Source organism: Miniopterus natalensis, chromosome 5 (assembly GCF_054644295.1).
Source record: "Miniopterus natalensis isolate mMinNat1 chromosome 5, mMinNat1.hap1, whole genome shotgun sequence".
NCBI classification, from domain to species: domain Eukaryota; kingdom Metazoa; phylum Chordata; class Mammalia; order Chiroptera; family Miniopteridae; genus Miniopterus; species Miniopterus natalensis.
In genome coordinates this window covers 17,489,965-17,778,322 of record NC_142085.1, presented here as the reverse complement: position 1 = coordinate 17,778,322, position 288,358 = coordinate 17,489,965, and the positions used below count along the sequence as shown (strand labels likewise).

The window sequence follows — 288,358 nt, the reverse complement described above, 5'->3', positions numbered from 1 at the left end:
AACTTACTATCTGTAGGATATTGGTGGGTTAGCCCCCAAACTCTTGATGCAAATATTAATGCTTTTTTTTAAAAAAAATTCCTAACATTTGTCTTACTACCCCAAAATCACACTGTTGCTCAAACTTTGATGAGTCAGTCACCACGTTTAGTACTCGTGTACCTATCACTAGCTCAGTCCCTGCAAGTGCCAAATGGTTTTTGGAGACGTCAGTAACCGAGCAGCTGAGAAGCGTTTAGGAGAATAGGAAACTTCTAGAGACTTGAGAGGGGTAAGGATGGGCAGGGGTGAAGTAACCAGGACCCTGAAGTTGGGGAGAGGGAGCAGGGGGTTTATGAAGTGGAGCCGGAGGGTGTGAAAGCTAACCACCCCAGTTCGCAGTTTGGCCACAGATAGGAGGTAACCTCACACGAATGTGCTCGGTTCCTCTGCAAAGCAAAAGGCAGTGACAGCAATAGTCCCTCCCAGTCCTGCCCCGTGCCCGACTGAGGCCATCTTCATTCCTAGTTACAGCCTGTCCCTTCTGAGGCCTCTGCCTGCGGAAATGGGTCACGGGGTAGCCAGTACCCCTGCCCCATGTTACACAACATTTCCAAACAGAAGGAACAAGGGAGAGAGAGAGGGAGAGAGAGAGAGAGAGAGAGAGAGAGAGAGGGAGAGAGAGAGAGAGAGGAAAAACAGAGAGATAATCCTCCACATCGGGAGAAAGACTGCTCTCAAGATTGCTTTGATTCCCAGAATGAGTTAGTGTGCATCCTGACAGAATTCCTGCTGCAGGTGGAACTGCTTTAGATAGTGATCGCTTACTGGAATGAGAAAGAGGTCGGGCCCAGAATCAGAGGAGGAATTCTAATGGACACAGAATCACAGTCAGTGCCAATGAGATTTGCTAGATGTTTAAAATAACCAAGAAGGTCTGCTTTGCATGTTTAAAAGAAGAGCTTGAAAGAAAACCCATTGAGGATGGTTGTCTCTCTAGAAGGAAAGCAGAGTAAATTCCCAGGTCTGACCTGGGCTCAGGATTGAGTCAAACGGGTCTCTGACAATGTAAATCACGTGAGCTGATTCCACAAGCCACCCATGACATGCAGCTCTTCACAGGCATGTCTCAGGCTGCTGCAGTCATCCAAGGGCTAAAGAACCAAAGCATACACCCCCCCTCCCACGAGGGGATGCAGAGTCTCTACCGTGATGCACTAGCCTGCTAGACACAACTCAGAGAGGCAACGGCTGGAGGAAAAGGAGGTTGTTGTAATGAAAATCCTTGAGCACGACCCAAACACTCTTAGCTTGGACCAAAAGACTCAGTGTTACCAAAGCAAAGGTTGCTGGGCTGCCTTCCCCCAGTTCCACAGACTCCCTGTAGCAATGATTACTGGTTGTCCCCAATACCTATTCTCTTCTTCCACAGTACTTAGATCCAGGATTTTAACGGGGCACCTGGCTGTCAGATTAAAGACTTCGTTTCCCAGCCTCCCTTGCAGTTGTGTGACCAAGTAAACTCAGTCCTGGCCAATGGGGTTAAAGTGGTGTATGTTACTTGCTGGGGTGGTTTTAAAAGCAAAATTGTGTCCTTTGTTTCTGTCCCCATACCCAGTCTTTTTCCTTCCCATTGGCTGGAATGTGACTGTAATGGCCAGAGCTCCAGCAGTAAATTGGGACCATGAGATGACCTAGAGAAACCACACATGCTGGAAGATGCATATTAAAGATGCCTCAGTCCCCACTACCATGAGTGCTGCTAGAGCCTGGACTGATTGCCTCCGAGCTTGTTGAATGTAAGGTGTAAATAAACTTCTACCTTGTTTACGCTGTTGCTCATAGCTAAACTTAATTATACCCAATACCTTTCCTTCATAGGCTGCAAATCTTCTCACTTTATTTCCCCTTTCAGTTATTCCAATATTTCATCTTCCAATAATTCCAATTATTCAGTTACCAAAATTAAAATAATAATAGCTGGCATTTATAGAGTGTTTATTTTGTACCAGGCACTGTATTAAGTGTTTTATATGAATTAATTTATCTGTCACAACAACCTATGAAGTAGGTACCATTTTTTTTCTGTTCAAGGATACCTATCATATGAATGTTTGTAATAGTAAAAAAATAGTACATAAACTGTATTGGTGGGGATTGAGTAAATAATTAAGTATATGTGTGCGTGTTAAATAATTATGCAGCGCTCTATATAGTGATATGGAACAAATTCCCAGGTGTGTAGTTAAGTAAAAAAAGCAAGGTGTCAAAATGTGTTTTTAGAAATCAGGAAACTGAGCCATCAGGTAGTCAAAGAACTTGCTCAAGGTTGCATTTCCTATAAATAGTTTCCTCCTCTGTAAAGTAGAATTTCAACTCTGAATAGTGATAGAGAGGGAAGAGTTGCCCTGAGACTTCAGCTACCAACTGAGGTCCTATCCACTGGGCAGAAAGTTGGATCAGATGATTTCTGGGATGCTTTTCACTTCTAAAAGTTCCATAATTGCATGACTAGGAGATGTTGTAAGATCTTCAGTCAACCAATGAAGATTCACTTATGTGTATAACATTTCCCTTCCTGAGACAAAGAGAGTGAATTGGAACCTTTTAGCTATATTATCATTGCCTGTGCTCAAGAATGATTCAAGAGTCATCAGAAACTCAGTCAGAACATGTATTTCCCCAAGTTCTAGTTAAGCAAGTTTCTTCTCTGTCCAGTCAAAATTCATTCAGTCAAGGACAAACTAAATCACTTCCATGTTCAAATCACTATGGTACATGATCAGAGAGACTTAGAGATAAAATAATACAAAATAAAGACCATGATATTGTTCATGGTCCCCCAAACCTGTGCTCTTGTCATAAAAGGGTCACATAGAAGAGTCTTAGTCTTTGGGGGTCTGGTGTTCACACCTTGAATTCAGAAGACCTTAAGAAGGTCATTCTTGAGTATCAATTTTCTCATATTTGAATTAAGATTGCTAAGACTTGGGTCAAAGAGTTGGCATGGAGATTAAGCAGCAGGAGTAAACACATTATAAATAAAAAAGCATTACAAACATGCGTAATTTCTAACTGCTCTTCATATTCTATATCATTTCTTCCTCAGTACAATCCAACAGGATCTGTCACATGAATACCATTACCCTAGTTTACAGAGGAGGAAACTGAGACCCAGACACATGAAGTAATTTGGCCAAATTCACACCTACTACAGAGAAGAGTCAGCTCTTAAAGGCAACACCTCAAAAACTGAAATCCTGACTGTGCTGTCTCAGATAGAGAAGCAACAGGAGGGAAACCTAGCTATTTTGAACATGAACCCTGGAGTCAGTGTCCTTAAGTGTGAATCCCAGATCTGCCACTGCAACCTGAGCAACTCTAGGAAAGTGGCAACTCTCTGTGCCTCAGCTTCCTCATCTGTAAAATGGGGATGTAATAAGATAAGAAGGCTGATGAAAGTGTAATGATTCTCTACAACATTTTGTTCATGTACTGAAAGCTTCACTTTCTACTTAAAGATGGCACCTTTCTAAAGGCCAGTCCTGCACTCTGTTCAAAGGAGCATTTGAGCCTGTTCTTCCAGTTCACGGGGGTCTGGTGTCCACACCTGTTCCAATGGCCCAACGCACCAAAGGAAAAGGGCATCACAAAAGGTACATTGTTTCCTGGGCTGGGGGCCAGAGCCCAGGCTGTGAGCTCACCCTGTGCAGAGAACTTCCAGCTCTGGACAGGGAAGGGTAGAAGCTGCTGAGCAGCGGAGGCAAAGTGGAAGGAGGGATCAAATCCTAGCTGGCCAGGCTCGATGCTCACCGTGTAAACACGCGGGCTGCACACAGACACCCAGGGCCACACTGGTGTATACATTTACCCTGGGACGAAGCAGATGAATTGGCTCAATTCACTAACCCTCTTGTTTAATTTGGAGCCTTGAGCGCCCCACTGCCAAGTGAAATGGCTGTCTTAGAAAGCGCCTGTGTATTTTAAAGGAACATTGCATGCATTTTAACGAGAGATTTCCTCTGTGTGTTTATTTCCAATAGCACAAGTGCCAAAGGGTGGTAAATTTGCTGCATCTCATCTGCGCTTGTTGGGACAAGATGACTGGCCCGCCTGAGGACATTGAATGATGGGCTACAAGGAGCGAATTGGAAATCAGCAGGGTTCCTCTGTTCCCCGTTGCTCAGCAATGGGCAAAAGGAAGGGACTGGGTTCATGCAGAGGAAGTTGGAAAATCTAAAGCCCAGGGTGTTTGTCGATAGTATGTTTTATCCAAGCCTCATTGTAATGCCTCCTGTTTGAATATTTCTTGGTGGGCTAGAACTCTGTCACATACATTCTGTCAGGCACTAGGCAGCAGAAAAGCTACTGGACTTGTCATCTTGTTACATCCTGGGCTATGTGTAGGATGACCCTGTGCTCAGGTTGCTTGCACAGCCCGATGCTGGCAGGAGCCATCGCTTACTTACCGATGCCATGGGCCAAGTGTGTGATTTTGGACAAATTACTTAACCTCTCTATGCATCTCTTTCCTCATATCCCTACTTGTGAGGATTGAATGAGTTAATGCATGTAAAAAATTTAGAGTAGCACCTAAACTATATGAGCACTCAATAAATAGTGTTAGTGATCACAAAAGTGATGATGATGATGATGATGATGATGATGATGATAAGGGTGCTGGTGGTGAAGCTGGTGGTAATAACGATGGTGGTGGTGGTGATAAGGTGGTGGTGGTGATAAGGGCGGTGATGGTGAGGATGCTTCTCCTTCCTCCTTTCTGGTAAAATAACAGTAATAGATTCCAGTCACTTGAGGTCTATTGTGTGTCAGGAAGTCCCCCGATGGGCACTTTCTATACGGTGTGTCTGGTCTTTGACAACCCCTATGTTAGAGTTGGGAAAACTGAGACTCAGACTGGTTAAGTAACTGGCCTAAGGTAGCAGCCCTAGTAAAAGACAGAGAATTTGAATCTGCCTCTCTTTAATCCACATTTTTTTCCTCCATACCACACTGCTCACGTCCCCTCTACATCTCCTGGGCATTTTAGACATCTTAAAGACTTCCTGGGAAAGGTGGTACATAATATAAATAAATAAACATACAAACAGATCTTTTGAAAGTTTAGTTCTTGACTTTTCCCCCTTCCTTTCTGCATTTTGTTTCATGCCTATCTCTACTTTTATATCACCTCCTACTAGCTTATGTTTCCAAGTTTTCTCTTCACAATACCCCTCATTAAGATAGTCTTTTGTGAAACTTACAAGAATTTTTTCTAGGGCTCCAGCCACTTCAACACCAACTTGAAAATCCTGGGTTAGGTGGACAACGTATTGATCGGAAATTACAAAGTTATATGACTCGTTTCAGGCGCCTATAGGTACTGAGCACCTTCTATGTCCAGGAATAGTTCCACATGTAGGAACAAAGCCCCCACCCTCGCAGACCTGCATTCTGGAGTAGATATTTATAGCTTCAACGCACACAAGAGAGATCTTTGTATCTTTCCTGTTTCTCTAAAGCTGCGTTCTTTACAGATGAAACCATACATTTTAAACCATTCTTATTTTTAACCCAGTCTGGAGCCAAGAGTTTCAGAATCCAGTCCCAGTTGGGAGAGACAAGGAGTCAGGAGACCAAGGCCCAAGTCTCATTCTATTTCCCTCACCTGTGTCCTTGAGCAAAGATTATACCCAATTTCTCAATAATAACACCTTGTCTTTGCCTTACATGGAACCATCACATAAATTTTGCATCAGCATTTCAGTGCATCGTGCCCAACCTGGCCACCCAGACCACGTGGAGCATCTGATCCCTGGATCTCTCCAGAGCACAATGAACTAGCAGCTGACCACCACACGCAGACCATTCAGTGATCCCAGCCCCTTGGGTAGATCAGGACAGAGAATTCTGAGACAGGAACTCGGCAGCAGGGACACACGCTGACTGAGATGAACAGTGGCAGAGGCCATGAGAGGACACCACTGGTCCCAGACAAGATACCATGGGCCCCCCAATCCTTCTTGCTTGCCCATAGTTGCTTTTTAGCTTGTTGATGGAACTAAATAAGTAAAGCTGGTTAAGCTAAGTGGTATTTGTGTGCAGTTTCTCTTGGTATATATCCTGAACCTAGGTCCTGGTTTTGACCTTTTGGTATAGTTCCTCAAAATAAAACATTGACCCTCCAAATGTCACTGAAAGGTCTGTGGGTGATCAGGTTGCTCCCTCACCCAGCCCTGCTCCTAAATGGGACAGTTTGACTCCGTCTTTGAGTGTTCAAACCTAAGAATCCTGAATTCAAATCGAGCTCTGTGACCTTCAGAAAGCTACTCGACTTGTCTGTGCCTTGGTTTCCTCATCTCTAAAACAGGGATAATAATATATGGAGTTATTTTAAAGATCTAATCAAATACTGAATGCAAAGAACTTAAGACAGCAAGCACTTAAAAGTTGGTAAAAGACAGAAAATCCACAATAGCTAATTCTTACCAGGTAGAGCAAGAGGAAGAAAGGAGGGGCTCAAGAGAGATAGCTGTGTCCAACACACCTTGAGCAATGGCCCTATACATTGAGCACAGGGCATGGTAATCTAACCTTGTTTCAATGCCCACCAAGAGCTAGACACCTTCCAGATATGTTGGGATAGATACCCATTTCCTGATGTTATTGGAAAATAAACTATGGCTCAGAAACCCTAAGACACTGACATCATGCAGTAGCTAAGGAGCTTCCTGTTCCAAGAAGGGGAACACTTGGAGCCCCTGAAGTTCACTGTGTCCCCTGCCCCATTACTCAGCACATGGTTGTTGCTCTGCCCACCTCACCTGGAAGCATGTCCTTCTCAGGTGACCCACGTCTGGTGAGCAGGAGGTGAGATGATACCAGCAAGTGGGCATAGCAACTGAGGGAGAGGGAAGTTATTAAAAACCCTATTTACCAGATTACTTCTGTGTCCCTCTGGGCTGCTCTAGGACATGAAACCCCGCAGGCCTTTTAAAGGGCAAGCCAGATGCCAGTTGTTTTATGGGGTTTGCTCTGAGGTCTAGGCCTACCTGCCGTCCCACCAGGAAGAAAGTGTGGCCACCATGCAATTGTCTAAACAGCAGCCCTCTTGTGCGTATGGGCTCCTTCCTCACCCACCAGCAGGAATGATGCCTAATTCAGTCTTTTCCTTTGACTCACCTTTTATCATCATTTCAACTCCCAACTCTCAGTGACCCTTTTTTGCCCTTGGGATTCCTTCTTCCCCTTTAATCTCAGGAATAAAGACTCCCCCTCACCCCCCAGCCCCCAGTGCCTGAAACCACTTCTTGGACAAATCTGGTTCCACCTGGGGGCATTGCTCTCTTCTCCAAATGCCTCCCCTTTCCTCTTCTCACCCCCCAAGTCCCACCTCTGGCCACTTTCCTAGGGGAGGAGAGACCTCGAGGATGGGCCTCTAATTTAGAAGTTGCCTGGCCCAAGCCAAGTCCACACAGTTACAGGGCCCTTGGACACAGCTACAGTGAACAATAGAAAGTAATGAAGATGGAGCCAGCATCTGCAGAAAGGACAGAGGTGGTTTGGAGAGGGCCCCATGGTAGAGGGGTCACAAGAGCTCAGCCAGGTGGATGGGTAGCATTTTGACAGGCCCAGTCTGGTGCAGAAGGAGATGCCCCACTGAGAACCCCCCTTCACTGCTGGTGGGAATAGAAATTGGCACAGCCGCTGTAGAAACAGTATGGAGGCTCCTCCAAAAATTAAAAATAAAACTTCTAAATGATCCAGCAATCCCCCTTGTGGGTATTCCTCTGAAGAAAACAAAAATGCTAACTTGAAAAGGTGTATGTCCCCCCATGGTTATAATAACAACATTTATAATAACCAAGGTATGGAAGCCATCTAAGTGCCCATCAATTAATGCCCTTATAATGAAATATTATTTAGCCTTTAAAAAAAGAATAAAATCTTGCCATTTATGATAACGTAGATGGACTTTTAAGGCATTATGCTAAGTGAAATAACAGAGAAAGACAAATACCGTATGATCTCACTATACGTGGAATCTAAAAGCAAAACAACAACAATTAAAAAATCCGCACGGGCCCATATATACGGAGAACAGACTGGTGGCTGCCAGAGGCAGGTGGTAGGGGAGGGTTGAATGGATGGAGGGTCCAAAAGGCACAAATTTCCAGTTATAAGCTACGTAAGTCTAAGGGATGTACTGTGCAACGTAGTGACTATAGTTAACAACACCATAGTGTATATTTGAAAGTAGATCTTAAAAGTTATCATCACAAGAAAAAATATTGGTAACTGTGTGGTGATGAAAGTTAACTCTACACTTATTGTGGTGATCACTGACAATATATAAAAGTATGGAATCACTGTGTTGTACACCTGAAGGTAATATAATATATGCCATTGTATGTCATTTTTAAATAAGGAGATGCTCCATTGAGAAAACCTGAACCAACTATTACATTTGAAAAGGGACTGAAGGACATTGCATTAGCCTGGTAATGGTGAGACAGTGACCCAGAGGTTCCATCATGGGGTGGGCCAGCTCCCAGGCCGACTGGATTCTTGGAAAACACATGGGTTTTGAAGCCAGGCAGGCATGGATTCTAATCCTGCCTCTGCTCTTCTGAGCAATGGCACCTGGAGCAAGTCACTTAACCTCCCCACGCCTCAGTTCCCTTATCTGTAAAATGGAACTGTCAACATCTATCTCCATGATAGATGAGAGGATTAACGTGTAAATCACCGAGCCCTGAACCTGCTTTTTTTAAGTACATAAATGATTCTCCACTGCCTTCAGGCTCAAGAGCAAACCCTCACACCATCTATGCCTGAGAACCTTAATACAAACATATCTATTACTGTAATTTCATGTTAAATGCAGAAATTGATTTTTGAAAATTATTTTCATAATACACACCACAAGATATAAACCTCCACTAAACCTGAACCAGTAGGGAGGCAAATTAAAGGCCCAGGCCTGTCCATAGCAGCGGTCAGGATTTGGTCAGCATAAAATGGTCACACTGATCAATAGAGGGCAAGGATACTTACTGTTAAAAACTTTGGACTCGGGTTTCCTTGGGGTCCCTCTGACTAAACTATTCTAAGTCTCATTTGGGCAAGGCCAAGAGGAGCAGCAAAGAGAATCTTACCCCTACCGGCCTGAATGTGTTTGAGGAGCCAGTATTGCCTCAGGGTTTGTCTTCCTCACACATTTGTCCAAACCTGCCTCTGGTCCCAGGCCACCATGGGACAGGAGGAGGCATTTAAAGGGGATGTGGATGTTGGAGTGGGGCCCGTAGCAGATTTTAGAAGCCTAATGTTTTCTGTCAGGCCCTTTATAACAGAAGCTAAATTCTGGAGGCCAAATAACTATCAATGTTCCAGAACACTCCAGAATCTTCATGGACGTTCTCCAGCCATCAGCCAAGCTAAAACACTCTCTTAAACATTTAAGGGGGGAAATGTTGTCATCTTTTGTTTCCAGAGTGCATGCTACAGATTTCGGGACCCATCTTCTGCCTACCATCTATCTCCTCTCCCACTTGAGCCAAGCACACAGAGGATTCTGGGTGGCTTCCACATGCCTCACACAAAGTTCTAGCCATCTGGAGAACCACCACTTCTACTGGCTAGACTGTTGAGGGACATCCTGGTCTTGGTTAGGATGTGGTGTGAGCTGCAGAGACTGAGAAGCATCCAGGCCCCAGCCCTCCCTTCTCCTACCCAGAGCATCCATCTCCTGTCACATCTGCTAATCTGATTGACTGCAGGCCCATTTTTGCAAAGGTAGGTTAAGGCCAAAGCCAAGACAGCTGCCGGAAGAAGATAAATTGCTTGTGGATCACCACCTGGGCTAGCAGTTCACTTGGGTTCTGGCAATGAGTAGACTTTGGTTGGGCATCCATGAGGCTGACACCAGAGCTCAGCTGGCCTCTGATGAAATCAGGCCCCAGGGAAATCTGAGCTTTTTTCTTCTTGGAGCTATGTTGACTGTGGGTGTACCTGTCCTATTCACGTGTGTGCCTGCAGACAAGCATGTGAGAATGGGGAAAAGATGCTTCAGGCCAGCCTGGGGAGGAAGGTGGAAAAACTGTGCCAAGTATGTATGAGACACTATGCTCACAAGGCCAAGTGTGGGAACATTGGGTGGCCCAGGTAGGTCATAGCCTTGGGCCATAGACATATCCTCCCCCTACCTGCAACCTGAGCCAGCTGTCTTAATAATGCCTATGTGCAGACAACCAGGAAGGCAGGTGAGAGTGTGGATGGCTCAGGGAACTCATTCCTGATACCACAGAAAGAACTCAGCCCAACCTTGCAGGTGGAGACGGACTAGCCTCATCTTTAAATGTGTAAATGACCACTCTTCTCAGTAGCTCCATCACTGTGGGTACCAAACACCTTCTCTGTCCACTCCAGCAGTGGCCAAGATAGTAAATGATTGCTCAAGGTTGGAGAAACCACTTCGGCCAGAGTCCTGGTCCCAGATCTGAAGATAACAGGGATTTTCCTTGAGAACGAAGCTTCCCCTCCCCATCCAGAGCTCCCACTCCAGCCTCTCCCCTCTGGTCCCATGGCTCCTGAGATGGCAGCCCGACAGCAGTTTCAGTGACAGGAGATTTGGCAGTAGGACCTCCTGCCTCTGACTGGTCCTGGCCCAGATTTCCACCCATCACATCACTGCACTGACCAGCAGCGGACAGTGAATGCTCTCAGGACCCGCTGGCTCGAGTTTAGCTGAGTCTTGGATGGCCTAGGTGGAGAAAGAGCTTTCCTTTGCAAATCAGGTAGAATTACATCTTTTTATAGTTTCAGCTGTAACTATTTTCATAACACTTACATTGCAAAGTGAATGAAGATTCATATTGACCACCAACAAGAACCTCATAGACCATGTACTGAACCCCCCTCACATGGGCCCTACTTAAAGGACCCCAAAGGACTCCCTTAGACCCTTCACCCAAAAATCTCTCTCCCCCTGGCTTGTCACAACCCAAGGAATTGCCATCTTTAAGGTTTCATTCCTTTGGGTTAAGGTAGTGTCCCCTGTCAAAATACAGAAATTCCTGGGAAGGATAACACACCGAGTATCTGTGTCCAGCATCTTAGAATCCATTTATCATGTTTTCATCAGCCTCACCCCACCCATCGCAGCAGCCCCCTCGCTGGCTGCCCTGCCACTGTTCCCTCCTCCCCACCATTCATCTTCTCCTCTTCTGCCAGCTATTGCTTTTTATGTAAAAAAAAAAAATCAAAAAAAATCAGTCACTTCTTTGCCTCAAAACCTTTGTTAATTCCCCTTCTCCCACAAAATACAACTCAGGCTCCTTAGAATTCAAGGCCTCTCATGTTTTAGCCCCTGCATGGAGATGACAGCTGTCACCTCCCTCCCCCACACCCTGGGCATTTCCCAAAGAAACCAGGTTCTTTCACACTGTCTTTTCCCACGCTCTTCCATTGGCCCTTCCTCTGCCCCTCCTCCTGCAGGGCTGCACCCCACGCTTTGAGATCCACCTGAGATTTTATCTTGATTGTCTGGGTTTCCACACCCAGCCCACGCTCTCTGTGCACTCTCTGTCCTGCCTTTCCCTTCATCCCAGAGATTCTTTATGGAGATCTCTGCAAAGACACTCATCACACCGTCCCATGATTATGTGTGAGTATAAAGGAATTATTATACTCTTTCATATATATGTGTGAAAACAACAGATCTAATAATATTCCATTCCCCCTTTCAACTGTTAGTTCTATGGACAAAGACTGAGTTTAATTCATTGGTACCGGCCAAATCTCGGCACCTGGTAAACAGCCAGCCTTCAACAAATATGTGTTATTTTCCACCCCTGACAGTCTGCTGGGAGATTTTTATTTGGGAAAAGGAGTGATGGGGAGTAGTGATGGGGCATAAAAGCAGTAAATACATTGTACATTGGTCCAAAGACAACAGGCAGTCCCCTGAAGGCTGGATGAAGGACAAGAATCATAGAAGGAAGAACCCAGGACAGGCCCCCCTTCCTTGTCATGTTCTCCAGACAAGCCCAAACCTAACCAAAATGCTAGCCACTTACAGCTTTAAAACCTAACTACATTGCTGTACATCTGAAACTGATACAGAATATGATTGAATGCAAACTGTAATTTAAAAATAAAAACATTTAAAAAAATAAATACACTAAAAAATATAAATTAATAAATAAAAATGAAACCTCTCTGCCAGAGTTTACATAATTTTATTTTGATCCCCACGTTATTTAAAAGTATGTTTAAATTTCCAAAAGTGTGTTAGCTTTTGGTTATTAATTTTAACTTAATTGCATTTTAGTCAGAAAGTATGATCTGTATGTTCTTGGTTTTTTTGAAATTTGGTAACCTTCCCTTGTTGCCTAAGGTATGGTCAATTGCTGTGAACATTTACACAGGAAAAAAACATGTAAGCCCCAACTGCATGGTGCAGGGCTCCCTGTATGTCCACCAAATAGATCTTGTTCAGTAAGCTGTTCAAAGCCTCTACAGCTGTACTAACTCATGGTCTACTTGGCATTGCGTTTAACATCTCCCACCGCGATGATGGGATCCACAGTCTCTTCTTCTAGTCCACTGATTTTCCACAAACTTATCTGCCCTCGCTTGCTTCAAAGAGTTATCAGCTCCAAGGAAGAGAGGGCTTGCAAACTACAAAACTTCACATGCAGGCTCGTTATTACTGTTGAAAATTTTCACAACACCTAGCATCATCTTTTTTTTTTTTTTTTTTTAGTATATCTTTATTGATTTCAGAGAGAGGAAAGGAGAGGGACAGAGAGGGACAGAAACATCAATGATGAGAGAGTCATTGATCGAGCCCACAACCGGGCACGTGCCCTAACTGGGAATCGAACCCCGATCACCTGGATCCTAGGTCGATGCTCAACCTCGGAGCCATGCTCAGCCGGGCACCGGCACGTAGCATCATATTGAGGAGAATTTTTAAGGGCTTTAATAGGCCTTCTTCTCACCTTCATCATCAATACTCCCATTGCTGAACACCTGTGGGGTGCAAGCCCCTCTCATTTTTTCTGGTTTTCCCCTCAGATGCCCATGAGGAGGTGCCATCAGTCCCAAAGGGAAGAGCCTTGCTCAGGCCCCAAGCTAATAAGGCGGCAGAGCCTGGAGCAGAGCCCAGGTTGGCCTGTCTCCAAAACTTATGATTTTTATTATGTTTTGTTTCATTGCTTAAATTGTTTTCCTAATGATGAAATATTTCATGTATATACATAATAATATACATAACATTATATAGAATGTGTAAAGAAAAACAAACAAAACCCATGTCCCACCACACGGCCTCAAACATAGTACATTTTCAACCCACCTTTGTGCCACTCTGTTCTCATTTCCTTCCCCGCCTTCTCCAGCGTTAACCACTCACCTGAATTCTATCAGTATTTTTTTTACCTTACTCTTTTTCTCAATAGCTTTACTATATATGTGTAAACATAGGTATGTGCAATGATGTATTATTGAGTTGTGCATAATTCCGAACTTTATTTAAACACATTCATACTATATGTATTCTTCTGCAACTTGGGAGATAGAGATATGACTGGAGGAATAGATTCATTTTCACTGCTGTATAGTATTCCACTGTGTGATTATATCACCATTTTTAAGTTTTTTCTACTATTAGTAGATATATAGTTTGTTCCTACTTTTTGCTATAACAATGGTGCTATAAGCATACTTATTCTTGGTGTATATATGCAAAAGTTTCTCCAGAGCATAAATACTAGAAGTGTGTCTTAGTTAGCTTGGGCCTTCACTGAAAATACTGTAGACTGTGCGGCTGAAACAACAGAAATTTATTTCTCACAGTTCTGGAAGCTAAAAGTCCAAAATCAAGATGTCAGCATGGTTGGTACCTGGTGAGAGCTTTCTTCCTGGCTTATAGACAGCCACCTTCTCACTGTGTCCTCACATGGAGGAGAGACAGAGGCAGCAAGCTCTCTTAGAAGGGCACTAAACCCCTTATGAGGGCCTCACCTGCATGGCCTCATCTAAACCTAATTATCTCTCAAAGGCCTCATATCCAAATGCCATCACACTGGGGTTGTGGCTTCAACATATGAATTGGAGAAGGGGGCACATTCCTCCACAGGAGAGTGGAATTGCTGGGTCATAGTTGACTCATAACTTCCACTTGACTAGACACAGTTGGTTCTCTGTATACACAGGCTCTGCATTTGCAGATTCAACCTACTACGGATCAAAAATATTTGAACAAAAACATTCCAGAGAGTTTATGCCCAAACATTACAGTGCAACAGCTATTCACATAGCATTGCCATTGTGTTAGGTATTATAAGGAATCTGGACATGACTGAAAGTATACAGGGTAATGAGAATAGGTTACATGCAAATTCTATGCCATTTTATATAAGGGACTTGAGCATGCTCAGATTTTGATATCCATAGGGGTCCTGGAACCAAGCCTCTGCTGGTCCTAAGGGCTGACTGTATTGTCAAACTGCTGTCTAAAGAAGTCAATTCAAAATCTATGCTCATGACTGGCTTCCCAACTTGGCCACCTGCCTCCTTCAATATGCATGCTATGAACATCCTTTAGTCAGATTCAAAATGTTTTCTCTCCAAAACTTGAGGAATACTTTATGTGTCCTGACCTGTTTCTCTTTCCTGCCCCCTCCCTCGGCCACCCTGCCTTGTTTGTTTCTTCCCCACCCCCCACCCCCGCTCCTTCTCTCCTTCTTCCCAGCGATGAAACTGGCTGACACACACCCACACCCCACCTGTGCCCCGGGAATCTGGAGTGCTTCCAGGGACAGAGCACAAAGGAGCATTTGTCTCTCAAAAGCACCAGAGAAGTGGTGCCCAACCTCCCCACAGCTCCCCATCACGAACTAGCCCGACACACACAGAATCAGTGGGCGCTGAAGACCTTAGTGGTGGAAGAGATCCAAAGAATCACTATCTAGCCCCCTTGACACAGGAGAAAATGAAGGCCCAGGGGGGAAATTGCTTTGCCCGGGTCACCAAGCCCGTGGGAGCAGCTGTGTTGTAAGCAGTAGTTACCATCCAGGCAGTTTGCAGGGAGAGAGACGATACTATTTTATGTCTCGGCGTTGGAGGCAAACAGCTAGTCTCATCATAGTCTAAAAAAAAAGTAATAGTGCCCCAAATGAACTACCTGTTTGGTAAATTTATTGTTAAGAGCTAACTTTATGTCTAGCCAAAACTAACGGCTATCAATATATTATAGCAAGGGGCTTGTTTATAGTGTACGACAATTAATACCTTGTTTTCCACTCTTCCTTTATTCATTTAATAAATATTTATTGAGCAGCTCCCATGTGCCATATTCTAGGCACTTTAGATATGCCAAAGGGAATCAAAAACAGGCAGAAATTCCTGCCTTCATGAGCTTACTTTCTAGTGAGTTATGACAGACAATGAATACACAAACAAAAACAACAAACACATAGAAATACCAGTGTGTATGTGTCTGTGTGTGTGTCAGGTGACTGCAAGAGCAAAGCAAGGTAACAGAGAAGACAGAAAATAAGAGCCAACAGGGGGCACTGCTTTTAATAAGGGTGCTCTGGGCAAGACGGTATTTGAGCTTCTAGCAGAGACTGAACAGTGAGAGAGGAGACCGAGTGGTTATGGAAGAGCACTTCGGGCAGAGGTAAGAACCCTCTTGGGGTTCAGAAAAAGAGCGAGGAGGTGTGTGGGATGAGCAGGTAAGGGGAAGAGGTAAGTCAGAGAGATGACGCAGGGCCTTTGCAGGCTGTGGTAAAACTGTAGGCTTTTACCTAAGTGGACTGAGAAACTCTAGTAGGTCCTGTTGCTGTTATGACACATGGCTGTGAACAAACAAACATAGTGGTTTAATAGGGCACAAATTTATCATCTTGCAGTTCTAGAGGTCGCACGCCTGGCGTGGGTCTCACTGGGCTGAACTCGAGGTGTCAGCAGGGCTGGGTTACTTTTGGAGACTCCAGGGGAGAATCCCTTTTCTCAGTTTTTTTAGCTTCCGGAGTCTGACTTCATTCTCTGGTCTGTGGCCTTTTTTTCTCAAGCTTCAAAGGCAGCGACAGAGGGGTTAGGCCCTTCTCACATGACATCTTGGACCATCTTCGGTCCCCACAACTCTCCGGCTCTGACCTCAGCTTGGCCAGGTTCTCTGCTCTCGGATGAGCCAGGGCACTCTGCTCATGTTTACGCCCATACCCTCAATCACATCTACAAAGTCCCTTTAGCCACATGCAATGACACATTCATGGGCTTTAGGCATTAGGCCACAGACATCTTAGGGCCATTAGTCTGCCAGCCACCAAAATCAGTGGAGGCTCTGAACAGAAGAGTGGCCCGCTTTCTAAATGGCTGCTGCTGGGTGGAGACCAGACCATGGGAAGCAAAGGTGGAGGCCCAGAGGCCAGTGAGGAAGTTTCTGTAAGGCCCAGGTGTGAGGGGACAGGGGACTGGGTAGAAACCGTGGAGGCTGTGAGAGGAGTGTCTTACGCAGGCATGTTCTTAAGGCAGAGCTAAGAGGATGTCCTGACAGGCTTGACGTGGAGGGCGGCTGGAAGGGAAGAGAGGGTGATCCCGGGGATTTTGTTCAGAGCATCAGAGAATGGAGGTGCCTGTTGGAGGAGAAGAGAGAGAAGCAAGGGGTGGGGAGAGATGAAATCAAGTAATACTCCACCAACACAGTTCAGCTGTGTATCTACTCTGGCCCCCAGCTTTCAGGATCTTCTATTTCACTTATGAAATCAAGACACATGAGATAATACAACTGATTACTTACTGATACATCAGAACTTATTTCTACAAATGAACACTATCCCCATAGCTGTCGTCTTGGGAAGCCATATACATTTATCCTAAGGCTGCTGCCAAAATATTCTTGGAATTCCTTTCTGGGAGTTGGGTTGATTTATGGACCATACCAGAAACCCAGCCTTGTCATTACTCCTTCAGAAGGTCCCTTTAAACACTTACTTTATTCACTGGACCTGACGTGTCTTGCAAAAAACCGAAAGCATTTTTCCCCAAGATGACAATCTGCCACCACTGAGAATATTCAAATCTCCAGCTGTGCCTATGTCCCTGGAAAAGTCAACTACAGTCTCCAGGGAGGACAGATTTCCTTCCACACACCAGTACTCCCTTCCGTGGAAGTGAGAGCCACCTTCCCGGAGCTCCAGGAATTCCAGTAACATAGGGGGGAAGGGAGGCGGGTCTCAGCAGCCCAGCACTCATCTGGATGCGTAGATTCAGGTACAACATGGTTCAGGTACTTTATGACAGTGGATCACCCATATGTTTCAAAGAGACATTTTTCTCTGGTTTCAATACCAGGCATATTTCTGTTTCTCCTAAGCTATTGGGTTGTTCAGGTCATATGGTCAAGGTGGACATATACTGGTCATATTTCTTCCTTTATTTTCAGGGTTAGAAAATCCTCTGGACCCAGTTTGCGCAATTGTAAAATGTGGGTGCTAATCATATCTTTGTAGGGCAGTTTCGAGGAGGAAATTAGGTATTTCATATGAAACACTTTACACAATGCTTAAGAAATTCTTGAGAAATCTTGGCCGAGATTGTTAACCTCGACCGACGTGCATGACCACATTTATTAGATCACTGCTCACCTTTTGCTTTTCCCTAGAAGAACCACCAACGTTCTGGCTCCAACTGATGTTGCTTTCTTCTGACTCTTGTCTGGTTTCCCTAAAATTCCCTTCGAGGAACTTGACTGCCCAGTTGGTTGTGGGAGTTAGGCAGTGAGCAAAGGCCTTCTCCTTCCTTCTCCCTTCCCTTCTCTCTGACACGGGCAAGCATTCTCTAAAGCCAGCATTCTCTAAAACCCCAGCCTCCCCGCTCCCTTCGGTGCTGACATACCATGCCCACTGCTGCCTGGATTTCACCTGTAGAGAGCAATGCAAAGGTCTCCCAGGCTCCACGTAGGAAACAAGCCCTACGCAACCCTATGCCGACACCTGGATGCTGAGGGACAGGGCTGAGATCTACGTATGTAAACCTTTGGGTCTCCATTCCTTGCTATTAAGCCAACACCTAAGTTTTCATTAACTCGAGAAATAACCACATGCTGGTGCCAGGAGGACTTTTCTTTTCTCACAGGGACTTTTAGGGACATTGTGACGGAGGCTCCTGGACTCCATGGCTCATGCTTCAAATCTGATTCACTAGTAGCTCAGTTGTTTGGAATGTTAATCCAATTGGGGAGATAGTTTTGAACAGAATGTCTTTTAGAAGCACCCCCCGACACACACTCAAAAAAACGACAGTGAGTAATGGCCCCTTTTCTCTGTTTGGCCCTGGGTTAGTGTAGACTGCAGGGCAGCGAGGAGTCAGGACCATGGCTGATGAGGCCACTGGCCACATTAGCTGAGAAAATGGATTTAAAAGTGCCTCGCTCTGTGCCCGCCACATAATTGGCACTTTATTAATGTCAGGCTGTTTTTCCCATCCCTCAGGTTTCCCACCCAGGCCAGACCCTGTGCCAGCACTGTGAACTGGCTGTGAAGGCCCTCCTCCCCCGGAGCCCTCCCAGCCCGTTCACAACACCACAGTCTCATCAGCGCTCACGGGCCAGCCATGCCTGTCCTGCTTTCCAAGGCTCCAGGACTCTGTAGAAACTTTAACCGCTTGATTTGACAAATGACTTTCTGAGTGGAAAGGGGTTTTACATTTAATACATATCATAAGAGACATCAGAGCTATGCTCAGGAGATCAAATAGTTTCTTCAGCTAAAAATGTAAGCATGATCCCTATTAATATCTTTCCAACAAAGGCCCTGGGCTCCCCACCCCCATCAGTCTATGATCTCAGTTTATTAATGGTGCAGTCCCCTCCCCTGGCTAAGCTGCCCTCACCGCAGACTCTCATTCCAGTCTGATGTATACCCTCAGCAGAACACACCTCCTTGGCAAGCATTTAATGTAAAAAAAAAAAATCTCCATGATCATAAATCGTAAAATCAAACAACTGAACACCATCTCCTGGGAAATAAAATCTGAAAAGTTAAGAAGGGAAAAGAGAGGGCTATGATTATTTTAATCCTGTTCCAGATGCTCAAGTACTCTCCCCAAACAAAACCCAAATCAAACATGAGCCTTATTAAAAGACACGATGGCTGCGCCAGTGCATAAGACATTGTTTGGCAAATAGTAGATGCTCAGTTAATGTTTATTTTTTTAAAAAAATAAGTACCTACATACAAGCAGCCCTGTAGACCATGCCTGGAGCAGGCCCAGCCTGAACAAACAAGATGGGTCCTTGTTACTGAAGTCCCCACACAGGCCCAAGGTGCTGTGATTGTCAAAAGCACCTTCATACTTAGTAGCTGGTTTGACAAATCAGCATATGGAAGCTTGCACCTGGCCTCCCCAATGTTGCTGAAAGAATGGGTTTAACCCAGACACCCACAAAGACACACTCAAACACCCAGAAAATCCTGTTGGGAACCATGTGAATATTTTGGAGAAGATACTCTCTGTCAGCTCTATAAAAGTTGCTGAGGTTGGGAGCTCTGGCTTTATCAAAACTGGAGCAAATAAAACCTCTTATTCACATCACCACCACCCACAAAAAAGTGTCAGAAGGATACTGACATTGTAGGATGGATACTTTGGCCCCAGAGAAGGTCAAAAAGGCAAACATACCAGCCAAAAAACTTCCCTCTCTTTGAGCCAATCCAACCCTGGCTTCAATGGCAAAGCCATGTCATTCCCTGGGCCTCGGTTGATGCAGATGGAAAATGGGAACAAAGAGGCTGCTTCCGTCTACCTGCCAGGATTCTTGGGAGAACAAAATTAATAGGCTGAGGAAGATCTTTGGAGAATGGAAACTTTTAAACCGCAGCAATAGGTGAAGGACAAATGCCCTGAGAACCCAGGAGAGATGGTTCTTGGTATTGAGCTACACAGGGAGGTCCTTACCAACATGCTACTAGGTAACTGGAGTGAGAATGGACCAGATTGTAACAGGCTGTGTTCGGTCATTGGAGGGCTCTGTCATGTTACCGGGCTCAGAGCCTTGGCTGTCCTGGGAGTGAACCCAGAGCTGCCGTCCAGCAGCTGGCCCCTTGGCTTCCCAGGTCCTTCGCCACCTCCTGTGTAGGGTGGACTCATGTCTTCTCCCTCACAGGGGACCACCATAAGGACCCAATAAGGGAGGCGAGGCCGGAGCACACAGAGGTGCTGCACAGATGTTAGCTCAACCCGAAAGTGCATCCTTCAAAGAAACCAGCCCCCTCTCCGAGCCCTCAGGGGGGAGGCGCTTCCTCACAGCTTCCTGTGTAAATGCGCCTCCAGTTCCGCCTCATTGCTCCAGGTTTCCTGCCACCACCCTCTCTGAGGTACTTCCAGAGCCCTGGAGGGTCGCAGGCGGCGAAGCAAAGGGCCCTTTGCCTCGTGCTCTGTCCCCTGCTGGCGGAGGCAGTGACTGAGGGGGGTCAGGACAGCCTGGTGTGGTAGCTGGTGGCAGGTCTGGACAGATGGCTCTGATGTCTCCCAGCAGCCCCCAAAGAGTGCCTTAAGCAAAAGGGGGAAGCGAGTGAAACCCTCCTACACGGTTTCCCACCTGAGTTTCAGCACTGTCCCCAACAAGGCTCAGATCCCCCGAGAAGTGCTGCACCAGCTGGTCCCCCATCAAAGGCTCCTTAGACTCAGAACTCGGAGACCCAGATAGGAATGGACATTGTTTCATCGGGATTCTCACCTGAGTCCTAAGCTCCCTAAATGTCCTCGCAAGTAATAATGGGGTACTAGAGATAGTCTCAACATTTTGAAAAGCCATTCATAAAACACACATGCAGTGGGAGACTGGACAGGCTGATGTCTCAGGCCTCCATTGGATGCAATTGTGTCAAGTCAGTGTGGTCGCTCTGGTTCGCTGGTGCTGATAGAAGTTCTGATTAGTAGTTTGTAACTACTAATGGCTGCCGTGATTACTTAATGAGTGCTGTTGTAGCAAAGACAAAGTTTTTTCTCTGAATGAGGAGTCCATGGGGGAGGGGCAGAAATAATGAAAGGGCTCCTTAGTGGCCACATGGCCAAAACCTGCCAACCTCTCCCATTTTGCAGGTGAAGAAATAGAGTCCCAGGAGTTAGGTCTCTCCCAAACCCAAATGCAGCAGCAAGCTTACAAATGATTACCCAACGTTTCGCTTCCAGTGCTATTTCTACAAGCTGCTCTCACGTCCTGGGTCCCTCCTCTCCACACAGCCCTGCTAATTACCAGGGAACATCTAATAAGGAAACTATATGTTGTTAGTCAAGTGATGTACATATGCCAACAGGTCCTTCTAGAATTGTGCTGTCCAGTAGGTAAGATACATGTGGATATTTAATTTGAAATTAATTAAAATTAAATAAAATTTAGTTTAATTTCTCAGTCATACGAGCCACATTTCAAGTGCTCAATAGTCGCATGTGGCTAGTGGCTGCCATACTGGGCAGTGCAGACACGGACCATTTCTCCTGGGCAGCACTGCTCCAGAAGTAGTGACTCTAGTAGGGAAGTGTCCAGACCCTGCGGTTGGGCAGGGCATTGTGGTCTGTGGGTCACCAAAGACCTGGAGATCCGAGAGAGAAACAGCCTAAAGGACCACTTCATGCTCTGGCCAGTGTGTTTCAGTGGTTTTAGCGTCAGCCTGCACACCAAAGGGTCATGGGTTCGAGTCCCAGTCAAGGGCACATACCTGGGTTGCAGGTTCACTCCCGGCCCCAATCGATGTGTCTCTCTCACATAGATATTTTTCTCTCTCTCTTCCTCTCTCCCCCTCCCTCCCTCCCTTCTACTCTCTTTTTAAAAAATCAGGGGGAAAAAATATCCTCAGGTGAGAATTAACAAAAAAAAAAAAGAGCCACTCTCTTCCCAAGCTGGCCCTATGGTTTCCATGACCAGAAGCCTCTCTCAAGATTCAGCCACCCTGAATATTTACATGCCACTCTGTCACAGGAGGAAGAGCACTAAAGTGGGAGTCAGGAGAAGGGGTCCAGCCCCACTGTTGCCTGTTACCAGCTGTGCGTCTTCAGCAAGTAGCTCCCCCTCTCTGGTCCTCAGTCCCCCACCAGGAAAACAACTCTGTCTTCTGAAGTCTTAAAATTCCACGCTGCTCGTCATCGCTTCATTCATCTCTCTCGGGGACGTGTCTTATCTTTCTTGGGCGTGTGTGCATTTAGAGAATTTTTCATCTTAATCATGAGAGCCGTGGAGAGGGCAGGGCAATCGCCTTGGCCAACACTAACACATGTTTGAGTGTGAGGAAACCCTCTGAAGAGATGCTAAGGCGGCAGAGGGCCTCTGGGGTACTGTTTTCCATGCAAGAATCCAGTAGAGGGGGACATTGCATAGAGGCCGTCTCCTAACAGGCTTTGCCTTCGCCCAGCAGCTGTGAGCACCCAATTTCGGAGGGCAGGAAATGTGTCTCTTTCGTCCTCACAGGACCCCAGGTCCCCTCTTCACACACCAAGCCTAGTGAGTCACAGCTAGAAGGCTCTGTGCAGTCCCAGGAAAGCCCCTGTGTCTTTCTGTGCCATTAGCCTGATGAATTTTCCCTTCCCATCTCCAAATTATAAAAGTGAAGTGAATTTTCTCAGGTGCCTTATTTAGCTGCTGTCAGAAGTGGGAACCTGGCAAGATCAGCAATGTTTTAAAGCCCCAAATTCACTAATGTCCCAGATGGGTTTCCCCTTGTCTGCCCTCCGCTCTGTCCTCGGAGACTCGTTCCGGGCCCTCCGCGGTTGCTTGCTCCCCTGGCAGCGCGCCCCTTTCGATAAAGGATGCCTTTAAGGAGATAAAATTGCATTCACCATTCACTTTTTCCTAACTGCCTCATGTTCTTTCCTACGTTGACAAGGGGACTCAAACCCTCCTCCTCAGATAAAGGCTGATTGGCAGACCGTCCACAATCTCTCACCATCTTCTCAGAACAAGACGCACCAGGCCTCCGCACAACTGAAAGTAAAAGGTTTGTTGGAATTTCCAGCTCCTGTGATTTCTCCCTTCAGGTTTTCAGAGGTAAAGACGAGAGTAAAAAATGTCAATAAACCCGGCTGTGAGCACCCACGGCGGGCTGGAGGGGGCCGGCGGGGCACTCGCCCTTTGCAACTTTCCAGTGAGATTGTCACAGACAGGCTCTTTTCCGTGTCAATGTCCCAGTTAAGGCTTAGTAGGTCCCTGGATCCAGCATCTCCAATGCCCCACTGCTCTCCAGCACAGAGGAGGGGCAGGTGTGCTGAAGTCAGTGACCTTGGGCAGTGACACCTTCTGTTTGGACCAGAAGCACCTGTCCAGGTACCCGACTCAGTGCTTTCTTCAAACAATCCAAGAGGACACGTGCTGTGGGCAGGGGGAGATTTCATTCCTGCAGCTTGGTCTCCAAGCTGAGTAGACAGGGGAGTGAGAAGTGGGGAAATTCCTAAGCCAATAAGGTGTCTTTGCTGGTCTACCTGAGTGCGATCTCGCACATTGTTTTCTAAAGCTCTGAACTGCCTGGAGAATGCAGGCACAGTATATACAGAAATAAATGCCCGTGTTCATGAGGAGAGCCCGTGTGTGAGAGGAAGGAGCGGCCAGGCTTCAGGGCCAGATACTGGTTCAAATCCCAGCCCCATGACCTTCTACTTGGACAACCTGAAACAAGTCACCTAGAACCTCTGAACCTCCATTTTCTTATCTTTTATAGATTTGTTATTGTAAGGAATCGATGACATAATGTGTGTTAAAGCACTCAGCGCTCTGCCTGGCATGTAGTGAGCATCCACTAGGTGTTAGCCGCTACGTTTATTCTGTGAATTAAATGACACCACAGTGTTCTTCTCAGTGTAAAGACAGAGATGTATGAGAAATCCGCTTTCCACAGCTATGGGAATTTCTTTGGGATTGACATTCTGAGGCCCGTGTGACTTGGTCAGACCAACCCACAAAGAAATGTCATGGGGGAGTTTATGCATACTTCCTAAACTTAGCTTCCCTTTCTACCAACAGCCTTCATGTGTTTGGAATTCTACAAAGGAAGTCACATGGGCAGTATAAACGGCAGAGTAGAAATCAACCAAAAAAACAAATATTTCTCAGATCCCAGGGCAATAAAACCCTGTGAAAACACCCCATTCTCCGCCTTGTAACTCAAAATCAGGCACAAAGAAATTGGGTCCGACCTCATTCTAGCCCTCACTATAATACAATGACCTACGTTTCATGCTATGGAATATTTTGGCCCCCACCTGGAGCACCATCGTCGAGTTCGGGGTATTACCACTGTGCCAACAGCCCTGCACTGGGCGAGGCATGCCCCCGACGGTGTTAAACGGAGTGTGCTTCAGTCCCCATCCTGTTCCCCCAGCCGTGCTCAAGGAGGTGCTCCCCATGCAGCTCAGGGGCAACACAATTCTGGAGGGTTCTAATCCCAGCCCAGCTGCTCCTGCAAGTGAGAATTGCATTATCACTCGATAAGAGCCTTGTGTCCACACAAATTAAAATATTTAAAAAGGAACAAAGAAGGAGTATTGTGGCCTGGCCAGGTTGTGGGTTTGATCCTTGGTCTGGGTGCATACTGGTAACCTATCAATGCTTCTCTCTCCCATCTCTCTCTGTCCCTCCTTCCTCTCTCAAAAATCAATTTAAAAAATTAGAAAAAGAAAGAACATTGTTTTCAAGTTTGAAAACCTCAAGATTGGTTAGAAATTACTTATGATACATGTCTCAAGTGCTCGATAACAGGTTGCCACCCCTAACTGAACAGTGGGCTGGCTTATTCATTCATTTCACAAACTTTTATTAAGCACCTACTACATGCTAGGTCCTGTGCCAGACCCTGGAGAATGAAGAATAAGCTAGACACAGGTCTAGCCTTTAAAGACCTCACAAGGGTGCAGGGGAGACTGACAACACAGGGTGACCGGTGCAGTGCAGGGTAGGCACAGGATGCTGTGGAGCCTATAGGAGGGAGATAAGCCCCAGGCTGTTAGTGGTGAGCAATTCTGTCTAGAACCAGGAGGCCAAGGCCCTGAGATGGGAGAGTCAGACTGGCCTGGAGCACAGGAGGGCTCCTGGGGATGTAGTGGAGGAGGCAGGCTCAGATAAGAGCATGGGAGGCCAGCAAAGGTCAGAGGAATCAGGTGCAAATACACCAAGGTGGGAGCTTGAGGGGTGTGGCAGCCAATGGGCCGGGAGCCTAATTACAAAGGCGACATTTCTCCCCTGCACCCATGGCTTCTCTGAGTGATGGGTGCATCTAGATTTCCAACGCACAGAGTCATAGCTTACTTTGTGCTGAATTTGAAAGAACAGACTTGAGATGCTTATTCCAGAAATGGAAAGACCTGCGGGCATCCTGTGAAGTCTGTGTCCTTGAACGGCACATGACAGGTTCCCAAGCTCTCTAATGAAGGCCACACCATGGCAACCTCTGATAATAGTATCTGACCTCTCTTCTTCCCAAGGGCCCTGTCACACTATGAGTCAGTGGCCTCTTGCTCGGCATGTGTCATAGGGAGCCTGATAGTATTATTGGCTTAACAATAATAACGTTTTCAAAAAACACCTCATAGAATAATGGAATGAACAAAATGCCCCAGACACTGCACTTAAGCCCTCTCCCTAAGTCAGCAACTGAGAATGGAAATGCTGCCTGCGAGCCGGTTGATCAAGTCTACAGGCAAACCCAGCTCAGCCCCACACTTCGGTAGGATTTGAGAGGCGCCAAAAAACCTGCCCTCAGTGGCAGAATTCCAATAAGTTATTCATATTTTGAGTGCAGGTAGTGGGAGTTTGGGGTTATGTTTGTTTGTTTTACCTTTTTTTTATCAGTGGAAAACTTTCAAGTGGCATCTTGCAGATTGCCCCATATAAATCATGATAGCAAATTCTTAACTCGTGTTTCCTATGTGCCAGATATTTTAATTCATTTAGTCCAACAACAACCCTGTAAGATGCTGTGAGTGTACTGTTATTGTTAATATTTTGTAAGTGACAAAACCAAGGCACAGAGAAGTTCAGTGGCCTGCCTGACATCCCACAGCTGGTAGGTGGTAGAGCTGGAGATCAAACCTGGGTGGTCAAGCTCCAGAGCCGATCCTCCTACTGACCCCACTGCGTGGCCCCAATGTTGAAGGCCTATAAACACAGCATGACCTGGCTGGAACCCAGGTAGAAGGCAAGGGTTTCCAGACTCCATAGGATGACCCTCAGCACATCCCTGGAAGCTTAGGATTCCATGAAGCACAGTTCTAAAGCTATTGGGTTAAGACACTGACTACTAAGGGTCACTTTAAGATAACACTTCCTACCTGGAAGGAGTAATGAATTAGTGTACTAGTAGAAATCATCTTTCTAACACCAGTTTCTTAAGAGAATGGGTCTTAGAACAGGTAAGATTCCAGCAGCAGGGCAGGGATGCTGGCCAGAGTGGACCTGGGTAGAGGGAGGGCTGGTCTCCAGACTATGAATAGTAGGAGGGAAAGTCGATGGGAGAAACGATACCCCCAGGACAAGCTCCCTGCATGAGAGCTGGAGATCAGGCCACAGCAGGGTGCCTCAGGGCAGGCAATTTTCTGGGTGCCGAGTGCTAAACAGCAGGGTAACTCCCTGGCGGAGGCATAGCGTGACCAGAGTTGTGGGGGTGGGTGAGAACAAGTCTGACGTGAGAGTGTCAGGGCTCCCCATGAGGTGACACTCGGAGTTTTCAGTTTCTATCTTGATAAAAATTTTGCTATTTTCAAAAGTGCAAAAGAAATAGAACCATGACTCATATTTCACAATTTGCCCGGAGAATTTACTGTATTGTCAGGATTCTGACAATTGCATGTTTTTCAGGGGTGATGGGGCATCCAGATAGACTATTTGGCACAGGGCCATGTTACCAGGGGGATGGTGGGACACACATTGCCCCCGCCTTACGTCTTATGTTCAGTAGCAGGGGCCAGTGATTTAGGTGGGTTCCACGTGTGTATGTTTTCTGTCTGTTTTTCAGTCCTCTCTGAGCCACATTTTCTTTCATCCCCTGTAACTTTATGAGATTAATTACTTGCGGTTCATCATTTTTTAAAAAAGGTTTTAAAATTTAATGTTTAAATGGTAGGAGTTTGAGCAGGAGCTTTCAAGATAATGGAATTTAAGAGCTGATGATACACAATTAAATCTTGACACTTTAAAGGAGCAATGAAAACACCTAGAGAAACTGAAAACCAGAGTTTTTCCCTTTGGTTTCTAAATGAGGACTCAAGTGAAAATCTGTGGAAGAAACAGACACGGGGCCACACTTGTCACGGAGAGATAGCACCTAGCATCGCATCAGCAACATTTTCAAGGTATGTTTCTTTTTAGATTTGTGTCCATTAACCCTGGAAATGAGTCTATGCAGGAAGAGAAACTATTCTAATCTTCCAATGGTTAGATCTCACATTTGTTCAGCACCTTTCACTCAGCTCCCTTGATATTGCCCATATTTTCAATTCTCAGAGCACCGGTTGGCTGTTAAGGCCCAAGGTGAAGGTCGTGGTCTCCCATATCTCTCACCATCATGTTTTTCAGTCTTACTTGAATGCTTTTGTGGGATACAAAGAAACCTGATTTCAAGAGACTAGTTTCTCATTAGAAAATGATTCATTTGGGCGGACTGAAACTAGCGTTTGTTGAGTTGCCTACCTCTACAGGCATCGGGACAGAGCCTTAATTGTTGTTATTTCATTTAAATCCTCCAAATGTGATTTTAAGAGTAAGGGTTGATGGTCAGAGAGACTTGTCCCTGCCACAGACAGAAAGGGCAGAATCGGGATCCCGAGTCAGGCAGAGCCCAACAGCGTTAGTGCAGGTGGGGATGAACAGAAACGGATGCCTTAACAAGGCTAAACGCCAAATGAGGCATGCTAACCAGGAGGGCTTGTAGGCCTATGAATGGGGGTGATGCTTAGGGGACCCTCCTGATGTACCTCAATTGTCCCTGTGCAGCATATGTGACCAGCTGGATGCTGCCCGGGGTCTCTGGCCGTCCATGAGCCTACTCTGGTCCCCGCCGCAGGCCACCCTCCAGACTCAGCCAGAGTGATCGATGCAGTCCGATGAGGTCAGTCCCTTGTCAAAAGCCCTTTAGCGCTGCCCTTTGCTAAAGGAAGCCCCCCAATCCCCATGTGACAGGGGTCCCGCCTGCCCAGCCCTGCCCAGCCCTGCCCACTTCTTTAGGCTCATCTCGCCCTTCCACCCCCGCTGTCTGCGCTCCAGGCACCTGGCGCGCACTCCCTCCTTCCTGCCACGGGTCCTTTGCATGCATTGTCCCCTTTCCCTGAGGGCTCTAGCCCACCCGGCTTTCCACCAGGCCACCTTCTTCCCCTGTTTTTCTGTCTCAACTTAAATGTCCCTCCCTCAGAGAAGCCTTTTGTGGTGATCGTTACCCCTCTGCAGTGCATTCCAGAGCCCCCCCACCCCTGCACTCATCTTTCGTTTCACTCATCACTGTTAACACGAGATTGTTGATTATAATGTCATCTCACACCCTGCCCGGAGATTTGGATTAAACGACACCTGTGAGGCAGGAACCTATCAGTCTTGTTCATGACTGTATCCCAGAGTCTGCTTCAGCGCCTGACATACAGGAGATGCTCAACACATGCTGTTCCCCCAAAGAAGCAAGTAATCACAACGTCAGACACTCATTCATCTTGTTTCAGGCCCAGGTCCCAGGCATGAGTACCATCTGACTCACCGAATTCCAGCAGAACCGATGTGTGAGCAGCTGGTGGAGCAAACGTGTAGCACACACATTACAGGAAAACCCAGACTCTGGGATCCCCTCTCCCCGCTTCTTCATAAGCTTACCAGTAGCACCAGCTAACTGTTCTCACCAGTGTGCTAAGAGATTTCCATACAACCCAAGTCCACAGAGCATGATTCCATTTCACTTCATTCAGATCCCGTCCTACTCTGTTTGCCTCCAGAGGATCCGTCTCAATTATGGTAAAAGCCCAAATCCTAGGTGTGGCCTGGAAGGAGCAGAGGGCTGGCTCCTCTCTGACTTCTTCTCCCTCCACTCTCCACCCCTCTCGCTCAGCTCCAGCCACCCCGGCCTCCTGACAGCACCTAGAGCTCACCTGGCACGCAGCCCCCCCGGACCTGCTCTCCTGCCGTTCCCCCCGCAGGGACCCCTCTGCCCCCAGACAGCCACAGATCTCACTCCAGCGTCTGCTTTAAATGTCACCTTCCCTAAAAAAAGCAAATAGGATAAATAATAAGTAAACGTCGCCTTCCCTAAAAAAGGAAAAAAATAAAAATAAAAAATAAAAAATAATAAATAAATGTCCCCTCCCCTGACCGCTGTCCTGCACTCCCTCGGACCCCTTCTTGTGGCATTTTACTCCATCATGGACCACTCTCTAACATACCACTTACCACTGTTACTTATCTACTTATTTATTGTCTGCCTCCCCGCACTGAAATAGGAAGCACCGTGAAGGCGGGGATTTCTGTCTGTCAGTTCAAGGCTGGGCCCCACTGCCTGACACTTATGAGGAACTCAACACATGGCCGCTCCCTGAGTCCATGTTCTCATTTCACCCTTATGTTAATCCTGAGGGATGCACACACCACCCAACACCTTCCTCACCTCCTATTTCTGTCAGGGCCACCTCTGCACCCCTCTGGTCGGGAGAGAGAGAAAAGACCAACAAAACGCAGGCCTCTGGACATTCTGAGTTCACGGCATGGCCCTCAAAGCCTTATCTAAAATAGGTGCCCTGTTTCAATTTCCCACTTCTTTAGCCGGCCCAAAAGTGAGTTTCCTCACATATTAGTCATTCATTCGATGGTTGCTTTAGCCGTGGCCAGCCCAGGTAAGAGGGAGGCCCCGACTATGAGCGGGGAAGGCCCCGTCTTGGGGAGTTCAGAGTTAAAAAGCCACCCCCACCGGCCACGTTAGCTTCTTTCTGTTGAACTGTTTTCCTACTCATTTATTTTTCTAATCTCAAATATAGATTTTGTTACCTTTCAAAATATAGGGCATTTAAGAAAAGCAGTGCTCATGGCTAGAACTGAGAGAGGTCCTTTCATAGCTACTGGTCGCAACCTCCAGGGGCGACAGGGGTGCAGCTTGGTCCCAAATAGAAAAACAGAGCATTTTTTAAACCAGGCAGGGGTTGGGCTTCCACACGTAGAACAGGTTCTGGGCCTGGGATAGCACTGAGCTTGGTCATTTTTGCATTTCAGATGCCATCTGTCTGAATTCTCCCCCTACCCCATGACTGCCATGCGTTGCTATTAGTTGCTCCAAACATGTTGCTTATGCTTAAGGCCTTGTAGGTATCTCACAGGAACTACCCAAAACATGCTTCCTCCTCTGCCCCCGCTTCCTGCCCTGAGTCTCCTTCTCCATCCCTCCCTCTAGTTTCACAGCTCGGTCGTTTTCAAAGTCTCCCCTTGCACTCAGGACCGCTAATTTCTTCTGCTCCACCCAACCACTCTGCTTCGAATCTCCCTCCCTCTTAAATCCCTCTTCGCTCAGCAGTGAAACCATCCACTTCGGTCTCACAAGGAGGCCCCCTCCCTCCCGCCACCCCACCCCAAGGCTCTGAAGAGGAAGGAATCATATTAGAACTGAAATCCAAGGTGAGTTTCAGCCAGCCTGAGCAAGGCACACTTCCACCAGGTGTCTCAGACCTCGCCTCCAGGGGCAGGAGGGCCACGGAAGCGGAGGGCCAGGGCCTTTCATCCCCTACACCTAGGGGCCGCCCCTGCCTCTGAGCAGACAGGCAAGGCGCGGACGTGCCTGCCCGCTCTGATTAGAGGAGCTTTCCAGGCTCCACGCACCCATTAATTCATCAACACGTTCCTTCGTTTATGCAGCAAATGGTATTAGAGAGCTTTATTCCTTTGACTGCTGAAGGTTTTACAATACAATCTTCAATAGTGCCCCTAGTACATGGCATGTGGTCTTATGAGATATTATATCTTACTGAGTGGACTTCAGTTTAGTAAAACTCAGCTTCTTCATTTGAATCCCCCATAGTATTTTCTGATGTGGCAAAAAAAACACTGGAGTGGGGCAAAGGAAAACTGGAAAGGAATTCCATCTACCCTACTTCCTGCATAATTAACCACAGGAAGGTCAAGTGACCTCTCCAAGCCTCAGTCTGCCTTATCCATAAAATGGGTGTGATACCAACCGCCCTACCTACACCACAGGAATTTCTGTATCCTATTTGTCTCAGTGTCCTTGGCACTCAACACAATGCCTGACAGACGGCAGTCTTTCCAAAACATAGATGGACCTGAAAAGTTTGCAGTTAAATTGAGACAGTAGTAATGATAGTCCTTTTTCTTGAGTCAAGCATTACAGAGATGAAAGCCTCGTATCTACTTTTAAAATTCTCTGCATCCTTCAAGGCCTAATTCAAATGCAAGTTTAACCCCTTAACTCGAAGATAGGAAAGAGCCAAGGGGGTGGGGTGATGTCTGGGGACACCAGGCCATCTCTAGGAGATACAGCCCACTGGAGCAGAGCTCTTGAGACCTGCCATGAAAAGAGAGACCCAAGGCAGGTGCTGGGGTCTGGAAACTCAGGCTCTGCCAGGGAGAAGGGACAAACCAAGGACCCAGAGCAAAATAGGACTCTGAGCTATGGAGAGCAGGATGGAACAGACAGGATATCTGAGAGCAAAACTGGGAGTTTTTGTGGAGCAAGCAGAGATGGTACCAAGGGGCAAGCAGACAAGGACAGACACACTCTGAGTATCTGGAATGTTCTCATCTGCTGAATCATGCTGGATGGAAACCATCCCACCCTTTCTCAAATCCCACGGCTCTCTGTACTTCTCAGGGCACTGCCCACACTGCCTGTCATTGTGGTTCTTTGAGGATGTGCAAACCTTCCCTCCCTTACCAAAATTTAAACTCTTTGATGGCAAGCCCAAGTCTTACTCATGTTTGTACCCCCTTCCTAGCCCACACCCAATGCCTAGCCCAGTGTCTTGCGCATAATCAGTTTAATAAATATTTGCTTGATGGATTAAAAAAAAACATTATATTGTTTGGTTTCCAATATGACCAAATAAAACATGGTCCAAAATACTATTGAACTTTTAGTTTACTCATATACTTTTATTATTGGGGTTTTGAATTTTCCCCTTTATCCTTCCACAGTTTTCAGCATACTTAGTTTTCTTATACAACAAAAATCACTTGTGATTTGACAGTGTAATACCAAATAATGCAGGAAGGGCTACCACTTATTGAGCATTGTGGTAAAATGGCTAGCTGGTCAAAACCTTTGTTCCCCCCTTCCAGAGAGTGGAGGCGGCAGCTAAGCTGGGACTACATTTCCCAGATGTCCTTGCTCCCAGGTGAGGCCACACGATGAGTTCTCATCACAGCAGTACAAATGAAATCGCATGAGTCTCACCTCTAAGAACAGGGTTTTTAAGAAACAGAGACAGTTTCTTCATTCTCCTTTCCCTTTGCCGCCCAGAAGCAGAGGTCTTTGAGGTTCCAGTCAGTGGATGGAAAGCCTCAATCCCTGAATGACCACATGGAGGAAAGCCTTCTGCTTTCCCCATTTAGCCTATTCCATGAGCAAGAAGTAAACTTTAATTCTGTTAAATCACTGGAAATTGGCATTTAACTGTTACAAGAGCTAGTGTTACCTTAATTAATATAACCTACTGTAAGCCAGGTGCTTCACACAACTTACTTCACTGAACACTTGTAATAGCCCTAAACAGTAGGTACTATCAATATGCTTCTTTTTATTTCCCAAGTGAGTAAACTCAGACATGGAGGGGTTAAGTTATTGAGACGGCGGGGGGAAGGGGGGAGTCACAGCTAATAAGTGTTGGAGCTGGAATCTGACCGAGTTTGTCCGGCTCCAAATGATGAAGATTTCTCTGCTCCACTACATGGCCCTGTCTCCCATCCATCAGTGATCTTGGACTACGTCTTTGACATCATTTTTAAATTAGGGGTTTCTGCCCTGGTTCTGACCTATACTTTTTAAAAGCAGTTTAGATATTCACAGAATATCCTTTCCTTCACAGGACCCCTCTACCACCTGGAAAAATTACGCATTCCAAGCCCTGGAGTGTTCTACGCAAACCTTAATTTCTTCCTCACCTGTTTTGACACAATTTTTTTATTAGCAGAATTGAATTCTTTCTCTAAGGAAATATTTAAGCTTATTATGGCTTGGCCACTGTTTTTCACCAGTTATGAAGGGTAAGTAAGAAGAGAATTCATTATGGGTATTGAGTGGAGGACAGGAAGGAGAGCGAGGGAAAAAGAGAGATCATGTGGATTTATCAAATCCCATGTGGTCCTGGCTTACTTCAGAAAGCTCTCTCAGAACCTTTGTACTAATTCTCAGGCACTGTGTTGATAAAATTTATGCCACCCATGGTTATGTCTGTGTTAGTTCTATTTCTTTTCCTCCTTCTGACAGAGGCATAGAAAGTTCGAATGACTAATCCAGAGTCAGATAGTATCAAGGGAGAGAACTGGGAAGCAAATTATGTCAGCATGAAAAGGCACAGAAAGTAAGGTCAGCATACACTCATGTGCAAAAAAGAGGAAATAAACTAGCAGGTGTGTGTGTGGTGGGGGTGGCCCTTTACACATAAAGTGACAGTTATCCAAACTTAGGGGGAAGAAGAGTGGACGACCTAGATTTTTTTCAAATAATTGAAACAACCTCTTTTAGCTACTTAAACAGTAACCTGCTTAAAATGTATATACTTGTTTCCTTCTTAAAGTATATTAATTATTCTTGCTGATTCAAGATAAACATCAGTTAATGAATTGGATTGTTCACTGATGGATCGATTTGGAGAATAGTAAAGAAAAGAAGGCTGTTGGTCTCTACACTAACTATCGCCAAAGTGGTGGGTATTACTGGTTCAGTGTGAAGATTTTTGTCTCTTTTGTTTACTCATGTAGCTTAAGCACTTATACCAGTACTTGCCACATAGGTCACTCAATAAACATGTGTTTGATGATGGAATAAATGAATGACTGTTTCACTTTCTAATCATTCCGTCTCCTCCTTTTTTATCAGGTCATCTGTTGTCATCATTCCCTTTGCCCTTAATTTGTTATTTCTAATCTGCCATGGGTTGGGAAACTAATTATAGATAGATGGATGGATAGATAGATAGATGATAGATAGATAGATAGATAGATAGATAGATAGATAGATAGATAGATAGATAGATAGATAGATGATAGATAGATAGATAGATGATAGATATAGATAGATAGATAGATAGATAGATAGATAGATAGATAGATAGATAGATAGATAGATAGATAGATAGATAGATAGATAGATATGATAGATAGATAGATAGATAGATAGATAGATAGATAGATAGATAGATAGATAGATAGATAGATAGATAGATAGATAGATAGATATAGATAGATAGATGATAGATAGATAGATAGATAGATAGATAGATAGATAGATAGATAGATAGATAGATAATAGATAGATGATAAAAGAAACTGAAATGTAACAACGAAACTTTTAGAGCATTCTGCAGTGATGGGAATTTCTCTGTTCCATGCCCACTTACCACTCTTAAGCACTTGGAGTATGGCTAGTTCAGCTAAGGAACTGAGTTTTACATTATACCTAGTTGTAACTAATTTAAATAGCCAAGGAACTGAGTTTTACATTATATCTAATTGTAACTAAGTTAAATAGCCATGTTTGGCTAGTGGCCACTGTCCTGGACAGCACAGGTTTTGAACAAGAGGCTAAACAAGTCAGTGAGGACTTGTCTGAAGGCCAGGGACAGATATTTTGAAAACTCAGCAGCCTTTTTATGTTTTAAATTTTATCTGCTCTGTTCTGAATGAATAATGAAGCCGGTCACGAGGCTCTTCTGCAGATGCAGGCAGGGGAGTGGAGTTGGATGGTGATTTGGCTCAAGGGGGACAGTGCAGCCTTAGTGATCATGTTAAGAAGGGCAAGGGCACTGACTGTGAGAGCAGGAAAGCTCTGTTGGGGATGCCTCGGAGGCCAGGTAAGCCTGGAGGGAAAAGCTGACTTCTCAGGGAGCCCTTCCATCTCCGGTGCTCAGGGCCAGGGGCAGGGCAGACAGAACCTCCCTGGACACTCAGGACCAGCTCCGCGAGGAGTTCCCTCAGGCCCAGGGCATATGCCTGGCACCAGCTTGGGCAATGACAGTGCACTGATGTAGGGGTTTGGGTTGTTGTTTTGTTTTGTTTTATTAATTCTCAGACTTGCTCACAATTTTTTCCAAAGCAGGACTTTAAGCAACTAGAATTACCACAAAAGCTCTTCTCTGTTCCTATGCTAAGAGGCAAGGATCATTCTAATTCATCTGGGAAGCTCCAGGGCCTATTATCTGACAAGATGTGGGGCTCTTCGGGGGCACCTGTGTCCTGCAGGGTGGTTTGGTGGCTTTCTAAGTAGGATGGAGCCAGCTCTGCTTGTTAAAAGGAGTCCACCCATTACCTCTTTGTCTAACTCCTTGGAGCTAGAACAACCTCAGAAATTTAGACCCCCAGGATCCCACACCAAATTCAAGGTCTACTGTGTTCAGAAATGGCATCTGCCTATCTCTATTCAGGGAGAGAGCCTCATCACTGGACATTGATACAAACATACTTCTTTCCTGGTCAAGTACATCACTGCTTATGTGTGACCTACAGACACACACCACTGACTCACGCCCCCACTTAATCTTAGTAAAACAAACAGGTTGGCCTTGGCCACGCACACTGTGGCACCAGACCTTATTTCATAACCAAATTCGCACAATTCTTTTATTTTTAAAATAAAGATATATCTATACATAGATATAGATTCATGTTTAAATGTAATATATAAAAGCAATAAAGAAAATGTAAAAAAAGTGTAAATAAAAGCATCCAAAGACCTCCATCCAAAGACAGCCTCAGCTAACCTTTGTTGCATGCCTTACCTGCCATTTTCTATGCAGAGATTTCCCCCCTTAATGTAGCTGTAAGCATTTTATAATCAGCATCTTGCATTTTGTTATACCACAAGCATTCCCCTTATAATAATACAGTTTAGCAAACACCATTCATAATATCTGCAGAGTATTCTGTTGAGAGGAGTTACTCTGTCCACTTCATCACCGTTGAAAGACATTTGTTTTCTAATGTTGCCCTTTTCCGAAATTATGATGGAAAATAACTGTGTGCGAAGGCTTGCCCCCCGCCACACACACATGCCAGTGTCATGAAGATGGGGAGCCAAGGTCCAGGGTGGACCAGCAGAGCCAAAAGTTCATGAACGGATAATCTCGACCTTCTTTGTGTTCCAGTTTCCAAGCACAAGATTCCAGGACAGCAGAGTTGCCTGGGCATTTATTTAAAACCCTGATTCCTAAGGCCCACCCCAGATTTACTGAATCAGAAGACCCTGGGCTGAGCTCGGGCATGTGGACTTGTGACAGTCACTAGGTGACTGATGATCGCTGTTTCTGAACAGCAGGACATGTAGGGAGAGCATTTTGGAGAATGACTTATAAGACTCTTCTTTATCTGTTACTATTGAAACTGCAGAAAACAGGCTCCTTCCTAACCCTGCCGCTTGGCAGGGGGAGATCATAACAGCCATCGGTTCCTTATCTAGATCCTTTTTGAAGTATCCACGTAAAAATGTTTATTTTCTAATCATCCCACACAAAGATACGGGAATTGAGGTCCCACTGATTAAAAGCCCTGTCTTCACCTCACGTGATCGTTGATCCCCTTTGCTGGGCCCGCCTATAACGGCTTATGCCAGGACTCCAGAGTCTTGTGTTTCCTTCACTCAAGGGCAGGGAGAGGCTCTCCTCAGTTCTAATTATAGACCTTGAGAACTTAACTGGAACTTTAGTAACATGATATTACACTTCCACCGAAGGAGAAGTGTCTGGGCGTCACTGATGAGGTCCTCCGAGGAGGAGAGTGAGCCTGGCTCAAGCCCAGGATGCTCAAACACTCAGAACTCAACCGGCTCCCTGCCCCCAGCCGGGCTCCCATGGTTTTCCTCGTATCGGGGACAATGAAGTCACACAAAGCAAAACTGAGAAAGGAAGACAGAGACAGAGACAGAGTGAAAAGCAGACACCAAGTTTAGAGCGCACAGGACTTGGGGCCAAGTTGGGTGTGATCCCAAAGTCTGCCACCCGATGGAGTTGGAGGGAAACACCTCGCCTCCCACATCTTGGCCGCAAGTCAAAACCTTGTTCTCAAAGGAGGCGTTGAAAAGGCGTCTGAGTATTAATTTTTCTGTTGTGAGAGGTTTTGATGCTGCTATAAATCACGCCAGGTCACAAACAGGGCCTTAATGGAGGTGTCCCTAAGCTGCTTGAACCTGGTGAGACCTGCAAAGAAGAAACTTCCACTTATGTCAGGAGGAAGGGAGCCAGGCTACGGGCCACTTTTAATCACCTGAAGTGGTCCAGAGGCCAGGGTTCTGGTCCCACAAAATCACCCAACAAAAGTGACCCTGGCACCTGGTGTGGGGTCCCGGTAGTGGAGAGATTTTTAAGGAAGCATCTCTCAAAAGCAGGATGTGTTGAGACCCAGAGGCTACAGTTCAAGGTTAAAGGGCTTGAGTCAGGGAAGGGCAATGATCAATTATCTGTGAGAGGCTTCCTTTTACTACTAGACAAGCCGTCAGCTGAATCCAGATGAGGAAGAGATGAAGTTGAGAAGATGGCCAGTCATCTGGCCTGGTAATGGATGTAACTTCAAAGTAAGAAAGTTCCCTAGAGTTTCATGCATGGTCTGGTACAACGAACCCACCCCAAGATACGAGCTCTAGGTCCTCCCAGGCAATGGCAGGGCAGCCAGGAACAGGTTCATGTGCCACAGCTCATTTTCCAATTTCATATCATTAAGATGCCCCTACTCTTTCGAGTATGAAAGAAAGGCCTGGAGAAAGGCCCAGGCCCAATCACCAAAGAATCCTAAGGTGGTCCATGAATCCACAATGCTAACAAGCCCCTTTCCCATCAAGTGATTCCAATATCAGTGGTTGAGGACCTACTGTGCAAGACCCTCCCCCAGAGCACCAAGCCTGGCCCCTCATGGGCCCCAAACAGAACACGTGTAGTCGGGGTTGAGCAACCCTAAGATAAGTTCTGTGCTCCTTGGGTGAAAAGGCCATGGTTTCTTGGCCTTTCTTTTGGAATGAATCACAGAAGGGGGACTGTTCTTTGTGTACACAAGCCAATGACTCAATTCTGGCAGCTGCATTCTTGTAAGATGACCTTTGCTGGGCCCCATAAGCAAAAGAGATAGTCAAATGCATCATTAAGTTGTCTCGCTGGCTATGGCCATACTTGAACTTCAGAGGGGCCTTTATAGATTGCATATTGCTCCCAAGTACTCATTACTCCCTCCCCACTCCACCAGAGCTGCCACCAATTATACGTCATATAAGCAAGGGACATAAGTAATATAAGCAAGAAATAAATGTTTAGTGTTGTTTTAAACCACTGAGTGATTGAGGGTGTTTGTTACCATAGCAAAAGCTGGCCAGCACTGCCCTGCTCCTTGATAGGCACAGGGATGTAGGACAGTCTTTCATGCAACATACTTCTTTTAAAAAAATACTTCGTGTGGAAAGAAGTACAAACCTTACAAATATAGAATCCGACCACGCACTGCCTTTCAGTCTTTTCTCCCCTTCTGCTACGCAAACAACTCTTCTACTCAGGACCCCTCAGCTAACTCTAAATTAAAGCCCAAGTCCTTTCTGATCGCCTGGGGGGCCCCTTGTCTTCTTTGTGGCCTCGTTTTGATATCACCCTTATCGCCCACTTCTCCAGCCACCCTGGCCTCCTCGCTGTTCCTTGAAAATGCCAAGTGTGCCCCTGCCTTAGAGCCCCTCTCTCTTACCATTCTTTCTCCCTTGACTGCTGTTCCCCAGGATACCACAGGGCTCATTCACTCCCCTCCTTTAAGCTTTTGCTTGAGTGTCACCTCCTCGTTGAAGCCTGCCTGGACCACCAGTTTGAATTGCAACCCTTCCCCATTTCTCCCCTGAACCTCTTCCCTGCTGGAATCCTCTGTTGCCCTCACCAGCAGTGTATATAACAAATAGTCTACATCAGTGGTTCTCAGAGTGTGGTGCACAAACCCCTGGAGGCCCCTGGGACACATTCCCACTATTTCATAATCATACTAAGATGCTATTTGCCCTTTCACTGTGTTGGCATTGATGCTGGTGATACAAAGGCAATGGTGGGTAGACAGGTGGCACCTCCAAGTGAATCAAGTCAGTGGCACCAAACCATACTAGTGGCTGTTGTACCCCTCCCTGCCACACATTCACAGTCCAAAAGGTGCTAGTTTCATTTAAGAATGTCCTGGAGAAAACTGTGTAAGTCATTAATTTTATTAAATCTTGACCTTTGTGTGTTTAACATTCTGAGGCACATGCATAAAGCCCTTCTGGTACCTACCAAAGTATGATGGTGATCTCAAGGAAGAGTATTTGTGAGCTTGTTTAAGTTACAAGCTAAACTAGATGCTTTTTCCAGAAATTCATTTTCACTTGAAAGAATGACCAACTGACAAATTATGGTCATTCAGACTTGGGTATTTGATGGAAGTTTTCTGGAAAATAAATAATGGTATTTGCTGCCAAAAGGAAAATACAGGCTTTCAAGTAAAAATTAAAAAATTTGAAAACTTATATCTATCACTTCCCAGTACTTAAAAGATCTTCCTAATGAGATTGGTGTTGATAATAGCAACAATGACTTCTGTTATTAGATAATGAAATGTATTAACATTTGGAAGATCTACAAAACTGGGTGAACCCATACTTTCCAAATGATGACTCATGGTGCATGGAAAAAAGACATATTCAAAATGGACCAACATATTTTCATGAAATATAGTATTGATGTAGTTTTCTATTCAACATTACAACTAACCTTTAAGAAACTGCTACTTGAGTTCTGGTGTAGTATCAAAGAACAAACACAATTATATGAAAAGGCTGTTAAAATATTCCTTCCTTTTCCAACTACATATCCGTGTGAGGCCAGATTTCCTTCATATACTTCAGCCAGAACAATATTTCAGCACCGACTGAACACAGAAGCAGATATGAGAAACCAGCTGTCTCCTAGTTCAGTCAGAAATGAAAGAGATCTGCAAAAAATTTTAAAAACACCACCCCTCTCTAAATTGTTGTCTGGCCTGGATAAAAAAGTAATTTTTTACTAAATAGATGTTATTTATACTAAAATGACATGAGTGTATTGTTATTTTAAATTTTTATATGTAAATAGTTTTCATTTCTTAGCCTAATTTCTAGTATTATAAATACTAGAGGTCCTCAATAATTTTTAAGAACATATACGGGGTCTGAGAACAAAAAGTTTGAGAACTGCTGCTATACATAAGTTATTAGCTATTTTTTGTCTTCCCCTTTTAGAATGCAAACTACAGTAAGGTAGGGTAGTTTTCTGTCTTGCTCACCATTGAATCCCCAGGGTTTAGAAGAGTGCCTGGCAATAGGCTGAATGAATGAACCAGTGAATGAATGTCCCCAACTGCACCCTCTATTCACCGGGGCCTGTCTCTCACTCTGCCACTGGCACCCCTGAGACTCAGTCTAGCTAAGTCCCCTTATCCATTCATCTGCTCTCGGATATTTTCCAACTTCCTGCCTCTCTGGAGCAAACCATTCCCGCCCATGCTGAACTCTCACCCCACTGACCTGTGTCACTCATCTGGCCCTTCAGGCTACCACTGGACTTGTTTATATGTGTTTTCTTTTCTTCCCACCAGTCTGCAAGATCCTGGAGTGCCATAGCCAGGATTCCTCAGTCTCCTCCTCAGCTCTGAGCACAGTGCCCGGAACAGAGAAAATGCTTTGTAAATAAATGCATGCCTTTTAAATAAGTGAATGAAATACAAAGCCAACATCCACTCACATAAATAACATTCAGAAGAATTGTTTCCAGCAGCCAATTAAAACCTTTCTCCAATGACAGCCTGGATCCCACATATTTCTTTAGCTAGAGCTAAGCCCTTTACTCGCTCCTGAAGGATCCTTTAGCCCTGGCCAGTGCACCAGACCTAGTATCCAGGCTTCTGCCTTGTGGCCACGGGCCCAGGCACTGTTCCCTTGCATGAGACCTTGCCTCAGTGACAACAGTAACATTTCTTGAGCATCTACTATATGCCAGTCAGCACGGCCGTGGGTATAAATAATCCCCTGATCTCCCAGCAACTAACAGGACAAACCATAAGGAAATAGAAGCCATGTCTAAAAAAGGTGTTGTATCTCCAGTCCCTGGTATAGTGTCTAGCATATAGTAAGTGATCAATCAATGTTCAGAGAACTGAATGAATGAATGAGTTCTACGAGACGGGCATTCACATCCCATTTTATAGATGAGCAAACAGCCTCACAGAGATTAAACAGCCCATGCATCGAGTTACCATCACTCCACATACTCAAGGCCACCTATGGTATATCCCTGGGTTTGCCCCCACAGACAAGCCTCTCCCACCAGTTAAACAAACCTAGTTTTCAGGTCACAGACCCTCCTGGTCTTGGTTCATCCCACTGTTCATTCAACAATGATCTCAGTTGCCGCTGCTTGAGACACGGCCCCTCAACCCTCCCAACCGTGCCATCCTTGGCCAACAAGCAGCTATGTTTTCAAAGTGCATCAAACCTTTTGCACTAAACGTCTTGATTTCAGTTGTTGGTTCAGATCAGGGCCAGCTCGCAACCCGGAGAGCAGCACACCAGACCAAAGGAAGCCATCCTGCTCTGGAGCAGAAAGCCAAGGGCACCCCTTTCAGGCCTCCTCAGCTTCTGCTGCCGGGGGAAGCAGAAGAGGGGTGAACAAGGACAGCAGGAAGGGCGGCTGACCTCCACGCCCCAACTGCGTGCAGCCTCCCCACCCTGTGGTTACAGTTCTTGCTGGGAGGTAATAGGCCTCTGGCCTGGGCACTTCTACAGTGGTGACGGCTCTGCTCCCTGAGTGCTTCTAAGGGCTGCACTTACTCAGAGGAAGCAGAACTGGGAAGGCGCTAGGAAGATCAAGGTCTGCCTCCTTCCCCAGTACTTACGCTCCCCCATGGCCTGGCCACAACCATTCTTTGCTCAGCTATTGCCACTTACAGCACAGGAGCAAGTGGCCTCTTGTGCAAGCAACCCAGCAGGATTGGAAGTCCCAGGCCACAAGCGTTCCCCAGCTCTCTGGAGCTCATGGTGGTCATGGGACAAGGCCTATTTGGTGATAGGAGAAGAGACGACAGAGGGACAGGCCCTTCCCCTGCAGCATCCACAGAGAACAGAGTCACTGTGGCCCCTTCATACACACACACACACACACACACACACACACACACACACACATCTTTTATCGTTATAGGTTATTCTCTACTTTAAAAAGTAATACATTTCAAAATAGAAAATTTGAATAATACATTAAAAGCACTAAGAAGAAAACTGAAATTACCTGTGACCCACCATTATCCAGAAATGATTATTCTGGGTATTTTGTGCAAATCCTCTAGTCTTTCTTCTACACACACATCTTTACTTTGTAATATATTCATCTTATAATTTTTGTACTGTTTTGGAAATGGGTTTTCCAGCAAACACAACGTGGTAAACATTTTCTTCATCACAGTAAATAAGAGTGTGTTATTTAAAGAGCACACACAGTATATTTCATCATCATCTGGAATTTATTTAAGCATTAACTTTTTTAACTATGCCTTCTTATTGAACTTTTATACTATTCCAAACAATGTGCTAAAGATCTTGAACAGAAGTTGAGCACTTCAATGATTTCCTTAGGAAGGTGACCAGAATGGAATTATTGGGTAAAAATGTACACACATTTAAAAAAATTTAAACAGCCTCATTAAGGTATAATTGACATGCAACAAATTGCACATATTTAAGGTGACCAATTTCATCATTTCTGACATTCATACACGCCCATGGAGCCATTGCCACATGAACGTCCATCGCCCTCATAAGTTTCTGTGCCCCTTTGTAATCTCCCCGTCTGCTCTCCTCCTCCCGACCAACCACCATTCTGCTTTCTGTCCCTATAGACCAGTTAGCATTTTCTAGGGTTCTGTAGGAGTGGACTCATGCAGTATCCCCTCTTTTTCCTCTGGCTTCGTTTTCTTAGCATAATTATTTTGAGATTCATTCACATTGGTGTATGCCTCCACAGTCCATTCCTCTTTGCTGCTGAGTAGTATTCCACTGTGTGGCTAGAAATGGGCACACATTTTATTTTTTTTAAGTATGTTTTTATTGATTTCAGAGAGAGGAAGGGAGAGAGAGAGAAACGTCAATGATGAGAGAGAATCATCCATCAGCTGCCTCCTGCACACCCCTTACTGGGGAATTGAGCCAGAAACCCAAGTATGTGCCCTGACTGGGAATCAAACTGTGACCTCCTGGTTCATGGGTCGACACTCAGCCACTGAGCCATGCCACAGGGCCAACATTTTCAACTCTTCATGCACATTACTAAATTGTGGAGCCTTCTTGAGGCACTTTGTCATAAAACATGGCGGTTTGGAAATGACCAGTCCTGAAAAGCTGGGGTTGAAACTCCACTTGTATGGACTGCACCACTCAGCCTCTGACACGAATTACCAGGAAAAAAAATGAAAATAACCAAGAAGAAAGACAGGAGGAGAGGGGCTGGTGAGGGCGGCAGTGGGGCATGGGAGCTCTGGGGGTTCAGTCCTCAGCCCTCCAAGCCCTAAAGGGTCCTGATTTCCTGGGCACTGCCCAGCTGGCAAAAGAGGCTTCACTAAACCAGCTTTCTATCACTGGCAGTGACAGGATGAGCAGGACACTCGGAGCACAAAACTAGTGTGTGTGAGGTCTGTCTGCTCTCCCTGAACCCATGCATGAACATTATACTGACACAGACAAATATAACTGTAAAACAGCAAACAACCAAAAACAAAAAACACCTATATTTGCTTTGCTACTAGACTGTAAAACCACTGGAGGGTCGAGTCTGCAGTGACTCACCATTCTATACAGCCTCTTACTCTGGTTAATTCTCAATACACTTTTCTTGAAGGCCGTTGACGACATTTTCTTTGAAATCACTCAGCTCCTGCCCACACCAGGGAGACAGAAATCAGATGAGCTCAGGGAGGACTGGCTGGGGGCCTGGGGCCTGCTATAATCAGATAGGATATGTCCTTCTGAGGAACATTAGAATAGCGGTGACAGTTAATTTTCTGTGTCACACGCAAGCATGTTCAAAGCTAAATGAGGAGGAATTCTCATGACAATTACAGTCGTTTCTGTAACTGGCCACGGGGTTGCAGCTGGTTTGCTAACTACCTTCTCCCACTGCCCATTCTCCATTCCCTGCACCTTCAGCAAGCACCTCAGCTGGTCGTGGCTCTTTACCTGGTAGAGCGACCCAAGCCTTCATTCCTGAAGGGTCCGGGCCACTGGGAGTCCTGCCTGGACTGGATTGTTGTTATTTCCCATCGAACTTAATCACAGAGCATTGTGATCTGAAGAGATGCCCTAAGGGAACTCCTGTGTTCCAGACACTCTCTTCCTTCCCTCCACTGAGGACAACTAGGCCAATTTCCCCTTGGTTGTCAGGGCCACTCACCCCAGCCAACATAGTCCCTCCTTTCCTTGCCTGATGAGTCAGAGGCATGAGGAGCCCGAAACGGCTGAGTGGCAGTCTTAACACTTGGGCCAATGGAATCATTATTGTATTCCTGGTGAAAGCATTCCTCCCCCTGGAACTAAGACCTCTAGGCCAGCAGAGCATGAAGTTACAGGAACAGGAAGCAAACATTTTGCTAGTGGGAGATTAAAGGTGTATCCCTCCCACTCCCCTCCCACAAGCTCCTGTGCTTCCTTCAACATGCAGCCCTTGCCCGGGGCTTAAAGCCACTTCCAAATCTCCCAGTGGGAGTCAGTCACTCCCGAGGGACCCTTTGCTTCCATTGCATTAAAATCATTTGTTTATTTATTCAATAAGTTTCTTGGGGACCTACTGTGTGTCAAGTACCCTGGGAATCCAGCAACTAGTGAAGCACAAAGACACTGAAGACAACCATCCAGCCATAAGTTAAGAGCAATGATGGAGATATGCAAGGAACAGCTAGGGCCTGCTAAGGAAAGGGGCTTGTCGTGGAGGGGCTGGGAAGTAACAAGGGCTTTCTGGGGGAGTTGGACCCAAAGATAAGCCTTGAAGAATGAATAGGAGTTATCCAGGTGCAGGAGTTACAAAGAAGGCAGGGAGCAGGGAGCAAAGGCAGAGAGGCGGTGGGGGCGCGGGGGAGATGTGTAGAAGGGAGAGTCAAAACCCCTGCTCCCAGGAGGACTGGAGACCCCATACCAAAGGGCTGAGGAATCAGCCTGGTGGTCAGGAGCATCCACGAAAGGGCAGAGCTGGAGAGGCAGGTACAAGCCAGGGCACCAAGGACTCTGTCCTCCATGTTAAGTGGGCCGAAGAGAGCCACTTAAAACTTCGAGTGACTTAAGTTAGATGTATGTTTTAGGCAACTCATCCCTGCTCTAGTGCAGGAAAGTGGTTAAAGAGGATACGACCAGGTCAGACAGAGCAGTTATGAGGGAATTGCAATAATTAACAAAGGAGGTATGAAAGACCTAAACTAGGGCGGTGGCTGGGGTGCAAAGTAGAGATGAGTATGATGATTATTTCAAAGGCAAAACTGGTAAGACTTGATGTCTGATTGCAATGTGGGGGCTGAGGGGAGGAAGAGTCAATAGTGACCCTTGGGTTTCCAAAGTGGCTTGTGTGTGGATGGTATGACCCCCTCAACTGGGACAGACCTGAGTTATTCACTTCTCCATCCTCAGAGACCAATAGAGTTTCTAAGATACAGCTAGTGTTTAATAATATTTATGAATGAATGAATGAGTCAAGAACAGAGCCAAGGTCTCACCTCAATGCCCACTCTAAGGGGACATTTACACAGAGAGCAAAATGAGTGGTGCCCTGGAGTTGGGCACTTGGAGGCCCCTCAGGGAAAGCCTCAGTTTGAGGACGGACGTCTGTCTCAACAGCCTGAGCTTCAAGGGAGATAGTGCTAAATGAAGACTCTACAGCAAGGAACGGAGGATGCCCAATAACTACAGCAGAGGTGACTTCAGCTCATCGCGTCTCTGGAAGAAAAATCCCAGGAGCTTGACCTAGAGAAAGAGAAAAAGGTTTGGAGACTTTAGTCAGCAAAAGAGACTGAACATGGACAAGACCAATGTTTGTAAAGTCATCAAGAGGTCACCTAAACAAGGAGATTCCAGCCCTCTTCTTCGTATAAAGAAGTTACTAGAGATCAACTAAATGGAAACTCTGCTTCCTGTGAAAGGGACAACACAGATTGTGGATCCTCTTCTGTTAGGAGGGGGTAAGATCAAAGACTACAGTAGGTTTAAAGAGTGTTAAATTGACTATGGCTAATAAACTAGGAGTTCCTTGGGCACGTGTGGCCAACTCTTGTATAGGATGGTGTAACTGAGTGCTTTTACCCTTCATCTTTTCCCTTTTTTGTCTTTGTTGAGAACTCCTCCGTGGGCTTTATGCAGCTTCCCTGGGAGCCTTCCGAGCTGATTATACTAGAACAAGTCTTTAAACCCTCATTTTTCAGATTCCTCACTGTAGAACAGGCACAGCAATACCAATTTTGGAGGGCTGTTGCAGGATTGAGTGAGATAATACACATAGTATGTGCTCAATAAATGTCAGATCTCATCGTCAGAGGCAGAACGCTGCCATCATCTTAGAATAAATCAATCTTTCTGAGTTTCACCTCTCTCTCTCTCTCCCTCTCTCACACACACACACACACACACAAATATACAAATGCACGACCACGTTTTCCTGGAGATACTGAGGATTTTCACCTACAGCATGTAACTTTTTGTCTTTAATTCAAGCCTGCAATTCAGATTGGAGATCTGCACATTGGACTGCTTAAGAGCTAGGCTCAGGACTCCCCTCTAGGACCACCCAAGAGTCTGAACAGCCACAGGATGCCTGCAGCTTGTTGACTTAGGAATATGAGCCATTGGAATGTACTACACCTGTCTGTACTGGCTACCTAGCCTTTTAGTCCTTCAAGGTGTTTAATTTAATCTGCAGAACTCTATACAGTGAGACCCTCATTCCCTCTGAGGTTATTGCTTGCTTTTATAACATCAAGCTAGGAAGTTATAAAATTGCAGAGTGTGGGAAAAATACCAAGGGCCTAACCTTGGTTTGACCACCTACAACTATGTGGTCTTAAGCAAATCATTTCACCTTTCTAAGCCTCAGTTTCCTGGCCTATAAAATGGGGCTTATGATCCCTGCTGATCTTTCAAAGTTATTATGAGGATCAAGAAAATATTTTTGCAGTGTAAACAATTATATAAAATAAATATATAAAATTACTCTTATTTCTGTTTTATTAGTTAGCTTTGGCTACATTATCCTCCAAGAACACAACAAAAAGTCATTTATTGTTTACACAAAGTCAGAGGTGGATTGGTGGCTATTGAGGAAATTCTCCTCCATGCAGTGATTCTGGGACCCAGGCTCCCTCCATCTTGAGATGCTAATATCTCAACATGTGGCTTACAGGGTCACTGTGATGAAGGAAGAGAGGGATGGTGGTTCACCCAAGATGTTTTTAAAGATCATGCCTGTAGTTGGTTGTACATCACTTCTGCCTGCCTCCCATGGGCAGAACCCAATCATGTGGCCCAGTCTACTGAAAGTGAGGGTAGTAATTTTAGGGGAACCCCTGGACTAATTGGTGAATACCACTGTCTTTATTACACCTGCACTAATGATGAAGAATTCACACATTTAGGAAAATGCAGGAGAGAGTACAAAGATCTTGAAATCAGATAAGCCTGGGTTCAGCTCCAAGCTTTGCTGCTCTTTCTTCCTTCCTCCTTCCCATAAATGAGCCTGCCTCGGGCTGTAGTGACTTTCAGTCTTGGATGGTCCAGGCAGAATTAAAAGGATTCAGTACCTCTGATCTCCCTGAATGGAGACCCATCAAAGCTCAAGATACATAAGTTAAATCACCCTAGTTTGGTCTAATTGAGATGCACACCAGAACCTTCCTCAGAAAACCTGGGGACCCTGTTTTCAAGTCTCTCTCCAGCTCCTTTACTAACAGGTGTTTTCCTTTAGAGAACTCACTTAACCTTCCCGTGCCTCAGTTTCCCCTAGCATAGAATGGACATGGGATACTAATCACAAGTACATTAAGAGGAATTAAGTAAAGAAATACCATGAACTTTGAGAAGTATTAACAAATATAAATGCAAAGAGGTCGTCGTTGTTTTATGTGTGTAATTGATGAACCTCTATGGTAGTTAGCAGTCACAGTTTCTGTGTGATAGCTGTGGGATGCACCTTAACTTATTTGTCCTAAGCGCTTTCTTCAAAGGATGATAGAGTAGGTGCTAGAGTCTGCTGGTAAGAATTACACTAATTACAAGTAAGAGAAGCCTGATAAACAGTGGCATAGGTAACTGAAAGGCTTATTTTTTCTCTTGTAACTAGAAGTCCATAAAGAAGGCTTTCTGGAATTGGCATAGTGCTAGTCCTGTGGCCGTACTATCAGAAGCCCAAGCTCTTTCTTTCAGTCATTTTTAACTCCTGCTGTCACCTCGGAGTGACACCCTCTAGCATTTCATTCTCACCCCAGGCAGGAAGAAGGAGAAGGGGAAAGGGAGTCCCCACCCCTTCAGGAAACTCCACTCATTAAAGCATTTGCTTCTCATTGGCCAAAGGGGTGTCAAATACAACTCCTTTCTGCAAGGGAAGCTGAGAAATGTAGGTTTTTAGCTGTGCACATGGTTCTGTTAGTAGCAAGAAGGGAAGAATGGTGCCCTGGCTGGGTGACTCCATTGGAGTATCATCTCGTACGCCCAAATGTTGTGGGTTTGATTGCCAGTCAGGGTGCATATATGGGAGGCAACCGATCCATGTTCTCTCATGGAAGTTTCTCTCTCTCTTTCTCTTTCTCTCTCCCTTCCTCTCTCTCTAAAATCAATACAAACATATCCTTGGGTGAGAATTAAAAAAAAACAAAGAGAAAGGAAAAAGAGTGTAGACCAGGTAGTGTGTGTGACCAATTGATTGAGACAAAGAATAAAAGAGTGATAAAAAGTATACGGGGTAATTTCCCATATCAATCATCTATCCCCATAATAATGCTGCCTTACCATCATGAAGCCTCAGTGGCACCAACAATAAACACCTAAGGTCAGCTGGGGGTCAGCTATGTGGCTTTGCTAAGCTTAGCTGGGCTTACTCACATGTCTGGGGTTGGTTGGCTTTTGGCTGATCTAGACTGGCTTTGGCTGGGTCAACTGGGGTGAATCGGCTCTGCTCCTCAGTGTCTATTCTTCCAACAGGCTAGCTCAAACATGATGCCATGGCACTGACAGCTGTACAAGAGAGCAAGAGGAACCATGCAAGGCCTCTTGAGGTCTAGCTTTAGAACAGATACACATTGTTCCCACTTTATCCTTTTGGCCAAAACAAGCTCATAACTAAGCCCAGAGGCAGCCCTGAAGGAGACAATACAAAGTTATAACAAAGGGTGTGGATACAGGAGGGATGAAGAATTAGGGCCATTTTTACAATCTTTCCATCCCCTCTCTGTGGTCCCTGAGATGTAGGGTCTCAAAAAAGCATTAAGCGGCTAAAAAAGATTCTCTAGGCAGTAGGATTCATCACATCACAGGTCAGCTGGGGGCTGGGATGACTGGGGTATAGTAAGAGCCCCCAGCCCAGAAGAGTAGGCTCCTGAGCCCTTAGGTGGGGCAGGGGGTGTGCATGGTGTGTCCCCAGAATGGGGGCTGTCAAAGAGAGGGGGAAAGAGTACCATGAGAGTATATTTTGTAGAAAGGGGGTTCAGAAAACAAGCTTTGCTTCAGGACTCAGAGTACCTGGGGCACAGAATGCTTGCCGAGCACATGTGAGAAGTATTCACAGCAGACGACCTCAGTTTCCAGATCCACAAAGGGTGACCACATCCAACAGGGACAGCAGATTGGGCATCTTTGAATCTGATGTGCATTCTAAGAGAAAAAGTTAATATATTTAGTAATTCAGCGTAGGGGCCCAGAAACCTTAAATAAACTGGGTCTAAACATCCATTCATTGGCTAAATATGGCCTGATCACCCACTACATGCCAGTCACACGTGGGGCATCTTGTTCCCTTCCTGTCTTCATGACATGGGTGACAAATGCCATCACCTCTTGGACATATGGAGACCCCAACCAGGGAGACACGATGGAGCCGCAGATCAATCTTGACCGGAAATGCAATAGGGAGGCTTCTTGTTTCCCCAGCTTTGCTTCTAGAACAAATTTCCTGCCCTGAGATGCTGTCCACAGGCAGGCCCAGGAACAAAAGAACAAACAAACAAACAAACAACAACAAAAAACCTTTTAAAATGAGAGTACTAAGATACAGAGCTGGTGGGAGGAGGGGATGAAAGGAAGGCTCTTGGAAGAACTCCAGCTACTTAATTCCAGCTTTTTCATTCCAATTTGGTGATCTGGGACAGACACATTGATTCACAACTTTATAGTTGTTATTCAGCCTTGATTTATGGGTTGGCCAATCTGGGCCTAATCAGTTGGAGAAGGATTGGGGTTTTTTGCTCCAATAATGTTATATTTATGAGCCCATGAAGTGCACCGTGGCTGCCGCCCTGCCTGGAGACAATAGAACAGAACTTCCAAGGCCTCAGCAAGGGAAATTCGCAGGCCATGTTCTCCTCCCAGATCACGCTTGAAGCTCGGCTGTGCATTAAAGGCTTCTGGTGTCATCTCGTGTTTAAACTCCAAACTGCCTGCCCGTAAATCTTTAACAACTGCGAACAGCTCCGACAGTTTTGAATGTTCCTGGTTCCATCTGCCTGTCATTTTTTCCCCCTCTGTTTTTGGACCGTGGAAGTTACTAGCCCAAGGCTGGGGCTTCAGACTCTGCTGGGCGCTCGCTGGATACCTCGCAGCTGCAGGGCCAGGGCAGCGTCTGTGCTTTGGGAGAAGCCGGGCCAAGGCCATGCAGAGTTCAGCGGGTTATCGTGCGCTTCCGGCTCTGCTTGTGGTTATTCTGGTTCAATGACTATAAAGAAATGAGCAGCCTCGATAGACAGGAACTAGTTGAGAAGCCAGCATCATGGGGAGGAAAGAGGTACTCAGATCACAAGCATCTTTGTGTTTTTCTATGTTGGGAAAGGAAGTTTCCTTGTCACCCTTTTGGCAATGTCTGTCTTCAGCCCCCACCTCCCGTCAGCCCCAGCCAGGTCATTTGCAGGATGCCTCTGGGCAGTGGTGCCCGGCTTCCCTGCCCCACGTGGGTCCCCACAGCAAATGTCCATCGCCAGCCTCGACCCCCTAATTCACCTTTGGAAATCTTACCACTTGATTTACCCAGCAGAAAGAAAACTCTAGCAGCAGCAGGACACCACTCAAAAGAGTCACAAGCATCTGATGGAGGAAGGAAGAAAGCGGCAAAGTCTGAATTCCTGAGTCAGATCCCTATAAAGATGCCCAGACCTACCTAGAAAGAGGAGTTTGCAGTATCCGGGGAAGATTGTTCACTGCCACCGGGTGGACCACCAAAGGATCATTGAGACCAGGAATAGGCAATCTTTTTCTGCAGAAGGTCAGATAGTAAATATTTTTGGCTTTGCAAGTCACACACAGTCTGTCACGTATTCTTTCTTCATAGCGATTTAAGAATATAAAAGTTGTTCTTAGTTCCCAACAGAACAAGAGCAGGTTATGGGTCATAGTCTGCAGGCTCTTGGTTTAGAAAACTAAATTAAAAAGTATTCATTAAAAAGTTTTGATCCATCCTGTGTGTGTGTGACAGTGTGTGTGTCCACTGTCAGAGGCACAGGCTGTGTGGAAGGAGGTGGGCTGACAGCTCCGGGCAGTCCCGTTCTCATTGGAAAGATTTGCTCAAAGGGAGCCAGGAGGTGCTGCGGTTGAAAGAACACAGGACTCGGGAGATGTGAGCTTCCAAACCAGCTCCGCTCCACATCTGTGCGGTGCCCTGGGCAGGTCCCTCAACCTGAGTAAGCTTCCTGCCCAGCAGCACAGTGAAGGGCGTCAGGCCAGATGCTGTCCGGCGCCCTCCTGAAGTGATATTCCAAGTAGCCATCTCAAATGCTTTCTGGAACACAGTGGGATATAAAAGGGAGGAATGGATAAAGTCTGTTGGATCTGCTCATTCCAGTTCAAAGCACAGCCAAGTTTGAGGTGATCACTCGCATCATAAAACCCCAGAGCTGCTAGGTTCGAGCCCTGCTTGGGGACACGGGAGCTATGTTCTGCTCTGCCTGGGAAGGCCAGCCATCCCTGCCACGATCACCATGAGAACGGGATGCAGCCCGCGCCACGCCAAGAATCCGGGCAGCTGAGCAAGCCATGCCATTGTGGGCAGACACCGAGGCTCCCAGAAAACAAGCAAAGGCGAGGCCAGGAAGCTGCAGCGGAGGCAGGTCACCGTGACCTTCCCTCCTGCGCCAGCACCAGACTGGTGGACGGACAGGTCTTCATCCCCGTCCAGCAGCCCAGGCAGCCCTCAGGAAGTGAGAGGTGGAGCCCACTGCTGCCAGGCTGGACCCCGGGGACTGCTCCCTCCATCAACATTTACTCAGCACCAGCTGCGTGCCCGAACGGCATTGGCATAGCGGGGACGGGGTAAACAGGACCCAGTGCCCGAGCCTCCGGAAGGGGCGGCTGGGCCAGAGAGCACGTGGGCAATAGAAATGGCACTTGGTGCATTTTGGAGAAAAAAACTAGAGCTGAGGGCCTTGGAAGATGCTCCTGGTGGCCCTCATCAGAGGCTTGGCACATTTGCTTTGCGCAAATGGTTTGAGCCCACCGGGTGCCCAGCCAGCCGCATTGGTGAAAGCCAAGGCTGGAGTGAGGCTGCCTGCTGCTTGCTGGGGCCCCAGCTTCACAGAAGGCTTAGCGAATACCCCTGGGACTCAGGATCCTAATGCGGGTTCCACAGAAACTGCAGAAATTGTTGCATTTTCTGGTTCTCTAAGCAGAGTCAGTTGTTTAAATCAGGTAGCCTGAGGGAATGTGAAGTGAGAGAGAGAAAAAGTACAATTATGGCCAAGTCACCTTGTTCATGTAATGTGGTTAATAATGTTGACCTTAAAGGCCCTGAAGGATATTGATACTTTGGAGGCACCAAGTTGGCACAGCCCCCCTCATCTGCTCTATCTTGTACCTTGTCTTTTCCTCCATGGTCTACTTCTTCCTCTCCCAACTCCCCCCCTCCCCCCATATGTACAACTTCATAGGCGCTGTGGCCTGGTGGGAAAGAGGCAGGGAGGGGGTGAGCAAGGGCTCCTGTTTTCTGGTTTACTATTCCAGTTTGCTGGCATTTTTCAGAGGCCTGTTACCTCTGCTGCCACCCCAGGGGAGAATCACCAGCCAAAGGCAGCTGGGCAGCCCCAGGTCTCTGGCCTACTTCTGAAAGGGAGAAGCCCTACATGAGAGGCAGCCCCAGGTGGTGGCACAGCCGGGACCTTGTAGATAGCCAATTCCAGGCTCTGTCTGTTACCAGCTGTGTGCCCATAGGCAAATCTCATGATCTCTTTATGCCTCAGTTTTCTGGTCAATGAAATGGGCTTATAAACTCTTGCTCCCAACCTCACCTACTGTGAGAAATAAATGAGAACCTATATGTAAAGCACACAGCACAGGGCCAGACACCTGACAGGAGCCCAATAAGTGTTAGTGCAGATGTTCTTGAGGGCAAGTCCCAGGGCTGGCTTCTTGTCTCCCGGGGTGACCACACATACCATTAACCTGTTATTATCCAAGGCCTGACAGCCCACCAAGAAGGCTCAGAGACCCAACCCGTGGGCACGCTGCAGTAGAGACATCCTTGGGGACAGTCTCCCATTGCCACACTCACTCAGTTGCTGAGCTGTAGCAGATGCCCATATCCACCTGTGGCTCGGTCCAGAGGGTCAAGCCCTCTTCTGCAGCTGTGAGGACTGCTCACGGCGCCTGCGGCTTGGTGCGCTCATGGCTGGCCAAGCCTGCTCTCTGACAGACAGCTGCTATCTTTAGATAGACCACTGCTTTGACTCAAGTCACTGCTGCCGCTTGTCATTTGCCTATGTGCTATCAGCTGTGTTCCCACCCTTCTTTGCTCTGTTCTGTGCCACAAAGGCTGAGTCCCCACAAACTGCATTTCCCAGACTCCCTCCAAAGGCTTGCAGCTAGGTTCTGGGATGGGGAGGTACTGCCAGGGCCTCCCTTCTGATCTCTGATGGGGGTCCCAGGCAGCAGCAACAGCACTGGTGACACCTGAGGGTGGCTGGAGGTGGCAGTGTCTGTGGTCACAGGGGCTGAGGCCTGGCAGTGTTGCTCCTGGGTTCCTACTGAAGCAACTCATCTCTGAGCAGGGGCTTTGGAATCACAGGGCCCTGTGTCCCCCTTGGCTCCTGCAGCCCAGGGTTGGTAGCACTTCCCTGCAGTTACTTGTCTTTGGGTTCCATGCTCTCTCCATGCTCCCCTAGCTTTCCCACAGTCTTGCTTCCAATTCCTCAATGACAGCCCCTCTCTCTGAAAAACCTGGGTGGCTCTGTTTCCTGGCCAAACTCAGGCTAATGCACCATTTGAGCGACCATTTAGGATTCACTCTTCAAGATGGCTTTGCACCTCTCTGATCTGGAGTACTGTGTGCTGATTTTAAAGTTGAACCTTCAGAAGGCAGCCTTGTTTTTATTTCCCCCTTTTCCTGGGTTCTTCAATGGAACCACCCCAGCCCCTCTGTTCCTCCTACCAGTCCTTCACTTCCCCTTTCTGAACCTAATAGGGCCACAGCAGCAACCTAAAACAAGAAGTGTGCCCTCTAGCCCAGCAATCACATCTCTAGGAATCTACCTGAAGACATAATTACAGAAGAGCAAACACATGCATGCCCCAGAGATAGTCATTACAGCCCTGCTTATCATTGTAAAAAACTGGAAGCATAAATAGAAGATTGGTTACGTAAATTTTGCTTCATAGAGAACATCTATTTTTTCCATCTATTAGCAAGTTAGAAAACAAAGCAAGCTAAAAAAGAGTTGGTATAGTATGATCACAGTTAAGCAGAACTTCGCACACATGGAGACACACTTGTATAGAGGAACAGATGTTTCAAAGAGCAACTGCCAAATATCTCTTGGGGGTGGAATTTTGGATGGGTTTTATGTTCTTCATTGTTCTCCTTTGTATTGTCTGAATTGTTACAATTGATGTGTCCTTTTTACAAAATACTGTTTTATTTTTAAAGGCAGTATTATGAGATGACAGCAATGAACAGAACAGACAAAAATTCCTCCCCTCATGGAGCTGACACTCTAATGACAAAAATAGAGTAAGGCACATAGTGTGTGGGGTGGTTATTAGTGTGTGTCAAAAAAGTAGGAAAGGAGAGAAAGAAATGCACCCGGGGAGTGAAAGTTTAGGGTTAGAGTAGGGGTTACAACTTTTGGAAGTGTGGTGATGTTTGAGCAAGGACTTGAAGGAGGTAAGGGAGCAAGTCATGTGATATACAGGGAAGAGCAGTCTAGGCTACAGAAATAGCCAGTGCAAAGGCCCTGAGGTAGGAATGTGCCCCATGCATGGGAGAAGTAGCTAGGAGCTTGTGCGACTCAAGTGGAGAAGAGTGTTAAGAGATGAGGTCAGGCAGATAATAGGAGACCAGATTATGTAAAACTTTGATCCTTACGCTGAATAAGATAGGAGCCACTGGAGAGGCTTCTGCAGAGGAGTAAGCTGGTGAGAAATATTTTAAAAGTCCTCTCTCTGTCTGCTCTGTGAGAATAGGGCAGGCACAGGGAGGCCAGTTGGGAGGCTATTGCAGTAGCTCAGGTAAGAGGATACTGGCTTTGACGATGGTAGCAATGGAGGTGGTGAGAAGTGGTTGAGTAATGGAACTCTTTAGAAGGTAGGACCAACATGATTTGCTGTTGGATTGGTGTGGGCATGAGAGATAGAGAAGAGCTGAGGATTACCTCAGAATTAGAGGGAAAGGGCCCTTAAATCACTGCTCCATCCAGTGTAGAATCCCTTCTGCTGCAGCATTAGTAGCTCCCCATCTGGTCTCTGCTTGAATGCCTTCATAAACAGGCCCCTCACTACCTCACAAAGGTGAGCTGCTGTAACTGCTGGTAAATTCTTCCTTGGCTTAAGCCTGCTCTTCTCTGCCACAGGACTTAGCCGACTTTCAGTTGCCACCTTAAAACATCATGTACTTGCCTTGTGCTGTGCCAACCCTAACAACACCCTCAGCCTTGGGAAAAACAGGGAACGGGACAGCCTCATATCATTCAGAGGGAAAATTCCATCAAAAATCTACAAAACTAGTTTTTCTTGTTTCCTGCAGAGCCCCTTCAAATTTTGATTTTTATTAACTCAGTTCCATCCTCTCCCCACCTCCTGGACACTGGCAGATCTCCCCTGGCTGTGCCTTCTGCAAGGTGAAGGCCAGTCCTGCTCCTACCATCCCTCAGCCCCATCTCCAAAAACCTAGACCAGGCCCAGTGTCTAAGGCCCTACACACCCAGGACAGGAGCTCAGACTTCTTTCTGCTCTCCCTGGATGGACTGAGTGTTATATCAGCTCCTTCCTCTGGTCTCTTCAATCAGAATCCCATATATATATGTGTGTGTGTGTGTGTGTGTGTGTGTGTGTGTGTGCGTGTGTGTGTATCAGTCACTGCATCTGAATGCGGGATTTGTATGCCAGCCCTTCTTTGTTCCTAAAAGATTTAATATATTTTTAATCTAATACAAAAGAAGTCAGTTAAAAGTACGACAAAGACTGTTTGAGTCCGTGAGTGAAAACCTGGTGCCGATGCTCCCAGTGGCCGCAGTTAGATGCCAATTTAGCTGTTTCTTCATCTAAAGTGCGGAATGAAAGCCGGTCACTGTGGGCCATGGATTCTCTTCCTGAGAAAAAGAAGGAGGATGGCTTTGTCCCTCAGAGACGGAAGGGCAGCTCTGGTTGTGTGACTCTCACACCACCCAGGGCCTCCTGACACAGGACCAGGAGAGAGGAAGCAGCAATACCCCCTAGTCATGGGAAGGCATTAAACAGCTCCTCCTGGGGTACAGAGCCCGTCGCCTCCATGTCTGATTCTGATGGGCCTCGGCAGAGCAGAGGCTACCATGCCCACCCGACACAGATCAAGAGACTGAGGCACAGGGGCGTTAAATAAATCTCCCCCAAGGTCAAGCTCCAAGAAGCCTGGCCTCCCTGTGACTGCCATTTTCACCACCCTCTGCTGCTTCTCCCACCCCCTCAGACTGTGGACACACTAGAACCTGATGATCCCTGTCTGTGTGAGACACGAACTAGGCTGGAGCTCCTGAAGGAAAGGACCCTTGTTCTATTTATCTTTGTGTCCCCAGGGTCACCAGCAGGGTAGACGCTCAATATTTGTTGAAGCTTCTTTAGAAGTGGGTGGCTAGGTCTAATACACCCTGGCTTTAAAAAACAGAAAACAAACAAAAAACACTCGCCTAAGGAGGTGCAGTGAAAGTTTTGTAGGAGGTTGAGAAATCCGGGCCACGGTGGGGTGCAAAGACAAGCAGCATCCCTGGGCAACAGTGGCAACTGGAACCAGCAGGAATCCCACAGCAGACCCCTCCCTGCTTGCTGGCTACTGAGTGTGTCTTGGGCCAATAGCATCAGCATCCCCCCGGAGCTGACTGGAAATGCTGAGTCTCAGGTCCCACCCAGAGCCACAGAAGCAGATTCCGCACCTTAGCAAGTTCTCCAGGCGGTTCTCGCGTGCGGAGGCCAACAGCCACCAGCCTCAGCGCACCAGCTGTGAGCCCTGCAGATGCTCGGGGATGGCACTTTACCCAACATGCTTTCCGACCCCTAGTTTGTTTCTGGGAAAAGAGCAGTGTGTTTGCTTCTGGCAAATGATCACACTTTATTCAAGGTCTAGTTCAAATAAGAAGGTTGAGAGAACCCTGCCTCATTATGGGAAGTCGGATCCTGGAGGCCACAGGTTAGTCTAGATTTCTGAAATTCCATCTAGGTCTCAGCCAGGGGACATCGGCAAAATCAGGAGGCTTTTTTTTTGGTTGTCACAGTTGGGGAGGGTGGTGTTCCTGGTATCTGCGACTGGGTTTCTGCTCCAATCCAGAGGAAAGGAGAGTGTTTACCAAATCAGGGAGATTGGGGAGTTTTAGAAAAGAATCGTGAGAACCTTTAGAAGGTTATCCTTCGCAAGCATGGGAACAGTGGAAACAAGACTCAAGGGTAGAGGAGGGCTGGGACAAGAAACTAAGAACAGAAAGAGTGGGCCCTGAAAAGGAGGAAACATGGCAGAGAGAGGCCAACACCAGACAGCGTATATAAAAGCTTTGTTTATTACACAAAATACTTTCTTATTTATAAGAAAGACTTAAATACCCCACCCTTCTCCAGATACATGTTTTTTTTTTTTTTCACTTCTCTATTTTCCAAACGTCTTAAAAATGTGGTTATGAGAAAAAAATTTCCCCCCCATTTTTTTTTTTAAAGAAACACGTACAAGTCACCAGAGATCAGACACCCCATCCACAACGCCAGAGAGGAAGGCCCGAGCGCCCCTGAACTGCTACTGCTTTTGTAACACGCTTTGCACCTGCCTCCCCTCCCCATTGCCCAGAAGCCGCAGGTGTGGGATGTGAAAGGCTGGTTCTCTGAGCATCTTTCCCACGGTCCCACCACCGTTTGGGGGCGCCTTTCCTTCCAGGGGCTCAGGGCCTTTTCCCGAACAAGAGAAGGACATTTGAGGGGCCTGGAGAGCCCAGAGGAGTGGGGCAGGGGGCGCTGAGAAAAGCCTCTCGTGGGAGATGTTGCGGAAAGCGCCCTCATTTCAGAGTGAAATGCGAGCGGAGGTCCATTCCGCTCAGCAGGTTGATCAGAAAAGATCCCCTCTTCTGCTGGGTTTGCTTGGCTCACGGGTGGCGCCCAGGCGGGGTGCCTGGCGTCCTGGGGGATCCTGTTGCGGAGCGTGGCTCGGAGGCACAGTCCCGTGCGCGCTGCGCTCCTTAGTTGGCATCCGCGGCGTCCGGCAGGGGCTGGGGCTGAGGCCCCAGGGACGAGGCCAGCTTGGTGAGGGCGCGCGCTATGACGTCCAGGTGGCCGTTCATGGTGCGCAGCTCCACCAGGATGTGCCCCACGTTGGCCTCCAAGCTCGCGGGGGCGGCGGGCGGGGCGCGCGGCGGCGAGGCTCCCGGGTCCGCGGCTCCCGGGCGCGGGGCGCGGCCCCTGTCCGGGCCCTGGGCGGGCGCCGGCCGCTCGCGCTCGTCCCCGCGGACGCCCGGAGGGGTGGCCGAGGGGCAGCCCGGCAGCCAGTCCAGGAGGCGCGGGGCCGCCTCTGGAGAGGACGCGACCACCGAGTAGAGGCCGGCGCGCCGGGGGGCGCTGCAGCCCGGAGGCGCGGGGGCTGCGGAGAAGGGCGGGGGCAGCGCCGAGGGGCCGGGGGAGAACGCCCGGGGCTCGCAGGAGGAGGAGGGGGAAGGCAGGGCGGCGGTGGAGGGGCCGGGCTCCTCGGAGGAGAGGAACAAGGTGGCCGAAGACTGGGAGTCCACGGTACTGGGCTCGGAATCTGCCAAGGAAGAAAGGAGAAAGGGTCACTCGGGCGCTCGCTGTCCGCTGCATGCCCAGCTCCGCGCTGGGTACTGAGCGACTGGGGGAGGAACTGGGGAGCAGGCGAGAGGTCATTTCCTGCCCCAGACGGTCAATCCAATGAGGAAGAGAGGGTTATGTGAGCAGTTGGGGTACAAAGCGCGCAGGGTGGGCGCCCGGCACTGGAATCCGCGGCCGGGAGAATCAGGGAGTCGCCCGTGCACCGTGGCAGGCACCTCTGGGGTCTAAGAGGTGGCGCTCCTGCGCCCACAGGGAGGGGGTTCCTGCAGGGGCCCGAGCTGCAGCCCATTTGGAGGCAATCTTGCCGAGGACAGCAGGTGCAGACTGAGATAGCAGGGTCCTTCCCACCCTTCTCAGAAGCAGAAGTGTGTTAAACAGACGGCACCCCCACTGTCCCAGCAAAGCCAAGCTCTGGGGTGGGGGTGGGGGATTGAAAGAGTTTGAAGCCAGGAGCCAGAAGACTTTAGTGCTGGTTCTTGCTACGCCAGACCCCCTTGGGGACTTGGTTTCATTTCCCCATCTGTACAGGAATGTTGGGCCCAGTGACCCCTGGGGACCCCTCCTGGACTGATCTGCCTCCAAAGGTCGTCAACTTGAAACCTTGATCTAAGTTCACAGTGGGCAGCACTCAAGACCTGGAAGCACTAGACAAACCTGCCTTTGTTCCTCTCTCCTAATCCCTTGCCTCCAGGTAGAAGGTGGGCGGCAGCCCTTTGTGACTGGGCATGGTGGCAGAGTTTACCAGCCTCAGATCAAAGGGTCCGCATCAGTGCCAAGCACCTTAGCTCAGCTGCCCCAGCGCCCTCCCTGATCACCGCCTTTGGGGAGATGGTCCGTGCTCACCCTGGAAGCAGGTCTGCGTTTCACCAGAGCCAAGTCTCGGAGGCCTCTCTCCCAATTCCAGCCAGAGTGTCAGCTCTTGGCTTTCCACATTGTCTGTCTGGGCGCCCACCTGTATGCCCTGTCCTTCAGGGACACCGACGCCACACCTTTCAAAGGCAGAGCCTGCTTGATTGCCTTGGTGGGGAGGGAGACATGATGAGTCAATGAGTAAACACATCCCCCAGTGCATGTGAACATGTGCACTCTTACCCCCCGTCACGGGTGAGCTGTTCCTTCGTCTGCGTCTGGCTGAGACTCAGAGAGGCCCTAATCATCTGGTGACAGCTTGTTCCCTCATCTGTCCTGACTTCAGCTCCCAACAACGTCCTCACGGGCCCCGGATGCCCGATGTCCAGTTTGTGTGGTGGAGAATTGTGTCTGATGGGACCAGGGAGGCAATTGTTTCTTGAAGGACAACCTTTGAGGAGAAGCCACTCACGTGCCAGCAAACCTCCCTGATAGAAATGTCATGGGTACTTTCTGCTGTTGGCTTTCAGAGAACTGCCTCTCCTCCACCAGAACATAATCTCCTCAGGTTTCTGTGAGGATCTTATTTTGTGTAACAAGAATCGAAGACACTTCTAAGCACATAACTCCTATGAGTTGAAAAGAATAAAGGAGAAACTCTCTAGACTGTTTGATCTGGTTTTACTTGGGAAAGATGTTAATGAGCTTCACACATCCAACTCTTGTAGGAGACAAGAGCCCTTCATATTAAACCAAATAGAAGTCTCGTGTGTAAAATGAAATAGGGGCAAGCACACAGAATGTTCTAGGGCAACATTTCTCAAACTTTAATGTGCTTGCCATTCCCCAGGGACATTGTTAAAGAGTAGGTTGTGTTCAGTAGGTCAGGGGTGGGGTCTGAGACCCTGCATTTCTAGGCAGCTCCCAGGGGTGCTGAGGATGCTGCTGGTCTGGGGACCATACTTTGGGTAGCGAGGGTGTAGACCAAGTAGACAAGTGGCAAATAAAGCGTAGGATTTATGATTGTAGAAATCAAAGTAACCAGGAGTAGAGGAGCACCCTGGAGATCTAATGTGATCATGAAAATAGTAACTATATTGATAACTATATTGATGCTGATGACTTCTCAGCTTCCAGGGGAATAAAAGAGGTGGCCTCACTTGCCATTAGCTTAATAGCCTCCAGCAAAGCCTTGAACCAGGGGCACTGGCTTGGGGGTGGCAGGGGTGGGGTGTGAAGGTTCTTAAAGAGGAAAGCCCTTCGCTGTGGTTTCAGCTAAAACTTCAAAAAACATCAAGTTGTCAGGACTCACCCCAGCCTAACTGGCCAACAGAGTTGAAAAACAGAATCACCTCCCAGAGGTTTCACCTGGCTATCAGGACACTTGGTTTCAGCCCCAGCTCAGCTAAAATCTGGGCTAAATGATTTATAGGTCTCTTCCATCCACAGCTGATCATTTTATCCCTGATTTGGGACATAGGCTTTTGAATCAATGACGTCATTTTTGTGCAGCTTCAGGGATTACTACAAAATAATGTCAGGGTCTTGCTGTTCCAGACCCTGGGGAGAGTTGGGGGAGGTTGGGGGCTCTCAGGTGCAGAGGGTTAATTAATCAGTCTCCTTAATTCCTTCCTTCACCCCCTCACCTGGTCCCTGACCCTCATCCTGCTTTATTAGTCTTCTGAGAATTATGAGCACCTGACATTTTATGTAGTTTTTTGTTAACTAGAATGTAAGCCCTATGAAATGAGAGACACTGCTTATTTCATTCTCTGCTGTGTCACCAGGGCCGAAACTGTGTCTGGCATAGAGTAGATGCTCAATAAATACTTGTTGAATGAATGCCATATAATCATCATCGGGCCAGAAACACAACTCCAAATGCAATAAACTGATCCAGCTGCGTGTCATTTAATCATTCGATGCTTCGATTATTTATGGAGTCTATGCAATATTTAGGACATGCTTATACTAAAAAACGTATTCCATGTTTATCTAACATTCTAATTGAGCTGGGTGTCCCATATTTTATCTGGCAACTTTATAGGAAGTCAATATTTTCATCCGGTTTCACAGAAGAGGAAACTAAAGCAAAGATGGGTTCGGTATTTTCACAGAATTTCAGAGTTGGAAGGGCTCGTTGCTATGACTGGATTAACTACTTATTAAGATGTAGAGGTGTGGGCCAGTGAAAGAAAGGGACTTGCTGTTTCATGACACATCTAGAACAGAACAGAGAACAGAGTCTCCTCCCTCCCAGTCATCTATCATTCAGTCATAGAACAAATAGGTACTGAGGCCCTACTGTGTGCCAGATGCTGTACCAGGGCCTGGAAACAGCCAAACCAGACAGCATCCCTACCCTGAAGGAGTGCTCAGGTTGCCTCTCAGTGGATACCAAGACCCATCTGGCCGATCAGATTGGGGCAGAAACCCAAAGAGCTGCACAGCAGATGTCTACTAGCTATTAGCACTGGTTTGCTCGCAAAGCCTGGAGCCTCAGCCTCAGTCAGGTGTATTAGAGTCTGATATGTAAACCGGGGTCATCCACCAACCGAGGCCAAATTTTCCAGCCCTGGCACTCCTTCCTCTCCCGTTGCTCCTGCCATCTCCCTCCCACACACAGCCAACCATTTTGGGCTGATGCTGCTTCTTGAGATGGGGAAGATGAAGTTTCAGTAAATTTCAGTGATTCTGAAAACTGACTTCACAAAAGTCAGTTTTGAAAGTGCATTATATATATTATATACATATTAAATATATACTTATATCCCATATGTGTTAAATATGTTTAATTGCACATTAAAATGATAAATTATGAGTTGAAGTATATTGAAAATATATAGAGAAAAATGTATAGAAATATAGAAAATATATATAACTGAAAGCATTTGAGAAGTGTTCATTCTAGAAATAAAAGAATTGCAAATTAAAATAATAATTGAGTTAAAATATATATTGAAAATATATAGAGAGCAATATATACTGAAATATATGTTGAAAAATATATGTAACTAACAAGCATTTGAGAAGTGTTCATTCTAGAAATAAAAGAACTGCAAATTAAAATAATGACTATGAATTGGAATAATTGTGAATAATGAATTGCCATTTTTCACTTATAAAGTTTTCAAAGTATCCTCATGCTAACGCTCGTTGCTGACCAGATTGCCAGGGGAGAGGCATTCTAAGATATTGTTTCAGGTAGAGTAGATCAGTGCACACTCTCCGGAAAGCAGTTTAGAAACACGTGCTCCACTGTTTAGCGAGAAAAGGAAATTGCCAAATCATGTTATGTGGATGAGTTCAACTGCCTGTAGAAACTGTGTAAAATAAGGATTGAGAAATAACACATGATGATGTTAGAAATGTGATGGGATTATAGTTTTCTGAATTTTCCAAGATTTCTACAGCAATCAAGCGTGGATATGCCTTCCCTCATCCCTGATCTTTCGCAGACAGTGACCACTTCTGGCCACTTTCTACTCAGTGTTATTGCTAAGTCAGGCTGAATCATTTCTTGGCTGGCAACTGTGTGCTTTGAAAAGGCCAACATTTTTTATCATTTTTACACCCCCTTGGCACCATCCTGGGGCTTTGGTTTTCTCTGGGGGATGCCTGTGAAAGAGTTGAAATGTAAGGCCAGGGGGCTATGGGAACCTGCATTCATTCAAAAATAAGCCTTTTGATCAGCCCCCTAAAACCTGCTCCTCTCCCGGTCTTCCCTGTCTCAGTAAATGACCTTCCATTTTTCAGCCAAACCCACAAGACTAATCCTTGACCCCTCTTTCTCTCACCCCTCTGCATCTGCCAGCAATGGCTGTAGGCTCTGCCTTCAAATATATCCAGCATCTGACCACTTCTCACTGTCTTCTCACTGTCTCCAGGCAGTGACCCAACTACTGGGGGCTGAGCTGAGACCAGAAAACAGGCCTCCCGAGTTCCGGTTCAGTCAGTGTTTCCCCTTCCACACCCAAGAGCCTACTTGATCTGAACGAATCCTTCAGAACTCTCCCTGCTCCACTGCCTCTCCCCAGCCCTCCTGGCCACCCTCCACCACTTGTCTGGGAAAATTATTTGCTGAGTCCTAGCTATTAGATAATAGCTAAATTTATTCATTCATTCATGCAACAAATATTTATTGAGCACCTATGGTATGTCCCACAGAATGCCCCATAGTGTGCAAAACCAGACTTAAACCCTGACCTCACTGCGGGGGCAGGAAATCATCAGATAATTGCACAAATATGTAATTGAAACAGTGACACAATCTTCATGCTATGAGCATCTAAAGCGGGTTGACCTAATGAAGGAAGAGTCCCTGAGGAAATGCTGATTGAGCAGAGCTCCGAAGGATGAGCAGTTAAGCATGAGCAAGGGCCGGTGGCAGGAAGGAGTACTGCAAAGACGCGGGCCTCCCAGAGAGAAGCAGCAGGACGGGAGTGCAAACAGCACAGGAAGGAAGCATGAGGTGAGACGCGGCTCAAGAGGAGAGCGGGGATCTGGAGGTGTAGTGGTGATACACACTGCCAGTTGTCACCCAATATCCACTCTCCTCTTCTGCCTCCTTTTTAGCTGGTCCATGACACTTAGAAGAAAGGTTACATTTCCCAGCCTCTCTTCCAGCTAGCTGTAGCCATGCCATTACATTCTGGGCAGAGGGATGCAAGCAGAAGTGCTGTGTGCAATTTCTCCTTCCTGTGCCTGGGATTTGGTTGCAGTGGCTGGTGCTCAAGCAGCCCTCTTGGACCATGAGGTGGAAACCATATGCTGAGGATGACAGAGCAGAGAAATGAGTCCTTGATAACTTTGAGGAACTGTTCTGTCAATTCTAGCTCATTCAACTGCAGATTCTTCTGCATACGGGAAAATAAAAATCCTACCTATCCAAACCCCTGTTAAATTGAGTTTTCTGTTACAGACAAACCAAATCCTGATACGCATGGCTTTGTTGAACCCGTTAAGGAGTTTTGCGCTCATCCTAAGAGCAATGGAAAGCTTTGAAAAAGTTTTAAGCATGAGAGTGTGTGTGACATGATAGGTTTTATAGTTTGAAAAATTCACCTGGTTGCATTGAGCAGGAGGTAGACAGAATAGGAGCAGGGAGACCAGTTAGGAGGTTCCAAGTGCAGGTGAAAAATGACAAAATGACAGTGGCTTTTGCTGGAGTTGTAGCTCTAGGGGTGCAGAACAGAAGACTCTACAGACAGCTGGGATGTGGGAACATTAAGATTTACTATTGGCAGGGATATGGGGCATGGGGAAAAGGAGGCATCAGAGAAATGGGTACCCTAGCTGGCTCCTGTTTCAGTGCAAGATCCCAGAAATTCTGGTTCTAGAAAGGGAACTTTTCCTTTCTTGTTCTCTGGAGTCTGGGTGACCCCTTCCCAGACCACACCCAGCCCTCCAGCATAGCCGAGCTCTGACACACCTCACCAAAGGCAGCCCTTGGGAACATTTTCCCAGGAGCCTGGAGGGAGAAGAAACTGTGTAGCCTTGGGGAACCAGAGAGGCAGAGCCTGTGGGAAGGGGACCAGACCTGTCTGCGGGAGAAGCAGCATCTCTCAGCACTGCAGCCGGGCCCCTGCCTTTGATGGTTCAGACTTGGCTGGGTTACTGCCTGCTCCTTTAGGAATGCCCGGCACACAAAAGGGAGGGTTGAGTGTCTGATGAACTCAGCCCAATAATATTCACTTCTTTTATTTTCCAGGAACGTCATGAGAACCACAGGGCAATCTTCTGGTTTTAAGACCTGGTGAGTCAAGTCTACAGATACCTCTGACTCAATCGGATCCCAAGTTCTCACCAGACATCTCCCAGGAACGGGGCTCAGCAGGAGAGCTGGAGCTGGACAGCCTCTGCAGGGGAGAGGAGGGTGGGTTGCTCTGGAGGGGCGAGAAGGGCTGGCTGGCTTGGAGACAAGGGGATTCCTGATGACACTGACCATTCTCACAATAAAAGCCAACATTACTGAATACTTACTATCTCCAAGCTGCATGTTAAATGATCTTGCCTAATCTGCATGGAAAACTATGAAGTGGGTTCTGTTCTCAATCCCATTTTACCGTTGGGAAAACTGAGGCTCTGATGTTAAGAAACCTGCTCACCATCACAGAGCTGGGGTATGAACCAGGGCAGCTAATGCCAGAGGCTATTCCGCATGAAGGAAAGAATGTGCTTTATGGAATTTTTGCAGGTGTGGAAGGAGGGCAGAGAAGGAGAGCTAACATTTGTAAAGGGTCTGCTACACTTGAGGCCTGTGATCTGCCACCTCGACTGCATATTAAAATCACCAGGGGAGCTTTGTAAACACTATTGAAGCCCCCCCAACCAATTAAATTGAGATCTTCAGGATCGTGTCCAGGCATCCTGTGTTTTAAAAGCACCCAGGTGATTATACTAATACCCAGCCAAGGTTACTCGACAATGACTTCTACCCATTTGCAAATGGAGAAACTAAGGTTCTCAGAGTTGGGATAGTTTGGACAAAGCCCACAGCTGACAAGGCCCACATCCTGATGTCAGTGGCTGACTCCCCTACCAGTGCTCATCCGCGTTGGCCCATTTTCTCTCATACCTGGGCCTCCTCTGTTTTGAAAGTATGTGAAATTTTTACATGTAGACTTCTTTTGCAATTTTCATCTCTTTTTCTGTTGAAATTCAAGTGTTGTTTAGGCCAGCTGCCTGAGAGTAGCAGTGCAGTCTATAGCCACTGAGTGGGACTGGCTGGCCCAGGGGCCACTGAAACCATGGCCTTGGCCTCACCCAGGCTCTGCTACAACCAGGCCCTCCGAAGAGATGCCCAGTAGCTCTGGCCAGGATGTGCCCTCTCACTTTCCTAGGAAGAACACTGCCAAACCACTGCAGCCCCCAACCTCTGAGGGGCCACCCTCTGGGGTCAAGACCCAGCCCTGGGGAAATCCTTGGTCTCTGTTTCTTGTAGCATTAGTGACTTCCCAAGGAGTGACACAGGAAAAGTCATCGCCCCTTTATTTCGATGTGAATTATCCAGCCTCTAATTTCCTAATGGCTGAGGGTTGAGCTAAAGAGTATTCACCATCAATCGACTTAATAGAGCAAAGCAGCTGGAAAGGGAGAAGGGCAGCCACAGAGGCCGGTTTAAAGAGCCAGAAGGTGCTCCTGCCCGAGCAGGACCTTGGAGGGAGGGAGAGGAAGGAGCGAAAGCAGGTGCCTGCACCCATGTTCACAGCAGCGTCGTCCACAGTAGCCAAAGGGGAAGCAGCCCAAGTGTCCCTGGCTGAATGAATGGGTAGACAAAATGGGTACATGTGCATGTGTGTGTACACACACACACAATGGGATTCATTCGGGCTTAAGAACAAGAGGAAATTTTGGTAGCTGCTACATGATGAATCTTGAAGACATTATGCTAAGGAAAATAAGCCATCCAAAAGCCAATACACAAAATATTGTATGATGCCTCTGGTGTGAGGTGTCTGGGTGGTCAAATTCATGGAGACAGAGAACTGTGGTTGCCAGTGGCCGAGGGAGGGGGGAGAGTCAGTGTTTAGTGGGTGCAGAGTTCCAGCTGGGGAGGTTGAGGGCTTCTGGAGGTGATGAGGGTGATAATTACCCGGCAGTGTGAAGCTACTTGATGCCACAGAACTGTCCATGTAAAAATGGTTAAAATGATAAATGTTATGCTGTATATAATTTACCACAATAATAAGACAGGTGGGGGAAAGTATGATAACTTAATTCGCAATTTTATCCAAGTGCTTGAAAGAAGGTCTATATATGACATTTCTAGGGCTTTTGTAAGATAGAAAGAGGAAAGAACTAACACGATAAATTGCTCTTGAGAATGTTATAGGTCAGATGTGGGTTGAGCACCCAAAGAGGCCCTGAGGATGAGGGTCACTTACCCGGTCCTGGACCTAAATATTACTTCATCCTCAAAGATGTCTCCTTTTTCTATCACCAGGGTGAAAAATTCTAAAATAGCTTTGCTGATATGTGTGGACATAGGCTGGAAGAAAGCAAAGTCCAGAGCCTGACACTTCTAGATCCACTTTTAGACCTATTCTACTCTCACAAGCAAAGTGATTTTAACCCTTCAAGCATCTCACAGCCAAGCTGCTATCTCCTTGGGGTCACATATCCTCATTAGCACCACTGGCCACAGAAAAAATGTGGGAATTGTTTCAGTTCAAGAGCCCCATGGTCCCAAGCCAGGGTACTAGTCCCATCTCATACTCATTCACTCTGCTCCTTGAAGGTCCTGGGCACATTCCTACCTCAGGGCCCTTACACTTGTTTTTCTTATACCTGGAATGCTCCTCCCTTGGATATCTGCATGGCTCACCCCCTCACATCCCTCAGCCTTTGCTCAAAGTCACCTTCTCAAGAGACCATTTCTAAACACCTAGTTGAAAGTGCCACCCCCACCCACCCCATCAGCTTCCAGTCCCCCTTGCGCCGAGTGGCGGATGCTATCACTGTTCCATTCATATCCCCAGGGCACTCCAGGTGGAGGGAGTTTTATGTACAAATAAATCCTTGAAGCTTGGGAGACTGTGGCCTGAAAGACAGTTTGAAATGGGGGGGGGGGTACAGGTCTAGGAGACTTGCATGAAATGGCTTAAAAGGCAACAAGGCCAGCTGAGGAGCTTGTCTGTGAAACTAAGGAATTTGAACTTTAGCGGGCAATAGGGAGCCACTGAGGGGTTTTAAATAGGAGAGTGATAGATTTGATTTGCAATTTTAAGATTACCCTGGCAGCCAGCACTGTGGAGGTTGAATGGGGGGGAGGGGGTAAGGCTGGAGGTGAGAAGACCATATGTAAAAGTAACATCTTGAGCATTAAAGGAGCTAAGATGACATTATAGCAGAAGAAAGCACAAGAGTAAAGTCCGGCCAACTGTATGTGAAGCAAATTTTTTTTCTAGGAAAAGATTGGATTTCAGCAAAAAGAAACTTTCCTGCCACCCTTTATGGCCCTTACTGGGGAGGCTGGCTCCTGCCTTCGTTCAAGTTGGCCACCCTGGGTCTTTCATGCATCACTGTTCAATAAAAGCAAGCGTGGCTTTTATGGGGTTGTTTGTTAAGCCCCAAGCCAAGCTTTTCAACTCACTTAGGCAGGGCTGCTCTGCCAATTTCTAAATTGGCTGTTTTTATGTATAGGGTGTGAAGGATCTCTCTCTGTGTCTCTGCGAACATATCCATTTGGAAGGAGACGTGTGTGACTATATATAATATCTTTATGTGATTTTTGAAGAGATGTTTATACAACCTGTATGTTCTATGCATGAATATTTCTGTAGTGTGGAGGAAGGGAGAGGGAGAATGGAAAAGCTGTTCCCACACCATAACCAGCTTGGGCTCAGGAAGAAAAATTCGAAATAGATTATGTTCCCAAGCAATGCCTCCAGAGTTGAAAAGCTTCCAAATCAACCCAGTTAATTCTTCCTCCTGGAGGGTCACTCACCTTTGAACTTCACTTTTTAAGACTATCGTTAAAAAAAATAACATGGCACAGACCAGACCCACTGAAGCCCGTGCTCCCTGCCCCTCCCACTCCAAAGAGAGAGTGCACCAAAGGGGCCATCTCGCTTGTAAAAGAGAGGGCTGCCTGATGAACTTCATGGAAAGAGCAGGGTTGTAAAAGCCGGCATTTGGGCTTTAACAAGGCCAGGAAGCCCAGAGCGGAGCCAGCTGGGTAGTCTGAGCAAACCCAAGAATATTAGAACCCCGGGTCACAGGGAGCTGGGCCGCCACCAGGAATGCAGGGAGGAGAGACAGTCTGGCGGGGCTGGGGGAACAACTGGAACCCCAGGCTGCCAGCTCCTCGGAGGACAGTCAACAGACCCAGGCCCAGCAGCAGGACGCAAGGTGGGACAGTGCTCTGCCTGGCCACACAGGGCTCACTTGGGCCTTCTTCACAGGACAAGGCTCCAGGACCTCTGGGGATTGTCCACTCAGCAGCTCAGCCGGGACAGCACCTTAGAGAAGAAGCCGCCTTGCCAAGCTGTCACCCCACACTGAGTGAGAAGGCAGTGGGCACCTGGAGAGGAGGGAGGGGCGGATGGCCCCATTGCCCAAGGCAACAAGCACTCAGGTTCTAGACAAGGGTGTTCCCTATAGCAGTGGCACGGCAGAGTCCATTGTCATGTGGACCAAGTGACAGTGCCCAGCTCTGGACACACGGTGCACACCCAGTGAGTGGCATACCCTGCTCCTGTCAGCCATCCCTGCAGCCCAGGGAGCAGGCCCTGGCTCTCCAGCGCTGATGCCTCGGTGTCTGTTGTCACATGTTGCAACAATCCCCCCACCCCCGCACTTGGAAGCAAATAATCCTAGGAGATGGGGGGGCCCCACCAGGTTCCCTAACTGCCCCATGCAGGCGCTTCTAATACCCAGTCCCTTCTAAGAATTCCTCGGAGATTGGACCTCCCAGCCGTGCCACTGTGTCTCTCCTGGAAACATCTTTCCTACTTTGGGTCCGCCCTTTCCCTTTTCTTCGTTTCATGCCATTCCTCCTAATGATATCCCCCTAATGATAACCCTTGGTGCCAGGCTCAGTTACATACAAAGCTTAAATGAGCAACCCAGACTCTAAATTTGGCCCTACCCATTGGAAGGAGAGGTCTGGGGCATCTTGCTTTGCCCAGAAGGAAAGATGCTGCTCCCCGTGAGGAAACAAAGCCAAGGAGGGAAAACGAAACAACTTTCACAAAAATAAGTCTCGAATGAAGAAGCAGACCAGTGCTGCTGCCCCGGTCACTGGGGCTTGAGGCCCATTCCGCAGCCCCGGCCAGGCCTGCCCCAACCCTGCTCGGACCCTTCCCGACCACAGACCCACAGAAGCAGCAGAAGCTTTGCCTTTTCCTTTTCAAAAATGTGCTCCGGCCTGACCCTACCTAAGCTCTCACTGCAGGGCCAGCGGAAGGAGGAATGAGAGCCTTTGCTGGGAATTTCCTGACCTCTGAGAATTTTTCTCAAGATGTAGCCATGAGTTAATGGGATGCACTGTGACACAGGGTATCACTTGCAGTGGCTCCCCCACCCTCTGGGGCAGCCTGAAAAGCATCTCCCTGCTGAGTAACTGAGGATGAAAATCTCTGAGCCCACCCCCCAACTCTCCCTACATATTGTCCCCAAATTGGACGAGATAAGGGAACTATATTTACACCACTTAATCAATATTTATATAATTATATATCTATATTATATTTTTCTATATTTATTATAATATATTATGTGATATATAAATATATTAATATTATAATATATTTATATTTATATTACATACTTATATGCTTATATATAGTAAGCTTTGTTAAGTCAGAACATTAATAGTATCTAAAAGTGCAGAAAGATCTCTATTTATGCAGTTCCCTCCCTTTCAAAGTTAAGCTCTCTTGCATGATTTCATTGATCCTTATATTTTGGTTGCTCAGAGAATGGAAGGGAGGAGAAGAGGGATGGAGAAGAGAGGAGATACATAACTCAGACTTGCAATGTCCTGACAAGCTCTGGGAACCCAGAGCATCCTCTGAAAGGTCCCAGTCAGCTGGACCACGTAGGCAGGTAGAATTATCAATTCCATTTTATCGATGTTGACCACTAACCTGAAACAGTCCAACAAAAGTGAATTCATTACAATTTCGCTTGTAAATTGTCTGAGTACCAGGACTGACCAGCACTTGCCAGGGAGGTCTGCCCAGACCAGTGTCTCTGCTAGTGGTAGTTTATAATTATTCCAAGAGTTTGGAGGGAAGCGCTTGGGTCAATGACATCCTTCAAAAGGTCCTGGAGTGAAAATGAAGGGAGTGTTGAAATGAGATCGTTGAATGTCTGTGGAGCCCGGCCTCACACGGAGCTGCTGGGAGATTATGTGAAAGCATTTTGCAGACTCAGTGCTACCCAGACGGCAAGGACTCTTTGATATTCCCATGATTAGGGTGCATTAACACACCAGTCTTGGACCAATGAGGATGAAAGCCTTGCAGAAATTGGCATAGGACGCCTACTGTCCTGTGAGTTTAGGGGCCAGTGTCTCCTCTTGCCTTTCAGATGCAGACCATGAAGGGCAGATGCCCAGTGAGTTGCATGGGCACAGACAGAAATGAGACGCCTCGAGACCTGAGGTTGCAGCCCCTCTGCCCACCCAGCCCCTCCACCTCCCTCTAGCCCAGGGCCTGAGGAAGAGCCGGGACATCAGTATAGAAAGCCTAACTTGAGAAGGAAAAGCCCAGTTGGAAGCATAAGCTCACAGAGCTCTTAGCACCTTCTGCTCTTCTGAGGTCAACGTAAGACAATTATTTTCTTGGGCTCTTTCAACCAAAACTAGGGGGGCAATTCTCCTCCTGTCCTACTCCCTTTCTTCCCCTTGCCTCCCCTCCGCCCTTCCCCTCGTCTCACCACCAGCGAAAGACAACCCTTCAGTTTTCTTCTTGTTCTGGAAACAAGCCCGTTTTCCTGAATTGCTGCCTCTTCAACTTGTGGAGAAGGCAAGATGGGAGCATCAAACGAAGCCATTGGGCAAAAATGAATGAAATCTTAGTAAACTGTGATTTTTAAATTTTTAAAATCACTTTATTCTATATTTTGCATTTCTTTATATATTTACTGTTTTAAAATTATTTGTATTATAGTTTTAAGATAAATTCATATATTTTCATTTACTGTGAAATTTGCAGAACCAAGTACCGCCTCTTGGCTTCGCCTGTGGGGAAGCGGCCCAGGGGCCGCCGGGGGCTCCTCTCCCACTGAGGGCTCTGGAAACATTTTCTCTCCAACTCTCTGAGCTGCCGTTCACCTCTATATAAAATGAGCAAAATAACACCCCTCCTTCCCACAGGTATGTGATGAGGTTCAATTATTGCAAATGTGTGAAGTGTTTTAAGGTCCCTGGATTAAAGGAGTTGCATGAGAAAAAAATATTATTCTGGAGCGGAATTCTGCTCAGTTGTGCTTCCTGCCACTGCCCGCCTGTGTCCCGCATGGCTTGGAAGGAGGACTGGGACGATGAGGTCTTCAGAAAGCCTCGAAGTAACTTCTTGGCTTGCCTTTCTTTGAAAAAAGCTCATCTACTTCTGCATTTTTTCTTCTTCATGCAGCCCAAACCTTTCCCTGCTAATTGTCTCATCAGGAAGAGCCAGTTGGTTAGAGACAGGCCCCTTCCCATCTCTGTGCTCGCTCTCTCTCTCTTTCCCTCATCCCTGCCTACCCTTGGCCTTTGCTCCCCCACCCACACCCCCACACACCTCCTGTTTGTAACACGCCATGCATTTTAATAACTTAAAACAAATTTCACTTTGAGCCCTTGGCCATAAACTTGCTTCTGCCTCTTGGTCTGGCGGCTGAAACCAGGCACCGAATCTGCTCAGTGGAACCGAGCCTGTGCTGTCTCGGGTGCGGGTCACCGTGGTGGTGACGGCCTGCTGACCCGGGAGGCTCTTCCCCACTCAGGGCTTCCCGACAGCAGCGTCACACGTGGAATGTGGGGAAACGCCCAGGCAGCTGCTGGGGCATCGTGAGACAGCAGCCAAAAATGCCCCTCGCCCTGGCACAGCTGTGTCCCTCAACAGGTGCTGCCTGGCTGCCGGCTGCACGCATGTGTCACATCCTCCTCGGGTCACACAGAAACACGTCCCAGATCAGGGCCACAAGCACAGGCTCCCCGACTCCCTGCCAGTCCTGAGGCGGCAGAGATTGGGAGCACAAGGCAGTCCATGGGTGACCAAAAGCACCCAGAGCCACGTTCCCTCTGCCCTCCAGCCTCAGCATGTGGCTAAGTGAACAAACTAGAGTGGCCCCTCAACTGACCAGCACCTCTCTGGCCTCACAGGGCAGGAAGCGTCCCCAGAGAAGGGCATGGCCAACCCTTCACTGGCTGGCTCTGCACAGGGCAGCAAACCTCAGAATTCTGCCAGGGTCCTCGTGCTCTGCTCCCACAGCCTGGGAGAACCAGTGAGGGACAGCTAAAGCGGTCCCGAGTCTGGGACGGGACCCAATCAGGGCCCCTGGACCCGTCCTTCCTGCTTTACTATCCTTTACCTGCTCCTCCCAGCCCACTGACATTTCCACTTCCCTCCACTCCTGCTGATCTCCATTCCCTCTGCCACCTGTCTCTCAGGCACAGTTAGTTACCTGGGGGGGAGGGGGGGGAGTATGTGTGTGTGTGTATGTGGGTGTGTTGTCTCTTCAACAAGACAAGAGAAGGGATCCCCCCAACAGTGGTTTACTCATCCCTGCAGAAATGAAAACCAAATCAGAAAAACATCACTCATTAAATTCTCTGTGTGTGTGTGTGTGTGTGTGTGTGTGTGTGTGTGTGTGTGTGTGTGTGTGTAAAATCTCCTATCCCAATATCTTGTGCTTTGGGAAGAAAGGTATTTACTTATGTCTTTATTACCAGTAGTTTACTTTACTTTGCTTTGTCACCTGTATTTTACCTTATTTTATTGTGTTTTACTTTACATGTCCACGGGCTGTCAAATGGAGTCCCATGAAAATTTAGTTCCATGATCAAGTAATGCTGGTATATTCTGAGCTGAACAAAGTTAAATGGTTTCCTCGCTGCAAGACTTCTCGGGACCTTAACATGATAAAGGGCATGGTAGTCATCCATGAGAGGGATTTCCAAATTTCCTTAACCTCAAAGCCTCCTTTTTGGAGAAATATTTTGAGGGACTGATATCCCTTTGCCAATGGGGCAGGAAACATCAGCTCCTTTCTTGAATTATATACAGTGACCAGCACAGGATCATAGACAGGCCATTGCTTAATAAAGACCAACACCTCCCCTTACTTCAAGCCAGAAGAACAGAGCTGGCTTCGTTTTCCAGGACCTATGACTGTCTGCTGTGGGATGAGTTTCAGCCACGATAATAAAGGGCCACAATAAGGCCCCTCATACAAAAGCCACATCCCTCAGTTCTCCACCAGCAGTGCCAGCATCAGGGCAATCAGAGCTAAGATGAGCATTTTAATTACAATTCCTACCTCCCACTGCCCACTTTCTTGGACCTGCTCAACTTCTTTTAAGGCCCTCATTAATCAACTCTCACCTCCTGGCTCCCTGGGGCCTCACTTTGGTGGTCCATGTGACAAGGACCTGGGACCTGTGCCCTTGTTCTGGAAGCCTCCAAACTCCCCTCCAGCCTAGACATATATCAATTGGTCAATTTTGTTTCCTTCAAACCAGGGGGAGGAGAGGAGTGGTTTTCCAACCTCCCGGGAATAGGGGGTTGGGGCGTAAGGGCACTGTCAGGGCCAAGCCAAGGACGGGGCCAGTGTTTGGAGAAACCAGGCAGGACCCACAGAGCGCCGCCAGCATGGAAGCTTTGAAGAATAGCATGCACTTGGCAGAGGATCTCCATGCCACTGCCTTTTACAGCAGCAGCGCTGTTGATGGGGCATTAACCCCCATCCTTTCCCCCGCATGTCCCCCTGACATTATCCATACAAATTGGGGTGGGAATTATACAAGAATCAGGCAATTTTCCCATCAGGGTTGCTAAGAATCACATCAAGCATCTGCAGGTGGACTCATGTTTCTCCTTCCTCTACATGGGTGTGAGCACCTGATGGGACAGTGAAGGAAGCACCGCTTGGGAGCCACCAATGCTCTGTGACAGTGTGGTCACTCTGCAGCTTGGGACCTCAGTGTGTTTATCTGCAACCTGAGCACAGTGGTCTCTCCTGGCTGGTCTCACGGGGCCTTCTGAGATTCAAGGTAGGGAGTGTGGGGCTGAGATGTCGTGTCCCCTCTATTTTCCCAAAGTTTTCTATTCCTGCTACTCAGCATCTCTTCTCCATGCAGATCAAATGCAGACTCCCTCTCTGCCTGCACATGACAGGAAGGAGACCCCAAAGTTCCACCTCCTTAGATCCCAATTCCAGAACTACATGGTGAGAGTCCCTGAGCTGCCTAACCCAGGACACACTGCGTCATAGAAAAGATAGCCGCCAATCCCCTTCTCTCACTACCTACCCCTCTTAAAAAAAAAAAAAAAAAAAATCTTTATTAATTTCAGAGAGAGGGAGAAAGAGAGACAGATCGGCTGCCTTCTGCAAGCACCCCACTGGGGATGGAGCCCACAACCCAGGCATGTGCCCTGACCAGGAATCAAACCTTGATTTCCTGGATCATAGGTCAATGCTCAACTGCTGAGCCATGCTGGCCAGGCCACTTACCCCTCTCTAATGATGCCGGGGTGTCTTGTCACCTCCGCAAAACCCTTTCCTAGGAAGCTCTCTAAGACCGTGGCAGAGCAAAAATTACTTTGACCCTATTGAGTTTTAACCCAAGGTGACCGTACGTCCATCTTCCCAACTGGAACATATGGAGCAAGAGGGCAGGGCCAAGGGGAGAAGGCAGGGTGGAGGAGAGAACAGGATGGGACCGCTTCTGCCTCTTCCCCCTCCCTCTCCCGCCTCCAGGACCCTGCTCCCAGTTTCAGACACTCTGGAGCCAGCTCCCAGCTTAACTCAAATGGAAGCTGAAGATTAGGAGATGCCGTTCCCTGGGCAGAAGAGCCTCCAGAGCATCCAGGAGTTGACGGCGTGCTCGGCAAGGGGCTTCCCGTTACTGGGCCCTGGCCCTCGGGATTGTGACTCACAAAGCCTTCATCATCCCAATCCCAGGCTTCAGGATGTGTAGACAAAGTCCCAGCCCAGCACCCTCTCTCTCTGCAGAGGCCTGTTCTTTAGCCTGGGTCCCCCTGAAGTCCCAGCACAGGGGAGACCCCAGAAGAACTCCAACTGTCAGGACACAGTGTCCAAGGACGAGAGAGGGGGCCATAGAAAAGGAGACGAGAAGGGAGAGGAGAGAAGTGAAAGAGAGAGAGAAAACAAACAAACTGAGAACAGGAAGAGAGGACCTTTAAGCCAGGAAACCTTTAAAACTGAACTTTCTCTTCCCAAACGGAGGGATGTGACTGGGGACGGAATGCCACCAAAGGGAGCACATACAAGTAAATATAAATAGAGTTATTTTAGGACTCGGTGGAGAATGGACGCTGGTGGTCTCCCCCTGCTTCCTGGTGGGTCGGCGCTCATCCCAGGGAGGAAAACTGGGCCATCCCGAGCCCGGCCTGCGGCCCAGCGAGGCGGCCAGCGTGGAGCTGCGGTGGCGGCCACGCGGGCGGCGGCTCGGAGCTGCACCGGGGGGCGGGCGATCCTATGTGTGAGCAGCACTTTGATATGTGGCCATGAAAGGGAGAGCTCTCAAAGCCCCCATTCATGGACCCTCCACACAGGAGCAGCAAACAGAAAAAAATTGTTTCCCCATCCGTCCAGAAAGGTAGGTTCCTGTTTATTAATCGAAGACCACATAAAGAATGCATGGTTACAAATGTTCTCTCTGAGGCCACAGACGCTGGTGGCTGGATGTTAAAAAAAAAAAAAAAAAAAAAATTCCATCCGGCGATTACCTGGGACAAAAAGCTGCCTCTGCCGGCCCCCGTGTTAGTTTTAGAAGGAAAATTCTACAAAAGTACGGGGGGCCCATTTCAGCAGGCCGCCCCTCATTTAGGGCCATGTGGCTTTCTCTGGGGTCTGTGGAAAACAGGCCTGTTGCTGGTAGCTCTCAAATGGGGGGGGTCATCAGCAGCCGGCCACAACGTCCCCTTCTTCCTGCTAGCACCCCCTTTTCCTTCCTCTTGAGTTGGTAGCAGTGGGAACACCCAAGGGTTTTTTTTAAAAAGGTTGCTGTCAATTAGCTCCCTGTGGACATGGGGAAAGTGGAGAGGAGGCCCTTGGAGGAGGTTCAGAGAAGCTCATTCATTGGGCAAGGCTGGCTCAGACCAAGAGGGACCCGCCATCTGGGACCACGGCTGCACCTCCCACCTACAGCAGGGACCGGGGAAAAGGAATTAAGGAGCAAACTGGAGATAAGATGGAGGCTCAAGCTCCCCTTTGAAGCTTAATTAAAGCAAAATGACCAGCCTCGCACTGTGTGTGCTGCAGACAACCCACACGCCGCAGATAATCATTAGCAGGGAGCAACATTTTTCCAGGGCAGAGAGCGAAGAGGAAGCAGGGCCCGGCTTCCAGCGCAGTAGAGAAAATCCGAACTGTGATAATTAAATGCACATCATGCCTGGGGCCAACGAAATTCTTGCTCTCCCCAGATAAGGGGGGGAAGAGACCAGCAGGGGAAATGGATTCGGGACCATCTACATTCAATTTCTTTCTCTGGCAGATTCTAACTGATTTCTAGGTGAGGGGATCAAACAGGCCTGTCACCAGATCACAGAGTCGTCTCGAGTATGTGCAGAGGGTACCCCATCCAGCTCCTGGACCACCAGCACGTTTTATGATTTCTTTACACTACAAATATTTGGCAGCGCTGAAATCGCCCAATAAAATCAACCTGGGGCTCGTCGGCAGCTTGGAGGCGCTCTCCAAGTGTGTGCTGGAGCCCGGCCCAAGTAACCACTGCTCATCTTACTCTCGCGGCGCAGGAAGAGGCGCCCTCCCTCCCGGCCTGCCTCCCGCCATCTGTGAGTGCAGCGGAGGTCTCTGTTTGGTGTGTGCGGTTGTTGCCTTCGCTGTTGACTCGGCCACTGTTGTATTCCATGCGCACAGACACAGACGCAGTCAGGATGAGCTGCCCATGGGTGACACCCAGGGCCCATGAGCAGACTGCAGGGCCAGTCCTGACCCCCCACAGGCCAGCCACCATGACAGGGGCCAGGCCTGCCACTTTGGGCAGCCTCGAGGTAGCCTCGTGACCTGAGTCAAAGGAACACCACTCAGAGATCTTCCCCTCAATCCCTTCGGCCTCAGGCCCTCCACCTTCCTGCCTGTAGAAGAGGGTGGGGAGAAGAGGCGGGTCTGAGTCGGGACAGTAGCCGAGGCTCAGAGGGTCTGCCTGAAGAGGGGCCATGCTGGATGCACAAGACAAAGGGAGAGAAGCAGCAGGTGGCCACAGCTGTACCTTCTCAAGGTACCCAGGGACATCAGGCAGGTGGGCACCATTGTCAGTGAGGCCACTGCTTGTTTCTGGCCACAGAACAAGATCCCAGCCCCTGGAAAGACATTGGCACCATCTGCATCCTCTCTCTCTCTGAGCTTAGAGTTCTTGGAGCATACAGTGTGGGTTCCACTCAAAGCCATCCGGGCCTTCCTTAGAGAAGCTGGAGTAATCTCCCCTCTTCACAGATGAGTAAACAGAGGCACAGAGAGAAAGAAGTGAATTGGGAGGAATCCTCAGGCTGGACCTAAAGCTCTAAGGTCCAGAATTGTCCAGCGTCCACAAAGGGTGGGGGCTGAGGACCTTTCAGGAGGCCTGGAGGAACCTGCGCTTGCTTGCTAAGCACCTGTCTCCTAAAGCCTCAGTGTCAGGGGTTCAGAACTGAACTCGTGGGATTTGACTAGCAGTTTCCTCCACGAGCCCTCAGACTTCCACTGCCTGGACCACGCCAAGAAGGGTGAAGTCCTGGCAGCTGCTGAAGTACCGTGGGCTCCTTCCTCACCCCTCTGAGCTGGGCCTGTGGACAGAACAGACTCCCTCAGACCCCAAGTGCCAGTCCCCAGGCCTGGCAGGCCACCTGGGCCCCAGGGAGTGAAACACGGAAACCGGCGCTGTTCATCATCAGAGACATCCCAACAAGACAAACAAGGCCCTGTGAAAAAGCCAACGAAAGCCAACGTTTCTCCCAAGGCCACACCATGCTGCAAAGCGACAAAGAACCCTCCTTCCTTTCAGTGATGGACTTGCCGATGACGTCCCAGCTCCGCTTCTTTCCTCCTGCCTCAGAGATTGCCGAGAGACCCTGTTTCAGCCCCACTTTGTGTTGGCAAGGGATCCAGAGGAGACCCCCCTTCTCCCTGGTTCTCCCGCCTCCCTCCTGAGATGCCCGTGGCTCTCCAGGGTGTGCTCTCCCTCGCTGCAGTGAGTTAATAAGCCTGGCTTTATCTGATGACACAGGCATTCTTGGTGGTTGCTATCTGTTGGAAAGAGGAATGTGGGCTTCAGTAGCTAAGCCTTCCTTCTGACCGCAGGGGCCTCTGCACAACCAGCTTCCACCGGGAATGACACTGATGGTCGGCTGAGACATCCACCTGTCATCAACAGCTGGTTTCCCAGAGAGAGATCCCAGGCCCAAAACATGGGGTGAATGACCCAACTACCGTATCTTCTTTCCATTTCTCCTGGAGGCCACATTTCCTGTACCCAGTCAGGGTATCATGAGGAGACAAGAGGAGGTGGACACCCTGAGCTCTGAAATGCATGAGTTGTCTTTGTCATATTGTCGCTATGTTTTTAGTTTTACCTTGAAAATAGCCTTACTATTTTCTGATTTAAAAATAGTAAATAGCACAGAGCATTCAAACTCTAGAAAAATATAAGAAGGAAACTAAAACTAACCTGCTAATCTCCACTGACATTTTGATGACTCATCTTTATATCTCTATATGCGAACATATATACACTATCCATATGAACAGGAGGCCATGCATACTGGTGTTTTTATAGAGTGTGCACCTTTTTCTCTTTTACGGTCTTTTTGTCTTATGTCCCACCTCCTCCTCTTCAACACCCCCCGTGCAGGAAGCCCACGCTCCCTCATGTGCCTCCTCCCACCCTGATCTCCATCCTGCTTTCTCCACGCAGTGGTGGGGCTTGGTGAAAGCCCTGGTGCTGTGGAAGGCCTAGATTTTGGCAGTGGATCCCGGGAACAGACAAAGAGAAAGATCCACATATGCAATGAAAGAATCTCAAACTGGAAGTCAGAAGACCTCCAACCCCTAGATGCTGGATCGGGTGCCGTCATTGTAAAGATTGTCAAAGCTGGTTGCTGGACCATAGCCCAGTTCTGCTCAGATCACACGGCAGGACAAATGGGGCAGCCTCAGGTCCGCCTCCTCCTCCCAGAACTAAGCTGGATAAGGTGAAGGGCTCTGTGTGGATTTCTTTACACTCGTTGCTCCTTTAGGTGGCACTTCCAGTTGGCTCTCTGTGGGTGGCAGTAAGTTGGGCAGGAAGGTATCCAACCAGGTCATTTCCAGCTTTCTTGATGGCTCCCCTCACCCCACAGAAACACCTTCTCAGTTGAGAAGACCTCAACCCCACTGAAGGGAATTTCTCTCTGCTCCGGTAGAGCAGCTTCTCTTTCTCTCATCCAATTATTTAAGACCTTGGTTCCCCTGCCCTTCACCTGAATGGATTCACCGTGTTCCGCATTGAACTCCTCATGCCTGTCCGTACATGCCAGTCATCACCACCTTGCATGACATCTTTATGACGCCAAATATGACAAATGGCCGCTTCATAATGTGCTGCTGTTCTCTCCAGCACATGACAATGAGGGGCGGCATTTTAATCAACCTATCTTTAGAAAATTCAGATGTACATTAAAGATGAATGAGATGGTAATTACTTGTTTAAACAACAGCTCATTGCATAAAAAAAGGAATATCCTATTTGGTGTTACAAAAATATGTGATTTGTACGCAACATTTCAGGAGCATATTTATTGCATTAAGCAGAGGGGGGCCCATCTGGGTCCCTGTCTGTGTGTTTTTGCATCCATGAGCCTGAGCCCCTGGTCTCTGGCCTTTTAAATCAGGACCAGGTTGCCTGCCACATACCTCTCTCCTGCCTGTCACTCACCAGAAGTGGGACCTGGCAGGCCAGAGCTCTGCTGTAAAAACAGGTGCTGCAGAGTTCACCCAAAAGATTTTTTAAAAACCCAAAAACAAAAACTTTCCACTCAGCGCAGGCAAGCTTTACTTTTTCAAAGCGTTACTTAACAGAAGGCCTTGTAAAGCTCATAAAACCCGGGAACATCTGGTAACCGGTGTCAGTTTTACACGTTCTCCAGCACAGGGTACATGACTCTTGTTTCCACTGGTGTAACTCAAGGATGCTGGTGCGCCTCCGGGCACCCTGCCCATCCCGATTTTCATGGAATGGTCTCACGCCAAAAGGTCTGTCTCCACCTTCCACCAGCCCAGCAACAGACAACAGGCAACCTCAGAGCCCAGATGCAAGAGGCAAGGGTGGGGAGAGTGGATTGAGGACATCACTCCTGCTGTGACAGGAACACACGGGGTGCTAGGAGCCTGGGGGAGGGCACACACTAGGGTGCTGCATGTGACTGGCAGACTGACATTTTTGGGTGCCTTTAAAATACTGTGAGAATCTGTGGTTTTAATATTAATTCATTTATGCTAGATGTTAAACATACCTCCTATTGCCTGCCTGGGTTGGGTGCCAGGGGTTGGGGAGCATTACTCAAAAACATTTGAAACCAGCATTTCCAAAGGTGCCTGGAAATGAGGTCACAGTCCCATCAGCAGATCCATTTTCTATATCTGTCTTTACATCTTGGCAAGTGAGGGCCCCAAGGCCCCACTGTGAGATTCTGGCTGTGTTATCAGGATTCCTTCTTCCCAGTTGGCCTGCCTTCCTGCTGTGTGACTTACAACCCTAAGAACAGTCATTAAAAAAATCAGAAGAACCATCTAAATTTTGGTTCTCTAAGCAAACACCCCAGAAAGCAAGCCCTCACACGCTTGCATGTCCTTCTGGGATGCACTGCATTCAGGGCTCAGGATTGTCCCACTCTTCATAACTCAGAAGACCTGGCGCAGTGCAGGAGCCCAGGAATGAGCTGAGGATCCCGGGCAGGAAGCAGACTGACCACGTGTTCCTGGGCAAGTCCCTCACTCGAGCTCCAATGTCTTTGTCTGAGAAATTGCTCTTTCTCACAGGATTGATGTGAGAAGCAAAGAACTTCACACACATGAATGCGGTCTGCAAGACATTCCACAAGTGTTACTTACAGTGATTCGCATATACTTGCTGAGTCCGTCTTTTCTATAGTATTCACTAATAAACCCAGTTCTGGCTAATGAATTAATGGAAAGCCTGCCCAAAGTTTCTGGGAAAGAAATTTTGCTGCTGATGAAATACACTTGTGTTAGAAAAAAAGAGTTCTCCTTCCCTGTGCTTCCTCTTTGAAAAGGGAGCCACAGCAGCCATTGTGTAATCATGAGGCTATAAGCCCAACAGTGAAACGTTCATATGTTGACGACAACAGGGAGGAGGCATAGAAAGGGCCTGGATCCTTGATGACATCATTGAACCAATGCCAACCTGCTTTCGGACTTCTTGTTATGTGAAAAAAACACACACAAGTAAATCCTATTTACGTAAGCCTCTGTTCTCATGGGACCTTGTATTTTCCTCTGATGAACTTATCACAGTTACAATTACTTCAAAAATGTTTAATTATTAGTCTAATGATGTGTTCCATGTCTCTATCCCCAACTAGATTTTAAGTTCTATGAGGGAAGGAGTCACATCTGTCAGGTTCGCCATCGAATTCCCAGCTCCGAGCGGAGGGCCCAGCATGTAGTAGATGCTCAGTAAACAGTGGCTGGTTAAATGAATAGCTTTTTTCTGAATGGATGCTGGTTACCTTGCTCAATATCCCCAGCAGCACTAATAGAGTGATCACTCAGACTAGCATTTATGTTCTGGCAACACAAAGCGGCCTCTCTACCATTTTACTTCCAACACTAGTTTGAGTCACATTTCCCATGCCAGTAAAGCTGCCTCCCTCACAGAAAATAACACCCAACCCCGACCCACCTCAATTGGTACCCACTGAACAGAATTTGCAGCCTCCGAGAACTGAGAGTTGTTTCCAATAAGGTACGTTTGCTCTGCGGTCTAAAGGCCACTGGAATCCTTTCTGCTGAACCTCGAGCCTCAAACCCCACTTTGAGAGCAGAACACCTCCCTAAGTAATATCCCCCCCAGTGTCCTGATTTTGCCCCAAGAAGAAGAAAAACAGTTTTCTTAGTGAAAAGCTTCTTCCTTCTTGCCTCTCCCTGGGCTGTGTGTTACCACTTCTAGTCTCAGCCGGAACTGGCAGCCCAAATGCAGGCCCGGAAAAGAGAAGGGAAAGAATTCGATCACACCACCCATGGGGCTGGGGAGCTTACAAAAGAGCCTCCTCGCTGGCTGCGAACACGGGGTGGAGGGTGGTCTCTCCCTCCAGCGCTGTCCCTGGTCCTCCCTGCGCCAAGGGCTGTATGTTACCTTCTCCCTCTGTTAAATGCCAACACGCAAACTCCTGGAACAGGCCGGCCAGCACTTCGAAGGCAGCCTCTCCCATGGAAGCAGGAGGGCCCAGCTCTTCGCCTGCCTGTCTCCGTTCAGTGTTCCTTCCAAACCGAGGGAGACTGGCTCCCTGGGGGCCAGAGAGCGCAGCGGCCCAGAACCAGGATTCCAGACCTGGGAACGCCGCCACTCCCTGGTTATATAATCCTGGCACTCTATCCAATCTCCATAACCCACTCTCAGCGTTACTAAAACTTGGAAATCAGTGAGATGGCCCATGTAAAGTGCAAGCTTTCCACAGAGTACGCCTCAAAACACCCAGGTATTTTTATCCAGGCTCAACTAGAGTCGCGCTTCCCTATTAAAGCACACTCCAGGAGTTCCTAGGTGGCCTTCGAGGCTTCGCCCGTGATCGGCCAGCTCCCCCAGCCCTCTCTAGTCCTGCCTGTGCTGTTTCCAAGTCCACAGGAGAATCCGAGCCTCACTCTCTAAACTAAGCTGTTCTAATCTGAGAGACGCCTTCTACTGCATTTAAACTGTAGAGCCCAGCACCGGCCATCGCAGCCACCACCTCGGTTACCCTGAACTCTGCTCTCCGGTTCTCTGCCAGGCAAGTACCTCCCCTCAGCTTGTTTACATCCTCTGAAAATCAGGGGTGATGATTTCCACTTTGCAGAATTGTTATAACGTTGAAAAATTAAATATTTGTAAAGTGCCAGGCACATACTGGGCACTGAAATTGTACTTAATATTGCTCATAATATAATGATACTGGTGATGATGATGATGATGATGATGATGATCCAAGGTCCAAGTTGGCTGATGCCTAAGTTAACCAAAATAAACAAGCAAACAAACCCAGAGTAAGGACACAAATGTTTTTCTTTTCTTAAAGCTGAGATGCAGCTTGGCAGTTGGCTGGGTGGGAAAGGGAGCCGGCCAGCCACCCAACGTGCTTCCCATCCCGGGAAGATGCGGCTTGAAAGGCGAAGCCTCCTGGGCAGGGTCCAGGGTGCCTGGCACATCACTGGCACCACCACACAAATAAAGAAGACCGTGTGGTTGCAGATGCAGATACGGATTTCAGCTGAAAATCCGATGGACCCACCAAGCTTTATTTTAGAAGGATCTCTTTCTCTCTCTGTCCTTCCATGTTCTCTGTCTCTGGCAATATGCTGGACTCCTGAAAATAGACGTTTATTATGGAAATGCTGACAGCCCCTAAATAGAGCGCTGTATTTGCAACACTGTAATTATGCCTCCATTGAAAAGCTCCAAAGAAAACATGATTTCCTTGTGCAAATAAATCATGCCTGGCTTTAAAGGCCCAGATTTAAATCACCCGAACCATAAAGAACCATCATCTTCCATATATAAATGAATTATAAATCATAATAACTTTAAAAAAAGTTATTATACCAGAGAAACGTGGATGGCTCTCACAGTATTCGTCATATCGGACCCACATCTCGCTGCCATCCTGCTGCATGCGTGGGTGGGTAGGAGGTGAGCCTTAGTGCTGTGTGGATTTGATTGGCCTACAAATTGCCCCTGGAAAAGTAAGAGGTCCGTATCTTCTCCCAGCACAGACCTCAGGCCTCCCTTTCTCCCTCCCTCTTTCTCACTCTCACTCTCTCGTGGTCTCTCTCTCTCTCCCTCCCTCCCCATCCCCCCACCTTCTTCCCTTACCCCCACCACTCCAGCCCCACCTGAGGCCACCAGCCCTTAGAGCTGTACCATGACAGGCCCCCTGTGTCTGACATACAACATGTGTCTGCAGCCTCGGCAAAACTCACCCCAGGTTTCACAGCCACTGCGCTGAGCCTGGATGAGGGGCCAGTGTGCGAAAGGGGGAGCTCCCAGCAGGAATCGGAGAAGCAGAACTCGGGATTGGAGGGCGGGCTGCTTTTTTTTCCGGGCAGATCGTGGTTTGCTTATTTTCAAACAGTTATTGATGCTTCCAAATGGCAGTCACTAAATGACAGGTTTCCTTTGGATGGTTATCGAAAACGAAGCTGGTAGATTTGAGGCTGTAATTCTTTTTCTTAATCGCCAAAGAAAATTTGCATTATACAGATATGGACCTACATGTGGTTATAAATATTTATATCTACCAAAACGAAAACTGTGATATGGCATTCGTTTTTTTCAACAACATAACTATATGTAGATATTTTTTCACAGAATTAATTTTCACATTTGGAGGTAAATTCACTCCTATGTGGCTTTTCAAATTACAAGTGAGGGACTAGATTATTTTCCTTCTGATTTTCTCATCAAGTCTATTTTATTAGATTCTAATTCTTTGACAAATGGGTAACAAAGAGTTACCTAAGTCTATATACCACCCTAATAAATTGAGGGTCCCTGTAACCCAGGCTTGGTGCAGTTGCTTTTACTAAAGCAACTCAACAGAAAAAAATAAACATAATTGAAAGTAATTTAAATCTTTCTTTGGTTCTTTTTGGAAAACACCAAATTGGGGCAGGGAGACACATGTTTACTATGACAAAACAACTTGTGAAACCCTCCTTTTGAACTGAATCGTATCCCTCCAAAATTCTTATGTTGAAAAGCTAACCCCCAGTGTGACTGCACAGGCAGGTCTGGTTTTATTATACTTCTCTTTATAGTGCTTTGCAAATATTGCATTTCTTACAAATCGAAGGTAAGACCCTCCACCAGCAAAAAGAGATTACGACTCACTGAAGGTTCAGGTGATGGCAAGCATTTTTTAGAAATAAAGTATTTTTTAATTAAGGTATGTATTTTTTCAGACATAAAGCTATTGCACATGTGATAGACTACAGTATAGTGTAAGCATAACTTTTATGTGCACTGGAAACCAAAAAATGTGTGTGACTCCCTTTACTGAGATATTCACTTTATTGTGGTGGTTTGGAACCGAACCTGCAATATCTCTGAGGTATGCCTATATTTGGAAGAGAGGCCTTTTAAAAGTAATTAAGTTTAAATAAGGTCATAGTTTGGGCCTTAATCCAATATGACCGGCGTCCTTATAAGAAGATTCGAGACACCAGGGATGCATGCACACAGAGAAAAGGCCATGTGAGGACACAGCAAGAAGACGGCCACTAAGCCAAGAAGACAGGCCTCAGGAGAAGCCAAACCTGCCAACACTTTGATCTTGGACTTTCAGCACCCAGAAGTGTGAGAAACTAAATTGCAGTTGTTTCAAAGCCACCCAGTCTGTGGCATTTTGTTATGGCAGCCCTAGCAAACTAATACATCCCTCTTTAGATATCTTTCCCATTTATTATCTCCCTTACACTTATCAGAGCCCCCCCCCCAAAAAAAATCTATGTACTCCTCTTTCTGTGACTCTCACACTCTCCCAAATGCCTTGTTTTCATGTCTCTCTTCCTGCTCCCCACTGTGGCTCTTGATGATGGATATCTCTTGGGCCTGCCTGGCTGCTGTAGCCATTTGTCTTTTTCTTTTCTCATCTTATCCTGTCCAGTATCAGAGATTCCAGAAAATTAAACGCCTTCCTCCAAGAGATAGATGGAGAGAGGCCATAAGGATTGGTACAATCCGCTGTCCTTGTTACATACTTCGAGATTATAACGCAGAAGCAACTGGGACAAAAGCAGAAGGGATGACAGAAGACAGAAGGACAAACAGCAGAGCTGCTTGTGTGATGTCAAAAGCTTAGTAGAAAAGACTAATTATTTCTCGTCATTAAAAAATAAAAGAATCCAAATGTTTGACTAACATGTTTGCCATGCTAACAAAATTGACCAAAAGCTTTGCCATCCTGTCTACCGGGTCAGAAATGAGGGTGAAGGCGCCCTGGCGGAAATGAGTGTGCAAGTCTCATCGCCAGCCCCCCCCCCCCAGGGGGAGCAGCAGCAGGTCACCCTCGCTTGGCCATCCCGAAGAGAAGAGAAACGAAACAAGAGAGGAGGAAGAGAACTGGAGATGCTTGGTCGGACAAGGAGAATTTTAATAGCACCAATAGGGTCTGATTTTTGTTTGGGAATGGGTTTGTTTACAACTGACAACCAAAATATTTAGAAATGTAATGGGGAGAAAAGGTCACCACCAACTGCAGCAAATTCTATTAGTCAGCAAAGTGCCTGTAAGTCTGGATTCAGGCATCTGTGTGCAATTATGACAGCGTTTCCAATGCACTCTTCACCTTCAAAGCCCTTTCCCCAGCATTATCTAGTGAATCCTCACAACACCCTGCCAGGAAGGTGGGACGTTATCTGTCTTGGAGAGAAGACTTCACTTTCCCCAGGCCTGGGAGAGAGGCCTTCTGGAGATACAAATCCTTGGCTGACTCCAGTCAGCTAAGGCTCTCCCAGCTCTCCAAAGACTTCAGATTAACTGGCTTCCCCTGGGTGAAGGAGCCATCCAGAGAGGAGACCGCCAGCTATGGCTGCTACTCCCCAAGAATTGAAAGACATAGTTCCTTTCTCATGGGCGATGAAAGCTCATTTCGGCAACATGTGCTGGCTTGTTCAGGTCGACTTAGTGAAGCTGGAACTGGGATTCCCAGAATCCCCTTCCTTCTATGGTTCCAGCTTAGGGTTGACCTCAAGAGAACTTGGAGTGGGACTGGGATGGTGGCGGGGGGCTCTGAGTACCTCCATGGCTGGCACCTGCACTAGTTCTCTAGCCCACCTACAGGAGGTGGCAGAGCTGGGCCAGAAGCTCTTGCAGATGCTGCACAATCTCCACCTTCAGCTGCTCTGAGTCCTGAGCCTGACACACATGCAGTTCCATGAGGAAGGGCACCTGCTTCTGCAGGTCTTCCATACTGTTAGGTTAGAGGTGACGAGTGACACACACGGGTTCCAGTGTGTTCTCACGGGCTTCTTGAAGCTGTGTTCCCACTTGGCCTTGACTCTCCCCCACTTCACATCTAAGCTATTCTGACCTGCAGTGACTTCAGGCTCACCACCAGATACAGCCTTCCATAAACTTGCCAGCTCCCACAAACATGTAAGGTATAATCTCTATGAAAAATCTCTTATTTGCCATATCACTCATAGTGGTTTGGCTTCCTTGATCAAACCCTAACTGACACAGAGGCATTTGACTACTTAAGTGATCACAGAGCCTCCCAACAGAATGGGCCCCAATGAGGAGTCTCGTCCCCTGGAAGCTTCCAAGGCAAGTAAGACAGCTTCCCCAACCTGGATGGGTTTCCCAGTTCTCCCCATTTCTCTCTTTAGGTTTGCTTGGCCGCATTCCCTGTGAACCAGGACTCAGAAGACTTGTGAGTCTGGAGCCTAACCCAAGAGCACATTTCAGTCCTGTCTTCTCCCTTCTGCCTACTCCCATCCCACTGGTGGGAGCACATAAAGATGCAAAACCTGACAACGCAGTGCACGGGGACAGTGCTTACAGGACAAATGTTTACTTGGAGGAGCCGTCTGAAAGGTGCTCCACCCATGTAAGATTCAGTTTCAAGTGCGAGGCCAGCTTGAGGATAGAGTGGCTTCACGGAGCAGTCCAGATATTTTCCAAGTAAGGCTAAATACAGAAGAAAGAAAGAAATGGTTCAGCACAGCCCTCTCAAGGGGCCAGCCATTCTCTCTCAAATCCGCACCATAAGGACTGTTGGGAGAGCCTATGGGTGGATGGGTGGATGGATGGGTGGATGGATGGGTGAATGCTGCACTGATCGTTTACCCTCAGATCCAGTTCCCATCATTTCCTTGTTCTCTGTATTTAAAAGGGCTGACCCAAAAGAACTACCAAAGCTCCCTTGCCCACTGCTTCCTGCTTGATTTGGCCAATGAGAAACACAGACAGGAGATTGGAGAAGGGGCAGGAAAGAGAAGTCAGTGTTCACCTCCACCCCACCCCATAGCTGGGGCTAAGTGTTCTCCAGCCATCAACACCAACTGGACTTTTCCTAGAACCAAATTCCAACAGATAACTTGGGCTATTGGGTACAGGTAACACCTCTATTCCTCCAGGCCCAGGAGGAGTAATGGCTTTCTGCAATTGCTAATGTTGGGGTTGCCTTGCCTTTCATTGCTGCTCTTGCAACTCTTCTAAAAACCTTTGTAGCTCATTTCCCATATTAAATTTCTTCTATTAAATTACTCCACACGGGTTGTGTGGGTTTTTTCTTGAGAGACCCTGGCTGATACAGATACTTTCAACTCTGGAGATTAGAACTTGCCAAAAGCAACTTCCTTCCAAGATTTCTAAACTCCCTGGGCTAGCATCATTTTTTAAAATTACTTGTAGACAACAATACACAAAGTGCTGCAGAAGAGGAAATTGAACGATAACTCTGCACCTAGCCTTTGGAGGTAGGGGTTACAGAATTAATTCAAGTCTTCCTACTAACCCAGCAAGAGCAGACACATTCTAGAGTAGTTTCTCAAGTGATAGCAATCAGTTCCTACTCAGAGTAATGGGTTTCCACACTGCCTTACCCAAATTTCACATGTTTTATGTATTCACCAGCACATGATCTGCCAGACCCTGGAGAAATATGATGAACAAAAATACCCTTGCCCTGGCCAAGGTGGCTCAGTTGGTTGGAGCATCGTCCAGTACACCAAAGGGTAATGGATTTGATTCCAACATACCTAGGTTGACGGTTTGATCCCTGGTCAGGGCGAGTATAGGGGGTAACTGATCAATGTTTCTCTTTCTCTCCCTCTACATAGATAGATAGATGATAGACAGGTGATAGATAGATAGATGATAGATAGATAGATAGATAGATAGATAGATAGATAGATAGATAGATAGATAGATAGATAGATGATAGATAGATAATGATAGATGATAGATAGATGATAGATAGATAGATAGATAGATAGATAGATAGATAGATAGATAGATGATAGATAGATAATAGATAGATAGGTAGGTAGGTAGATAGATAGATACATACATACATACATACATACATACATACATAGACACAGATACATAGATAGATAGATGATAGACAGACAGATGATATAGATAGATGGATAGATAGATGATAGATGATAGAAGATAGATAGATAGATAGATAGATAGATAGATAGATAGATAGATAGATAGATAGATAGATAGATAGATAGATGATAGATATAGATAGATAGATGATAGATATAGATAGATGATAGATAGATATAGATAGATGATGATGATGATGATAGATGATAGATAGATAGATAGATAGATAGATAGATAGATAGATAGATGATAGATAGATAGATAGATAGATAGATAGATAGATGATAGATAGATGATAGATAGATGATAGATAAATATAGATAGATGATAGGTAGATAGATAGATAATGATAGATAGATAGATAGATAGATAGATAGATAGATAGATAGATAGATAGATAGATAGATAGATGATAGATAGATAGATAATCTCCCTTCCTCTCTCTCGAAAATCAATAAAACATCTCCTCAGATAAAGATTTAAAAAAATGTCCCTGATGTCAAGGAACTTCCCGTCCAGCAGTCAAGTATGACCATGTGATCCTATCCTAGGAACAGCCCTTGCCATTAAAACACAGGGAAGTTAACTGGTCCCACTGGAATGAGTCAGTGGTGCTGTCTTAGAATGGGCTGCTCCAATCAGACCAGCCAGATAAGTTCATCACAAACTAAAATCTTTGAAGCCACTTGGGGAGAGGTGTTCATAAACATAAAGGCGGGCTCTTCAAGGTCATCCTCACAGCATTACCCGTCACTAAGCCATTCAGATGGGGAAGGCAGTGACGTGCACCCCTAGGGAGGAGACCATATTCTGTCTCTCAAGGTTCAGAGCCCAGTCCCGTCCAGGGTTAGACATTCTGGTCTTTCATTTCACTGTACCCTGTGCTCCGATCATGTGCCAGTCTAATCTACTACACCTTTAAGGGGGCCTTGTCCTACATGTTCAGAAGACCTTATCTTCTCTCTTCCTCTGTCTCCAAGCCAGACACTGATCCTGTCACTCTTCAGTTCCCTTCAGATCATGACTCCGCCTCTTCCTTCTTAATCAGCTGTGTATGTTTCCTCAGCACTTGGCAGGTTCTGACGAATTGAAGACCTTCAGTGAGTGTCTGCTTGCTGAATGAATAAGAAAGATCGTGTGGATGCACGGCTGGTTAGTTTGGAGTGGGAAGCAACCACTGATGCATTAACTGTCTACAAAGCACTGGTTTAGAAACCTTATTTTAAATGTAGTAATACATCCACTTTTGATCATCACTGGAGCTGTATGCCAGAAATAAAACTCACGAAGAGCAATGCTGGAACCCTATCCCTAGGGAGAGACAAGGACCGAGGTATGCAGAGGCAGCCTGGCTGCTGTGACCAGATCTGCAAAACTGGTTTTGTCCTAAGATCCAGCTAATTCTAGGAAATCAAGATTTCTAAGGAAATATTTAAAGCATTCATTTCCCAGAGTGCCCCCATGAAGTTGGCTCAGTATGGATCCGATATTTTAAAATCTTCCACTGGCATCTCCAGTTGCTTAAAATGTGGATCACAACAGATTACAGGCAGGCAGCTCCTTCATTTTCCTTTGCCGAAGTGGCCTACAAACCCAACACCCACAGACAAAGCCCTCTGCAGAGTATAAGTTAGAGACCACAAGAAGGTGTCTGTTCATAGCTGTAAGACTCTCCCTTTTCTCAGACCTCAAATCTTGGTCTCCAGTTCATTAAAGATAGACAGTAGACTCCCCTGAGACCCAAACTTTTGCCCAGCTTACTAGAAACAATCAGGAAGCCAGAAGTGACTCAGCTCTTACTTTAGAACTGGGATGACTTTTGTACCAGCCAGTGCTGTTGTTTTGAGGTACACAACCATCTGTGTTCCTGACCCTGCTTGCCTTGACCTCCTAGGCATGTTTGTCCTGTCCTGCCATGGCTAATCCACTGGCTGGGCTTCAGGTTTGCCCTTGACCTCTGAGAACATAAAGCTCATCACTCTTGGCCTGCAGACCCCTAGTCTCAATTCCTATTCCACCTCTGCATGTCCAGTCCTGACAAAAGCCACCCACACTCCAAGCTGCAAGTAACTCTCCCCAGGGGGGAAAAAAAACAAAAACAGAACAACACATAAACCAATAAAAACCCTGGCTGAAGATTATAAGGCAGATTTGCAGTGACTTGGGCACCATGGGGAATTAACACAGAATGCCTTATTCCATAAGGTGAAATCACAGTGCCCGAAGACAAGCTAAAGGATGACCTCCAGTTGTCTCCCCACCTTGCCGAGACAGGGTGGCAAAGGCTTGCCCTCTTTTTGCCTTCTAGGCAGGAAGTCTTATATGGTTCTTGCATTCCATCGAAAAGACAAAAGAGGGGGTGGATTTCTCTGAACCCTCGCCAGGTCGCACTGAGGTGGGTGTTGGGTCTTTTGAAACCATCAGAATGAGTATGCTTCTGATTATGGGGTTCCCAAGACTCTGAGCCAGCTTTTTTTTTTAAAGCACATACATTTTCTTTCTGGACCAGAGCCACGTTGCTCTGGCTATGTTAATCCCCCCCAGTAGTCACAGCGCTTCCTAGGGCATCCAGGGAGTTGCTTGTTTTAGGGAAATCCTGTTAGTTTGAACTCTGTTCAAGAATGTGCCCAGTGTGCTTCAGTCCAGAAGCAAAGTGAATTTTGCCTGGAGAGTTAAAAGCACTTGGGTAGTTGAGGGTGGGGGCAGATATCTTATGTGTGAATCTGAAGGGTGAGTTGGCTCAGCCCTGCAGCTCTGGGACCTATGATCTTGGAGATGAACTACCTACTGGGAGATTCTCAGAAAGACCAATTAATAGAAGGGTCAGTTAATACTGATGTGATGCGGGCAGCTGTGAAGTGAGCTCTCCTCCACCTCTTGTTCTAAGTCCTTCCTCTCCCATTAGATTCTCTTGCCCCTCTCTGTGTCTGAGAGGCCCAGGAATTTTCAAGGCAACGTCTTTGCCAATAGGGAAGTATGTTGCACTTTCCAGACTTTTACCTCTGACTTTTCTGACCCAACAAAACTTGTCTGTCTTACGTCTCTCTGCTGATAATAGGAGATGATGATAATCCCTGTTAATGTGTTTTCCAGGACAACCCTAAAAAAGTAACTAGAGAAGGTGATTTCCTCTGTGATGGGAATTCAAAAGTGCTGGTTGTTGGACCCTCTCACATCAAGAACTCTCCACCTCTGAGTCAAGGCCACTTAGAGGTTCGCCATGATATATGTCAAAAAGCAAATCAAAGAGGTAGCATAATACAGTGGGCAGAACATGCCACTGAGAATCAGGCACCTCCGTCTCCCTCCTGGCTCTACCGTTCGCTGGTTATGTGATCCTAGGCAGTCACTTCACCAGCAGTCCATGAAGGTCCCAGGCAATAATGGCAATTTACTGATTCAATAAAGCTACACAGCCCGGGGCTGCCTGTAGGGAGCACTCCCTAAATATTTGGTGAACAGATGTGTTCTAGCCATAGGTTATCCTGCAGGGCAGTTAAGACCCTATGACCACTTATACTTGTACATCCATCCGATTCTTTCCCAATACAGTGGTACCTGGGTTTTCAAACATCTCCGTTAACGAACATTTCGGGTTATGAACGCTGTAAACCCAGGAGTAAATGCTTCGGTTTTCAAACACGCCTCAGAAGTCGAACATGCCCCACGGCTTCCACTGAGGGCAAGATCCGGAGGCCTAGCAGTCGACTGTGGATCCCTCGGTTTTCAAATGTTTCAGAGCTTGAACGGGCTTCTGGAACGGATTGCATTCAAAAACCGAGGTACCACTGTACTGGGTTTTATTTAGTAGGAAGAGAAAGAGAGAGAAAATAAGAGAAAGGGAGAGAGCGACATAGGAAAAAAATGAGGCAGAACATGAAACATGCCATCAAGAAAGGAGAAAAGAGCCCTAGCTGGTGTGGCTCAGTTGGTTGGGCATCCTCCCTGCACCAGGATGTTGCCAATTCGATTCCCGGTCATGGGCACATGCCTCAGTTGCCAGCTTGATACCCAGTAAGGGATTACAGAAGGCAGCCAATAGATGTTGTGCTCTCACATCGATGATTCTCTCTCCTTCCCTCTCCCTCTCCCTTCTTCTTTCTCTCTAAAAAAAAATCAATAAAACTATTCTTAAAAAACAAAATATAAAAGAAGAAATGAGGCAGAAAGGAAAAGCAACAGCAGTAGTGCTGAGGAGAAATGAGCCTCCTTCATAATTTTGCTCAGCTGCTCTTTCCTTTCTCCTAACCCAGTTAAAATACATCACAGCGTATGTGGCCCGGCAGGGAATCACGCTGATGGGGCTTCAGAATTTGAATCCAGTCTCTACCTGTCATTTTAGAGAAGTTATTTAGCCTTTCTATGCCTTGATGTCCTTCCTTTTAAAAGGAGGTTAACATTAGTACCCACCTCAGTGGGTGTTTTGAGGACTGTAAGAACTAGTGCAAGTTAAGCTCTGCCCTAGTACTGCACGCCGAGCTTTCTTGGCTAAAGACGCGCTGTATGCAAGCTGTTGTTAGTATCAGGGAGGAACACAGATGATATGCACCCCAGGGTAGGCATCAAGAGGAGGAAATATTTTTTAAATAGGAAGGACAAGCGTGGTGAGGGTTGCCAAGGCCACTTGAGAGGCACCATGTAAAACGGGGAAATGAGCTCAGCTGGATGAGCTACATTAAAGACATGCACGAGACCTATTTATAAACCCCAAGTAATCCACAGGTTCCAAGTTACCAGTGCTCTTTGTGCATCCCCTGCTAAAGGTCAGGTCGGACTCATAGCAGGGGACTCACCCCTGCACGTGAGATGCCATCTCTATGCTGCTATGATTCTGAAATTCAGTGGTTCTTGACCAATGATTATTTGTAGCTAAGAATGAACAGATAGACCAAAGCTCTTCACAAGGTAAATTGTCATCTAGAGATAAGGTCAGCTGAGGCTTGGGGATACCACCCTACTCAGAGGGAATCAGAATGGGATGGGCTTGGCTGCTTTCTTCTCAAACTACCACTTGGGGTTCTTATCACCAATGATAATGATGTGAAGTTACAGCTAGAGCAACTTAGTGAGCCACTAGGGCATAAAGAAGTTTGAGTGTCAAAGAAAATTGTCCAACAAAAGGTTTTTTAAAAATATTCCATAGAATTCTTTTCTGAAGAACTAATGCAATAAAATCCGAAGTCCTGACAATGGCTTCAATGTTCCACGTGATCGAGCTCCTCCTCTGTCTTCCTCGCCCATCACTCTTGTCCTAGCTCCTCTCTAGGCACTGCCAAGCTCACTCCCTCTTTAACTTGCTGTATCCTGGTTTTGGAAAATTCTTCTCAGATAGGCTCCATCACTTCGTTTATGTCTCTATCCAAATGTTACCTTAGCTGTGAACTCTCCCTGACCATGCAACTTACAAGAGCACTGCTAACTATCTTTCCCCCTTACTCTGTCTGTTCTATTTTTATTAATAGCACTTACCACCCCCTTACATATTGATTGAGAGTGGGGATTTATAAAATGTTCTTCTGCTCACAATAGTATCCACACGCAGTGCCTGGCACATGGTAGGCGCTTCGTAACTATTTCTCGAATGAATGTATGGATGAATTTGTTGAGTGGATGAATGAATGAATGAATGAATGAATGAATGAATGAATGAATGTGTAGTAAAGTGGCAGAACCTTTAAGGGACTCTTAGAGAATGCTGCATGATTGTAATCCTACGCATTTTGTTTTATGAAAGAAAACATAAAATAGAAGATTTGGCTATAATTGTAATCCATTTTCATTTTTTGTTAGTCCTAAAAATCTGAATTCCTCTTTCAACTCATTTTAGAAGAGCCCTGGCTCAGAATGAGGAGAGTGAAATTTAATCCTGATTCAGTCACTCCCAGGTACATGATCTTAGACAAGACTCATGACATCCCTGAACCTGAATTTCCTCATTTGTGATGTAGAGCTAGAGATAACATCTTCAAAGGGTGGAGGGTGGTGAGAATTGAGATGCTGTATGCAAAAGCTCTCACAACTGTAAAGTGAGATGTAAGTGGAGTGTAGGTGCTGATGTTATATTGTAAAGCAGAAAGTGGTCTTCTTTTAAAAGTTTGAGGGACTACACTCAGGACTATCTCTAGAAGAGTGTTTTTTACAACTATGGGTCTTCACTCATTAGGGGGTCATGAAATCAATTTGATAGATTAAAACAAAATTTTTATGCAATAATTAAAAAAAAATAGAAAATAGGGTCTTTCATAATACTCGTATTTTCATTTTGTGGATGTGTTCGTAATGTTGCAATATAAAATAAAATTTTCACAGTGGTCACTGTTAAAAGTGCTGAAAATTACTGATTTAGAAGAATCTAATATAGTCCTGATTTTCACGATCAAGCCCTGAAGTGGAAGCTATGAGAGAAAGAACAATTATAATTATTATTATCTCATGTAATCCTCAAAATAACCCTACAAGGCATTTATCCTGACTTTTCAAAGGCTGAACTTAAGGCACACAGCAAATAGATGGAAGAGTCTAGTTCCAACCCAATTGGTGTTCTTGGTTTCTCTGTGTTCCAGACCCTATGGTCCTATGAGCAGGGGACTGGGGGAGGTGGGAAGTTGAGGAAATATGGAGTCAGCATTGACACTAAGGCTTCAGTCCTGAGCGGCTGAGAGAATGCTTACACAAATGTCCAAAATGGGTATATAAGCAGAGTGAAGTATTTTGTACAGGGGAGCGGGGAAAGCCTGAATTTAAAATGAAGGGGAACACCCAAGTAACTAATTTTCAAATCAAAAGAGAGCTACAAACCCTTGGTAGAGATCGCTGAGATTTGGGTTAGCACCTCTTTGGATCAGAACTAGCACCTGCCCTCCTGTGCAAAGGACACTTCTTACCCCTTGAAGGGTAACTGAAGCTTGTGAACAGGGCACCTGCCCTGCCATGGGGCCAGTGTCCTAGTGACACATTTGAGTTGTGAGGGTCATCAGCCGTTCCCTGAATGCACACTTCCTTACCCTTCCTCCACTCAGAGGCCAATGAATACTCTAAAGCGTGTTTCCTATTCGGCAGCTTCAGTGAGTAAGGGCCTCTCAAACCTCTAACCCCATCCCCCAACAGGTTGTGAAGCATTCACGGAAGGTCTCACTTGCTTCTGTGATCAGCTCTTCTAGTGTTGTCACCGGAATTTCTCCTGCTATGGCATGAGCTCAGATGCTTTCAGAAGATGGGCCACTCAGAGAAAGACAAATACCATGTGATCTCACTTATATGTGGAATCTAATGAACAAAATAAACTGATGAACAAAATAGGTCCATAGGCATGGGTACGTGGAACAGACTGACAGATCTCAAAGGGGGCAGGGAGCGGGACTGAAAGAGATTAGCCAAAGAACATAGAGGCATATACACATAGCCGTGGACACAGACAATAATGTGGTGAAGAGGGTGGGGGGCTGGGTGGAGGGGGGAGAGTGGGGGAAATGGGGGACATCTGTAATCGTGTCAACAATAAAAATTTTAAAAAGATGTGGCCTTCTGAAAACATTGCTGACCAAAGGCAACCATATGTTCAGCATCTAAACTGAAAGTCAGCCTCATGCCAGAAGCAAAAATTAAGGCTCATGTATCAATAAAGAGTCAACAACATGTCACAAACACATTTTAAAAAAATTATTGCACCAAGACATATGTGAAGTGACTTGAGCTGTTGGGTGACTCCACTCAGCACAGGTAGCCCTCAGAGGTGAGGCATATAGCCAGTGATTAAGGCTGTGGGATCTGGAGTCAGGGAAATAAACAAGACAATAACAAAAAATATAAAGGGCTACGCGCTATTAGCCCAGGCCATTCCATCACGTGTATGACAAGTCAGCATGGTAGGCTGAATAACAGTCCCTCTAAACATCACCATGTCCTGGTTTCCAAAATCTGTGAATGCCCATTTTTATGGGGGGTGGGATGGGGAATGACTTTGAAGATGTTAATTTTTCTTGAGGTGAGGCGATTATCTTGGATTATCTGAGTGGGTCCTAAATATAATAACAAGTGTCTTTATAAAGAGAGAGGCAGGAGATTTGACACACGGGGAAGGGACACAGAGACTGGAGTGATGTGGTTAAAGCCAAGGAATGCTGGCAGCCACCAGAAGCTAGAAGAGGCAAGGAATGGGTCGTCCCGAGAGCCTCCATGGAGGGCATGGTCCTGCTGACACCCGGACTTCTGCCCAGCGATACTGATTTCAGACTTCTGGCCCCCAGAACTATGGCGAATAAATTTCAGCTGTTTAAGCCACTAAACTTGTGGTAATTCATTACAGCAGCCATTAGAAACTAACACAGTCCAGAACACAAAAATGCCTCGCACAACGAGCGTAACACAGGAGACACTGAATAAATGCTGGTTTCCTGCCTGCATGTCTTTCTCCATCCCTTCCTTCCTCTTTAGGCCTTCTATTTTCTCATCTTTTTGAAAAATACCCAGGGCATAGAAAAAAAGAGCACAGACTTTGGATCCTCAGCGCAAATACTACCACTCCTCATTAGCTGGGAGATCTTAGGCTAATCGTGTCACCTCCCTCAGTTTCCACATCTGCAAAATGGGGATAATGCCACTGACTATGTAGGGTTCTTGTGAAAAGCAGTGATACAGTTTGGTTTGCATCATGTACCCATTGACCTTGCAAACTGAACTTCCCATATTTGGGGGGATAAGAAAATGAAAGAAAGATAATAATAACAAAAAATAACTATTTAAGGAGCACTGGTAATTAACTACTTAAGTAGTGCTGGTAATTATAGGCATTTGCCACAAGAGCATATGAGATGAAGGATATGAATCTGCTGTTCCTTCTGTGGTCTCTGGCCTCGGGGGCTTCTGCTGAGTGCATGTTCCAGACGAGAGTCCAACATTTAAAGACAAATTTTTTCATAGAGCACGATCCCAAAACACTAGCCCACTTCTTCATCTGCTACCTGCCTAACAAACAGCAACAGGATCCGACAGAGGGAAGATCACCTGAAAGTGTGCCAGTCTCCAACCCAGGGCCTTTCTATAGGATGGTCACCACTCGTTTTAAGCCTGTGTGGTGTACACCTTATAGCTGACGTCAGAAGGAGGACCCAGGTGAGATGTGACTGCACTACTGGCTAGTCACTGGCCTCCCACGCTGCATGCACTTGGCTTGCCAGCCCCCGGTGAACCAGCCTTCACTGAGCCCCCGCGGCACCAAACGCCACTGGCTTTTTGTCTGGCTTGTGCCTCATCTTCGTTACATAATTTCAATGCCAATTTGCAAAGAAGCCATGAAGAGGCATAAAGATTCCCCAAAGTTGGGGAAATGGAGACAGCACTAAAAATTTGTGAGACTTATCAAATACCATGCCACCGCTGCTTGCTCTCAGCAATTCCCTCCACGAAGTCATACATATTTATAGAACACTGGTCTTCCTACAGCATCTCCCACTTCAAACGTGCTTTCTGAAATTGCGGCAGAGCTTATTGCTAAACAACCACGTCTGCACCCCATAGCTTTTGGGGAGGTTATATGAAACAGATAAGCAGCTCTAGCGGAGCCATACCATAGCAAAAATCTAGTCATACCACTGAAAAAAAAGAAAACCTGAAATTTACCCATAAAATGGGAGTCTCTCAGGAGAAAAAAGCGAAGTTTCTGGCTTCTTTAAATATCCCCCTGTATTTAATTTCACTGAAAACCACGCTGCTGGCCCCGCTGTGCCTGCAGCCTTCTCATTACCTCCAGCAATTTACATTGCATCTTTTTTGAACTCTGAATTCCCGGACAGAGTTGAGTGTGGTGCGGCAAATTAGTGAATCATAAAAATTAGAGCTGGAAAAGGCCTCTGGGGTCATAGGGTTATCCTCTGCCAATTCGAGATGGTTCTCTGTGGTTTGTTCCTGAGTGCTTTGTTCAAACTGGTTTTAAGTCAACAATACATCCCACAGGGAGGGGAGGAAAGAACAGAAACCTCTCTTGCCCGTCCATTTCCCCAGCCAGCCCAACCCGGGAGAGGGAAGCCTGGGGCCACCAGGAGAGGAGGGATGAATCACAGCAGACAAGGGCTGGAAGGGACTTCAGAGGGCAACTGGTCCAACATCGAATTTCACAAATAAGAAAAATGTTTGGGGAGTTTAATGCGCAATCCCACGAGGATTGCATGAGACGTGACAAGGGAAGCAGGCCTGGCTCATCAAAGTTATTCGACAAACACTGGTTCCATTTTCATCAGCTCATCTTCTGCCTTGTATTAGAGATTGTTACAGGCACGCAGTAAACTGTGGCTCATGAACTTCTTGAAAGGAGAGCCTCTATTTTATTTCTTTTGATATCCCTTCCAGTGCCTAGATCAGGGCCTTGTACACAGAGGATGGCTCCGACAGTGTTGGATATGTAGAATGAAGCTGTCACAAAAAGGGTCTTTCTTCCTTATACAAATCTCACTAGCTTGTATCCACGAGTGTCCCTGCCCCCATCTGCCAGACCTAGGAACAATGAGTGTACATTACAGGGTGGTTTGGGGGTCAACGTGAGGAGGGCTTTCTATGGACTCCACCTGAAATGGACTGGGCTGCTGTGGAGGTGTGTCAAGCAAAGCTGGACACTGGGACATAAAGGAGGGGACTCAGGCATCCCAACTACGTTTAGAATATTGACCTCTGAGGTCCCATACCACCTTTAAGCTTTTAGACTCTATGATATAAAAGAGCTTTATTTCCAAATGCACATAAGGTTTCAACTAGTTGAATCCCTTAAAAGTCAAAGCCCTCTCAAGACAGATCCCCATGGTCTCTCACCCTTATAAATCAAAGACATCAAAATATGGCGGCAACCGTGGGCATGGGGAAAGAGTTGTCCCCAAAGTTTTCTCCCAAATGCACCTCTTGATCTCGCTTAGAGACTTCAAAAGTTATCCTCTAATACACTTTTTAAAACCTCATTTAACATAGTCTAAAGTGGAATTGGTTCTGTGAGTTAGTTTGGCAGAGAGATGAAATCACATCAAATCCATATTCATTATAGACATCCCATATGTCGTCTGCGAGGATGAATGGGGGCTCTCATGTGGGAGGAAGGGGACTTCAGCAGAAAAACTCCAGGGTTTACAGAGACCTGTCTGCTGCCTTCCTGTTTCGCCTCCCTTTAATTGATTCATCCCCAAATGCTGGGCAGCCGGGGAGACTCAGCCATCCCAGCTGAAACCCTTTCATGCTTAACGCCTCTCTTCCCACGCTTAGCACCAGCTAGTTATGCCTAACTTGGCCTATGAAGACATGTTTTAATTTTTATGTGGTGTTTTTAAAATTAACTTATTTAAAACTGTGTCACTGCAGAAAAATTGGAAAATGTAGGTAAGCAAAAGAAAAACTCCCTCCTCCTGGAGAGAATTGCTATGAATATCTAATCTGTGAGATTTAAAGCCTTGTTTCTCCATCTTGGTTCTCTAGTGCACAGGGAAAGAGGGTAGTTAGAGAATAATTTTATTACCAGGGCTCCGCTGAGACTCTTAACCTCACACTTGAACACTCACCATAGAACAGCCAAGAGTAGAGCTGAGTGGGAAAAGCTCACAGAAATGATACAAGCTGTTTCAAACAAAAACATAATCCCCCTCTTGGGAGAGTTGGGAGGGAGAAAGGGCAGAAATGGCCTTTCGACCTAAATTATTCAGACTTCCAGTCATTATAATCATAGCTCCCATTTATTGAACAATTATGATGTGCCAGGCATCTTTTATCTCATTGAGTTGACATCTTCTAGAGCCTTCTTGGGGTGTGCAGATAAAGTTTTAATAACTGGCAAATTCGGGGGTTAATCCCCAACTTGTAGCATTTGCCATTTGCTGCGGTGTAAATACACCTACCAATTCCAAGCTAAGACCCAGAGTTGGAAAGAGATGCTCAGGCGCACGACATCATAGAGTGTTTCTACTGTTCAAATGTAATAGTCACAGGAGCCAGGAGGGAGGAACAAAAAGGGGTGCAAGGAAGCCTTTTGGGGTCATGGATATACTCATTAGCTTGACTGTGGTGATGTTTTCACAGGTGTATATACACGTCAAAACATCAAATTGTACACAATAAAAACGCATTTTATTGTCAATTTTACTTTAAAAGGAGGAGGAGGAGAGGAGGGAGAAAGAAGAAGAGGTGGGGGTGGCAGTGACCGCAGCAGCAGCAGTGATAGTAGCAGCAGGAGGAGTATAAGGCACTCACCCTGCCCACAAGGAGCTTGCAATAGAAACTGTATAATTAAGATTCACCCTGGATTTCCCTGTAAACCCCTGAATGGATGGTGGCTCTAGAGTTTCTGTAGAACAGGGGCTCAAGGATGACATTCATGGATTGAAAACGGTGCTGGGCCCCGCCAGCCGGGCTCAGCCGTTGAGCATCAACCCACGGGAGATGGCGCTTCGGTTCCCGGTCAGGGCACGTGCCCGGGTTGCAGCTCGATCCCCGGTCGGGGGCGTGCAGGAGGCAGCCGATCAATGACTCATCATTGATGTTTCTCTCTCTCCCTCTCCCTTCCTCTCTCTGAAATCAATAAAGATATATCTTTTAAAAAAGAAAAAAAAAGAGAAAATGCAGTTTGTATAGAAAACTGCTGGATTTTTTATTGTTTATTTGGATGTTTGTGGGTGCTCATGGAGATTGTGGGGGGGAGACTAATGCCCCCGGACCTCCCACTTTGCTGCTGCAGGTCACTCTGCTGAGAATCCTAATGTGTAAACAAGACGGACTCCCTTTAGAACCTGGTCCCATCTGGCCCATGCCCAAGGCCAGCCCCCAGCAGCCTTCCCACCCCTCTCTAGCACCTTCTGCCCCATGCCCTCTGCACTCCCTCCCGCTACCCTGAGTGCTCTGGGAGGAGGCTGTTCTCAGCGATTCCAACTGAGGAGCTAGTACCTAGAAGACACTTGTGCTGTCCTCACCAGGACCTGCATTGTAGTAGATCTGTAGAGTAAAAAGACTTGAAAGGATTCCTTTCTAAAGGGAACATTAAAGATTCCACTGGGGTTTGTGGGACCTGCCCACCACAGGAACAATCATCTAAAATCCCCTATCACCTTCGGCAACTACAAGCCAGGGACCTTTACTCTCTGATTATTGGCCTCTTGCTAGAGGAAGCAGAGCTCATCTCTTACCTCCCTTCAAATTGAAAGGGCAGGTGGTGGGAAATCACTGGGGTCTTTCCTGCCTGTTTGAAACCCAGTCGTGCTGGCCCCTGCTGAGGATGGTAAGTTCCAGGCTGAGAAATGGAGAGCAAACCCACTGTCTCGGACAGGAGATGTTCCAGTGAGGCTACACGGCCAAAGGGTGGCTTGGAATCCCCCTGGAATGGAATCCTCATTCCCTCTGGGTGGCAATGACTGGGCCAGGTGAGCTCCACATGGGCTAGAGGATGAGCCGGGCCCCTGACTCGGGGCCCCTGTGTTTTGAGATGGCACAGGTGAGGCCCGCAAGCCAGCCTCCCTGAAGTCCGATTCCCACAGCGCTGGCTGAGCCCCAAGCCAGACAAACAACGGTGCTATTTCTAGAGTCATTTTAACTGTGTTAATTTTAAAAAAACAAAACAAAAAACAATGCAGAATCAGGAAATCGCAGTTGGAGGAACAGTAGAAGTATTCTGGCCTGACTACGTCGCTGACCCAAATCTCTGCTCCACCGTCCCTGAGAAATCACCGCCTAGCCCCCGCCTGAATGCTCCCACTGACAGAATTTTCTTTCCAAACAGTCTCTAATTGTTAGAAAGTTCTTCCTTATATGTGCAGCTGTGAAAAGAATGAGGACATTCTCTTCGTACTGGTGTGGACAAAGCTCCAAGATATACTATTAAGTAAAAAAAAAAAATGGTGCTGAACAATGTGTACAATATACTAACTACTTTGGGATCTTTATCATCCCCACCTGAGGATATGTTTATTTATTTTAGAGAGAGAGAGAGAGAGAGAGAGACATCGGTTGGTTGCCTCTGTACACAGCCCAACCTGGGATTGAACCCACCACCTAGGTATGTGCCCTGAACAGGAATCGAACCTGCAGCCTTCTGGTGCCCGGGACAGTGCTCCAACCAACTAAGCCACCCGGCCGTGGCTACTTTGGGGTTTTTAAAAATGAGAAAAATAAGACTTGACATCCATGTCTGCTTATACATGCATTAAGGAACCCTGAGAAAATACAAATGAAACTTTTAGAACTACAGGGCGGGGCAAAGGTAGCTTTACAGTTGTGAGTATGCAAAACACAGAGTTCGTTTCTGTATAATTATTTATTAATATTGTATTATTTTCCACACGAAAACAACTGTGAACAACTGTAAACCGACTTTGCCCCACCCTGTATTAGTTTCGTCTAGAAGAAAGGGAAGGGTGAAGCAGAGTTGGGAGAGCGAACCTGTGCGTGAAACTTACTGCGCGCCAAGGGCTATTCTAAGTACAGACATGAACCCATCAATGCTCACAGGAACTCTATCATCATCCTCGGTTTTCAGATGAGGAAGCTGAGGCTCAGAGAGGTGAAGCAACTTGCCTAATGTCACACAGCTGGTAATCAGCAGGAGTGGGACACAACCCCCGTCGGCGTGGCTTCAGAGGCCATGCTCTTAAGGACCCCACCAGGCTTTCCCTACTCGAGCACAGGGATGCAGTCGCTGTATTTGTTTGTGCACCTTTTGTTAGTTTGCTTGGTTGTCTACTTACTTACATGGGTGGTTAGTCTGTGTACCATGGAAGAGTGTTATATCCTAACTAAAGTTTTCTCCAGCTACTGCGAGGAGGTGTGGTAGACGCTGGGGGGTCAGTTTGAAAAATCAAAAGACAAGAAAAAGGAGAAATGAGCGTTCTTCCTTAAGCTGAGCAAAAACCCTGCCTTCCTGAAGGTTGTTTTGTTTGTGGTTTTTTTTTGCTTTTTGTCATGATTGGTTCTTTGGGTAACTACTAGGTCCTGCTAAATGAACCCTTTCCTAGGAATGAAAAAAGGCATTCTTGATTCTCTCTGCTGATCCCTAGATATCCTGGGTTTCCATATCCGTCACCATGCAGGTGAGTCCTCCCCAAACACAATCCAGGGTATCACTGTCCTCCATAGGGTGACGCCCCAAGCAGAACTCGGTTCTCTGGCGCTGGCCTGGCCAATACAGTTATCACCTCCCTTGTTCTGAGATCTATATTCCTACTAATGCAGCCCATGTTTACGCTTGCTTTTGTGGAATCCTCATTCTCCACCGGTGTTAACTGAAACGACCAACGTTATTCCCAGCTGCTTCCACTCATTCAGCTCTCCCCAACTCCCGCTGGCGCAGTTGTTTTCTGAATCCATATCTGGGATGTTAAATCTCTTCCCATTAAACTTTACCTTGTCAGTCTGTTTGATCCACTGTTTCAGCCTGCCTCAGTTGGATCCTGGCTCAGTTCCCCAAAATAGTCAAGATCCCTCCCAACCTCATGTAAGACAGGTTTCCATTTGGCAGATAAAGAAACTTACTCCCAGAGAGGGGACTTGGCTGAGATCTCACAGATGGTTGGTTCCAGGGGAAGGAATGAACCCAGGGCTCCTGACCTCCACTCGGAAGGCCCAGTGTCAAAGCCCAGTGCCTTCGGAAGGGCTCCACCCTGCAGGCGTTATGTAGGCCCCGGCTAGGGGCTGCCCGGTGTCCAGCTCCAGCACTGTCTATAGGAACCGGGAGAGAGCACTAAGGTAGCCCCACGACTGAGGGTTGCAGTTAAGAAAAAGAGGCCGCCATGTGCATGGCACATGCTCAAAGCTGGCTGGCGATTACAGTGGCTTAAAGCACCATGTTCTAGGTTAGCTGTTTGGGATTTTCTGAAGCCTGTGCCGAAATCGGAGATGCCGTGGGGATGACATCTTCCTTATCTGTGAGGTGATGTGATGTGGAGTTATTCAACAAGCAGTCCCCAGAGACCACAGCCAGGGAACAGATCCAGGAATTCCACTCCTGTCCGCCCACCCGCCCGCCCGCCTACCAGATGTGCAGGTTGAAGTGGGTTTCGCTGCTTCGCATGTCTCTTCTCCAAGAGACGAGATCAGACAGCTATTTCAGAGATGAGTCAAAAAAGGAGGGGAAGCCTACCTAATCCTCACGCTGGTAGCACATCTGATTTGGCAACATGGCTGGAAAAAGTGAAAACAGGGAAATTCCCCTGGGAAACTTAATCTGTGGTTATCAAGACCCCAGAAAGCAAGGCAGGGGAGACGGAAACCACGACTGGGACAATCCAGGTGCTCTGGGACCACTGTCCGTGGGAAAAGGCAGGAAAGCACAAGTAGCAATGAGTGCGTCCTCAAGAACTGAACGTGCCTTTGGGATGAGATGACGCCCTTCAGACTCGGAGGCCAGCCCTCTGTAAAGGTCACGGTGGTTTGTTCGAGGTGTGGGACACACCTCAATAACTAGAATTAAGTCTCAGGTGCCATCAAGGATTTGGGCTTCACTGGAGAGGGCCAAAATTATAACAAAAACTCACTAACCTAGACTGCAAGATTGTGGTCTGACCCTGCCTGACTAGAGGGGCTTTTGAATGCACGTAATCAACTTGTCCCTCTCCATTTCCCCATTTTGGTGGTGGCAGGAGGCAGAATAAAAGAAATGATTAATAATCTCCAAGGCGCCTGCCTAGCTGATATCCTATAAATTCAGAGAGATGATAACATCAGGAAATTCTTCTCAATTGCATTAAGAACGACCTTGTTATGCTGCTATTGTGATGAAATTCACAAACCTGCCTACGGGGGTACCTTTTCTGAAACCCTGAAATAATCTTTTCTCAACTATGTAACAGTCTTCACCTTGTCAAAACACTTAACAGAAGTCTCAGGACTACATCATGGGAAATTAAATCCTTGGAAAAGTAGCAAGGCCCCTAAAATTTGCCCTTCTGACCCCAAACCAGGAGCAGGTTAGTGCGGGAAGATACCTCAAGTATGTTCAACTGTGAACTGGGTGCAGCTGGCATCCCTAACGGATGAAACTGGTTCCAAGAATGAATCATACTGATTATACCCTTGGGACATCGTTCATAAATATCATCTGTCCCCAAAGACTTCCAAAACACAGGAGTCATGGCAAAACACACACACATATATACATGTAAGCAAGCTTGCTAACAATCGGGCCATTGTTCACAGCAGAGAAGCCAGGCACACCCTTTATCTGAGATAAAAAGAAAATGCAAAAAGCAATCAAATGAAACCTACCCTGCCTAACCTGAAAAACGGCAGCTGGATGAGAACACTGTCTGCCATCCTTCCCAGCCAGTCGCCCTTCTGGGAGCATCTCAGAGCACAGAAGGCCCTCCCCCGAATGAGGAAGTGCTCCCTGCCACCTGCGCCCAGGCCCCCTTCTGCGGCTGTCCTCCCAGTGGGTCCCACCCTCACTCAAGGAGCCCAGCCTCTGGTTAATTAAATTTCTTTCCTATAACATATATTCTCAGAAAAAAAATAACTCTTTTTTTTAAAATAGGGAATAAGACTTGAGCTGTATGCGTTTCAGGCACCTGCAAGCTTCTGGAGAAGGGGTGAAGAGAGGTGAAGGAGATTTGTTTAATATTCTAAGTCCTCAAGAAAGAGTCTGCGTTTCAGCACATCTAGGGAATCCCTCCTCCCTCCCCCTTCATTCCTGCACAGGACAGAAAATCTCTGAAGGACTAGGCCTGCTCCATGGCCTCTTAGTCCCACAGTGGCATCCTACCCAAAACAAAATTCCCCTAAGAATGCCTTTCTACAGAAAGACCTGGGGAGAGTCCGCAGGCCACGCAGTGTAAGGCCAGGTGCAGAATATATCCACCCTTCCTGAGCCTGCAGCAGCGGGGTGGAGGTTGAGAGGTTTCAGAATGTCCCCAACCTCATGGTGCCCTTGGTAGGTCTCAGGGGCCTTCTGCGTGCACACCCTAGAGAGATGCACACAGAACCTGCCCCATAGCCCCTCCCCACTGCTCGTCTCTCCACTGCATCTCAGGAGTTAGAAACTAACTAGACCTCTAGCCCCTCATATGAAAACCAAGTGTGGCCATGACCCCTACACACACGTCCTGCTAAAGCATAAATCTTAAAAGAGAAATAATGCTCCCCACACCCACCCTTTAGAAGGCATTGGACAAACAACTTCTCATTGGACACACATCTTCTAATTTGCCCACCCAGAAGTTGTAACACCAAGTGGAAAGAGTTCTAGCTTTGATTCTGCACGTCAAAACACTCATGCAGAGAGAAAGAAAACAAGGGAGAGGGAAAGAGAGGGATGGGGAGGGACGGAGGGAGGGAGGGAGGGAGGGAGGGAGGGAGGGAGGGAGGGAGGGAGGGAGGGAGGGAGGGAGAGAGAGGCGGAGGCAGAGGGTGGGGAGGAAGATTTTCATAGACCACCAGGACTGGAAGACACGTCCTTAGAATAAGCCAGGCGAAGCCACTGTTGTTGTTTTTTAATTTCTTCAATGGTTATAGACCTATTCATTTTTGTATTTAGCCCGAGTCAATTTGGTAACATACTTTAATAGGAAAGTGTCCATTTAAATTTTCAAATTTATGGCATAAAATTATTCAAGATAGTCCTATATTTATAATTATGTCCCTTTTTTCATGGTTTGTTCATGCCTTCTGTTCTTTCTTACTTAGTTTTGCCACAGTTTTGTCTTTTCAAAGGAAAATAAATACAGTTGATTTTTGTAAATAGATATTGTATTTTCCCACCTTGCTGGACTAGTTTATTAGCTCTAAGAGGTTTTCTGTGTATTCTTTAGGATTTTCTATAGATACAACAGCAGGCCATCTACAAGGTGATCATTTTATTTCTTCCTTTCCAACTTGGTTGCCTATTTTCTGTTTTGTTTTGGTTTTGTGGGGGGTTTGTTGCTTGTCTGTTTTCCTTGTGTTTTGTTTTTGTTTTTAGTTTTGCCTAATTGTCCTGGCTGGAACTTCCAGTACACTGCTGAATAGAAGTAGTGATAATATACATCCTTGTCTTGTCCCTGACTTTCAGGGTAAAGCTTTCAGCCTTTCACCATTAGGGTTTTTTAGCTCTAGGTTGCCCATAGATTCCCTTTACATTGGTGTAAATGTAAAATGATGGAGCTGGTTTGGGAGGCTGTTTGACAGTTCCTCAAAAAGTTAAACATAGAGTTACTATACAACCCAGCAATTCCACTCTTAGGTATATACCCAAAATAATTGAAAACATGTGTCCACACAAAAATCTCTACAATACTGTTAATAGCAGCATTATTCATAATAGCCCCAAATAGCCCAAAGATATTTGGGATATTTGGTAAAGAAAATACAGTATATCCATACAATGCATTAGTCAGCCATAAGAAGGAATGAAATACTAATATATGCCACAACATGGATGAATCTTGAAATTATGCATGATGGAAGAAGGCAGACACAAAAGGCCACATATCTTTATGTGAAATGTCTGAAATTGGCAGTCCATAGAAACAGAAATTATATGAATGTCTGCATGGGAATGAGGGAAGTGGACAATACAGAGTAACTGGTAATGGACATGGGGTTTCCCTCTAGAATGATGAAATGTTCTGGACTTAGTGGTGAGAGTTGCAAAAAGCTATAAATATACTAAAAACCACTGAATTGTATCTTTAAAGGGGTAAGTTTTATGGTATATGAAGTATATTTCCATGCCTCAGTTTAAACAAAGTTTCTTCTAAGCACTTTGGCTGCATCATATAAATTTTGATGATGTGTTTTTGTTTTCATTCCATTAAAAATAGTTTCTAATTTCCCTTGTGATTTCTTGTTTGACCTATGGGTTATTTAGATATGTGTTGTTTAATTTCCAAATATTTGGATACTCATATTTATTTCTGTTGTTAATTGCTAATGTAACTCCACTGTGTTCAGAGAAATACTTTGTATTATTTAAATGTTTTTAAATGTATCGACACTTTGCTTAACAATCCAGCATACAGTCTGCCCTAGAGAATGTTCCATGTATGCTTGAAAAGAATGTTCATTCTGCTGATGCTGAGTGGTATGTTTCACAGATGTCAGCTAGGTCATGATGGTTGGTAGTCTTATTCAAGTCTTCTTAGATCCTTGTTAGTTTTCTGTCTAGTTATCTATCAATGGCCTCCAACTATTTTTGTTGAATTATCTATTCAGCTCTGTCATTTGTCTTCATATATTTGAGATTCTGTTCTTAGGTGTACATAAGTTTATAACTTTTATATCTTCCTAGTAAATTTGCCTAGTTATCATGATAAAATGCCTCTCTGTGTCTCTAATAACACTTTTTGTCTTAAAATCTATTTTGCCTGACATTAATATAGCTCTCTCATGGTTATGGTTTCTATATTATATCTTTTTCCATCCTTCTATTTTCAACCTATTTGTGTCTTTGAATCTAAAGAGCATCTCTTGTAGATGGCACATAGTTAGATCTTGATTTTTTATGCAGTCCAACAATCTGTGCCTTTTGACTAGAGTGTTTAATCCATTTACCTTTAACGCAATTGTTGGATTTAGGTCTGCCATATTTTTTTTGTTTTCTATATGTCTCATGCTCTTTTTAATTTATCTGTTTCTCCTTTACCGCCTTCTGTGTCAAATAGATATTTTCTAGTGTGAACTTTTAATTTCTTTCTTGTAAATTATTTTCCTAGTGGTTATTCTAGGGATTATAGTTTATATCTTAATTTATCAAAATCCACTTTGGATTAATACTAACTTAATTCCAGTACAGAACTGAAAGTTTACTCCAATTTAGCTCTATTATATCCCGCTCCTTTTTGCTATTCTTGTCACATATATTACACCTTATATGTTATAAGCCCCAAAATAGTTTTATAAATATTCTTTTATGCAATTATGTTTTAAATCTGATATGAGAAGAAAAGAGAAAAATAAATAATAGTCTTTTATATTTACCTACATAATTACCTTTTCCAATGTTCTTTATGCCTTTATGTGCATTCGAGTTACTCTCTGGTGTCATTTCCTTTCCGCCCAAAGGACTTCCTTTAATATTTCTTGTAAGACAAGTCTGCTAGCAACGAACTCTCTTGGTATTTGTTTATCTGGAAAGATACTTAATTCACCTTTACTTTTGAAGGACAGTTTTGTTGGATCTAGTATTCTTGGTTGACTTCTTTTTCATTCAGTGCTTTCAATATGTCATCCATTGTCTTCTGACTTTCAGTGTTTCTAATGGAGATTCAACTTTAATCATGTTGTTCCTGTGTTCATGATGTACTGTTTTCTCTTGTGGCTTCCAAATTTTCCCTTTGTCTTTGTCTTTCAATAGAGTCTGATGTGTCTAGATGTAACTTTTTTTTCTTATCATACTTGAGTTTGTTGAGCTTCTTGGATTTTTAAATTAATCTTTTAAATCAAATTTTTGGACTTTAAACTATTATTTCTTTAAGTGCTTTTTCTGCATCTTCTCTCTTGCTTCTTCTGGGACTCACATTACACCTATGTTGGTATGCCTAATGATTTCTCACAGATCTCCGAGGCTCTTCATTCTTTGTCACACTGCTTTCTTTCCATTCTTCAGATTAGATTATTTCTGTTGCTCTATCTTCAAGTTTGTTGATTCTGATTCTTTCTACTATTATCTCTAATCTGCTTCTGAGAGGGTCTAATAAAGTTTTCATGTAATTCATTGTACTTCCCAACTCCAGAACTTTTATTTGGTTCTTTTATATAATTTATCTCTTTATTAATATTCTCAATTTGATGTGTCATCATCAAACTTTCCTTTTAATTATTTAAACATGGTTTCTTTTAGTTTTTTGAACATATTTATAATATTTGCTTTGAAATCTTTGTCTGCAAAGTACCAAACCTATGTTTCCTCAAAGACAGCTTGTTTTGGCTATTTTAATTTTTTTCTCATGCTTTCCTGTTTCTTTGCATGTTTTTTAATTTTGTTATTGAAAACTGAACATTTCTTTTTTTAAAAAAATGTATCTTTATTGATTTCAGAGAGAGGAAAGGAGAGGGAGAGAGAGAGATAGAAACATCAGTGATGAGAGAGTCATTGATCGGCTGCCTCAACCACTGAGCCACGTCCGGCCGGGCCAAAAACTGAACATTTCAATTCCTATAACGACTCTAAATTCTGATTTTCTCTCCCTAAAGATGGTTGCTGCTGCTTTCTTTTTTTAAGTATAATTTTCTTTTCTTTTTCCAGAGAACTTTTCTTTGGTCTTTAAGGTCTTAGCTTCTTACATGGGCTTTGGCAGAGGTCATGGGGCAGCACCAACAAGGCTAAATCATAGTGGGAGTATTCAGTCCTTCTGGGCTTCATGAGAACAATTCCTGACTACTTTGCTGTGGATGGCACAACTCACACAGTAATGTAGTTTCACATGGGAAGAACATAGTCATCAAAGATACTCACTTTCGAAATGTCCCTAATGGCTGTGGCCTCTACTATGTTTTGAATGGCAGACTTCTTAATGGCCTTGTTCTTGGGCAAGAATCAGCTGCAGTTGGTGCAGAAAATAGGCTGCACATTGCTGCATGACCATTTTTCTCTTGTTTCTTGATCATCTTGAGAGAGAGAACCCAAGACAGCGTTGCTTTGTTTTTTGTTTGTTTACTTGGTTAGCAACTTCCTCGGACTAATCTATAAAGTATGTCTTCCTGAAGTGTGTAGCCACTGATGTATCTGCTTAGGTGTTTGGGGTTTCCTCTCTCTCTCTCTGGTTTTTGTGTGTTTGTGTGTGTTTTGGGTCTTTTTTGGTTTGCTTTTTTTTTGTAAAGTCTGGCTTCCCACACCTCATGTTCAGCCAGAGATGGAGGGATAGTTGGTCACTCCTGGGTACATACACAGCCTTGCATTTGTGGAGGTCCTTCCAGACCCCCAAGGATGTTATCAATGTCTCATCATGACTGTCTCACTCTTTGAATCTCCCTGTTAATTTTTGGCAAGTCTGCCTGTCTGTTGCTTGCCCCTATCAGGATTGCAACCTAAGAATAACTGCAATGCTGGTTTTCCTTATTCATTTGGCACCAAGATGATTGTTTTCATACAGTTTTTCTGCATTCCATTCCAAAATAATTCAGCCTCCTCCAGCAGCAAACCTGTTGATTTTCATGGCTTGCCCTGCCTCAGAGAACTACTATGCTGATGGAACTGAGATGGGGAGTAGAGGATGGGAGCAGCCCCAGTCAAAAATGCGAAAGATTCCCTTTGTTCTGAACCAGGGCTCGGTACTTTGTATTGAATAAATACTTCTTAATTTGCTGTATATCTTTAGTTGATTTTTCAGAGTTCTAGAATGGTTGTTTTTAAATATTTTTCCCCACTTTTATCATTGCATTTAGGGAAAGTGTCTGACAAGCTTCTTCATTCCACCATCCGAAAAGTTCCATAAGTCTTCATATGATATCTCATTTAATCTTCATAATACAATGAAGTAATGTTATTATTTATTATTATTTCCAGTTTCTAGATGGTGGAACTAGGTTTCAGAGAGGCTAAGTAATTCCCTGAAAGTCATGACTCATATTTCTCAAGGGTGGTACAGTGTTTTGAGGGCTCTAGATCTGAATCTTTTCTAACTCTCTAAGACACTCTTTATAGAGATGCTGTCTTGAAAATCCTTGTACAGCTTGACAGAAAAAATTAGAAGTCAACACTATTGCCTTGATAGTTCAGGTAACATTGTCTATTTTGATCATGGTACAGATACAAATTGTTTTTATTATGCATTACCCATATTCCAGGTGCTAAACAATGTGCCACCATATTTCAAATTCAATCCTCATAGAATGTTAGGAGGGAGGAAGGCTCAGCCATGTCTATTCTGAGGTTGTGAAAGCTGCAGCTCAGAAACATCTCCCTTTGTAAGTGGTGGAGGTAGGATCCTAACCCAAAGTGTCAGGCATAGTTCAATGTTTCTTCAGTTGGGATATCATCTAGCTAAAATAAAGTGGGGGACATAGAAAGAGCTTTGAGAAAGTGGATAAGAATAATGAAAGATTTAGAAATATAAATAAAGACAGAAAACTTTAATATTTGGTAGTATTTAGTCTAGAAAGGAGCTAAAATAACAATATTTAATATACAAAGTGATAACAACGTTTGCTAGTAAGCACTAGATATTTTTGCTGGAAGGGAAAAGTAAAACAAAACAATAGGAAGTACATTTCTATTTCATCAGGAAAATCTTGCTTCTTTCAAGGATTCATGAAATGTTAAAGTTTGTTGCCCCAAAGATTATGTGATCTCATTCTGCAGAAATAAATTGTTTTTCAAGTCTCACCCTCTCTCCCTTTCTCTCTCTATACATACATATATATACACGTGTGTGTGTGTGTGTGTATGTCTTAGGTAAAGGCAAGGGGTGACTTCCCAGGACTTTTTCAGCCTTGCCTGCACTTCCCAAATTAGAATGATAGGCTTCCCATCCAATCCCACCAGTGCCTGCTCATCTCTGGTGCTTCCAAATCCCTCCCTAGTTCACGTAACTAATTAAATCAAGACTCTTGCATGATGCACCCCTCCAGCAAGGGCCAAATCCCTATTTAGAAGAAACAGGCCACTACAGTGTGAGTTCTAACACAGAGGTGTGTAAAAGCCCCACTTCCTCTAGCACATCTCCTTGACCAACTGCCATGAAATTCCCCCACCACTTCATGTAATACTTTGAGGTAAGGCATAGTCTCCAGAATGTTACTGATAGGGCATAAGCACCAGCTTGGTCACATCTATTTAAAAAGTTGTGCACACCAGGTTGGTGAACCATGCCTTTGGAAGAAGGAGTGGTTCTGAGAGAGTACCAGCTGAGATTAGGGAAGTTCGATTTGTGGACCAAAAGGCAGAGAAGTTGAGCTTTTGTATTGGCAGAGAAGTGAATCAAAGGGTACCGAGAAAGGAAAAGCCAATGAGAGAGGAGTGCTAGCTCACATTCAGAGAACATAGGTGTAGGTCAGGTGTGACGTTGTCCTTCACAATTGTCCTTAAGCCCAGCATTGACTTGGATCATCCAAAACATAGTCCTTGGGGCCAAGACTCTGAAGTTGGGACCGAAATCCTGTAACCTTGACTGCACCTCCACCAGCCAGCTGGAACCATACGCATATGTTTTTACATTCACTTTTATATTGGCTTCATTTTGCTTGAGATTTCATTAAAACCCACTTCCAGTGTTGATGTGTGCAACGTGAAATCCTCCAGATGAATGGGTCTGTAGATGGTGACAACACTCTCGCCACACTCCATGGATCAAGTCGCTCTTTATCCACTTGACTTGGCCGCAATGTAAAGGCGAACACTAAGCAAATGCTATGAAATCAATAGCCACAGAGTGTTGGGTTTTGGTTCCTTTTTTCCTATGTACACCCCAAAGGAGACTGACACGCAGATTAGACAAATCACTTTTCATAATCCTAAGGACTGCCGCATGATGTATCCAGAGTATTAATCAAAGGCTGAGACCGAGTAAAATGTGAATTAAATTTCTTAATGGAGAGAGACATGAACTTTCTATCCTTAGATCTCAGGCTGTGGACATCTCTAAGGCAATGAAAAATTCAGCTACCCAGTTTATAATATTTGGGGAGATATATCACCAAAGTGACACAACCTAGCGTGGTTACATTTTCTGTTTAGAGAACTGGGTTTCCGATGTGGTCAAAAGGAGCTCAGGAGCTGCTGGCAGAGAATTTGAGGGTAGCCAGTGGAACCCAAGGTTCTGTATGCCTGGGGCCACTTAAAAATTCCTTTCCACTGGTGGTTGGGGGCCTGTCCTGAGTCTCAACCAGACTCTAGGGTCTTAATATTTTTTATTTAGTCCATGGAATTGCAATAAGTAAATTATTTTGTTTTCTATGCCAGCGAAGCCAAGATGAGCCTAAGAGAAATTAAACTAAAAGCAAATGAGATTTAATATTAAAATTTCAAAGAAGCCTGCACATGGCCTTTTCCGAAAGTCAAACACAACACCTGATGTCCCTGCCATGACACTGGTTAAATTAGGGATCAACAGCAAGAAAAAAATATGAACATTGGGTCAAAGTATTTGTGAGACAAATTTTTTCTTGCTCCCCACACAGCTCTCTGGGGTGACGAGGCAGCCAGTGCACAGTCAGTCCACTACGACCGTCTGCCTGAGAAGGAGAGGGCACAGCGGCAGCCGAGACGGTTCCTCCGCATCTGGGACCGTCTCAGCTCCTTGAGGATGGACAGGGCTATGGACACACAGGGAGTATTTCCAGTGCGCAGTGTTTGTGAGTGGACAACTTTCCCCCAGGGGGTTAAAGCCTTTTATGGGCATCATCTGATTTATCCCCACCACCTTCTGGTAGGTGGGAGGGAGGGAGAGGCCGCCAGCAGTGTGGATTGAAACACCAATCGGAAATCCGCGAAGCCCGTGCTAGGGACAAGTGCCAGTGACTTGCTCGAGAGAAAGCAAACCCGTGGGAAAAAGAGTCAGAGGCGCTCAGCTTTCCCAAGGAGTGGGGGCTGTGGGAGTGCGTGCCTCCCCCAACACACACTCACACTCACACACTCAGGCCTAGCCTCCCTGAGACTCTTTTCTTCATTTCTAAAATAGGGATTACGCTGTCTACCTCAAAGGATTTGAATGGAGATGACCTAGGAGATGACCTAGGTAATAAAAACTGGCCCATATAAAAGACAGTTCCCTCTTCAGCTCTTCCCTTCCCCCTTTCACTGCCATACCCATCCAGAAAATGGGCAGCCACAGAAGGAGGCCTAGTGCATGAGGCGCCTGGTTGGCAGTGGAAGGAGCGAGTTTCTAACAACCCCTCGAACACACTGATGACAGGCAGCTTTTTCTAAGCTAGGCGTTGCCCACACACGTTCAACACCGGGCTAAAATGTGTTTTGCAGTTTGTCAGGCTGAGAGCACAGTGACTTGGCGCTGAAGCATCAGCTTCTTGCTCCGTGGCCCTCGGCTCCTCTTGGCCTCTCTGGCGTCCTCGGTACCCGGGAGGACACAGGTTTCCCACCCTGAGCTCGGAGACGATCAGCATGCGTGCAGTAAATCTTAAGATCTATCCCCACTCGAACAGAATGTGCCCCAGCACACCAGGTTACAAGAGGCATAATTAGGGCTCATTGGGCTGACAGATTAATGGGGGTGTAGCAGAGGCCGATAGCAGTAAATTAGGTAGCTCAGCGCAGCTATCTCTGGAGACGCATCAGCATGAAATCGCCCATCTTCTGCAGAGCGCTGGCCACTGCTCACGGCTTCTTAAAAGTCTATCTGTTTTATGAGGTGTTTTCTTTTTAAGGCACCTCAGCAATGATACTACTTTCGTAGGGGAGTTTAGCCTCCTGGTGTTCACCACTCCACTGCCCCAACTACTTCAGAACCTCTTACTTAATATGTAATATATCATCATGGCTTATTATTGGATGAACAACCAAAGGCATATGTAACAACAACGACTTCTTAGTAGGACTTAGAAATACTCTCGCTAGCTAGCTAAAAAACAAAACAAAACAAAAGGAAAAACTAATAAGCTCATGATTTTTGTACATATGTTCTAATTACCTGATTGTCTTAAAGTAAAATTTGGTATGAAGGAAGCTAAATTCCAGATTGTTATGATGGATAAAACAAATAAACCTGATCAGTACAGGCACTCTCATTCTAGATAAGACGGCTGGTCAAGATCACCCGAAGTCAAATTCATTCCCAAGTGCAGGCAATGGTGGCTTCTCTCCTGGAGTCTCTGAATTATTTTCCCCATTTCCACCTCTCTTCAGATTTCTGCAATTTTGAGAGCATTTTTCTAATCCCAAGGCTCCTTTCTGCTTATTAATGAGTTTCCTCCTTCCCTGTGTCCCCAAACTTTCTCTAAACCAGGGGTTTTCACATGATTTTTTTTGTGTGTGTACCTCCAGAAGAGTTTTTAAACTACATTTTTAAGATGACATATAAATTTCATCATCACGCATCTAGAAAGTTATAAAGAAGGTATCGCCTGGCAGTTCATGTACTCTGCTTGTGCTTTAGCTTTATTTCATCAAAACCTTGTTGCAATAGATTTAGGTTTATTCCATTTATGGGGAAAGTCTTTCGTATATGACCCAAATGACAAAGCAGTTCTCAGTGCTACTCCAGTTAGCCAAATCAGACTCACGATCTCACAGAGAAATTCTAACTTCCTTTTTCAATTCAAATAAGTGTGTTAATATGTGTCCCCATGGCAACTATGTCATTCCTGAATTGTCGTTCTAATAGAAAGGTGGATGAGTGGGGTAGGTAGACAGCTACGGCAGATACATACACGCTTCCATGGAGACTTGCCATGAGTTTGTCATGGACGAAAACAGAGCCTGATCCCCCTTCAGTATTTCTCTCCAAAGCCCTCTTTGCTTTGCTCTCAGGATTCTCCTTTGGGGAGATGCCTTTTCAAACGACCTCATTCTTTAGAGACCCAGAAGATATTTAGAGCCTGGGGCAATGCTCTATAGTGAGATTGGGATGGATGAGAAGATGCCTTTATTTAAAAAGTGAGAGAAGGGCAATTGTGAAGGAATGAAAGGAAAACCAGAGGTGTGTTCTCAGCCTGGTGAGTTTTAGAAAAGAGAGCAGTAGATGTTAATCCAAAAAAATCAATGCCGTTAAAGCCATCTGCATCAGCATAACCCCTAGAAAATCATCAGGTGCCCCCAGAAGGACACATGCACACAGGGTGGGGGTCATTCTGGAGCCAGCAGCGAGCACCATCTGCTGTACCACCATCTGCCTCTGCTCCTCCAGCCATCACAAGCAAGAGGCGTCGCCTCTGCACTCATTCATTTATTCATTCAACAAACACCTGCCTTGTGTGAGCCACAGCGCTCTGGACGCTCCCTGGTCATTGTGTCCTAAGGGTCATCTTGAATGAGCATTATCAACCACGCGTGGAGACTCCTCTCAGCCCTCATTGGTGATAACTTCGCATCCTAACAATCCGAGTGAGTGGAGAGAAGAACTGGTTACTTGGCTCAAAAAAATCTGCCTACAGCATTTCCAGACACTTGAGCCAACTAGATTCCAGATCTCGAATACAATAAAAGAGGTGGGAGGGGTGCTGAGGGAAGAGGTCATATCCTAAACTCATTGTTAAATTGCCGGGAAGTGTGAGTGATGAAAATGGCCAGAAAATATGATCCTTCGGCGAATTGGGATCTCACTAATGTTTAATTGGGTCTCCTGTGAGACGTTTAAATCTATGGGCAGCTATCAAGGGTGAGAATTCTACTCTAGTGGCCCCCAAGTGATTTCACCTTCACTTTCATTTTAGTGGTGGAGAAAAGCCAGGGCATTCGCTGAAGTATGTGAGCTACAGGGGTGTGTTTTAAGGCCTGCATGTGTGTGGCAGCCACCACTGAGCAAAGTCAGCGTTCCAGGATCTCTTTCAGCATGTGGCTACCAACACCGGGGCGGCCACCCTGGAGGTCCGGTCACCTTGTACATGCCCTGGATTCCTCAGTTTCCCAAAAGAGAGCGTTTCCAAGAAATGTGGTGTAGCAATGACCTGATTCAAATTTTCTCCAAGTATTTACAAACCTCCTTAGGCTGAAATCTACGTGCTTCCAAATAAACAACAATAGTTTTTGAAGCACCCCACAAACTCTTTATCTGAAGGCCCCTTCCCAATAAACAAAAAAGTAAAATGTATGGTTTTCTTTGAAATTCCACCTCATCATCACGGGTTTGGGGGGTTGAAACAAGCAGGGAAAGCACTGGGCCAGGAGACAGGGGACCAAAGTTTTCGTTTCAGCTCTGCGGAGGGACTAAGGGGGCTCTGGAAAAGCTGTGGTTTCTGCCCCACAGGTCTTTGCAATGTGATCACGGATAAGTTACTCAACCACCCTCTGCCTCGGTTTCCTCATCTGCTGAACGAGGAGCCTCTCTGCAGGTTGTCAAAAGTTCAAGGCACTAAGGCACACAGGAAGTGCCAGGCTAATGCCCAGCACGTACCACAAGCTCAATCCTATTTGTGATCACTGTTGGTGGCACTGGGTAAATAAGTCACTTAGTTTCTCTAGGTCTCCATTTTTTCTTCTTCTGCCAATGATGGAGGGGGACACATTTTTTTTAAGAGTAAATTTTAACAAAAGACATATAGATCAAAGACCAATTTCCCCCTCCATTAAACTGCAAACATCTTGAGGTCTAGGACCAGAATCCTGTTTTGCTCTTCCACCCCAGGCTCCCCTGCCCCCTCTGTTGCCCAACAGTACCTTATGCATGGTAGACAAAAATGAACGTTTATTGAGTTGAATTATCTCTACGTTTAACTTTATGATAAGGGAGTAAATGAGCAAGGCCGTTTTTGTGGGGGTGTTAAAGTGAGTCTGGGAGTCTGTCTGGGTGAGAGTAGGTGTGTTTATTAGTGATTTAGAGACGATCGCGGGGATGAGTGCACATGGGCGTAAACATTTCTGTAATGACTGAGCCGCTTTAACTGACCCAGACTTCACAGTGACATAGATCTCCACCCGGCAGACAGAGACGCTGTTATTAAATTTAAAAATCATCATCATCATAAGAAAGAGGCACGTTTTAGGTCTCCAGTGAATCGGATTTTGACAATGATCTTCCAAAGATAAGTTTGCACGGGGAGAAAATGAGTTGCATGTTCTTCCTCTTTGCCCTTTCTTGCCTTTGTTCATTGAAATGTCACCTAGGAGAGGGCTCTCTCAGTTCAGAAAATAGTGATAATTAACCCCCGCTTCACCAGGGCTCCAGCCCTCCCCGGTGAGCAATGCCAAGTGCAGAGGAAGACCTCTGAGACAAGCCTGCATATCCAACACTCTGCTCTGAAACCTGAAATTAAAAGCAAATCTAAACAGTGGCTGTTCATTTATTCTATTTTTACTTTTCAATAAAGGAGAGCGGGGGGGAAAAAAACCTGCAACTGTTTCACCTGGCCTGTGTGTTTGTGATGACTCACTTCAAGAAAATTCTGGGGGGGAAAACCCACCCCACTTCTACCTCTAGGAAATTCCCTTTTCATGGGAATGGAAATCCGGCTCCCACGCTCTCAGCCCGGGGACGGCGGAGTGGGGAAGTGGGTCCGCCTTCCTGCCTCCAGGCTGCAGGCCCCGGGCGGGCCAGTGCCTTCTCTCCAACCAGATCGTATTTTTTGACCTGGATGATTTTATGGTAGGGGCTTAAGCAACTTCCTACATTCCCGTTGTTGCTCTTAATTTCTTCTACTTGGAGTGAAACCCCGACAGGGAAGCTGTAAAGAAAAGAAAACAAGGAAAGAAGGGAGAAAATGTCTCTCTTCTCTTTCCTCCCTAAGCCTCCCTCGTAAACATCCCACCCCGTGTCACAAAATGTATGGCGAGCGTTAAGCCTTGGCAGTATTTTGACACGATGCACAGTCCCTTTCTCCTCCCCTGGTCCTTTGAGGTTCATCTTGCAGCCCAGGGCTCTGTTCCCCTGCCAACTTGGTGGGAGTGTTTAGTGACTGGAAGGCTGTGGCCTGCTCTCCCCAGAACTTCACACTTCATTTTTCCATATCCCTGGGAGCAGCAGCAAATATTTCACCAGCCTGGTTTGCCGGCTACTGCCATAAATCAGACTTAGGCCTCAAAAAAATATCCAGGCCTGTCAAGGCATTAAGCTTTTATTTTCTGACTCGATCCAGTGGTAAATGAGAGCTTGTATTTTCCTTTAAAACTGTAAAGGGATTTTTAAGGATTGTCGCTGGACGGCGGCCAGCTACGAAAGATACAATACAGAGTGTAGCTGGTTAGGAGAGATTTGAAAAAGTCTTAAGTATGAAAAATGGCTTTTCTTAAAGGTTTTTCAATGAAATGAGAAACGGGGCTTAAATTACATAAAGGTTTTTGGTGTGTGTGTGTGTGTGTGTGTGTGTGTGTGTGTGTTTAAAAACCTGGACTATTCATGAGAAAAGCATTGGGAAATGGAAGAGTCGTGCTCTTGCAGAAATATGAGTTATATTTGTGAAGCGTGCTCTCTCTCCCGCCTGCCCCCCTTCCTTCCTCTCTCTTTCTCTGTGTACACAGATACTTGGGCTGGTTCATTAGTCAGTTCCTGCCATCATTACCGACGATATGACAGCAAGAACAAACAGACTGGACAGTTTTATGTGCTGTATATTAATTGCTTCATAATTTAGGCCCTGCAAACCAGGACAGTGAGGCAGGCCCACTTGGAAAACCCCCTGCTTAAAATTCTAAGCAAGTTTGCAAGGTGCAGATCATGCCTGTGAGATCACCTCTCCACGTCTCCCCCGCTGAGCAATCAAATCTCAGACTCCCGATGTGGAAAGCCTTCTTATCGTCTGAAAGGCGATGGGGTTAAAGCAGGCAGGTATTGCACCAAGACCCCACATCTAGGAAACCTGGGCGAAGGTGCGAGGAACCAAGATCAGGCGCTCGGTGTAGAAAAACAGCCTGCTTAGATTTTGTGATGTGTCACGTTTCATTGAGGTATGCATTTAATTTCAGTAAAGTGTAAGGAAATGGAAATAAACATAAGCTTTCCTCTGCCTAGTCCAGGTCACTGTGTTTGCAGCCTGGGCTGGTCAGGAGGTGCGGGAAGGCAGGGAAGAAATGAATGAAGAAATGATGATCCTGTGTTCACGAAGGCTTCACCGTAGCATTGAAGTACGATGAGTCTGATTGAGAAGGTAACAGCCCACGCAGGCAATGAGATCTGACTTTATAATCAGGAGAGCTGGGCGCGAGGCGGTTGGCACCGGTGAGAAAACAGCAGCAATGGGCCCAGGAAGTGGGAATGACAGGCGTGTACCAAGGAGTGTCATAATAAGAGTGCGGCAAGACATACCCGGGGCTGACTCTGCCAGGATCCCGGGGACTCTCCGCCCTGCTTGCCTGGCGATTTCTGTGCACCTCTCCCACCCAGCCCCAGGCTGGTTAGTTGCACTAAATGTTGGGTGTTCCCACGGCAGGCAGGGTGCTGTTTTCCTGGGTGTTGCTTTTTCTTCTCCAGGGAGTGCAGAAGAACCTGAAAGCAGACTTTCTGGCCTTAAGCACTTTGAGCAATGGTTCTAATCTCAGTGCAATCCCGGAATGGATCTACTTCTAAAGCTCCCTCCAGCTGATCTGGCTCCACTACTCTAAACCCTTCCGTGGCACATGGAGCCAAGCTGTCAGTGGCTGAAGCCTCTGCAGCCACATCCCTGACCTCCTGCTCCGCTCGGTGATTTATAACAACCTTCTGTTAGCTCTTTCTGTTGGCTGGGTTTTCTCTTGCCTCTGGTCTTTTTCCCTCTGAAAACTGTGAAAATTATATGAAATTCGGACTTGAATGTCCGTGAGTGAAGTTTTATTGGGACACGGCCATGCTCACTAGCTCACATATTGCCTATGGCTGCTTTCTCAGTGTAGCAGCACAGCTGAGCAGTGGTGAGGGAGATAGTGTGACCCGAGAATGTCTGCCAGCTGGCTCTGGACAGCAGTTTGCTGACCTCTGCATGAATTCCCCTCGCCAGCCTCAAACACCCACACTGAGCCCAGCCTCCGCCTCCTCCAGGTCTTCCTGAGGACTCGCCCTCCGGCCAGTTGTCTGATATGCCCTGGGCTTCTCCTTGCATAGCGAATGTTTGGTATACTGAATTCATCGTTAAATGCTTTTCAGTTAAACTATTAAAACTATTAAAAGAAAAAAAATCAGAAAGCCATCAAGCAATCAAAAATTATTGCAATTGAAAACTGGGATACTAAACCCAAAATGTACACGTTGCTTATCCATAAGTAGTGATGTTATGGATGAGTTCAATGTATTTTGATTATCTGCATTTTCTAAATTTTCTCTGGACTGTACATGTTCTAGATTTTCTATATAAATGTTATTTTTAGTGGGACTTTTACAAAAATATATACTTAGCAGCTTTCATGTGCAAAGCACTGAGTTAAGCACCGTGGAGAATGTAAAGGTGTGTAAACAATAATCCTTGACCTCAAGGAAATCTAAAATCTGGTAGTAGTTGTTTTTTTTTAAGGACACATATAATGATGGTGATAATATGCAGGTTTTGCCTGTTTGGGATTAGTATTCCAGGCAGCAGCTACTACTTGCTGAGGAAATGTGTTCAAGTGTTATTGATGGTGTACATGTGTCTATGTCTGGGATCCCCTCCTTCATTCCCTCCCCACAGAGGATCCTAGAAACCCTTGAGTATGTCTATATCCTTTCAAAATATGGCGCGTGTGTTTTAGTTTACATTAAAGATATTCTGATATAATATCGTTCTTTAATTTTTATACTCAAAATTTCCCCCAAAGCTTTTGGACAATCTTCTGCTGGATTAGTTCCCAGGTCTGTTGTGGATTTAGTGGCGCCTGTGAGTGGGATCCCATTTCCTATCATCTTTTCTAGTTGGTTATTGCTGGTGGGTAATGAATCTTGACTATGGTAGCCTTGCTGGGGAAGGGAAAAGTAAGTAAAACAACAGAAAAGCCTCTTACAGAATCCTGAGCCACAGACCATGGAGTTGGAGTCTGTGCCTAAGGCCGAAAAGCTTGGAGCGGGGCGGGGGCAGCAGGGAGCCCCTCTGCCTGTGTCACTGATCAGTGTGTTTCATGTTCTTCATCACTGAGACCCTTGCAGGTCTGCGACACCTGCACCCGACGTTTCCTGACCCCACACCACTGCCACACTGACCGTCCCAACCCCACCACACGAGCATGCCCACCAAGTAACCCATTCTTCTCCTTAGACCCCCTGCAGAGCCTCCCTGGGGCTCTAAGCCTGTGATCTCCACTATAAATCTGCTGACAAGCAGCAGCCCTGGCAGCAGGCTCTTCCCTTTACATTACATTTGCCCCCTCCCTCCGAGCTGGCTCCCAGGATCCAGCAGGCCGTACTGGGTGGAGCTCATTATTCCAGGGCACATCTGCCAGTTCAGTAACATCTGGAGACATCTGGAATGATCTGAGCACCACAGGTCCCAGGTCTTGGCTGGCCCCTCTTACCACCACCACCACCTGGGCTAAACCATTTCATTGGTGTCATCGCTTCCTAGTTCTCTTGGAGGTTTGCTGAGGGTACCATTTGGGCAGGAGTGAAATGAGCTGGTGCCCTTTGCCCATGAAATGCTGGGGATAAGCTTCTGAGAGGCTTGTCAAAAGACTCTGGATAATCAAATCATCTTTAGCGAATGTTTATGCAAGAATCAGCAGTGCTAACTCTTCCTGTGGCTGAGGCCCAACTTTCCCCAGTGACTTGCCTTCTAAACACAGTCATCCTGGTTCTTTCAGTAACTAGACCACTGGTTCTCCATCACCTGGGAGCTTTGAACAAATACCAATACCTAGGCCCCACCCCACAGAAACCGAACCAGAAGTTCCCCATCTGCTATGTCAAGAGTATCATGTTTGGTTTCTAAGACCAAGTAGGATACTTGTCTGGCAGGGAGAGGTGGCGGGGTGGGGTGGAGAGCCTGTCCTCTGACCCCACCTCTCTAACCACATCTAAGTTGAAACCACAAAACCAAGTAAACAGGCAAGTGAGGGTTGATGTAGAGATTGGAAAGAGAGGGGAGGGGTGGGGAGGGGAGGAAAGAGGAGGAAAAGAGGCCATCTGTCATGGACGGAGCCTTTCTCAAGTCCAGAACCCGCACTCCACGGTGGGGGTGCGCTTCGAGTGGCGCGGAGGCGGCCCGTGCCCGCCAGTGCCCGGGCTGGAGAGGGCTGAGCCTGGCTGCTCCAGGCGACACTTCCTTTTCTTCCCTGTGCCCAGCTCACACTCACTTCATCATCCCTGCCGCCGCCTGGGCTTCTTGGGTGTTCCACCGGCCCTGGCTGCTGGTGAGGGAATTAGCTTCCTAAAATGCCACAGCCTCAGCGGGCCGGGTGGGAAGGCGGCAGGATGGGCACGTGGCTCAGGAGGCTTTGCATCCAACAGCCAGAGGTGCGGACCACTCCTGGGCGCGTGGGGAGGGCCATTTGCTCAACAGGGCGTTTCCAAGACACAAAGAAATCGGCCTCGTCTGACGCTTTCACCAAAGTTATGAAGAAACAGAAATAACTTTGCTTCCATCTCCATTTTTCTCTTAAAATGACTGCCCTTTGCCAGCCCAGGTCGTCTTTGCTTTCTCTGCGTAATACTAAATACCTTTTAGTGATGCTAGCGGGTACTAAGTGCACTGTGTAAGTGCTTTTCTGTGCTCTCTTCTGTAATATTCTGTTTATAGGTGAAGAAATTGGGGCCCAGGGAAGCTAGGCAGCTCGCCTCAGTCGCATGGCCAGGAGAACAGTTTAGACTCGGGCCTGTTTGGGACCAAAGCCAGAGCCTGCAGTCACCTCACTGTGCAGACAGTTTTGCAGGTGAGACAGCAGGGTTGTCTGTGAAGTCAGAGGTGGTGTTCAAGGCACCTGAGGATCATCCACCAAAGTTACCAGAACTCAGCCACTTGGGCCACTCTGGTGGGAACAGCACAAAGCAGAGTGAGGCGCCCCCCAGGCTCCAAGTCAGTTACCTGACCGTCTAAGCTTCAGTTTCCTCCTCACCTGTTCAATGGTGCCCACTTCATAGGGTTGTTGAGGATCTAAGATAACACAGGGGAACATTTACTCCAGGGTCAGACAACGTAAGAGCTCCATAATGTGGACATTTTATTATTATAGAAATTTAACCGCCCAATATTCACTCACTCATTCAGTGAACATTTACGGAGGGCCCTGTGCCAGTCACTGAGGCGCGTGGGGGAAGCAAAATAGCACACTGTTACCAGATGATCGGTTCATGCTCTTGCCCAAAGTCCACTATGCAAAGCAAGTCACCATTGGAAGTTTTGAGATCATCAGGGAATGGTGACAAGTATCTTCAAGTTGTGATAGCTTCAAGGGAGGGAGGGAGAGAGAGAAACATCCACGTGTTTCCCTTCTATACGCACCCCGACTGGGGGTCAAACCTAAAAACTTGATATGTGTCCCAACTGGGAATCGAACCCACAAACTTTTTGGGCATAAGATGATGTTCCAACCAACTGAGCCACCTGGCCAGGGCCCCTTCAAAACTCTTTGAATACTGGAACCAGGATTCAGGATGGCCTGTCCCATGGACAGGAGAGTTGGGGAGTGACGGGACCAAGCCTTGTTGACAGCTTTTTAGGTATCAGCACAATACTCCTTGTTTCCACGCAGGGCGATGTCAACCAGTGTGGAGGATGCCTAGAACTCTAGATGCAGGAGATACCTTTAGGCAGCGCCTTAGATGTTCTCGGGCATCACGAAGTCATAACATGAGATAATATTGACTCAGCGTGCACGAGGAGACATAGTCCTGTGGTGATGATGAATTCCAGCTCTGGGGACAAATCACCTTGGTTCCCATTGTGTCTGTGTCCCTAACTAGCTGTGTGCTTTGAGCAAGTGATGTATTCCCCCTCAGCCTTGGGGCCTTCAGCTGGAAAAGGGGTGGGAATCATAGGAGCACCTGTCTCATGCCTGTGGAGGTGTGGGTGGGACTACATGTAAGCAAGGGACTCAACAAATTTTGGCATGACAGTTATCCTCTGGCAATCTTCTTTATTAGCACAAGGAGGGTGTCTCAGTTGGGATTGCTGGTAAGTCTAATACTTGCTAATCGACCCTTTAACCAAAAGAGAGCCAGCCTCAGGCCCAGGCAATAGTACCCAGCTAGTACTTAACCACATTGCTTTCATGGTGGTGGTGGTGGTGTGTATGTGAGAGAGAGAAAGAGACTAACTTCTAATTCTGGCAAGTGATATTGGTTTTTCATTTCTAATAGTTACAGAAAGCTTCCTTTTAAAATAAACATATCTTAATTAAAAAATCAACTTAAATGCAAATACTGAGGAAATAATGGGACAGTAGCAGGTGGATGTAGGAAGCATCTGGACTGTGGCCTTCCAATAACTGAAGTTTGGGAAACGACTGCAGATCAGTCCCCATGTCAGAGCTTCGAGCCTCCAGTTAGAGATGAAGCTGCAAACACTTTCTAGTGACACAGCCCAGCTATGCGCCTGTTTTTCCCTCCCTCCAACGCCTCTGCCCTCTCCCAGTGTGCACTATCAACAGAAATAGATCTTTGCTTCCCAGCCGCCCACTTTTCAGAGTCTGAAGAAACCACTGCACATCAGCATTCCCTTTGTGCAACGTGTCATGCACCAATGATGTCGTTTCTCTCCCTGGAGTCGCACTCAGGCTGCAGGATGCAGCCCAGCACCCTTGGCAGGATGGAGCTGCTTTGTGAGTCTTCTTAGAAACATGACTACACGCTGTCTCTAGGTGGGGCCTACCTTTGCACACGGCTAACCTCACTCAGTAATGGGTACTAGTTCCCATTACTTCCTCCCTTAGACGGCAACTGTGGCACCTTGCTGTGGCTCCTCATGTTCCAACCACACATCCGAGACAGATGAGCATCTCATGAAGGAGGAGAAGCCAGAGCCACACGGAGGATTCTGTTTCTATTGTGGCTCTGATTCTGTTTCTCACATTAGAGAACTGGGGACTCCGGGTAGACATTGTTGGGTAAACAGTATTTTTTAGCGCAGCTGGGGCAGGGGGCAGTTTCAGAAGCCAGAGAACTAGGGAGCCCAGGGGATACGGCTTGGGAAGAGATGAGAGTCATAGACGCTGAGATGTAGAAGTTCCCTGAAACTACACAGCCCTATTCTGCTGCTTCACACGCAAGGGGAATGAGGCCCAGAGGTAACTTGACCTGCCCAAGGTCACGTGCATCTCAGTCAGAACATGACCACGTTTCCCTTTGGGCTTCTGAACCCAATTTGACCCTGGGCCTCATTAAAAATTCTTGCCATGTCGTCTTTCTTCAATGGATAATTTAAAATAGAAATAATAATAAATATAACACCTCGTTGTATATGTGTAGCACCTTTCTTCCAATAAATGGTGTTCTTTCAGCTTGCCCACCCACGCTGCACAGAGCGGAAGTGTTTCCACTGCGGACTCTGACATCGGTTACTGACTGGAGCCCAGCTTCCAGCCCACACACAGGCCCTATCAAAGGTACGGCTCAGGGGACAGGGCTTGAGTCCTACAGGGAGAGCTGTTATTCGCTACTTCAGGGTGGTGTTAAAAAAAGAGCCCTCACACATAATATACATGATGAATATGTCTAGAAAGCTAGAATTTTAACTGCTTTTAAAATTAACTATCTTTCTTTTAGCCGTACTAGTAGCAAAACAGTAGCAGTAGTAATAGTAATTACCATCACTTATTACACTTCTACAGAGAAGGCATTTATACCCAGTATCTTATTTAATCCTCACAAAAATCGTAATGATACAGGTATTCGTCCACCTTAGTGATGAAACAAACTAAAACTCAAAGAATTTGCCAAAATGCAAAAAAAGTAAAGTCTTCTCTTTTTGAGAATAGGTGAACTAGATTTTCAAGGAATTCCTAAGAGCACTCAGTAAAAGATAATATTTTTTGACATGTGACCGATTTGGCTAGAAAGTGAAGTAATTCTTTGGGGCCCAGAGATGATTAGAAAGCCCAAGTCCGAAGGAGCCATCAGGTCAGCATTTCCCACACAGAAGAAACAAAACCTAAAGCCCAAGATGAGTAAAAGGTCAGGACAGAGATCCACAAACACAGCGAAGAAAACCGAAGGGCAACACACTCAGTGAGTGGACAGAAAAACACCTGCCCCCAGAGCAGGAACATGGAGACATGTGACCAGCTTGGCCTCAGCTCTGAGTGGAGCAGAAAAAGAAAAAAATTCCCCTTCCCTATTTCTAGTAACAGATATAAACTTTATTGAGTTTTGGGCCCAAATATACACAACTATTGTGGCTGAAAGAAAACACTGAATTTTTAAATTGGTTCCAAATTTGTTCCAACCTGGTGATACCCTCAGGCACCTGACAGAAGCAAATTCCAACCTTCTCTGGAAGAAAATACTTCAAAATGGGGCCTCAATGAATTCTTGCACATTAAGTTACAAGGAAAATAAACTCTTTTTTAAAAATCATTAAACACACAGGGAAATAAGCCACCCTGAGTGAGAGTCAGCTGAAGCAAGAAACTCTAGAATCAGATCTTCAGAGACCACAAATACTGGGACTAATCAAACATAGATTATAAAATTAATATAATTAATGTGTTCCAAAAATGTGAGAGGAGGTTGAAAGTAAAACAAATGAAAACAATTATAAATGGTCAGATTTGAAAAATGACCAAATAGAAATTCTAGAAATAAAAACATGATAATATTGAAATTTCAATGACTAGGCTATAAGAGAAAATAGATGAACCGGAATATTGAAGGGATTACACAGACTCTAGTAGAAGAGCAGTGGGAAATACGAAAATGTTTAAGAAAACTGCAGAACAGGGTGAGGATATTCCACAGGAAATGACAGAAACAATAAAGAGAATGGGAAGAACCAATACTAAAAGAGATAATGGCTGAGATTCTGCAGAATTAATGAAAGACACCAGCGCATAGATTAAGAAAGCCCAGAGAATCTCAAGCAGAATATATAAAAAGAAGTCCATTCCTGGACATAAAGTGAAAAACAAACACAAAGAGGAGAACTTAATAACAATCAGAGAGAACAAACAGATTATCTAAAAAAGGACAAGCTGACAGATGAATTCCAAGAACAGCAAGGAAGATCAGAGACATTGATATAAACCAACTAGTATCAAATAACTAACAATTTTGCATTCTAAATAAGAAAAGCTATCTTTCAAAGGGGGAAGGAGCAGAAAACTATTTCAGACTATGACAAACTGAGAGAATTTATTACCAAAACACTCTCATTGTAGGAACTTCTAAAGGACATGCATTTTAGAAAGAAGGAAAGGATCCCAGAAGGCAGGTCTGAAATGCAAGAAGATCAGTGAGCAAAGATAAAGTTAAACATGAGGGTAAATATAAATAAAAATTGATGGTATAAAACATTATTAATGTCTAATTTATGGCTTTTCAAAAATCAAGAGAATCAAAATCCTGGACAACTACACATAAAATTTGGAGGTGAGTAATTAGAATTCAAGCGTTCTTTGCTTCTTTTATTGTTCAGAAAAAGCTTAAATATACTGATTAACTTTCAATTTTATTATGTTAATTATGCATATTAAAATTTCTAAGATGACCATTAAAAGAACTAGAATACAGGGGAAAAATTGGAATTTGAGTTTGGAGAAAGAGAACCAATAAATTAAAAACAAGGAAGCAAAAGAGGGGGGGAAAAGAAAATGAAACAAAAATATCAAGATAAATATTTTTAGAAAGTACAAAACAAGATGGTAGAAATTAATCCAAATAGGTCCATTATTACAAATAATGTAAATGGACTAAACTCTCCAGTTAAAAGACAAAGACTATCAGATTAGGTCTTGACCGGGATGGAGTACTTGGTCCAAGTTGAGGAGGAGTGGAACCAAGGCTCATAAGGTAACCTAAGCAGCACCATGTCACATAGGTTTTAACAGCTTAGCTGAGGCATTTAACTTTGATTCAAAGGGCTCTGCTAATGCAAAACATGGGCAGGAGACTATTGGTTTTTATTATAAGACTTCTATTATAATTTGAATGAATTTTTCTTAGCAAATGCATGGTTTATACTGAAAAGTATTTTAAAGATTAAAAAAAAAAAGAATCTCAAAATATAAATCAATCCTCTGGTTTGAAGATAGAAAGATGATAGATAGATAGATAGATAGATAGATAGATAGATAGATAGATAGATAGATGATAGATAGATAGATAGATAGATAGATAGATAGATAGATAGATAGATAGATGATAGATAGATGATAGATAGATAGATAGATAGATAGATGATAGATAGATAGATAGATAGATAGATAGATAGATAGATAGATAGATAGATAGATAGATAGAGATAGGTGATAGATAGATGATAGATAGATAGATAGATAGATAGATAGATAGATAGATAGATAGATAGATAGATAGATGATAGATAGATAGATAGATAGATAGATAGATAGATAGATAGATAGATAGAGATAGATAGATAGATAGATAGATAGATAGATAGATAGATAGATAGATAGATAGATAGAGATAGGTGATAGATAGATGATAGATGATAGATAGATAGATAGATAGATAGATAGATAGATAGATAGATAGATAGATAGATAGATAGATAGATAGATGATAGATCGATAGATCTGAGATTTTCCTCTATACACTTCTGTATTGTTTAAATTTGGGACATTATTTAAGTGTTATTTTTATGATTAAGAAAGTTCAAAACTTGCCAATGGGATACTGTAGATTCTTGAGTAAAGAAAGACTTGGGGATGGAATACTTGGGGGGTAGCCTTCAAGATGAATTGAGAGATCAGGAGACAAAGACTAAAGTTAAAGAAATAAGTTTCAACAACAAAAGAGATTGCCTGGACCAGTACAATAAATGTATGATGGAAGGAAAGGATAAGTCTAAAAGGAAAGAAGTGACAGAACTTGTTGAATGTTCTTGTTCATGCAGGTCATGGGTAGTAAGAACAATTGAGGCAAAAATTATCTATTAAATGATGATGATAACAATACCTGTTCTACTCTGCTCCTGGAGAAAGATTCATTTCTAGCCTGAACCAATTCCAGGGAATCTTTTTTGCAGAGCAAAAGACTCACTTATTGGATGTCCTGTAAGGTTATACTTTCTTTGAGGTAATTTGGCATAGCAGAGAAAGAAGCATCACTATAGCCTTTAGAGTCTCCAAAACACAAGCCAATTTGATTAGAATGAAAACCCCCCACCTCATTTGCATATTCTCCAAGGACTTTCCCTAAGCCCAGTCCACAATACTGAAGGATCTGGAATGTCCTTGGAATTTCACATAAGCTGTTTGAAGGGAGAGGGCAGTACCCTAATTATGCCACAGTCCGTGGCATGGGGCTGGCAGGTACAGCCTTGGGGACAGGTCTTTCCTGGAGCCACATTATCCAGTGATTAGATACAAGATCCTAAGCTCCAGAAGGCAAGGAACCAATTACCTGAAAATGGAAGCACCTTTATCATCATTTTTGGCACCACCAGAATGGTATTCACACTGGCCACACCAGGCCTTCTAGAACTCCATTGGTGCGGACTGAGCAAGCAAGTCACTCTGAGTCCTAGTTTCCCCATCTGTAAAATGGGTGGCAATAAGACTTCTAAAGGTTTGTTATGAGGGTTACATGGGATGATGCTATAGAAATTACCTAGCGCAGTGCTTGGCCAATGTACTAAGCTAATACTTATTTTTTTTAAATATTTTTTAAGAAGAGAAGATAAAGGGAGCCTTCTATATCTGAAGACGTACCAGTGGAAATGTAAAGGAAATGAAAGATCAAAAAATAGAGGATAGGTAAAATCTTCACAAATTCAAAAATATATGACTGAGTTATTGTGGAAATTGTTATCGATGATCAAAATAAACATGTCAGGAGGGCAAGTCTTGTCTCTGCACAAGATTGTAAGATCTTTGAGCCAAGAAACTGTGCTTCTTGACCACAACATTGAGCACAAGTCGAAGATTATTTTAGTTCTCAAAAAACTAAAAGTATTTGTGGAATAAATAATAAATAAGTGAAAGAGTGAATGAATGGAGGGGGGTGGAAGGAGGTGGGAAGGCAGGAGGAGAAACCATAATGCAGGGCAGATGCCCTCTCCTAAGGCCATGGCATCCCTCACCAGCATTTGGCCTATTCCAAAACGACAGATTCTGAACCGTGAGACCATTTGTACATTATTAACCAGAATCCTTTCCGAGGAGCTAACTTTGTCCTTGAGGATCATCGCCTGCTCCCCGACAGCACTTCCTGAGCCCTGAGAAATGGCCCGGGGTTAGTGGTACGCTCAAAGAAACAAAGAAATGTGACCTTTATTGGCTTCCCAGTTACAGGTGCAGAGGCACATCCCAGCCCCGAAGCTTCGGTGCCTGCCCTGCTCCAGACCCAGCTCCCATTACAAAGCCCATCTGCCCCACCCTGCTCTCATCACTGGTAGCCAAGTGGTTTCAGAGAACTTTGTACGTGGAGTCAGGACATGGAAGGAGTTCTTTTCCCTGAAGACAGTTTGTTTTTACAATAAACTACAGTTTTATTTTATTTTATTTTATTATTTTATAATGCCAATAGTGGACTGTGTTTTCTCATGATTAAGCTTCTTCACCCCCCTACTCCTTCTTTAGACTTTGGCTATAAATAGGAGCTTCTTTGTTCTGTCTCCTCTGGGCATAATTGGAAACACAAACTGGGGAGACACCCTCATGTCTTTCCAAGTCTCTTGGTTGTTTCTCCACAAGTAGGCAGTCACACAAACGGGCGGCTTTGGTTGCGTTTTCTCTGAAGTCACAGTTCCTTCCACTAAATGTCTGTGGATTCCAGCATCTCGAGAACATCAGGACCAAGACTGATGGTATTTTCATATTCGTTTGAACATGTGCACTTAATGTGCTTGGTTAATTAGAGTAATTAGTAGTCTTTTCATCCCAAGGCCGTTGCTGAAATTAAAACAGGGCTGTTATTTCTTTTAATGGACTAACTGAAGAATTTTATTTTGCAAATGAGCCAGATGAATTTCTGCTCTGTAACAGGGGAGGAAGGGACAGGATCCTGAGGACCTGGAAGTCTTTGGGGAGAGTTCCCAGCCTGACTTAGTCCCTCCAGATTTCCACCTGTCAATAACTATAACGCCCAGGGTGATATAGCTTATTGCCCAAACCAGGACACTTTTGAGAATAAAATGGGGCTCTAATTATAAATGCAAAGACTGTTGTGACAGAATTTTCCAGAAGATAATTTTTGACAAGTCCCTGGACTGGGAGGGTTGGCCATAATGCAGCCGTGGTCTGTGTGGGCTGCACAGTTCCTCCCCATCACCCCCATCTGTGATTCATCTACCGGGGAGCCCTGATTCTCTCATTGCTACCTGCTGCTTCTCGCCACCTCCCACCTCTCCTGCTCCTGTCCTTCCTGCTCGGTGAGGGCCAAAGTGCTCCGCTCTGCTTAACTCATTCCCTCTGATATCGGCATTTCTATCTTTACAATTGGCGTCCCTGTGAAGTTTCCCTTTGTACATTTCCCTGGTCCTGTATCCCCATTTTCAGGTATCATCACTCAATAAGCATTCGACAGCTGTAATGCTTTTCATATGGAAAGAATTGGCTTTTATTGATGGCAAATGTTGTGATGAACTCTCATGCCCACTTGGAGCCAGAGGAGCTTTTTATTGGGTGAACCGCACTAAGATGTGGTTGCAAGAAATCTCTTTGGAGTGTGGACTGAGATGTACTTTTGGGAACAGGTCTTGTGGCGGAGGGAGGGGAGCGCCTTTTCCCTTTATCAAAGTCTCATCAGTCAAAATGCATAATAGCAACATTATTAATAACCTTATAGTTTCATGGCACTTGGATTCCAAGTGCCCTGCCAAGTGCTTGGATTCCAAGCACTGCTCTGGAATCCTAAAATGCAGGCAGGGCAAATATTATTATTTCCACATTACAAGTTAAGCAACATTGTACCAGGACTCACTGGCCCCATGAGCAAGGGGTCAGTTGATAAAGCAGGTAAGTGTCTCCTGAGAAGGATACTTTTAGCAGGCATGAAAAGCTGTCCTTGAGGGTCCTAGATGTTCTCTGAACATCAGGAGTCCTTCCCAAGCTAAACTCTTCTCAGATCCCCTTTGCCCAGCCCAAATATAAGAGCCTGGCCACCACGTCCAGGCGTGGTGCTCAATTCAGTGTAGCCTGCAATGTAATTAAGTGCCCTGACACCTAACCCGGGTGCAATGGAAACCAAAGATTATTTAGCAACATACGCCCTGGCATGTGGTGTAGTAGACAGAATGTGAATGCCATGTGTTGACTGTCCCAGACTAGAGTCATCGCCATTGGATCTAACGAGAGAAGGGCAAATACTGGGTGATGGGGGAGGTGATGCCAATGTAACCCATCCACATTAGCACTGGCTACTCTGGACCCCAGCCCACCCTGCAGTCCTCAGGAGTCAGCCTTGGCATCGGCCGTGGTAGAATAAGAGAACTAGACAGGAACTTGGAAACTGTTGGGGCTGCCACGAAGACCATTCCATTAATATGGAAGCTGAAGCCTCGGGCTGTGAAGGACCCGCCCGGGTTAGCCAGGTGAGCCAGCGCCGGGCAGCGCCAGGAACCAGGCCCTGAGAGAATGTGCCCTTCACTCTGCCTCCCAGAGAGAGCCAGGGGGCCTTCTCACTCAGCCGCCTGACTCCTCTTCCCTCTAACCCATCGGCTCTCCCTCGGTACTTGTCTGCAGCTGGTGCTCAGAGACTCACCAGGCTACCTGAGCTAAGAGGGCATTTTCCTACTCACTTGGTTCCTCCGTGCCCCTCCCACCCCAGGTCCGCATCCTTCATTATGGGGGAACGAAGCTCTGTGAGCAGCACTCCGTACAAGGAGCACCTGGGGGGTGCGAACAGCAGGATGTTGTCACTCGGTGGGGAGGTGGGTGCTCAGTGTCCCACTGGAGCGCCCCAAGGGCGCACTATGAGACTATGAGACATGTCCTGATAGCTTCAAGTGTCCTGGTCCCAAACACACTAGATTACCCAGGACAGCACTGGGAGGAAAGGTGTTTTTGCTTCTAGGCCACCTGCTTCCATCACTCATGAACGTCCCTCACCAGGTCACAGCCTCATTGCTTGTGTTCATTGGCTCCTAAGGTAACACTTGGATTCTTTGGAGCTCAGATCTTTTGTCATTTCAGACCTAACCCTCCCTGGCTCGTGGTTCAAGGGTGTTCTCCTGCTTACCCTTTTTGACTTTCCCTAGTTCTTTGTCTGCTCTTTCTGTTTTGCTTGGCTTATGAAATGTCATATTTCATTCTAAGTTAGCATGCTGCTCCCATATCAATTCAATTTCAGTCACAGGATATCGAAGAGAGGGCAGAGACCACGACTGACTTCTGTAGACTCTAAGATTGTAGGAAATTCCCTCCAATGGATCTGCAGCTAACTACCCACGCTATATGCAGGGTTCTTGATTTGTATCTTGGTTGGCAAACTTATGAGGATTTTCCTCCTCAACTTCCTCTCAGAAATCAACCATCTGGTGCTACTACCACCAACATTTAGTTAAGAAGGAAGCCAAAGCCAGCGGTTGGAGCAGTGGTGACGAATGAGGCCCTGATTTCGTGGCTGCTAGGGTCTCTCAGCTGCTGGACTTGCTCACTGTTCTGTCTCATCCTCTGTCCTCCCAACGTCTGTCATGCTGGGTCTTCCTCCATCCGCCCTTTCCATCTGGTTCCTCTTGGGTTCTCTTGAGGACAGCTGCTTAAGGGTGGCTTCCTTAGGTACCCATGGCCGTTGCTCTTTACATTGAAGGTGTCTCGAATAAAGGACCTATTCTGAGCCAGACACTGTGCTAGGCAGTGTTTTCACACATTGTACACATTACGTGATCTCATGTAACATTCACCATGATCTCACATGGGAGACATGAGAACCAAGGTCAAAGAGGGTAACAACAGCCCACAGTCAACGAACCGTTCAAGTCATATCCACCTCATTTCAAAGCCTTGCGCTTTCCAGTACTCCACCACGTTTTCTCAGGGAAATGATTTCTGCAGGTGGCCTTACCAAGCACGAGAGCCTTCACCATAAGCCAGGTTTTCTCCTTTACCTTTGTATTTCGCTAATTCTTTTTCATAGTATTACCAAAGCTTACAGTCAGGGCTCTCCCTTCAGGAAGACCCACTGACCACTTACAATGGTGACCAGCACACACATTTCAATGAATAGCTACAGCTGGTGGTGGAATTACCAAACCTGAAACCACAAGCCCTTCAACTTCAGCACAGCTGTTCCCAAGTGTAGTCTACAAAATGCAGCTGTGGTTTCTACTTGGGCTCAGAAAACATGAAGGGGCTCCAGAATCTCCAGACGTCCCCTAAAGAAGGTTGGCAGGCACTTCACGGAGGCAGGAAGGAAAGGAGAGCTGGAGCCGCTTCACACCAGCGTGTGAGCCAACTGTGCGCATCGCTCCTCAACTCTGGTTTTAGTGACGTCTTATTGGTAGCTTGAACCTGGCCACGGTGGAAGTATTTACACCACAGAAATTGGCAAACTACAAATAAGGGCTTTTGTTTTCTTCTTTCTTCCTTTTCTTGTCCTTTCTTCTTTCTCTCTCTCTTTCTTTCTTTCTCTCTCTTTCTTTCTTTTTTGAGAGCCAGTTATTAACCAGTATTTGCAAGAACAGGTATCATAATGAGAAACAGCCAAGTAGCCAATTTACCTGGTGGTCTTTGATAGACTCCCACAAATTTCACCCATTGAAGACTCATTTGCCATGTTGTACCCTCACCAGCCAGAGCTATAGTCCCAGCCTAGGCCACTTCTCCAGACCAAACCACAGAGGTGAAGGCTCTCCCAGAAGGGTATGGCTACCATGCCCACCTAAGACCCCACCTGTTGACCAGACTTTCTCCCTTACCCTGACCTTAAAGTAATAGCCGTTTCCTTTCACCCCATAAGGAAACTGTCACTGGGAAACACTGGCAGGCCTGGCAAGGACACAGGTAGACCATGGCTCCATGCTGAGGGGGACAGCATTTAAGTCCAGCGCTTGCTTACCCTCTAGATTCCTGGTGTGGGAGGGAGCCTACAGGAACAGGGGAAAGTGAGGAAGAACTTCACCGAGGCAGGAAGCTGGGTTAAAACTACAAACTACCACGTTCCTGGGCTCAGGAATTTCACTTTTGCCTCCAAGTTCTGCGGAAGAACTGCTCTGACTGGAGAAAATCCACCCAGGCTGGGTGCCCTCCTCTCACCTGTAGGGCCTCCTCCTTCCCAACAGGGACCCCAGCTTCCCTCCCACTCAGCTCCACATCGCAGGGGAAAGGCCTGAGGGGAAGAGTGGCAGAGGGAGGTCAGCAGGAAAGGAGGCAGAAGAAGGGACAACGAGGGCGAGGCAGCTGCAAGCAGAGGAGGAGACTAGGAAAGAGCCCCTTTGCTTCGGACCCAGAATGAGGAGAGAGCAGGTGGGCGGCAGAGGGTGAGGACCCAGGCCAGTGTCACCATTCTCTGCATTTCTACCACCAAGGCATCCCCCGCTTGAATCTCTTGTGCACTCAGCAAACAGATGAATCACCCTAAAATACTGCTTTTATTGGGTCACTGTCAAAAGTTTCACTGGCTATCTGGGGCCCCAAATCACCAGCTTTGCACCTCAAGCCTCCCTTCTCTGGCTCTAGGCTCCCTTCCCAAGCCCATCGCCTTTTCCTTCCCCAAGCTCCACCCAAAAGGGTCCTCTTACTTCTCAGATATTTAAGCCCTTGGCAGCTAAAATATGTGATCCTTGACTGAATCCTAGAACGTTTTTTTTAAATAGCTGTAAAGAATGTTATTGGGAAAAATTGAGAAATCTAATATATTACTATTTAGTATATTTACCATATATTTTATATAGTAATATTTTAATAATTAAATAATTACAGATAATATTTTATCAAAGTTTCCTGGGTGTGATCATTGTATTTTGGATATATATGATGAAGTATTTAGGTGTGAAGTGTCATGATATCTGCAACTTACTTTAAAAGTGGTTTTTAAAAATAGAGAGAGGGAGTAGATGTGGTGAAATGTTAATTGGCGAATAAGCTAGGTAAAGAGTATTTATTGTAAAATTCTTTCAACTTTTCTGAAGATCTGAAAAGCTTCAAGATAGAAAGTTGGCTCTAGTGCTGTAGAGCTCACTGTTGTACACAGTCTGTTTTTTATTTGTTAAGAAAACTATGGCATCATTGCATAATCCTGGATGGTAGTAAATTTGAATAATCAGATTTCTTACCAAAAAAATAACAAATAAAGCCTAAGGTAGCTCATGTGCTCTATGCACCACCACCTACAGCTTCCCCAGTCACCTCAGCATAAAATACAAAGGCCTTCACAGCCTACAACTAGTGGTCCATGAACTGGCTCATCTACTTCTCCCTAGCTCTCTCATTACATTCCAGCCACAAGAACCTCCCTATTGTTCCTAGAGACAAGCATAGGCATTATACGTAGGAAAACAGATGATATATGTATCATCAAGTAGGAAATATAAGATGTTTGTGTTAGTTCGAAAGGAAAAACAAAGTATGTGCCTGCCTGAGGGCCTTTGCACTTATGGTTCCTGCTGCTGGAACAATCTCCCCTGGGGTTATCGCTTATTTACTCCTGTGCTTCAGGTTTCTATTCAAGTGAACTTCTTCAGAAAGATCTTTCCTAGCAGCCCTATGTAAAACAGTATCCCCACCTATTCTATTATTTTCTTTGCTTTTTGTTTGTGCAAAGCACTATCACAGCTTGACATTGTGTTGTTTATTTTATAATAGGTTTACTGTTTACCTGCCTTTGTTATTATCTCCAGTGTCTAGACCAGTGGATAACATTTTATATTACCTGAATAAATGAGTGAATAAATGAATTGCTCTTTATATATCATGCCTGACTAGGTATTGCTGGCTACATACCTTTCCATGTACATGTATCTTACATCATGCCTAGTTCTGGAAAGTTACTTTTTTTTAAATTAATACTTTTTCTTTACCACCTGTCTAAGTGAAAGTAAACATAATCATTCTCATTATAAACTAATTGGAAAAGGTAATTTTCCAGTTAATAAATAGATACCTACGTAACCTGTGTTCTTATGATAAAATAATTATAAAAGCTGCAGACAACTTTGGAAAGAAAACAAAGATATTTATTAGTGGCGAGACCTAATGAAAAACCTGACTGTCTAAACAAGAAAAACTGACAAGCACAGTCCCCCTCCAAGCATACTGGCTAGCTGCTTTTGATTGACTAACTTTGCCTAAGGAGAATTTCAGGCTTTGTATACACACATCCTTCCTGCAGAAAGTGCACAACGAGAGAAGCTGTGTTGAAATCCTGGCTCTACCAGTTGCTGTTTACAGATTCTTGGCCAAGTTGCTTAACCTCTCTGAACCTTTATTACTTTACCTGTAACATCATTACCTTCCATACTTTGCAAGGCTATTGCATTAAATAAGATCGAGTATGTGAATGCAGTTTGTAAACTATTAAGTACTGTAAAAATATAGTCTATTATTTTACCTCTGAGAAAGATTTGGAGAAAATAAATACCTCAATTACCATTAAAAATATTAATAAAACTGGCAATAGTACTAGTTATTTTAAAAAATGCGATTCTTCCTATACTTATTCTCTAAAGCCGCAGTGCCCAATAGAACTTTCCACAGTAATGCAAATAGTCTCTACCTGTCCCTCTAACACAGCAGCTGCTAGCCACACGTGGCTGCTGAGCACCTGAAACGTGGCTAGTGCGATTGGGGAACCGCATTCTAAATTTATTTAATTTTATTAATTTTATTTTTAGTTGTGTTTAGATTTAAACAGTCATATATGGCCACTGTGTTGGATAGCACGCTCTAAGGCATCATTTCTTCAAATATGTTTTGCAGAAAACTCCTTTGTGGCCCTAACCATGAAGGGATTAGGTTTTGCAAGCAGCCAGAACCCCGGTGGCAGGAATCTTGTGGTTGAGAGTAAAGGAAAAAGTGTGGAATGGAGCGAAGACTGGAAGAAAAGGGAAGGAGAGGACAGCTTCCTTGCCCTGCGGCCGTGCTAATTTTGAAAAAGCAAACAGAGCCTGCCCCTTTTGGAATTCTAAAGCCTCTGCTTATTTGCTGTGTGACCTTAGGAAAGTTTTTTAACCTCTCTGAGCCTCTGTCTCTTAACTATAAACTAGGAATCATAATGCCTGCTTCACAGGATTATTGTGAGGCTTAAATGGAACAGGTTAATGATACAAAGTACCTAACCCAGCGCCTCCGGCACAGAGCGTGCCCCGAACAGTTCACCGTCCCTTCACTCCTGGAGCAAGGAGAACGGGGATCAGCACGTGGATTCACGGTCCCCGCCCCCACCACGTCGCTGGGGGCTGCCTAGTCACCAGGGGGCATCACTCACTCTGCATTAGGCCTCAAAGCCTCTAGGCAGGCGCCCCCCGCCCCCCCTGCCTCCAGGCAGGCCTCCGGACCGCCCTGACCCCCACCCCCCCCACCCCCCACCCCCCACCCCCGGCGCTTTGCTCTGAAGATCTCAGGGCTTCAAAGGCTCCTCTTTGGATTCAACACAAACGACCTTCCTTCTGGGTATGTACACAGGTGGGGAAGGCCGGGGTGCAGGTGGGGAAGGCCGGGGTGGGGCCCCATCACCTCTCGAAGCCAGGCCACAACTCCCTCCGCTGGGCTCCCGGGAGCTTGCCCCGCACGGCCGCTCCCTCCAGTCGGTGGGAAAAGGCCTGGTGAAGGCCTCGGGGTCCCGGGGCAGCCCCACCCCAGCTATAAAGCAGGCGGGTGCTGGTGGTCCCACTTCTCAAATGCGGCAAATAAGTTTGAAGCAAACTGCTTCAAAACCATGCTTTCCCCCAGTATTATCCAAGGTGGTCCCATTTTTAATAACCTGTCTCCACCAACCTTCAACATGCCCCAGCGATCCGGTGCCTGAAGCTCCCCTCTTCGACTGCCTCTTTTCCCCTGGGGCAGCCCCCCCAAATCCTTTCTTAGCGGGTAGGCTCAGCGCTCACAAAGCGTGGTCACCACACACAGGTGCCAATTCTCTGACACCCCTCCCTTGAGATCCGGGGCCCCCCGTCCTTGAATCTGGGTGCGCTTGTGTCTGCCTGGCCCGGTGGAGTATGGCGAAAGGGACACCGTGTGACTCCGGAGGCTATGTCCTTAAAGGCCACGGTTGGCCGGGACACTTGGTTCTCAGAGGCCCGCGCAACCGCGGAAGAAGTCTGACCGCCCTGCGCCCTCCCCGGGGAGGCCGCTGCAGCTAAGACCGTCCTTCATCCAGCCCGCCCTGCGCCCTCCCCGGGGAGGCCGCTGCAGCTAAGACCGTCCTTCATCCAGCCCGCCCTGCGCCCTCCCGGGGAGGCCGCTGCAGCTAAGACCTTCCTTCATCCAGCCCGCCCTGCGCCCTCCCCGGGGAGGCCGCTGCAGCTAAGACCTTCCTTCATCCAGCCCGCCCTGCGCCCTCCCGGGGAGGCCGCTGCAGCTAAGACCTTCCTTCGTCCAGCCCGCCCTGCGCCCTCCCGGGGAGGCCGCTGCAGCTAAGACCTTCCTTCGTCCAGCCCGCCCTGCGCCCTCCCGGGGAGGCCGCTGCAGCTAAGACCTTCCTTCTTCCAGCCCGCCCTGCGCCCTCCCGGGGAGGCCGCTGCAGCTAAGACCTTCCTTCGTCCAGCCCGCCCTGCGCCCTCCCGGGGAGGCCGCTGCAGCTAAGACCGTCCTTCGTCCAGCCCGCCCTGCGCCCTCCCAGGGGAGGCCGCTGCAGCTAAGACCTTCCTTCGTCCAGCCCACCCTGCGCCCTCCCGGGGAGGCCGCTGCAGCTAAGACCGTCCTTCGTCCAGCCCGCCCTGCGCCCTCCCGGGGAGGCCGCTGCAGCTAAGACCGTCCTTCATCCAGCCCGCCCTGCGCCCTCCTGGGGAGGCCGCTGCAGCTAAGACCATCCTTCGTCCAGCCCGCACCCAGGGCCAGGCCCCCGCGAGCGAGCGGAGGCGCCCGCGCCGTCCAGCCTCGGCGGGGAGGCCACAGGCGTTGGCAGCGAGGAGCCTTTCCCGTGGCGCCCGCGCAAATGCCCGGCCCGGGGCGCGAGCAGAGGGCGCTGCTCCCTGGGCCGCCGCGTTGCGGGGAGATCTGCTGCTCGGCGACGGTAGTGGGCCCCCAGTGCCATGACTCAGGGAACCCAGGCAGGCGCCCTGACCCGCAGCTCGCCTGGAAAACGGGGTCCACGACCTGAACGCCCCGAGGGTCGGCGGGACCGTGGGGTCCCCACGGCTGCTCGGGGCAAACGGGACGGGGACTGGGCAGGATCAGCCTGGCCCCGGGTAGGGGCGGCGGCGGAGGGGCCCAGGCACGAAGGAGGCATTTCATTTTTTACTCTACTAGCATTCTGAACTCTGATCTTTAATTTTTTAAAATAAGAAGAAATGGATAGAGGAGTAAGGACTTAACTAATGTGATTTCAGTGGATGGCTTTATTCAAGATGTTCGCGTTGAAATATACTGGCATTTTAGGTGGTTTTGGGTTGTTGTTTTTTTTTTGGTCATGTTTTGTTTGAACGTTTTGTTGGCATTTTTCTCTTCCAGGCACCCCGTGGTCTTCAGGGACATGTTGAGTTGCATGTGGCTGTAATGAAAAATTCATGTCTGTACAGGGACTTAAACATCTGCAGGACAGAAGGACTTGCTCTGGGCCGAGAGGCGGAGAGGATTGGACTCACCCCAGGCTGCTCACACCTGGGCCAGTCCTTTACCATCTCTAGGCCTCAGGGAGCTCGTGGCTAATTGGATCCAAGGATTTCTAAGGCCGATTTTCTAACATTTTGGAGAGAAAGAAGTTAATATTTAATTTAGTGCTTAGTACCCTGTGGCAACTCACCATGCTTTTGTATTTTTTATTTAATCCTCAAAAAAAAAAAAAAAAATTCTAAGAACCAGCGTCCCCATTTTGCATATGAGGAAACCAAGGCCCAGTGAGCTGGAGGTTTCAGTAGCTGGGAGGTAGGGGGTGGAATTCCAGAAACTACGTGTCCGCCCCCAGGGAACCTCAGTCCCCTCTCCGCCACCCCAGTGGTTTCCACACCCTGTGCCTGAGGCTCCTGGTTCTCCAGCCTGTAATCCTCCCTGGCTAGGAGGGAGGGTCCTGACTACATTCCTTTGTACTGTCAGCAGCTACTTAAAGTGGCAAGAACAATAGCCTCTTTCTCTGCTTTCCTGGCAGGGTGGCTCTTGGACCCTGCTGAGTCTCTGAGTGACAACCAGGGCAGCCCTTCCAGCCCCACTGCCCCAGGTGCCCTGGGCAAGTCTAGAGGAATCCTGCCACCCAGCTCTTCCCTGCAGATCTCAAAACTGTCAAGTGGTGTGAGCTTCTATTTTCCCCTTAACAGAGTCCCTCAACTGACATATACTCAGCCACTCACAGGACTCAAGGAAGCATCAAATGACCCCTTTTACAAAATACCAGACTCCTCTTTCCCGGGTCCAGCTCACACCGTCTTTATCACCAGTCTGCCTCTGATCCTTGTGCTTTGATGAAGAGGGTTCTGCCTGTGGAGGGACCTTCTTGCCAAGTCCCTTCTCACACACCTGTTATTGATGCCTGAATCCTGAAAGGATCATCACATGCTAAGTCCCACTGCCATCGGCACAGACAGGGGTCACTGAGAACTGTGGTATCTAAGAGGAATGATTGAAAGAATGGTTTGGATTAGAGACTTCGAAACCAAACTACTCCACGGGGTAGTTTTAAAATAACTATATACCCTTTGCCTCTCCTCCTATGAAAAGTAGGGGGTCTGTGTCAACTCACCTTGACTCTGGGTGGGCCCCTGTGACTGGCTCTGACCAACAGAACACAGTGAGGTGAGCCGGCCCATCTCCTCTCCCAGGTGGACCATAAAAGATATGCAGCCTCCACTTTGGTGCCTCTGAGAAGCCTGTGCTATGGAAGGATTCTGGAACCGCCAGGCTGTGAAGAAGCCCCGCAGGCCCTGCAGGACTCCCCGCTGAGCCTGCATTCCTGACCCACAGAGTCGGGAGCAATCAAAGGGCTGTGGATCCAAATCACTAAGTGGTGGCACAGTTTGGAAAGCAGAAATAGGCAACTGAGAGAGTGTAAGAGGATAGAGCACCAGAGTCGCAGTGCAGATGACCTATGACCTATGCTGTGCTTGAGCAATGGGGTCAACCTGGAAGGAAGTCTCTGTAGAGGAGGGGGACCTGAAGGTTTACAGGAGGGGGTGCAGTTGGGTAAGTGAAAGATGCAAGGTGGGGGATTCTACAAGGTCCAACTATTCCACGGGCCTCTGAATGCCGCCAGGACTTTTCAATTATTTCCCTCACAGTCACCTAACTGCAGAGAGCAAACCCTTAACTCTGGGCCACGAGTCTCAGTGTGGCCTCCAAAGTTCTGTTTCATCTCTACAACGCCTGTGAATTTTGCATTGTGTTCCATAATTTATCCATCTGTATTCTGATATAAAAAGTGGTTGAAATAGCTTACCAGTTAAATTACTTCACTTCACCCTACCCCAACTCCTTCAAGGAAAACAGATACTCCAGGAGGAGGGACCACAGTGAGACCTGAGGCTCAGCGTGGCCCCAAAACACACGTGCACCCTGGGGGGGGGGGGAAGGTCAGCCTCACCTCCCTCTGAGCTCAGAGACTTGGGATTTTTCTTTTGAAATCTAGTCTCACATCTTCAGCAACCAAATGTGGCCTCTGGGTTCTCCCCTCCTGTCTCATTCCTGCTTTAAGCTACCCCTAGATTCACAAGGGACCCAACTCAGGAGAGACCCTGTCAACTCCCTCCAGATTCAGATTGAAAACCAAAGTCACCTGACAATCTAGTTCCTCTCTTTGACCCCTGCTCCAGGTCAGCCTCCCATAGTGTTTAGAAAGCAACCTAGGGCCATTCCTGCCCATCCCAGCATACCGGATGCTCCCCAAACTTCTTCGTAGACAATTCAAACATGCACACACACACACACATATACACACACTCACACACATCTATAGCCTGGTAGATACGTTGACACTTGGAAGCAAAGCCGAGGAAAGCTTTTATTATTGTTTGCCATTTGAAAGTGATTACCCGGCGGGATGATGTGGATTGAAGGAGACAGGCGGCAGTTAGCATCCCGGGGAGGCTCCCTTTCCAGGCCTGGGTGAGCCTCCACCACCTCCCAGCTCCTCGAGTGGGGACTGCCTGGTGCCAGACTTGGATGCGGACCAACACAAATTAAAGGAATAAAATGCCTCCTAGACGGGAGGCAGGCAGGACATGGGAGAGTGAGAATGCTGAGAATTTTAAAGGGATCATCACCTCAGCAGGAGACCAAAAATCAGCCTCAGAAAGAGCATCTGCCCCAGCAGATGGTCCCCTCCAGCTCAGAAAGCCTCTGGCTCTGGGTGACTGTGAGATTCCAGAGGCCGTCTCTCCTGCACCCAGCCCAGGCCCTCTGCTGTCCCACGAGGATACTCCCCTCTTAGTCCTCCGGCAAAGATGGCTGGGCCTTATTTAAAATTGCGAAGTGACACTGGAAACCAAGCTAATCGACTTGCATCAAGAATGAATCTCGAGGTGGGAGTAGGAAGCAGTGGCTTAGTGGGTGCAGGTTTCAGCTTGGAGTCTACTAAATGCCACTGAATCACTCACTTTAAACTGGTTAATTTTATGTTATGTAAATTTCACCTTAAAAAAAGGCTCTCCAGAGAAAGGGTAACCCTTCTCAAATTCCATCCACCAGCACACACTTGACTCCAGACCTCGGTCACCCCTTTGCTAACGGGAGGTCATGGGGAAGAAGCGGTTCGGGAGGTCATGGGGAAGAAGCGGTTCCAACATTCTGAGAATGTCCCAGTTGCAGCGGGACAAGGACTTCAGATGACCGCAGGATGGAGAGAAAATGAGATCAGCCTGATGCCCAGGAGGCTAAAATTCACTGACCCTCTGCGAGCTGGACTTGGCAAGTGTCTGCACTTCTCTGATGTTCCTCCTCTGTGAGCTCAGACGTGTCTTATGAGACTCCTGAGAGGAGCCCATAAAAACGATGCGAAGACTCGGGCCGCATCTGGGGAGCTATATATTTGAGTCCTATAACTTCATTTCTTTCTCAGGCACCAGCTAACAGTGTCCAGTAAGTCCCTACATCAGGCAATGCACAGTTTTTCTTACTGTATGATTTTAGTTTTCAACAGCCCCTGCCAATTCAAAATAGAAAGAAGAGAGGATTCTGGGAGAATGTACCCTACAAATTTAAAAAGAAAATGATAGCGGTCCCATCTTGTACTTCCCACACGTTGATTTGATACTTAGAAAACCATCCTTTTGGCCAAAGAATATTTTTACTTTGTGTGTCTATATAAACACTTCTTTCTCTTTTTTTCTTCTTTTTTTTAATAGAAAGCACATCGCTGGTGTCTAAAACCAAACGTGGTTTTGATTGAACCAGACTTGCATTTATATCTGAAGTTCATTTGCTAACAATAGAACTGGCCTTCTCATTTGCCAACATCAATGTTGACCTGTTTTCACCTAAGTTTTATAGATGTCAGAAAAAGAAACTGTTCAGTACTCATGGCATACCCTGGCCTTTTTCAGCCACACTTGCTTGCATTTTTGCAGCTCCTTTAAATTCCCCTTGTCACAAAAACTAACAATAAGGTCAAGTATTTCAGTAAGAAATACTGAATTATTATCCAACTTTGTCAAACAGCCAAGAGCCTACGAAAGCTAACCACGAACTGTAGAGGAGAGTGGCTTAACCTCGGGCCTCCTGGCCCTGCCTCCATTGCACGGGGAGGGATTTTTGGCACTGGGGGGCACCAGGAGGGCTGAGGAGGAAGGGGGGAGGGTGGGTGGGAGGAATGGGAACTGGACCGCTCACAATCACGTCCAAGCTCCCGTCCCTCAGGAGTGTCTCGTTGCACTCGTTTGCTGCTGCAAAGAGCCAGCTTTGATTTTTCTTGGAGAGGGCTCCAGGCACCCTAACATCTCAGCCATGCCAACACCACGAGCCTGCCGAGCTCTCCTGATCCCCTGGCCATATCCCTGTCCATCAAGGCTAATTTCTATGACAACATAAACTTCACTGTGTAGCCAATAAACTCAAACCCGATGGAACTTGATGTGGCCAGGAAGGAGAATGACAAACTGGCAAGGTGTCAGGGCTGGAAATAGAACTCGCTTCAGCAGCCAGTGGTCTGGGAGGAGGGGGGAGATGGATTTATGTCTCTGTGCATGTGTTTTATTTGTTCTAATAACTCTAATAAAGGTTCCATTAATCAATAAACTCTCTTGCAGAGACAGAAGTAAATGCAAGGTCTCTAAAGTGAGCCTCAGGTTGAACCGGAGCTCCCCCTCATTTTCACTCTAACCCACAGTGGCTAAGGGCACGGATTCTCTGTTACCTGGAGGGATCTGGGCAGGGTGCTTGGGCGAGAGAGAGACAGAAGATTGAGGACTGGCTTTCAGCTGGGCGAGAAAGAGCAGCCTGCAAGGAGGCCGCAGCCCCAGGATGGGAGGTGAGGGATGTCAGGAGAGCATGGAAGGAAGGGTCGTGCCCTTGGAGCGGGGTGTGTGGCTTTGGAAATGAGGTTTCAGTGGTTTCAGTAAAACCTTTCTGGAAATGCAATACACGTACTCCTCAAAGGTGAGGGTCAAGAAGGGTTCATTGTATACAGGGAGAGGCTCACGGTACAGGGCCGGCGGGTGTGGGCCCGGGGAAAGAGGCAGAGCGCACGCATGCATGGTTCTTCAGGGGCATGGCGGGCCTCCAAAGAGGGCAGGAGGTGTGGGTAGGGAAGACCCCAAGATCCTGCTTTAAAGTTTTACTTAGGGTCAGTCATCATGGGCATAGGTCTCATCAAGGTCTCTGAATATATAAACACCCAGAGCATAAACGTTTTGTCCTTGTGACCTAGTAGGTGTCAAGCAAGCAATCGGATAACATTTATCTACACTCTGAACTGAAAATGTGGTGTTCTGTGCTGTCGTCTCTCAACATTTTTTGTATTGGTGTCCTCCTTTGTTAAACATTAGCACCTCACGTTTTTCCTCTGTGCTACAGATTTTGTTTTCAACGATTCTAATATCGAATCTGGCTTTCTGGAGCATGAGTCACATCCCACGGAGATTCTGGTCCGGCTCACCAACCACAACCCCTGAGGCTCCCCCTTGCTCACCTGTCTCCGCAGGGGGTGTGGCTGGCATGCTGCAGGGTGCCTCGGTCTGGGCGGTGTCTCTACTCCCAGATCCTGCACTGCAGGGTGGGTGTGGGGCTGCCACTAGCTCGCTTGCAGACCCAGAATAGCAAAGAATTACCCATCCTTCCAGATCCAGCGCCACCCCCTCTTCCTGCCTCGGCCAGGAGTTGTTCCCTCCTGGGGGCTCCTCTACCCTGGGTTCACTTCTCTGTTATGGCACCTATTGCCCTGTGTGGTCATCTATAAGTTTATTTTTCTGTCTCTCGGAGCAGATGGGGAGCTTCTTGAGGGTAGGGGTAAGTCTCATTCATTTTCATTTCCATCATTTCTAATAAGTATTCAATCAGTATTTATCAAATGAATAAAAACGCAAGGTCGGGTGAGAGTTGAGGATCGTGAAGCCAGGCAATGGCATCTAGTCTCTCAAGCAAGGGACAGGGTGAAGCTACAAACCCTTCCTCCTCTCAGCCCTCCAAATGCGTAAGGTTGGGAACGGCCTGGAAGTAGACATCTGACCCTCGACGTCCCTCCGCCTACTACAGGGCGAGATCCTAAGCGATCGGGCCTCTCTGCGACAGCGGTTCCTCATTCTCTACAAGACAGCAGCTTTGCCAATTCTGTGAGAAACAATGGACTCACCCTCTCCCTTAATGCCAGGCAGACTTTAGCTGCACCTCTTAAAGCTCCCTACGATTTCTCAATTCTAAAAGCTCCCCCAAATCTAGTGGTAAGAGTCACTGCATGGACCCTTAACGTACCATCTGGAAGATGATATATTATTGTCCACATTTAAGGAGAAGGTCAAGAGAGGGCGAGTGGCTTGTTCAAGGTCACATGTATAGTTAGCAGGGGTTAAGGATCTGGAACCCAGATCTTTTTGCCACTTTCTGCTTCCCCCTTTCCATACACCACTCAACCCCCAAATGCAGAGCTGGCGGCAAGGGAGAAAATGGAAGAGCAGCTTCCCCCACTTTGACTACACGGAAATCGCCCACTTTTTGAACACCAAGCCTCCCAAATATTGTGGTGAGATGAAAGGCTCGTATGACTAAATATAGACGGTCAACTACCTTACAAATGCTTGAGTATTTTAGGAAATGAGAAATGGGAAATGAAATTGGCTATAAGCAGAAATCAAAAGTATCTGAATTCTCTCTAGAAACTAATTGCCCTCTTTTTAACCTCTGTTTTTGGCAATCCGAAGCATGCGCTCATTTGCTTAAATGAAGAATGGCATGACAAACGGCTCCTACTGGGATGGGTTAAGTTGAACAGAGCTGCTTTGAAATATCCTTTTTCTATAATGTATAGTTTTGTTTTGTTTTTAAATCCTACCCAAGAATATGCTTAGAGAGAGGAAGGGCGGGGGACAGAGAGAGAGAAACATACATGTGAGAGAAAAACATTGACTGGTTTCCCTCCATATGTGCCCTGGCTGGTAAGAGAACCCACAGCCCAGGTATGTGCCCTGACCGGGAATTGAACCAGAGATCTTTTGGTGCACAGGACAAAGCTCAACCAACTGAGCCACTCCAGCAGAGCTCCAATATGCCTTTTTTTTTTTTTTTTTTTTAATTTTTGATTTCAGAGAGAGGAAAGGAGAGGGGGAGAGAGAGAAAGATAGAAACATCAATGATGAGAGAGTCACCGATCGGCTGCGTCCTGCACACCCCCGACTGGGGATCGAGCCCACAACCCGGGCATGTGCCCTGACCGGGAATCGAACCTCGATCACCTGGATCCTAGGTCGAGGCTCAACAGCTGAGCCACACCTGGCTGGGCTCCAATATGCTTTTTAATGGTGGCAGGCCTTCCAGCATATTGTTCTACCTATAGTAAGTGTTCAATAAATATTTCAGAAAGAATATTGTTCTGCCTATAGTGAGTTCAATAAATATTTCAGAAAGAAGACAAAGTGAGAGAGAGAGGTCATTTCTGTTCTGAGATTTCAGAAAACTGGGATATTAATTCCATATATGATAGTATATTTAAGAAAATATCTATAAAGCTCTTTAAGATACTTGAGGAGAAGCCTGCCTGTTTGGTTAGAATGATTTGAATGATTTGGGTCAGGGAGCACTGACGCCCACTCCTGTGTTTCTCCAGACCAGGCACAAGCGTGCAAAGCCTGGCACACGCTAGTTTCCCCCGGCCTTGGGACTCCCAGGTCAGCTCTCTCCACAGCATACAACTGCCTCTTAGAGACGTCGGTCCAGTAATGGGGAATCTGGGTGCTGCCTCCCTTAGGAAGCAAGAAGGACCCCAGAGCCACTCCTGGGAAGGTAAGAGTTGAAACTGACAAAAATGTCTCGGCTTGGGTCTTTTTCTTGTTAGATGAGCCCAGTGCTGCCAAATTAAGTTCAGTGCCACGTTTTCCAATAGCAACACTGACACCAAACTCAACACACCTAAAGTGGCGAACCTTGGAAGAGATGGGAAATTGGGGATTGAGGTCGGGGTGGGGTCCACATTTCTGTTTTGAACGGGTCAGTGTGTTTTGTATTTCCGGTTTGTGGGATGTGATGTCTCCGAGTTCCTTCAGGGAAGGAGCCCATGGCGAGCCACATGCCAAACTCAGCCTTGACGTTCAGTCGAAAATAGTTTATAAAATATATAGAAAAATACTACTTTCAAAGAGCAACACTTTTTAAAACGTTAAAATGGTAGTTTTTGAAAAACCATTCTATTTGGGGCTCCAGCTCTATTGTGACTCAAACTAACTGAAAATTTTATTTACGCTTTAAAAAAATAATCATCTTAATTATTATGCATAATAAGTGTAATCTCCTTTATACCTGTTAGGTGCTAGACACTGGCTAGGCATGTTCGTATCTCATTAACTCATTTACTTCTCATAACCTCCATTATATAGATGATAAAGAAGATTGTGTCTCAAGTTTTAGCTCAGGAACATAGTGTTTGGAATCAGGCCCATCTAGGCTTGAGTCTTAATAGCTGGATAACCTTGGTTTCCTGAACCTCAGTTTCCTCATCAGTAAAATGGGGATAAAACCAGTACTAACTTCATCATCAGTTGCTGTGAAGACTGAGATAAGAACAGCGAAATATTAGGTAAATTGCCAGGCACAAAGCCAAGTGCGCAATAAAAGTTGAATATTAGTATTTGATCATGCCTGTAACCCAACATGACTTTTCCCAGAAGGAAATTAAAACGGCCTTCAGAGCCATCCTAGGGGCAAAGGAGGAAAATCCTCTTTGGTCCCCATTCCTTTCTCCCCGGGATGTCCGTACTGGTGAGATCAAGGCCGAGGGAACTTCAAGGACAGCCGTGGAGGAAGAACAGTGAGAGAAGGGCAGCTGGCGCCCGCGTGCCCCAGGGGCAGGGAGCCGTGATCGGCAAGGGAGTTAGGAGGGCTTAGGGGGATGGTGTGAAGAAGAAGGGTGACAAGAGGGACGTTCTGGAACTGATTACTGGTATGAGCCTCTCTACCTGCTCTCAGCATCCCTTCCTTGTCTCGCTCCCCTGCAGGCTGGAGGAGAAAAGCCCCAAGGGGTCAGTGTCAGACAGCCAGTCTACATGGTCCCTCCCACCGGGCACCCTGCTCTCTGGGAAGCGACTCTGGGCGGCATTCTGAGGTGGCAGGAGCCCGAGACACCGGCCGCCGCTCTGGTCTGCTGGGCCCCGTGGAGCCCAGTGGCTCTGGCAGCTCCCTGGGAAAAAAGCAAGCAGCGTCCTGCCTTGTGGCAAATCTTCCAACAAAATAAGAACTGAGAGATTTGATGGACTCTGACAGGGGGAAGAAGGGAGTGAAAAAGATGGAACAAAGATGCCATTTTAAAAGTATTGGCTCCTGTTCAAGATTTCAGTATTTTCGATGGCAAGGAGCGAGTAAAAAATTCCTCCAATTGATGAGTATTTTTCTGCAGTCACTGCAAGCCAAAGGGCGCAGGGCTTCCCACTGCCCCCTTGGGGAACCCGTGAGCCAGGCCTCTGGATGAGGGAGCAAAGGCTGCGGGGCGAAGGCGGGCGCGCAGGCCCCCGGCTAGCAGCTCGGGTGAGGCCCGGGTGCCGCAGCACACACTGTGTTTTCAGCTCGGATTCTGTGATCTTCCTGCCAAACAGGGGTTTACAAAGCAAAAACCTCCAGAGAATTCTCATACTTTCTGGCTTATTCTCCCGGTGTTCGTCTTAACAGGAATCAGCTGTTTGCCTTCTCACTTATACAGCATGTTGCCGGGGAGAATTTAGCATCTGGTCTGGCTATTATTAAAAACAAGAACATCCTGCTCTGTTAGGAGAACAGCACCACTGGCAATAAAAAGGCCCAGATCATTTGCATGCAGGAGTCCAGAGATGCGTTTCCTTCAGTATCTGCGTGCCCCCTCCGCCCAGGCGTGCGTTTCACAATTTCCTGATGCACCCATCCTTTGCATCGCGGTCTCCTTTTTCTGAAACAGAGAGGCAGGGCATCCTCTTGCCTTTCACTGGGAGGCTGGGATCACTCCAGTCCTTCCAACGCTGACCTGCTCCCCAGTGTGATCGAGCTGAACTACCAGAGGAATTTCTTTTTTTTTCCATTTTACAACTGCGGAAACGAAAAAGTAAACAAGACTGGGACTACATCGGTATTTAGGCTCCAGCTTGTTGTTGTTGTTTTTGTCTTTCTCTTTTTTAAGCTAGGGGCCTGAAGGAACCATATAATATGAAAAATCCTGAGAGGTTTTATTAGCCAATAAAAAAATCTCAGTTCCTATTAACCACTTAACTCCTTTCTAGAGTTTCACACTTGCTTCCTTCTCACACCCTTCTCTCCCTCTCCTGCCCACGAGGAATGAAAGTTGGCCCATCGGCCTTTCCCTACACACAGCGTGTGTCCCTGGGTTCACAGTGTGTGTCCCAGAAGCTGTGGTTGAGAATTATATTCAATAATGTTCTCTGCGTTTCTCATCTGTGAAGCCACTAGTAAGAAAATCTCTGTAAGAAGTCAGATTTTCTGTGCCCCCAAATCCACAGACACGAAGACTTTTTAAACGCACAGCCTAAAAGGAGGGAGGCCACCGTGACCTTCAAGATTTAAATATGAAGTGACTGACTGTTAGAGAAGACAGAATCGGGCTGAAGCATCACTGAAATATATGATGCCACAGAAAGCTCCTCTCATCTGGGGGCAGAAGAATAAAGAGAAACTCGCAGAGAAACAGAAAGTGAAACTGGCCAGAGATGAACAGTCAGAGATGGACGGAGTTATAAAAAAATAAATGACCTAATTTAAAAAGGAAAGGATGTCAAAGGAGATTTAGATCATTGTTATTAATTCTCACACCATTATGCATGTCACGTGGTTTTGTTGTTTGCTTTCTGCTGGTTTTAAATAATAAATTTGCACAGTTCTATCAGTCCACCATCCAAGTGTGTTTTAGGAGTTGCTGGTACCCCCTTTCAACTCCCCCCAACCAAAGCTCTGCCACTGTATCCTGCATCTCCCAACTCCCCTGAACTGTTTCCTACTTTCCACATCTGCTAACTCCAGCACCTCCAGTTCTCCAGGACGAATGGGCTAAGACCTAAGGTGCACAGGCCACAGGAGACCTGGCGGCAAGTTTGTGTCCTGTCTCATTTAATGTTGCGGAGACAAGACTACTTCTTGAGGGGGCATTTGTGGAAGACTTAGCATTCTGCTAAATGGTCTTGATTTCTTTATAAGAGTGACAGGTGGGGGAAATTCTTGCCTATTGGCTCTGGAGAGGGACAGAGTGACCTGGGGTGAAGATAGCAACCAAGGAGTTACATTTGCAATGCTAAAACATAAGGTAGGTTTTCCTGAAAACCCCACTACAAGGCCAGACATTACTGCAACAAGACAGTAAGACAACCAATTAAAATAAGTTTTAGCAAGGTGAAGTGGGTTTCCAGAAACTTGATCCTTGGGCTTTTCAACTGGTCGGGCATGTCTGCACAGTGGGGCTGGTTGAAACGCAAAAAGCTTTGAATAAAAGCTTTACACAACTTAATCATAACCCCTTCTTATATGTCAGCTTCACTGTGCCCCTGGCATCTCGGGGGCACCCAGTGTCCCTGGTCCCCTCCAAATAATCTATTGAAGAGAAGTGGTTGCTTCACCATTGTGCGGTGAAGATGGTGCTTTTAATTTGGAGGAAAGACAAACCCGAGGCAAATAAATGCTGCACCGAGAAGCATGTCTGTGTGCACCGTGAGCTTCATCTTTCCCTGATGAATGCTTGGGTGCCTCCCTTCAGGCATGTGGCCACGGGCACATGCGGGAGCCTTTTCTTTGCTAAATTTTGATTCATGACTTTTTTTAAAGCTTCACTTCCAAGACCTCCTGGTGGAATAGCTACGGATGGAAAAGTCCTGGGAAGTCACGAGGAGAGCAGAGGAATAGTGGCAAGGAGGAGGGAGAGGCCCATGCCTTTGCTCAGGGCTCCTAATTTAAACAGAGGATCAGCTATCCATGTATCGGTTCCTACCTGGCCTTCCTTAAGCACCTTCTCTAGGCCCTAGGAGACAGCCGATGAAGGAAGAGCAGAGCCTGGTGGAAAACAAATTGGAGTAGCCGGTGTACCCAGTCCTAGTGTGCAGGCCAGCTGTCCCAACACCTGCAGTCCCTGCACCAGCCGCAAACAGCGCTCACTGAACGCATCCTCCCGGGCCCTTCGTGCAGACCGCAGGAGCAAATGCATGAGTGGGCCCGGAATGTCACAGGTGAGCTGGCCCGTGCTCACTAAAACTGTGGCACTGCTGTCCCCAGAAGAACTCAGTGACTACGACAGTCTGACCATAAGCCTCCTACCTTTTTAGATGCCCCAAATCATTGTTTCTTAGGATTGGCCTCTAAAACGACTTTCAAGTAATTGGGACAGACAGGCCAATTGACTGGTTTGCCTGTTTACCGGACAATCTAGGTAGGGTTGTTGCTTAAACCGGACACCAGCACATCCATTTCTGCTGTGACTCTTCAATGTGTCATTCTTGTTAATCACCCGTTCCCACAGGGAATGAAAACTAAGCTCACAAAGCTCCCTAGGCCCTGCTCTCACTGACTGAATGAGGCCTCCCCCACGTCCCCCCTTGCCTTTTTAGGCTATTTTCAAATCCCATAAATATAAACACGTGGCTCTTCAGCCGCATCTGTAGATAATAACTTCAGGGGGCTTCCTGTTTACATGGCAATACCCATTTCCCAGCCAAATAAACTCTGGGACAGAGAGCTGAGGTGTTTATTGGGCCAGTCTCGGCTGGGATTGAGTTAACAGGAAACACCCACTCTGGAAGAAATGTCTGATGATTAAATATTTGGGGGGCAGGGGCACCAGGGGTCAAAAACACTGGAGAAATTGCTTTCTTCTTCCGCCTGTCGTTTCCAGTAAGAAACAGAAGCAGCCATGATAAACACGGCCAGCGGCCAGGCCTAGCAAAGCCCGCAGCTGTGCTAAGCCAGCTGCACCGGTGAGGTGGGGAGGAGAGAGGTGCGGAGGCAAAGCCAGGAGCCTCCCTGGCAGCACATCCAAACCTTGGGGTGCCAGGTGATGGGACAGAACAGGCTGGTGTGCCCCCACCTCCGGGAAGCCCCTCTGTCCTCCGCCTGGCTGTAATGTTTTAATGAGCCATGTTTCCGCACCAGACCTGTCAATAAAGCCTGACCTGAGAATTTAGAGAGCCTCTAGTCCAGCGGTTCTCAACTGGGGGGGCATTTTCCTCCCAGAGGACATTTGGCCATGTCTGGAGACGTTTTTGTCAGGACTGGGGCCGTGCCACTGGCATCTAGTAGGTAAAAGCCAGGGATGCTGCTGATCCCTCCAGCGCACAGGACAGCTCTCCCTACGTACATACCGAAGAACCACCAGCCTGAAATGGTCTAGCCCAGCGCCTTCCCAAAGACAGGAAACTGAGGCCCAGAGGAGTGAAGGGACTTGCCCTAAACCGTGCTGCTCGGCCCAGCTGGAGCGGGAGAGAACGCCACTGTGCCCACCTCCCATGCGATGCCTTTTAAAGTCACACAGATATTTAATTTAAAAGGATAAATAAGTACACATCCTCAGAGAGTTGCAAACAAGTTCCCTGGCCTAAGTTCAGTCAAGTGCTTTTAGGATGTCGCTTAGTCTTAGAAATGAGCTGTTTCCATGGTTTCTCAGAAGACAGTGCCAGAGGGGTAGGAAGGAGTAAATCTTAAAGGAGGCCTCTAACTCAAGTGTGACATGGGCCACTGGCCAGCTACTGAGCTACTCTGCACTAGTTTCCTGGTCCCTGTTTTAGCACTGTGGTCAGCCAAGGCCTACAGACAGCACAGGATGCAGAGAAAGCCACCACTCTACCCGGGCCCTCAGCCTCATCACAGGGGAGGGACTTACCAAAAGCAAACAATGGCCCAGAAAAAAAAATCTGAAGACTAGTTATGCTCACCAGTAGAATTTTTCTGAGGCTAGAGCTCTCCGGGCCAAAATCCCTTTTTACTCATCCTTGGGCTTTGGTTGACTTTCTTTTTAAGAACCCAAAAGAGATGTGGGAAGGAAAATAGACTGCCCACTGTGGCTGGGCAGCCAGTGGTCTGACTACAGCCGGGGGCGTACTTGCTGGCCCCTGGTCATGTGCCCAGAGGTTAGAATCACGGAACCATCAGGGCTGCCGTCGCTACACCCTGACCGGTCCCATAGCTGGAGAAAGGGCTTCACCCAGCCCTTTACCCAGGGAGGAGCATTCCTTCCTTCGGACACAGCCTGATAGGGAAGTGAGTTCGCTGCTAGATTCCTCGCCCACCCCTCTCTAGGAGAGGGGCAAAACAAGAACCCAGGGCTTACCAAGATTTTTTCCCCTCTCACCAGTAATATAGGATCTCTGCTCTCATTCAGCCCTGGCAAGTCCTATGACCAGTAAGTGCCCAGGTGTAGACAGGAGTAGGCGTCAGACTAGAGAAGAAACCGCGGACGAGAAAAGACCCAATGTACACACATAACAAAACCAAAAAAGCCATTTTATTGAAAATTAAATTCAAACTTCAAATTAATATTACAATCATGAGAAAAATGCCAAATAATTCAATTTACAGTTGCAACATACAATACAAATAGTCCCTTTGAAGTTAAGAGTAAACTCATCCACAATCGTGACCTGTGGCACAAAGCAGAATTTGTACAATATGTGCATGGGAAGCAAATCTTGGGCAACAGCGATTGGAAAAAATAAAAATGAAAAGCTTGTATTTACACAAAATGCTACAAATATTTTTGTTCCACAGAAATCTAAGAATGGTAAAGCATATCCAAAAAATGGAATTTCATTCAGAATACCTAAGAAATTACTGTAAGTTATGGTTTTGGCTGATATATTTCAAAGTACTGCAGTAAAAAGCAAACAGTTATTTGTAAACATGAAGTAAACAGACATCTAAAAAATTCTCACATAGAAAATATTTTTTTAAATGCATTATCTTTTTAAGAATAACAAATTCAAGGTTTGGAAGAGTCGTCCTTTATTTCTTTTATTTGTTATTGTTCTTTCCAATATCATAGATACTGTTTTTGCTAATGCTTTGTGTTTTCATGTATTAACCTAGACTCTGAGTCAGTCCCTTTCCTGGGAGTGGAGAGAGCTCTTCAAGCCAGGAAGCAAATCTTCTCCCCTCTGAATCTGCAAGGGATGGTCCCTAATCTGCGGATTTCTCTGCTCATTTTTGAAAGTCTCTGGTTGGGGGGATAAGGCAGTCTAGAGAACAAACAATAGCTAATCTGTTGAGTCTCCCAGTTCCAGGCTGGATGTCATTTCACAATCTAAAGCCAAAGCTGTGGTACCTGTTCTGGAACTCTGACATAGGTTAAAATTTGTGAGACAACTGAAACAGATAAAAAGGTGACTGTTTGGCCACGCTGTAAACTCCAGCAGTATTTATGCTACAAAGAGAACCATGCTCGTTAACCTGAAGAAAACAGAGTGTTGGATGGTGCGTGGTTCCAGAGCAGTAGTAAGGCTTTGCTTTGGTCTTGAAATCACAAATCATACATATGACCCAGTGCAAATTAAGGGTTCAGTTAAAAAAAAAAGATAAAAGAAAATTTTAACCCCAGGCCAAAAAAAGGGCAGAATTTGATCTAAACATGTGAATTACCCCATTGGAGTGGTTGGAGTGAGGGTGAAGGATGAAGTGCTTGAATTTTTCCCAAGAAAAAAAAATTTTTTTTAAGTGTTTCTGGGTTGCTGCCTGCAGCCACTATAATAACATTTCAACACAAAAGCATCCCTAAGGTCACTTAGTATGTGTACTGTAAACTTTCAAAAGCCCTTTTAACATTAGAAAATAATGTACAAATATAGTACCTTTTTATTAAATAGGGTACAGCTGGCACTGGCGGTAACATTTTTATGTCAATTAATTAGAATTGAAATGTGTAACCAGACACTGGCTTCTTTAAGTGCTGCTGAAACAAACACACATTTTACACTTACAAATAAATGGACAGTGGCTGCTTCAAGCTACCACACACAAACAATAAATAGTATCAATTACTACTTCCATCTTACTTAAGTTTAATAGAAAAGTGGCTTCTTTTATCTAAGCATACTTGGTATACAACCTTTAGAAGGCAAAGTGTTTTGTTTTGGTTTGGTTTCCCCTCAATTTTTATTAGGAGGAGTCAGGGTGAATTCCAAGGGGGACTCCCAGGCAAGAGGCATTGGTCCCACAGCCCGGGAAGCTGTCCTGCGACATTTGGCAGCTTAGAGACGTGGGTTTGAGAATCACTAGAGAGAGCAAGGGGCCTCTGGCCACTGGAGGCAAATCTCTACCAAGTTCTGCCAAAGGGGCACAGAATTCAAACGAAGGGTCCCTGACCTGTGGGGAGGAGGGCGAGGATTTGCCTGGTGGTGTCATTAAATGATCCTGGCTTGGATGAAAGATTCACACTTGAGAATTCGCCATGTGGCAGCCAGGAGTGCTCAAAGTGCATCCTACAGGAGGGCATTAGCTCAAGTTCACAGATAGTAGTAGACACCAAACTCCACATAGATTTGCCTTCCCTTTACCCTCCACTGTGAGAAATCTGAGTGTCTAAGGTTGTATTAGGACCCCACAGGCTGTATGTTCTCTCAGGTCAGCTGTCTGCTGGAACTGGCCTGCTCCTTCAGAGGACCCTGCTCCCATAAGACAATGACTTAATTCTGCTCCTTTAAATGCAAACTCTGTGGAGAGGGGCCAGCGGGCCTTGGGTGGGCAGATTTGGGTTCCCCCTGGCCTCCTGTTTGGTAAGGCGGGTGGGATAGGAATCTCGGGTGCAATTATGCTTTCCTGTGCTATGTGTACCATTACTGATCCTCTATCCACATGTGTGGCTTCAGGCTCTCTATATCTTCTCTATGAAGCCTGGCGATTTAGAGTTCTGCTGTGAAACCACAGAACGTTTTTCTGCAGTTCAAGGATTCTCTTGTGCTTGTCTTTTTTAATATGACAAGAGTCATTGTTATTTGAAAGAATTGAGAAAACCACATCACTCCAGCATTTCATGCTGATAAAGGGCAACCTAAGTGATAAAGGGCTAAGAGTTGTTTTTTAAATCCCTAATTATTGCTGTAAAAGGCAAAGCTGTGTTAGAGGCAATCAAAGATCTGAAAGAACTAAACCTAACATTTCCTTCATACATCACAAAAACAAGCTACATCTAAAATATTTGGAGATGGAAGTTTTTTAAAAATCACATTGTGCCTGGATGAACTGAAATTGCTTAGCAATATTTCAGGTATGGCTCTAGCCCACTGAAGAAATTTGTTATTTAATAAAGAGCACTTTTAGAGACCGAAGTCAACATATCAATACACTAAGAAATGTTTCAAGGGTCCAAATGTCATTAAATAATTATAAATATATCTTTAAAGTTATATGACCATTCACTTAGCAAGTTACCTCAGATTTTACACATATTCATAATTTAAGAAAAACAATAACACACAGCCAACACAAACACTATCTATACCATTATGGCTATAAGAAGGCATTGCCATTTTCAGTTTCGTATGGAAGGAGGCGAGGGTTTCAGGATGGTATTTCTTTTTGGTTAAATGGGAAAAGGCGGGGAGTGGAGGAGTACAAAAAAGTAATATAAAATAACCTTTCCTGATCAGTATTCTTGAAGTCACTTTCTTAAAGTAGGGGAGGGAAAAAACCAGAAACTGAACCGCACAGTTCAAATGAGTACTTGCAGCAAGTCTGAAGGCCGAGCTGGGAACAGTTACACTGTAACGGAAGCATCCATCCAGCTCCTTCCCTTTACGTGCACCGCGACTGGCTTTGTAAGCTGGTCTGCAGCGTGCACGGTCCACACCCGCTGCAACGTGAGGACAGGACGTGTGGTTTCAGAGCACAGAGAGGAAGCGGCTTTGCTCTTCTTCCTCCTGAACCTGGAGTCCACCTCTCTGAATTGGCATACGAACAGGTTATTTATAACAGACCAAACAACAGCAACAAAAATACCTTTTTCCTTTGTAAAAGTACGTGTTTTTTGGTGGGTTTTTTTTTTTTTTCTATTTAAAGAAAAATAGATAGAAAACCTGAAACCTGATCATGATTGTCTCTCTCAGGCCTTTTGCTTCTCAATAGCTACCCTCTTATGGTTGCAAGAGCATGACTGAGTGAGTGAGTGAAGAATCTTCTAACATATAGGCACTTTGTAGATAGTTAATTGATATACATATATACGCACTCTCTCTATATATGTATATATTGATACATTTGGGATGTGGCTCCCAGATACCGCTGGGCCACTGCTGAGGAATTTCAGTATGGTCGCCAAACAGATTCATCCATTCTGCCACTAGAATTCAAAACAGTTGGGGAACTGCTGTGGCTTCCATCAGCGTCAACACCATCATTCTGGTTGGGCAAATTTGGGTTTAATAGCGTGCTGCCATTCGAGGTGGTGGTGCACGGCGGAAGCATTCTGGAAGGAGAGCGGTCGCCCCCCGGCACCATGGGGAACTGATAGGATCCTGACGAAGTGCCATAGTAGAGATATGGAGTGCTGCTGGTCTGGAAGGGTCCACTCTGGCTTTGGGAAGAGCCGGGGTAGGGTGGTGGCAGGTAGGTGTGGTAGTGAGTGGTGGCGGACATACCGAGGGACATGCCTGAGGTGACTGGCGGGGTGTAAGTAAAGGTGGCTGGATAGTGCATTCGTGGGTTGGAGAAGCGGCTCTCAGTGAGGGATGAAATGCTTGGGAACTGCCTGGGGTCTGAAAAAGGGCCCAGTTCTGAAGCACCTAAAAATTATAACAGAAGATGGGGAAAAAAATCTGTAAATATCAATTAAAATAATGATAGAATTTTTACAAGAGAAAAAGAAAACTTTAGCTTCCCAAAAAGGAACAGCAAGCCACAAACAGATCTTCAAATGCACCGGTCACTATAGTCTTTTTTTTTCTTTCCACTTTACAGTCTTAGCAGCATTTCTCCTTAAGCTCCTTACCCCCAGAGAACCCCAAAGGGCTTTAAAAACCCAAACATGTGCTAGGTCATATGTGTAAACCAACCCAACACTCTGTCATATAGATTCACTCACCAGACTTTAACACTGAATCTTCATTGATTCTCTCTTTTTGTTTCTCGTTGCACCTCAGATATTTGAAAGTGAGTTTATTTATTTATTTTTACTAAGGTGGACTAGCTTCATTTTCTCAACCAAATATAGAGAAATTCCAAAATGATCAGTTTTGTTATTGGTACTCTTGGCAGTCCCCCCCCTTCATCAATGAAGGAACTTTAAAAAGATACCCTAACGTGTTCCTATCACTTATTTTCAACTGGTGAAATAATTTAAAATCTCAGTAACATTAAAAAAAAAAAAAAAGCAAACCAGACTGCAATCAAAGAAGATTTCAATGAATTCTGAACTTATCTGGGGGCATACAGGGAGAGTCTAGCCCTTAGAAATTCTCCCGAGGGTCATAAACTAAACAAGTAGGCTTTGAAAAGGGGGCTTAGTTCCTGGAAATCACTACATTTCAAGCCTGATAGTAGACACAGCACCTGATTTAGGCCAGGTGCAGACAGTAGCTTTTGTGAAAGGCTCTCTGTGTAGGGGAGATACGAGGAGGGCACCTCACCATCCATTTATCAGGCCCCTGTACCACATCCTACAGAATTCACTTCTGGCCAATTTGAACGGGTAACATGGAGGCAAAGATGGTTCCCCCTGAAATGTAAAGTCCTTTAGCTACTAAAGCCAACAGTGTGCTTCCTGAATAGACATTTCTGGTGCTTAACTTATGAAACCACAGTTATAAACCACTTCATGTAGAAATCAGTTTTCAAAGATAGGGTTATGATTTTCTAAAGCTGACAGAACTGTGACCAGCCCTTTTATGATACCAGTGTTCTGAAGATTTTGACTGTATCTAAAATCTTTCAGTTCTTTGGATCTCATATCTTTGCTTTTCCGATAGCTGTTATCTCTAAGGGAAAGCATTAGTAATCCTTGAAGGCCTTGGGGAGTAGGTGCTTCTTCTGCCCCATTGTTATTTAGCACTTGTTCTTAGATGCTACAATACTTATTGAAGGAATGACCTTAATACTTTTCCTTCAAGGTGCTGATTGAGAGTGGTTAATTTTTGTTAAAATGCACACTGCCTGCGATCTTCATAAAATGCCAGGGCTTAAGTGCCATGGTGTGCATTTGTAATAAAATGTGACTATTTAAAGCAATATATAGTTAACAAAAGTTTTTCTCACCATTCCGACAGTAGCAATCAGGCAGCCCACCCGGCCCAGCCCAGCAATTGTTAAAAGTCTCACCTGCCTGGCTCTTCTTACTGAGAGGGGAAGGCCAGAGGCAGAAGTCAGAGGTGGCAGTGTCATCATCTGTAAAACGAGGGGGATGAGCTCTAAGTTCCCTTCCAGCTCTAAGTTCTATCACCGTGAATTCCAAGACAGAAGGAGAAGCAACAGCTTTAGGGGAGGGGGAGGAAGAGAAGTTCCCACCCCCTCGTTGGTACTCTCCCGGAATCCACAGGCCCAGAAGCACAGGGTACAAGGCTAGTGAGCGGCTTCTAATACCAGGAGCAAACACTTTCAAGATGACAAACCAAAACTAACACAGTCTGGGCAGCTACCCTCTGCTTTTTATAAATTCCTCCATCCTCAACTGGCCTCTACCTAACCCCTCCCAAAGACAAAATTCTGACAAGCTCAAGTTTAAAAATCTAGCAGTAGTGATTATGACAGAATTGCAAATGGGAGCAGATGAGATTTACCGTCTTCCCCGCCCGCCCTGTGCTTATGAACTGCCTTACAGGCTACAGGCACAACATGGAGGCCACAGATGTTCCTCAGCCCCCCTTTCACTGCAGAGCATCTAGGTGAACTTGAGTTGGCAGAGCTAATAGTTCTAGGCGGGCCACTTCTGTACACATTAAGTTCAATGCTCGGATCATGTGAAAGAAACCAGAATAATGTGGGCAATATCAAACAGAAAGAAGTCACACTTAAAACATCAACGCTTGCTCCCCACAGAAGCAGAGCTCACACAGATAGGCTTGCCAATGTAAAAATGCTTCTCATGGGTATTTATACTTAAAATATACTGTAGTCACAATTAAAATTCCATGTGGTTTCCCTTGTTTTGATGCAGAAGCCTCATTAAAACTCTTTATGTGGGGCCCTGCCAGTAAACTCCAATATGTTTTTGAATTTATCCCTCCACCTCCTCTGTTTTACCTGATACATTTTGCTGATGGTTTTATTATCCATAACATGCTAGGATCACTGCACTTTTTTAGTTTACAGATCCCAGCTAATGCAAATTGACATTCATTTTTCAATTAATGAGCTCTGGTTGTGGTTTAGAGGAAACAATGCAACCAATTTCTGCCAGGTTTTCAGAATTTTGACCAATCATTTTTGGTCACTTGAGACTGTAAGGTCTTGAGGAGTAACTCCTTCTGAGCAAAGAGAGCTAAGGCAAACATTAAAGAAATTATACAGCAATTTTTATAACTTACAAAAAATAGGATTTTTCTGGAATTTGCTCCCTCATTTTGTGAAGAAAGGTTTCTGAAACATACTGCAATGTGTTCTGTCTGTATGAAGAATATTAACTTACTACAGTGTCACATGAGATCCCCTGTATCAGTGATTTTCAAGCAGTGTGCTGCAAGAGTTTTTAAAACATGTAATACCTGACTACTAAGTCAGGGGCACTGACCTCTTTTCTCTTAGATTGTGAAAAAATGACAACAGCCAACACAACAATAGCCATCCATTGTGAATCAAATGTATGCCTATTTTTTGGTCAGATCGGCAAAAATATATATTTTGGTGTCCTGCAGAATTTTAGTAACTAGTTTGTGTGTGCCATGAGATGGGAAAGGTTGCAAATCACTGCCTTATATAATAATCTATGATGAAGAGATGGAAAGAATATAAACCCCTTCCTTATCTTCAATTCATTTATAATAAGTGTTGCAGAAGCGAATGATATAATTATATTTTCTTTCATGAATAGGGTTTTACCTATACTTCTAATTTCTGTTTTGTACATGAATTCAAGTTTTCTTTTAGTCTGCCTTCTCGGGTCATTTTGACATGGTGTCCTAAATTACTCATTCCTGTGTCACTACCACATTACAACTACAAATTTAAAAAATAGACCTATATATATACCAACTAAAGTAAATAAAATGTGAATCTATTTATTAAAAGGGTCAAGATGAAAGCCTGGAAAGTTTGAAAAGTACTGTTACCCCAGTCTAATTTTATAAATGTAAAACCAAAGCTCAGTGACTGCCTAGTGATATGCATGTAGCCTCCAAGCTCCCCAGGAATGGTTTAAAACACTGGACTACACCTACTGATTAAATGAAGCCAGTGCTGCCGGAAGCTACTTGAAGCCCATGAGAAACATGGTGCATCTTTCCCATGGGCTGGTTTTACTCAATCTGGAGGCCAGGGTACACTGTACAACAAACATGGATGTGATAGGGAGTAAATGCAACACTTGGGTGAATTTTCAGACAAACAGATCAAAAATGACTTTAACAAAACTTTCTACTTGTGAAGCTTCAGGCTATGCCTCCAGAGACCCACAGGCACCCGCTTACCTTCCCCAGGTGGTTGGGGTGCTCTGATGGAAAATCCAAACCCCTCGTCTACTGTTTATATAACCCTAATCTAACCTGCTAATAAACAGGAAAGGGGAGGTCCAGAGAAGGGGAGCCATTTGCTCACAAAACCATGCAGCTTAAGAGAGGCTGAGCCACAAACTAGACAGACCTCTGAATTCTGACCTCTTTGCAATCTTAGTTACCCTGAGGCATTTGGTTGACACAATCACAGATATACATATTTCCTGCCTTAAAAGCCTATTTGCCTAAAACTGTTTAAGTAGGCTCTTCTGGTGCCTACGTATTGCCCCAATGAGAGTTACCATCTCTGGGATACTATTACGAATTTTTAGGTCTTGTTGTTGATCTAACCTACTACATAGTGAGCAATTAGTTGAGTTGCTCATGGCATAATGAGAATGAGACCAAGGTCAAGGGTTTGATTCCCTGAGGACCTGGTTTCCTACAGATGCATTTCACCCCAGACCTGCTATCTGCACCCCTAGCCATGGTCAGACAGCTTGCAAATGTATGTAGCTATCACAAATACAGATGCAAAAACCTCGCTCATTAAAACAGCAGCAGCAAAAGCTTCTCACAGCCTCATATACACGGGGAAGAATAAATGAATAAAATGCCCATGAAGCACAAATAAAAATAAAATCAATGTTAAAAATAAAAAAATCTTTCCTCTCCCCACAAGGTCTACAGGGGAAAAGGAAATAGCTCCTCTTTACCCAACCAGGTTTCTTGGGTCTTCAAAGCAAGAAAGTGTGGTGGAAAGAAGTGAAACCAAGATAAGGGAAAATAAAAAGAGAACCTCTGATCTTTAATCCTTGTGGCCTGCAATCCCCCACTCAGCATCTTTCACACACTGCTTTCTAACGCCAGCTATCTGGGGTCACGCTTAACTCCAAACTGAAGAGTGAGCTGTCGAGGGCAGAGATCTGTCTAATCCTTGTTTGTCTCCTCCAGTGCTTAATAACAATACTTGATGTTTCCAGACCCTTACCTAGTACTTTAACATACATTTTCTCAGTTAGGTCCTCAATAAATAATGGTTGGTTGAAAATGAGCAAGGAGATCTCTAGAATGAAAGGAAATAGTAGTTTACAAGAAATAACAGACTGGGTACTTGCCATTTGAGGCTGTCAGCTAGGAAACACTGTACTGTGTCTCGTCCCCTGTAAGCGGTGCAATTGCACATCCCAGCTGAGGAGGAAGGTTGGGCCAGAGAAGGAAAATGGGGCCTAAATCCAGGTGGAACATACATTGGCATACTTAGGGTCATCTGTCCTACTTTTTTAATTCAAGGGCATAAATGTACATGATGAAAAGCCATACTTCCCAGCGATGAGGTGTGAACTTCAAAGCTTCATTGGGGCCTTTGAAATGATAGGAGTTACTGCTTCAGGCAAATCTCAAATACAGCCCAAGTTCTTTTTATTAACCCTCTCCCGGCATTCTTTCTATTGGTACATGTGATACACAACATCTCCGCAGGGCTGCTCTCCTCTAAGAATCTTCTTCCCCTTCTACATCATTTTGGCTGCTCTCTTATATACTTTCCTATTTCGCTTCTGTTCCAATAGCATTTATTTTCCATATCATTCTTTTGGGCTCTTAGTCAATACTTTACTGAATTATTAGCTGTTTTTTAGCCTGTTCTCTCCAACTGTAAAGTAAGCTTTGGATGGTAAAGGTCATGATTTATTTTCCTCTCATATCCCTCAGAAACTTCTATATTCTAAGAGCTTAAATTTTTTTTAATATAGACATACGGATGGAGGGATACATGAATGAATAAGTAAATCAGGGATTGGGAACTTTGTGTAATAGTTTGTATATTTTTGACACATTAAAAAATAAATATAAGCATTAAGCAATGTTGACGTCAAACCTGAAACATATTTCAAATTTCATTCTAACCCTATAAAATGTTGTAAAACTCTCTTTAAAGAGTGTTCACAGCTCTTCCCAGGCATCGTTATGTCACTTGACCTCACGTTTCACACAAGGGCCCGCAAAGGGGAATTGCCGCTAGTGGACGGATGCCTCTGTTTGCCACCAGTGTTGTCCCAGTCTCCTTAGAGCCGGTATCCGTGTGTAAGTCTACACTGGGGAGCCGTGGGGAAAAGAAATGAAGGAGAAATAGGGCGAGGCCAGAAATGTACAGCCTCCAGGCAGGTAGTCAGCATCCTCAGGATGCCAGGGCAACTGCTGCCACTGAGGTCCTGCTCGTTAACATTTGGGGTCGGTAGTAAAGATAACAGAGGCGAAAGCTCACATGCTGTCTGAATTTCTAGACTAGTATATAGAGCCAGTATGTCAGAGTCATCAACAACCACAGATGACCTTTGTAGATGAAGAAACGGAGACACGGCGGGTCTGAGTGACATCACAGATTAAAACATGGTTCTACCCCAGGTCCAAGTTCTACTCTACCTCTGCTGCTCTCCCAGAGCGTGACAGCGAGGAAAGGTGGAGGAGCAGCCTTGGGCTTCCTTAGATCTGCATTCCTTGAAAACACACCTGGAAGGGGAACATCTTCCAACTACACACTACCTTTTCAAGCCACAAGGGGTGGCAGAGCCTTAAAACTAAAGGGTGTCACCTGGACCAGCACAGGCCAGCCACCTTCACACGGCATGACTGAGTAACTCTCCAATGACAGGGTAAAAAATGAGGAAGCTATTGGCGTATACAGAGTCCTCTGCTCTCCTTTACCAGGGTCATGTCCCACCCCTCCTCAGTATGAACCCCCTCTTCATGGCAGGACACATACTCAGGACCCTCCCTGGAGCTTTGATCATGCTCTTCCCAGACCCCCGGCCACCCCTCTTCTCTCCGCCAGACCAAGGTAAGTAAGGACTGTCTTTAGAGCTCACCACTACACAAGGACTTCCCAGGTATCCAAATTCTTATCATCTTTTTTTTTACCATAAACGTCTTGAATATTTATGATGTAAATTTTACCTCTCCGTGCATTTTAAGAATTGTCATTGGTTTTTATATGAGTATTTTCCAACTAAAAGGAAAGCAAATTAAGAATAAGACCTTGTCTCCTTCTTTTTGATCCTATCTAGTACATAGCATGGTGCTGAGGAAACACGGGTTCTTAAAAAAAAAAAAAAAGTGCTAAATGAACAAATTACTAGCATAGTCTTAAGGCAGGCAACGTGACAGAGCAGAAATGCCATGTAAATATTATCCAAAATCAATCTTAGACTATACGCAGGCTGTTACTTGGCATTCTCTACACTGAGGTTTTAAGGGATTTTTACATCAATTTTCCTAATTTCCCTGAATTCATCTCCTCACTAAAATGATCAGGTATCTATCACTAAATAAGTTTACTTCTAATTTCATTAGATAATAACTGAAAAATATACCCTATATAGGAGAAATGTAATGGGTTGTGCTGATGGAGAAGAAACCAGCAAAATGAGAATTTGAAATTAATTTTTTAAGATAATGAAAGGTCAGAATAGCAAACTCCATAGTTTTGCAAAAGAGAGGAAAAGTGCCTCGACTATCCAGTATAAATATTTATTTTCCGTGTTGTAATGAATTGTACTTTTCCACTGCATGCTCACAAATTCTGAAAGACCAGCTGATCCCAAGGCTAAGAAAGTATGCTATGCTGGAGGAAAGGAGGGGGGAACCCAACAACCTGGCAATGTTCAGAAACTTCATCCATTCCTTAAACTCACCCACATTTTGAGGATATTGTTGGAATAATACATTTCCTCTTTGCGGAGGGAAAAGAAGGCAGGCGGCAGAAGAGGTGCGAGTGTGTGTGTGCATGTAGGGAGGGCGAGACAGACAGAAGGAAGAAACCAAGGTTTGGGGGGTGGGGGGAAGAAACGGAGGAAAAACGAGAAAGATCTTCTTGCTAGGTCTTGATTAAGAACTTTTTAAAGGCTAGGAAGGGTGGATAGTCTTTGAAACCAGATCCGTTGCAGGAAGGAGGCCAGCACCCAGGACACCGTGTCTTTCAGAAGAGGCCACCCACGGTGCCGCGGCGGTCATATGACTGCTCTGTCACATCCTGAAGCCATTTCCAGCCCATGCACACGTCTGTGCTCCCATTTAGAGAGGATGGGATATATTGGGAACACACATATGGAAACACTTTCAGAGAATCAGTTTCCATGAAATTCATAATGAGCCAAGTGGCTTCAGATGTGGTTGCGTTCCTCCGATTAGCCAGGAAAAAAAAAAAAAAAAAGGGAAAAAGGAGGAAAAAAGGGACAAATCCATCCTTTCAGACCTTATTTCAGTTTCAGAGAAATTAAAAACCACTAATGACTTATGGCTACCAAAACATGGAGCCGCAATTAAGGAAGGAGGAACTAGGAAAAAGAGGGAAAGAGGTTTAAAAGCACTAGTCTCTCTCTCCTGAAAACACAGCTTTAAAATCAGTAATCTCATCTTCAGGAGGGAGGAGACTACCTGGGACAGTACCTGCCCAGAGCCGGGAGTCTCCTGACATCCTGGCAGGATGTAGTGCGCGTGCGCACTCGAGGGAGGGCGGGGCAGCGGGGGGAGGGGGAGGCGGGGGCTGGAGGACCAGCTCTTATTTGATAACATATGTGGCCAATTAAGATTATTTTAAAAATTGCAACTAAATGATAAATTGTTCCTAAGTAAATCTTTCAAAAAAAGCTCGAATGCAGAGGGGACAGCCTGGTATTTTCCTGTGGCCTGTGCTAGTGGTAACTTAGACTATATTAAAAGCAGAAATTTATGAACTGGTTGAGATGTTAAATACTAGACGCTGAAGCCTAGGTGATAGGAGGGCATGAAATACAGGAACGGGACAAGTGGGGGGGGAGAGGGGAAGAGGGACATTTAACTGATATTAGTAAGTTAAAACATTGTTTTTATATTAAAAAACAAAAAACTGGCATGTAATAGGGTAAAAATTCACATGAATTTTAAGATAACTTAAGACTTGAAAACGCTCACCGTGCAGGGGCTGGGGTTGTTTGGGGTTATGTCAGCAGATTGGGAGAGCAGGAGCAGTGAAGGAGCCATGGAGTTTGTTCTGCCCTTTGGGGTACTTCAGTGGAAAAATCTGAGGAGCGTTGCTTTCAAGCTTGGGAGCAAGCCTAAACCCATTGTTTAGGAATGCTCTGACTCGAGGTTGCTTGATGATGGGCTGGGAACCAGCACTCGCAATTGCTTAGCAGACCAGTCTTTGCTTTGCTCCAACCATAGGACTCCTATAAGTGCCTTAATATTCACAGTATCCCACGTGTTACAAGTTTCACTAAGAGGAAAGAGTGGCTACCTGAATAACTGAGACGTAATGGCTCCTCGATCTGCAGACGATCTTTATCAAAACAGCTACATTATGGCATTAAATCCTCACCACAGCCTTGTGAGGTAGACAGTGTCGGTGACCCAACATTACAGATGATAAACAGGCGCAAAGAAGTGAAGTCACTTCCTCAAGGTTACAAACTAGTAAATGGTAGTAGGGACCTGGCCCCAGGCCTGTAGGGCTCAGCTGCCACAGTCTCCTCCGTGAGGTCGGATTCGGGGCCATTTTATGGAGATTCTAACAGATTGGCCATGTCTGTCTAGAGGGCAATGATGAGAGGGTTCTGATCAATTCAATGACAGCCCTGGGGATGGGATGCGGAATGGGGAGGCTGTGTGCTATGGATCTGCCTGCCATGCTTGACTCAGCCGTGGGATTCTCCCACCATCTTTACCACTGATGTTCTGGGTGACCTTAAGCAAATCTTGTAAGTGACCTGGCAAAAGTACACAGAAAACAGCAAACATCTCCATCTCGAAAGGGCGTTTTGTTACTGGTACTATGTGAACTAGTAGAGCCAGAGGACTGGGTCCAAGCTAGAAAAGACAGGAGAATCTGGATGCTGAAATTCCCAATTAACCCCACACACCCAGCTCCAGGCCCAACCAAACTCTTCTGCTGGCTGCAGTGGGAAAGGGAGCAAAGAATCACCATAGAGACCACATTCCACCACCCTCTGAATGCACACACTGTGTTTTCAGATAGGGCTTCAATTCTCCACTTCTGAAAGTAGGAACAGTTCTGCTCCTTTAAATCTAGCACCAATCCAGTCTCACACAACCCCTGTAAGGAGTCTAGCACTGATCCTGAGAGGCCCAGGAAAAGGGAAAGTTGGCTTCAGACAGCAGCTGCCCCAAGGCACTATCACTCATAAACCTGACAAGTTGGGAGATAGTTTTTCAAATATAATTCCCCTCAAACAGTTTAGAGCCCCGAGGCCATCCTGGACCTTAAAGCCGTGATTCAAACCACCAATGCCCCAAGAACCAGAACTTGAACCAGTTTATCAAAATGCTGTTCAGTCTCTAAGTCAGCTCCAAGAGGTTTGGCTATCCCAGCCCTGAGGCAATCCGTATTCATCTAGGACCAAAGCCACAGGCTTTAGCCACCTACTGTATCCCACCCAGAACCTATCCTTATCTTCGCCCTCTCTCCATCTACAGTCAGATGCAGCCACTTACCTGCTCCCCAGTGTAGCCCTGGGCTGATCATGCCCTGGGATTGGTCCCTGTCTCAGGAGGAAAATATAAGAGGCTTCCTGGTTTTGACAGGATCAAGATCCACTTTTGTTTGTGTGATGTACCTTCTGCCCAGATGGCTTGTCTGGGTTCCTGAATCCTTGCCGTGTCCAACACTTCCTGGTTCCTCAGGATTTCTTGTTCACCACTGCCTACCTGGTCTGTGACTTCATGCCATGCTTTTTTTCAGGTATGTGCACATTTCTAGATCTCTTATTAGGCACTCAACAAATGTTTGCTGGAATAATAATCTCGTCACAACTTACCTTTCCAGTCTTGTCTCTCACTCTACTCCTTCACGAACTCTCCAGTCCAGTCAAACTGGACCCTTGTCTGTTTTCTGCTCCCCTCCAGTTGCCCACCTGCATGCCTTGGTGGTCTGCATTCTTCTCTCAGCCCTTACTATCCCCACCCTGTCCCTCTCTCAGTCCCTTGAAATCCTAGGCAGCCTTTAAAATCGACCTCACTCTGCTTTAGAGTCTTAGGCCACAGTCACCTCTCCTTCCTCTGCACTTAGCTCTTCGTTTGTAGCTCTCTCAGGCACGCACATGCGGAGAGGCTACTGCCACCTTATTACTTCTACTAGCCTAGGAATTCCTTGACAACGGGAACTCTGTCCTCTTATCTTTAAATACAGTGCAGCCCCTCTCAGAGTGACATGCAGAAAGTATTTAAGTGTGTGAGGAAAAAGGCACGGGAGTCCCGGGTTTGACCTAACTCTTCTCTGATTTCTTCCTGCCCATCTTCAGCCAACTGCTTTTCCTGACCTCCTATCCGTGTTCATCAGGCCCTCAAGGGCTCAGGTTCGTTCCAGATGCACAGCTCTGCTCTGATCACCAGGTTTGGGGTGACCAGACCCCTCTTAGTCTATCCTCTCTGCTGGTTTATTCCCTTATCCTATGAGCAAAAACTTTTTCTGGCTTCTTTCAGTCCCAAGCAAACTATTCTGTCCCATATCAACACTGACTCTTAAAAATAATAACTGAATTTTAAATCTTGAATTTATATATTGCTTTTTAAGTTGTGACTGTTTTTACATACATCCGGTTTTGTGTTCACAAAAAGCCTGTGAGGTAGGCATGACAGGTACCAACTGATAATGCAGGTAGGTCAAAGAGTGGCTGTCTCACAACACAACCAATTAGTAGCACAGCTGAACTTAAACGCTGGGTTTCCTAATTTGTGTTCCTTTTCCCCACTAGACTTGTCTCCTTTGCATCCACTACTTTTCCCCCTAATAGAAGTTTAGAGAGGGGAAAGGATGCTATTTCTTTAACAACAGGGGACATTTCCATTGAACTTTTTAGAGCAGTGATGACTGGCATGCCTTCTCACACTGGAGGTTTAGATCCAACAACATCAGAAACCAATCTACCACCTTTTATTGAACTGAAAAAAATGACTCACTTTGAAAGGAATTTCTTTTTCTATCTGGCTAGGATTTAGCCTGAAACCCTGTACTAGAGCCTTCGTACTATCCTGACACAATTCTCCTTATGTAACTTCCGAATCCCAACGCAGTGCCGTAGTAACTCGTTCCCCTGACAGTCTCAGAGTTTTTCCACTCGAGCCCTGCACACGGAATTAACTCAAAACTTCTGCAAGGAAAACGTCCCTTTCTGAGTCTGACTTGGCATCAATTTCAAAGAACTGTTTGTATATTTTAGAATATGTAGAATTTTCCTTTGATTGAAACCTCTCTTTTAACAATGGACAAGAGATGATTTCTTTTCTGAGTGATTTAAACAAAAACAAACACATCTTAGTTACATAGAGCCTTGTTCTCAAAGTGATTTTTTTGAGAGAAATCAAACCCTACAGATTGTTAAGCATTTGGCAAAAGCCTTCAAACAGCCAAAGCCAAATAGTGAACTTTTCCTTGTTGAAGGAGATAAACAAATACTAGAACAAATCGGGGGGAAAAAAATAGAACCTTCTTTCACTTTCTACTCTGCTCAGTAACAATCCCCTCTCGATACACACATGCACCCCGTCAGAGGGGTTGCATCCTCAATGTTTATTCCTGCTGCTACAGTAATAAACTTGCCACAAATGGACATTTTCAACATCTGTTTGTGGCTGCTCCCAGGATCCTTGTATGTCTTTGGGACATGAAACCCTCTGTCTCCCAAGTGTAAACAGACACACCTAATTGTGTATAAGGTGTCTGAGAAGAGCTACTTGTTTTTGATGACCAAAAAAAAAAAAAAAAAAGGGAGGGACTGAGTGTGCTGTGGGACAAACACCCAGTAGTAGCGCAAGTTCTGTCTGCCTCAGACAAAACCCAAGCCCCATTTTTCCCAGCCTGAGAATGCTGTCTACTGAGTCCACTTCAGATCTGGACCCAACAGCTGATGACTACTCAGGAGAGATGGTGCTGTAACAGATCCAGGGCACAACTGATTCAGTCTATTCATAAAAATTTGATTTTAGGGTGAAAAGAAGAAAGGAACAAAGGAGGAGGAGATAAGTTGGGGGTAGCTTTTTCTTCAGATTACAACAGCATGTATAGCAATAACCGAAAAAAGATGTCAGCGGCCTATTAGACTTGTAGCAGGAGGAAACGACACTAGAGCATTGGACTAGCCATCGAGGCTGTGAGTTCTGGTCAGTGCTGCTCCAACAAGCAGGGTGATCTTGGTGGAGACCCTCTCACTCCCTGACCCATACACTCCTCATCAGTAAAATGACAGAACTGGATTAAATTATCTCCATGGGTTTCCAGCTCCAAAATTCTGATCCTGCTACATACATACAACCTTGAGAATTCCAAAAATAAAAAATTCAAAAATTCTACTAGAAATAGCATTCCTCTTAAGGAAACCCCCCCAGTATTACAGTTTTTGAAAATGAGGTATATCTACTTTACAAAATACACCCAGGTTTTCTCTCTAGAGAAAAATGTCAATTAGAAAACTTAGATTTTTTCCCACAGAATAAAAGAACAGAATTGTTAACTACAGTTTGCAACAGAGGCCAAAAGAAAATGGAAACACTATTAGCTTTTTAAGAAAGTTTTTCACTAAATTTAGCAGTAAAAGGGCTAAAAGTAGCTTTAGGCTCACATATTCAACGAGAGACATGATGTGATCTATTTCTTTGTTCTAGATTCTTCAAACCAAATTGTTTGATCTAAACTATCTGAAGTTAAAATTAATATTTTATATCTACCTTTCCAACTCTTGCAGGATAGGCTATATTGTTAAGCAGAGTTTAAGTAGCTTAAGTGTTCATGCCCCATGTATAAAAAATATATACTCTGACATTTTAAGATTTCATAAATATGTACCTTTTTAACCTCTGGAATAAAATTTAGATTTATAAAATTAGGAGGTGGGTTATTTCCACTATTATTTTTGGTAGAAATTGAGTGAATTTTACCTTATTTTGGGAACTCTGACCTGCATCAAGCATGAACACTGGCAACCTAGTGAGGATTACTGGGGTCAAGTCCCCGAGTGCAGCCTGGAAAGATCAATGTAATAAAAGTCCCTCTGAGGACGACAGCCACAGGCTTCTGTAGGAAAGTGGTTCTGATATGGAGACTTCCATGACAAATGAGAGTGGGAGCCTAAAGGCTTGAGGTTGAGTGTTTACTCTCCCTTTCTCACGTGACTGACCTAGAACAAGTCTCCGTAAGTCTCTGATCCCTAATTTCCTACTGGTAAAATAAGAACTGTAAAAAGATCTACTCTCCAATGAGCTGTTGTAATGATTAAATGAGATAATGACACTATCTAAATATAATTACATAATAATTCTAAAATAATTAAATGTAATATAATTATTAATACCAAGTTTTGCTGGGCTTATTTTGACTGTCTCTTTTGGTCTTAGTTGCTATAATTCTTCCCATTTCTCTCTGCACCTAATCTGTCTTAGGTTCTAACATGGGCTCTTCATCTGGAAGCTTTCAGTGATTTCTGCCATCAGAAAAGCCACTGTTCCAGAGGACCTGAGTGTCCTGGGTCTTTTCCATGTCCTCACTCCCCGGGGCTTCTGAATCACAGCAGTATGAGGGTTCCAGGTTCCCCCCGGGATGCCTCCTCCTTCCTGGTGGAGTCTCCAGTTTTTCTCCACATAGTCTCTTGGCCCTGCCGAGTCTCCGCCTGCCTTGGCTAACCCAGCCTGCAGGGCAGCATCCGCCGCAGAGTGGCCTGGCCTGTTGTCAGCGTCCACTCGTTGTCTATCTGCCTGGCCATGCGCCTCCTCACATGCTGTGCGAGGCTGTGGGGACCCACAGCTCTCACTCAGACTGTGCTTGTACCCGTCTCCTCCCTCTTGCTCTGTTTCCCTCTGCGCTAGCCGGTTTGTTGTATTTGTTAGAGCCACTTCCTTGCCATGCATCTCTAACTGAGAGTTGTACCTCAGTGTGGATGGCTCCAATTTGCCTTTGACATAACCTAAAAGTGCTATGGGCTTATTTTATTTTTATAAACTTTCAGAAAGATTTTTTTTTTTTTTCCTAACTTTAAACTTAGAAGTTCTGTAATTTGCAGTTTGGAATCTGACCTTTTTATTAAATTGTTGGCAGGGTGGGGGTCACCTCGGTGAAATCATTTTTCTCTTTTTGGCACCAGGAAGCTTGGCAAAGAAGAGCAGGACGCCACAGCTTGGCCATCTGCACGGACCCTGCCATGAAGCTGCTCCACAAGTCCAGAGCTGACACTTCAAACACGAGCCTGGAAAGTCTGCGCATGGGCCGAAACATAGCCACAGCCCCAAGTTTTCTAGTTCTAAGGCCCCTAAATATAGGCCTAGTTACCTATTTCCTTATCCGCTTTTGCGGTGACTCTCAGCACCCTACTGCCGTGCTGTGAAAAAGAACAGTACCAAAGCCTTAAGACTGGAGGGCGCCACCAATCTTAAGACCACCGCTCATCTGACAAGGAGGAAAATTATTTTACACATCTGGACCGTCAGGAGTCAGGCCTTTTGGCTCCTGGGGAGAAAACACCCCTTTTCCCAGTAGAGTACATTTATTCCTTTCAAAAGTGACTTTTTTTTTCTTTACAGTGCATTGCATCTTTACAGTGGATTGTATCTTTATAGTGCAGTGGATTGCATCTTTACAGTGCAGTGGATTGTATCTTTACAGTGCATTGTATCTGCTGCTTCAGTCCCTGACGGGAGCCTCTGAGTCTATTCTCCTCCACTGCCCTATTCTCAACGACAGAGCCGGAGGGAAAGGCGGAAACCAGGTCTGACAGCCAAAGAAACAGCAACCCATTATGCAGAGCTCCAATCTACAAAGTTGTCAGAGCCCTGGAACTAGTCTACATTTCCCATCCTATGAGATGCCGACAGCTTTGAATGGTATCTTATTGTGCGTCCTTTGAGCTTCCAAACTCAAAATAAATCCACCAAATAAAGTAAGAAGATTACCTACTGGAAAATGTGCTCCCCAGATTCTGAATGAAAACAAACAAATGTTGTAACTGTTTTCCATACATACACCTCTGCACCTTGGGATTCAGGAAAAAGAGGAAGCTGTGTCTATGGGAAACACTCTTCAGTTACTTTCCAAGCAGGAAATATAAGAACTGCTCATAGCTTCACAAGATCTTGAAGCTCATTTCTAGAGCCACGAATTGCAGGCTTTGGAGAGGGGGGGATGAATCTCTTTTTAGGGCACAACTAAAGGATCTAAGAAAGGAGTGAAAGATGACTATACCAGTCATATTAATAATCTCATCTATTTAAAGCTTCCTCCTTTAACCTTAGTTTGTATTTTTGAGATTCTGCTTAGAACAAGTTCCTTGTCCCTTATCAACTCAAGTTATTTCCAACTTAAGATATGCCCCAATTTCTCAGTCCTCTGGGAAGAAACTGTCCTGGATGTTGACTCCATTCACAGGAAGGATAAGGCTGGTGTCTCACCTGACTTTACTTTTCTCTAATGCAGGATGTTGGCCTGCAAGCCTGTTGCAAGTAACCACTAGCCCCTGGCCCAGGAGTCTTCTCACTTTGAGGCTGTAGCTACAAACTTCCCAGTATGATCATCTAATGAGGGCCTGGAGAGCCAGCTTGTCACACAAGTCTAGTGATTTTCATTTCTTTCCGTCTTAAAAGCAGTAAAACAAATTGATGTGTATAAAAACTGTGAATGATATAAAAACAAACTACCTACATGTTAAGAGGGTGAGAGGAACATGTAATGCTGGTTAGTCACCCAGATTAATCCCATCATTGCACTTCACTGCACTGAAGTCTGGGTTTGCACAAGGCCAAGAAAGGGGAGCTACTGGAAATAATCAGATTAATGTGTCAATGAAAACAACCAAACCAAACACCTCAGCTCTCAAAATGAACTTCTGGCCTGAATTTTCCAGACTGGTGGTTCTGTATGCACACTTAATAAATAAAGCAATCCCTGAATTACCACGTCATTATGGGGTATGTAAACAATGTCTAAAGATTAACTAAAAATTTATAAGATGCAATATTATTCCTTTTAAAGTAAACTAACAATTGGAGGAAAGCATTACTGAAACATTTTGATGATATAGGCAAAATACCCTCTCCAGTCCAGAGTCTCTGCCCCCCACTCCCATGCAAGCACAAGGTGCCATCTCTCACCAGGGTGACTGCCACAGCCACCTGGCCACACTCTTTCTTCCTCTCTCATCCTCTTGCATAGTTCTTCCCCTAAAAGCCAGAGTGATCTTTTGAAAATAGAAATCCATTTATATCGTGACCCTGCTTAAAACCTGCCAACGGCTTATCACTACACCCACCAGCAAATCCAAACTTCTAACCCTGACCAGTAGAGACCCTGCATGACCTGGAGCCGACTATCTCTCTGGCTTCGTCCCATCCTCCGTGCACGCCAGCCGCCAGGCTTTCTTCTTCCCACCTCAGGGCCCTTGCACCAGCTTTCCCCACCGCCTAGAACGATCCTCGCAGGCTAACTCCTTCTTGCTATTTAGATGTCAGCTTAAATGTTTCTTCCTCATCATAAACACTATTTTACTTTTTTCACAGTACATATCCCTAGATCATATTTTCTTATTTTCAAATGCCTACCCTTCCCCAGTAATAGCTAACATTTGTTGAGTACCAGGCATTATTCTAAGAGTTTTAAGTATATTAACTTTCCTTTGGTCCTCATAACAACCTTTTGAGGTTGGTGGTATTGTTATTATTAGCCCATTTTACAGGTAAAGAAATTGTGATACAGATAAGCTAAGTAAAATACCTAAGATCACAAAGCTAGTGAGTAAAGAAGCCTGGATGTAAACCCAGGGAGTCTGGCTGCAAAGACTGTGTTTAATGACTAGCCATATACCAGTAGAAAAGCCCCCTGAGCCTTTCTGTCTCCTTTGTTGCTGTTTCTCTGGTGGCTAGAACAGTCTCAATAAATGAGTAAACTTAATGTTGGTAATAATTTGTATTAATAAAGATTTTTATCCTGTGGTTGTAAAATAATATGATAACAATGTTTTGCTAAAAGGAAATTTGTTATAATTCAAATCATATTTTCTTCAAATATATCTAACGTATTTAATATAGAAAGTCTGGTCCTCTGATCCCATTTATTCCATTATTAACAAAATTCACCAGTTCTTTTGTTTTAGTAACCTTTAGTTTATACAATTCTCATTTCCCCAGTTAGATAAATTACACTTCATTATAACCATTCTCAGGTTAAAAGGGTGTAACAGTTAAGTTACATAAAACCACACAAGGGCATGTAAATGTCAATAAAATAAAGTTCCTTAAATTTTAAATTAAAGTTGGGGTTCCTAAATCTGTCTGCATACTCTGACACATGTGCACATATATAAGACTTCAACCCACACAGTTCAGCTGTGGTCAAGGTCTAAATGTAGGTCCTTTGGCCTTAATGAACCTGATCTCAGGTTGCTTCTCTTCACAATCAACTGAAGCAGTTGTTCCTATTAATTTAGTTCATAAATCAAATACTATAATAGCCTTTATTCTTATTATAAATATGAATTTATTCAGAGCAGGTATTTGGTTTTCTGATGTGCTAGTTACTGAAGCTTTACTGTAAGAAAACTTACCCTTTCAGGCCTTATTTTAGATTCACTGATGTTCAAAGCTTTATGATGTACTTTGGAGAATATCTAGCCCAACTAACTCATTTCACACCAGAGGAAACTAAGACCCGTAGAAGTTAAGCGGCCTGCTCAAGAACATCAAAATTAGAAGACAGGTTCCTCCATTCCCAACCAAGTACTATTTCCAACACAATGCCAATGATCCTATGAGTGTTTAGTCACCGTGTCACATGCCTGGGCCTTGGAAGAAATGTTTTCTGATAAACAAAAGTAATTCAACACATTTTTATTGAGCAACTGCTATTTTATCAGTGTTGGGTTCAACGCACCTTTCAGATGCATGTCCCAATGTAAATGCTTCAACCACTTGCTGGATTAAAGAGGTTATCTGAGGTTTGACTAAGCCTTCGATGGGGTATTAATCCAACTATATCAATAATCACTTTGAACATCAATGGCCTAAACACACCAATTAAGTCACAGATTGTTCAATCTCAGCTTGAATGTTTCTTCCTCACCATGTCAACATAAAACCCAACTGTATGTTATCTACAAGAAACCCACTTTAAATATAAGGACACATAGATTATGTGGAGCAACAGGAAATCTCATTAATTGCTGGTGGAATGCAGAATGGCACAGCCATTTTGGGAGTTTGGGAGTTTCTTACAAAACTAAATATACTTTGACCACGTGATCCAGTGAGTGCACTCCTTGGCATTTACCCAAAGGAGTTGAAAACTTACGTCCACACAAAACCTACACACAGATGTTAATAAAGTACTCATACTAACCATGATGTGGTACAGTGTTACTGAAAGTAGACTTGGAGTAGTTGTAAATGTATGTTGCAAACTCTAGAGCAACCACTAAAAAAAGATTTAAAAAGAAGCATAATGATATGCTAAGAAAGGAAAAAAGATGGAATCATATAAAACACTCAATTAAAACCACAAAAGGAAAGAAAAGAGTAAAAAAAAAAAAATAGAATAAAGAACAGGGGCAAAAAGAGATAACAGTAAGAAATACGGTAGACGCTAATCCAACTCTGTCAATAGTCGCTTTGAATGTCAGAGGTCTAAATGCACCAATTAAAAGACAGATTGTCAGAGTGCAAAAAAAGCCAAGACTGAGCTAATGCTTCAAAGGAACTGCACCTGTGACACCTACCAACTTCTAAGGTCAGAAAATAACTTTAGCTTTCTCTTAACTGCCCAGGAGGGGGGTCAAACTCTTTCCTTTTTTGAACCTTTAAGCCAACATTCCATGACACTTTTAAGCAACGCTGAGAATATGCTGTTTTCCTAAGGTGTAGTTTGGGAGCTTACAGGTGGTTTGTTTTGTTTTGTTTCTTTAACGATGAGCACCACAACGCTATTATCAGACTTTTTTTTTTTCTTTTCCAAGCCTGTTTTTATTTCCTTTGTAGTTTTTATTTAGAAAGGGTTCTTCTTAATTATGCATGGGTTTACTGTGACCACATCAATGGGTTTCTCATTGATTTATCATGAATCACTGCTTTCCTTGGCACAGGGTGGGGTGTTTACAACCATCATTATATTTGTTACTATTATTCCACTAACTATGGCATTATCACTAATTACAACAGGGAGCTAGAATGGTGACTATTTTGGTTGGGGAGAGAGCGGTGAACTTCGGATACAGAAACACCAGTCCAATTCTCATCTGCCATGCTTGGCTGCCGTGTTCCTAGTTGGTCACCTAAGGCCAAGGTCTCTCTGGAAGAAACATGACACCTTCCTGCTTAAGAAATCTTTTGAGATACTCAGGGACAATACTGCCTGAGCAGCAGGTCATTTTAATTTATGTTACTTTCATGGATTTAGAGATTTATGAATTTCTTGAGACTCACCTCAAAAATAATAATTTAGACAGTATGTCAAATGGGTTCCTAGATTTGCCTCAGAACAAGTCACTGAAACTCTGGCTCAATTTAATTATATGCCTTCCTGTTGGTTTTTCAGAAAAAAAAAAAAGGGAGTCTGAAAATGACTCTGAAATATTCAAAATAAAATGTTGTCTAAAAATGAGTCTGAACAATTAAAATCAAAGTGCTGTCATCTGCATTTTATTGCATAGGATTTTAATTATAAAAAAACTTTTTACATGTTTAGTTACCTCTTTCAAACATATCTCCCTAAGTTTCCCCTTATAACTATTTCTGTGTATTAACAAACCTAAAAACTAACTTAAAACAATCTTGCAGCTTCTCGTTCCCCTTTCTACCAGCAGTAATCAATTTCTATTTCCTGAGAAATCAATGCTCAATGAAGTACCAAAAGAGTACTAAGACATGGGGGTTTCAATGGTCCTGTTTTTCCTGAAAAGTAAGTGGTACCTTAGCTGATATTTATGGAGATCCCAAATAATAGGTCTGTCAAGAATATATGTATATTCATTCTAACTATGGTGAAGAGGTGAATACATGCATATGTGCATGTGTTTTATAGCATAGAGCTAACAGTGTTGCTTCCCTTTAAAGAGAGTGGAAAATTTCATAATATAATAACTTGCTAGGAACATATTTGTGTCATGGAATATGAAATTAAGGTATACGGCAATTGTTATTAGTCTCCTATACAGTCCCACTTCTAGATCTACAAGCCCATTCCTAATGACAATCATGACCTAAGTAATCCTGAAGCACACAGCACTGACTATGGGGCAGATCCTTCTCTGTGTGCAAATACTTCCCATGAGCATCTACAGGCAGAGCATGAACCCAGGAGTTGCACAGACAGACAGCAAAGGATTAGAAGGCCAGGCCCTTAGCCTCGAGGAGCTATCAATCTCACTGGGGAAAGATAAGATCTTATATATTCTTGTCATATCTTAAGAAACATTATAAAACCACACATGTCAACAAGTGTAATTTTTTTTCCAGTTGAAAAATGTCACTTTTGGAGCAACTCAGACTGAAGTATAATCTGAGCAGAATGGAATTTTTTTTTTAATTTCCTAAAGCAGAAGTCTTAAAGTTGGTTATGCAGAGGAGCAAAGGAGATCTCCTTTCACTAAAATCATCCTGAGCACTATTTGCGTATTCTGGCACGTAGCTGTGTCATATTTGCAATGTGTCATTTCCTCAATGAGACTAAAAGTTTCCTGAAGGCAGACACAATGTCTTCTCCTCACTTCTGTTCATTGCCCACCTAAGCACATATTAAGTATGTATGTATCAAGCATTCATATGTACCATTTAAGTATGTACCAAGCATTCGTTGAGCTGACTTGAAATGACTGAAATGAATTCCTTCCAGGTAGGAAGGAATGAAAGAGGCTACTAATATATTCGATGACATTATAAACATCCAAGAAGTTCCTGAGAGGCAGAGGCTATTACCTGAATTAAATAAGATAAAGTTAACAGGAATAACTATGAATTATCATACTTGGAACGAAAAAAATCTGTAAAAGTAAAAAAATGTGAAGACATGCAGCTTCACAGAAGTGGCTAATATAAGAAACAGTGCAATACGGTTACCAAAGAACTAAGGCTGCTTCAGCAGCATTAACGGAGGCCGGGAAGAAAGGAGTTCGATTCCAGGGTCTGGCATTCAGAGGGACACTGACAAGCTGCAGTGTGCCCGAGACCACTGAGCAGGAAGTGAGACGATATAAAACCCTACCATACAGCAAGGGTCTAGAAAGGGGAGAGGCTGGGGGAGTACAGGAAAAAAATCAGCCTAAAGAAGATAAGACTTTTTGAGAAATGATCATTGTCAAAACCAGATCTTTTGCTTTGTTTTAGAGGAAGAGTTTTGCTTCAGTTTACAGCCTAGTTAATATAATTTCTATCATTTTCTCAGAAAAGACTTTGACACTTTGTTTCATGATGGCTATAATTAATGTCAGACTCTAAATTAGAAATAAAAAATTCTATTTGATCATTTGGTTTCAAGCTGGACCTAAAGTATGTTTTGGCATTATTACTAACTGTTAGCAGCAAGTTCTGGAAACAGATGCAGTCTTGATATGTGTTCTAAATATGAAACACATTGCAGAGAGACTTGGAGATAAAAATACATACTGCTTATGCACACTCTTACTGTGCTATTTCCTGTCCTTATCAGCAACAAAAGTTCCTCTTGCTTTGCCCTTTCTTTGTTGTTCCAGGTGAACAAAATCTTCTTTCTTCTTTTTCCCTTTCTTCTTCCTTTTTTCCTTCTACATGCTTATCTTTCTTTTGATATCTGTTTCATTAACCATTTACTGAGCACCTACTATGTGCTAAAAACTGTGCTGGGTTATAGGGATTCAAGAATCTGTAAGACACAGTCACAGTCCTTGAGAAGCTTACCTCCTCTAAAAGGGGAAAGGAGTGTGATCAAATGATTACACTAAAAGAAGATCTGTACACATTAGAGGGTGTCCAGCGTACAGAGATGAGAAATGGATGCATGCAGATGAGAGTGATTCACTGTGAGGAAAGTGCCGGTTGGAAAAGGGGTGTTTGAGCAGGATCAACAGGGCCATGCCCATGATGCAGTCAAGCGGACTGGCATGGAAGTGTGAAACAGCACCGCACACTTGAGGAATGCCAGGCATCCCTAAGAAAAAGGAGCACCCTCTATCTAGGAGGGCTGAATATTTGGGGAGGTGGCTAAGTAGCCACATAAATGGACTGTTATTTTTAGCTGGGTCTGTTCTGTTCTTGAATTGATATGAATGACCACCTAAAGATAAATGTTTAGTAATTTGTCCACAGGCAAAACTAAAGCGGCAATTTAATTAAAAAATGGACCAACGATATGGAAAGCCATTATCTGGACCATCTGGTGACAAGTGCTGTGGCAGAGGAAGTGTTTCCCAGGAAGGAATGCATGAAATATTTCCTAAAAAGAAACATCACTGACAAAGTCAGGGACAAGAGGAAATCGTGTAGTTATATTCCTCAGTGCCGGGAAAACAGTGTTGATGTTTTCAAAAATATTAGGACATCCCCACAGTGGAATATTCAGTGGTATAAAGGAATGAACTATCAAGCCACTAAAAGATAAAGAGGAAGCTTAAATGTGCGTTTTTAAGTGAAAAGATCTAGTCTGAAAAGTCTACATACTGTATGATTCCAACTACGTCACATTCTGGAAAAGGTAAAAATGCAGAGACGGGAAAAAGATCAGTGGTTTCCAGGGGCTGGGAGGCAGATGGGCAGGGATAAACACGTGGAGCACAGGGGATTTTTAGGGCAACGAAACTATTCTGTGTGACTCTGTATGACACCATTAGGTGGATACATGGCATTTAACGCATTTGGCAAAACCCACAGAAATGCACAACACTGAGTGAACTACGGTTAATGTAAACTACGGTTAATAATGAATGCACTGCCACTGGTTATCAGTTGTAACAAATGTACCACACAAGTGCAAAAGGTTAATAATAACAGAAAGTGCGAGGGAGGACGAGTTTAGAAATCCCATCTGCTCAATTTTTCTGTAAATCTAAAATGGCTCTAAAATATAAAGTATTAATTGAAAAACAAATTCATATAATAGTACACTTCTACTCTTTTGAAGTTAATGACACAACTTAGTTTTTCACAGGCATTATTAGGTAAGGCAAGCTTTCTTTCTTAAAAGGCCGAACAACAAATCCGTGGACAGACATCATCTTAGTCCTTGCGGAACCTCTGAGACGTGTGCACAGGCAGTTCTGAGTAAGTCACACGACACCGCTGACGCACAACAGACTCACTGACACATCTGAGAACAGTGCAAAGGACCTTTAGTGACAATGAAACTAAAACTCGGGTTTCCTCAGTTAAATTGCCTCCACCCTCTTCTGGGATCCCAGTGAACCACAGAAGCCACTGTGTCATTAGAAAATCAACTTTAATACTTTTGGTGAAGTGAGGTTCAAGCTCCCAAGTTTCCTTTCAAGAAAAGAGAGGGATTGCGGCAAATCTTTCAATAAAATTCATAACCATGTCTTTGCCATCCCTGCATAAGCATGATTCTTTTCACTATTAAATCTTTTCTCCATGTGCCGGTGATTATACACGTATCAAAAATAAATCCTCACAAACACATCTGACAAGGACCACGCATAAAATCAGAGTCAAACCATGGACGCAAATTTCACTCCGAGCTTTGGTACCTCGGTCTAACTACAAGTAACAGGAACTAGTCACGCAGCCAAGTTTAGTCAACTTTATGAGCTGGGCTAACTATCCCCAACTGACCTAAGAGGAATGGAAATCACTTCTTGGGTCCTCAGCACCAGTAACTCAAAAGTTAGAGTAAACTGAGGTCCAGGTATGCCCTGAGCCTGGGCCTCCAGCAATAAGACAAAAACATCACCTGCTCATGTCAGAAGACAGCCTATTTTTGGAGAAAGCAAGACGAAGCTCAACTTATAGAATGCAAAAATAACCCAACAAATCACAGTCCATAGAACAGAGAAGAATATTGAACATTCAGTTGGTAATGCAGGACTTGCCTTTGTTTAGGGTCCATTAAATTTAATATCTTCCCCTTCTGTGGCTTTAAACAGAGAACTGCTCCAAAATAAAAGCTGCTCCGATTAAACTTAATCATCACCCGCCCGTGGCTGTCGTGGCAGAGGTGTGTCTACCAAGCAGGTGGCTCTTAATAAAGGAATGGTTTTGTAGTAAAAAGTAGGTGTTCTGCTGTTTTGTTACAGTGGCTTCAACTTTCCGGTTTATTAGTATTAATTGCTGAAGTTTTCGTTTTAACCTCTCTTAAGGCATCACTCTGTCCTATGAGCTAAGAGTGGCCTGGCTAAAAAACAAACTGTCTACATATACGCAGCACATTCCTGAAGCTGCTAGTTTCAAACCTTGATTCAGGGTCCTTGATAGAAACTCAGTTATAAGGGACATTTAGAAATGAACTGCATCAAACACCACTGATTGTGAAATTACATGAAACAATCCTCCCAATACAGCTTCAGTGATTAAATGAATTTTTTCCACTGGCAATTTCTAGATTTTGTGGTAGTAATAAAACAATTCCAGTAATCTTATTTATTATACTAATGCCCACTTTGCTGACCTTTGAAAATATAGATTAGCGACTAAGAGTCATAAAAACAGAGATATCTTTAATGTCCTGTGTAGTCGAGTGGAATTTTTTGATATTTAAATATTTTTTAAGAAATTCAAGACTATTTTCCTAAACAGAAAAAAAAAGAATAACTTTCAGAAAGATTACAGTTCTTAACTGTCTCATGTAAAAGGTCCTACAAATGCAGAGAAAAATAATCCATACATGTATTTTCGTCTCTGACAGTAATGGAGACAGAGAACACATAGGGCCCTTCCCTGCATCTAATTCCTGTATCCTAAGTCTCTAAGAGACTGCCAGAAAGCATCAGAGAGGTCCATGGGCACAGTGACCAAGATCACAGAAAAAAATCCCTTCTACCTCATGGATGCCAAAAAGTGATACAGATCTAGGTTAATCTGAGCTACTTCACTCAGGTGGTGGGACAGGGGAGGGGTTACTTGCATTAAATAAGCCTATGCATGCTCTCCGTTAGCAGGCTAACAGTAGCTCCTATCTGACCCCTAAGACAAAGAAGCAGACTCAATAAACACTTGTGCTTCTTTTCACAGTAGGATAATTACATTAAATGCATTTTGAAAGCCAATAATTATTTATTCACACAGTATTTTGTAATGACCTCCCAAGAAAGAATTATAATCTTTGCATCAAGCCTCACAAGTGCTCTAAACATCAAAAATGCCATGGGTGATAACATTATTCTGATGTAAAAGACAAGCAGTGGTTTGGGTGGCTGTCAGGTTTACTGGCTACACCTTACTCTTTAACACCTACCTCTGCAGAGTGAATATTCTTTTAGGAGCATATAAGATAAAATGAGATAATGTAAAAAATCACTCAGGTGCTACTTAAATACAGGTTACTGTGTGATAAGGCATACATATCACAGTAAGTGTGGTGGGGAAGGGGGACCAATCCCCACAGGGCTGCTTCTGCACGGTAATGCCTCATTATAAGTTAGACCTTATTAGTCAATTACATGACAATAATTTATTGATCAGTCATAAACCTATAACTGCTGCTATTGTTCTTGTTATAATATTTAAGGCTATTCAAGGTTAAGAAAGTATTTCCTGAACTTTGTATTACAACTATGAGCTTCAAGACATCTGGTTGTGTATCTTTCTTCGCACTAGAGATCATGGGTAACATACCATTATAATATCATTTTATTTACACCTTGCTTCCATAAAGGATTTGAGGGAGACTACAGGAACTATATAATATAATGTCATATCATTGTCATTATTGTAATTCATTAAGTTCTAGCATTTGTATCTACATTTGAAAAATTACTCAGAAGAAAGGATGCCAAAAAGGCAGTTGTAAAATTGGATCCCTGAAGGTCTTTACACAGATTAAATCATGGTCTCTCTTTGGCATGGCCTTTTAGGATGAAATGGAATTTCTTTAGGACCACTTTCTTCTGAAAGAGCTTTCTGGTTGCTTTTATTCCTGCATTCTCTGGGAAAAGAACATTATCACACCCAGTTACATGTAAGTGTAACTTAACATTTTCTACTTTCCAACATTATAACTGAACACTTATTTTCTTTTAGTGTTTTACTGACTTGATGTGAATGGCTCCCAACTGCTTTTAGCTCTATAAATATTCATGACAAATCCACGGAATAATAATGGTAATAATGACAAACATTTACTGAGTATTTCTATGTGCCAGGCATAGTATTAAGTGCTTTATGAATGCATATGAGTATTAACTCATTTCAAAGGTTTTTATTTTAAATATACTCCGTGGTGACCCATTTTATAAAGCAAATAATACCCTTTAGAAGTTTAGATTTTTATCTACTTGATATATTTAAGCCAGGGCTTGCCTGCAAATTATACACAGACATACACTTTTTTACAAAACACTTTTAGCTTCATAATGTCAGCTATAATCTGTTTAGCGCATAATGTGTGTCAGGCCTGTCCTAAGCATTTTACATAAAGAACCTCATTGAATCCTCACAGTAACATTAAGGGAAATATTGTATCTTTATTTTACAAATAATAAAACTAAATTTCAGAGAAGAAACTTGTCCTGTACATGTATGAGCTAGGATTCAAACTTGAGCCTGAACCTCCAATCCTACTGTATGTAAGTGAGGATTTTATTCTTTCTCACCCATGATGGTATGAGAATATTTTGTGTATCCCTTCATAGAGGGAGATGAGAACTGATGACTCCATGTAAAAATGTGAACTATCTGGAAAGCACTAAAAAAGTGAACACGGGACTGCTTAGAGATGGGGACAAAGGTTAATATTGTAGCTGTCCATGTCACAGAGAAATTGGATCCTAGACCTTAGGGATAGCTATAGGCACTGACGGGAATGGTAATGAAACAGAAACCATGCACCTTGGAACCCATGAGATAAGCCTATCTCCAAGGAGGTTCCTACGATTAGTCGCCAGGGCAGTGAAAATGGTGCTCATCCCGGATAACTTGGTCCCTAAGTCCCCCAGGTAGCACTCTGGGGTGTGGGCATAGCCCCACACTCAAGAGCAAGGGCAGGTATATCAGGGTTCCTCCAGTTCCCTGACAGTCTACATCCAGTTCTTTCTTCCTGTTTCCCCGTGCTGACCAAAGGGATTTTCTGTTCTCCTCACTTCAATGTTTATACAGAACCTCCCACCCTGGCACCGTGTAACGTTGCCAGTAACAACTCATAGAAATGTTTGGGGTGGGAGGAAAAAACTGGACTAAACTCAGTTTTAAACTAGTTTAAAGCAGAGGTTCACTCCTACCTTTGGCCTCAGATCACTTAACCAGTTTTTGCCCCTACTGCCTCCTGTTTATGCAAATGTTTTAAGTAACGATAGGTAGATAGACTCAAAATAATCTGGCTGTTCTATGTGACATATGTAAATGATAAACATTTTTCAGTGTTATTTTCAATGGCTTTCCCACTGACTTCATATACAAGTAGACCTCAGTAAGAAAAGAGCTGTGGATGAATGTCTCTAAAGCTGCCATCACTCCCTGAGGCTTTTCCTCTAGGTACTGCCAGAGGACAAATGGCAACATTTGCTTCAGCCACACAAGTTGGACAGATGGAACCCAGAGGACCCTAAACAGAAGCAAGTTGGCTCAAGTCTGTCCTGACACAGTATCATGTTGGCCCTATGCAAAACAAAACACTCAGGATAAAGCACAAAAGGAATGACCAGAGCTGACTCAACGCATCCAACACTGTCTTTGATTCCACCTCAGCCTTTGTTATCCCCCTGTGCCTTACTGGTCCTTTCCTGTGCCTTTAATCAATATTTGTCTAAAGGAATTAGTCATTCCACTTAAGAGAAATGATAACTAAGATTCTATACGCTGCACAATTCCCCAGTAAATAGCACATGATTCATGAAAGCAGCAGTCGTAATGAAAAGTGGTGACATGGTTTTCCAGAGAATCTTGCAGTTCTCCCTCCACCCCTCCTTTCCCCACTCACCCCTACGGGAGTCCATCTGCGACAGAAAATGTGAAGGCGCTAGGACCAGAGAGCCCTTTCCTGCTATTTGCTTGAGAAACAAAGCCTTCCCTCCTCCCCAGTTGAAAGAAATAAAGGAGTCTGAACTAATCAAAACCTGCAAGCCTGCTGGTGGAACTTCAGCTTGTCAGTGATGCAACTCAGCGGAGTGAGTAACGGCTTCGAGCTTTGCAGAAAATGAGAGAGGGAGAGAGACAGAGACAGAAACACAAAGAGAAAGAAAGAAAGGCATTAACCTGGCCAGGAGTCAAACAGGTGCATGGAGCCCGAACGCTAAGAAGAGTGTCTGACAAGCACAGGATCCAACCGTATGCCTCTGGGGTCTACTGCTTTATTTAGGGGGGCGGGGCAATGCTGTGGTATGTACAGTGGGGTTTACCGAGAGATTTATTTCTTAGTCACAGGACTCATATGGTTGGCCAAGAGCCTTTAACTGGACTTGCCAGTCTGAAGTCTTTATGGACACGTCCTGGCTTTCTCTGAGGAATTCTCCATGAGGGAGAGGTGGCCAGGCTGTTTACCGCACGCACTTCCACCACGCGCCCCCAGTTTTTGTGGTGCCTTCAGAAGAGCGGACATGTGAGCGCTGGGGCCGCCGCGCCGAGAGCGACAGCGGTGCAACATGTGGTTCACAGAAAGGCGGCCTCGTCTTGAGCTGACCGCTCGGAAGCCACGCGTTGCCTTTTAAGACTCTTTCAGGCCTCAATGCACTTCAGATAACTGGTTTGTGTTAAGGTGCTCTCTCTTGAAACTGGTTAGCTTGGACTCCTGGGACCCTAAAGCCTTTAGAAATGGAGGGCTGGGCCATAACTCTGTCATTCGGTTTACAGGCAGATGTCAGGAAAAGAAAGGAACGCAAGCAGAGGAAGGCCTGGCATAAGACCCTCAGGAGAAGGCCCTAGTTATGAGACAGTGCCCACCAATGGGGATACAATTCAGCAGGACTAAAGCTGGGTGGCATTAAAAATCATCTTAAGAAAATAATGCCATCCTTGGAGCATTTTCAGTCTCTTGACTTCAAATGTTAGAATATTTGATGACTCCATAATTCAGATGACCCAGTCTGCCAGGTATCAAACCCTTGCCCACATGCGTCTAATGGAGTTACTGTGAGCATATTTAAGGTGGACTCGGCCCATCCTGCAAGCCCAACCCCACCTCTGCATGGGAGCGGGTGTTTAAAGTGTGGTCTTTACCTGAAATGCGCCTGGGCACATCGGTGATGGCAGGAAGCCCCGTGCCCCGTGTGGAAGACAGCGGGGTGGTGGAGTGGATAGACGGGGATGTCATCTGGCTCAGGTAGGAAGGGTACGACTGGTCATAGGACCATGGTGGGGAAGACTGTGCCTGCCTGGGGTCTGGGAAAAAGAAAAAAAAAATATTTAGTATAGCAGCTGCTGCGACCTTAGAACACGCAACCCAAACTTAGGATAAAACAGGAAATATATATATATATATATATATTCCATTTATTCTCTACAACCCCATCCTCTCAGGCCCTATATAGACTCTGAGTGTCAATAAAAGTAACAAAATGAATCACACATAACAACTATTTGTCTCTGACATAAATATGTCTATTTGGAAAGCCTAATAGTCATTAGAAAACATTCTGCTGCAGCTATCTTTATGAAGCCGAATTCCATTTTATTTATTTTCTATGTTTTCTGATTTACTCCAGTGAACATGTATTATTGTGTGTGTTTTTAAGTTTAAAATTTTTTTTGAACAATTAACTTAGTTAAAAAAAACAGGTAGACTGCTGCTTTCTACTGCTGCACATCCAGCTACTCTTTTACCAGATACGCTTTCTAGTTTTTAAAGTGCATGATTCCATCATTTTGGCACGTTCACTTTCTTTGCAGGCAGGTCAATGGGGTGTCACTTTCTGCACAGGGGTTAAGAGGAGATTGGGGGTAGAGGTAGGAACAGGGGAGACAGCATGTGAGAAGCAAAGAACAGAGGCAGCTGGTTATATTATTCCCATGGCAGTTACTCCAGAAAATAACCTTTATTAAAAGACAAAACTTAATTTCAAAGTCAACTATCATTAATAACTGAAAAGCTTCATCACCATCCAGACAGTAAGAAAATGACCCAAAACAGGAGAACAGGGAAATGTCTTTAATCCTATTGGAATCTATTTTAAAAAGATGTCACATGTTTGGAATGTGACCTAATGTTACCTACAGTCACTGTAATAATAAAAATAATGGGCAGCCAACTTGTTAGGGTTCGCTGCTGAGTATAAACAATATTTTCTGAGGTATCTCTATGGAGTTTCTTGGAGGAACAAACTCAAATCAAGGCCAAGCAGATTTATCAAGAGTTTCAGTCTACACAAGAAAAAAAAGGTAAATTTGCTCTATGTGTTCCAGAGTGAAAAAGTGTTTATTTCAAACTGGTTTGTTCTTACTTGAGGGCTAATCAAACAGAATCTCAAGACAATTTCTCGTAACACTTTAGTTTGCTAATTTTGTTAATTTAAAAAATTTTGTTAATTTTTAAAGACATCTTTGTATATTAGAATATCCATGGACTTTGGAATGTTCAGGGTTAGGTTCAAGTTCTGAGACTTCTACTTTCTGTGATCTTGACTTAATTACTCAGTGACCTGAGCCTCAGTTTCTTCATCTGTACAAGGAGGTAGAGGAGTAATAATAATATCTAAATCATAGGGATGTGAGAATTACATGAGAAAACTATGAAGAGAAGGTAGCATGGGAAGCACTCAGTAAGTATTAATTTTTCTCTTAAAAAACAAAACAAAACCTCTTGGTGACACAGGGTTAGTTCCATGGTTAGAACACATCTGCAATGGGGTTAATACACTTGTAATAGGTTTAAAATTATTCTCACATCACCTATCAGCCTCTAAATATGAAAAGCTTAATTTTCAAAAACTATTAATATATTTGAATAGTCAATTCAGATTTATCTCTAAAAATAAAATTGAGAATAAGACGACATAGGTCTTTCTGAAACAGCCTCTCAGTTGTTTCTATACAGTCAAAGTCATTTAGTTTCAGCTATTTCTTGTTTATTTGTTCAACTCAGAAACAATTTATTTAAAGACTGTCTAAATAGGACATACTTTTCTTGAGTCAAAATAATTAAATACATCTGGATATTTATCTGATATTTACTCTATCAACAAATATATAGAAAACTTTCATCCAATTCAATTTTAAGAAACATTTACCTGAGTTTGCAATTTGAATACAAGTATAGTACTATAAATGGTTACCATAAACTTTTCCTTCAGAAATCTAAAGGATACTTGATCGTTAAAGTAATGAACTTTTGGACTTTAAAATGTTCAAGGCTGAGATTGTATAGATTGGCAACATTTCAAATCTGAGTGAGTGGTCCTTGTTATATATCTGATACTGACTTCCTTGCTTTACCCATTAATGTAATTCACTATTCAGAGAAATGGGAAATGATCTTCAGATGGGAAAAGATGCATTCCTTACAGCACCAGAAGCAATCTAGTAAAGGGCAAGGCCTTCTTTCAAGCAACATTTTCAGTAGAGAAAAAGGTCAAGAACCACAGAGCTGAGTTGGGCACAGAGGACTCAAATTTAGATATGAGTTCTAATCTAACTCCACCAGATGACTTCCTGAGCAAGCGGTGTGGCCTGTATGTCCATTCCTCTCCTGGAACATGTTGTTACTAGTAGTATGAGGGGCTCCCGGCCCAAAATGGGGAAAATACAAAAAAATGTAAAGAATGACTAAAACTATTAAAATTAAGCCTATCACAAAGGAATTGGGGAACTTAACTTGGATGTAAGATACAGCCTTTCAGTTCTCCTTGTGCAGAAAGGCAGCCCAGTGCCAGGAAACAAGTGAGGAAAGGATCTGAGTTGGGGTCCAGCTCTGCTATTTATAAACTCTATGACCTCAGCCGTTAACATGCTCTCTGTACCTCAGTCTCCCCACGTGGAAAATGAAGCAGCATAACATGGTAAAGTGAATACAGCACAGTGGTTATGTGTACTGGGCTGAGCAGACAAGCCTAGGCTTGAATCACAGCTCCCACTGTGCTAAGTCACTTAAACTCTTGAGGCCTCAATGGCTCATCTGTAAAATGGGAATAATGATGCTTATTAGGGTTGTTGTGAGCATTACATGAACTAGGCCTTATATGATAAGTTATCTGGCACTCTTGGCAATATTAAGTATATAATGAGTAGAAGTGATTATTGCTATCTGTAAAATGAATATAATAATAACTATTATCATTTTGTTTACAAAATTAGATGAGATAATATAAGTAAAAGCATCTGGATAACTGTAAAGTACTGTATTAAGACATATTCTCTTTAGGAGCTCACATCACCAAGGCTTTGCTGTGTAATACGGGGTATGTTTTTTAATGTTGCTGAGCTTTAATTTCCTCATCTGTAAAACAGGTATGATAATACTATCTCACAGAATTGTGTAGCATTAAATAATACACACTGAGTGCAAATCATTATTATTCAAAAAATTAAAAATCTGACTTTAAACTCTTCAGGGTGTCTGGGTTGCCTGGTGTTCTTCTTGAAGATTTCCAAGGTCACATTCAGCACAATTCAGTATTAATGCCTGGCATACAGTAGGTGCTCAATAAACCACTGAATGAAGTTCCCAGGGTGGCTTGAGTGAACAATGGAATTTTACAAGAAGTAGTAATTAGTCATTTTCTAACTTCCCCCATAAAAGCAGTTTGTGTCAGTGAGGTTTTAGCTTTTACATAAACTTCCTGATTGTCAGAGCAGTATATTAAAGGATAGTTTTACTTTTAGAGGAGGTCCTTCCTGGGATATCCAAGAATAGCAAAAATCACTTCTCACTATCCCTAAGCAAATGAGAAAATGTCCCTGTTTTTGTGTTGTTGTGGGGTTTTTCGGTCTCTCAGAGGGCAGGCTGCAGTCCAGCCAATCTCTTTCAAAGCCACCCTCCTGAGATTCTACAATAATGACCTACTTAAGAAGAGAGTTACTAAAGAAAAATAAAACTCAAGAATTGCCACGTGGGGATCACCAGATTTTAGTATAAGTAATTTTAACAGGGATAGCAATCTTTAAAAAAAATTTTTTTCAATTACAGTTGACATAAAATATTATGTTAATTTCAGGTGTACAATACAGTGATTAGTCATTCTATAACTTACTAAGTGTTCACCCCAATAAGTCTAGTACCCTTCTGACACCATACACAGTTATTATAATATTACTGACTATATTCCCTGTGTGGGACAGCAATCTTAAAAAACAAGTAATGGTCTCCAAACACCCTAGGCCTTTCTTAATACTCTGAAGGAGCCACCAATGATCAATCTCAGCTTCACCACTTCTGGCCTGTGTGATCTTGGACAAATTATGCAACCTATCTGAACTTCCAACCTATCTAATCTGTATAATGGGGATAAACAGAAAGACCTCCCCACTAAAGTTGTTATGAAGATTAAATGAGATAATGTAGTGACGAACTTAGCACATGGAAAGAACCCAATAAATGCTCACCTCTACTAAAACCTATACCTTTACTGAACCTTCATTCTGTATTTATATATTTCCAGCCCGTAAACTCTTATTCTAGCAGAGGACAATTTTTAGGAAGCTTCCTATAGTTTTGAAGTCCACTATTTGGAGAATATGTCTGTGTTGGTCATGTCAATACCCATTACAATTATTTAACTTTAATCATGTTCCTTCTCAGTCTTGCTTTCTCCCAGATCAAGAAATCTTCATCTGTTTCAGTGTATTTTCTAATACTGTACACTTTAACTTTTTTCCAAATTTTAGTGAAGAAAAAATAGCTATAAAATATCTTGACTTCCAAATGCCCAATCATCAAGAAAATATAGCTCTATTATAAATATAGGATTACAGCATATTTGCTTTGTTGTGGACAATTATTCACAGTAGAGAAAAGCCACCTCAACCTGATCTCATAAAGGATTTCTGAATTCAACTTCCTGAAGAAACCTGAGACTTCTGAGATTCACTCTTAACTTGGATGAGTCAGAGCAGGTGACAGATTTTTTTAGGTATCACCAGTCAACCCCAAGGTTACTAACAAGGAAGAATACAGGGCCCAGCTCCGAGACACACTTACTAATTAACCCTAACAAACAAGAAACTGTCTTCACCTCAACCTCAGGTCCCTCAGACCTAGTATAATCCATTCCTTCACTCTACCTATCCAGAGTTACATTGAACAGTTTGTCTTTTCGAGTTGGCAGAACCATGGAGGGAAATACCATGCCCTACCACTCCAACAAAAGAAAATCCTTGATTTTTGTGTCTCAGGGGATAGAGGGGCCAATCATAGTCTTGATGTTACATCCTGGGTGGCTTCAATTACCTACAAGCACCCATGAGTACTGAGAGGAGAACTGAACACTATTTCACAGAAATTTTCAAAAGATGAAAACTGCTGTTAAACTTGGAATATTTTTATGGCTTTTTTAAAACCATAATTCATTATTTTTACATGGCAAACTTCAGAAACAGCATTAATATTATTTTATTACTATATTATAAAAAGTCAAAATATTGATTATGTTTTTATATAGATATGACAATTTCAAAGCAAAACCCTTGGTTTGGGGGTTTTTATGTGCACATATACTAGTCCTTGGGAAACCTGCAATGTTAAATATCACATGAGCATTTCAATAAGGCCCCATCCCTATTTCTCCCCAAACTTCTCCCCTAGCACCTAAAAAAGGGGATTTTAAAGGGAATTTGTAATGAAATTTGACATGTAACAAACTGAGAGAGAAAATCAGGTCTTTCCTATATTGTGGGCCTGCTGTCTCACAGACAGGATGTGACTAATCAAAATGACTAAATGGGAAAGAGGAGAAAGAAGCAGAGCAGAGCGCCTGGAGAGCTTGGAGCTAAAGCCCACGAGAAAACAGTCCCAGCCCTACCTGCGCAAGCGCGCTAAGAACTACCACCGGGCAGAGAAGGGCAGGCGGCGTGGACGGCTCGGATCGCAACAGCGCACTTTCAGAAGAAACCGTGGTTTCCTCTGTAAACAGACCAAATCTAGCTACTGAGCGTTCAGGTTAAATACAGAGGAACCAGTCATTTGACAAAAGGAATCCCTTCAGCAGTCATTCCAACTGAAACAAAGTCTGTCCCAGACTCAGCTACTGTCGAAGCTGCATAGCCGCGCTCCGCACGGCTTGTATTCTAAAAAGGTGCGGGAAACCCAGGGCCTGCGCGCACGGGGCGGTCTCTCTCCCAGCTCGCTAAGTTGAGGGCAAGGCTCTGATTAGCTATCCCTTTCTTATCCGCAAGGTACGATGGTCACAACTGCCACATTAACAGGACTTTTGAGGAGGGAAGTTTTTACATGTTGTTCTGGTGAATCAGCAGATTATCCATTTTTACTGTGATTAACAACTCCAGTATGTCTGCGTGGCAGTGCGATGGCCTGAGAGACAGATAAGAAACAAAAGACATTTCTTGCCTTTAAAAAACTTACACAACCGGTTGGAAAAGACTAATGGGTGTAAAACAATTAATTCAAAAATGTTTGACGTATGTACTTGTGTCTTTAAAAAAAGCTGTAGAGAGAGAAATGAAGCACAGAACACTAATGTCAGAGTGGACTTTATAAGTTCTCCCTCTAGGGTGGTGTTCCTTTGGCTCAGGCTACCTAGAGATTGGCTGCATCGGCTTTCCATTCTATAAACTCCAAAACCTAGAAGTACAGAAGCAGCATACCCAGGGGACACTCAAAAGTGCTAATTGGGGGAGGAGGGTTCCCATGTCTCAAGTTGTCTTGGCATAAATGGAGACAACCGTTTATTTCATCCTACGGGTATGAGGAGAGGCAAGCTCTCTTCTCTGGGTTGGACCATAGCTTCTGAAGTGTGTAATTGGTGTAGGGAAAGGGAAGGAGTGGCTGTGCATTTCCTGAAATCATATGTAAAAAGTCATGGGCTCTAAGAACAGCCATACTTTCAAATGATTGCAAAGCTAAATTTCATGTCTGCATAATTGAACTCCAAACACATGGGCTCATAATAAGAGGGGGAGGAGGAGGGCAGACGGTTAGAAAAAAGGCACCCTAGGAAATGAAATGACTCAGAGAGGACATGTAGAAGTCTTTTCTTAATAAGTCTGGGGGAAGGGGGGGGGGCAGAGGCAGAGCAGTCAGAGAGCTTTACAAAAGCCCAGAAAAAGGAACGTGTGGACACTCAGTGGTTGCTCCTCGCAGGCCTCCTTTTGTATACACTTTGGTTAAATGTGTGTGGGTGTGAAGAAGGGCCCGTTTTCCTCAGGATCATTCACAACAAGGCACCATGGACATGGTGCTGAACTTCATGCAGAGACGGGAGGAAACGAGTGAGCAGGGCAAAGCCTGAGCCAGCACACAGAAGGCTTCTTCCTGTTTGTGCTGCCAGCAGGGTTCTGTGTAATGTGACACAACAGCCAGTGATTTCTGCCAAAGCTCAGTGTCTACAGGGAGCACCTGCTGCATTTGGGGAGTAGGGTGCAATTAGACAGATCGACATCTCCCCCCCTTACCCTCCACCCATTTTTTTCTTTAATCAGTACTCAAATCAGGCTGTGTAGGCCTCAAATATTTCTTGAGAAAAACTGGGGTATTTAAAATGAGCAGAGTCTACTAGTTTAAGATTATGCCTCTCAATTACCAGGGTCAAGTAAAGTCAATAATATTAACAGAGAGGGGCAGATTTACAATTTCCATCCTCAACTATTTGTCATATTACTGTCATTCATAATATACACTCACATTCACATGTACATTAATTCCCATTTCAAAACAACTTATACTAAATACTGTTAAATTCTATGTCTTCTCTAATAACCCTTTTATAGCTAGAGTGGATTTGAATGAACTTTCCCACTTACTTCTAGTTTTCCTGACTAATAGAAAACATAGTCCTAAAACAAATAGGTTCCTCCAAGCACAGGAAGAGCCCTGGGCTAGAGGCTGTGGCACTAACTGTGCAGTCGTGCACAAATTTACTTTCTTTGAGTCTGACTGTTTTCACCTGTAAGATGAGAATGAATGGGTTATCTCTATGATGTTTTCCAGCTATGAAATGCTATGATTCTAATTACTCAGAAACATGAGCTCCCTACTCTCAGGCCTTTCTGGAGATAGCCGTGGCAACAAAAATTACTAAAGCCACATTGAGCTCAGTTGGGGTGGTTGTGGAATGTAGCTGACGGGCTGACATCATGGACCTCCCAACACAGGGTTGGGCTCATGTCAGCAGAGAAGACACTAGCAGCAAGATTTGGATTCCCCCTCTTGTCCCCACTGGGGGCTTTCTCAGACTGACCAAGGTGGCTGCCAGAATCACTTGGCAGAAAACCAACCCAACTGAGTCACAGAGCTTTAGACTGAAATTGGAGGGGGGAAAACCAGCAAACTGGCTAAAATTGGATGCTATGTAGGGTATACCAGGCATGACAACAGGTTGGTACAATAAGAGGAACTTAGTAAATCTTAGGAGACAGCAGCAGAGAGGAGGACGAGAAATGAAATATATAGCCATCATTTCCTGCACTAGATGCTAAAAGAAAATCCAGAAGGAAGCTGAACTATTAGAACAGCGTGATGAGAAGCAACTTCGAAGTATCACTAACTTACCGCTTCCCCACCTTTCGGCTAAGATCAAGTGAAGTATCACTAACTTTCGGCTGAATGGAACTCATAACTCTCTTACAGAAAATGGAGGGATTTTCTCATTTAAAAGGAAAACCTAACAGAAGCAAAAAGAGGTCACAGCACATGTCACACTTATCCTGGCCTCAGCCTGGGCATACCCTGGACCTCAGAACTAAAGACGGCAAAGAGAGGGGAATAAGCGATAAACAGGTAGGACCAGAACTTGAGATATAACTGGGATGTGGTACTGGCCAAGGGAAGTGACTCTTCATTCAAGTCATAGTATTGAAGTGGAGACAATAAATCCAGGTTCTAATCAGTCTAATATCAACATCCAGGGTTATAGAAGGTCTCAGGCATGGTGATTCCTATTGTCATATAGCTAATGGTGTCCACAGTTCTAAGAAATGTCTCCCGATCATTCATCCATTCATTCAAAAAATATTTATTGAGTGCCTACTCTGGCACTGTGCTTGGCACTAGGGATATTAAGCCCTCATAGAATTTTCAGTTTGACAGGTGAAAATGACATTAACCAACTAATCATACAACTGCGGTAAATGTGAAAAACGACTTATCCTTGGCACTATAAGAATGTACCATGGGGACTCCAAACACGCCTGGGGGTCAGCAAAGGTTTCTCTAAAGATGTGGTGATTAAGCCAAGAACCGAATGGCAAGCAGAAGTCCAGTAGATAAGTAGGTGGGGATGGATAGAACTTCAGGAAAAGCGAACAGCATGAATCAAGTTCCTGGGACTGAGGCAGTATAGTTTTAGAAGGGGAGTTGAGAAAGACAGTTTGGTTGGATCACTGACAAAAGGTTGAAAACAGTGTGACATGAGACTGGAGAGCAGGCAGGGAGGAGCCAGGCTATGCAGAACCTGCTGGGCCACCCTGGAGGTGCAATGGAAGGTCGCAGGGGTGTTTTTAAGAATGGTGTGACATAATCAGATATGCATGTTTAAAATCTCCCTCTGACAGCATCACACTAGAAACCCGGCAGAAGTCCAGTCTAAGTCTGGGCACACAGGGAAGGGAGTGGAGGGAAAACAGCAGCTGAAATGGACACAAGGGTGGTGCCCTCAGGAAACTGGGAAGCAGCCTAGAGCACTTAGCTGCCCCTACACAACATCTGACCTTGAAAATAAGGCTCCTGAGACGTGCCTGGCTGGATCAGGGTTGGCTCTGGGTGAGCAAGGTAAGCCTGGTGTAACTGGCCTTGGGCCTGCAGTGGAGAATTAGGCAGGCTCCACCTGGTACATTCTGGTTCAGGGTAAAGCCCGGGCACCTGTACATTTAATGAGCTCCCTAGATGACACTAAAGTTTGAGAACAATATTATTGTAATTTTCCTTTTACAATGTCAGTTAAAAAGGAAAATTACCCAACACTATTTTGATTTAATCTTCCTTATCAAAAATGTTTTTCAAACACAAGAGCAGAACAAACATGCTTAAAAGGAAATTAAGGCCCAAGAGAAGTAAGGAGATAAGAGCAAGCAATTTGCTGCTTTAAATGCATTCAAGTTTCTCCTCCAAGGTGAATTAATACCCCACAATATTGCAAGAAATTGTGGCAACCAGGTAGGCAAAGGGCTTCTAGTTGACAGAGCACAGACAGTCTACAAAGTTCTTCCTCATAGTAAGTAAAATATTTCTCTTTGTAACTCCACTCACTACTAATCTTAGCTTTACTCTCTAGGATTACTCTTCCATGTGACAATTATTAATTTATTTTAAATTAATGCCTTTAAAGTTTACCACACAATATATAGTAGTTTTACATTCTTTTACCCCATTTACCTTATTCTGAAAATGGCAAAGCTATTGGTAAAATCTAAATTTCAACTACAGATGCTCCTCTACTTACAACAGGATTATGTCCTGATAAAACTATCTTAAGTTGAAAATATCATAAACAGAAAATGCATTTAATACACCTAACCTCCCGAACATCATAGCCTAACCAGTTTTTACTGAACGCATATTGCTTTTGCATCATCATAAAGTTAAAAATTATAAGTTGAACCATCGTAAGTTGGGGACCATCTGCAGTTTCTTTGGAGCCATTGCTGTTATTTACTTGCTTGCAGTCCAATAAAAATTCTTAAGTCACTTTCAGTAGTCTATGTACAATGAGATTTTCACTTTGATCTCCACAGTGACTACAGGAAAGCAGATGGGTTCACTAAACTTGCTCCCTAGGATTACTAGAGCAATAGATTAAAAGAAAGCTCATCTGCCTATTGTGTATCCTAACCCAAGCAAGATATATGCCTTATCTCTAATGTGAATTATAGCTGGTTCAGAGGCCAACCAGAAAGCAGTCATTGATGTGGATCAATGTCAGCTTTAAAACAGGTACACAGTGATGTGTCCAAATATATTCTAATCCTAATTATGTCCAGCATCTTCATCAAAGTCTTGAAGAAATAGATGCAACCTTCCTAAGCTTCCAGATGAGACAAAGCTGTACGGACCAGCCAACACACTGGACGAAGAATCAGAACCATAAAGTAACCCCACAGGACAGAGAGAGGAGGTGAGAGCCAGGATGAAACTGAGTAAGAACAAAAGTATGGAGCTGCATGCAGTCAGCTCAAAGATGGTGGGGAAAGCCTGTCCTAAGAGCAGTTTTTCATGGACTGTGAGCGACAGTGCAATGGGATGACAAAAAGTTAACACCATCTTGGGATGTATTAACAGAGCACCAACAGATCCCAACCCCCTGTTGAAACAGAGCTAGAGGACTGTGTTTTCTCGAGGTGGTGTCAAGCTGAAGCTTTGGAGAGACAGAGCAAGCTGTGGGCCCTCCATCTCTCATGGGAGAAGTGGCTGAGTGAAGGGCCAAGAGCTCCCATCTACCTTCAACCTTTGCAGCAGACATTCCGACCTCCCTCCTGAACCGAAACTTGGGTTTGCCCAGATCTTTCCTCCTAACCTTCTCACTTGGTTGTTGTTCATTCTCCAAGGCCACAGGATGAGCCAGTTTCTCTTCAGTTCTTCCAACTTTACCATAACCTACAAACCTCCAGAACATTCCCTCCTGTTGGCAACTGGCTCAACATCTTTGTTTTCCCTGACTTGCACCGAGTCCTAGGACAAACTGTCATTTTCTCTGATGACCCCACACACCAGAGCCCGCTCCTATTAACAAACTGTAACCACTGAAGGAGGTAATCACATAACTGAGCTGACTGGCTCTTCCGATTATCCCTCTCCTTAGCACGAGCCTCAATGATGCTTAACCAAGTCATTTTCCTTTCACAACATCCACCTTGATGACAGCGCCAAACATTTATTATTATTCTTAACCCTTTCCCTACATCCTCACCTGCTTCCCACCTGAACCACCTTGTCAAGTTTCACCTTCCTGGGACCCTGACTTCTAGTTTCAGCTCTGAGAGGTTCAGAACTCTCTTGGCGCCTAAGTTTTCTTATTCATTAAATAGGGTTCACAATACTGACTCTTCTGGGAAGTCTGTCTTTTCCAGCTGTTTTTAAACAATTAAAAAGCAAGTCCTTAGCAAAATAAACAAAGCCCTAGAAAGAATCTGATAATCTTAACTGGGCGTAGTGCTACACAATTATATTCCTGGAATGCTTCTGTATAAATTGAAGTAAAAAAAAAACTGAATGAAAATACTTTTTAAGCTGATAATATATGTGAAATATTGTTGTTTTTAATCCTGCATAGTACAATACACACCAGCTCTCTGTTTGAAGCCCTGGGTGCCCATCCGTGTTTAAATATCAAAATACACCACCAGAGCATCTATTACACCAAATTGCATGCCTGCCTTGCCCCTGGGTTAGCCCTGTAGATTGAATATTTCATTCATTGTGCCAACAGTCCACTGCAAAAGGGAAAAGGGGTGAAAGAGGTCCTTAGGCAACTAATAAAGGGAAAAGATATGCAAACATGTATGTACACATTTACATATACACACATGTATGTAAAGCTGTAACTAAATATAAAACTAAGAAGAGAAAGATGATGCTTTGGAAAAGAATGAGAGACAGAAATTAAGATTTCCTCTGGGCAGAGACCTAATAACAGGCTAGAAATGGAGACATTAAGTGAGACATTATGTAGGAAATGGAGTCTTATCACAATTAGATATTAAACATGCATATTCTATTCCAGATAAGAGGAAATTATAAAGACAAGTTTTTGGAACTCGAGAAATTAATTTTTCTTGGAACATGACCCTCTCTGTTTTTCTGAAAGCAAAATAAAGCCAAAGCATCTTCAGTTAATACGGAGATTCCAACTGACAGAAGTCCTGAGACCTGTAAGAAACTAATCTATGGACGGGGCTAACTGGCTGAGCCACAACACGACGTGTTGACCACCAGGCCTTCAGAGCATCTCACTGAGTTGTATTCGTCAAAGCCAGCCCAGGCAGGATGTGAACCCTGCTCTTCCTCACACGGCGGCTGCCAGAGCTGCAGAGTGCAGCAATTTGCACACAGGACTTGCGCCATTTTATCACAAAGACCATAACCAGCAATCTCCTCTAAGGACAATTTCTGCTCACATGCGTGCACTTGGCTATCCTGCCCGAAAGTTCTGAAAGGAAGAAGATAGGACAAGACTTCCCAGTAACTTCAGCAATTAAAACACAGCACCACCAAAGGAGAAGAACAGTACTTCCAACAACCTGTCTTTGAGTGCGGTGATTTCAGTTCCTTAAGACACAGGTGGCTACAAGTGAGTAGGACCACAGTGGTCATAAAGCGCGAGACCTCACTTAACTCCCACTCTCCACGTCCGAGAGTTCTCCTCACACTGATGGCACCTGCGACTGTTCTTCCTGCTCAGTCCTGAGCATCTCATGGGTTCCTTTTCCCTCTCACTCACAGCCACTACCACCCACCCATGCCCACTGCACCTCCCAACTTGTTTCACATTCAAGAACCGTGTGGTCATTCAGCACTTGAGTAAAACAGTAACTTGAGAGACACTACTTAGTGGTGCCTTTCTATTTCTGAAGGGATTATACCAGTAAATGTTTCCGTGCAAGCACAGTGGACTCAGGCCTAGGACAGCCAGGTATATACACAACTCAGCCCAATGGGCCCAACTGGCTGCGATCCTCTTAATGTTTAAAGGAGGAGCACTGTTTGCCAAGGGAATACAGAATCAGACTGAAGCTGGGTGGAAACAACTCCTATTCAGTCAAGGTAACTGCTGGTAAGATTACTGTTATTCTACATGATGTCTGGCAAGTTGTTTTTCAGGATATTCCTTAAACTGTTACCTTTAATATATATACTCATACAACTACAATTTAATCATTAAAAACAATTATATTGCATTTTAAAGCATAATTCAGATACTCCTAATGCATCTTTTTTATAAAAATATTGTCTCTAAGGATCCTAAATAATATCCAATGGAGAGAAGAAAAAGAACTGAGTCCCTTAGGACATGTCATTCAGACTGTGAGCAACATGCAGGCTTGATGAGGATGAGGGTGACTGCCTGCTAAGGATCTGGAACTCACAGTCAAGTGTAACAGCTGAAGAGGCCCTCAGCAAGTCATTTCTCAAACAACCAACTTCTCCCATCTGCAAAATATGTACTTTTCAGAACTGTTGTAAGGCTTTAATAAGGACTTTATGTAAAACCATTATGGAAGTACGTGTCAGCTCCCCAAGGGCGTGTGGTAGTTAAGAGCTATGTGGATCTGGACTTGATTCCTATGTTTACCACTTACTAGAGGTAAGTGGAACCTTGGGCAAGTGTTTTAGCTTCTCTGAGCCTCAAGTCTTCATAGCTATCTCACAGAGCTGTTGTGAGGAGTATGTGAGATAACCCCATCAGAACAATACCTGGCACACGATACACATTCAGTCAATGCTAGCTAATAGTTATTCAATCAAATGGGTACTGGAAAAATAGTAGGGTTACAATAATGGATCACATTCCTGAAGGAGTTAATGACCTGTTCACTCATTCATCACCAAACCAAAGTCACCAAGCAAACGCACTATATAAGACAATGGGGGTACAGAGATAAACAAAACATGGCCCTAGACTTTGAAAGTTCAAATTCTGATGGGGGAGACAGACATGTGAATAAATAACTGTCATCAGTAGAACAGTGATATGGAAAACTCAGACTGAGCTCAGGGTAGAAGAGGCCTGGCAGAGGTGCCAGCATTTGATCTGAGTTTTAAAGAAAGAAAAGAAATGTTACCACCCTTAACTCTCTCCTGGGCCACTGCAGGAGCTTCCTAAATGATGACCCTGTTTCTACTGTTGCTCCCTTATGATCTATTCATCACATAGCATCCACAGTGACTTTTTAAAAACATGAAATATCATTCTCTTGCTTCACATCCTTCAATAGTACCCCACTGCAATCAGAACAAAATCCGAGCTCCCTATCAGGGCCCTGAAGACTCTCTAATCTAGCCCCTGCCTGCCTTTCTGTATTGTTCCCCATGTTCACTATTTCCTACCTGCACTGACCTTCCTGTCCAGGAAACACCACATTCACTGCTTCCTGAGAGCCTTTGCATGAACTTCTCACTGCCTGAAATGCTGTGCTCATGGATCTTCAAAGATTCCTTTCCCAACTTTTTAATCAAAATTAGCTTCTTCCCTTCCTAAATTGCTATTGCATTATCTTATTTCATTTCCCCAAAGCGTTTACTATAATCTCAAATTGTCTCGTATGTATGCTATTTACCCATTTACTGACTATATCACTAAAATGTAAGCTCCCTGTGAGTAGAAGCTCTATCTATCTTGTTCACTTAAAAAACAGAATAACAGAATGCCAACCCCAAAGGTTAGGTGACTGTCCCAACCCGCCAAACGCAATGGCCTGAGTCAGCTTCTTTTTTAGGTGCAGTTCACCCATCTAGAGAGCACTGAGTTTAAAACAGTGATTATCTTGAGCAATATCTCCTAACAACACTATCCCTCCTCTACTGCTACCACATTCTGAATCCAAAGAAGACATCTGTGACAGGCTAGGTACTTCCTAGCACCCAGAGACAGGCACCAGATGTCTAAAGATAAAAAAAGCTCCAGAGGAAGCAACTTCCTCAGGAAGCCATGAGGAGGCCCTGGGCCCTGAAGAACATCAACCACTAAAGACCGCAGCAGAGTGACACCATCAGACCAGCACTGCGAAGAAGCCAGCCCTAGAATTGCAAGAGGCACTGGAGAACACTAATATGAAACACTAAGTGCTTATGGCTTCATCGATTTATGATTTCAAATTTCATTTCAGTCTTCTGGGAATCTGACTTGCCCTTTATGTAGGCAAGTGTGAGAACTAGTAGTGACTATACAACCAACCATGATCATCATTGTCAGTTTTGGGGTAAGAGCTTGAGATATCAAGAGAGCTAAGCCAGGAGAGCTAACTGGCCCTTTCTGTTACAAAAGCCTTTATCCAAAGGATTACATGAACGAAAATGCAGGTGTGGTACATTACAAAGAAGTCACAAAATCTTTTCATTATAGGGAAGGCTCTTAAGTAGAACTTAAATTTAATCATGCAATTATGTAGATCCCAAACTAGAATGATACCAAATGCCTAAACTATGTAAGTGCTACACTGAATGTGATTTCTGCCATTACTGTTCACCACCAGGGAACAGCGACACCCTGGGAGAGGAAATTAGAAAGAACAGTTAATGCTAAGAAGGCATGATATTCCAGCCCTTCTTGCTCTGATTGCTTCTCATCTAAACTTTCATTCGTTCAACATTTAATGAGATGTTACCACTGCACTAGGCATAAAAGAAAATAAATTCCTGTAATAAATCCCTCAAAGAATTTATAATCTAGCAGGGTAAGAAAAAGCAAATTCATGGAAGCTATAAAATAAGGCAATGTCAACTAAAGCTTAGAGGGTGGATAAGCAGCCTTCTAGATGAAGGTTCCAGGACTCTTTTCTGAGAAGATAACAGTGACCTAGAAGATGGGTGGATCTTGTCAGCAGACAGAGACCCCTGTAGATAGGACAGTAAGGGGGTACACAGAGAAAAATGTGTACTCAAGCAACAACAATATTATAGTCTGGGGCACAGAAAGTTAAAGTCTAATCTCTTCAGTTAGACTTTAACTTGACAGAACTTTTCTTCTCTCTCCCATATTATCTAAGACCCAATTCTCTATATGTGGTAAGCTCTAAATCATACTTATTCAATAAATAAGAAAATTAATCCAGAGAGAGAGAAAAAAAAAGCGAGCTATTCAATTTACTTTGAAGTTGCTGCTGTTACGGGTGTTCTTGGGTTTTCTTAATAATTTGGATCATAGCAGAACTCTGCATGGTAGAAATCCTTGGTTATGGGCAGATACCTGTATTACCTCACTGACAATACAGAAGTATTTAAAGAAAGTACACATGACCAAAAGTGGGTGGGGTGGCACATATGTATGTGAATCTTCAAATTTGGAAAGTTTGAGTAAGTTGTTGGGACCAGTACCTTGTAGATGCTAAAACAAGGAGAAGACTGATCTATGAGTCAGTTCTACTATGCTGCAATCCCAAAATGCAGAGCTAATACTCTTGTAATATAATTCCAAAAAACTATCAGAACCTAGATATAAACTTGTTTTATGTTTTCATTTTTAGAAATATATCCAGTGAATATTTAAACATTATTTTGAAATGACCATGATGGAGTTGCAGCATGGTATTGTATAAGAAAAACCATACCGCATTAGGAGTCAAGAGACCTAACTGTGCTCTGCCACTAACTGGCTGTAAAACTGCAGTCAATGAGCTCAGCCTTCCTGAGCTTCTCAACAGGGAGGAGGGTGGAGAGAGGCTGGCAACCAGAGGAGAGCTCAGTCTGTGCGGATGGCTACACACCTCATCTGCTCAGGTGCTCGCTGGGCATCAACCTGCCCCACCCTCACTGCACTCACGTATGGGGTGGGGGGAGGTGCCGCTAAAATGTAGCTTTTCTTCACAACTTTTTGGTTAACTATATCTAAGGTAACTTCAGATTCCAAAATGTGTCTGGTTTTATTTTATGATGTCATCTTTAGATCTGAGGAAAAAGTCTTGAGAAAAGCATCTTCTTAAGGGTATCTAGCAACACATAGGTTCCAAAGACCATTTTAAAAGTATTAGTCATTAGCAAATATAATTAGCAAACAATTAAGGATTAGAACATATAAATATAAGTATATATAACTAGGTATCGTAACTCCCTTACAAATCATATACAAACACTTTTATACATGTATGCATGTGCTTCTACACACACATACACACACACACAGAATCTAAGGGTTACTATAAAAACAAAAGGACAGGATCATCTTAATCAGTGATCCAAAGTCTATTATTTTAAATGCAGCAGCACCTGTAGCTACAAGCTTCAAATTCACAGTAGTGTGAATTTCATCCTTACAGTTTTATCAAGGACACATGTCTAGTGAACATATTAACCCTTTGATTCCTGCATACTAACACTTAGAGTATTTATTAGGCCAAGACATGGCTATTCTTCACAGTCTCTAAGATTATTCCCTGATGCAGATATCTGGTTCTCTTCAGTGTTCAGATATTTTATTTTGATAACTACGTTATTTGTAAAATATACACTCAGGCATCCTCATATATTCAAACTAATATTCATATACCCACAGAAACCTACTCTAAGTAAATATCCCGAAAGGCATATACCTAATAAGGGCAGGAGAGAAAGAGAGGGAGGTCATTTAATTTATAAACAATTATGTTTATAAATCATTAAGCCACTCAAACCTAACCACGATAGACTAAAACCTAACCATTAAAAAATATCCATTTTGAGTGTTTATTATATATTTTGTTTTGAGTTATTTCCCCCTTTATTCTAGTCCACCTCTGCCAAAAATAGCAACTAGATTACATGTAGACTTGCTTTCAGCTCTCAATACTTGTGAGCTGCAAATTAAAGATCTATGATGATTAACACACTCTCTTGTCAGCATGACCTAAAAGCAAGCAGAACAGTCCTAAAATAAGAGGTTTTTGTACAAGTGGGGCTGGAAAAAAAGAAAAAAGTTGGGCATCTTAACACATCAAAAGTGAATTGGTCTGTAATGCAATGCTGATGTTAATTTTTAAGAATAAAGGTAGAGTAAGCAGCTTACTAGAATGTAAAAGAGAAATGTCGCTTGAGGACCAGAGCTAAATGTGAATCAGAAGTAAAAATCTGTCTGCCAATGAGCTGCTCGTTGACTTTGCCTTATATCCACCAATCAAGGCTTCCTGTTAGCCCTGGGCAATTTGCAAGAAAACTTAATGAAATAGTTATATATACAAGAAATGTAAGCCCAAATCTGAGACAGTTAACTATAATTTTCTAATAGTGAGGGTGTGATGGTATCCCCTGCACCAAGTGGACACAATACAGAAACTTGTAACAAACATTCTCCCAGAGAGCACAGTCAATACCATTCCACCAGTGTGCAGACTGACACGGCTAAAATAGAAACTTCACCCACATTTCATCCCAAAGTTAGTGAATACTGGAATTTTTTATTTATTCTTTTATAAAAAAAAAAAAAAAAAAAAAAAAGGCCAGTGTCTTCAAGTCTTGATTCTTTAATAAGTCATTCCATAGCTCCAGGAGTTCTGAAGTGAACACATCTCAGCTGGTATCCCCTCACCCCCAGCCTGCCAGAGTCTGTGCAAGTGAAACCTATGAGTCTGTCTTACCTGTAATCTGACTCTGTCCTTGTGGATTAAAAGGACTTGGTGCAGAGTTCAGGGAGGGCCGTGGGTTCTGAGGCGGGACACCTACTCTCATACTGGGATGAGGAATGCGCCCTAAATCACTGAGGCGGTCAGAGAACAAACTAGGTTTAGAGTCATCAAGCTTCTGTCTGTGCCCTGGAAACAGCAAATCATAAAATAAAAGCATATTAATTAGCTGAACAATTGACCATGCTAAATAGATATGTGACATACATACTGGGGAGTTAAGCCAAGGAATTATCAATACTGGTATTCATAATGAAGTGTCTATATAAAGCCTTCCATTTCAAATTGCTTTATAAGCATCATCTAGTGGCAAGCATTCCTAGTTCTGTTCTGTAAGTGGAGAGCTGAGGTCCCAGAGGGTGACTCAGAGTCAAGCATCATAGTGAGGCCAGGACACTGGAGCTCAAGAGGAACTCTCTGGGTACCTCCTCTAGCCTCTCAGTGAGGATGGGAAAGGTGAATGTGTTCTGGGATGTGTCCTCTTGTTTCATGAAAGACAAAACCTCCCTGAAAGTTCAGAGAGGCCGTGCTGTGACACGTACTATCCCAAAGTTGGGGCAGAAACAGAGACAAACAATTTGTGAAAGGGAAATTTCCATGATGACCATAGTGACTTTTTCTTTTTTATGTTACAATTAATACCTTACTGAGACTCTTCTCTGAAAAATTAAAACTCAATCCTTGAACCCCTTTAAGAGGAAAAAAATAACAGAAATATAGGCAAGGAAACTCAAACTTTCAAGAGGAACCTGGATATTTTGTGATATGTCAAAGCCTGGAAGCATATAATGAACTGTGTTAAACTACAGAGAATGCTTTTTTATTTTAAATCTAGTACTGTGGCTTTGTAAAAGAAATTGAAAAATACCTTTTGAGTTACCATGTGAATGTGAGAATCAATTATTTTAAAAAATAGAAAATAAAAAACTTTGCCTCTCTTTTAGTTTATTCAAGTCTAAAATCGAAGAAAACTCTAAATATTAGAAATATACAAATCAAAAGATAACCACAGTACTAAGACTCTTTTAAAAAGTCATCAAATCATACTTAGTAAAGAGAACAGTACTGTCTTGGTGCAACATGAATTAAATGTAAATCTGTACAGTGGTGCTGTGGTGAACAAGTACAATAACGCCTGATACACAAACAGAAACGTACTGTGGATTCCTCCTTCCACATGCTGGTGAGGCCCTACTATGTTGCCCCAACATTTTAGTAAAATGTTAATAACTGAAGCTAATTTAAAAAGCCATTACAAAGATTGGAATAAGACTTTGCCCTTTGATTAAGGGAATGAAGATTAATATCCATAAAAACAAAACAAAACACCCTGAAGGATTATTAACAACCTTCAAGAATGGGAAGGTACATTCTATGGGCAGCAAGAACACTCATCTTCCACTTAGTGCAGGACAAGAGGAATGTATCAGGATAGGGTTAAGTTGAACATTAGAATTTCCCAACTATAAGCTGTCTTCATAAGACAAATTCCTTATTTTATTTGCCCCAAAATGTATTTTCCTGTCTCCTTTTTCATTGCCTACCCAGCCCAAAGAAAACAGACAGGAAGCCAAGGCTTGGTAATATGAGTGTAGCTGTCTCCACAGCCAAACATGTTCCAACTAGACCCATTAACTGAAATGCACCCACCACCCTATTTCCTGCCAGAGCAAGTTTGGGGCATCTGCTCTAACAGAGGGACTAAGCCTAGGAGAAAAATGATCAGAAAAAACTAGGAAAACTCATTGTTGATGGTTGTTTTTCTCACCATTTATGACTTTTTATCCAGATTACAAACAGATTTTAGAACTCTAAAGAACCTTTAGAGATTACCCCAAACAGCTCCTGGATGCCGGCAAGTAGGTGTTCATAGATGAAGTGACTGAGCCCTACAGAGGTAGAACAACTACCCCGTGGTCCTCAGATACTGACTAGCTTGTCCTGGACGAAGACATGATTCTTGCCTTGGTTGACTAAGCTTTCCACTCATCATGTGGCCCTACCAGCGTTGGCATGCTGGCTCGCTCTGCCCGGCCTCTCCCAGCGGCTGCGGAGGGCTGCAAAGTATCCAGGTCTGCAGAGCGAGACACCAAAGAACTAAGCCCTGTGAAGTGTCAAGGCGGGTTTTCAAAGCAAGTAGAAGCAGCAGCAAGGATTCGATTACAAAGTTAATAGCTCACCCATTACCCTAAACAAACTTCCATCAATACATCTTGCTGTGTCTAACTAGTTTCACGATTAGGGAATTATATGGGACTTGTCACAGTTTAATCTGTGGATTCTGTTCCTCACACACATACAAAAAAAGTATTGGTGTGGTGTTGATACAGCTGTAAACATTAACAAGAAAGCTTATGGAATTGTCCCTGGAAGTTATTTTTTTAATAGGTCATATTTTTGGAATGGCAGATTCCCTGAGGGCCAAGGGGAGGGCTACACGATCTTGCATGGTTCCTTTATACAGTGGGACTTTATGCGGGCCATGGGTCACAAGAAAATTTAATAAGCTTTGCCTCTGCTTTCTACAGCCTTTTCATTAGGTTTTCATGGAGACCGTATGAGATTTGAGCTCAGTCTATGGATGTGTGAGTACACTTTTATTTTCTCTTAGCATAGTGCTTCAGGGGAGTAATAGGAGCTTATAGGCAAAAAATAAAAGACTTGAGAAGCACTGATAAGCGTGAAAAATTTAAGAGCAGGTGAAATTTTAAAAGCCTCAATGACCTGTTGGAAATTATCTTCAAAGACGAGCTACCAAGTATCTACAGACACCCTGGAGTAATTCAGGGGCCATCTATCTGTGGCTGCATATATACAGAAAGCACGCATTTTTCAGCCACCACCGCAACCACACACAATTCTTACAGCACAAGGAAGAACAAAAGCTGAAGGGGCTCTCCATCTCTCAAGCATGACAAATACCCACCACCGCTAAACCACATCAGGGTAGCACTTGAACGGCTGGCTGCGAGATGTCCCCAAATCCTCAGAGCACGGAAGCCAGAGGGCACGCTGACTGAAATCAGGGACGGGTGCTCTGCCATGGTGCAGGGCAAATGAAACCTCAACCAGAGAGCCAAAGACTAGGTCTTCCAAGCAGGATAAAAGTATAAAGAATGGACAACGCTTTTGTTATATTTAAGACTATATAAAAGCTCGATCCTAGATCCTCTTATATAGGTGCAGTTTCTCCCTTGGGCAGTGGCTCTTCCACCCGAGCTGGATAAGAAAACCCTCTAGGGAAGCCCCACATCAGCTCAGTTAAATCAGAGTCTCTGGGACTGGGTCCAATGGACGGTGGAGGTAGAAAAGCACTGCCCACTATGACCTCAGTCCCATGCACTCAATGCACCTAATCATGCCAATGACTCCCCACTTCTGGGCTGAGCCCTGACTTCTGCCCTGAGTTCCAGTTTGTGTATCTCACTGCCTACTTGACTCTGCCCTGGGGTATCTCAAAGGTATCTTAAATGCAGTATATTTAAGACAAAATTCTTTATTCTTTTATTGAAAAAACCCCACCAATTCCTCCCTGAGAGTCCCTCCATCTCAATAAAAGTAGCACCAGCCACTCAGTTGCATAAGACAAATATGTAGATATTTCCTCCATTTCCCCTTATGCCTCACTCCCCACATTCAATCCATTACTGAATCTTGTCATTTCCATCTTGAAAGCATATCTGAAATCTATACACTTCTCTCATTTCCAATAGTACCACCCTAGTCCAGGAACCCATTATCTCTCTCTCTGGCCATCTGACACTGTCTCCTTTTAGTCTCTTATCCCAGGACCTTTCCATATTCCTGAAATGCTCTCCCCTGATTCTTTGTACAGCCCTCTCCTTCCATGCCTTAGGCCTCAGGGTGAACACCACCTCCTATGAGAGGTCTTGCATGCCTTCTACACCCAGAGTAAGTTTCTTCCTTCTCAAGCGCACCCTCTATTTATTTCCTTTATGGCTGTTACCACCATTTGTAATTAGCTTGTGTATTTACTTGTCTCCCTTGCAAGGCTGGAAGTCCATGAGAACGAGTGCTCTGTCCTATTCACAGCTGTATCCTCCAACAGTTCAGTGCCTGCACACACAGTAGGTGCTCAATAAACGTTTATGTAATGAATGAATGAATGAATATTTTCCTCTTTTAGATAAATGTCTTGGTTGAGAGAATATTTTCTGGCCCAGAATATCATATTACAGCACTATCTTCACCCAAAAATCTCTTCTCTTCTTCTCTGGCAAGCTAGTGGATCCAGTGGATCCAGATTGGCCTTTATTAGTGCTTCCTAAGCAATATCCCTGAAGTACATTCAAGTGAAAGCTTGCCTTTTTTCTTTCTAAAAAAGTCCCATTTGCTCTCACAATAATTCTTAAGCATTGTTGCAAGTCATTTTGAATCACAGAGGTAAAAATGACAACAGAAATAACTTAGACTCTAAATTTTAGAGCAATGTACTTCTTTTACGGATGAGGACCCTGAGCCACTGAAAGGGGAAGTGACTTACCCAAAGTCACAAAGTTAGTGGCAGGATTAGAACTCAGGTTTTCTGACTGTTGGTCCAGGGCTGTTTTCCCTCTGGTTGCCAACAAGCTTATTTTAGATTATAACAGTGCAGTCTCAGTCATTCAGGGGAAATCATGATCAAAAGTGAATTTAAAGTGGAAAAAAAGTTTTCAGAACAATTTTTTCTTAAAAAGTTGAGTGTGTTTGGTTGAATATAACTTTTGTTGCAATAAATTCAGGGGCACAAGAAGAAAGCATAATCAAAAGGTCACAGCATTCACACATCCTTAGAGCAAAGACCTAGGAGGAACTGTTAAGTCATAAAGCAAGAGTCCATCTAATTGCCCCATTCTTCCCCACCCGGCTCTTTTAGTCCAAGGGCAGCTACCTCACAATGAAAGTAATATTGCCATTAAAACTTCCCCTTTAAAAATCACACATTGGTACGTAAAAATTGTGGTATGTGAACTATGAAAATAAACTTGCCTCTGCAATGTGACCCATTTTGCCCATTTTTGGAAAAGTTGATTGAGAACAGCTTCACAACTGTGGAGACCCATGTAGGTCCCCAGCCAGAACCTCACACTCCATGCACCATATTTACAACATGATACACGGTACCAGTCACAGCCTCCTCCTAAAGGAGGCCCAAATACACATACAAAAGAGTCCAACTTCCTTTTTCTTTTTTTGCCAATGACGGGTTTACTTTATTTTTTTACTAAATGTATTGGGGTGACACTAGTCAGTAGGGTCATATAGGTTTCAAGTGTCCGTTTCTATGATACATCATCTGTATATTGCATTGCGTCCCCATCACCCAATGTCAAATCACCTTCCGTCACCATATATTTGGCCCCCTCTACCCTTTACTATTACCCCCACCCCCCCTTCAACCACCATACTACTGTCTGTATCTATGAATTTCAGTTTTATATCCCCCACACAAGTGCACCTTTCAAAAACAAGGTGCTTTTTACAAAGACCTGAAAAGACCCACTTCCATGAAACTTCATCAGGGTAAACATGTCATGGCCAGTCCACCCTAATGTGGCACAGCAGGGTCATTTTGCTGATCACTAGGACATGACGTTTGGCAGCTCATCTTTTTACAACAGTATTTTAACGGATTTAAACACTTCTTTTTTTTTTTACTAGGTTCCTACTTGTACCCTAGGTATCATGAAGATACATTTTTTAAAAATAAAATAAAGTTAAAAGGCAGATCTGCAATAGAGCACCAATCAGGAATCAGTACCATGTCCTCAGGCTGTCAGCTAGTCCAGCTAGTGTACCGGGCATCTACCGCATGCAAGTTTCACCAGGCATTGTAAGAAGGAGGGGAGAGAAAATATATAAGATATGTCTTACCCTCAAGCACTTCACAGTCCAGTGGGAAAGAAAGGCAAGCAATTAAATATAACTGAAAAAGACTGTGGTGAGTGAAACACAAAATGCTGTGCTTTGGGGACCATCTGAGTAAAAATGAACATAGACTACTTGAAAATACTAAGGAGGCGGTGCTTTCTGTGATGATGTCAAAAATATGCCCTTATTTTTTAGAAGGGCTCATATATTTAGGGGTTAAATGTCATGATGTCCAGTATTTGCTTTAAAATATTTCCACAAAGTGTCAGATAAAGCAAATATGAAAAATGTTAATTATAAAATAAGGTGAGCATATGGGGTTTTATTAAATATAATCTTTTAATGTGTGTTTGAAATTTTTTATCACAAAAAAATTTAAAAAATAATAAAGTGCTATCTATAGGAAGAAGAGGGGGCGATGGACGTTGACTACAAGAGGAGCCTTTATGCCCTTGAAGGCCGAGTAGGATTTTGATAAGCAGAGGAGGAAGGAGAGAAGCTGGCTGGAGGACAAATGACAGAAACATGATAATGAAGATCTTGTGAGACAAGATGCTTCTAAACCTATACATGATATTAATCTAAACAGAGGCACAATTCTTTTTATTTTGTTTTGTTTGTTCACTTATTTTGTGGGGTTCTTTAGATTCCACATATAAGTGAGGTCATATGGTATTTGCCTATTTCTGTCTGATGTATTTCACTTAGCATAATACCCTCTAGGTTCATCCATGTTGCTATAAATGGCAAGATTTCATTCTTTTTTGTTGCTGAATAATATTCCATTACCTATATCTTACATCGTCTTTATCTACTCATCTATTGATGAACATCTAGGTTGCTTCCATATCTTGGCTACTGTAAATAATGCTGCAGTGAACACAGGAGTCCATATGTCTTCTCCAATTAGTCTTTGTTTTCTTCCAATAAATGCCCAGAAGTGGAAATGCTGCATCAGATCGCAGCCCTATTTTTAATTTTTTGAGGAATCTCCATACCGTTTTTCATAGTGGCCACAGAAAGTTACTAATTAATCTAAACAGATTCTCAAATCAGTTGATACTTGAGTTTTACAACTACATTAATTGTTTTAAATTATGCAATATATATGGGAAATGCCCTTTTAAGACAGATCTTTTTATTCCCAGACCAATAACCCGCTACCTTGGCAATCCATGTGCTCCTCTGCCATGTATTCGGGCTTCCCTGGAGGAGAGAGGTGACCAGGGAGAAATTAGCTAATTTTGCTGTCAGCAAGAATGTGATAGAATGAAATCTGGTCCAATACTCCAGGGCTAAAGCCACAGGATATAACCATTTAAGAATGTTGTGACAATAATCCTTGGAGTAAAAAGGGAGAGAGGAAAGGACTTGCACCAGAATTATCACTTTTCAGAGTAAATTGGTTATATAGAAACTGAGCTGCTTATTCCATAGGAGTTCTGGCGGAAAATGACACTCAGTTCTAATCTCCCTACCCTGAAAGTGGTACATACAGGAGTATCTGCAGGGAGGGATCAGGAAATAGGGTTGACTAATTTTAAAGTCATAATTTAATCCCAAATGAAATTACCTGGAATTCTACTACAAAGGAGGAGCCTTAGTGTATCTGAGAGTTCAGTTTCAGTGGTTCGCAGCAAAAGTAATATAACAGGGAAGACTGCAGGCTCAAGTGAGTTCTTAGGAAAGCCATGCAAAGCTTGGAACCAAATAATTCTAACTATTGAGGCTCTCGATTAAAAACCTTGATTTTCTGTATTCCCACATACGTGTGAAGATGGAAATACTATTGACAAAAGTGAAACTCTTCTTTGTTTACATTTGGATGACGACATTTTACTGGTGGTTTCTAAAAGTCTAAAATCTAAGACCTAAACTCTTTTAAAGCCTGTAATATTTGGTTAAGCCCTTTGCCTCTCCCTGACACACCCTATATTCTCCACTACAAACAGTCCTGATCAGCTTCCCTTCTAATTTCCGTATTTCCATTAATACCACCATTTTCTAGTCTCCCAGGCTCAAAACCCAGCTTAGGTGTACCTTTTCCACCTCCCTTTCCTAACATCACCCAGTGGAGCCCATTCCTATAGTTTCTACAATGATGGGCCCCTGCTTTCCATTCCCACTAAAACCACTCCTAACCTCTCACTTGTGGCTAACACACAGAGTAGCAGCTTGGCATATCTGAAAGGGCACCAACTAGCTGTATAATCACAGAAGGGATTTAATGGAACCCACTGGACCTTATAAAAATGAAGAGTTAGTCTCCATAATTTTTAAAATCCTTTCAGTCCCTAAATCCTAACATTAATGTAACTTACCTACTCAAAATCTATCAATCGTGTAACATTGCCTATTGAATTAAACAGCCCCCTGAGCCCAGTAAAGAAGGACCTGGAAAATATGGTCTCAAGTGTAGCCTGTCAACCTCATCTGCAATGGCTACAACTATACTGTTCCCAGCCAATGTTCTACTTACATTGGACTACCCACAGTTCTTCAGAGTCCCCGTGGTTGCCCAAGCTATCTCCCCTACATAGAATACCCTCTCCCCATCATCTCCATTGGACCAAATCCCGTCCCAGTCTCAACTGAGTCATCACATTGTTCTGGTCTTTTCTGTCCCTAGGGCCTCAGTGATCCTTCTGGTTTCTATCTCAGCAAGCTGAGAGCAGCTACAACTGTTTTTTGTCTACTACATGTGGTTATACTTAAGTGTAGTAAGCATTCAGTAAGCATTAACTTACTATGAATTGATATAAAATATTTATATAAAATTTCAAACCCTATTATCTTAGATTCTCCTGGACTTGGCTATGAACCCCTTGAGGATGGGTGTCATATGTCTTCAGTCTAGCACATAACTTAGAGCCTATGTAAAGGGAAGGCAGACAACAAATGCTGTTGAATTAATAAATAAGAACATTGTTCAATTTAGAATTATCTCTCCTTTTGTCCAGTAAAAGGCAGAGAGGAAGGGGGGGAAAAGGCTGGTTATTGGGAAACATTTCCCACAGTAAAATTGATGAGTCTATAATCTTTGCTGGGAAAGGCTGCTGAGTCATCTTTTTTCCTAAGAGTATGCTGTCTGGTTCAGGTCAAACTATTTCTGGACTAAAATAATGAACTGGACTAAGAAACTATCTTCATGTTTAAGGCCTCCAGCTCCTCTGAGCCACTGGAAATTAGCAGCCATGCAATATGACGTGTTCATGGGGCCCCAGAGCTCACACAGGACAGCCTGTGAGAGGAGACAGCCCTTGAGCAATGTTAGTGTGTGGCTCAGACAGAGGACCACAGATCATAAACAAACCTCCTTCCAGGAGATTCTTCTCTGATGGCATTTCAAAAATGAACTAACAGAGCTTCTTGCTAAAGGCTCTTCTTAATATATAAACCAATTTCTCAAAAAAAAAATCATAATCACTCCCACATATCTTCAAGAGCCCCCTTTCAGCCCTTGAACACAGTCAGGCATGTAGAATTCAGAGCTTAACAAGGAAGAAGAGAGGAAGAGCAATTTCACCCAAGAGAGGTCTGAAGCCTTCCAGTCTCCTGGGTAAAAACATAATTATGGAAAGAAAAACATAATCTACTCAAGAGACATAATTACAGAGTTAAGCCATAGACTCCATAGAAATATTCTAGGAACTCCAGTTCATAAAAAAGAAATGTTAAAAGCTGAATTTGCTTTTTTTTTTTTTTTTTAATAATAAAAGACGCCAGCTTAGATCAGTGAGTAAAAAGTTCACTCTCCCAAATTCATATGCAGTCATTTTTAAAATACAATTAGATGCATGAGAGAGATCATTGAAGGACAGCCTCTTTCATAGTTTAGGCTTCTAAAGGTTAAAGAATTCAAGATCTTTCAATAAATATACAAATGAAAGAACTGAGAAATTTTAATTTGCATGTATATAAATGCAAGTTCCTTTATAACTTTTAGATTTTAGGCGGTGGCAAATCACCACAATCAAACAAGTATCTAGAAGAAAGAACAGGGTTATCAGGCTATGCCAGTATCAGCCACACATCAGGGAAGAACTTCTACTAAACATATGCTTAGAATATAATTCTTTTTTCTTGAAATAATGGACTTAAAAAAACCCTGAAACATCTAAAGAAAAAAAAACACTCATGGGAGGTATGAAAAAAAACAGGATTAAAAAATTTTAAAGAAAGACCAGATGAAAGCATAATGGATGGAAATATACAGGAGGAGATGTAATCCTTTTTGCAGGCAGGGGAAAAAGAGCTAACAAGGGACCTGGCTGACTTCACTACAGGGCCTCTTCCAGGTCCTAATACAGCTCTAATCTACTCTGCCTCTTTACCTCCAAATTCTCTGGCACTTTCTTTTTTTTTAGTTCCAGTCCTGCCATCCTTGATTTTTTCTGCCTGTTGTTTCCCAGGGACACTGCTTTCCCTCTTTACTCTCATTTGAATCAAAATTATATAAATCAGAATTTTCAGTTGGGATGGAATATGGATAGCACCAGACCATGTTCCTCATTTTAGAAAAGGAACTAATGCCCAGAAAAATACTTGTTTGAAGTCATGGAAGCAGGCAGAGACACTGGAAGCCAGTCCCTTGACCTGCCTCGGCCCTCCTTTTCTGATACCAGGCTGCCATACCAGGAAAGAAGAAAAATGTTGAGGAAAAGAGGTCTAGAAAGAACAGAGTAAGAAAAAGCAGAGAGGCTTAATGCAGAGATTTTATAATATTATACCTGATATTTCTGACTGTTCTGTCACAACACATCTTACTCTCCTGTTACCTATAACCCAATATCCACAACCATCTTGGGCCATCTGAATCTCCATCTCTCCCTCCAGTTTCTAGGAAATGAACAAAGATCTCTTTCTCTCTATCTCACTTTACTTCTCAAGCTTAGTAAAACTTGGGTGTTTTAGTTTTGGAAACATTTCCTTTGCCTTTTTACTATGATATGCTCACACACACACCACAGTTTTGTGTTACTAGCATTTATAGAGACCCCACTGAGAGATGTAAAGATTCTTTAATGGCCATGTTTTAAGTGATGGAAATCGTAGTTTCCACAGTTGAACAAAAAGCATCACTGTTTATTTGCCAATAATCCAGCTAAACATGGATGGCATTACTCTTCAAAGAGTCCAGTGACAACTAGCCTACAGACTGTCACGCAATTCCTGGATGCTGGTTGCATTTCCTTCGCATGTGATCTTCTCTGTTTCTCTTTCATTATCACGGCTTTGTGCATATGTTACGTGACTGTGTGTGTTGTAAGCAAAGAAAAACAGTTCATAGAGGTAATTAAAATGTGCAAAGGGCTCCTCTCTTGACATTTGCTGCTATAGCAGCAGCACGGCATTTTCAGTTTTCCCATTTCTGTGACAGGAAGAAAATGTTAAAAAGTAATAACCAAGGAAAAAGTCAGCCAGCTCCCGCAGCCCAGTCTTGCTGTGCTGAATGGCAGTGACGATCATACAGGAAGAAAAAAGAAAAAGACAGAAGAGAAAAAAGGGGGGGAAATTTCTTGCTTAAACTGGACCTTGTCCAGCTGGCAAGAAGAGGTGGTTTTCTTAACGCTTGCGAAACCTGATTACTTTCTTAAAGGAATGAAAAAGAAGGAGATGTAAACACAACCATTAAAACAGATTTAAGGTACTTAGTTCTAATCTAGTCTAAGGCCTCTCCAATTGTCTGCCTCTCTGCAATTCTCTGCTTGCTAGACAGTAACACGGCGCATGTCAGTGTCTCTGGGCCGCGAACGCTGTCAGCTGAGCTGTGGTTACCCTTTCAGGTCAGGCATGGAAGGAACAGCAGCTTAAGCAATAATGGATGGATGTCTGTTATGTGCTGTGTCTGTCAGAAGTCTGTTTTACTACATTAAAGGACTATTGTGTTTATATCTACACAACAGGTCTTAAAGAGATTGTTTAAACATGATTAAACAGGAGATGTCTTTGAAATAACCCTCTTAATAAAATTCAGATGGGTAAGGAACTGAAAAATGCCGTCAACAGTATGTTTTTTAAAAAAGATCATTTCACTCTAAGCTGCAACGGTAACATGATATAAACTCCAAAATAAAACAGTTTACAAGTTAAACTCAAAGGATTCCCTCATATTTCAGCACCCTTTTCTGGTGGAATAGCATTTATCCACCTATCCATCCACGCTTCCTAATGCTGTTGCACAATTTACTGCAGCCTTGATAGACAGATAATTGCTTTGTTCAGCCATGTGTAATGAAGGGAGTCTATTGTGTTAATCCCCGTATTCTTATCTTCTGTGAACTCTGAGTAAAGAACTGAAAACTCCACCTCTTCATTCCAAAAACTACTGGAGTTGACTCACTTTCAGATCTGCTAAAGTGTTCCTACATTCCACTCTGTCACTAAAGGTGCCAAGTATTTTGAGTAGGATCAAGTTATTGTTATGTAAAAGGCAGTCTAAAGTAGTGTTAAATGGAGTTAGAAGATAGCAAGTTTTACCCATTTTTTCAAGGCACAGCAGGTTAGAAAAGTGCATTCTTCTCTAACTGAAGGAAGTGGGTTGTTGCTCATTTTGCAGAGTTCATCAACACCATCTACCTCAATTAAAAAATACTACTGAGGCAGCTCAATACTTATTTTTAAAATACTCCAAAAAATTTCAGGTGATTAAAATTAAATTTGTTTGTTTTTTGAAAGCAAGTGTAAAGTTTTAAAGATTTTTGTCTGCTGGCTTCATGCTGAATTATTTAATCAGTAATGACAGTTTGGTGAAGTTTTTTTCTTTTGTCATGTGAAATGTATAAAGTATAGACTTTTCTATATATACACATATATGGTTATACATTTATATTATTTCTATTATATACATGCATATATTTGTACAGAGAGGGAGCACCTAGTTAAAGGAACAGTGATACTAATTACGAGTTCCACGTCTCTTTTCAGGTAGTTCGGGTGCTGTCCTCTCAAGGCCCAACATGCTTTATCCTGTATTTACACCACGACACCACAACCCTTCTGACTACGGCACACACTTTTTCTTGCACTATGGAATACTTATCTGTCAACCTAATTAGCTATCTTTGTTTTATTTTTAAATGGCACATGCTCAAGAATCTATGAAGCCTGACTGCAGAAGAAGTAATACAATCTGGAAGAGTGGGATAACCAATGGAAGAACAGCACCATCTTATTCTTTCTCTCCTGGGTCCTATCTCTTTCAGGGCCCTTCACTGAGAATGTTCACAGAAATGATCCTCTTTCTGCTTCAAGGGTGGTCTCTTCCCAAGAGTTAACTGGCCTAATGACTCAACAAATCCTACTAACAACCCTTGACATTCAACAGCAAAACTATCCAATAGAACTGACGATTGCCCAACATGTAGTAAGAAAGATAATGGGTTACGGTAAGTCAGAAGATGTGGGTTTTACCACTAGTGATAAGTTGTGAGTTTCTCAGATACACAATTGTCTCATCTACAAAATAATAGACTACTTAACTTGCAGTTCTAAAAATCAATGATGCTACGGATGCCTCACCTGTCACTAGGGGTTATACACACACACACACACATACACACACACACACAAATTAATGAACTTAATGGAATAGTTAAAAGACCAAACCAGCATCTGACCAAAAAGAAGAACCCCCTATCTAAATCTAGACCTGACTATACAAGGGGCAAAAAATCCTGGAGTCTGTCCCTAGTTTTGCTGCTAACTTGGTTGTAGAGCTGTAGGCAAATAAACTATCATCTCTGTGACTCAACTTCCTCCTGTGACTCAGCTTCCTCATCTGTCAAATGAGGATTAAAATATCTGCATCACAGGGATGTCATCAGGATGAAATGTAATAGAGGTGAAAATGTCCTACCACTATGTGAATATAACCACTATGTGAATATAATATTCATTTATCAATTAAAATTTCCTAAGTACTTATTGTGTAGCATGAAATATGTTAAAGTAGGAGGTTCAGAGTATACTTTGGGGGCATCATATAAACAAATAATTACAGCAATGCGACAAACAGCATAACTGAGTTCTGAACAAGAAAAGGAGAACCAAAGAATAAATGCTTAACTTCCAAGAGCAGTCAGGAAGAGCTCATAGAGATGAGTAAACTGAAAAGATGAGTAGTCTTCAGTTAAGCAAATTTAAGAAAAAGACATTCCAAGCAGAAGGAACAGCAGGTGCAAAGACATAGATTTAAAAAGTGTAGACAGTGAAGTAATTTCGCATGGTTGGAGTTCATCCATGGGGCTGTGAGAAAGACAATCAGGTAGGTCAGATGCTGAAGGGCCTTCTCTGTCATTCCACAAAGTCTAAACTTCATCTAAGCAGGAGACAGCTGAGGAATTTAAGCAAGTGTATGCCATGAGCTGACCCACAGTTTAGGACGACTTCTTTACTTTAGGGGGAAAATGACCTAGAAGGAAGTGCAGCTAGAGGCATGGAACCAGTTAGAAAATTATTTTTATATTATAGGCCAGGAGATAAACACTGAGAGTGTGAACTAAGCTAAAGCAGTGTTAGTGGGTTTAGGGAAGAATGCACTGGAGACACAGAACAGAGGCTCACAGGACAGTGTAATAGAATAATTAGATATAAGAAGTAAGGCAGAGAGGATGAGCCTCAGGTTTCTGGTTTGGTCAAGTGGTTGCGGGGGGGATTGAGGAAAAAAGGAAAAAGAGAAAAGACTCATGGACACAACAACAATATGGGGATTGCCAGGGGATAGTGGGGACTGGTGGGGAGAGGTGGAGGAGGGTATGGGGGATAAATGGTGATGGAAGGAGACTTGACTTGGGGTGGTGAACACAAAATACAGTGTACAGATAATGTGCTGTGGAACTGTGCACCTGAAGCCTGTATAATTTTGTTGGCCAGTGTGACCCCAATAAATTCAATAAGAAGGGGAAAAAACAGGTAAAACTGGAGGGGGTTCATATTTGGGTAGAGAAGTGTGGTTGAAGTGGAGGTGGGAAATCTGAATATTGTGTGGGACATCAGTGTGAAGTCCCATGGGACATATTCGGATGGCGATGCCCAGGAAGCAAGCTAGAAAAATGAGCATGAATTTCAAAAGAGGCTGGAGATGCACTCTCAGTAGTCAAGGGAACTGGAAGCCACTGGTGTAACTGACACGGTCCCTCAGAGAATGGGTATAGAATGTGAGAAGGAGCTTAAGAAGAGTAAACATAAGGAATGGGAAAAGAAAGAGAGCCAGGGAAGAGACGCAGGAAGGCGGGGGAGGAGGGGCCCCGGGTGTCATGGAGACTAGGGAGCAGGCAGGACTCCTGGAGGACATAGCCGTGGTGGCCCTGAAGCAGTTCTGATGCTGCTCATCTGCTGCTGTAAGGGTCCAAGTGGGGCTGGAAGAGAGCAGCCTCTCCTTACTACTCTGGGGCCAAGGGCACAAAGTTAATTCAGCCACAGTGGTTAAAAGGATAACTCTCCTCCAATCATTCTGTGCCCATTCCCTGAGCAACCTCATCAATACCAACTGCTCCAAGTTCCTGTGACTATCAAAAATGCATCTACAGTCTCTCCTGAACTGCAGACTCCTGTTTCCAGTTACTTCCTGGGCACCTTTTGAGTAAGAACACCTTTAATGGTGATTATAAGCTTGCACAGCGTCTCCTGAGTTCAAGCTTAGTCATGTTATTTTAAAGGAGTGGGAGGGTACCAGGCCTAAAAGCCCTCCCAACTACATGGCAAGTCAGACTGTGGCTCTGTACCTATCACTTGCACAAGTCAGGAGTATGCAACCTTTTTCTAGTCTAAAAAATGGAATGCCAAAATCAGAATCAACATCAAAGATGAGGGAGAGCAAAAGAAAACATAAAATGACCATTAAAACTCTCTTAAAATCAACCATCTTTCCCAACATATCTTCTGAGAAAGGTTCCTTCCCAAATCCCATGGAGCAGTGTATTTGACCATTTTTTATCCTGCCATTTGCAAGTCCAATAAGCTTAAGAGAAATATGGAAACAAAATTAAACAAACTCAATTCTTCCTCCAGGGTCTCCCCCTTTTTGCATTCTCACTCTCACTGTCCATCAGAAAGTAACAAACCCTAAAGAATGTATATATATGAAATGGAAGAAAAGGATCCATCTGTATGAGTGATAGCATTTAGAGAATTGCAATTTGACTAATAAACACATATAAAAGGACTTTAGAAAGAAAGTCTGAGCCACCAAGTTGGCCTAAAGATTGTTAGGCCTTTGCCTTTTCCCTGTATGAAAACTGAACTCCAGAGGTTGCTAAATTCTAGAGCAATTTAGAATTTCCCTTGAAAAAATATGATTATCTCTTCTACTGATTTTGTAACGAGCTTATTTTCTATTACTTCAAAATTAAGCCCTAGGCTGGTCTATAATTTTAGGTACCAGGTCTCAGTATAAACTTTTATTCCTTAATTCTAATCAAAACCAAGCTTCAATATGTGTCTTAAAAGTTAATTCAATTACCTGATCTACTTTATTCAACTGAGTACCTACAATGTGACAATGTACCTACATTGTCATATTGGTACTGGCACAGCTCTAGTAGAGGAGATCAACAAATACAGAACTAAAAAAGACAGAAATGTTAGAGTATTAGAGGAGGCAGCATTTGAACTTAGCTGCAAATGCTGCGTAAGCCCCAGATTAATAGAGAAGACAGCAGAAGACAGCTGAGGTCGGAGGAACCACCTGAGCCAAAGCACTGAGCCATGCTGGAATTTCCATCAGTACGTCTGCCAAGGGAGCCAGAGTCAAGATGGAGGGTTTGGGGATTTACCATAAAAATAAGAGATTTAGTGTTTTGTGAAACTCACCATCTATCTACTTAGAATTTAATATGCAAGAATTTCTGCCAATAAGTTTAATTACTGACATTCAAGATTCAGCTCAAATGCCTTCACTTCAATAAAACCTTTCCTCTCCCAAACATAAGTAAAACTGCTTCTAAAGGTCCCCATCACTTCACCTGCCACTTTTTTATGCTCTTTCCCTTTTCTATCACTTCTATCACACAATCATCAACATCCAAGCTTTGTCTCCTTATTAGACTGAGCTTCCTTCTGGGGCATATATACAACTAAGTCATCTTTGAATTCTTATAGTCCTTTTTAAAGCATATACGATAAATATCCAATAAGTGTTTGTTGAATAAACAAATAAATGAATTGAGAATGTGTGCCAGTGACTGAAGGAATCTAAACGTCAGCAACCTTTCTTATCTATTAAAAAAATCAGTTCTCACTACAAAACACCTAAGGCAATAGAAAAGGCTTCTAACTATTCAGTCACAGGTATCTTACCTTCTTCCTCTAGATACGAAACGAAAAGCTGGACTTAATATCTATTAAGTCCTCACTGGAAATCTGACACTCAGGAGACATTTTAACTTCCTAGCATTACCAATAGTCAGTAAGCTCTACAGATTCTGATAATTTTCCAGGCTTAATAACAGAAATGAACAAACATCAACTTTTACTTATATTCCTTCTACAGAAAAGACTAAAAAGAAGACCATACTCCCCCCCCAAAAAAGATAAAACGTATGATTCATCACAATGTACATACTGTATTGTGTAAAATATATCTATATATTACATAAAAATATATCACATAAAAATATTGTGGGTATTATTTAATATATTTACCTAACTTAGTTCTACACAAAATATTCCCCAGCCATTACTGCAAACTGCACTCTTCCTCGCTTTACCTTCCACTCTAATACAGCTAACTCTGGGACACACTAGTACTGCGACAAGTAGTTCAGAGGAAAATTTTATAGCTAGGCAAGAGAAAAAAAAAAACAGCCAAGTCAACTAAATCTGCATTAAGGGCCTGGGCAGACAGAGTGTAATTATGCTGACCTTAAGATGTGTTTTCAGTGTTGACAAATCACATGGTTCACTGGATTAAGGGAAATTTTTATTTTCTTTTGAGAACAAAATCCCTTGGCTCAGGTAATAATTCAAACGTGTATACCTGAGATGGCGGTGCTGCTGCAGCTCAGCTGGCCGCCTCCCAAGGACCTTATACCTGGGTGACCACGGTGGCATTTGTGAAAAAGGCAAGAAAACATCTGACTTTCACAACTACACTTGAGGACGAAAACTTGACATTCATTCTCAGACATATGTGACTCCTTTCAAGAATTCCTGACTCAAAAATTCAGAGGGAAGTGGCCCTGTAATAACATCTCTTCTGAGAATAGTGCCATATGGTTTTAACAGAGGTTTATTTCCTGAACCCAAAGAGGGCTGCTGATTCTCAATCCAACGAAAATAATTATGCAGACAATTTCACTCTATTACTTTCAGTGAAACCCATTCTGTGTGGTCCACACATGCCTGCTGACACCTTCAAAGAGACATTAAGCCATTTTTATGTACCATACCCTTAATGGGTGGGATGCAAGGTAAAGTTCCTTGAAGATTAGCACCTGTCATCATGCATAAGGCATGACTATCACATGTTAATTCTCTCAGTGGGTCAAGAAAGGAGAGAGAGATGAACAGAGCTTCCAAGTTGAGTAACAACTAATTGTCAGTCAGATATTAAGGCAAATACACACACACACACACACACACACACACACACAGAACCAGAAATACTGCATCTCCCAAAGTCAACAACACTTCTGGGAAATTACTTCAGACACAATTGGCAGGTAGGAGGACTAGGGGAGGTTAGAGCTGGGGGGATGGGGAACCATTCCTTTGTGTGAATTTCAGCAACATTAAACTGCTAACCTTAAAATAATGAAGAGAATAGAGAAATAAAAACCTTTTAGAGCAAAAACTGAGCAACACAAATGCTATAAAAATAAAGTTTTAAACCAAAGAATACAACATCAAACAGTGCTTTCAACGAAGACCACCCTTTAAGCCCAAGAATATTCCCTCAGAACAGAATATGCTGATCCAGGTGGCCCCTGAATCTGAATTACATTATAGTAGTTGGCTATGAAATGAACTAGTTCTCCCTTTCAGACTATTTAAGAGCACTGAGTCTGAAAATGAACTCATGAAAACTACTTTTTATTTTGCCAGAGTACTTGGCACATTGCAGAAAGATCTTCTTTTCCTTTCATAAGATCTGTGTCTTCCAATCCCTACCCACCTCTCTCTCAATCAGTAGAGAAACAACCAAAAAAAAAAGTAAAATTTCTCTAGATGTCTGCAGGAATTTCACAAAATCGAACACAAATCACAAATATTCTTTGGGGGAAGGGAGAGAGACTGAGGGAGGGAGAGAGAGGAAGAGAGAGGCAGAGAAGGGGGAGGAGTAGAGGGAGAGGGAAGGAGAGAGAGGAGAGAGAAGTGTCCAGGCCCACAAGGTCAGAGCGGGAACCAGATACAAGCCGGCACAGCACTAACCACAGGCAGGCCCAAAGGCTGCTCCAGGACTGTTTTCTTTAGACTGCAGAAAAGTCTTGCCAAGAAACAGACGGATGCTGCTGAAAGAATATCTTCCACAGCTGGGCATCTGGGTTCTATGACAGACAGCCCTGCTCCTGTGTGTGTGGCCTGTAGAACATATCGAAAGCTTGGGAAGGAATACTTGGCAGAACAGGAGAAAACCTAAGGATGTTCTCTTTGGGGGGAGAGGAGAATATAACTCCAACATCCCACACAACTGATTGAAATTTTGCCTTTGTTGCTGACACTCCTGACTGAAATTTTGTTTCTCGCTTTTGTAAATGTTTCTGATGTCTACTTACTGATCGGGCAGAGAAATCTCTCTGCTCACTTTCCCTTCCTTACTTTTCCACCTCGTTTTTGTACCAGTCAACACTAAGGCATTTTTGTTGCTGACAATCCTGAGAAATGTTTAAATAAAAATTTTTTTTAAAAACTGAAAACCATGAAGTTTCTTAAAAACAGAAACAACTGGAAACCGCCTTGCCATAGCCATGCATGAAAACAATGTTGCTAAACAGGTTTCAGTTGAATTTTCTTGAGTGAAAAAAAATTCTACATTTATTTTCTTAAAACACTAGCAGTACCAAAGTTTTACTTCGATAGTATACTGGCTAAAACAATAAAACAAGAATGTCTATTAAATAAAGAAAGCTAGCCTCTACTGTGTGCTCTTCAACGTAAAAAGTCAGAACTCAATAAAGGACGCAAGCTTGGAAAATTAAGGGTTAATAGACAATATATATGCCTGGGGTGAGGGATGGAGGCACTGCTTGAGTTTTCCAGAGGCAAAAAAAATCATGCACAAAACACAGACCTGCTTCTTAGCAATTTAAAAATAGGGCAATTCTCTGATTGATGTCCATAAACATCACCCAAACACTAGCATTCTGTAAGAAGGCCATCCATACTGCTTGCAGTCAGGAATTCCTTTGGTCTGGACCTGCTTTTTGATGTAACAAATCTGGTAAAGCCAATGAGTGAGAATCACTCTACCAACTTGAAAAGTGGAAGCACTTTTGCTAAAAAGGATGGGATGACGTGGAAATCCCCCACTCCCACTCTGAACCCCTCCGTGTCTCGGCTAAATATGGATCCTGGGTTGGGTTTCTTCTATCCTGGGCTTTAACTGACAAAATTGAATAGCTATACCATTTTAATTATCCAAATACCATGATTATGTAAGTTTTGTTCAATCTCAAGTTTTGGGACTTGAATTCACAAAGCCTACAAAAATTTCCCTGGGAAAGAGTTGTGAAAGGAATGAGTTGAAATGAATCTACTTAATTTCTATGGAAACTTTTTGTTTTCCCAAAAGTCACAGTACCTACCAGAGTCTTGAGCTAACAAATGTAAGAACTACACAGTTTGGGGCATATCTTCAAAGAGGTGTATTACAAAGGGAAATGGGAGACATTTTAATGAAACAGGAGCAAAAGGGAAGTGAGACGTGTTAATGTCCTACCTCTGCACTACAGAAGGATCACTCTCTGAGCCCCAAGGGAACTCATCTAGACCAAGAAACGTATTCTCGGACCAAAGAAGGATGATCTGATCAAAAGACAATCTTGGGCTCCCAAGGAGGGCAGGAGGCTTTCTCTGAGTTTCAGGGTCTGCAAAGATCTTGTCCCAGAAATTTGTGGTGCTCTCATCTGACATTTACTATATATTTTTTAACCCTCACCTGAGGATATTTTTTCCATCAATTTTTAGAGAGAGTGAAAGGAGGGAGGAGGGGGAGAGAGAGACACAAAGAGAGAGGGGGGGAGCATTGGCATGAGAGAGACACATCGACTGGTTGTCTCCTGTACTTGCCTGACTGAACCGGGGATCTAACCAGCAATTGAGGTACGTGCCCTTGACCTGGAATCGAACCCTTGACACTATGGCCCTCTGGCTGACGCTGCAGCCACTGGGCCAAACCAGCCAGGACTCCCATATATTTATCTGTAATCTTCTCTGGCAGGTATTTCTAAACTTTCCATCTCTATGTAAAAATCTCTGAAAGCAAAACACATCTTTACACTCCTCTATGTCTCCCAAACTACAAGAAGAGCTGATTTGTCCAAAGCCTGGGCTTGTTTTCGATCAAAGTGGGATCTGGGCAAGGCTCAAATGCATCTGAGGCAAGAGATGGAAAGAAAGTAATGAAAATTAATCATGTCATTTGGCCATATCATTTTCTTGGATCACTTTACACAGTCTCTACATTTAAAGACAGATACTTCCTACTTCAAAAAATACAGATAAACAAAGAGCTGTTAAGTTTCTCACAGTAACAATATTTTTGTTGATTAGCAACTATGGCTTGCTTAATTATTTAATACATGAAAAAGCAACCATCAAAACTACACATTGCCAGAGTGCCGCGTTTAGATTGACAGAAAAAATAATATCTACTTTTCCAGTGGCAATGGTGGTATGCAGTAGCGTAAATGTGTTTTTCATTGTCGAAGGGGTCTGATTTCTTTCATACGGATATTGTTAGGAGGCGGAGGATTGGTGATGGAGTTAAGATGACAGAAAATGAAGCCATGGCAGGAAAGACTGCACAAATGCTTCATGCTCCTCTAGTTAGAGATGAAAGGTGGGTGGAGTGAGCACTGGGCTTTCCTCGCTCATGTCATTGGAGAGAGATGCTCAAGAATGGAGTATAAAGAGGAAAAGTTAAAAGCATTCAGTTCTTGGAAATCTTGCTTACTCTTTAGACTGCCTGTGTTAGAAGTAGATCTTGAGGGAATTACCCATAGTGGTTTTGAGGTTTTTGAATAAAGGGGGAAAACAGGGAAATTGCACAGGCATCCTGATTGACTTCAAAAGTCTATTTTATCTGTACATTTCAGAATTGAGTGAAAAGAGGCACTGTAGCCACATTTATCACACTTTCCTTACAATGTCTGAAGGCTGGTTTAATTTTGCTCCAAATTTTTGCTATGCACAGAGAATAAGGTCTTATCTTTAATAACAAACACATATATAAAAATATATACCAACCAAACCTATGGACCCACAGGCTTTTTATATACTTTTCTGATATTAACTGGTATTATTAGAAGTTTATGATACGAAGATAAATGTAAATATCACTTTAAAAGTAAGGTTTAAATGCTAACATCAGAACTAATTTTCCTTTTGTTTTTCTCTACAAATATTCTTTTAAAACTATACCCAATAAGCATTCGTTGCCCATGTACTATGTGCAAGGCACTTTGCTGGAAACACCGGGGAATATAACTTCCCATAGTGCATGATCTATATCATCAAGGATCTCACAAGCTGATGGATAATATGTATACATAAATAACTATAACATGAAGCAATATTTTTTTAAGAACTGTAAATTGTCGCAGGGGGAGTGCTACAAGATTTTAGACAGACAGGCCTCGCTCCTGAAGGAAAGTTTCATGGAGTATATACTGTTTGACCTACAGGGGTGGGCAAGGTTTCAAAGATGGAAATGGAAGAAGCCTATTCAGAGCAAAAGCAGAGTGGGAGAAGAGATGTGCAGCTGGGGAAGGGCAAGGCATGTTCAGTGACAACATTTTGGCTAGAGCAGTGGTTTTCAACACAGATAGTACCAACCACTGCGGGAGTTTCCAAAATTTGTGGAGGTGGTTTTCATTGTTACATGATTGGAGGTACAGTTGTAATTTGGTGGGCAGGGCCTAATAATGCCAGTTGTCCTGTGATGCATGGGACAGTCCTACACAACCAAGTTTTTCCACATGCCTCATGACTTTTGGAAAAACCATCAGGCATTCAAATAGGTAAAAAAAAAAAATCTGGCTATCATTACCTGAGCCTAGAACCCAAACTCTACTTAAATATAAACAAAGTATTTTTTCTACAGTTTTAATACACGGGCTTGTCTAGGAATAAAACTACTTAGAAATCAGAACAAGAACATACTTTGTTTTGTTAGGAATTTTACCAAGAGTGTTCAGCATTTCAGAAAATCTTCACCTATAGTAACGTCACTTTTGGCATTTGAGCCTCTCATGCACACCTGCATCAATCTCAATTTGCAGCCGTCACACTCAAGATGATTCTATACACGGCCAAGCGCTGGATAGTCCATTGTGTATTTAGATACTAAAATGTCAATATAATTTTGTTTTAAATGAAGTTCCTTTATTTTTCCTTTATGCTACAATCATGGCATTGTATTAATCTTTTAGAAATTATGTGGATAAACAGACACAGAAAAGCTATGATTCCATTTCAGAGTAGTAAAGGGACACTGTTATAAAAAGGGGTGTGGGCTCCGATGCATTAGAGAACCACTGGACTTGAGTTTGTGTGAGAAAGTGACTGGAGATGTAAAGATAAGATGGGGCCAAGTGACGGTGGGCTGAGAGAAGCTCCTTAGAAGCTTGTAGTCGGTTGGATAGCATCTAGGGTACCATTGAGGGTTCCACAAGGTGAAGCCCTCCTGTTAACATGATCAAAGCTGAGCCTTAGGGAGACTGACTGCAGTGTTGTGTAAAGAGAACTTTAAGGAGAAAGAGACTGGCTAGAAGGACAGTTAGCAATCCTGGCTTGTTACTACTCTTCCATAGAGTAAGGTAAGAAAGGGATAGTTTTTAAAAGAGATGCATATTTAAGGATCAAAGACCAAAAGGGCTGTGTGGCACTAGCTTTAGGGCTAAGGGAGATGGGGAAATCGAAGACAGTGAGGACGTAAGATAAAGATTTGGGAGTTATTCGTAGAATCAGCGTGATTTCTCATGCGATGGCGCCTTAAATGAACAAGCGAGGAAACAGGGAGAGGAAAGCTAAGAACAGAACTTTTGGTGATGTCTACTTGTAGGGGGTAAGTGGGAGTTTAAAAGATAAAGCAAAAGAGAAAGAGGAGCCATCAGACAGGCAGGATGAAATCAGAACACCATATAACAGAAGCCAAAGACAGAGGCAGAGGAGGTAACCAACAGGGCCACATGCTGCAGAGGGGTCAAGGCTGATGGCTGAGAGGCTGCCCGGAGGAGGCGTGGGCTGTTGTTAGCAACCTTCCAGCCCAGAGCGGAAGCCAGACTGCAGGAGGTTAGGAGTGAGTGGGTGTGAGGAAGTGGAGGTGACAAGTCTAAGTGACTCAAGAAGTTTGGTGGTTAGAAAGAAAAGAAGTAAGGTGTTTGTTCAAAGGAGTAGTGAAGAAAGGGGATGTTTCTGGACAATAAACTGACCAAATAAACAATAAAACGTTGCAGGGACTGTGTGTCAGCTTCCTTATGTCAAATAAATGAACTGAGTCCCAGTGGCCTTTGTTACAACTCTAAGAGTCTGTGATGAGCTGCTCGAATGTACAAATTATAATGCTTAAGAAATAAAGCATTCCAACAAAAATATGTTTCATGCAAACAGAATTTATCTCTCCGTGAGATTTAAAGAGGGCAAAAGATAAACTGCCCACTCCTACTGGGCTCCTACTATAAACTACCAAGCATTATAACACTTGAGGGGCCCATCAAGCCCACCCATGAAGAGGTGCCAGAAGCCAGACTGGCCGCCCTGCTTGCAGACCTGAAAGACCACCACACAATCACTGCCCAAGCACCTGAGACATGCGTCACAGAGACTGGCAAGAGCCCAGGCTCAGACATCATTCCAATCCTGGCTTTGCAACCCATAGAGTTTGAGGACTTGGGCACATTACTTAACTTCTCCAAGCCTTTTTTTCTTCACATTTAAATTGAGATCATACCAGGACCTAGGTCATAAGTTTGTCATGAACATTGTATAATGTAAGCTGTTATGAATGGTATTCTTAGTATCTCAGGATTAGAGTTACTGCTGCGGTATATACAATAGGTGCGGACCTGAGGCATGGACATGAAGTGGCTTTCCAAAGTTGCTCCAGACACAGAATGGAAGGCAAATTCCTAAGCTAACAATATAGTGACCATATCAACCAGATCAGGCCGCTTCTTTAACTGAATATCTGTACAGCTCCCATCAATTAAGTATAGATATTCATTATACAAAGTAAGGGTAGTACCAAAATTAGAGTACTTAAAGAACGAGCCCCTTGTGACCAATCATATTAATCTGCTGCTAAATAAATCACGCAAAAACCCCAAAATCTCATATAATTAACCATAAAACACTAACATTTCAGAGAAATGGATTAAAGGCTGTCATGTTTCCATTCCACTGCCTTCTTTTGGTTTCAGAAGCCTTACCCACCTTACCCACCAGGCAAACGCAGCGTGTGGGCAGGATCTGGTGCCAGGGAGGAGGCCAGCTGGCTGGCATTGTGCCCACTTGAAAATGTCACAGACATTTGGCCAGTGTTTTTTTCTAGGGCTGAGAAACCTTACTGAGCAATGTTTCTGAAAGATCCCCTGCGATCATAATAGGAACTTGGAGTTTTCGAAGTATCTGTGGAATGCCCACAAGCAATGGCTTGGCCAAGGCTTATAAAGATGTCACAACACAGGTCACCTTATTTCAGAAACATGCTACTCTCCCCAGAGCCACTGGGTGAATTATAAGGAACTACAGTAGAGACAAGAGACCCACACATAAATTCTAAAGTATTTCCCCCAGTTTATAAACATTTATCTTACATGCACAAAAGACAGCAAATCTTGCATACTCAAGTATCAGTGTCATTCCCCTTTGAGCTCTCTTGTGGTCACAGCAGTGATGCGGCCACATGATAGATAAATGTTCCAGATAGTTAAGAAGTTGCCATGATCCCATTGTGCAACAAGAGACATTGTGACTCACACCCAGGGCTTTTGTCCAGACAACCTGAAAACACTGTAAATCTCCCTAAGACACAGGTGCTTGTACCTATCAAAATGACAACTTCTGATGGAACTAATGATATGAGGATATTCATTAGGGTCAAATGAGCAAAGTGAGTGAACAGGCTTTATCTGCTCAGTCATACACAGATTCTGAAGGAGGAAAGTCCTCCATTTCCTGTAAGAAAGTAAGTGCTGGATAAATGCTGTGACTCTGGTCTCAGCTGGTTTTTCCAGCTCTGTAAAGAACAAAGCGAAGGACACAATAATCTGGTTTCAGGCAGCTCATGCCACCCAAGGGCCACTGTAGACACAGCTTTAGAATCCTGACATGTCTCAGAATGAAAGAAAGGGTTTGTGTTTCCTTTTACATTATTCTCATGTCATCATCCTAGGAAAGAAGGAAAAGCCATGTTTACATTTACTTAGGGCACTTCTTGGGTTTAGCAGTCACTTAACAGCTCATTTAGTCATTCTAGAGCTCTACCCACTGTGAACCCTACAAGCACTGAGCTGGGTACTGGCTCTTAGGGTGGAAAGACACAGTCCCTCACAAAACTCGAATACTCATTTAGAAGCCCAACTACCTCTGTTGCTGAGAACATTTTTCTCATTTTGAACACAACCCATGAGTTCAACTCCTTTTCTAATTGGTCTTATTCCATGAATTAATACGATAAAAAAAATCCTCATTATTTTATTTCTAGGATAAAGTGAAGATCGGGAGGCATATATTTCACTGCATTGTCTCAAAGCAGCATGATCCAGCTAAACAGTAACAGATAAACTGAGCTGCCCCATGCTTGCCAGGGAAACCAAACTAATGGCAAAAGGAACAAAAGTGAAAGGAGGGCGAACAAATGCTTCTCAAAAAAACATTTAAATAAATGTGAGCATCACAGTATACATTTCTTTGGTTCACTGCTATAGGACACTTATGCTGAGGGAATCCATCACTCTTAACTCTACTGGCGAGACAAAAGGAAAAAACCCAACATATACCAAATGAAATAAAGATTAATGTGAGAAAGGTTTTCTCTCCCCAGCTAGAAAGGAAATATCTCCATCCTTTCGGAATAATAAGGAAGCTTAAAATGCCTTAATGTCAGTCTAGTTAGCACACAGCCTACCTTATAGCATTACTTTACTATTATTACTTAGTGAATTCACTCACTTTGTAATATGCCTGAGGATGATAAATGCTTCCTTGTACAGGCTTTTCCTCTGGCTTCTTTATGGAAAAATTTTATTTCTATTGGAAAGCAATGGTATGCATTTTATTTCCATTAGAAAGTATCAGCATGTATTTTATTTCCTGTGCTCATAAGACCAGAAAGAAAGACAAAGAAGTGACCTAGGAACCAAAATATTTGGTAGACTCCTTCCCTTTAAAAGTCACTGATCAGTGTTTGGTGCAAAGAAAAATTGGCTGTGGCATGTGCCTGTTTCAGTTCAGATACACAAGTGGCTGCTGCTGTGCCAACGCCTGTATCCTTCATGCAGGTCCAGATGGAGATGACTCCAGCCTCGGGTTCTGGCCAGCCAGCACAAGTCTGGGCTTAAACAATAACTTGTTTCTTTTCTTACATGAGCACAGAAAGACAATATTACACTGTGGCTCGTAAAAAGTATGCTAATTGGTGATGCTTTCCAGACATCTATGTCAAAATTAACTTGTAGTTGATGCCTACTTGCTTACATTTCATTCGAGTTCAAATCATTTGCTCTGGAAGGGAAATGTTTACTTTTGTACACATTTTGGTTTCAACCTCCAAAACCATTGCTAGAAATTAATCTTAACCACTGAACATCTGCTTGAAAACCCAAACCCAAGTCCATCGTTTTAATGGCATCAATTACAAATATACTGTTTTTAAAATTCTATTGTGAATAGTGGCATATTGTCCCCACACAAACCATTAAAACCAGAGCCTTGGTCCTGTTGAATTACTCAAAACTAGAGTTCATAAATTAGTGAGCACTCACTACCCCATGCCTGAAGTTAGTTTTTAGCCAACTCAAGAGCTCATTTATTCATGTGTCCGTCTATCCTCACCTAGATCTCCAGCTGCACTGTTATGTGGTCTTCTCATCCACATAAACCTCAGACCTATGAGAACACCAATATCAAGGAAAAACAATGACAGAACTGCCAACCCATTAGCTTAATGCTGAACAAATGAAAGTGGACCAGCAGTTATCGCAGGACTAGAACTAAAAAACGGGTTACTTCACTGATATAAATAACTTTGCAGTGTACTTCACAATAATAAATCTTTTAATGTATTTAAACTGTCAAATTTCCTTAAGACAGACCGTAAGAAACAGAGCCCTTTTCCCTTTTATTTTTAATCAATGTTTTGCTTTATCTTAATATCTTCTATTTTGATGATTCATTTTTATGAGTGTCACATGAAGGCCTGGGGGGGAGGGGAAGCTTGAATTTGACGGTATATTCTTTTGCAGTTGGCAAGCCAAATCTGGTCATGCATTCTAACCACAGCTGTACTGAGAGAACATTTTTAAGGCTAGTAATGTATATTAACAAATCACATTTTATAAAAATTGCAGCAATGGATTAATACTGCTAACTCATTTACTAAACATTACAAATTCATTTAGCAAACTATGTGATAGGCACAGAAGAATATACAAAACCCAGTAAAATGTAATCCCTCGCTAAACAGAAAGAAAGAGAGACATAAGCCTACTTTTGTCACAGTCTGGCTTCCTCCCACACATTTCCTGCCATTAAGTGTGCTGCAGCCCCCATGCTTAGAACAGAGCTTGGGAGGGTGCCCAGAGTGCCATGGCACACAGTAGGTACTCAAGAAATACTTGTTAACCGACTGACCTAGGACTCATTTCATGAGTGTTTCTGCTCCGTGAGATACTCCTTCCTTACGCACTTTCCTTCTCCATGATGTTAGCACTTACTTTATTGGCACATAAACTCCCTAACGATAAGGTTCAATCCTGACTCGCATCACACTTGGGTTGTGGAAGTACCTTTCCAGCTGGCTTCCTTGCCTCCAAATGTTCCTTAACTCGTGTTTCTTCCTTATCTTTGGTTCTTCCAGCTTCTCCCACCAAACTAAAATATCCCCGTTGCATCACAACACCAGAGGTCTTCTGTAGACAGAGGTAGAATTTGCTCTAATCCCAGCAATTCGGCCTCATGTAGAAATCCAAAGCCCTCCACTTTCAACTATCCTGCTAAAGAGCCCATAGGGCAGCCCTACTGCCTCCCCTATGAACTCAGACCCTCCTGAATGACCTTTTAGTCCTGCATCATTAGCCCAACTCTACCTATCCAACTTGATGTCCACTCTCCCCAACATTCACCCTTGGTTCCAATCTGGCCTCTCTCTTTACTTTTCCTTCACATTCCATGATCTTTCCCTTCCCTGTGCCTTTAATGAACGTCTTCAGTTCACCTAATTATTCATATCCATTTTCTTTAGGACTCAGTTTCCTCCAAATGATCATGTCTTTCTTTTAAAATTTTTACTACACACTAAAGATGATAAGACTTTTATGTTTATGTTGCAGTTTACAGATGGCAAACTCTTATTATACAGGGTGGGGCAAAAGCATGTTTACAGCTGCTTGTATGGAAAATAATACAATAATTAATCAATAACAACACAAGAATAAACTCTGTGTTTCACATATTCACAACTATAAACCTACCTTTGCCCTACCCTGTGCAGTAGCCTCAATCATCACCATTACAGGTAGATTTTATTGTCCCCATTTTTCTGTTGACCATGCCATAGGCCCTGAGACACAAGGGGGTTTTCAAGGTTACTCATTCATGAAAGGTCAGCACCAGGGCTCCAGTTTTTCAACTAAGTACAAATAGTCTTTCCATTATGCCACACCCCCGTCCAGTTACTGGCCCATTCGCTAATTCCCTTACAGAGAACACTCTGAAAGGGTTCACTTTCTAAATTCCTTCTCCCCACCTTCTAGCCTCCATTTTCTCTTAAACTTTCACCAATCTTTTAAAAAAATTTTTTTAATTGAACTTATTGGGGTGACATTGGTTAATAAAATTATATAGGTTTCAGGTGTACAATTCTGTAATACATCACCTGTATATTGTATTGTGTGTACCAAATGATCTTTTGAACCAATCCTTCCACTGACATTTCTTTTGCCAGGATTGCCAGTGGCTTCCAGGCTGCCAGACCCAGGGGCAGTTCTTGGTCAGAAGAATCTGATCAGTTAAGATCATTAGTCTTGAACACTAAGTCCTTCGCTTCCTGGATACCATGTTCTTTTGGGCTTCTCCTACTCACTGACTATACCTGCTCAGCTTCCCTCATTGCTTGCTTCCTCCTCTTAATTCCAATTTTCAAATGTTGGGAATTACCCCAGAACTTTGTCCTTGGCCTTCTTCTCTTCTCTAAAAATTATTTCTTCCAGTCCCACAGCTTTAAATACCATTCCAGACTTGACCTGTAGCCAGAACTCCAGACTCACATTCTAGATCCTTCATGATCTGGGCCTTCCAGCACCATTCTGCCCCCAACCACCTCTGTGGCCTCATCACCTACCACATTCCCTCCCACTCACTCACTCTGCTAGTGACACTGGTCACATCTTGCTACTCCTTAAACATGCCGAAGAGCTTAGTCTCAATGTCTTTGCCCTTGACATTCCATTGTCTGGATCCTTCCCCAGACAGGTATAGGTGGTTGACTCCCCAACTCAATTCAGGTCTGTGCTCAAATATCAGCCCCCCAGCAAGGCCTGCCTAATTTACAGAAAAGAGCATCTACTTCTCCTCTGTGATCTCTACCCCCTTACACAGCTTCATTTTTCTTTCAAGCAATGTCACTACCTGTATATCTGAATATTATATACTTACCTGTTTCCTTATTATCTTCATCTCCCAACAGAATGCAAGCTCCATGAAGAGAAAAAAAATCTGTTTTATTAAAGGCTATAGTCCTAACACCTAGAAGAATGTTTGGCGTATAGTAGGACTCAGTAAATACTTGCTGACAGAATGAACATGTGATAGCATCAACTAATTGAATAAATAAGTGCCATTTATTTAACTGTTTGGTAATTATAGTGCTATCTCCTGAACCATATTTTAATTCCTTAAGGGCAGAACTTTGTGCCTTATATTCTAATTTATATTCAGTTGGCAGAGTTATGGACACACAGTAGATGCTTAAGAGAGACTGTAGATACCTGTCTGATTGCTTTGAGCAATGCAGAGAAAAGCAGGATCAGAATTTCAAGGATATTCAACAAGTAGTCATTTTTAGGTTATTCTATGTGTGCAGATTTTTCAAAAGAAAATTAACTTATATAGTCCCTCCTTGTGGGAATACAGTTTTATGATATTGAAAATGGAAAAACATGTGTGTAGGCATAAAAAGGTATACAAGTAAATAAGGACATGCCAAGTCCTTATGGCAAGAACCTAAGCTGAAATAAATTCAACTAAAAGATAGAAGAGTAAAGGTTGAGAGTAAAGAGGGGATATGGGATTTTAACTCAAGAAATGAAGATAGAAATAAGAACTGAATAATACTTCATACAAAAGGGAAAAAGAGAATTAATCAGGGGAAGGGAAAGAAGGAGGTAAGTGGTTCAAAGCTACTGGGTTCTGGGAGGTTTTAGAAACAAAGAACGTGGCATCACGTTTCTGATGACAAGTTCGTTCGGAGGGGATGGAACATGGACCTGGAGGCTTTGCATCGGCAGCAACCACATCTCAAATCAAAAACATCAACAAACGGCAGAGCTCTGGAATTCCAGGATGTGGGAGGCTCTATAATATTCCAAGTCATTCTTAAAATCATTCTCTCCTGCCACAGATTACTACCAGTAAGTTTTACTTATAAGATGAACATGTGAAACTTGACAGGTCCATTGAACGAACTGGTAGGTCCTGTTAGCAGTCTGTTAGTCACATATTTTAATGGACTTTTTATACCAGAGAGAAAAATAAAAATCAAGAAATCATTTTTTGTTGACTTAATTTATTTACAGGGCAAGAAGGATTAGGAACTGAAGAAGGCCATACTGTATTTGCCAGTTAACACCTTTTGGCACTGAATAAATATAATTTATTTAAGTAATCACAGTTGGTTCCTTAGTGAACCAATATGTCTGATTTTTTCAATGCTACAAAAGTGAAATATGAACTCTAGTTTCATCAAGACTTTAAGATGCTTAACAACTACTCTGCAGTGCCTATAAGCTGTTTTTAATTTCCTGCCCCAGAACACATCATTGCACTTGCTGAGCTCCCATATAATCAGGGCATCTCCATTTGCCCTAGTCCGTGCCTGAAAGCCTCTTGTCTTATTTACAGGGAAGAATGCACTTTAGAGTCACCTCTGCAAACTTTTCAGAGCTTTTGACCACAGTGGTTGACTAAGCCTCTAGGTTTTCCTCTCAGTCACAGACCTTCCTCGGTCAAGTCACCATTGCCCTGGTTTACTTCTGCCTTGTTCTGTGGGGCAGACTCTCCACAGACTTGTCGCTTCTTCTAATGTACTTTACTTAGAAGCGCTCCCGCCCAACATTAGAAGTCAGACATGAAAGGCTGGTTTCCTTTTCACAAGTTTTGAGTAAAAATAACAGTAATTCAAATTACATTTCCAGGTTGACTAAGTAACTTAAAAAACAAGGTATCTGCAGAACAGGATGCTTCTTATTTTCTAGATATCCTTATGAAAAGAGGATATTTTAGATTTCAAAATTCTTTAAGAATCCTGAATCTACATTCTGTCATCTTTCATGTTTCTAGAACTCCACAGATAGGCGAAACCATTGCCTGACTTTGGATCTTCCTTCCACTTGTTCTTTACAAGGCACCCTGTCTCCTCCGGAGATGGGCCAGAAAGAACAACTGCTCTGCCACTGATTGGGCTATCGCTAGTCCACAGCCTTTTTCTGTTGGGAAAAGTGAAAAGTTGTCTCTCCCTTCCATTCCTGGGAATTAGGGAGCAGCTGCATTGAACAGACAATCTTTTTTCTTACATATATTTTTTTCTTCACTTGTACTTGATTCCTACTAACATTCTGGGGGTGGGGGAGTATATAAAAAATTGGTTAACTTCTCTAGTTAGGGTAACCTGAAATTATTTTGGCTCTGGGAATATTTTCCTCACTTTCTTTTAAATCCTCAGCTGGAACCTTTCCTCTTCTTGAACGGGGTTCGAGTCACACTAAACCATTTTTAAATATGAAATGTTCAACAGAGATGTCTGAGCCTGGGCAAGTCCCTTAACTTCTCAAAACTTCTTCCTCACTTGCAAAATGACATCTTTTAGGCCCATTTCACAGGGTTATCGTGAAGTCAACAAACTACACAAATATAAAATATGATATTATTCTCAAAGGCAGGTCTGAGAATTCTAAGCTAAGGCACTTAGAACTGCTCCCAAGCAGGACACACAGATATGGGGCCTCACAGAGAGGGACAGAAGAGACCCATGAAACCCTGGAGATGTGAGTAAGGCATTCAGCATAGCATGTACTCGGTTGTTTAGCATACCAGAAACCACATGAGCACCTACAAAACCAGATCAAGATGAAAGGGAAAAGATACAAGAGGAAGGGGGAGAAGGGACAATCAATCTAAGTTTTATTCTAATATCAGAAAAACAATAATCCTGTAGGCTATAATATTTTTTTAAAAACTAAGATAGGAGATTTTATACCAATTTTTGTAAACTAATTTTCAAAATGTTTATCTTTACCAAACAGAAGATTTACCATTTTGAGGTTAAGAATTAGGGCATAGCCCAACTCCTTCTAATAATTTTTTTTTTTAAATCAGTTTAGAAGATATGAGCAAAAATTTATCAAATAACAAGTATGTATGAGTATATATGCATACACACAAATATGAACTTAGGAAAAAAATACTAAAAGGAAATACATCAAAATATAAATTGGGGTTATTTTGGGTATTGAGTTTCAAGTGACTTTTACTTTCTTCTTTATGCTGTCTAAATGTTCTGAAATTTTTCTAACACATGTGTTTCTCATGTAGTGATTAAATTAAAACAAATGTTATTGTGAGTGGATAAATGAACTGTGGCACATCCAGACAATGGAACATTATTCAGTGTTAAAAAGAAATGCATTATCTGTTCAACAAGCAAATTCACTAAATTCAGTGTAAATTTTAGCCAAAGGAAGTGCTTGCTATCAGAGTTTAATTGGTACTAGTAAAAAGCCAGTGAATGTAAACACCAATATGAAATACCAATAAACATTTTGTTATAAACTCTCAAAAAAGAAAATGCACCATCAAGCCACGAGAAGACGTGAAGGAACCTTAGAAGCACATTGCCAAGTGAAAGAAGCCAATTTGAAAGGATTGTACAATTCCAACTATATGACATTCTGGGAAAGAACTATGGAGACAGTAAAAATATCAGGGGTTTCCAGGGAGTGGGGGATGAGCAGGCAGAGCACAGAGAATTTTTAGGGAAGTAAAACTACCAACTATACTACAATGATAGATATATATCATCATACACTTTGTTCAAACCAATAGAAGGTCCAACACCAAGATGAACTCTAATATAAAATAAAGACTTTGGGTGGCAATCATGTGTTAATCAAGGTGGTTCATCAACTGTAACAAAGGTACCACTGGTGGGGGACGCTGATGATGAAGAGGCTGTGCATGCAGGGGGCGAGAAGGACAAGGGGTATACGGGCAACCTCTGTGCCTTCTTCTTAATTCTGCTATGAACCTGAAACTGCTCTTAAAATACCACATCTGAAAAATAAATGTTATTCAAAATGCAAGAACAGCAATGGGGCAGCACTGAACATCACATATGCTTTTGTTACTAGTCCCACAAATGTATTTTCACCAAACCAGTGTATTTTTCACATAAAGTAAGGAAATGAAAAAGTATTACTACTTCTCTACAATGGCAGGGCATTCACCCATGGTGGCATTAAAGACTAACAGAAAAAAACAAATCCTGTAGAGTAGGTGAGAATATTGGTTTTTTATGACTAATAATAATTCTAATTTCTCTAAGAGGAAAAGATGGTTTAGCTAACGATAAAGGCGGCCCAGAGGAGTCCAAAGTTATACAACTGACTGTCATATTAGAACCCCTTCACCCTGGTCCCTCACCTCACATTGTACTAAGTGTCCTTGATGCTTCACACTGTACTAAGGACAAAGAAAAAGACTACAAGTAATATTTGAGACTCTAAGTTAGTTTAGATTTGTCTGAACATCTGATTTAAAGTTCTAAAAAGTTTTCCCCTAAAAATTACTCACAGATATTCAAATCCTGTTATCAAGCAGCAGAAAAAGTACTGACCTAAAGTCAGAAAGCAGAGTTGACTCCCTATTGCATAGGACTTGGGTTAGTAACTCAACCTCTTGAGGCCTCAGTTTGCTCATTTGTAAAAGAGAAGTTAATGGATGTAAAACATCCAACACAGAGCTTCATGAACTAATGAATATTAGTTTTTAATTCTCCAACATCCCCTAACACCACACACCAACCACCCACCCATACACACACACACACACACACACACACACACACACTTTAAATTGGATGAATTTTATTACACTCTACTTAGCTTTAAAAGCCTTTCTGTAAATCGAAATGTACTCTGAAGCCCACTTTGTAAGGCAGAGTAGCACTCACCTAGTCTGGAGGAAGAGAGTGGTGTAGAGAAAAAGACAACTTAAAGGTGTTGATAAAGAAAGTAGGTCTAATGATTGACAAAAAAGTGAAGGGAATGGAAATATAAGATAAATTGAGATAAAGTGGGAGATTGCACGATGGATTCTCCATGAGAGCAGAGAGCAGGTGTGGTGGGGGCAAGGGGCCTGAAAACTATAAGGAGACATGGTTTTGGCCAGAAAGTGAACTACTGACAAGCACAATTTATTAGTCATAAACTTTTTTAAGTTATTAAAATAAAATCTGGGACCCCGCACATTTTCCCTATAAAATAAGTCCTTTATCTCCTGATATGTTCAAAACAAAACTGGGTACTACTCTTGGCTTTATTCCAATTTCACTGTGGCTCTTTCAAGTTAGATTCGCAAAGTTATTTCCTCAGCACCTAGCACTCAAAGGCTCTGACACAGAGCAGGCTTGCTATAAATGTTCGCCCAATTAATGTAAAAATAAATATATTTTTTTACCTATTTTATTAAAACTGATTTTTCTTCCTAGAGCTAGCTTATTTTAATTACCGAAGTCACCGAGAATAAAAGGGCCTTGGTATCAACATCAGACTTTCACTGGATTACTATAGGGACTTTCTAAATGTGTAGAGGTCTTAAAATTCAAGATCCTAATGTATAAATAAGAATATTTTTAAAGCAGTTATTTTAAATAATTTATAAACCATTAGTCTTCCAATAGCCTGGCTAAATGTGGAAGAGACCAGTGTGACAACATTTTCCTGATGTAAAAACTATCAAAATCCATTCTAAGAACTGGCCAAACAGTACCAGGAACAGAACTAGGAACTCAGATATGGCTCGGTTTCAGGAGCTCTTAGCAGTATTGGGGGGGGGGGGGGGGGGGAGAAAAAAGAAAAGAAGAAAAAAGATGGTTTTTTTCCAATAGACTTTCTGATGCAATTCCAATTTTGAAAAGAATGAAAGGAGGCATTTATAAATTAGCCAGAAATGCCACCTACTCCTTCAGACACAAGGCTCTCTCCCTTCCCCATAAAAGTTTTATTTACAGCTATATGTGACTCATCCTGTTGAGTTCCTAGCAAGAGGCACACAGCAAAAGTGGTAATAACCAGAGGCATCTATCTAGATCATCAGATTTCCTTCCTCTGGTCAGTTTGTCCCACAAATCTCATGTGGCAAAAGCTACAGTTCATCTTCCAGTGTCAGAGTTTTTCCAATTCAGTTGCAAATTGTTATTTACTTATAATTCAGTTCTCCTAACAAAAGAGATCGAAGTGGTGACTCCATACCACATGAGGCTTCTCCCAGCTGTCACTGATGATGGAAGGTTGACCCTCTACAAAAAAGGATGCTGGGTGCTGTTACATCTCATCAAGTCCCTTCCTATTAACCAACTTCTATTCATACGCCACCACTGGACTAGTATGTGACAGATTAACTACAATCAAACATCAGCACAGATCCTAGACAACTGAATGAAAGTAAAGAGAAAGGCACCTCTCCCTCTTGGGTTATTCCAGCTACTTGGCTCTACCAAGAGACTGCTGCATTCACATCTCATAATATATAGAACTACTATATAGCATACCACAAAGGGGCAAAAATATGCTCTTTAAATAATAAAACAGGCATATATCCTACATTTTGTCCATCTATGCTTTCCTAATTATAGAATCCCAAAACTCCTGCATCTCTGGCCCCAGCAAATTTCCCTGTTATATCTGATCTGTGCCACCAAAGTAGAGTTCTAAAAATACCCAAGGAGAGCCCATGTGGGAATCCCCAGAGAGGTGATCAAAGCACAGGGCCTTCCACTGACACGCTGCCCAAAGCACCCAAATCTTAGGGAGCAAGACTTAAAACCTCTGTCCTTCTGGATTAAACTCTGGACATGATCGTTCCACGTGTCCCACCTTCTCTAAAGCCCTGAGCATAAAAACTCTCACTGTCTCTATCAGTGTCTTAAAGGAAAGGGAAGTTGGTTCATAAGTCTTAATAAAGTCCTCAAGGAAGGAGAGAACTCAGGAAAGAACAGACAACCAGTTTCTGTGGGTACACCAATGGGCCTCCTGTTGCTTCAGATAAACCAGTATTATCAGTTTCATAGCTTATTCCTCGGGGAAACACAGCCAGCCTCAGTTCACGTATTTCAAAGGTATTACAGAAAATAAGGAACAAATGCCCTTCCGCTGTGCCCGTATGTGTAATGAAGAGACTTTTCCTATAACTAACTTTTCAGAAGAGGGCTCCTTTTCATAACAGCAGTTAAACCACACCGCTGTTCAGTTGTTTTTCTTCCCAGTATCAATCTTTTGGCCTCAAAAGCAGAAAAGAAAGGCCACAAATCCCTTTTAAGTCCCCCTTTTTTATGGAAAAGGTAGTTGTAAGTTTTTAAGAACTCTTTAGCAGGGGTTTTGAAAATAAATTATCTGGGGGTGAGGGGTGGGGAACATCCAAATGCAGAAACCATGAAAAGGCTAAATGAAGTCCAAAAGGGCCAAGGCCACCAAGAAATTCTACAGACAAGGAAGGAAGAAAGCCAGTAAAAGGGAGTGGGTTGTGACTTCTGACCCAGCCATGGCTGTGGGTGTTCTCCAATGGTGACGATGCCGTGGAAAGGCAAAGTGTAGTGGCGCAAGGGTCTAAATGTGCTTAGGGAACCAAGGAGCCCAGGTTATTTTGGGAGGAAAGAAAAATATGTTTCCTGAGTATTTTTCCTTTCCCCTAGCTTAGCACCACACCCATGTAGCCTTCTTCCCAGCCATGTCACCTGTTTCAAAGTCTGCTTCTTTAGTCTCTTTATTTTTTTCCCTTAGAGAAAATTGCATCCACTCAGTTCAAAACAAAGAATTCATCTGAGAACACTACATATGTGTGTGTCCTTTGTTGTTCCTAGTTTCATCAGCGACCTGTAAGTGCTTAAAGCAAACCATCTGCAAGTGCGCTAATTGATTATTACAAAAGCTGCTCAGACAGGTATTTAATAAGCAAAAGAGAAGATTAAAGAATAAATTTAGAAATAAAAACTCTGACGCCTGGCTTCACTGAGAAAGGTTAACCCAGGAAGCAGGGCTCTTTGCCTCCCTGCAGCTCGGGCTTGAGTCTAAAGGAATGGCATATTCATTCAGCCAGCCTTTCCCAAATCTGCTCTGCTCAACTTCTTCACTGTTCTGCCAGCTTTTAAATTCATGAAGGTTTGTTTTCAAAAATAAATCCTGCTTATTTCCCCTCTCCCTCCTTTTCTGTGCCGATAAATTCTTTAAGGGTGATTTTTGGATTGCATCTCACGAGCCCCAGGTTATATGAACTCCAGTGTCACCTGGAAATGTTTTTAATTTCTCCCTATAGGGAAGGAACAGAGAAAAAAGAATCAACTTCATAAAACCCTACCTTTTGTACCTGGCATATACAAGTCAAATAAACCTGAGTTTTTCTAACAATAAAACAGTCTCACCCTTACTCAGACCCAAATTCTTCATAATGCATCTATTCTGATTATCAATAACAATTTTTTGATCATGTGGCAGATCTGTTCCTCTTTTTGGTCATATTTTTCTCAATTAAAGATTCTAATGGCCATTGAAGTAAGACAAATTACCCTCATCATTTATGTCTACAAACCTCTGTGACTCTGGGCTTCAGAATTATAATGGGAAACAGAAATCGTGCCTTTGATTTTAAAGGCAGAAAGGTGGAGCTTTGTTGCACTTCATAAACACACACAGAATAGCTGAGGAGGAAGGGATTTGAATGAGAAGCCCTCCAGTCACACCCTCAGCCTTCAGTAACCCGTTTTATTAACAATTCTTATAGTCAAGAAGTTCTTCCTAAAATCTAACCTAAATCTATCATGCTTCAGTTAAAAACCTATTCTTTCTCTGACTGTGCAAGAAACAAAACAGCTGGTCACCATACACAGCTTAATAACTCCTCATAATTTTGAAGTCTATTATTAAGTCATTTTTCAGTCTCCTCTTCTTGAAGCTAAATAATCTCTCAAGTCTTTCAACTTATCCTTATAGGTTCAATTTTACAATCCTTTAATCAACATCAATGCTCTTTGCTAAAGATTCTTAAGTTTTCCATTTTGCTCTTATGTTTCGAAACCTTGCTCACCTTTGGAATTGCTTCTTGTCCATAAAAGTCCAAGACTTCAGTGCATTACACACAGTCCAGAGAATCTCCTCGAGTAGGTAACCTGCTGCTTTTGTTTGGGTTATTTTTAATACAAACCTGCTTCTATGGCTCCTTCTCTAAGAAAAACATGTTCTTCAGGACCTGGTATTCTTACTAAGCAGCAGAGGAGCTATAACCCTTCCATCTACGCCCACGAAGTCTCCCTCACCAGAGCTCTTCAAGGTCTTTCACAACCCACTTTCCCTAAATGATCTGTTATAAAATGAGTATCTGGCTAATCTGATCTGATCCACTTATTTAAACCAAGTTGTTAACCAACGATGCCTTAAAACGCTTTATCCTTTGCAGAACATCTATGAAGGTCCTGTCCTCAAAGCCTTGACTCCAAGAAGGACCTCAGGCACCATGGAAAATATCAAATGAGAGAGGTTTAGGGTCAGTGGGGATGGACATGAAGAACCCTTCTGCACTCCTCGATCATGCCACACTAGCCTTGGGCAGAATTATAAGACAGGCAACTTTTGGGGGTGTGATTCTAGTCAACTCTTTTTGCAACCTTTTCTTAATCATTTGGGCATTTCTAATGCCCTCTCTTCTATCTAAATTCGGTTATCTATTCTGACACTGATCACATTCCGGGCTCTGCACATGATGTGTGCCCTCTGCCGGAAACCTCTTCCCTGCTCTCCCCAGAGCTGCCCTTTCCTCTGCCCTAAAGTTACCTCCTCAAACAGGCCCTTCCCTGCACATCTGGAATGGGTCCCTATCTGTCCCCTGACGCCCCATTAGTCCTTATTAATGCATCAGTGCCCTTTATAGCACTCACCACAATTCGCAATTAGACGCAATTATAGATAAATGTTCATTTGCTCGTTTCTTGTCTGTCTTCTCCACAGAATGTAGGCTCCTCAAAGGCGGGGATCATGTCTGCTCTGCTTTGTATGCCTGGCACCTGGCTAACAGTACACGCTCAAAAATAATATTTGAGTGAACAAATGTCCCCACTGCCAGAAATATTTATATTTAAAAAATTTTTTAATATATCTTTATTGATCTTAGAGAGAGGAAAGGAGAGGGAGAGAGAGATAGAAACATCAATGATGAGAGAGTCATTGATCGGCTGCCTCCTGCACGCCCCCAACTGGGGATCGAGCCGGCAACCCGGGCATGTGCCCTGACCAGGAATCGAACCCTGATCTCCTGGATCCTAGGTCGATGCTCAACCACTGAGCCATGCCTGGCAGGGCTATTTATATTTTAAAGCATATCTCCAATTGTCACAAAAAGGGCTCTGCCAACTATTATAGAGGAGGATGGTATTTTGGGTGGTGGGACAGAGCAGTGGGAGGAAGGGGTCCTTCTGGAGCCATTTAGTCTTAGTCATTCAGGCGAGGCTAGCCTTCCCCATCGCAGAGACAGCTGCTGCCTCTTCCAGGACATTAACTAGAAACTGCTGTGAGTCCCACTGTCTTGCTCCTCCTCAAAGTAATTAATCTCATTTCTAGCTATTCTCTCTCCTGTCAGCTCCAACATAATCATACCACTTGTAGCATTCCATCAGCTTCCTGATGCTATTTCCTCACTGCGTAACCTTCACAAAAATGCTAGCATTATCACAGAAAAATATGCAGGAACTTATGTATCAAAATATCAACAGTGGTCATCTTTGGAGATGCAAATATGGACACTTTTTATTTTCTTCTTTGGATCAATTTTTATTTTCTAATTTTTCTACCATATACTTGTCTACATTTTCTACTTGTGTGATTTTTTTTTTAAAGTAAACTTTTGTTCAAGTTACTAACTTTATGTCATTGGTACTCAAAGTGAGATTCTATTGAGGGTTAACTTACACAACTTATTTTCATCTCATAAAATGCAGTGTTCTCAGCTCCGTTCGACTTTCATCTTAATGAATTCAAGACTCATTCAACGAACATACATACACACACACAAACTACATATATGCCTCCTCTGTCTGAGGCCTTATACCTTGGGACTTATTTACTATATAGTAATACCGCTACATCACCAGCTTGCTTCTTAGATAGGTAACTCTACTTCATAATGCCAACCGAGAATACCCTGGGCCCAACACCAGGAGCTTCCACACTGTAATGACAAGGCATCAGGGAGTTTGAGTAGTGAGTAACTGAACACCAAGAGACCTGGGCTCCTTGCCCACTTCCATAAATCATCTGCTGACTCGCAGAGTGACAGAGTACAGGAGTTTTCAAATGCCCGTGCCTCAGTTTACCCAGCTGTAAAATACATAATGCATCCCTCAAAGGGATGTGAAGAGAATCAGTGAGGTAATGTCTAAGTGTTTAGAACTCCTTGGCAGAAAGGCGCTACATAATTACTATTTGGTATTTAAGTTGCCCTTCATGTGTGCCAAGTACTTTATGATCATTCCTGAGGAGTTACTCCCAGCTACTCTGAAGTTGTCTTCATGTCTATTTTCATTTAAAAGATGAAGAAATTGCACTGGAGAGAAGTTTGGTGATTTGTTTGAGATCACTAAGATAGCACTGAGGTTTCAAAAGAGGAATTTCCAGTCCTCCAATTCCCTTAACCCACATCTTAAATATAAACTACCTATATTGATGAATTCCCTGTTAAAATACTGTGATGTTTCATGGTACAAAACACACTGTAATTTGTTTTGTAGGATAGAGTGAATGGTGAGGAGGTGACACAGAAACCAAAGCTCTAGATATCGGAACCCGGTCTTCACCATCACCCTGCTTTCTTATTCATCTACAGTTCTTCTCACTTCCAGTATAACAGCCTGTGTTTTGGTATCTTCGTAATCTCCTTGAAGGGCCCATATTTTTCTACTAATTTCCAGAGCCAGCCCCAGGGAGGCACAAAGCCCAGGTTAAACCACCAAAACACATGGCAGCATTTTTACCCAAGTTGTAGCTCATGAAAATTAGTGCCAAGGAGGTAAAGAATGAGAAGACGCACGTTGTGGAGGATGCACGTGCAGTCGTAGGATTAAAGGAAAGGCAGAAAGTGCCAGCTTGCTCTCGTGTCAGCGGAACTCTTCCCCACCAGCCCCTTTCTGCACAGTTCCAACGACAGGCTCGCAGAGCCAACACGGGAGTCACCCATCCACTGTGCCTAGACACATTATGGTCTCTCGGATCTCTTAAACCATGTTCCTCTAGTCCACACATCTATTTCCTTCCCTCTGCTGCATTCAATGACTCATTTATGACATAAAAGAAGCATCTTGTGTTTCTGAGTCTTGTACTCTCACTAAAATGTCAGAAAATGTGTGGATACCGACATCTAAGAAATGCTGCTCTGGTTGTTCAATGAGCAACAGCCAGACGACCTCTGAGGATCAAATACAGTGAAGGAGTTCTTTAACATACATTCAGATAGAAAGTTCCAAAGCACCTTAGAGCTTGTCCAAGGCAAAACAGTGAAGTGGGGGATCTACTATCCTCCCTATATGCCCCTTTCTTTACCTTCTCCCCTTCTGCGGGAACATTCCCTCCCACCTGTACGCCAGTTGGTTCTGGACTCTTCAGAGCTCCCCATGGTGAAAGGTGCTCATACATTTCCCTTCATTCATCTCTCATGAAAAGATATCTGTCCTGTGTTCCATTCCCTTAAATACTATTCCAACTAACCTGATAATAATGGCCTGAAAAATGTTAGCACAAAGGAATGACCAGCAATGTGGTTCTCCCGCACTCAGAGCAGACAGACTTTCAAGAGGATGCCACTCAACTCACATCAGGTGGGCAGCCAGTCTACACAGAGCTGACGCTTCCAGGATCAAACACTGAGTTTACCACTAACAGGTTCTCACTAAAGAACTACCAAAGGATCTACATCAAGAAAAAGAAAACTGAATCCTGAAGGAAGAACTGAGGTGCAAGAAGGAACAGCAAGCAAATAGATAATAAACATATAGACAAATATCAAATAAACAGTTTAAACACCGATAATGCCTAATCCAGAGACTGTAAATCAAGGATAAAAGCATCAGACAAGACCATTAGAAGAGAGAGGTTGTGCTCTAAAGGATGCTAAATTATTCAAGAGGTGAGCAGAGGTCATAATTAATTTTATTAAGGGAAATAATTTTCAAACCAGCAGAGAAGGAAAACTGGTGCCTATCTAGAGCAAAACTGGATAAGAAATACTCCATAAAAAGAAAATATTAACAGAGAGAAATACGGAAATATTAAAACCAAAAACTCACACCTTAAAATTATACCCTGTGCTCTTAGTAGTACCGCAGCCCTGAGAAGCATCAGGAACCCACACTGCTGTGGCTGACCTGCAGGAACACTGTGATGCCTGCGGTTGGCAAAGACTGCCTTCAAGGCCGGCGAGAGGCCTGCCTGCACACCTGACTTACTGTTCACCTTCTGGTACCCGGGACTTCACTGTCACTCTCCTTTTATCTCCCCAAACCTGACCCTAATAAAGGATTCCAGGTCACTTATTTTTATCTTAATATGAATTGAAGTCTGAGTTAGCTTTTCCAGAGGTATTTGAATTTATGTCTTAATCTTAAATTTTAATGCAGTGCTTCTGTTTACGAGCAAATAGATTTCAGCCACCCACGCTCAGGAGCAGAGGCATTTGGGGAGGAACAGGGAGCCCTTCCTTTGCGGCTTCAGCACCACATTCCAGATGCAGTCTCCTACTTGAACGGTTGCACCTAATCTTAAATTAATATTTTCTGTAACTTCCAAAAGTTACTCGAAAAACATGAGCAATTATTTTACATACTTGCCTAAATAAAAACGATTGAGATTTTATGTGAAGACCAATGATGTTTTACGGTACATCAAAATGTACCCTAAAAATGTGCTGGGCAGGAACAAGTACAAATATGAATAGCAACACAGTGATTCCTTTTTCTCTGTTATTTTTAAGTATAGCCTATTCTCCTCTGGGCCAGTCGTCCTTGAGAAAATGCTATGGTACAAACAAAATAGAAGTAAAGTAGCTCAGTGACCTACTAGGTATTATCTCTTTTGTGAAAGAAAACTGGTGCCTTTCTAGAGCAAAACTGGGTAAGAAATACTCCATATTTCTGTATTTTTAAATAAATAAATAAATCTCTCAAGTCCCTAACACTTTTTTTTGGTTTGTTTGTTAATCTTCACCCAAGGATATTTTTTCCATTGATTTTTAGAGAGAGAGGGAGGAGAAGAGAGAGAGAGAAACATCAATGAGAGAGAGACACACATATCGGTTTCCTCCTGCTCATGCCCAGACCCGGGGGCCAGGGATCAAACCCCCGGGTACAGGCCCTTGACCAGAAATTGAACCCTCAACCCTTTGGTGCAAGGACTGACGCTTCAACCTTTGAGCCACGCTGGCCAGGGCCCTAACACTATTTTAATGAACGATTTCTGCCCTAGCCAGTTTTGCTCAGTGGTTACAGTGTCGGCCCTTGGACTGAACTGTCCCGGGTTCGATTCCGGCCAAGGGCATATACCTCGGTTGCAGGCTCGATCCCCAGCCTTGGCTGGGGCTCATGAAGGAAGCAACCAATCGATGTGTCTCTCTCACACTGATGTTTCTCTCTCTCTCTCCCTTCCACTCTCTCTGGAAAGCAATGGGAAAAATATCCTCTGGTGAGGATTAAAAAAAAAAAAGAATGAATGATTTCCGACTACACCAAAATACAAACGACTGACACATTTGGATGAAGTATATGTGTGTTTTTAGAGAACACATAGCGCTTGAAAACCTGCTGTGCTATATTTAGTTAGAAGTAAATATATCAGCTGGAATGCATGCATGTGGGAAACGTGCTCTTACTGTAAAAGCCACGGCTCCTTGTTAACACAAGTCCAATACAATGAGAAAGCACATTCAGAACTGGGGAGCCAGGGAAGAGTGCAAAGGAGGGACACGAGCATGTTTTAACGGCTGTGATAATTTGCCATGAAAGGATGTTAGGGCCATAGCTCCTTGCTGCAGCATGCCATGTGCTGCTGAATTAAATTACTGCCATGCAGTCTGCTCGTGAAGGAATGTGTAAACAGGCCATATATCCTTGCATCAGATCCACAGACTGTTGCACAACACAAATGCCTCTCGATGTGTCATTTCCTTCTTGGCCATCTTCCCAGCTCCTGACAGTCAGTCAACAAAAAAAAAGTACTGAAAGAGATTTAAAACTGCTCTTCTCAAGAGCACATTCCACCAACCACCAGACATAACCTCCACCAGAGCTTCTGACCCCCCTTCTCCATTCTCCTTAAAGAAAGGGAAAAGGGGAACCGTTTTTTTAACTGTTATTATCCTCTTAAGTCAAAGACTTTCAACAATGTTTTATATCCTAGGGACCAAATAATTAATATTTATGACAATCAAACTGCTGCTTACATTTGCTGACTTGTAAATATCAAAATATGGCATTTACCCACAATGTCCACTCCTTGGGCGCAGAAACAGTGCGAAACCAGGGTAGAATCTGCAAGACCAGAAGTCCAGGGCTTTTCCAGTGCTCTGCTCTAAGGACTAAAATTCAGGCCTGTGGCATTAGGAGTATGACACAAGGCCTATCAAGGTTTTCTCACGTTGTCTTCACAGACACAAGAATGTGACTGTTAGAACCGTGTCCGCAGGTATCAAATAACCTTAAAATATTCTTCTGCTGTCCCTCCATCCAACACATTTTAGATATTCCCTACCTTCTTTTACATGTGGCCAACCTCTAAATACACATCCACTATGGGTAAATAAACAAAGGACATGGGCCCAGACACCATAAGAAGCCTAGCTTCACCCAGTTGGGATGCAAAGCCGTGGGGGATGAAAGTAAGCTGTCACTGACATCATCTGGAATGAGGAAGAGAAAATGCCTAGCCCTCCATTCCCTCCACCCTTTACTGGGCTGGAAACCAGTCTCAGAACTGGGTGGGAGAGCATGAGAGAAAAATGAGATGATGCTACGTCCAGACCACCCTGTTTTGTTTAAGTCTGCTACCTTAAGTTTATAAGGTAAAATTTCTGCAATTGGAAGTGCCTCAAGAATATGGAAGAATAAAATGTTCTCTAAAAAATAAAAATCTGGTGATAAATTGGGCACAGGTGGGGAGAAGCAAACAGGAAAAGAAAACAGTTTGGCTGCAGGACCTTCAGCCTAACAAGCTGAGTGAACTAGGGTGCTGAGGCTGTCTTAGATACACAAACATCACCATGCCCTTTCCGACAACCTCTCACTCACCTAAGTGCCAGCCCTACTGAAGTCACAAAGTGGGCCAAGCAGAGTAGCACTGCAGCCGTGCACTCAAGCCCGCAAAGAAGCCAGGTCACTAGAAAAGAAAAGGTGGAGTTTCTCCTTTCTCCCACCAGGTCAGAAAGAATGGCTGGTCAACAATGAATAGGAGTAACCCAGCAGTGAGTTACAGATGCTGCCCTGGCCGGTTTTCTCAGTGGTTAGAGCATCAGCCCTCAGACTGAAGGGTGCCAGGTTCGATTCCGGCCAGGAGCACATACCACGGTTGCAAGCTCGATCCCCAGGGCGCGTGCAGGGCGCAACCAAGTGATCTCTCTCTCTGTCTTTCTCTCTCTCTCTCCCTTCTACTCTCTGAAAGCAATGAAAAAAATATCCTCAGGTGAGGATTTAAAAGAAAAAGTATACAGATGCTGGCTTTGGTCGCTCCTTCAGAGTAACTATGATTTCCTTCCCTGGGGCCTGACACACAAAAACTGTTAGAAACCCACTCATGTGTGTTACATATCCAGTTTGCAGTTGCACTGGCAAGTTAAGAATTTTCAAAGCTGGGTGACAGGAAGTATTAAACCTCAGGCTTGTCCACCTCAGCATTCATAAGTTACCTCTGTTACAGGTCTTTCACCTTGCCAGGCAAAGCTAATAACCTCTCTATGTTCAAACATCTAATGTTCTCCTCTCACACAAGTTTTCATCTGGTTCAGCTTGATATTGACCTGCTAATACCAAGCACCACAAGGTAACACCCAGCCTTAATTCATCTGATAATTACCAAATTTGTTCAATTCAGAATGAAACTACTATAATTGAAACTTAGAGTCACTTCGTAGAACTTTAAATGTCCCCCAAATTAAAAAGTCAAGAGGCCTTTCAGAGAATGGCACCTCAAAAACTTATTTCCCCTGTTGCAACAATGACATTTGTCATCTAAGCACTTATGGGGAGTTGATGATAGTGGTGGTTCAATGGACCACTGCCCCCATCATTCATATCTTCATGGGGTTTCTTCCCTTTGAATCTAGGCTGCACTTGTATCTTCCTTTAACCAGCATATAAAGCTCTATGACAGTTCTGAGTCTATAAAGGCTTAGGAAGGCCTGAAATCTCTCACTTATGTACCTTAGGGAGCCCTGAGCTACCACGTAGGAAGTCAGATGCTGCTGGAGATACCTCATGGAGAGACATGAAGAGGCCATGTGGAGAGGGAACGGCTCTGGGACTACACGGAAAGAGAGAAAGGCCCCGCTGTCCATCATTCCAGCCAAGCCTAGGCTTGCAGCCACCCCACCAAGGCATAAGGCATATGAATGAGGCCATCGCGAACGTCCCAGCATCAGCCACCATCTTACTGCAGCCACATGAAAGAAGACCCCAAGTGAGACTGCAGAACACCCACCCAGATGAACCCCAGTCAACCCGCAGAATCGTGGGACATAATAGGCTGGCTGTTCTTTTAAGCCGCGATGTCTTGGGATGGTTTGTTATCTAGCAACAGATAACCGAAAAAGCAGCGAGAACTGAAAGGACTCCGATCACGTACAGAGGCTTACTTTTTCCATCCTCTGCACAGCCAACCACACCTTTACCATCAGTCCTTTTTCCTAAACATCGAGTAGGACATTGCTAACCAAGTCTTCACCTTCTTGTAGAAATTCTTTAAATTGGACTGCATTTGGAACCAAGTGCATCCACGGAACAAAGGATCGTAATAGAAACTGATGTTTAAAAGAGTTAGGTATCCAAGTGCATTACTGTTGCTGCTGCTGCCCTGACTTCTCCGCCTGGCGAACATACGGCAGTTGCTCCTCAGAGCTAACTTGCCAACAGAAGGTCAAAACACCCTGCCTAAACACAAGACTTACAAATTTGGGATCTTAAGTATGATGTCATGTCTTAAAATGATAAGCTGGCAAAGAAAATAAATGGCATTTTGTAAAGATGTGCACCGTTTTCATGTTTATGCTACTTAAGATGAAGGTTCTAATAAGTCATCGGCTATGTTCCTTTAAAGGGAAGTTTTATAACTGAGATGAATCACAACTGCAAAAGATCAAAGTGAAAAAACATCAATGATGCCATGGGGTACTTTTTAATCTTGTAATGAGTGATGATCATGTGCTCTTATGAAGTTAGTCCAACTGCCAACGCCAGATGTGTATATTAAGAAAAGAAGTTGTTTGTGATGTGACAGCACCAGTTCAGCTGCCAGAGACAGAAAACACAGAAGGAATAAAGCCGTTCTGATTTTTGAGTGAAAAGCAAGTTTTGGCAGATGTGTTGATAAGCAGGGCCTCTGAGGGGGCACTAGGGCCACAGCATCCTCTCTTGGACCTTTCTTTGCTGCAAACAAAGTGTGTTTATCATCAGTTCTGCACAGTGCCTCAGAGGGGGCACGAGGGCCATAGCATCCTCTCTTGGACTTTTTCTTGTTGCAAACAAAGTGTGTTTATTATCAGTTCTGCACAGCTGTCTCCTGCAGACAGCATGAATACCTGCTCAGGACACAACTTATAACACTTATTAGTGTCATTTACTAATGAGCAGAAATTAGTAAGGCCATCTGCAAGGAAAAAATAATTCACTCGAGAACAGAATCTAGATGCTATCTATTTCCTGGAAGCACACTATACGCAAAACTTACAACAAACTTCTGACACGGAAGGAAATTGCTGTAATAAAGCTAACACTTAATGAGCACCTACTACAGGACGGTCACTGCGCTATGCATTTTACAGACATTACACATCATTTAACATCTTTGCAACAACTGAAGAAGATGACACTATGATTATTCTCATTTGAACAAATGAGCAAACTGAGGCACAGAGAAGTTGAGTAACTCGCCTACTACCATACACCTAGTATGTGGAACTGGAATTTCAATCAGGACAGATGGACACCAAAGCCATCACCCTTAATCACTATGCTATGTTGAATAAAGACCCAGACATTAACCCAGAACTTGTTCTTGTTCGAATGGCTCATCTACCAGAAGTAGTCTTTTCAGTATACACTCTGAGCTTCAGAGGGAGGAGTGAAATTCCTTACTAGGAATCAGCAGTTCAGGATCCTCAACTTCAAACCATTATAGTACTAAACAGGTGTACACTATTTCTATGACAACCACTACGTAAAGAATTATAACTTTGTGGGAGAGGAGCCTAAAACAATTGCATTAATTATCTTTTTTTTTTTTCTCTCCCCTCAGGAAAGCCTTTTTCTACAGCCCTTCCTGCTAACAGTTGAAAATAAGCCTTTTTGAAATCTAGAGCAGCAATTTTCGACCTTTTTCATCTCATGGCACATAAACTAATTACTAGAATTCTGCGGCACACCGAAAAAATATACTGTATTTTTGCCGATCTGACCAAAAACTAGGTATAAATTTTGACTCATTCACACCGGACAGCTATTGCTATGTTGTCTGTTGTCATTCTTTCTTTGACAATCTAAGGGAAAAGAGGTCAGTGGCCCTGACTGAAGAGTCAGGTAATGCATGTTTTAAAAATTCTTGGGGCATGCCGGTGGAAAGTTGCTGATCTAGAGCAAGAGTTAGCAAATGACAACTTGTGTGCCAAATCTGCCCCACCACCTGGTTTTGTAAATAAAGTTTAATTGAAACACAGCCACAAGTATTTGTTTATGTATTGGCTAAGGCTGCCTTCCTGCTGCAATGGCAGAGGTGAGTATTTGAGGCAGAGGTCGTATGGCCACAGAGCTGAAATCATTCACTATCTGGTACTTCACAGGAAAAGTTTGCCAAACCACGCCCTGGAGGATTTATCAGTTAACATTATACATACACACCAATCAATCAAAATTCTACTATACTCACACAGTTGAAAAAAAAATTGAAAATCCTGGGCATTTTCCACACCTGAAAGTCTCAAAATTAAAGGACAATATTCAGAAGCATGCAATCCTACAAACACGGATGGCCCAGAGCAGGGCAGAGCAGTACCCAGGATGGCCAAGAGCAGGGCAGCAGGAAATAATCTGACACAGAGGGTCCAGGTCGTAGGGTTAAGATGTTACTGATACCAGACCCATCATATCCAGACACTTAGTCACCTCATGATGTCAGAGAAATGACATTACATTTTCACAGATATTTTTGGTTCTTGAGAAATGCCGCTCAGGCTAATCTAGGGCAGTGGTCTGCCACTGGAGATCTGTATCTGCTTCCCCCTCACACCCTCACACCCTCAGCACCCTCACTAGCACCCACAGCTTGAACTCAGGTGACACATGCACCATCTACCCCTGTTACCCCCAACCCTCACTGCTTTCAGAGCACTTCTTTGCCTTTACAGGCAGTGAGCCTATCAACTAATTAATTCTGCCAACACCCTCTTTGGAACAAAGTAATGTTATCCTCTCTTGAAAGAGAAGTGACTTTACCAAAGCTACCTTTTGTCACATCTTTCAGAATGGGGCAGTACCCACCCTTCCCTGTTTCCTGTCCCAATCATCAGCTTTTAAGCATCAACTCTTGAGTGTATGAACACACAGACATGCACGCACACACACAGACATAACTACACACATATAGACATACACAGACACACACACTCACAGACACACACACACATATACAGACATACACACATACAGACAGACATACACACAATAATGGTTTTTCCAAGAACTGAGAAAAGCAGCTGAGATCGGCAGGAAACATCTTTAAAAGATAAGTATTAGTAGGGCTAAATGTTAAAAGACTACTATCCTGCTTTATGCAGGAACTCACAGGCTAATTAGATAAAATGTTAGAAGATGTCTTCCATCACAAGGCATCATCCCCGATTTATGGCAGTCCAGAAAAGTTAGGCAAAGCCCAAAACGAGGCAAGATAGCCCCGCTCTGTTCTGTTCACCTGCACTGCATAACCGCTGGCCCCTATGAATGGAGAACTGGTGCAACCGGAGACATGCGCATGGCTATCGCCTAATAGGACATTCTCAAATTGAACACACAGGGCCAGCACTGACCCAACATTGTGAACCTGGAAGAACGCCATACACATGAAAGGAGAAAAGAAAAACCTCAAAGACTGGCTTCTGAGGCAGGAAGCCTCCCTAGTTCAGGCAAGCAGTCAGCCTTTGTGAAAAGAGACAGCCGCAAGAGGAACGGAAGGCACCGTATGTCCCCACTGCTAAGAGACATGTCACTTGGGCAGAGGCAAAACTTTACCAGCCCTTTTCTCTCAGTTTCAGGGGAAGAAAAGATATGCCATTCTCACTGTCTAGGCAGGTGTGTCTTTATATAACAAGTATTTCAAACCAAATTAAACTCTAAACACAATGGCTGGGTCGCTAATGTATTCACTCATCAAAGACAGAGTTCTATACGATGTTTCCACTGGCACAGAATTTTTAATGTTGTATATGTCAAATAATCTTTAATCTCTAAATACATCTAAATATTGCCATGCCAAGTCTGTACAAATCAGTCTGGGAGAGGGGGAACCAAACCTGTTTCGATTTATATTTAGGAGGAAAGTGTATATTAAAGTGTTTATTAGCCCAAACGGATTATGTGCACTTCCTTAAACTGATACTGGTTGTTTAAACCTTCTGGATGTCCAGACAGACAAATAAACCAAGGCGGATTTAAACTTGGTTTGACTTTATGTGTTAAAAGAAACTATCTATAACAATTACTAGAACATGACCAAACAACAGTGTTGTAACAATCAAGCAAGTTATCGTTTGCAAATAAATTCTTTGTAATTAAGCAGTGTGCTCTTTATAAAGGGAATTGAGTGGGCGAGGTAAAAAGTTAAAACACATTCTTAGACCATGGGAAACATACGCAAATGCTTTTTGACTAAGCTCTAGAGTTTTCGGTTTATTGTTTTCTTCCTTAGCTCTGGTGGGTCTGTTCTACCCCGTCTATTGTGTACAATGGATGAGCAGAATTTCTTAGAAAATATTTACAGTGAGTGAATAATTATTCACTCATTTCCCAAAGTTATGTAGGCCTTAGCAATTTTGTGGCAAAGGTTAAAAGTGTAATTTCATTTTCTACTAACTGTCCCTCCCTAAAAATATATTCAAATAGCAAACTTTGCAAAGAAACTATTTACACGAAAGTAGCACTAATTTATCTGGGATAAATTCCTCATAGGGTCTCTGCAAATTCTATTACCATTTCCAATAGGAAGGCAAGTACTTACTTCTGGGTTCCCGGGGTCCATCCACTGTAACTTTAATAGCTCTGTGATAGGTGGCTACTTGGGGAGGATTTGTGAAGACAGTTATGGTCAAGGTGAAACTCTTGCCTGCAGATGTAAAAGAGGAAAATCCATAGTGAATATAAAAAGATAGTATGGATGACAATGTAACAGCACAGATGGCCAAACTTCATGTAAGCATCTCTGAGGGAGTAATGAAACAAAGACAAGAGTCCAGATGCCTTATTCTAAATTAGAATCCCTCTGATGGCCACTACAGGAAGTTACTAAGCTCATTGAGTGTTAAGATCAGCATCTTCACTCAGTACTATACAGGGCGGCTCCAATTAAAACACACACACACACATACACACGCGCGCACACACACACACACACCCCAAAAAAAGTCCTGCTCAGTAGCAATAGTTGTAATGAAAACAAAAACCCTGGTCCACTTGAGGAGGGTTCTCTTCCTTTCAGTTTTCTCCAACATCAGGAACACATCCAAGCACAGACAATTTTAGAAGTCTTTATTTAGGATTAGGTCACGACCCCATGAGAGAACAATAGTAAATCACTGTTGATTATGTTATTTACTTCACATGGCCTTAGCATTTCATTTGCTTAACTGCACTACAATAAGAAGATGAAAGAGGAAGGTTCTTATGGGAATCATTTTAACAGGAGCCAGTGTCTCCTGTCCTGGCCTTAATGTGCCTGTGGTATGATGATTTCATCATTACTGGAACAAAGATTTTCTCCTCCCTGCCCACCCCTCCCCTGACATACATCCTTGCTGTTAAATCTTGAAATAACTCCCTGACAGTGACTTATTTTTGCTAAATGTACAGGACATCTCCCAAAATAAATATGAAATTTTGCTTTTAGCAGAGGGTGTACTTGATGGAAATATTACATCTGATGTTTCTAATTAATGAGCTAAAAGTGATGAATGGAGGGGGGAAAGACAGGGAAAAGTTTGGTAGCAGATTAGGATTTCTTTCTTTCTCCAGAAGATACCAGACTCTGTTACACAGACTCACTGACAGTTGTAATCAGTTAGATTTGCAACGGTTAGTCATGTCAGATAGTCAAAACTGCAAACTGTTACAAGACAGGAAAAGGTGGGCGTGAAACAGTGACTCAATAAAACATTCAGCAATCTCGGGCCAGAGTGTTCATTTAGCCTGCTCCTGTAAGAGACCTTTAAAAACCTCATTTTGTTTTGCTTTGTTTTTTGGTCAGAGACTGTTTTTCTCTTTACTGAAAGCTAAGGGTATTAAATCAAAACACAAATCTTAAACAATATGTATCAATGCAAAGTTTAATGCAATCTTTTCAAAGCTTAATATGGAACAGGTTATATACAAGGCTTAATGTAGAACAGGTCTCTGACTGTCAAGTCTAGTGAATGGGTTTTCTTTTCAACCCAAACCATGTAAGTTCCTAAAATATGTTTAAGACACACATCATTTGTTACTCAGTATATATAGTTTTAAGTCTCTTTTCTGGCCCAAGAGAAGAAGAGAAAAAAAAAGGAAAGAAAACACAGGAATGCAAGGAAGGGGAAGATGAATATTGGTTAGAAACCTATTAAGTAATAGCCACTTCATACAAATGACCTCATTTGATCCTATATAGTTTGGTTTATCACCTCCATTTCACATAAGAAACAACTAAAGCCCAGAGAAGCTTAGTAATTTACCCACACAGCTAATAAGTGGGGGGGAAATCAGGATCTGAACCCAGTTCTTCCAGACCCTAAAATGAATACTCCTCTTTTTAACACTGCCAGAGAACATTTAAAAAAATTAATAGGCAATTTATTTCTACATGTGCACCAATATGCTCTATAAGACCAAGAGATAGTAAATATAAATCTACTAACACAGTATCTTGGCCAGGATGATGAAAGCATCTATTCTTAAAGTGTCATTAATATATCATAGTTCATCATTATATACTGGATGTTACATGGATGTAAATGGTTTAATTATCTCATTAGAGAACAGGGTTTATTGTATACATTAAAACTAACCAGAAGAGTATGGCAGCCAGGAGTCTAAACTAGTTACAGAAAACTTAAAGTACACAGAAATTGAGATTAGAAAGTTAAATAGGAAGCCACTGGATCCAGGTCAGGACCTCAAAACAATAGAAAGATCTGTCTGGAGAAGAGAACAGGCTGAATCCCTAGGCTGAAAGTTAATTTACATGAAACCATGAAAGGATAGCATTCTGGGTTGGATCAATGGTCATGAGCCAGAACTGCATTTCTAGCAGTTTCTTGGAGGGCAGCGCTTGGAAGGCAATTGTCATCCATGGCTACTCTCAATATATCAAGGGTGTATATATCCCAATCGTCTTTAATGTCTGTAAATAACCTGTTAGAGCTACTGTCCATGAATTTATCTAAACTGGTTCTGAGAATATTTTTATTTGAGGCTTTTGCAACTTACATAAGGTGTTAAAAGTCATTGATGCTTATCCCAAATTTAGAGAAACACCTCATGTAGGGACAAAAGCCAAATATAGACTTCACCCTGTAAGCATAAAGTGTTCAAAGTGGAACCAGTTTTCTATAAAGACTTCTTTGAAAAAGAAATGGAATTTTGGGGAGGAAATGAGTATTTAATTGTAACTACAGTCTTCTAAAGTCAAATCCTAAGGATCAAGATGTACTTTAACAACTAAAACAAAAATCAAGGAGGCTCTTTCCACTTATTGCCCCTTGAGAAGGAGCATGAATGTAATGTTCTAGAAACTTCCAGAAACTACCACCCAATTAGGTAATTGGTTCTTCACCTTATAAATAATAAGACATTTCCTAAGTCAAATGTTTATGTGAGTATTTATTATTTCCTTAAAGTAAAAGAATCCCACAAAACACCTTTTTCCAAATCCCATTTTTTTATCACTTTCCATAAATGATAAAAATGCAGGCTCCTACTTTAAAATGCAGGCTCTCACTGTATCATTCATATATATATTTTCTAAGATAAACACAGGAACTGCCATTAAAAGACAATCCCAACCTAACCTGAGGGGCTGTCAGGAACAGTCAGGAGGGCTAGGACTATAAGCTGGGATTGCAGCCTAAATTAACAAAGTCCCAGGTTCTGTATACCGTAGGTGCTTAAAAATACTTATAAATTAAAAGCAGCATGCCTGATGTCAAAAGTGAGGAAGCACACCAAGAAAACTTAAGGACCAAAGTTATTTTAATTCTTCTGTTTAAAATATAAAGGCTAAAAAAAGGAAAAGCCAAAACAGAAAAGCCACTCCTAACTTCATACAAGATTCACCGATGCTCTACTTTTACTCCAAGGCACTTCCAGAAGCTGTGGTCATTAGATAACCCATAAAGCCAAAGTAAGTAGTGAGACGGCTCCTGATAAATCCAAAACTGTTTTCCAATTTCTGAGAGTTTTTATTTCTACCAGTGAAAAGAAAAACTGTAATAATTTGCAGAACGTGGTGTTATTTTTTAAATGCTACTGAAAATAGAAAATTTTAAATAGCTGGGGGAAAATTCAGTGGTAGCAGCATGTTGATTCAGACTTAATAACTTAAGAGAAATGTAGAAGTGTGAAAATCAAAGAGGAAGCTAGAAAGAGTCTGTTAGAAAGCAGGTCAGGTACACAGGCAGGTTAAAGGGCTTCCTGCCACTGAAAAGCTGACCCATTTTTTTTTCAAAGAGTGGTATCTCTTATCTATGTCCTCTGTCCTTCTGTACTCTTTATTTCAGCTTGATATTACTGTTTCCTTTCATATAATGTTCATGTAGTGATATAAAATCTATTATTAGTGATAAATCAATTTTTCTTTCTCTCTCCACCCGCTCCCCCCCACCCCCCATCTAAGTCTTGAAGACAAGTCTGGACCAATTTCTCCATCCTGCCTCTGGCAGCAGACTGTAGCATTTCAGATCCTCCACCAAGTCCCGGCTGCTTCAAAGGAAAAATCCTACTTTCTTCAGTTAAGATCATAAGAAATATAGGGGGAGGGGGTCAGCTCTGTTTGGACATAATTACACTTCATCAAAAGAAGCTTTCTTCATCTTCCATGCGTGAAAAGTCTGCAAGCAGTTAAGTCTGTCTTTTTTTTTTTTTAAATATAAAAATTGCTATTTGGGAAACCAGCCAAAACTCAGAAAGCCAATATAGTAAAACAGTGCACACCCTTTGTTTCTCTTTGAAGTTTCTTAAATAAATATGTTGAGGGTTTACAAAGTACACTATCACTTTGCCATAGTTTCTACTCAAATTGATCAGAGAAAAGTTATGCAGCATCTACATAATACAAAAGCAAGATAAATGAAAACACCAGGTTGAATCTGTAAATTAAAATAAAGTATAGCACCCAATCTTTTAAATACTAAAATTCATTACTCTGGTTAAAAACAAAGTAATATTACATAAGAAGAAAGATGTAATTCAGAGTGTACAGGTAAATCATCATGCTCAAATTTTTCTTTGATTCTTACTAGAAAAGAGAAGCTTTAATTGTGCTGCAGACCTGGACCAATAACTTAGAAAAAAAGAAGAATGAATAAAAACGTATACACACTTAACACCTAATCAGTCAATAGTAAGAGAGGATGTGTCTTTTTTTTTTTTAATGAAAGTAAACTAAGCCTGATGCAGAGATAACCCCTTTAGTTTTGATTCTACCATAGGCCATGAGCCTCATTTTATTTCAAACAACCCTTCAGTGACAGTATCTCATTAGCATGCATCATTTTATTTTAAGTTAAAAACTACAACTTCTTGGCCCTGTTCCTAGAAAGTAAACTAAAACTACTCATCGGAAACAGCCTTGCTTGAATTTCCCTTATCAAGTTTTTACAATGGTAATAATTTGACATCTGATCCAAACTAAAGAGCAATTACTGAACATGGTTTAAAAATTGATGCTTCTCATTTCCTAATTCAAACCTGGGTTGGAATAATTCCATAGGTCTTTATAATTTATTTCACCTCAGTCCTAAAGTGGTCTATTTTCTCTCTTACTATTGAAATATTTAAAATGGAAATATTAGATTCAATAAATAAATAAATGAACATAATACTTCTAGTGAAAGACTATTAAAAGTCTCTCTTTAGGGTAAGTAAATAAAAATTGGTTTCCTTAGAGACTTTTTTAAAAACATTAAGTCCATTTATAAAATAGCTATAAAAACCCTAAAAGGGATTATTTTCTACTTTATGATCATTTTTAAGGATTCCTAATATTTGAATATGGATTCAGATGGCGTAAACCCTTAAATAATGTGGAAATATTTCAAGTCCTGATCATTCATCTGTCTAGGCAACTATATAGTCACTCTAACACAAGTAACACATTATTCACTTATTCAAATGAAAAGTCTTTTGTAAAATAAAAATAAAAAAACCACTATGATTTTTAAATCGAGTTTTATTATAAGAATAAATTAACTCATATAAAGGTAACATATGTGATAAGTGAAGTGCATTATACCAGCTGTCCTTGCTACCACTTAGAGCAAAACTGATATTATTAGGAAATTGATCCAATGCATTCCTTTTTCTTTCCCCTTTCCCACTCAATTTACTCAGTTATTTGGCTCCTCATAACTCATAACTTGAATCTCCAACTGTTCTTCTCTCCACCATATATGCTCACACCCAATGAAATTAGGAACAAGTTCTCTGAAAACACTGTTTGAATATTCAATATCATAAAACAAATGAAAAAGGCCTGAGTAGTCAGAAAAACACTCAACTTCATCTGGACATATTTAAATAAAACCTTCAGTAATTCTGTTCAGTAGAAGAGGGTGCTGATTTGTATACAGACCAGCCTGCATGTCATCAGAAGATCCTAATGTGTTTATTCCACTACCAATATTAAAAATCAGAGACCTACCTCGTCCACTCCGGCCCACAAATCTCAGATCGTTGAACCTTGCTACTTGGTTTTTCATAACAGCAGAGGCATTTCGGAGCTCAGCAGAATAATTTTCATCGTTACCCGCCATGACAGTAACCACAGTCCCATCTGGTACCTCTCCGAGGGCTACCACCTATATAAAACAGGAAACACAGCAGCAATAATGGCACATCAGAAAAGCTTAAAAACTGAGAATATTTTCTCATGGTGAATGTGTCTTATCAGGACTTAGTGCTCTAGTCCAGTAATAGCAGACAGGAATGAAGCATCTGCATATGGGTTAGGGTGCCACTTCAAAAAGACCAATGTTTCAGGGTCCACCCATTTCAAAGGCAGGGAAAAGTTTCCTTCATTTGTTGTTGCATTCTTCACCGAATATATGTACATTTTTATTAAATCCCCATGTTAGGTTGTCCGTAGGAATTACGCCACAGAAGGAAGGCCGATGCCCCATCTGCAGATTGCGTCGTGCATATTAAGGCACTGTCTGCAGCCCAGAGCACCAGAGATGTCGTCTCATCCCCAATCACAGGCTAAAAAGGAAAGTCTAGTGAGTTCTATGGGAGAAGACGTTTAGGTGAAACCTTGGAGCTCCTGACTCTATGGAGGCCTAAACATGGTGTGGTATCCAGGACTATATTTCATATCCTTACTCTGGGTTAGGTATTCAGCTTTTAACCAAAGAGTGCAAATAATTACTAAATGTCCACTCTTCAGTAGGGTTCTGTGGGATATACACAGCCATCAAGAAGCTTAAAGTCTAGGTGCAGGCTGAAGACATATAACGGGGCTGGTAATGATGACTGACAAATGAGTGGTATGTACAGAAAATACACCCTTAGTCAAACTTCTATTTCATCTTTGTCCCATATGCCATCTTTCAATGACGTATTTGCCTGCTTAACCTTCAACAGTTAACCTTTGGCAGATTAACTCAGTCAGGTAAGGACGCAGAATAATCAGTCTCTGGGGCTAATAAACATTTTCACTGCTCTTAGAATAGGGAGCACACTCTTAACCAGGGTCAGCTAACTCGGGAATGGGTGCCTCTGACTAACGTGGAGCCTGGTAAGGAAATGCTGGTGCAGAGCCTTTGTTGTCACATAGAAAACACAGTATTCTTAATCCACTACCAAGACCCTGACCCTTGCTAATGCCTTTCTCTCAACTAACTTCCAGGATCCTGTGTTCAGATTATTTCCATCTCTTCCTCACTCAGCTTCCAGATGCCCTTGTGGTGACTAAGCAATGACTCCATTACTCTCTGACATTAGCATCCATATGTGCTTGCCTGTCTGGCAAATATCCCACTCCTCTTTCGCCTGCCCTTAGAGGTACTCCCTCCTTTGTCAAGATTTCTGTAAGGCAAACCTAAGCATTTAATTCCATGCTCCCTATACAACTTGTACATGCTCTCATCAAAGCAGATTTCTCAGATAAAACAGACACTGTAACAATACTTTGGGGCTTAATTTCCCCCACCCATGAACCCTAGCCCAACACTCCTCCACTATACCCTCTTCTCCAGCCAGGAAAAAGAACTAGTCAATACTTTTATCACCCATACTTTTCTCTTAGTCTGTTTTTCAATTCCATTCCTTCTTTAGCACTTTGTTATTCAGTTTAAAATCCTAAAGCTTCCCTTAAATTGCAGAACCCACTTCCACAGCATTCCAGTATACTCACATGATCCTCATTTCAATGTGCATATATTAATAATACATGAGTAATAAAAGGAGTAGATATACTCCTTTTGATATAATACCCCAAAGCTGTGAGACTCACTCTTAGGAGTCCAGATTATATTAGATTGAAAACTATAAGAGGAAAGGGCCTTCATCTGTCTTGTTCAGCACTATACGCCCAACTCCCAAAACTGCCTGGCACATAGGAAGTGTTTGATAAGTATATTTGAAATAAACAAATGATAAGAGCTCCAAAAAAAGCATCATGTCCACAGCCAATAGTCCATGAGGCTACCAGTTAAAACCCTAAGAGAAAGAACAAGTCTGAGTCAGCATACCTCGCTAGCAGCAATATGCCCTTGCTCCAAACTAGTTTTCTGACAACTTTTTCCATCCCAGAGGAGTGGGAATAATGCCAAATGTCCTTTACGCATAGTATATGGTTACTCTGTTCAATCTAAGAAGACTCCCAGGTCCAGGGTAAATGCCTTGAGAACATGAATTCCTCCCTGCATGCTTGATCTAGTGCCTCAGGTGGCTACCGACTACATAGGTAATGCTGTACTACTGATTGGGGCAATGTGCTTTTCAATTTTTCAAATTCACAATGCCAAAAATGTGAACATTTGAAAATACTAAAATAATTTACTATGATTGCCAGGATTCATCTGAATGTTTGACATTTTTTACACTCAGCATATTGTGTTTTAACACCTGCTGTGTGGCATTCTATGTCAAAGTAAATATGGAACCAGTAAGCATATTAATGAAGGCAGAAAAGTTGTACTGTTTAGAAGAAAACGAATGCACCAAAACTCAAGAGGGCCCACTTTTTTCCCACCTCTGCTATGATCTCATACAAGTAACTTCACCTCCAGGAACCACAGTTTTCCAATATAAATTGGAAATGATATTTTTAAAGTCTGTAAAATGTAGAAGATAATATATAAGTATAGAGTGTAATCATAATGATGTACTTTTTGTAAGATGAGGAGGCTCACTTCTGTTCCAAGTCTGCTGTGTGGTAAACATAAGCTCCTACTTATGAGCATCCTTAAAGGGTTCAATTGAATACGTAATTCTTCACTTCATGTCCTGAGATGTTTTTTGTTGCTGTTGAAAGATAAAGGATAACTGCTGATGGGTTTCACTCCAGTCTGGCTAAATTTCAGAAAAAAAAGTAAAGAAATCTGCCCCAATATGAAGATTTTCAAGAGCTCTGGGACATTATTATTTTACTACATATTTTTAACATAATGGGTTTTTTTTAGTTAGAAGAAAAGGAAAATTGATTCAATATGGGAAAATATGAAAGAAAAGATCCCTAAGAGTGAAATACATAAATCCATTTGACTTTGCTTAAGCAGCATAATAATGACCATATTAAATACTGGTATGTCTTACGTATTACATTTAATAAGAAAACAAATAGGTAATCACAAATTGGGAGTCTTCTATGAGGCTTAGAACTTGGCCTAAAAAAATTTAAAAAGCTAACTAAAACAATATAGTGACAACTTTTCCTGTTATGGCTAACTCTATTTTAATGGTTAAATATAATGGGGGGGTTTCCTGGTATACACTCTACCAAATCACATCGCCTAATGTTTTTTTGAGGGAAAAAGGGAGGAAGGTGTACTGTATTTGACTTTATATCAATCAGATGCATAATTATATGTTTCAGAATCCTTTTAAAAAGTAGATCTCTGAAGCTAAAAAGTTTCCCTTGGAGATTCTCAACTGTGTTTATCTAAAAGAAAACCAAAAGAATCGAGAAATTTTTGCACATTTCATCTGTACCAAACCCCAGCGATGGAAAACATTTTAAGGGGCAGAGAGAGGGAGCAATCAAAAATCGCTCTTTGACTAGTTAGAAGCAAGCACACATTAAAATGTGTTTCCGTACTACCCAATACAGAAGTTCTGTTCTGCAAAAAATAATTTGTGATGAAACCTTAACAACTACATTTGTAGGTGTTTTTAAAACATAAAATCTACAATTTCACCAAACTTCATGAGAAAGAGAGAAGTAATTTTATGTCTTAACATTTCAGAATTGAGAAAGAAGTTCCTTTATTTAGCGCACCTCACTATAACTAGCATTTAAATCACATGATACGCAGCTCGTACAAAATAAAGGATATTTAACTCTAGAAACGCCACTGAAATTTTGTATGAGAGCCCTTATGACTAAATCTGTAAATTACTCTGAAAGAGAAGCAACAGAGAATTAACTCAGACCCTTAAAATTGTTTTGTGGTCTTATTATATGGAAATAAAAATTGCCCATTACATTTCCACGAACAGAAGTGTAGTCTTAACTAATCAATTACTCTTACAGACCAATATCATTTGACATGTTGTACTTGCAGCAAAATTGAAATATAATTATTTTTCAAGATAGAATCTCATCAAATCTTTCTTCAGAATAAAAAGAGAGGTAAGAAAGTAATCGCAATAAGAAAAAATTTTAATCCTAGGGTAATTATTTAAAGATAACTTTAAATAAACTATCAAAAACTTTCACAAATATTACAGTTAATTTTTCAAGTTTAATCTAGAATTTAAGAACACCAGACTGAATTGTAGAGAAAAAAGTAAATACACTATAAAGTATCATTTCATAATTTTAAAAATATATGTCAAAGAGAAATTTGATTAAAATTATTTCAATTTAAGCCAGGAATTTATGTGCAATGTTTCAAGCTGGTTTAGGTCATCTAACAATGGATATTCTGAAATTTTTGTGAAAGGATACAAACAGCAATGACAAAGGAAAAACATAATGAAAGTTACCTTATCAAGTCTGTTTTCAAATATAAGTTTTCTAAAAATTTTTTAAATATCTGTTTTCCATCTAAAAGTTTTCATTTCGATTACCTTACCAATAAGTTTTACATATTCAACCCTAACATTTTTAACTTTAAATAATGTTATTGTATTTAAAGACATAACACAAAAATGTGTCTGTCTTCACACAACTTGAAATCTATTGTGATTTACATAATTTTGCATAACAATTCATGGTGGGCTTAATAAAGTTTTAACAGGTTTAATAATCTATTTTTCTTTGTTTAGGTATAAATACATTAAAAAAGACACAAACATAAAATATGATCATTAATTATGTAAAGGAAAATACAACTCACTAGTGTCAAATACTTATTAGTTGCATACTTGTTTCTGAAAACAGGCCAATGATGTCGAAAAAAATATTTTCAGATAGAAATTGCTCCATCATTTTGAAACCTTACTCATGACAAATACTGAAAGCTATCATTAAACATATAGAATTAACTATGAGTAATAGATCATATATCTAAAAATGTGTTTTCTTTAACACTGCCAGAAAAACATATGATACTGGTAAATATATACTCCAGTGTTCTCTAACTTGAAACAGTGCAACAGCCTTGCACTTAATTTTAGTTTTAAAATATACATCTGGACTTAAAATTTCTGCATAGTGTTTCAGCTTGAAGCTATTTAAAGCAACTGAGTTATGAACCCTGAACACCAGGCTACATGGTGAAAATGCTGACAGACCCCCTCACTATAAGGGCGCTACTGGATGCAGGGCTGACATACTCTCTCACTACTTCTATATGATCATTAACTAATGAGATTAATTTGCAAATTGCTTTTTTGTCACTAGAATTTCAAGGACAGAAAGGCCTGGGATCCTCTAATAGTATGCCTTAACTATTTTAAGCTTTCAGTGAGATACACCTGAAAGAAATGTTAAAAATATTTATTGCCATTTCCTTGACACCTGGGAGGACTGAACATTTCACAACTGCAGAACTTTGTTAAAAATACAGTGCTAATAAACAACTTGACATATTTTAAAGCATACTGGTTGTTTCTACATTTTTACGAGTTGAGTATGAACGAATTAAGTATTCTTGTATAATCCCCAAACAAGATCAGATGAACAATACTAACACATTACTTAGGACTTAATACAATATGCAGTCGATATCATTTTGAAGCACTATTTTAAATTAACATATCAAAACACAGTCTATTGAATTCATTTCTAATTCCCTACAGCGGTGAGCTCAGTGTCATAGACATAAAATACAGGCTCAATAAATACTGTATTGATTTGAATAGCAGATTTCTCAACGGTTCCGTTCTGTTTTTTTAAAATGTGTTTACCTGTCTGTTATCTATCCAGTAACACTATAATGTACTTTGTATATGGCTCTAATTATTATAGCCAAATTGTTCTCACCACTTTTAAAACTGAGACTTCTTCATATTATTTCTTCATTGCAGATGTATTTGATTTTGTTGCAAGTGTAGAAAGCCCACTGCTCTCAGGCCCTTATCGCAAAAGCAAGGTAAAGAGAGTCTGCTGTTACTAACATTCAGATGAACACAAAAATTGTTGTCTGTATCTGGATGTTCCAAATATCTACACATCCTTTTCAGCAAAGATGAAACTTTTATATTAAGTGGATCTCAGCTATCACCTGCTATTTGAATTTTGTTCAATATAGGTACGGGGCTAAGAAAACATTGAGAGTTCACTTTTTAGGTTAACTCAACCTCTTTTTAATGAATATGAAATAAGTATGTACTTTAGTATGGCTATGTTATCTATGGCTTTGTTTGCTGGTTACAAGTACAATCACTCTAATTAACAGGTATGACTAATAGCGAAGAAAGCAATCTCTTTTCAAAATAATTTTTAAAGGGTGGTGGTGCAAAACCCTAAGGACAACCAAAATCTGAGACAAGGTCAAACTAAATTGCATTCTATCTGTATGCCAAAAATATCCTTTCTATCTAAAATACTAATGTACAAAATCAATTCAGCACCATAAATGTGAAGCAAGTTCAAAACAGTTATACCTTAACATGTTTAGCAGAACAAACAGTATACAGATCATCAAACACCTAAATGATATCTTTAAAAATGTAGGCACTTACTCTTAAATTTTCACATATCCTGACTTGTGGCATTATATAAACAAAATATCTACTTATCTATGTTTGCTGTTTTCATCCAGGTTTTTTGTTTGTGTTTGGGATTTTTGTGGGGAGGGGGTGGAAATACAGGCTAATTAGAAAATTCTGGGCCCCTTGGACTGTGAACGTTATAGACGATATCTCCTAGTCAGAAATTTTAATTTCTACAATATTCTGTGCTTTCCATGTTTCAAGAAGAAAACCACCTACAAAATGAGTGGTTTATAAAAGGAGAAACGGGACGGTTTAAAAAAAACATGCATTTTCTTGAGCCAAATGCAAAATGAAACTTGCCCCAGAATGCTCCATCCCCGTTTCCAAAACAATTCATTCTGATTTCTGTTCTGATTCAAGACCTGGGGAGATAACCAGCTGTAACTGACCTGGACTCCCCTTTCCCTCCACCCCACCCGCACGAGGAATCCGCATTAGCGCCGGCGGGGGCGGGGGCGGGGGCAGGGTAAGGAACCCCCGGGGACCGCCGGGCCCGGGGGAGTTTGGCCCCAGGGTCCGCAGCGCAGAACCCGGCATGAACCTCCTCTGGCCCCGCACCCGTGGCCTTGCGACCCTCGTCTCCACGGACCCCAGCGCCCAGGGGTCCCAGGCTAGACGGCCGGAAGCGGCCCTCCGAGGCTCGTCTCCCGTCTGGCTCCACCGCCCCCTCCATCCCCGCGTCTAGTCCCGCGAGTGAGGACAGCCCGGCAACCGCGTCCCTTTAACCCGCCCGGGCCGGGGGCTCCGCGTCTCCCCCTGGCGAGGGCTGCCGCGACGGCCCGGTCGCGTTACTGACACCCACCGGGCCACTGCCAGAGGCAGGGACCCCACGCCCTCAACCTGCCGGGGACACTGGCTGCGGACACCCGCCCGCAAACTAACGGGCCGGGCGGCGGCGGAGGCCGCGGAGGGCGCTCCGAACCCCGGGCGCGCTCCCTCCGCACCCAGGCCACCCGCCCGTGCCCCCCGCGACCTGACAGAAACGGGGGGGGACCTTTGGGATCGCAGTCCTTTGGAAGTAATAATAAGACAAACGCGCGAAATTTCACCTCAGATTTCAAGGCGGGCGAACCGCAGGCATTTCGCAGGTTTCCCTCGTCCCGCCAGCTGGGCGAGGCGGGGAGCTCGGGCCCGGCGGGCAGAGGCGGCCCCAGCCCCCGCCCCCTCCGCGGGCCCGCGCCTCCCGCACTCGAGGGTCCAGCGCCCGCGATTCCCTGGCTCCCCCGCCTCGGGGCGCGCGGCGACCCCGGCGGCCCCGCCTTCCTCCCGGTAACGGGAACTGGCGCGAGCCTGCGAGCCGAGCGAATACCCTCGTCCCGTCCCCCCTCGCGTGCGCCCGGAGTTCGGAGGTTTGCCTGCGACCCTCTCGGGCACGGGTGATGCGGCCCACGCGCCGCAGCCGGCGCCCCGCCCCGGGCGCGAACTCCGGGCGCCGTCACCCCAGGAACGCCGCTCCCCGCGCCGGGGATGGGCCGGGGCCGCTCAGGCTCAGCGGGTCAGAGCCGGGGCGCCGAGACCGGCCGAGGGGCGATCGGCGGGCGCGAGGAATCCCGGGGAGGAGCAGCGCCCGCAGCCCGCGCTGCGGGGCCGGCCGGGATGCCCCGGGGGGAGGACGCGGGAGTCCCGGGGGGAAATGCTGGGGCTCCTCGCCCCTAGGGAATGGGGGCGGGGTGGCGACGCAAAGAGTGGGCACCTGGAGGCTCTTGGGGGAGGGGAGACGGCTCAGAGGAGTGGGTTAGAACTTTGACCCGGAGACTTGAGGGGTGATGAACCGCGGGGACAAGGACTGAGGCGGTGGTTGCGGGCACAGGTGGGAGAGGGAAGGATCTGCGCGGGGTCACTAAGCCCAAGCCCGCCGGGAGATCCAGGGGCAGAGGGCCACCCGAGGGTCCCCCAGGTGAGAGCCTCCAAAGTAGGCGGTTTGCGACGCCGTCGGGGCCCGGGCCCCCGCGGTCCAGGAGGCGCCGGCGGGCAGGTCCCGCGGCGCTCGGCCGCGGGCGGGGAGGGGGAGGGTGGCGGCCGCAGCGTCTTACCTTGAAGGCCACGGGCAGGGTCTTGTTGCAGCGCCAGTGCGAGGGCAGCACGGAGCACAGGAAGTTGGGGCTGTCGGTGCGGACGAGCTCGGCCGGGTGGTCAGCTATGATCTCCACCATGGTGCGGTTGTCGTGCGGCGGCCGCAACCGAGGCACCGCGGCCGCTGCTGCCGCCGCCGCCGCCGCCGCTGCCGCCGCCGCCTCCTGCTGCTGCTGTTGCTGCTGTTGCTGCTGCTGCTGTTGCTGCTGCTGTTGCTGCTGCGCAGCCACCACCGGGCTCACGTCGCTCATCTTGCCGGGCTGCAGGCTGCTGGAGGGGGGGCTGAAGCGCCGGCTGGTGCTCGGATCTACGGGAATACGCATCACAACAGCCACAAGTTAGCGAAGTGGCCGGGGGAGGGGGAGGAGGGTGGAAATGAGGGGCGAGGAGGAGGAAATTGGGGGGGGTGGAGGCGAGACGGGGGAAAGGGGATGGAGGTGATGGTGCTGAGGAGGTGAGAAATCAAGTTCGATGAAGCCGACTGCCGGGCGAAGTCTGACGGGGGCCGGCGGTGGCGTTGCGGTGCAGTCGGGTTGGCGGGTGGGAAGACCCGGGAGGCGCAGATCTTTGCCGGAGACTTTGGAACACCCGGGGTGGCAGCTGCGACCGGGTGCGGGGATGTGTTCGGCCCGGCGAGGCGGGGGGGAGGGGGACTTCAGTTTGCAGTTTAGAGTGGGGTCCCTTGGGGCACCGCGTCCTGGGTGCGCTGGCGCCCCCTCCCAGTTTGAGTCCGGCGGTGGAGCCGAATGGGTTCAGCCCAGCCCCGGGGCCGACATAGTCGTGCGCTGCCCGCCGAGCCGCGCCGCGCCGCGCCGCACCGCGCGCAGCTACCCAGCGGCAGGAGTCGCCGCCGCCGCCGCCGCCCGCCCGCCGGCCCGGCTGCTGCTGCTGCTGCCGCCGCCTCCTCCGCGCGGCCGCCGCTCCCCCCGCGCCGGCTGCGCGCTCAGATTCCTCCTGCGCCGCCTGCCAGCCGGGCTCCCGGGCTCCGCTCCTTCCTTTCCCTTCTCTTCTCGCCTTCTCACCGCCACCTCCTTGCATCCACTGCTGCTATTTGCAAAGCTCCCCTGACCCTCGCGCTTCGAGGTGCCGGGAGGTAAGTCTCGGGCAGCGGATCTCGGGGCAACGGATCTTGAGCATTCGAATCGCAGCCGCTGCCGCCGCCCGCCGGCCGCGAGAAGGAGCCCCCAGAGCGCCGAGCGCAGCTTCCGAAGCTGAGAGGCGGCCCGGGTTTAGGGGGATCTCGCCTGCTCGCGTCCTCTGGCTTCTCCCCGCCTCCCCCTAGGGCAAGGAACCCCCTCTCGGTCCGAAGAGCTTGCAGCTGAGACGCCAGAGAGCCGCGGGCAGATCTGACTGTCGGTATTTTTCGTTGTAACTTCAGGAGAGGAGGAAGGAAAATTCTTGAGCGTCTGTGCTGACTTCTCAGCACTCGTCACCCTTCCCCCACCCCACCCCCACTTCTGCCGGAGCGGCTCCCGGGGGGGAAAAGATCCTGCAGGGTTTGGGTGTTTTTTTGTCTAAGTGACACGAAAAATGGGGAGGGGGGCACGAGTCAAAATAATTTTTAGAAACTCAAGTGGGTGGGTGGAGTTTTTTTCTTTCTAGAGAACAAGGATGAGTTTTTTTAAGGACTAGAAAACTGTCATCTTGGTGATTAAAATAAGTTGCAAAAACCCTTGCTGGGGAGAAACTCCAGCAGTTTTCCATCAATTTCAATCTTTTAATAAGTCTGTTCTGCGTCTAAAATTAAGTCTAATGCCTTAACTTTCTTTCCCACCATTCCCAGGGAAAAAAAAGTTAAAAATACAAAATAAAATATTCAGAATGCTTCGATGGCTATTTATTTATGTATTTATTTCCCAATGTGGGTTTAAAAAGCGACTTTGGATCCCCCAAAAAGTTGTGGTCCAGAGGATGAAGGAGCGCGGGGGAAAAGCGGCAGTTTTACCTAAAATGTGGTTTTTGGAGGCTGGGATTTCTAATGATTAGGTTTTTGTGGTTTATATAGACACGACTCTGGCTGAGGCAATCATTACGCTGATGAGAGTCAGAAGCACGTGGGTGTCTCCGACCAGCCTCAAACTCTGAGCCTTCAAAACAAATAAAACAATGTGTGGCGCCCGCAAACGCCGGGAAATCCGCTTGAGGCTATTGCGCCTCTAAGAAGGGGGCGCCAGGCCCGTTCCCCTCCACGCTGTGTACTGTTACGTTCCTCGCTTACTGTCAAATTCCTTTAAGCCTTCCAACGCTTGAAAACGTGTTTGCAAAAAGAATCATCAGTCATCAAAGTTTCAAAGGTTCCTAATAGGGTAGCTGACACAGTCATAAGTGATTTTATAAATAAATAAAAAATTAGAATGCCTCCACTTGCGAGTATTAAGGTAGCAAGCCAGTTGATAGATGCATCCCCCATCTTACTGAAAACAATTGACGGACCCATTAATTGGTGTTTTTATTGCTCAGCGCAAAAGCCTCTTCACCCCGGTAAGGGACCTGCCACGACCCTCCCTCCCGGCTGTTAAAGCTCAAAGCCCGGCGTCCACTCGCTCGGCGGGCGCTGGGATCTGCGCCCTTGAAGGGGCCTGGAAGACCTTCGAAGGCATGAGGGGCACGCAAGAGGGGACCTGGTGCCTGTCACAGATTCTGGAGCCCATTTCAACAGCAAGAGGGGTGTCACTGAGTGACCTCGAGACCAGGATTGCCCTCTATAAACAGATGCGCCGGCGACAGAGGGGCTTTGGACCGCGAGAGGGGTGGGAGGGAGGCGGGTGGCTAGGCGTGCACCCCCGCAGGGGTAAGGATGGGGTTCGGGGGACACCGCTCTGTCCTTCCTCTTTGGGGATTTAATTTTACATTCCCTTTCTCCATTTACAACTCCACGCCTCCCTCGTCCGTCTTTCCCTTTCCCACTTTTTTCTCCACGTTCCCACCTCTCCCCCAAGTACCCCCCACAGACGGGGTACCCTCCTCGCCTCTTCCCTCCAGCTCCTGGGCCCTCCCAGGGCCAGTCACCCTCGCTGACTTCCAGAAGCATCCCGCACCACCCACTGTGACACCCGCCGGGGACTAGTGGCCTCCTGGCCCGGCGGCCGCAGGGGTGCGAGAGCCCACGGACCCGCGCGGACTCGGTGCGCAGCGAGGAGCTCGGCTGTCTCCTGCGCGCGCGATTTTTAATTATCTTTTCGGTCACAGGGGAGAGCTCTAACCCCGGGCACCGCTGCCGCCTGGCTCGCGGGGCGGGCGCTCCCCGCCGGCCGCCCGCGGGGGGGGCAGGCTTGCCCCTCCGCCGTCCCGCGGGCCGCACTGCCCCCGCGGCCCTCCTACCGCCACTCGCAGGAACGCGGACACTCTCCATCATCCACACGCTGACACTCTTAAATACACACACGCGACTCACACACATGGATTTCTTTTTTTTCCCCCCCTTTTTAGCCCGGCGCTTTATTTGGGGCACACCATGCCACTAACCAAAATCTCTGATTTGTTCTGTATTGTTTTTAAAGGTGTGGCGGCTGCGAAGAGGGGAGGTGGCAGGAAGTGGATTATTTCTGTGATCAAAGGAGGTAGAAATTCAGTGACTACCACAGTAGGTGACATGCCACCCTATCTGGGCTTGTCCTTATCAACCCAGGAAATCCACAGAACAGGGAACACCCAAAAACTTTGAAAGACGCTCAAGAATGGTCAATATTTCAATGATGGGCAACCAGATGAGATTTTTTTTTTTTTTTTTTGAGTGAGATATTCTAGGGCACTTTGAATTTCAGTCATCGTCTTAGGGGCTTTACCTCTTTCCTTCTCAATAGCTGTTTTGTCCTTTCTTTGTTTTATTTGGTGGATAGCAAAACATGTAGGCCTCAGTGGTTGAGTACCTTGGATTTTAAGGGCAATTTAATCAATGGTGAATTATTTATTTTAATTAATAATATCTGGTAATTCAGCTTTAAAGCCCTCCTTGGGCTTCCTCCCTCTACTTCACATTTCAGTGGGACTAACATAAGCAGCTCTTGGAAGTTAGTAGTCTTGGATCCCTTAAAATATCCTACAGTTATTCATAATGTGGAAATGAAATTTTCCACTGAATACCCCAACAGCATTTCAGGTATCTGGCAGAGCAGATTTTCAGTCCCCTTTCAAAATAGCCTCTTGCTGAACGTTCACACTTTCAACAGGAACTGACTGAGCCTGCAACTGATGATGTCTTGGCTCAGAGCATTATACTTAAGGGGAGAAAACATTTTTACAGACCCCTAAACCAAACCTCTCCTGGTAGCAGTAGGCACATAGGAAAACCTAGAAATTTTACATCTGTGTATTTTGTACTGTAATTTGCATGATCTCACTCAGATTTAGATTTTTTTTTTTCGCCCCGAAGTATTTGGAACAAATCAACCACTAGATTCCCCTTCAGAAATACTTATCTTCTCTGTTGCATGTTATGGTATAAAAAAGAACATATATTTTTTTCTGAAAATGTGGCTACTCTAGAAGACACAAGCGTAATTTTCCCCTTTGTGTCCTTTAACACTTAATATAACTGTTTAGTAACAACATCTGGTAAATGAGATGTGGAATGAACAGCTATTTATCTAGTTAAAGCACTGAATCCCTAAACTGGGAGCAAAACCCATGCTTCTTTCAGGTTTCATCTTCTAACCCTTATACATTATTTTATATATATGTTTTCTTGATAAAAAGTGAAAAGTTGCCCTGGCCCATGTGGCTCAGTGGTTGGAGCATTAGTCCGTGCACAGGTCGAGAGTTAGACTCCTGGTCAGGGCACATACCCAGGTTTCTGGTTCCGTCCCAGTCAGGGGGCTTCTGGGAGGCAACCAATTGATGTTTCTCACACATCTCTCTCTTTCTGTCCTTCTTCCTCTCCCTCTCCCTCTTCCTTCCTCTCTCTAGAATCAATGAAAAAAAAATATCCTTGGGTAAGGATTAAAAAAAAAAGAAAAAAATCACTGTAAAATCTTAAAATCATTTTCAATGGACTGGCTAAATTCAGATAACCTTTTCATATATGCAATGGAAAACAATGGACATATTGAGGACCCCTAAAGCTTTTAGGTGTAATATGGGAAAACTTTATAAACAGAACCATCTTTAGAGAGTTTTCCTTTGGACAGTGATTGAGTTAAGGATAGCCCTTGAAGAAACAGTACTGTCAACAGATTAGGAGTTGTGATACTACATTACAGCCCATGTGGCAAAATCTGGCCTGGTGTCTATTTTTGTATGACCCACTAATTAGGAATGGTTTTCGTATTTTTAAATACTTGGGAAATATTAAAAGAATAATAATATTCGTGACACCCAAAAATGATATACAATTCAAATTTAAGTGTCCACAAACAACATTTTATTGGAACACAGCTATATTCATGTGTTTCTGTATTATCTGTAGCTGCCTTCACCTAACAGAACATAGTTGTATAGATGACAGAGATTGTATGGCCTGTAAAGCCTAAAATATTTGATATCTGGTTTTTTATAGAAAAAGTTAGCCAAGCCCTGCCCTCAAGTCAAAGGGATGCAGACCCTGGCAGAATGGGACAGCAGAAAGGAGTAAATGTTAAAAGGAAATACTGGGATGGGGTGTGTATGAGATCCAGATTAGTTCTTAAAAAGTGAAAAATGCATCACTTAATTTATTCTTTTCTGTATAAAATATTGACCATTTAGACTAATATTTTTCCCTTAATAATTTTGGATGTGCCGAAAGAGACAGAAAAGAATGAGGGGTCGGTGCTTTTTCATGAGCCCCTTAAGGACCGCTGCCTTATATGTCTCTATGTGTGAGCATCTTCATTGACCTTTGTAGTGGGAGCACATTAACTGTACAAATGAAAAAAGACTACAAAAACTTCCATGTAGTCCGAACATGAAAAAAACAGGTAAGGTTTTCCATAGGTTTATTTCATCTGTTTTACAGATGATTACACAAGAAACATAAACGAGCTTACCAAGAATTTTCTGGTATACAATATTTTCACAAGTCTTATATATACTTTTAAGACAGCTTAATAAGTTAAGTGATCCCAAAGCTTTCTGACATGTTTCCCATTTAAATTTTTTGTGCAGTTAAATACTGTCTGATTTGTTTTAAGCTCAGTAAACTTTTCCCTTTATCAATGGACCTATAATAATTTGCGTGGCTGTAACAAGAGATGAAATGTTTGTATTGGAGGGCTTAGTGTTGTAAACCTTTCCTTGTTGTTATAGTTAGCATTCCCATGGGCCATTTTCAGGCATTTATAAGAGAGCACGGCATTGTCATAAAGAGGCTGACATTCGACATGTGACCTTTCAGAACCATGTTTATGGAGCACCTGTCAAATTGGTCTTCAGGAATGGTGCTGACTAAAATGACATATGTTGTGTTTGACTAACAGTCCAACTTACTAAATGACATTCTATTTACCTGAAGAGACCAATGTAATTTCTTAACAGGGTCTAATTTACTACCCAGGAGTCAGAGAAATAAAACTAATTTTCCCCAAAGCAGCCCATTGGTATTTTGGTGTTGGCAATTGTCCTATGGTGGTAGCCATGATCTTTGAGAAGTAGTGGAATATGAAATGTAGAAGTTAACATATTTTGATGAAACATTTAAAAACATCCTAAAATTATAGGTTTCCTGCAATAATCTAACCATTCTTTATGACCGTTCTTGCATTCAAGGCACCAAGGAAGGTGCTATCC

General features: G+C 44.0%; 1 protein-coding gene across 5 annotated transcripts; it reads right to left on the bottom strand.

Moving 5' to 3' along the window:
- Window positions 1–58,849: 58,849 nt before the first annotated feature.
- RUNX2 (RUNX family transcription factor 2) lies at window positions 58,850–282,468 on the bottom strand. Of its 5 annotated transcripts, none has more exons than XM_087817422.1 (7): window positions 281,617–282,467; window positions 272,904–273,060; window positions 267,018–267,122; window positions 213,730–213,903; window positions 194,587–194,748; window positions 165,953–166,018; window positions 160,135–164,421 (listed from the first exon to the last, which is right to left on the bottom strand). In XM_087817422.1, exons 1-7 carry the CDS (start codon window positions 281,977–281,979, stop codon window positions 163,943–163,945), a joined length of 1,506 nt encoding a protein of 501 aa, XP_087673548.1. In that variant the 5' UTR covers window positions 281,980–282,467; the 3' UTR covers window positions 160,135–163,942. The 5 variants fall into 5 exon arrangements, with proteins under 5 accessions (XP_087673549.1, XP_087673548.1, XP_087673552.1 ...); XM_087817426.1 differs by lacking the exon at window positions 281,617–282,467 and adding an exon at window positions 275,590–276,017; XM_087817423.1 differs by lacking the exons at window positions 160,135–164,421; window positions 165,953–166,018 and adding an exon at window positions 58,850–59,640 and having other exon boundaries at window positions 281,617–282,468.
- Between the last annotated feature and the right edge of the window lie 5,890 nt (window positions 282,469–288,358).

Coding starts and splice junctions, on each gene's coding strand:
- RUNX2 (XM_087817423.1), bottom strand. CDS start 281,979: ATGCGTATTCCCGTAGATCCGAGCACCAGCCGGCGCTTCAGCCCCCCC. Junction 213,904..267,017: donor TGGACCCCGGGAACCCAGAA/GTAAGTACTTGC, acceptor TGCTGTTTCCAG/GGCACAGACAGAAGCTTGAT. Junction 194,749..213,729: donor AGGACAGAGTCAGATTACAG/GTAAGACAGACT, acceptor TCTTTTTCCCAG/ACCCCAGGCAGGCACAGTCT.